General features: G+C 39.2%; 1 protein-coding gene across 12 annotated transcripts; it reads right to left on the reverse strand.

The window, feature by feature from the left end:
- Positions 1–18,087: 18,087 nt before the first annotated feature.
- Positions 18,088–151,339, reverse strand: Tle4 (TLE family member 4, transcriptional corepressor). 12 transcript variants are annotated; one of them, XM_038328814.1, is made up of 21 exons: positions 151,184–151,339; positions 150,541–150,638; positions 149,391–149,454; positions 148,180–148,224; positions 118,646–118,708; positions 103,169–103,243; positions 78,950–79,151; positions 76,947–76,963; positions 43,685–43,774; positions 33,598–33,717; positions 32,667–32,720; positions 32,158–32,310; positions 30,922–31,054; positions 30,406–30,599; positions 29,841–29,920; positions 25,252–25,501; positions 24,197–24,444; positions 22,961–23,108; positions 22,111–22,261; positions 21,690–21,766; positions 18,088–19,765 (listed from the first exon to the last, which is right to left on the reverse strand). In XM_038328814.1, exons 1-21 carry the CDS (start codon positions 151,226–151,228, stop codon positions 19,658–19,660), a joined length of 2,415 nt encoding a protein of 804 aa, XP_038184742.1. In that variant the 5' UTR covers positions 151,229–151,339; the 3' UTR covers positions 18,088–19,657. The 12 variants fall into 12 exon arrangements, with proteins under 12 accessions (XP_038184742.1, XP_038184757.1, XP_038184735.1 ...); XM_038328829.1 differs by having other exon boundaries at positions 30,937–31,054; positions 78,950–79,154; XM_038328807.1 differs by having other exon boundaries at positions 78,950–79,154.
- Positions 151,340–288,358: the final 137,019 nt, after the last annotated feature.

Raw genomic sequence — 288,358 nt, forward strand, 5'->3', positions numbered from 1 at the left:
CAGCAAACCCTGCAGAAGGCTCTTTTACTCCTGGAGACTAAAGAGCTCATAGAAGGCTGACAAATGGCTAATAATTTCATTGTAAAACAGGACTGTTACCTTGGATAGCCTCCAGAGAACTGCCAGAGATGGCCAGTCACTGCTGTTCCCTCTCCCATGAGTAGCATTCAAGCCATCTGCAAAGGCTCATTGGTCTTTCTCCACAGTAAGAATTCTGATGCAACTCAAAGTCACTTTTCCTCAGAGGAGGTGAAAGCAAAGCCACTAACCCTGAGCAGGGCTAGCTGGGAGAGATAAGAACGCAGAGATTTGTTTGTACCAATCTCTTTGCTTTCCTAACTTTGGTTTTCCCTGCTAACACTAAGTACATACAGTCAAAATGTAAGAGTTCTGAGAGCCATATAGTTAGGGGACAGGACCACTTAGTGAAGATCACAGAGTGGACCTACACAAGGCAAGGTGGTATGTTGTGTACGACAGTAATCGTATCACTGTAGGGATTCGGCGACAGAGTGATAGATACAGTGACCTACTCAGCAAATGCTTTCACTCATTTTACTCTCCTTTCAATTCCATCTTGGCTTTTCAAGACAGGGTTTCTCTGTGTAGCCTTGGCTGTCCTGGCTCTCACTTTGTAGGCCAAGCTGGCCTTGAACTCACAGAGATCCACTGCCTCTACCTCCCAAGCGCTGGGATTAAAGGTGTGCACCACCACCATTTGGCGAGTTAACTGGTTTTCTATTGTTCATAGCATCACATTTTCTTTATCCATTCATCTACTGGTGGATATTTAGGTCAACTGCCTGGCTTTGTGAACAGTGCAAATATTTCTTTGACACAGACCTTATTTTGTCTGCACCCAGATGCAGTAGTGGGATACTGGCTCATAAGGCCATTCTCCTTTTCATATTGGGAAGACTCTATATACTGTTTTCCATAATGACTGTATTATTTTCTCTTCTCCAAAGTTATTTTCCTACCTGAATATGATCATTCCCTCACACTGTGTATCTACAGGACAATCCTCAAACTTCCTACCAGCCTGTAGTCTTGTAAAATGGCTACCACCTCTGCCAGGTAGCTATGGGCAGCTCTAGGGCTCTGGGACATTACAGAGCCCTCCTCTATTCCCCTGCAGAACCCAAAGACACTTGTGTGAGGCAGCCACCAGGACTTATGCCTCTGGAAAGCCTTACTCCTCAGAGAGCATTAGAGAGTGGCTATTCACCGGGCCCGCTCTTCCTTCTGTTACTACTTGCTGGCTCATGGCGGCCAATCTGTCCCATCACATACATACACACTAGCTGCCCTCACACACATGCAAAACAACCAAACAGACGCTCCCCCTCTACGGCATGAACCGAGTTCCTCCTGTTTATAAGCAGCAGCCCAACAGAGCCTCTCCGTTCTGTAACTTGCAGCTCTCCGCAAGCTGCACCAGAATAGAGATGTGTTGGTACTTTCCAGTCGCCCAGATTGCCACTTCAGAAAGAGAGTGATAGACAAATAAGCCGCAATCCGTTTAGAACATTTCCCCATGTTTAACTTCCAAATTTGAGAGTCTTAAGCGTGGTTGCCAGAAGCAAGTTTTTCTAAATGCACTATTTTTTTTTTTTTTCTTGGTCTCTTAGTAAATGGTAACTGAATATTTTCTCCCCTACTGTTTCTTTTCAGAGGCCAAGAGTTTTTTCACTCCTAGTCTGCAATACCCTGCCTGGGCTGTCGCCCAAGTGGCTTTCACACCTAAAGTGAGAAAGAATTAAGTGCTTCTGCAATTCAGAAATGGTTCTGTCTGCCTGGGAGCTGCAAAGCTCTCTTGACTGAACTATTCCTTTTAGACTCTGAAGCTAAGTGTACGAAGGAGCCTACAATGGTGCCAAGAAAGAAGCTAGAGAAAGAAGCCGAACCCATTATCTTCCTATCGGTAGCTCTTCCGGGGAAGTACTAACAGATGCCCACTGGCTATGTAGCCTCTGTGCTTGTCAACTTCCTACTTTCCACAAAATGAATGTCTAAGTTGTTTGCTGACCCCACTTTCATATTAATTATGTCGCTCCAGCCCTAATTCAGTGTTGTGCCTGTCTTAATGGGAGGAAAAATGGGTTCGTGCTTGCCTTCAGTTATTCTCATCGGGAGGTGTCAATTTACATCTCAGGAGTGTATATTATCCTATAATCTGTGAAAACAGATCTCAGACACAGCAAGCAAGACAAAGGTCAGAAGTGGCTGAATAAGTATCCTTAAGTATTTAAAGATCTTTCTCTTTTTACAAATAAGCACTGCTATGTGGAAAAGCGGTCTTAAACACATTATAGACACTGTTTAAGGCCAGCCCTTCAGCTGTGAGTGACAGGTTGTCGGTGCTGCTCCCAGACGGCGCAGGCTTGTAAGATTCCATAAATCACAGTGTCTGTTATTATGTTTTCCTTTTTTAAATGAACTGTAAATTTTCAGCCATTGTTTCCTTCTAGTGTTTGTCCTTAGGTAATCAAAGCAAGGCTAAAAATGTCTTTCACAGGCAATTTGAGAGATGAGACTGGGAACAGTGAATATACTAAAAACTGGTTAAAAAAAAAAAAAACTAGAGCAATCTATATTTGAAGCTGAGAAAGGGACTGCCCTGAAAATCACAGGGCAGTCGGTCTATTTCCATACCTGAAAAACACAAGAACAAATTCTCAAAAAAAAAAAAAAATCAATTTGCAAACATCCAAAGGATCACAGAATACCAGGTAATAATCAACATTGCTTTGTGAAGAACAGTCTTGTCAGAACATCTAATTTCCTTCTAAAACAGAGTGACAGGCCCGGTAGATCAGAGGGATGAAGCAGATGTAACAGAGCTCGAATTTTACAAAGCTCTTGATTCTGTCTTCCATGCTCCGCTCATCAGCAGATGACTTCCGAGAAGATGAACTCTGCAGAGATGGATTTCAAGAAGGCACTGTGCTGACTTGACAGGTAGGCCCTGAGGAGGAGGGGACTACATGTAGGCTTGGTATAGGAGTGAGTGGTTTTTTAGGCCTCTTAGAGCCCTATTGGCATCAAACAGAGTCCTGATACATACTACACACTCAGTAAAGCAATGAGTAGAGCAATAGTAGCTGGGGAAATTGTCACAACTTTATAAGGAATGGCTAAGCAAAGACCCCACATTGAAGGAGAGACTTGCCCCTCCTTTATGAAGAGCCAGCTCCCCAGGGAGCCAAAACCGTATTAGGTAAAGGCTCCACATTGTCTGATGTAGATTTAGTTACGGATTATTTTGAGTGGCTTTATACATATGCAAATAGAATGGTATACCATTTATGTGGGATTAGAAAGAAGCTACACAAGTTCAAGCTTTATAAATGCAATAAGAATGTTATACAAAATATTGGCTAAGTTAAAGACAGGCCATACTCTCAATACATCCTGGAATGAAACTTTTAAGAAGGGCTCAGTGATGCAAAGGAACCAGCGTTTGAAGGCAGGGCTTGCTTGCCTGCTGGCTTGACTGTGAGATGTTAAACTCTCCTTAGCCTTTCATTCCCCCAATGTGCACATGGGTTCTCCTAAATCTTAGAGGTGAAATCAGAAATACGTGAGAACACACACACACACACACACACACACACACACACACACAGCCCACAAGCTTGTGTGTTTATTTTGGTGTCTATATACAAACAGGCACATTTCCCAGTATCAGGTATATTGCAGGAAGGTAAAAATAATAGTGCCTCCCTTCCATTCTCATGCGGGTAACTCTACCCAGGAAAGCACCTTGTCATAGCTTCAGTGACACGTCTACCAAGTCCTTTTCTTATGGCATTATTTCACCCATGGATAGCTGTTGTCCAGCCCATGTTTCTGATCTCCTATTAGTTCCACCATTTGGATACAAACTTTGTTTAGCAATTGGTTAATCGTGTGTGTGTGTTGGGGCGGGGGTAAAATGTTTTACTATAATTTATAATTATACAAATGTTTGTCGGCATGACTCCTACATTCTCCTGACACAGGCCACTCTCAGTTCATCTGAGGTGTGCACCTGAGCGTGGCGCACTTACTGTCCATCGACGGCTGTCTTAGTCCATTTTAGTTTGCCATAACAAAAATCAGGCAATCTATAAAGAACCCGGATTTACCTGTCTTGTCGGTCAAAGTCTGGGAAATCTGAAGGCATGATGCCGGCATTTGGGGAGGGCCTTCTTTGGTAGCATAATATGGGAGAGGGCATCACAAGGCAAGACAAAGCCAGCTGCTAACCTGAATCTCCTTTCCTCTTATAAAGCCATGTGGGGATCGTATCCTTTTGACTTCAGCTAATCCTAATTACCTTTCTAAGGACCTACTTCCAGAGGTCTTTATATTATTTATTTATTATTGGTGCTGAATATTGAACCAAGAGTCCCACAAATAGGTAAATGATCTGTCACTGAAAGATAGTCCCAGCTTCTTTTGACATTTTATCTTTAGATGGGATCTCACTGAATTGTTAAGGCTGATCTTGAACTCTTTTAAAAAAATATTTATTTATTTATTTATTTATTTATTTATTTATTTATTTATTTATTATGTATGCAATAGTTTGTCTTTGTGTATGCCTTCAGGCCAGAAGAGGGCACCAGACCCCATTACAGATGGTTGTGAGCCACCATGTGGTTGCTGGGAATTGAACTCAGGACCTTTGGAAGAGCAGGCAATGCTCTTAACCTCTGAGCCATCTCTCCAGCCCCTGATCTTGAACTCTTTAGCCCAGGTCAGCCTTGAATTATTACTGGATCTTCCCCCTTCCTTTCTTCAGAGTAACTTGGATTTTAAGGTCTATAGCAGGAAGCCTGGTTTTCCAAATATCATTAACATACGAATCCAGGTTGAGGCATTTTATTTAAGAACATTTTTGGAGAATGTATACAACCCAAACTGTCACCATCTGATGCAACTTTCCACCTTCAGTCTTTTTATGGAGCTATGGAGTTGTTTTGAACTAGAGCTGAATTTGTAAGTCAACTTTTCTTTTGCTGATACTATCCACTAAACCAATATTTCCCACTAGGAGGATTAGCCAATATATTTTAATGAAAGAATTCTGAGAGAGCAGTAGATAAGAAAAAAGGGATAAATACGATTAGTCATCTTCAAATCCCTGTTTCAATTGTTCCTGAGCTGGAAGTTACATCCCTGCCCTCTTGCAGGTCTTCAGACCTCTCTAACTCCAGTTTACTGCTACTATTTATAACTCTGTTTCCATTCTTAAAATTAACATCTTTTTTCTAGAAATCTCTGATGGGTGTGGTAGCACAAACCTTTAATCCCAGCATTTCAGAAGAAGAGGTGGGAAGACTCTGTGAGCTCAAGACCATCCTGATCAACTCAGGGAGTTCCAGGCCAGCCAGGGGTGCATAGACCTGTCTCAAAGAGACCCTGTCTCTAAAAGCACAGAAACCCTAACCAACCAACCAACTCAACAACAAGCAGAACAGCCACCTTTGACTGCACATACCCTCAAATCCATTCAAGACAAAGAGATGCCACACTGTTATTTCAAAGCTTTCATATATTCTTGGGCTTGAAACACCCTTCCTGAAGTTTTTCAGAGTTCTACTGATTTTAACTCTCACCCATGGCACTTAGAAATGTCTAATACTCATTCCTTTTAACAGTAAAGCATATCCCTCCCCCCCCTTGGTTTAGAGGTGAAAAAATACTTTCTTGAATTTATGGTAAGTTACAAATTCTGGAAGAATTCTCATCTTTCTTCCTTTTGCATCCTTTGCTCAGTACTCCATTGGTGCATTTTCCAGTTGATTTGCAAAAGCTATTTACATATTCTAACATCTCCTATCATACATATTGCAAAGAGCTCACTAAATTTTGTTATTTGCTTGGTTGCTATGCCCTTCCTATAGAACAAATTAGAGATTGAATTAGTAATTGTGTCTACCCCTGTTGTTTAGAAATGTACTAAAGTTGCTTTTAGACAATTCTTCAAAGCTATAAAACCTACTAGTTCTTAAATATGTCATTACATAATTTGATCAGAACACAATTGACATTTTATTTGTTTTGTTTTTTGTTTTTCATGACAGGGTTTCTCTGTGTAGCTATGGCTTTCCTGGAACTTGCTTTGTAGACCAGGCAGAACACAATCAACTTTTTTAAGACTTTTTTTTTTTTTTTTTTAAAAAAATCATTGAGCATCTTCAGATTTCACTTCCTTTTCCATCCTTTTGAAGAAAAGCAATGTAGTTACCCATTGAGTTGATTCCTTGGTCATGGAAAAAGAGAGCTCAGGGCAAGCAACCTTGTTGTCCAGTCTTGAGGTCTTTCCTTTAGACAACTTTTCTTTCTTCTTTCTAGAAGGTCAGCTTTTTTTCTTTTCTTCACCATAACTAGAGTGTATAGCACCCTTTGTAGTTGATACAAGCAACAGACTCTCAAGAACTTAAATTTATATACCACTATGGTAATAGATAAGAACAAACCTATGGCTAAAACTGTCAAGTGACCTTGGAAGCCATGACAGACTTAACAATTTGATGGGAAACCAAAAGGAAATAGATTACAGATTGCTCCATTAATGTTGGAGCAAGATGCTGAGGCGGCCTGAGTATCAGGGAAGTTAAATGATATCACTTCTGGATTTAATGGTTTAAGACAGCAATAGTCTCTCAGTTTCTATGTAGTCAGATATCCACTGCCCATATTGCTCTGAGCACTAACGTCAACTTTGCTCCCATCAGAAAAAATGGCTAAGCACTGCTTACACTATTCAATGGCTTTTCCAGCTCCAAATTTAAAAGTCTTACATATTTCTCAAAAATAAACAAACAAAACCAAAACCCAAAATGGCTGGGCTCATCCAACAATTGGTTCTGCCCCTCCGGGTGTGCTGTCCCACTTTGCAACAATTCCACTTGTTTTAGTATCAGCTTCTGTATTTGTTACTTTTCTAGTATTGTTGTTAAATACCATGACCAAAAGAAACTTAAAGGAGAAAGACTTTAGCTTAATGTTCCAGAGGAAGAGTCCATGAGGGCAGGGAAAGCTTGTCAAGTCAGCACCATATTGGTGGCCATATACTTCTGTTATATGCATTTGGTTAGACTTGAAGATGTGGCCTTTTTAAAAAATCATTAGATTGAAAATCAATTTTTCCTTTTAAACTTAAAAAAATGCATTTTTAGCATAGCTGCCAACCTATATCATCCCTGCGATATTTTACACAGCAACTTTGGTTCACATAAAGTCAAATAGTTCCCAGATAAACACCTGCTGAATATGCTATGCTATCTTACATAACAGTTGGAGAGGAGTGGCAGAATCATAGAAAGAGGATACGTTTATTACTGGCTAACGTTTCAGCCATTGGCACATGGTTATCGCCAAAGGGAAAGTAAGGCTAGTCATGGGTCAGCATTCAGTTCTGGAAGTGGTACCTTCCTAGATTCGGCAGGGGTATTCCAGAAAAGATTTTCCAGGGACCACTGAGGAATGGAACTGTAGATCTGCAATGTTCCTGAAAGATGATGCCCAATTCTCTTGGAGCCAGTTTTGCTATTGTCTAAATAGTCTCCATCTTGAACCAGTCTCGCTGTCCTCCCAGAAAAGCAATTCAGATGGGAACTGAGTTGGTTCAGTTCTGTGATGACGTCTTAACTAAAATTGTGAACTAATCTCTGTATTGACAAAGACATCCTTTCTTAGTGGCAGAGAAAGAGCTGGCTTTCTTTAACACAGGTGATGGAGGATTCTCATTGGCTAATAAACAAACTGCCTTGGCCAGCCCTTAGGTGGGTGGAGTAGACAGAACAGGAAGAAGGAAGTGAGGTAGATGGCTCAGTCAGATGCCACGCCTCTCCTAAGTTAGTCAGACCGCCATGCCTCTCCTCAGAGAGCCAGAAATGCAACGAAGTTCCAGCCCAAGATGGACGTATGCTAGACTCTTTCCCGGTAAGACACCACTTTGTGGTGTTACACAGATTATTCGATAAGGGTTAGTCAAGATGTGAGTAAAAGGCTGAAACTAATGGGTCAAGCAGTGTTTAAAAGAATACAATTTGTGTGTTGTTATTTCGGGTAAAGCTAGCCGGGCGGCCAGGAGCCGGGCGGCGGGAAGTGGCCCGCAGCTCATCACTACACACAGGTGTGTCGCTAAGCTCTGACTGTGCCCAAACTTGAATCGTAGGTGAAAACACCTTTGGGGAACACAAGAGTGGCTCTCAGGTTAGCAAATACCTGTGTCCTTTGACTTCAAGTCCACCAGTCCTTTGAGAATGGGCCTCTGTTATCTTAGTGACATCTTAACATGGCTCCAAACCATTCTCTTAACTGCCATGGAGGTGTCTCTATGCATTCATGAATCAAAACCAAATCAAAAATGAAAGAAAAGCTTCCTGGGTGTTCCATCTCTTAATGTACACGTGATAAAGTACAAAACAACAACAACAACAAAACCAAACCACAACAGAACAAAACCACCATTTATCAAAAGACTAGTACAACCAGGTTGTAGTACACGCCTTTCATCCCAGCACTAAGCAGGCAGAGGCAGGTAGATCTCTGTGAGGCAATCTTTTAAAAGACCTAAAACAATCTGGAACTCTAAATACTTGTGGGCCCAGAGATTTAAAAGCAGTTTGAGACCATTTCTTCATTTCACAGGATTAGAGCCAATGAAACGAGGGGAATAAAGCCTCCTCAGTTAATGGGCATCATGGTAAATTGTTGTCTCTTAATAGTGTTGATAAAAGTAACAACAACACAAGTACACGGGACAAAATAAGATAACTGCTATTTTTGACTTTCTGCCAAGGGAACAATTCTGAAGTCTTTTAAAGGGAATTAAAGGCAGAGGACAGTTCAGTACAATTGGACCTCTTTTTTTTTTTTTTTTTTTTGCCAAAAGTTTAAGCTTTGGTTCTTGAAGGAGTAAATATCAATTATACAGAAAATTTAAAGCCATGGAACTTTCCAGTCCTGGCAAAGGCTGGATGCCTGAGGTAAAAGATACAATAAAACACTCACACTTAAAATTTAAAAAATTAATAACCCTCCAGAAACTTAAGCAATACATTTGCCTTGTCTTATTTTCCTCTGCAGGTCTCTCATGGGTTATGAATTTATATTAGTTTTATACATCTAATAGGACATAACAAGGTACAATAACAATGTCCTCTGTGAAGGGCTCTAGTAGGCCTGAGCATGGCAAACATGGCGCTGGTAGGTCTTGCCCTCTCCCAATCCCTCTTCCTTGCGAAAGTGTTAGAGTTCCTAAAGCTAGCCACCAAGGTCTAGTCCCTTATTTGGCCACTGACTCATTCCTGAGACTAAACACAAAGGTCCAGCCATCAAAATTCATTATATGGGTAATAGATCCAATCAGGATTTACCAACTCAGCCTAGCAAAGACTCCCCTTTTTTCTCCATAAAACACAATTCTGCAAAAAATGCTTGCTTGCTTGCTGCCTCTGTTTCTGCTTCTGATGTCTGCCTTTGAAGCGTCCCCTGACCCTTTTGCCCCTCTGCCGTAATAGTGTTGTCTTTAAACAAGTGTTCCACAGCATAAACAAGTGTAACACATCTTCAGCTAATATTCCACAGCACTTGCCTCCTGTGGTGGTTTGAAAGAAAATGGCTCCCAAAGGGAGTGGCACTATTAGGAGGTGTGGCCTTGTTGCAGGAAGCATATCACTGGGGGTAGGGTGGGCTTTGAGTTCTATGTTCAAAATGCTTCCAATGTCACAGTCCACTTTCTGTTGCTTGCTTACCAAGATGAGGCCAACACCATGTTTGTCTGCACGCCGCCATGAACCCCACCATGATGATAATGGACCAAACCTCTGAAAACTTGTAAGTCACCCCAATTAAATATTTTCTTTATAAGAGTTGCCATGATAATGGTGTCTCTTCACAGCAATAGAAATCCTAACTAAGACACCACCTCTCTCCCTAGTCACCAATCCCGTCTTGGTTTCTTTGGGCAAATAAATCTCCTTTGAGTTGAGAACCTGGTCTTGGTGTCCTGTGCTGACTCTGGTCCTTTCATTGGTCTGATGACTGGGATCTGTCTACAGGACACCCCCCCCCCCAACACACACATGCACACACACACACACGCACACACGCACACACACACACACACACAGAGAGAGAGAGAGAGAGAGAGAGAGAGAGAGAGAGAGAGAGAGGAGAGAGAGAAAGAGACACCAGTACCCATCCAGTGACTGCCCTTTTCATCCAACAGCCACTAATTGATGAGTTTTCCCTGCACCCCCTATATTCCTAGCTCTTGATAAGCACATTCCATTCACCCTGGTGTGGTTGGAAGAGTCCGCTTTCACTTTTGGTGGTTGCATTGCTGAAATCTGGAACCTCTGCTCTAAAAATCCTGTTGACAGGCCATGGATTTCTCCTCGGCCCATTGTGTCCCTCTCTTGGAAAGCCCTCCCAGAGACCTCTTATTGGCCTCTCAAGATTCATGAGGACACCCTGTCTTTTGTCCTTGGATCACCACCAACTAGTGATAGTAACTGCTCCTTCCACGTGGACAATTAACTCCCAACATTACTGGTTACTTTTAGTACCCAGAATTCGCCCTGGCACCCGAACAAAGGAAAGGGAGAACCCTTTATGTCTCAGATTTTTTCTTCTCTCCAACACCTTTGTGTGTCTCTTACACTCTCAGACTTTTCTACACTCCACTGTGCGCCTTTCTTCCATTCCTTCTCCTATTTAAACCTCTGAGTGCTACAGGAACACTGACTGCCGAGCACTCTGAGCCCACCTTCCTTGGCCAGCTGACCCAGCTGTCTGAGAGCAAAGCTGCCATGCTTGCACCTGACGCTGCTGGGAGCCCTGCTGGCCACCCCTCACTGCAGCTGCCAGTCCAGCCCTAGCCTGAGCACTCTGCATGTTCTGGCCCAGCTTGGCCTGGCCTGAACTCAGGAAAAAAAAAGAAAAATCTTTCCTTTCTATCTTCCCAACAACTAGTAACCCAAGACACCCACCCACCGGGACACCCAGCCTCTCTTTTCCCTGCTCTCAGCTATCTGTCTCCCTGCTCTACACTTAGAAAAATCTCAGCTCTAGGGTTTACTTCCCAGTCTTAAAAATCTTTGACCTTGGATTTCTCTACACTCCGCTCTCAAAAAATTCTCTTATGTGTACACTCTGTCTCAAGATTTGTAAGTTCACTGGGTATGGTTTAGTATCTATAAAATCTGTAACAAAAATTGGCTTTAAATTTATAACTGAAGACCCATAATTAAAAATCTACACAATATATGTGATTCAATTCTTGTCTAAAATACACTGTACACATAACTTAGATTCAACTCTTGTTTAAGAAAATAGATGTTTTCAGATAGTAATCATGTGGCCCTCCTTCATCTTAGCTGATGACCTCATTAAGATAGAAGCAATCACATGACTAGCAGCCATCTTTACCAAGGTTAAGGAGTATATGCTGTGTGACTTCACCATCTCAAGATGACCACATGGCATAAAAAAATTATAAAATTTCTCAGGCCTACTGAACTCTGTTATTATTTATTGTATTGTGTTAGATTAAGGAAGTAACAAGTCTCTAGAATATTTTGGATTGGTATGAATTTTTGTATGGTTATAAAGATTTAACACTATATTTACTACAATATACTATATATGTGATTCAATTCTGGTTTAGAATTATTATATGATTATGAAATTTTAAGGCAATAGAGGCCTACTCAGATTAGTAAAAGCTGACTAAGTCATTTACACCTAACTACTTATGTCTTTTCTAAGTGTTCAACACCAGGCTCCTAAAAAAATTTGATAACTAAGAACATATGTTTGATAAATAAAGTAATTTGACAAATTAAGGTTTATAAATTCCTAAGGTCTACTCAGATTCACAGTGGTATCTGTCTATGATTTAGATAATTATCAGATAGACTAAGTCATATAAAAACTGTGATATTATATAGTGATATGCTATAAAATAATCAAAAGTTCCCTGAATTGATATGGACTGTATTTATGACTAAAATTTTATTTTGATACGAAAAAAGCATTAATTCAAAAACTGTTATTTTTTTAAGGTTAAACTTAACCTGTATAAAAATATAAAGTCCTAATCTTATAAAAACTATTAACTTATTGTAAACTGTTAAAAATAATTAAAACATGCAAGTTAATCATCAGTTACCTTATAAATGATCAAATTCCTTAATGTGTTCAAAATTATACTATAGTCATGCTAAGTACTAATGCAATTAATTAGTTATAAGATTTAGCCTCCTGTATATGTTTTCAAAATTAAGCTGAAAACAAGGCAAGTTTGTTCAATTTAGACATACTTAACAGATAATGGTCCTCAAAACTTTTCAGATATCTGTTGAATATGGCAATAAACATGTGTAAATGCAATTTATAAAGGTATAAAAAGTGATTTAAGGTACATAAGAGAAAAGTTTTAGATCTCTTTCTTTCTCTCTACACTATTGTTTGGATTCCCAAACTTTTACTATAACTTAAAATCATAAATCTCCTTCCCTTTCTACAATATAAATCTTATTTTAGATTACAAACAATGGTAAGGCTAACTAACATATGCTGTGGGATAATGCTCTTGTACCCTGTAAAGATTTGTCACTTGTACTGATTTAATAAAATGCTGACTGACCATTAGCCAGGCAGGAAGTATAGGCAGGGTGACCAGACTAGAATTCTGGGAAGAGAGAAGGCTCAGTCTGCAGTCACTAGCCAGATGCGAGGAAGCAAGATGAGAATGCTTCACTGAGTAAGTTACCAAGCCACATGGCTAAACATAGATAAGAACTATGGGTTAGTTTAAGCTATAAGAGCTAGTTAAAAATAAGCCTGAGCTAATAGGTCAACCAGTTTATAATTAATATAAGCCTCTGTGTGTTTTGTTAGGGCTGAATGGCTGCGGGATCAGGCAGGACAGAAACTTTCATCTACAAACATATATAAAACTTTTGTTATTTTTATAAATCCAAAAATTCTTATAGTTTCAGGAAATCAAAATCAACTTGAATCCACCTGTTACAGGTCAAATGGACTCCACGAAAGTTCCCCTGTCAACCAACAGCCGGTTTCCCTACTTGCCCATTCATCTCTTCTGAGGAGGGAATCTCTTTCCCTTTTTCTGGTTTTGACTCCCCTTCCCCAATTACCAGGGCCGTGGACCTAAAAGTTTCAAATGTACACCCAACATAAAAAACTTCCCCTAAATTCCTTAACTTTACTTTAGTCTTTATGTGTCCCAAAAGATTTCAAACCAAGTGCAGGTTGCTCCAGCAACTCATCAGTCCTGGCTGTTTCCTTGGAATCTACATACTAGTCCAGCCTTACATATTGCACTTTCCTAGCCTCAGATGGTCCTACAGAGCCTGAGCAACAAGTAAATAGCTTGCTCTTCCTAGCCTTGGCCAGCAACCCAGCTTCTTGGGTCCCCAACAATGATGCCCCAATGTAACCAGAAGAATGACTCCTGTGTACCCAAACACCCAATGACCCAATAATAAAACAAAAATGTGGGAATAAAAGGCTCTGGTAGGCCTGAGCACAGCAAACATGGCTCTGGCAGGTCTCTCCCAATCCTTCTTCCTTGCTAACGTGGTAGTTTACAATCCTAAAGCCAGTCAACACATTCTATTCCCTTATTTGATCACCTTTTCCTCCTAAGGTTGACCAAGGTTCAGTCATAAAAACACTATACTGACCAAACCCATCCAATCAAAATTAATCAGCTCATCCTGATATGGGATTTCCCCTTCCTTTTATGAACTGTCATTTTCCTATGCACCATGACTGTCTCCTCTCTATCCAGAGGTAGTACTTTGTCCTTCTGAGGCAAATATCTCTTCCTGCTCTCCCTTCCTTCTCCACTCTCCTTTTTCTATCTCCTTTGTCCCTCTGAGGCAAATAAATCTCCTTAGTGCTGAGGTCTTGGTGTGACCTGTGCCAACTCCAGTTCTTTCATTCTGACCTTGTTTTTATAGACTTTTGTAGTGGTGGAGGTGGGTGGTGGGGTGAGCTGTGGTGGTGGTAATAAAATTCAAATGAACACAAGAACACAAAGTGTTATGAGGTGGAGATGCTGAATCCAAAGAAGCCTAGGTGGAGTGGGGTTAATAGTTCCACTGAAAGCTGAGCCTGCACAAAAATCAGATGCCTGCTAAGCTCAGGTCACCTCAGAGAGCCTCCCCATGTGCAAGGAATGGTGGCCCAACATGGTAACCCCTTCTTAGGGGGCTGCAGCAAAGTCCTTTCACTCCTGATCATCCAAGCTCCCACACTGACACTCATCGGGGAACTATGCACATGGTATCGGGAGAGTACTGCACAGAATAGAGCCAGTGGACCAAGGTCCTGTTCCAGCAAGCATCCCAGCCTTTCTGTAGTCTGAGAAGTGTTCTTCTTCACACAAAGCATGGTGCCAAAAATTGAGATTGACTATCACTGTGGAGACAATAACTAATTTTCCTGACTCAGACATAAAAATGGAAATCAGATTTCATTAACATGACTGTTAGAGGAAGACATGAGGGACACTTGTCAATAAGCTTGAAGAGCTGATTTCTTCAGTGAATCCCCCAAAACTTTGCTTTTACCGGGGGAAGGGCCCAGGTTTTCTTAGGAACGTGCTTTAGCTACAGCTGTATCTGGCTTCTCAGTACTAAGATAAACTATCCTACCAAAGTTCTCAGATAATGGGAAGTCATAACCTAAGGGACAATCCTGTGTTTGCAGGACATTAGTTCTGGCATCTCCCTCCATTCCTTGTTTCCTGGAACAGGTCACATGCATCACAGGTATCTCATGATGAATTCCCACCACTAACTCAGTCCTAAATCTCTGAGGTCTTCCAGGAGGAAAAAAATAGTCCTAGCTCGACTCATGGCCAACTGTTCCCTAGGAGATACTAGAACATTTAAACTGTGGAAGGGTCACAGCAGAGGAACTGTAAAGGCCTTCTGCTATTGATTTAAGTTTTCAAGTTGAATAACTTGGGAGAAATACGGCAATGTACAATTAGGTGGAAGCATCATGAATGTCCCTTCCTATTTCTTCTCCAGTTCTGCTGTGCATAGGATGATTCTGGACTGGATTGCAAACCAGGGAATCGGGGGTTCCAAGTCAGCTGGTTCCCCAAACTCCCACTAAAGTTTTGGTAAATTTTTCCTCTCTTCGGATCCTTTACTTTTTTCTGTGTAAACAGGATTGTGGCACCCCTCCTCTCCTTTCTGGGCTTGCTGTGCTCATAGTCCTTTAAACTAAGGTCAGTCCCGCGGGAATTATTATTCTCTGCAGGCAAACTATGAAGGCCCCAGCTGAGAATTCAGTACCGTAGAAGAGCAAGCCCAGCTGTCCTGCAAACTAACTGGGATATACATTACATCCATTGCACCTACTGTTGAACAGACAATGAAAACTGAAGAGAAATGACAGCTCATCAGAGAGGAGTTCAGCCTTTGGTTCCGTACTGTTTAAACAGCCTCACTAAATGCTCTCTGCTGTTCTCAGGTCATTGAAAAGCCATCCCCACTGCCAATTTACAGCTAGAACCCTTTAGTGAATAAATGCAATTAGTTCAAAAGAACAGACAGCTGCTGACTGCTGCTCTGTGGTGAATGCCTTCAGAAGAACCTGAAAGGCGGCAGGATCCAGGTCCCAATGGAAACTCTTAAATTGCTCCGGAATGAAGTAGCTTCAGATATACTAGCATCAAGTTGAATAATTAATGCCTTTTCAGCACTGATTTTTGTAATTTTATAATTGCTTACTCAATGTTGGACAGTAAACCTCAGGATCAATTTCTTACGACTGCCAGAAATCAATCAACAGATAGCATAGCCAAAGTTTTCAGGACAGAGCCACTGAGCCACTGCATGGAAGTCCACTGAGGCACCCCAAAAACAGCTGACGCCCTGGATGATGGTCAGGCTGCAATCAGTTTGGCACGCATATCACATCTGTCCAAAATGCCATCTTCTGGCTGAGGAATATTTCTTTTTCTTTGATTATGTGACAGAGCTTAAAGTTAAGAGTTTAATTTCCAACACTTTTAAGTGTTGCAGGCGCACACAACATTCCAGGGTTATCACCCCCATGAAGCCACTTTGCTCAGTACCAACCCAAACTGAGGCGTGAAGCGTTAATGTCTTGAAGCCTGTCACTCTCACTGGATCCTCTACTTTCAGGAAGGTCTTTTTGGCTCCTTTGGTTTGGCTTCTTTTACTGCTCTCAGGGCGTCAGTCTTCAACACTTTCCCATCCTCCCACTGGAACGAAGTTTGCTGTGGGGAGATGCATCTTTATTGTTCTTCAGAGTCTGCAAGAACCATAGAGCAAATTCGATGGTAAAATCAACTCTTGGTGATAAAAATCCAAAGGCCAGTGTGATGTAGCCCTACTACAGAGCCACATCGCCAGTCCCTAAAAGCTACCATTATAGTTTGACAATTAAGGCAGAGCTTCTGTGCACATTAAGCCAGGCAGGCCTCCAAGTTACGTAGATATTACTCTCTGTACACAACTCAGCAAATAACTTAGGACTTTACTCTGGAATGTCACCCACAGGCTCTTGCTTTAAGAAATTATTCCCCGGCTGGTAGAATTATCTGGGGAGGCTATGGAACTTTGAGGAGTAAGGCCAAGTAGTCAGAAGTCACTAGGGGAGGGTCTTCAAAAGTTATACTGACCCTGGTTCTAGTCTGTGATCTGTGCTCCATGTAAGTCTCTGACTCCCGTGCCTGATGTCAAAATGGAGCCACCATCTTTCCCGCTGGGCCGAAACATTTCTTAATCTGTGACTCCCCTCTGCCTCTCCACAAAACCCCCAAACTAACAAAAATCAAAACACTATCCTCCCTTCAACTGATTCCACCAGGCATTTTGTCACAGGGACAAGAAAAGTAACTATATTCCTGTAATCCTAGTACCAGATAGGGGTAGGGTAGTGTGTCACATGTGAGGAAAAAAAAAAAGGGAAATTTCACTCTTACAATTCCCTGGAGATGCCATTGCCACAGTCCGTTTATCAAGCTAGTTCCCCTCTGTAGGGCTCTGGGTCCGCCACCTGACTTTAAGCTGTTTTCTGATGCGCAGACTGGTTTTCCCCTTTTGACTCTCTACATTCTCAGAACCATCCTGACAAGTAATTAACACAGTGGAAGAGCAGCTCAAGACCTGGCACATAGCCAACATTCTTCCTTCCATACCAAACAACAACAGTGCCACCCTGCCTAGAGTCGTATCTTTGTAGACAGTCACTTGGTGTTTTTCAGGTTGTCCTTTCTCAGCAGCCTCAAAGGATCTGCATACCATCTTGCAATGCAGCCAGCTCATGGTACTTCACTGGACTTGGTGCTTTGGTCTACATGGGTGAGCAAGGCTGGAATCCACTCACTCAGTACCTAGTTGGGTAACCCATGGCTGATCACTGTAGACTACCTTGGTGTAGCCAAATCCTATCCTTTAAACTGGGACTCTTTAAAAGTCCTTCTTCCCTCGAGTCATCACAAAACATCTGACCCAAGATACTTCCATAAGCTTCTGTGTCTTGGAGACTTCTCAAACCACAACAGTTGGCAATGGTCTAATCTGTCAAATTCAGAATGCTGTGTTAACTTCACAGAGCATTCACAAAAGCGCAGGACACATTACAGAAATCAGCAAGGTCCAGTACAATAGCTGTTAGCCTCCATGGGGCTACAAAGCGCTTGAAATGTAGTTAATGTTACTGGCAAAGAGGATTTCTAATATCGATTAGTTCTAAGAGTTAACTTTAAATAGCTGCAAGTAGCTAGTGTACTAGAATGACAGTACAAATCTAAATGGTCCAGATTTTGAAAATGATGGACAGCTTCTAGATAAAAGCATTTAACAAAAAGAGGAGGAGCTCAGTAAATATTTGGTGCCTTCCATAACTTCTTTCATGCCTTCTGGGTTATTTCAAAGGAAAAGGGAAAAAAAAAACAGCAACAATTAAAAACCCATACTACTTAACAATCTGACTTCAATGTAACTAATGATTTTTAATATGGGGAGTGGCACAAAGAAAATTTAAAAAAAAATAGAAAAATAAGCATTCTAGAAGTTATGTATGTTTAATGCTTAAAAGTTTGAATGCACAAACAATCTACCATCATAGAAGTACTGGTGGCCAATACAATGCGTTAGAACTATGTACAATGCACAGTTGAGTATCAAAATCTTTCTACACTGTAGAGTTTTATGAAACTGTTAATGACATCAAACACTAAGCACTTAAGACACCATGTTTTGCTACCACACGAAGAACGTCAATGACAGTCCATTTCAACTTGCAGCATCCATCCATTGCTAGTATGAAATTAAATGATTTTCTACTTATACAATAAAGTTTATCTACACAGTTCTTTTGATTTTGATCCATAGCAGCAAAGGCACTGTACATCAGCAGATCCACAGACTTAAAAGATCTTTTTAAAGCATTCAAACAAAAAATAATAATAAAAAAGGAGTCACATGTTATAGTTTAACAGCAACAACAACAACATAAAAGATAACACAATGTTTCTGGCACAATGGCACAGCCTGTGTCCATTTTAGGGACATCCAACTAAGACATGGAAAGAATCAGAGGTAAAGAAAGCAAGTCGTCATCCCAGGAGAGTCTCTTCTTTGTGGCCTTCAGAGGAGGGATCTGTAAAGCCTCCTCTGTGGGCCTCTTTTTGTGAAAGACTTGCCTTGCACAGCGGTAGGCAGACAGCACTCCTGCACCTGCAGCTCCTAAAGAGCATGCCACAAAACAGCCCGCCATGGGTCACAGCGACACAACTGCCCAGAGACACACAGCTCCCTTTGCCAGTAAATTTGGCAAAAATATTTAGAAGAAATTAAGTTCTCTCTTTGAGGCCCAATTTAATTTGTTTATCCATCTATAATACAATAAAAAAGGGAATTAAAAACATATTACAAAGATACTTGTCAACAAGTAAAAAAAAGAAACCATCCAATTATTTTTTAATATAATCTAAAGTTATAGACATATTGGTTAAAGATGCCCAAAAAGACTCAAAAGAATAGTACTTGGCCTGTCATATCCTACTTATTCAGCCAAATTTCCAAGTGTTTTTAATATAAGTAGAAAACAAAACAACCTCATAACAATACAGCAACATATTGCTTCCATGTGTAATTATACATTTCATGTCTCTATACAGTCAATAGTCTACATTTAGTGACATTTTTAATCAGTTATTTTAAACCTTCCTTTCCCCTCCCTTACCAAAAGCAAGGGGGTGGAGCATCAAATACAATGCACCTTCATTATCAATGCAGGAGCGGACAGCTTTATTTAGTCAGTCATTGTTAGAAAGCCTTCTTTAAACAAAATAAATATATTACAGATATAATACATAATTAAAGATTCCATTCACTGTTAGGTATTCCATGTTCTTCCAAGTCGATAGCTGAAGATTTGGTATCACAGGTTCTTAAATGAGTATTCACAATTCAATAGCAATGAGCAAGTGGGGCTATGGAAGGGGATTAAACTCCACAACTGCAACGAGTATTGGAAATCCTTGGTTTAGATGTAGGAGAGGGGGTGGAAAAAAAAAAAGTACAACAGCGCAAAGTGCTACAAGGAGGAGTCCAGTTTGCACGAAGATTTGTCCTTAATAAATAACTTCATAAACCGTAGCCTTCTTGTCCCCAGAGCCAGTGACAATATACTTGTCATCCACAGAGATATCACAGCTAAGCACCGATGAGGATTCTTTGGACTAGGGAAGAAACATATTAAGAATATCATATACAAGTACTAAGAAGCAGGATTGGTTATGGAGCAAATACACAGGCAATATGTTCCATGGAGCACCCAGAAGCAGGTATATGGCAGTCCCAACATTTCTAAATATGGCAGTACTACATCCAATTCTCTTGAATGCTTATCTATAACTTAGACTAATGGTTCTTGCCCATGAGGCATCAAAGAGACAGTTAACTCAATGGACAGAGTGCTCTGTCAATGAAGCGAGGCCCTATTTTAATTCTACAGTGGTTAAGAGCACTGGATGCTCTTCCAGAGGACCTAGGTTAAATTCCCAGTCCCCACATGGCAGCTTACAACTTTCAGTACTCCAGTTCCAGGGAATCTGACACCCTCCTCTGCTTTCTTTGGGTCCCAGGCATGCAATATGGTGCACAGACATGCAGGCAGACAAAACACAATGTGAAAGAAAATTAAAACCAAACAAAAAGCAAAAAAAAGTCTCTATAAAGCATAGAGTTTAAGATATGAGAAACTCTCAACTGCCACTGCCAGGTGGCCTGGATCTCGGCTGTGCCACAGAGCAGCAGGCATGGCCCAGGTCCTAACAAGTGATGGAAGATGCTAGTAAAAATGCCCAACACTACTAGGATAAAACATAAAAACATGTACGAGTTCAATAGTTGGAACAGAAACACATTCCATTGAAGAATATGTGCATGGAGGAAATGAAGGAATGAGGGCAGACCCCACACAGGTTTTAAACCAGGACACTGAAGAATACTCTGAGATGGCTACCTAATACACTGAACGTCTCACAAGCTTTTCTAACTGTAACTGTTAATTAAAATTCCCAAGTCAGCATATACATAAGATATAATACTTGTATTTTATAAAAAAGACAGAGTCTAATATTTTTTTCTTTTATTTGTTCACCCAAAAGATCACAAAACCTCCAGTATTAAAGTATAAGCTTCAGCGAGGGATGGTGGTGCATGCTTTTAACCCCAGCACTTGGGACACAGAGGCAGGAAGATATCTGGGAGTCTCAGGACAGCCAGGGATGCACAGTGAAACCTTGTCTCATATGGAGAAAGAGCAAAGGTATAAGCGCCATCCGGCACAGCAGCTGTTTTGTCGTGAGGAGAACCTCCATGGCATTCTATTCTGGATTCCGGTAACTAATCTGCTTTATGATGACTTAATGTCACCTTGTTAACGGACCTGGAAGTCTGTTAACTTATTAGTCCCAAACATGGAACAAAAGATAACACTCTAACTACAAATTAAGAATTGGAAATCATTAACTTGCCTATGAAATCCACACATCTGTAAAAAGAAAGGAGAGATTTTGTGTGCATGTCTGTGTTTGTGCCATGTCTAAATTTGAAGTTTTTACAAATAATTTCCCCACAAGGTTCAACTCTTCTACTAAGAACAGCAAATTTATAAAATCAATCCAGTTTGACAGAACTTTTCTGGAATATTCCTGGGAAAAAGAGTTAGGTATATATAATTATATAATATTAATTAATTATAAAAGTAAGTGAGCAAGAACTAGAAAAACCAACAGTACTTAAGATATTTAAATTTTAAAAAAAATACTAAAAATTTAAAATAAAATGTTTAGTATACATAAACACAAAAATGCCCCTAAATGACCTAAAACTCCCATAAGAAATATAAAAGGATTGAGGGATTGAGTCATGGGTAATCCAGAATTTGCTGTGACATCAAGGTTCAGAAATTGCAGCAAAAGACTAGTGCTATAGCTTGTGGCTGAGAAACTAATCCTCCTCCCCACTTCTAGCAGGTTCTTGCTTTGCCTGTTAGAAATGGTATCAGGTGAGCAACATATTATCAGGATGCATGAAGATGGCACAGCTAAACCAGGACAGGTAGCACACAACACCAGTACTCAGCAAGCTAGGTATTACCTGGAATATGCTGGCCCCGTAAGGTGTCCTCCAAGCATTCAGAAGGTTGTCCTTTCCAGTGCTCACAAACCATTTGCCTACAGGAAGAGAGTTTAGTGTTACTTTGTAATTTGCTTCATAGAATGCTGAATTAATAGACACATTCCATTTATAACAAATAAGAATGTCTTTGCCTTCCAAAAATAAAGCCCACCCTCCTTCTGGATTTCATGAGCCACTGATTGTTAGGATAAGGAATAAAGTGGATTAAGGCTAGCAATTTACATAGCTTACTAGGGAAGCATGCATGGTTAAGGAAGCTATATAGCTGTAAAGAAAGACACTTTAACAACAAAATAAAAGACTCAACTTGGAAGGAAACAACAGAAGAACCAGGCAATCATTCTGGTTGATAGAAAATGAACAAAAGAGACTTGCTTACCACAGTGGGCAAACTTCAGTGACAGCACACAGCTCTCATGAAGATGCAACTGGTATTTGTCAGGCTTGGTGACATGCAACACTTCCACATTGCTATTCTCCATCCCTACTGCAAGCCACTCTCCAGTTGGGCAATAGCCCAAAGAAAAGATCTGAAATTGAAACAAACGATGGTGGCTATACAGGACAAAGCCTTCTTAACCAGGAGGTATGTTCTTAAATATAGAGGACATCAACAAAATCTGCAATAGACAGGAAGAACCAAGTCTAGCAGATCCATGTTCAAGTATTGTAATGATATTTTTTTGTAATCTAACAAATAAAGCTTGCCTGAAGATCAGAGCTAAGCCACTAGTTAGCCAGACAGTGGTGACACACACCTTTAATCCTAGCACTTGGGAGTCAGAGGTAGATGGGTCTCTGAGAGTTCAAGGCCACCCTGGGCTAGGGAGATTAAATTTGTCTAAAGAGAAACAGAGCTCACATAAAGGTGATCCCACCACTTGGGATCACATGCCTTTAATCCCAGCACTAGGGAGGCAGAGAGAGGAATGATATGGCTGGGAGGAAAGAGGAATATATATAAAGAGGGGAGGAGACAGGTACTCATCTGCAGTCTGAGGTTTGGTAGAGAGGGATTCAGTCTGAGGATTCATAGAGACAGGACCACCCCTTCTGTCTGAGCATTGGTAGAGGTAAGAACTCTCTAGTGGTTGGTGCTCTGCTTCTCTGATCTTTCAGCATTAACCCCTATATCTGATTCCAAGTTTTTATTATTAAGACCAATTAACAATTGTGTTACAAAGAACACATTTTCTTTTAATAGGCTACATTACCCACACGGTCCACACCTGAGAGGTGAAGTCATGCTGTTGCAACTGCCGCCCTTCACGCAGGTCCCAGGATCTCACAGTGTTGTCTAAACCGCCTGTCCAGAGCTTGGTGCCATCATTAGAAATGTCAATACAACTGGCTCCATCTGTGTGGCCCTGGAATTGCCTGAAAATATAAAATGGAGGGAAAGCCCTTGAAACGTTAATTTTTATTTTAATTCAATTAATTAATTGAACTCAATTAATCTGTGAACTTTCTGCTGATCAAATTCAGTGCAGGCTTTATCTACAGATCTCATTTGGTTTATGCTTTCTAATTATTCAAAATAGTAGTAAAACATATGTATCTGTGTCTGGCTGTGCAGGAGAAAAGGACATGCTCACAAGAAATACCCAATGTAAGTACATTCAGTGTGATCCTCTGCCCAGGGTCACTTCTGCTAAAATGTACATGGGGTATGGAGGAAAGAGTTCAAAGTGGGTCCCCACCACACAGTCGAAGATGGCATTGAATATCTGAACCTTACCCAAAAGGTACAAGAACAACAATTATTTTGTTTTTGGATTGAACTTAGCAGTCCTTCAAGATAAGACCAGAAAGGGCTCTTTTCTTCCCACACATGCCCTGTCCATCATAGTGAAAAGTTCCCAATCTTCTCGTATCCTGTCCCTGATTATAATGCTCATTCTCATTTCTCAATCTACAGTGCTGCTGTCTACCTGTTCTTAACTATGGGAACAGACAATTTAGGCCATGTGAGCATTCACAGCAATCCCTGAGCACTGGGCCACTGGCAAGAGCCATACAACTGCTGGTGAAGTTGTGACACATGCAGCACCTAAACTAAAACCATATACTACATCTTCTCACTGAGGAGTAGGGGCAATGATGGGTGTCAGCAGGCACAAATAACAAATTAAAGACACCTAGTGAACCGATGAGGTACTGACAACATTCTATATGTAAAAATGACCTTCACTTCTAAAAATTAAATCAGTAATGCTTAGTGTGTATGTGTGTGTGTGCGCGCACGCACACGTGTATGTAAAACAAAACATTCATTTAATAAAATACAGTGGTGAAGCAAGATACTACATTTATTATCTACATTTATTAGGGATTATTTCATTATCCCTAAAGTTTAAGAAAGCTGTGTTCCACCCAGACAAACATATATATTGTCAGACAGTTTTGAGCACCATGTGGTAAATTAGCTCTCCCTTATAAACAAAAAGTGGATTCAGCAGACCTACCTCACCAGAGTCTGGTTGTGCAGATCCCACACTGCGATGTTGCCATCACTACAGCATGAGAAGCAGACCTTGGAGTCAGGGCTGATGGCCAGAGCATAGCAGGCAGGGGCTGAGGATGTCAGCTCTGCCTTGATGCGTGGGGTTGGAGCTGCAAGGTCCCAGATGGACAGTGTACTAGCTTCCCCTCCAACAATTAAGGTGCGACCATCAGGGAGCAATCTGCAGGAACGGATGTAGTTATCCCTGTTCTATGGAGACAAAAGCCATCACAAAATTACCCATGAGGAAAGAAAACAGCATTAACACGAGAGCAGGAATCCATAAAAGTATTGTGTTCCCTTCTGGTTTAATGAGCCATTTATACTTATGACAATGATAAAGTAGATTAATGCTACAAAATTACATGAAATTAAGGAAGTACTTAAACTTGATCTACAAAATTTAGTACCAAGATATTTAATCTTAATTAGCACCCAAATGCAAAGATCTAGTCCCACTCCCGCTACCAAATTAAGCAGCCATGGACGTAATCTGCATACACAGATAACATGGGTCTGCAAACAAACCATTGTAATTCTCCAAGCTCTGAAGCCCTGGCATATTTTGCTGAGGACGAAGGGTCCTGGTATTGAAACCACATCACAGTTAAAGTCACTTGGCAGTAGTTTATGGAAATCTTACATACATTCAATTATGTTAGACTGAATGCTACATTAAAGGACTGTTCTGGTATAAGGGAAGAAAACTAAGCTGCAATTTCCTGTAGAGCCCAAGGACAAATGATAACAGACCAGCTAAGAGGCTGGGAAGCCACATGAACAATTGATTTAAAATTCTCAGGTATGTTCTGGTAGAAGCAATGTGTGAACTCTTAGCATTCTTGAACCAAGTGATTTACCTTTGACCCTGGGAACAGGGTGAATGCAGATTGTACAGATGCACATACTATACATGAAGAACTGGACCACTCTGAGAGAAACCCCCCACCTATCTTCTTGGGACTGCTATGGTTCACTCATCATCAGGGTTTTTCTTTGTCATCCCTGCTCACTTACCAGGCAGTCCAGTTGGGAGACTGGGCTCTTGTTGCCAGGATGGCTGATGTCCCAGACCTTTACACAGCCCTTGCCACCTGTGTACACGTGCCTTGTGGGATTGCTGATGGTCACTGCACACACCACCTCCCCATGGTTGAGGGTATTGATCTGTCGAGCATGTCGAGGGATCCCGGGTCCAATGAGGGCATCAGGGGGAAAGGGAACAGGCTGCATCTGGCCATCGGCACTAACGTGAAAGGAGTACGCTCTAGGGCACAGGAAGGAAAAAACAGGAGGAGGATAATGTAGGAAGCATTAGCTTTTGTTTTCTTTTGAGACAAGGTCTTATGTATCCCTGGTTGGCCTCAAACTTACTATATATAGAGTGGGGAGTAACCCATCTGCCTCTACTCCCCATGTGCTATGATTAGAGGTATGCACTGACATGTCCGATTTAAGCAGTAATTGATATCAAAAACCCAGGTTTCATACATAATAGAAACACATTCTACCAACTAAGCTACATTCCTTGAAAATGTCATTAAACCATTCGATATAACAAAAGAGAAAGAAAATCCTTTCAGTGCTACTTGAGATTTTTGTTAAAACAAAAATCAAATTCATCTGGTACAACACAATAAGCTTCAAAGTCAGGGGCTTGGCCATAACCGAATACCAACTAGCTGTTTAACAGTTGCTGTGTGACCATCAGTAGTTACCTAGCCCCTATGAATTCAATACTAACTTCAAAAGGGAGAGGATGAGTCTATAGCTTAAAGAGAATTAAGTGGGATAGCTAACATCAAATATACATAGTACCTATTTTTTTCCACTCTAAACCTTCATTGCTTTGAATTTTTCAGTGGTTCCATGGCCTGCACCAGATTTTACCTGTAGATGGATTCATTCCAACCAAATCAATTATTAAAGGTGATGACTAAGCTAAAATTCTAAAGCACTGAATAGTCCCATTCTGTAGGTGAAAACGGTGAGATGGCAGATATGCCAAAAAATAGTTATACTGATCAGACAAATTCTAAAAAAATCCAAAAGGAATGAAAACTTGAAAAAGTGTCCTGCCTGACAGCCCCAAGGCCCACCTTACTTGTATACAAGTATTTCCATTTCCAGTTCACACCCTTAAAAGCCTGTGGTGTGAAAACATTTGGCTTTAAATCTTCATCAACAGATTCTACCTTTAGGACACAACTGTTAGCAAGGGAATAGTGAGGCTGCAGGGATGCAGATCAACTTCAGGAGAAGCAGGTGCCAATAGCAAGTGGAAAGGAGCTGAGCCTATTATGGTAGCTCCTAGGTACCACACCCCTTTTTGAGAAATATGTACCATAGCAGAGAAGGCATTTGTGAGTGTATGAAAGATAGGGGCTTGGACTAAACCATGTGCAGGATAAGAATCTAACCTAAGATAGTGTGGTGGTTTGAATGAGAAATGCCCCAAGTTCTCAGGCATTTGAATATTTTTGTTACCTAGTTGGTGGCATTATTTAGGGAGCTTTAGGTGATGCACCCTTGCTGGAGGGAGTAAGGAGGGCTTTGAGATTAAAAGCCTCCTGTCACTGCAGTTTGTTCTGTTTCCTGCTTGTATTTGAAGATGTGTGTTCTTAGCTACCGGTTCCAACCACCATACCAGGCTCTTGCTGCTTCCTTGCTATAATTATAATAGACTCTAAACCCTTTGGAATCATGAGCCAAAAGGAACACTTTCTTCCACAAGTTGCTTTCAGTCATGGTGCTTTATTATAGCAACAAAAAGTAACTAAAATCAATAGTTTATAGCTCTTTACTGCAAAAGTCTAGGCTGGTCATGTTTAAAAAAAATTAGCCCATCATTGAGGGTATGCCACAGATGCTTAAGGGAAGGGTTGAAAAGCTGAGAAGTCAACAGAAAGAGAGTATTTTCTAAGTCAAATAAAGAGGATAAAGAGGACTTGGAGTCACACCAATTGTGAACCTCAAAAGAGTGAGCTTATGAGGAATGTGAACAAAGATGATGGGAATGCTAGGTGCAAGAGCTACAATTCATAGGACCTGACTTATGTATAAGCAAGATAAAGCTTATTCTTTATACTGGAAAAGATGCTTGGATTCTGAAAGCAACACCCCAGTACCAGGAATGTGTTACAACTTTTTGACTACGGGCATTGCATAGCCAGCCCTACCCTACCCCTTGGCTAACATTATAGGCTATTGTCAATGTTATTAGTTCACTCCACAACCTGATGGTTAGAACTTATTGCTGATGACATCACATACTTATGTCTCTGAATATGCAAAAATTGAGCTGTTGCTCCACTACAAGCTTCATGCCCTATTGATCAATGTTCACAGTGCTGGAAGGTACTAGACTATGCATGTTACAATCACATTCAGCTATGAACTCTTTGAGATATAATAGAGACCTGCCTGGAAAATGTACCCTGGCAAAATATACTGATACAAGTGAGATACAAATCTTATGGGAGTAACTACTTTTTTTTTTTTTTTTATTAAAGTTAAGGATCACTCTCCATGAGATGGAACTCATACTGACTGTTGATGAGGCCAAGAACCCGAGACAAGATAGGTCATGGGCCTTAGGGGAAACCCCGCTAGTTATTTTGCTAAATGAACATAGCAATAAAACAACTCTTAATGACATACTGTTATACCCACAGATACTCATTAGTGCATTGCTCAGTCCTTATCAGAGAAGTTGCTTCTTGCAGATGGTAATTAACATAGAGACCAACAACTGAACATTGTACAGAGTGAAAGACATAGGGTGCTCAGTTCCAAACGTGATGTTTGTATCACACCTCTCCCCTCATAGGCTCAGGGATCTATGTGGAAGAGGAGGTGGGAAGATTCTAAGAGCCACAGCTAGTAGATGATTCCAAGGAAATAACATTTTTTGACACAACAGACCTGATGCACATATGAACTCATAACAACTGTGACACCATACGTAAGACAGCAAAAGTTCAAGCTAGAAAAATTCCAGCATGGAAAAGTGGAAGTAGGTACAGAATTACCAAAATTAAGCAAGAAGGTATTTACAATTGATAGCTGAGAGGGAAAATCTTCAATGGAGCAATACTGCATGTATCAACCATTCTGTAGGGCAGGCCTCATGCTCAGGAGTAATTAGCCAATAAAATATTGAATCCATATTTATTTATTTGTGTGTGTGTGTGTGTGTGTGTGTGTGTGTGTGTGTGTGTGTATGATTTTTTGGTTTGTTTTGTTGAGAAAGAAAGACCATGAAGTTGGGTGGTAGGGAAGCTCTGGGAGGAGTTGAGGTGGGGCAAGAATATGATCATAATATCTTGCATCAAACAAAACAAAACAAAACCCCAAACCAAAAAGGCCAGCACCAGATATGTTCAAGTTTTACCAGTTGGGACTTTTCAACCTCACAATTATGAATTAATGCATTTCTGAACATTATATTAAAAGAAAACAAAATTAAAAAATCCTATTCTGATCTGCTTTTACAGAACTTATATTTAAGTGGGAAGAGGCACACAATGGCTACACGTAAGCATTCAAAAGGTGGGGCCAGTAGTGTCTCTCTACTATCAGCCCAACACTTACAAGGCAGAGGCAGAAGGATCAACAAATTCAAGACCAGCCAGTTTGGGGTACACAGTGAAACTTTACCTCAAAAAAATTAAAGGAAGACGACAGTAGGGAGGAAGGCAGAGAGGGATGTTATTTGAACAGAGCGAGTATGGCAGAATGCTCTGTTAAGAGGGCATCTAACAGAGACCTGAAGTGAGACAGTGAGTCACAGAAAATGTTGATAGAGGGTCACTAGTGAGAATAAATGCCAGAGAGACAGACTCTGTCACATGTGGATAGTCAAGACTAGGGATGCAGCATATGTATGGCAGGTACAATCTCAGCAAAGATGTAATCAAGACTGATGTAATTGTGTGTTTTCTAAAAGGGAAGAAAAAACACTTTTTCCTCTTTTCTTTTTATTCTCAAAGCGAAATACTCACTTTAAAAGTTTTCTTTGAAGATCAATCTAATTAGAACTGTGTTTAGTAGTGAGGCAAAAAAGAGTGCGAGTGCACAAAGACCAAGACTGTGGGATGGGGTGCGGTGAGATTACAAATCAAAAAGAGGCTAGAAGAGGTGTGTTGTGCTAGGCCTGTTATCACTCCAGGGCAGTGTGAACAGACATTCCAAATGCTCAGTTAACTGTAAAAAAGCCAATGAGCAAGCTACCTTTTCTGAAAATAGAACTGAGCAGAAGACTGTCCTGTTTTCTTTCTTTTCTTTTTTGAAAGCTCAGCATGTCTGTTCTCTATATGTTCAAATTCTAATCATCTAAGTTTGCATATAAACATCACACTTTCTGAACACTACTGCCTTGAAATCAGTAACAGACATGGAGAAGCCCTGACTGCCAGAGCACTTTCACAACTTATATTTTTATATGAAGGCTTGATTTTAAACTAAAAACACCAACTCCACCTTATGCCTTGTCTTTTGCTAAGAGAAAATGAAGCCCTCTTCCTACTCAGCAATGCCCAAATTCCAAAAGTAAAGCAAGGACTAGAGCTTGGCAACATGAATCCAAAGGGACAAAGGGTACTCACGGTTTTCCTCCTGGAATGCCTGTCAAGTTTGGAGGTATTGCTGGCACACCACGCATATGATGGTGTGGATCAAATCCCACCTAAAATTGTCCCATGCAAAACAAAACAAAAAACAAGACATTCATTTGCTATACCTTGCACAATATGGCACTTAAAGCCTAATATATATCATTTGAAAATAAAATTTTAGAGACCTTTACAGAAGTATTTATTGATAAAATGAAAGAATGTTTAATATTTAAAGGGTCATTTATTCAGGACAGGAGAATACAAAAAAATTAAACTACTGATTATTAAAGTTTATTATAGAAACAAAATGTATTTTTATTTTCTTTGGGGCCCAATTTTGTAGTTTAAAATGTCAAAATAACTACTATATTTTAAGAAGTCACAAACTTTCTCATCTTCCCAAAGAAAATAATCAAGACATAGTCCACATATCTTAATTTATACAGAAACACTCTGATTCTTCCATAAATACCTTGTATTATATAAACTACATTAAAAAGAATGCAAGACAATGCTGTGTGTCCCCACACTCTATTATAAAAGCAGGTAAACATACCACAGGTGATCTTCCATAGGCTGCTGCAGCTGCGGCTGCTGCAGCAGCTGCACTCATCTGGGGGGAGATGTTGTGTAGCCCAGCATAAGCAGCTCCAGGGCTGGTCAGCTCCCCATTCATCCCAGCATGGGGCACAATCCCAAAGGGGGTTGGATATGGACAAGGTACAGCCATGGGCGTCCTTAGGCTCGATGCTGAAGAGAAAACCAAAAACACAGAAAACTGTAGTAGCATATTGTTTGCTTGGTTAATAACATAGCCCATAATTCAAATGAACTCATTTTACTATTCTAAAAATCATCCAATCCTTTTGGGTATTTCAATCATCCATCCCATTTTTCTGAATACTTAACACGTGCTAGTCATGGGTGGGGTCACATGCTTAATTTGGAATACTTACTTTGTCTAATGGTCAGTGCTGGTTATTGCTACTTCTAACAGATTTAGCATTACCTAAGTCACTTAAAATCTTTTTGAAAACAGAAGTAAGTATACAGTATTTCCCCCCTTACTAACCTAAGGGGTCCACACCTGGTGGCTTTCCAGGTACAGGCCTCAATCCGGGAGTAGAGTTACTGCCAGGGGTAGGTGCATCAGTTCGCGGAGTAGGAGTATTGGACTTTGAAACGGGAGTAGTAGATTTTTCATTCTAACAAAGAGATGGAATATATCAGCCAGGAGAATATGAATTTACGAGTTAATTTAATACTAAAACAGTAAGCAACACAAAACAAAGAAATTTAAGAATTTCTTCAGTTTCTCTTATATCTTATATTAATTAAAAAGACTCAGAGAGGCATATTACAGAAAAACCTTCACTGAAGCTGACCTTAGGTTATTTCTAGGAACCTGAATTCAGTCAGAGGCCAAAGAAATTCACCAACCATCCTGAAGGAGGGCCACATGCTGGTGGCCATGGATTTGCCAGGCTCCTAACCACTGTTGATGTCCTAAGATGTACCCTGGATGACTAGCTCCTCTCAGAGAACTCCCACATGAAGCATCATGTAACCCACAGTAGAAAGGAGACAAGCAGAGCTTCAGAAGACAAGACAAGGGTGCTGAACCCAGACTGTGATCAGGCTTTCTGTCCATCATATCCATCCAGACATATACTCTCTATCTGCACACAAACTGAAGAGTTGCCCTAACCTTTAGTTGTAAATTCAAAAGGTCACTGAAAACTTCATATGCCTTTTTAAAAAATGAAAAACGTGTTGAGGTGAAAAAAAAACAAAAACAAAAACAGGATTTGCTACACACAAATGCAATCAACTCCACAGTCACAGGCAGAGGTATAGGGACAGTATCTTGACTAGAAGGCAGTTCAGTTTGGCATTTGTGTTAAGTCAAAGCAGACTTTTTATAAGTGACAGAATATTTCTGAGGCAGTAGCTAAAATTATCACAGCTGTGCATAGCTTGGCAATTCAAATGCAGCACGTAATAAAATGACTAACACCCCAAACCAAGGTCACCACAAACCACAGGCAATAAGACCACCTCCCTAACTCCGGTGTGCTGTTTTTTACCCATTATTTCTCTTGTAAATATACAGAAAGACTCAGGAAGCAAATACCATCAATTTAGTAAACCTTTCTGCTCTAAAACATCTTTTCTAATTAAATATATCTGAAACACACATGCATCAATCAGAAATTCAAGCCCTACAGAAAAATGTGAAATATATAAAAAATGAAAATTCAAAAACTATCTTGGAAGTGGCAATTCTGGTAAGGATTGGGTAACTTACAAGGCTAAGCTCTTTGGATTTGGAGGAAGGAGTACTGCTGGAAGATGCAACAGAGGCGGGGCTGATGGGGGCATCTTTCTTCAGGAGGCGTGTCTTGTCCAGGCCATTCTCTCGAGGGGAGTGTGCTGGGCTTCCTCGAGGGGATGATGGATCCTACAAAGAAAAAATTTAAGACTCACAACACGGAGGTCCTTGACTGGGGAACTTTTCTAACTGAAAGCACTTAATAGCTTGCTTAAAAATACAAAATGTTCTGAAAAAGATAACAAAATTAACTGAAATTGCTAAAGGAAACATCTGGTATTGAGGTCAGATTCTAAACAACAACAACAACAAGTCCACTAATCTGCAAGGAACATCAATACAGTCAGTAGGGCGACCACTAACACCTGTGAACTTGTGGTGGAAAAGGATAGTGTCAACTGAGAGGGAGGAGCAGCGCTTGAGAGGCCCCGCAGTGGACAGTCGGTAATGGTTTCTCAAAAGCAGGCCGCTAACCGCCCACCTACCTCATTGGACACGTCGACCACTAAGTTGTCGTCACTCTTCTCGCCGTCACTGTCCTGCACAGAGAAATGAGAAGCATTACCTCAGCCCTGTAAGAGCAACATCACAGCTTCAGCTACATTTATATGCCCACGCCAGGTCCTGATGTGATGAAAACGGTATCAAACAGAGTTATCACAGTTTACCATGTACTCTACAATGTACTCTTCCTTATTCTTCATGTTGATGTTATGAGCTAGAAATGATTCCATTTCCCATTCTTGAAAATTGGAGCACAATAGCTTCCTTACTACTCTAAAACTCAGAACACAAACTTTCACACCCATCTAAAAACAGACTACAAGTGTAGTGGGGCATGGTTTGGTCTGGCAACATTTAAAAAAATCTGAACAACTTATTGCATAGTTAAACTGTGAGGTAAAAATCCAAAGTCTGAGCATCTTGTGAAGTTCACAGTCCTACAGTGAACCAGCTGATGGGAAGCAGAGCAACAAATACCTGCCTCCACACTTCCTACCCAGCATGCTCCCTTCTCTTATAGGACCTGCCACTAGAGGAAAATGAGTATCAGTTCATGTGAAGAACATTATGGACGTCTAAGCTAAACACATAAAGTTCTGGAAATAAACTACCCTAACAAATAATGTCCTAGTATACCCAGGTCTTAGATTAGATGTTATAGGAAAGCACTGTGGTCATGTATACACATGTACACATATACATGTATGTTTGTGCACATAAACATACACACATAGCTTCAGCTAGTTGATGGAGATAGCTTGAGACACAGCTATAAATACTATACTTAAAAAAATCTCTTAAAGGATATTGTTATCCTATGTTCTACAATTGGCTGGTAATGGTTAAAATTAGCAGCTGATATAAAGAACAAGACAAACTGGCCTCCACCAAAGCAAAGGTGGATGAACTTACATAGCGAGCTGCAATTTCCTTTTCTTCTGTTTTCTGTTTTTTGCTCTCTGAAGAATAGTCTGTAGAGTTCCTGTGTTTCTCAGAACCTCGGAAACTAGCTGATGGGGATACCGAAGAGCTCTGGAATTAGAAACAGACACTGGGTTGAAAAAAATCATTCACTTAGAAGTGCAATTAAACATTTATCCATCCATTTATTTATTTATTTATTTATTTATTTATTTATTTATTTAGTGCTGTAGTGCATGCCTGGGGAGCTGTTAAAGGGAGACAGGAGACAGAGGAGGAGATGAAAGGAGAAAGACAGAGGTACAGAGGAAAAGAAACAGACAAAGACAAAATAGAAAGATGATTAAAAAAGAGAATAAAAAAAATAGCAGGCTGAGTATGAACCCCAAAGAGCAGATCTGGTCTCGAGTATCTCATGCATCTTGCTCAAGATTTACACAAAGTTGGGAAAGGGAAGAAACACAAGAAACGGGACCCAGGGAAAGATAGGCTTGGCTTTGTTTGTTTTGTTTTATAAAGTTTACTGGCTGACACAAAGTAGGTATTTGAAACTTCCACAGAGAAACTGAATACAGTTGAGCTTAAAGAATAACCAGTAGTTTTTCAATTAAAAAAGTTAAAAAGAAGGAAAATAATCATTAAAGGCTTGAATAACCAAATGTGGTGGCCATGTGATATATAGACCATAATCACAGAATATTTTACTTAGCCTACATCTACGGCCTGGAACATGCAGAAGCAAGAAAAAAAATGCCTGCAAACATCAACTGTATTATTTATGTTCTTCATAAGCCTACTCATTTTGTTTCTGGAAACCCTAAACTCACTGTGGCCAGAGCAGAGGAAGTGGGTTCATGCCTCAAGAAACCACAGTAAGGGGCTACGGGCCATAGGCTCAGGCCACAGGCTTGATGTCTGTTCTTTCAACAGGCACTTAACCTGAGGTGTCCTTACATCGGTGACAAGATTTGAAGCCTGAGAAATGTGATTCTCTGCCATGAAAGTCAGCTGATTATTGAGCATATGTATGATAGCTTAAAACTATGGATGGAAAAGTGAAAACAAAAACTACCCTCAAGAATCTGTCAGGCCATGAGCTAGGGAGATGGCCCATTGGCCTTAGTGCTCCTCTCTAAAAACTCCATGTGAATCTGGAAGAAACAGCATGTGCCTATAACTCAAGCCCTTCTACAGGGAGAGAAAAGGTAGAGAATCCCAGAAAGTTAGAAGCTAGATGGTTTCCTGTACACAGCAGCACACTAGAGACTTTTTTTTTTCAAAAAAACTAAAAGGCAAGGACCAATAATACCTCAAGTTATTCCTAACCTCCACACACACACTCTACCCTTAACACCCCTCCCCCTACCTTGGGCTAAATTACAGAAAAGGCTTTGGTCATTATTCACTAAGGACAAAGACTAAAACAATCAGATGATTTTTGTTTTTATGGTGATGGGGTTCTAACCCAGAGCCTCCACCATAGCAAATGTTCTCTAAAATTTAGCTACATCACCAGCTCCCAAAGAAATTTAAGAGACTAATTAACTTAAAAGTCTCTAAAGACTTCTAGTTTCAGTTTATATCTAAGTCATAAGACTTGACATTTTTGCTTCATACGCTCACCAATCCCAATTTGGTATGGTTTTATAGTCACTGAAGTAACAAAGACACTGGTTTCCAGTCAGAACTTCCTATCTAGTTATCACCCTTAATACGTTCTCCATACTTTTAGAATCTTTTATTTTCCCAAAATAGATTCAGTCATCTATCCTTATTCTTCTTTTAAAAAGGCAACTGGTTTCCTACAGCTTTAGGAAAGACATTTGAACTCCTGATTTTGACTGTATTCCAAAGCGCCCACTATGAGTCCCGGCCTTGCCCCACTGCCATCAGTGCATTGAGCATGTTCCTTAGGGCTCTATGTATTTTCACAGCATCTTTGTCTTTCTCCATGGGATTACAGGTGTCCTTTTGCTCAGTATCTTTTAAAATCCCTTCCAACATAAAATCCAACTCTTAAGGTCAGTTTTCAAAGCTTCCTCAGATGCTTCCTGACAGAATTAGTTACTCCCTACCTGTTGTTCCCTTAATATGCTGTTTACTCAGTGAATAGAGCATGTGCAGTAACGAGACTGCTGCTTATTTACAAAACTCATTCCTACTTCATTCAGGCTGTAGCTTCCCTAAAGTGGGGCACCCAGCAAGGTGGGCTGCATAGAACTGGCCAGGAATGTTTTTAAACACAAAGGATTCCAAATGGCCCTCAAAATGTGTTTCAATCTAGTTAAAAACTCCTCAGATAATTAAATTGGTGGGAGATGGGAGGGTAGGGTAGAGGAGGGAATTTGGGAAGAGATACCTAACACCTAAAAGTCTTTTGAAAATATCATATAGAAGCATCCTAAAATATATATACACATAAAAAAGGGTTTAAATGGAGTTACCTTAAAATGAAAGGGGGAAGTAACCCAACCAGAAACCACTATCAAAACAACAACAACAACAACAACAACAAAAAAACAATACCAGGAATGAATTACTGCTTCGAGTTGTTGGCCAAAGGAATCCCACGGACTCATATGTATTTAAGGTTATTGCTATTGCTCTTGGTTACCATCCAGAAAACAAGACCCTAATGCTAAAGCCACCACACACTTGAGTCACAGAATATGATGAAATCAAGTTGATACTAAACTGGAAGCTTCATCTCTATTGGCTATCTTTCCTAGTGCTGGAGGGTACAATGTATGCTACTGGAGGATAAATGTTATTATCAGTTGTACTCACCTGTAAACTTCATAAGTTAGCCTGGGCAGATATGGTCACTATTGTTATAGTGGCATGACTGTTAAGGGAGTAATCAACTCTCTAATTGGAGTTAGGGTCTGTTCTACAAGATGGAACTCCCATCTAGCACTAACAATGAGGCTAAAAACTTGTGGCTAGATAGATCATAGGCCCTGGAGAAGAATATATTAATATTCTTCTAAAATGCACATAGCGTTATGATGATTCTTAATCATCTTATTGCTATACTCATAGGTCAGCAAAATCTCTCAATCCTCAACACAGAAGCTACTTCTTACAGGAGGTGGCAATTAACAGACTTACAACTAACTGGTCAATATGCAAAAAGTATGAGATTTTGTAGTGATCAAACGAAATGGAACATATATATCACACTCCACCTCTTCAAGGTAAGGGATCTATTGGACAAGGAGGCTGAAAGACATAAAGGAAACTTTTCTGGGAATAACAAGGCAGCTACCCACAGAAACTCACAGCAGTTACAACAGTATACACAAAGTACATGTGGATGACTGAAGAGGTAGAGGTGGATCTGAGGAGTTGGGGTACAGAATGAACATGATCAAAACACAGTGAATGAAATTCCCAAAGAATAAAAACATTTTTAAAAAAACCATTAGCTATATTGAAGAAGGTCACTGAGTGAATTTTGCAGGTTATCCTTTGAGTAAAATGTACTAGGGTGCCTTAGAACTGCAAAAAAAGGTTCCACCCTCCTTTCTCCATCTTATTATTATTATTTTTTAACCAATGAGATGCCTTCTCCTACCAATCTGTTATTTTACAAATGAAGAATTTGTGTGTGTGTGTGGGCGCGTGCGCGCTGACCCTATCTAAGCCTTCTGACACTCTATTTCCAGTCATTTCAACTTTCTTCAAAGGAGGAAAAAAAATTGCTAATCAATAATGAATACATTCTCAAACATTAATGATAAAAAGTAATGCTGTTTTTTGTCTTTTTGTTTTCTTTTGTGAGACGGGGTTTCTCTGTGTAGCCTTGGCTGTTCTGGAACTTGCTCTGTAGACCAGGCTGGCCTCAAACTCATAGAGAGATCTGCCTGCCTCTGCTTCCCAAGTATTGGGATTAAAGGTGTGCGCCACAAGTGGCCTTGTACCAACACTGCCCAGTACCTATTTCATTTTAGTGCTCATTTACTATCATCCATGTAAAATCAAACAGCTTCCTTTTTCTTAAGGTTGCTGTTTGTTGTATGGTCAGCTTTCTTTCTGTTGTATGAATGTATGTGTAGTATGTGTGCACATCTGTATTTAAGTTTGCATGCATGTGGTATTTGATGCTGGGTGTCTTCCATGGTCTCTTTCCACTTCTTTAGGCAGGGTCTCTTGATGAACTAAGAGTCAACCATTTGTGCTAGTCTAGCCAGGCAACTTGCTCTACAAGAGGTGTTTTCCTCTTGAATGCTGGGATTACAGAGGGGTCACCATGTCCACCTTGCTTATATGTGGGTTTTGGAGATCGAAATTCCACTGAGTCATCCATCTCTCCAGACCCCTTCCATAATTTTACTGTAGAACAGTTGCACATTACATTTTGCTAGTAAAATAATAAAGTAATTATCGCTAGCACTTAAAGGTTAAGCTGCTCAATGAATATTGAGGTGATCAGCAACACCCTAATAACATAACTGCTCTAGAGTCAAACTGGCTTGGCATGGATTCTCACCACACAGCTTAGAAGTCTACCACTCTGCTACTGGATGGGCACTTGGGTCTTTCCTGAGTATAGGAATGGGGAGACTTAAAATGATGATAAAGACAATCATGATTCTGCTGGAAAAGTTTATTTTCACATCTCTTTGATTATCATAAAAGCTTACTTTGGTTGCTTATTTCCATAGCTTATTACCTAAGACACTTACTGGAACCCCATCAGGACACTATTCACATCTAAACATTTAGGCTCATTCAGAAAAAATATTTTCATTACAATTTATCATAATACAAGCAATATGTTATACATGGATAATCACAGAAACAGGTCAATTTAAAAGTCAAAAATACTCTAGATATTAATGTTTTGTAAAGCTCTGCATTTAAAAAAATCCATTTTTATCAGGAAAAGGAATAAAATGATGTATTTAAAATAAAAAAGTTGGGGGTTAGTGTGGGGGCACAAAGAAACTCTAAGGGAAAAATAATACAAGCTTTTATGTTTCCTATGAAAACCCCAATTATACTGGTAGCACAAATGTACCTTACAGTTATTCCTACTATTATAAAATAGGCTTTTTGAAAAGGAAAAAATTCCTAGACCTCATTCTGAAAGCCACCTTAGATTTTACTTAGGCTGTTGGCCAAATCTACTATAGAACTAACACCTACAACACTCCAACACCTGCCCACCTCCAAATCAAAGATGGCATGTATGGGAAAGTGTTCTATAAAGGTCATATTAATATAATTAGCTAATTTTAATAACAGGGAACACTCACTGTAATAGCAGTCAAGAGCACCTCTGGAGTCAGACAGTATGGAGTCTTCTATTTAACAACCCTGTAGCCCCAGGAATAATGTTTACCTTCACTCAATCTTTTTGTAGTTTGGGATAGTAAGATACTATCTTCACCCACTGGGCTTCTTTGAGGATGAAGAAAAACAGTTTATAGAAAGTTCAAGAAATAGTCTTAAGCACAGAGCCTAGACTCTCAATGACAGTAATGCTGACACCTCACTATACTGTGGTTTCTATTTACTAGAGATTGTGAAAAAGAAGGTCCATGTGAAGACTATTCCAGGCACTTTGTAGTACTTCCCCTCAACACATACAATCCAAAGGCCCATGAGGATAGGATTTCAATAAACCAAAGCAGACCTTTCAACAATCATAGTAAAGTTCTGATTCTATATGACAGAGAAAGAACTATAAATACCATATTCACATGGGATTTTAAAATTTGATTTAAAATGTCCCCCAATTTAATTCTGCTTTCCATTCACAAAGGTATTATGCTTAGACATCCCTGCCCACTTATAGGTCATAAGCAGAAATAATATGCTAAAATTTGAATGAACATCTAAGATAAAGAACCCTAAAAGTTTGGGCTGGCAAGACAGCTAGCTCAGTGGGTAAGGGTACTTGCCACTAAGCCTGACAACCTGAGTTTATTATCTGGAACCCACATAGTGGAAGGTAAGACAGAACTCTTCGTCCTCTGACTTCCATGCATACTCTGTGGCAGGTGTGTGCCCTGCCCAAACAAACAGACAAACGTGAAAAAAAAATCCTAAAACTCACTGGCCATGGGTGTTGCCTTCATTATCTACTAGGCACTTAAGAGAAAGTCAGGTTTTAGACAGGAAAACAGGGACAATGAAGAGCTAAGGGGCACCATGGAAATCTGACTGGAGTTTGCTTTATTTTCCAGGCTTCTTTTATTGTCAACAATAATCATTTAGATGTCAAATTACACTGTTACTCTAACTGAAATGTAGTTTCAAACCTTAGTATGAGTGGGTCATGGTAAACTTAGAGAAGTCAGAGGAGGACCAAGATACCCACAGGTCCTTTATTGATGCTACAACCAAAGTCCAGAATCAATATATCCTCTGCAACCTCTTAGACAAGCTGAAAACACATACCTATACCAAAAAAGCAAACAACAAAGACTAGTAACTTACTTTCTTTCAAAAAGATTTATTTTCCTTTTAAAAGCATTAGTCTTTTGCCTGAGAGTATGTATGAACACTGAGAGAGGGCATGCTTGGTGTCATGAATGCCCTGGAACTGGAGGTAAGAATGACTGTAAGCTGTCACATGGGTGCTGAGAACTACACTCAGGTCCTTTAGAGAGCAGTAAGTGCTCTTAGCTACTGAGTCTCCTCCAGCCCCTGACTTCATAAAGTCATAGTTCTGCTGTGTCTCAGTGATGAAGCACTGCACATTTTACAAATGCTCCAGGTTTCTAAAAACACTGACAGCCCAATAAATCTATGTACAACAAACTAATATAGTACCATATCCCAGGAGAATGTGATTGATATTTTTATTGACTATTAATAACCAAAATATTCATATTTCCAGAGAGCAAATGAATGAATCTCAGCTGTGAAAAATATAATACCTTAAAAATGAAAATCATTTGGTCAAAATGCATAAGTCTCACATGACAATTCATATCACATGCAGATTTATGTAAATTCAGCACATTACTGTTGACTGTGGCAAAACTCTGATTCAGTCACCGGTGTTGGTTTACTGCTCATTACACCAAGACTTTTATTTAAATGACCTGCTTGATTCCGGCTGTCATAAAAAGCATACTCTGCAGACAATCTCACAGAAATTTTTTTCAAATTAAAATAAATCAAAACTCACCTTCAAAAATAACTGGAACTTTGTGAAGATCTGCCCTTGTTAAAAGAATATTTAATATAATTCCTATATAATGAAGTCTACCTTTACAATGTTTCATCTTTGGAGCAATTCACGAAGGACATACTCTTAAATTTTTGTTGTTATTATTGTTGTTTTACCGTTTCTCTTCTAGTAAGAAACTTGGGTCAAGACAAAGTGCTGCATATAATCAAAATAACATCAAACCAGCGTGACTAACAGTCTGATAGGTGATTCTGAAACAGCACTTCCAGTTTTCACACTGTCAGATAGCCCTTGGTTCAAGACTGGCCCGCATCAGTTTTTATTTGCTAGAACTTATTAAAATTCTTGAAGTTTTTATTTCCCAGCAGGTGGGGCTAGAGGGGGGGCACTGCTCTAAGGTCTCAGTAAGGCCTGAAGAGCTCATATTGTGGCAGACTACTTAGCATCTATTATTATAAGCCTATACGAAGAGCCAATCCTCTGTGGCAATGGTGGAAACTACTACACGATCTTCACTCAACAAAAATTTACTGAATATACATGAAGTGAAGAAATAAAGAGATAAATGAATTCCACAGCTTGCCTTTCCATCATAAGTCAAAGTACTTATAATACAAAAGACATATGCATTGTTTTACTTCATGAAATAGTTAAGACAGCACTTTAATATTTAGTCACTCATGCTTTGTTTTTGTGGTCTCGGCATTACACATTACATGGTCAGGATAAAATGCCCTAATAATTTATAAGGTATCAATACAATTGATTTTAAATTAGAACATTATCTTAATGTCCTCTTGAGGTTTCTTGACTGTTATTTCCTCTTCCTGGAATAAGACTGTTGGCTCTGCACCAGAAATTTCATTAAATACATTTACTTTTTTCTGGTAGTTTGGGGGCAAGAACAAGACATTTTGATGCCAAAGAAGTGAGTGAGCTTGACTCTTATACAGGTGACTTAGGTTTCCTCACTTGACCCTGCATGTGGTCCAAGCTATGGGCCACATTAAGAGGCAATGGTGCAGGGTTTGGTGTGTGTGTGTGTGTGTGTGTGTGCATGTGTGTGTGTGTGTGTGTGTGTGTGTGTACAAGTACTTCGCCTTGATTATCACAATTTTAACAGAAACTGTCATAAACATTTGCCAAGCAATACAACTTTTATTGCACACAAATGTTTAATTGTCCAGTCCATTCTGTGCCTTTCAATTCAGTGGCCTTCAATTTTGCAAAGTTTAACACAGTCATTGCTTTTGTTCTCCCCACGAATTCTCTGCCCTCATTACAAAGAAACTTAAAACATTTGTATGTGGACTCTACACTAATTAGAGTTATAAGCATTGGTCATTTTCTTTTGGAAGAATAAAAATATGTAAGATATAGCCTAAACTACTTTTTTACCTACTGCCATATTATCAATGCTACTAACTTTCCTTCGATGGCGTATATAAATTTGACTGTCCTAAAAACCAAAGTGGTGAGCTTTAAGAATTTTCTGGTAGGGTAAATTGCTTAAGAACTATCTTGTGCTATATTTTGTTTGTGTGTATATATAAATACCAATATAATCCCAACAGCTGTTTAGAAGAATTAAAGCAGGGTAATGACTTAGCACTAAGCCTTGGCAAGCCATTCCTTAATCTGTCAGGATCCTTACCTTGGTCTTTTCATGTTGTTATTTTTCTAGTAAAATATTTCAATCTATATAAGGCTAAACATATATTATTTTGAGAGTGTTAACTACAAAGAACCTCATATGTAGTCCTCTGTGTTATTCTTGCAAATGTTTTATACAATGTATGATATCATTTCTTCAGGAACACAGAGGAAATTAAAAAAATTAACCAATTTAAATACAAACTGCCTAGTAGTTTAAGGTTATCAATCTGAACCTCTGGTCTTCATGTTATGACAGAATAGCTAGTTTCTAATGATTACAGGTGACTAGATTTTCAACAAAAAGTGAGCTGGATCTCAGAATAGAATTTATTAATATAAATGTAATATAGCCACACATGTATTTATTTTTCTAGTAGCCACAGTATTAAATGTAAAAGAAACACGAGACATAAAATATACTATATAAATACATAAGCAATATAATCATTTGAGATATTTTATAATCTCTCCTCTTTAGTACTGCACTTTCAAAGGCTGGTTTGCAGTTTATACTTAATAGTTTATCTTGGAAAGGCCACATTGCTGTTGCTTGACAGGTGCGTGTGGCTTGTGGTTACCATATTAGGCCACACAAATCCAAAAGTTTTCAGTCATAAGAGAAACACCCATTAACATTGCAAGTCCTCAGCCCTATGATAGGACAGGTAGAACAGTTCCTATCTACTTTTCCCAATTCACCTGGAAGTTTCTTTGTTATAGTAGACAGCCAAGTCTTTTCACTTGAGAGTTTTATGTAAGTTCTGGCAAGAATTTGCCTTTTTGGCCTGTGAGGCTAAGAATTTTTCAGTTTTTCTGTATCAGTTATCTGTCACATTGTGAAAGTTCTTGACCTGTGATGCCAGGCCTGAACCTCATGTGAGTTCCATTTCAGCTTCTCATCTCCTTTCTTGGCTTCTGCATCACTGCCTCAATTATAGCTGCTGAACAAAGGAACATGGAATACGCTCTCAGTCACAGGTGATTTTCATTACCTAGATACTGGAAAGTATACATATGTAGCAAGCGTATACTGTTTGATAGGTGTCTTTTGAATCCTTGACATTTAATATAATCACTTCTGTGGTCTTAATTGTTGTGTGTCTGTGAAGTAGGTGGGTGGGAGTTTGTGTAGGTAGGCACACCAAAGGAAGAGGCTTTCAAAGTGGTGATTTTGAAAGTGAACTAGGCTGAAAACGTATTAAGAGGAAACAATGGGAAACATAAAACTGAAACAGAGGTAAGCAGTGTTGGGTAGAGGTGAATCCAAAGTGATACCTTTCTTTGCTGCAACTCCACCAATCTAGGGTGCACGTCTTCTTTCAGGGTCTGTGCCAGCCTTGCCTCTGACTGCATATATGGTGAGTGCTGTTGAAGAAACATATCAAGGCCACCAATTTCCTTCATTATTCTAAAAGGGATACATTTCTTGCAGAAGAGGGGCCATTTTCAGTTAACTTCATTCCTGTTGCTTATCATGTGGTCAGTAGCTGTCTGTAGCTAGGGAGAAGCACTTTTTCTCTGAAGATTGACCAGTGAAAAGGTGAGATTCCCAAAGACTCATGTCCTAGTAATTTTTCTGTGATGGTCCTTTAAAAATAATAATCACTAGGGATTTCATCCTAAGGCTTTTACCTAAAAAGGAAAAAAAATCCTCTCCTTTTTCCCCACTTGGGCAGCTAAATCATCACAAACAAATGGGGGGAAAATGGCTAACTATAAAACAGAAAGATGCAACCCTTGAGAAAAAGCTTTCTATTAATTTTTTTACAATACCAACTACCTGCTGTTTTATGCAGTTTTAATTATGTATTAATAATGCATTAATATTAACTATGATTTATGGTGACTCAAATATAGAGGGATGAAAACATAAGAGATAAAAATGCTTAGATATATGAGCAAAGATTTCAAGAGAAATGACTAAGCAACAGCTTTTCAATGACAGATCTGCAGATGCAGGTTTGACTGGGTATAAAACTCTGGAAGAAAGGCTGAGTCACTAAGTCTGCATCAAGTTTACTCTGGTTACCATACGCCCACAAACAACAGACTAAACCGGTTGTATTTATATTTTGATGTATATACATACATACATGTACATATATGCAACAATAATCAAAGAGGGAAGAAGAGGCTATAAATTTTAGAGTTGGGCTGTGGGTACATGGAAAGAGTTGGAAGAACTTGGGAGAGGAGGGAGGAAAGGGAAGAGAGAAAGTGATTGGATTATATATCTTAATTTTTTTAAAAAAAGATTACTCTGGTTAAACCAAGAAAGATCTTGGCACTATCAGTGCTGAAATGTTGACAGGCAAGTCAAAATTGCAGTCTATTGTCTCACCCGCTTTTCCAAACAATAAGTACAGTGCTGCTACAATCTGATGAGAAAAATCTTAGCATTCCATATTCCATTCTACTTACCATAGCAGACAAGTGTGAATACTCTTCCTTTCCTCTATTTGACTCTCTCTCTCTGTCTCTGTCTCTCTCTCTCTCTCTCTCTCTCTCTCTCTCTCTCTCTCTCTCTCTCTCTCTCTCTCTCTCTCACACACACACACACACACACACACACACACACACACACACATTTTCTCCAGACCTAGCAGCAACACCTCTGTCAACACTTAGTCTGCTGTTGGCACTATGGGCTAAAGAGGCTATTGACCTTTATTCTAACATGTCCTTTCTGGGTTAATTACTTTTGTATATTTGGTGTACTCTATGACATTTAATCACTACAGTTCTACTCAGTAAACAGAACTGAATGGAACTAACTGCAATTCGGCATCAAACTAATTGGTGCAAAATTGCAGCATGCTGAAAATGGACTAGAAGAAAATACTCTTGTGGTATGGAGAAATAAAATGAATACTATTTAATTAATCACCATTTTACTAAAAACAAAGAATACTAGTCTAGGAGTACACTTTTGCTATTAAAAACTAAAATGACTCAACGGACTTCATTTTGTAGTGAAAGGACAACGCTGTATTTGCTAACCAAATGAATGAATGTGAGTAATTTGCAACTCGGGCATGACTTCTGTGCTCTAGTCTCTCTTTTCATATATGCACATATGTGTATAAACATCCCATCATTGGCAGTCCTCCATTAATAAGGCCAATGTCCTCTGATCTGATATTCAGCTTGTAGTATCTTAGGAGCAGTGATCTGTTTCAGAAGATTCCAGTTTAGGACTTTCAAGAATGTCTCTAAGAACAAAAGATTATTCAAATGACACAGCACAGACATTTGGGCCACTGATGAAAGTTTTCCAAAATAAGTACTCTCTGACTTTGTGCACTGGGAATAGACAGTGGGATCGAGAGGACATTAGTCACTAGAGTACAGGGACAAAGGGATTCAGTGCAGAACTTTAGTCCTAGCTAGTAATGAGAAACGACTTGATTAAACAGACTTGTGCTAAGATGTCAGCTATGTCTTGAGCTGAATGTTGGCAATATGCTAGATATTTGGGAAGTGAAAGGTAACAAGACACCAGCTTTCCATGGCATAGAATCTCAAAAAGTACATCATGCAATAAGCATGTGCTCTAGTGTGTGAACTGTGGTTTCAGGTTTAGGACTAACATTTATAAGCTATGTGATTCTGGGTCAGGCAACCCTTCCAAGCTTCTACTTTCAAAGCTGCTCAACAGAGATAAGGGTTTATGCTCTATAAAGATTTCTGGCTACAGTTTAAATGCCTATGTTCCAATACAACTCTAAGTGAACACCTATGAGTTTGTATTTGAAAGTGGGACCTGTGAAAGGGGATTAGGTCAAGTGTAGAGCCTTATGAGTTGAATGAGTAAGCTTGTTAGACAACTAGAGGAAGTATCTGCTCTTCCCACTAATATGACAAACATGGCCAGGTGCTGCCTATGACTCAGAAATGAGCCCTTAGTCAAGACTCTTGATGGGAGATATCTTGACCAAGACTCGTGAGCCTTCCAAACTTTTAAGAGGTATAGTTCTATTGTGTAAACTATCCAGTTTATGGCATGAACTAAGGAGACCAATGACAATTGCTTGTAATAACTAGATGAAGGGGAAGTGTGCTGCCCTTCTCTGCTTACTTCTAGAACTTGCTCTAAAAAAAGACACAGGTTAAGCCCTGACAAGAACCCACTCTGGGCAGCTGGAAGCTGAGAGACTGACCTACTGTGAAGTATGGAAAGAAGCATGCTCTCAACTCTGACTCTAGCTACACACTTATCTTAGTGTTTCCTTCTCCGCAATCTGTAGAATTCAAGTTAAATGTGCCTCTATAACAATCCTGATTCATATTGACAGAAATGTGCCATACACCTGCATCTCCAAGTTCACACAACTTGACAAGTGACTCCAACAAGAATTCAAGTACAATAATAGGTGAGAGGCACCTTGGTAGATAGCCAGGTATTTTGCTAGGCCCAAGACATTAAGGATACAGAAAAAAGAACAGGCAAAGGACCTTAAATAGGGAACATAACCTAAGTTATCAATAAAATAAATTAAAAATAAGTACAAACACTCTGTGCTACAAAAGGAGATAAATCAGAGGATAGAACTAGAAAACACAGAGGGCAGAGTGTTGTGTCTCAGAGGACAGTATGGAAAGTAGGGTGGTGATAATTGTGCAGACCCACTAGGCCACAAGAAGGCCTGGGATTTATTCTACATGTTACCAAAAGGCAGTAAATGTACTCAGTTTAAAAATGAATCCAAGGCCTTGGAAAAGGTCTAAATTCTCAAACCTTCCCATCAGACTCCTTCTTAGTTAAACTAGAGTAAGAATTTTGAAAGCCTTATGGACAGAAAATATCTTTTATGATCCATCCTTTGTAATTAAAAATAAGAACAATTATAAATGTAATATATAAATTCTGTATGCATGTCAATTCATGTTAAATTAAAATAGCAAAATTCTGAATGAGATTATGAAAGAATGTCTTAGTGCTTTGAAGCAGGAACCAATTATCAACTACCACAGTTATCCAGAGCTGGATCAGAGAACAATTTTATGATGAGAAGAGGATAGATCAGAGTAAGATGTCAGAATTTTAGCTAAATGACTTCCTTCAAAGAAGTATGCATGTGAACATAAAACTGAAATCAGGATGGTCAGTAAAGCCAACTTCATGCATCTTAAATCAGATATAGTTTCTTAATTCAGAAAGGAAAGGAGTTTTAGGTCCCCCATGAGAATACTCCTAACCTCACAGGGCTTATATGACCATGTAAGTCATGTGACAAACAGCATCCTTATGTTTATCAGAGAAATAAAAAAAAAAACAGCCAAATGACTTACAATTACACTGATAAAATCTAGTCGCTCTCAGCTATTGCTGCACATAAGGAGAGAAAGAAAAAGGGAGAGGAAGGGAGGACACAAGGGAGAAAAAGGAAGAGGGAGAGGAACACCCTGGCCCTCTCCCAGAGCAATTATATTTAAAAAGCTCCTGGGTGATTCCACAGTCGACAACCTATGACCTAAGAAGAGTCAGCTAATGGCAAGCCACTGCAGATTGCTATCAATCAGAATGCCTAATCAAACTAGAACTGCATACCCATTGGCACCACATTACCTTAGGGACCTCTGCAAGAACACAATTAGCTCAGGGACATCCCAGACTTGCTAGCTCTGCAGCCAGTCATGCAATAATGAACAACAGATAAGAAACTGCAAATTCCAAAATCATAGTTCAGAGCTGTAAGGGAGAAAAACTTCAACCTCAACCCTGTCCTGAGATAAAGTGCAGCACTCTTAACCCACTTCTGAATGCCTGTATGTAACATTCCCATGTGTGACTCTACAATGATGACAAAGAGATATATTTTGAATGTGATAATTAAAGCAATAATCTCAATGAAGTGGGTATTATGAGATAATTGGCCATCCTCAGGATATAAGCAAACTACAGTAAAAGCCAAGGACACTTAGCATCAAGGTCAATTACAATAATTGCTTATCTGAATTACATTATTGCTATTGTAAAACCTTATGAAAAAAAAGAAAGAAACAAAGAACAAATACTGGAGTGGAAAGACCTAAGAGGAAGAGTTCCTGTTGTTGGTCATTTAGGAATTCACATTAAATACATGTAAATACAAGACTACTTAACTGAAAGACTGAACTACACATGGTAACACAGAAACATGAACATGAAGTGGCTCTAACTTGACAACACTGGAGAGTTCAGGAGAACATTAGCCCATGGTGATCCAGACAGAGGTGAGTTGAATAATGTCCTTGTTCTTTGGTGCCCAGTTGACGTTGAAAGGTGGTGGGACCATCAAGAGAAGATGCTCAGAGAGGGCTACCCTCAAGAGGGATTATTATGGTTTGTGCAGGCCCTGAATTCCTCTACCTTCCCATCCCACAAGTATGTTCATGCCATTATCATGTCTTACAAGACTCTCACCAGAGGCCAACAAATAGACCCACCCCAATTAAGATGTTCAGCCTCTAAACTGTGAGCCAATAAAATCTTTTTCTTTTTACTATACATAGCCTCAGATATGTTGAGACAACAGAAAACAAAGTAACATGAACCATTATTATGTCTCACTCTCAAAAACTGTGAGCCAAGGAATCTTTTCTTTTTTAAAATAACCAGCTTCAGATATTTTGTGACAACAGAAAACAAGGTAGTAAGACCTATTATTATATCAGTCATACTTACTTCCCATTAATACTCAAAAGGAGAATTTATGACTGCCTTCTGTTGAAACTGAGGCTCTCAATGAAACTAGATTATACCTTCTAGGAAGATTATTTGTGTCCTCCACGGCCACTTTAGCTTGCCTATATTAACATTTAGGATCAAGTACCAAAAGTCAACCAGAAAAGAATCTGGAAAAGCTTTGAAGGCCAGAGAAGGGAAACAGAATCTTCAACCTTCTTTCAACTAATTGAAATGTGTTTGGCAATCGAAAAGTCTAAGACTTTAAAGTTGTGATTAAACATCAAGACTTTGATGTTTTATATGGTATTCTTCCCCACTACACTAATGAAGTTAATTAGTGAGGAAGAATGCCATATAAAACATCAAAGCCTTGGTGTTCACTGTCGACATCAATCCAACTAAACAGTAATAAAGAAATAATTCTGCAAAAGGCATTACCTTAGAGGAGCTAACTACTTCTCCTTACAAGCTCAAACTGTACTACAGGGATATTTTTCAAAAAAATCCGAGATGCTATCCACACTGTAGTTCAACTGTTCAGCAACAAAACATATCATTTAATGTAATTTAATTAAGTGGCCCAAAATGTCACATTGAACAAAAGGACCGAGGCATCCCACTGTAGTAACATGGATGGTAACCACTGCTATGGAATAAAAGAACGTGAGAAACACAAAGCAAAAAGCCACTGAAGGGTGCACTGAAAGGTAAGAGTCTAATTATATATTACTTGGCTACAGAGATGGCTTGGCGGTTAAGAGCACTGGCTGCTCTTCCAGAGGACCCAAGTTCAATTCCCAGCATCCACATGCCAGCTCACAACTGTCTATAACTCTAGTTCCAAGGGATCTGACACCCTCACACAGGCCGGGAGACACCAATGCACATAAAATAAAAACGTATCTTAAAAAATAATGTTCTGAGAATTTCCTCTTGAAGATTCTTTTCTTAAGTGAGAGGAGGGAAAGAAAGGAGAAACATTTCACTCACAGGGTCAACCACAGATGGTTGCACAGGATGTAGACTGCCCAACTCATGGACGCACAAGGAGCACAGGCAAGTTCACTGCAGCAGTCTACACAAAGTAAACTAAGGTGATGTTGAAGTGTTCACTAGATGATACATGCCTCTCGTGAAATGGGAACTGCATGAGGGCTTCTTTACCTTTCTACTACTCCTATCACATATGCGCGTGCGCACACACACACACAGCCTGCACAACTGAGAAAACTTTAAAAGCTTTCAACACATATCATTTGTGGTTTACTAGTGTAAGTTCTCATTGTAAGTTAGCATCATATAGCAATTACTACATTAATGAAACAAAACAGATTAATTTCACTCGTCCAGTGTGACCTTTCTGGTAACTTAATCACATCCACCAAAATCTTATGTCCAAGTAATGTCACAAAGTCACATTCATAGACATAGGGATCAGAATTGAATGCCATCTTTTAGACAAATGTAATTTAACCCACAGCAGAAGCCAACATTACATATGCAATAAGCTCAAGGCTTTAGTAACCAGCCATTAAGCACATGTTGTCATGTGTTCTTGACAACAAAGAGAACAACTAAGAAAATGTCATATATGTTCCTGTCATAAGGGAGATATATGTTACATCTCAGCAACTATCTTCTACACTATTTCCAACACACGCACGCACACATGCATGCATGCACACATGAGCTTCAGTGTTATGGGAGAGGCTAGGTCAAGATTTATGTAGAAGTCCTGTCCTTTTGTCTCATTCCTTTCTGCAATCCTGCTGCATGTCTTTCTGCTTTGGAGGAAGTGACATAATTCAACTTATATTAATTCTTCAAAAAAAAAAATTTATACTGCAAAGTTATAGGTGCAACTATCCAAAATAATTCTTGGGTAAAGAAAGACAGCAGCAGGCAGGATATAAAGACCCACCATAACAAAATTAATCAATTTAAACAAACAAACAAACAAGCAAACAACTTAACAAGGGCACAGTTCCTTGAGAGACAAGCTATTAGGTTGAAGATGAAGCATGCCTATGTGAACATTTTCTTAGAAGAAAAAAAGGTTTTAAGATGGATTAATGTTATACCTAAATGGTATGATTGGTATTTAAGTTCTTAATTACAGTCAATTTCTGAACTCAATAAGGTCTCAATCATAAGATTACTTTTGATTGGACAGAATTTTTAGGTAGTATGCAAACAAAAATTTTTAAACTCAAATAAGGTATCTTAAAAAATGCTCTCTTACATCCCAATAATCTGGCAAGAATGAATAACATTCAGACATATGACCTTCTGTTCAATTTAAATGAGTTATCTTTAGATATTCTGTGATGACTATTCTTATGATTTAAGTACTGCATAATAAAATCCATCTCTCATTTTACTTTGGTTTAGGAAAGGCTTAAAAATTCCTCCCCAACAGTATTCTGGCAAACACTCTTAAATTATGTAATTCACCAGGTTCAACTATGCTGCTACAATCACTTTCAAAGAAGATAGTTATAATACATTATCATTACAGCTATACAATCCATGCTGAATGCTCCTTGGCTGAATTCCTAACATTTTAATGCTGAAATTGATCTGTTTTAAAAACATCATGTGAAGGGTTTTTAAATACCATACAGGCCCAACCTCTTTATTTTAAATGCCTTAGAAATGAGCTTATGTGAACAGGGGGACCCCCCCCAAATCCTGTTCTCTAATTTAGCATTAAGCATATTTTAAAGAACAACAGGCATGTTTTCCAAACAAACTACTGTGGTATACAAATTACTCAGCATGAATAAGCAGAACAATGCTTCTCATATGAGTTTAAAAACCCGGAAAAAGCTGACATTTCATCAAAGTTGTCTTGGAAACAATATTCTTTGTGTTATCTCAAACATGAGAGGTGCGTATTTGTGCTCAAGCTACTTCTGTGAAGCAATCAAATGGTGGTGACATTGTTAATGTTCCATACAATAATAAGAAATGGGAGTACATGGGCACTGCAATAATATAAGGCATTCACACAGATATGCCACCATGACTCACACACATTGGGCTCCAAGCTGGTTCCTACACAGGCAGATTATTTCTCTGCCTCCAAGACCACTGTGGAAGATGGGCTGCCATGGCATCCATGACTTCTTAGATTTCCCTATAGTCCACAGCTGGTAGTGACTTGACACTGATGCCAGCTTTAGCCTTACTACTTGCTTTGGCCAATTTTCCAAGAGTACTGCCAAGTTCTCAGGACATATTCAGCAGGACCTAGACAGGTAAGACTAGCTATGGTCGGTATGGTATCTCCCAACTCTACCTTGACATAATGAATACTTAGAGATTTAAATGCTAGAGGAAGGTTATAAACTGCTGTTCAATAACTTCATTTATCCGAGAGCCAATTGTTAATGGCTTAATTAAATGGAGGATGCTGGACAGGAAACTCTTGGCTAACTGGTTTGGAGTAGCTGTCTACACTTTCCTCCTTCTTCCTACTCAGTAAAAGTGAAACAACCATTGTAGCAGATCACTGTCATGGAAATACAGGGCTGTGGAAAGCGGATGGACAAGATCTTTCTTTTTTTTTTTTTTCCTTCAGTGGCGAGATAAGAGAACAAATGGGCAAATGCCGGCACTAGACTTGGAGAATGCACACCAAGAATGCCTTCAGAGTCAGATGCATCTGATGAGAATTAGTATGAGGCACTTGAGGGGACCAGTATAATACACTTATTGTAGCAGGGTCTGGAATAACAATCTATAATTCAAAGTTACTATTTTAAGTTAATTCAGGCCAGGCTCAATTTGCTGACAAGTGAGTTTTTTTTTTTTTTTTTAAAAATCACTAAATCAAACCTGTGTCTATATAGCTTTGAAAATTAATATTCACTTTCAATGGCCACTTTAATGTGGATATCAGATCTCTAAATCTTCAGGAGAACACATAAAGCTACGTAAAGGTGGTTTGTATAGTCTTAATATCTCAGTACACGGGTGCTATCATTCTAGGGGGAAGGCTCTGCGTCTGGTTGACTTTCACTTCTGTTGTAGTATGCAGAGCTCTTTGCTCTAAAAAAAACAGCACATTGTCCACTGACTTGACTGATGACAATTTCCTTTCACTACAGTGGATAAGTATAAGAAATTTTTCTAGTTCCTGAATACATAATTCCCTCCAGGTTAAATTTTAGTCTTCAGTTGTTTTCTATAAGCTTAGGAAGCACCCAGACTACTAATTTGGTGCTAAACACTAGGTAAAAATGGGAGCTGGGTTTTATCCAAGGCCCCACAGCCAGCAAGAGGTAAAGTAAGGCTCTAAGTATCTTACTTACTACTGCAATGGCATTTCTCTGATAAGCATAGACGTTTGGCTCATATCAGAGATTCCTGTGCAATACTTCTGATTCTAATGCATTAGGTTCATCACAAAGTGAGAGTCAGGAGATAAACACACTAAATATCAAGGAGATAGTTTATACACATAACTTGAAGAACAACATCTGTGGACCTTGGCACCCCTGGTGTTTTTATGTCTCTATACACATCTTTTCTACCTTGCTTCATACATTTCATAATGTAGTTCATATACTTAATTTTTGTAACCAACACTGAGACTGTATAAAGACAATATAAACAGTTCCATGCATCTGTTTATCAATTCCATCATTCACTGCTCATTCTACTGGTCATGTACTTATGTGATACTCATAAGATATTCAAAAGAAAAAGAAAAAATGTAGCCAGGGCACTTGGTGAGGTGTCAAGAGTTTGATGACTGTGATACTTGTACAAGCCACTTCTATTATTATAATTATTATTATTATTATTATTATTACTTAAAAATACCGATCCAAATTCCCACTCCCTCCCCGCCCACTCCCTCTACAGATCCTCCTACCCTACCCCCCTCCAATCCTAACAGAGGGTCATGCACCCTGCCCTGTGGAAAGTCCAAGGCCCTCCCTACTACATCTGGGTTGAACAAGGTTTACATCCAAAGAGAATAGGATCCCAAGAAGCCAGTACATGCCATAGAGACAAATCCCAGTGTCACTATCTGTGGCCTGTCAGTCTGCCCCAACTGTCAACCCCTTTCAGAGAGACTCCCAGTCCAGTTGGAGTTGGTGAGCTACCATTAGCTCAAGCAAACTGTCTCAGTGGATGAACCTTTCATGGTCTTGGATTCTTTGCTCATACTTTCACTCCTTCCACTCTGCAACTGGATTTTGGGAGCTCAGTCCAGTGCTCTGATGTGGATCATTGCCTGCACAACTCACTTCTGATTCAGAAACAAAGCATGTCGTTTGATGACATGTGTATCATAGAGGTAATGATGGGCAACCTACAAAATTCTCAAGGACAGCTGTAAGGATGTCACATCTTGAAAGTCTTAGATAGTACAGTCTCAAGTTTGTTTTCAGAATAGTTACCTCTGATTGTATTAAAATACAGAAATGATACCTAAAAAGTTAAAAGAAATAATTATATAATTACTAGTATAAAATTACCAAACTGAGGACAAAGGGAAAGAGGCACTAGAATGAAAGAGATACAAAGCACAAGGCCTGGGGATTCACACTATTAATATTTCTACTACTACTGATACATGTACAAAAGAATAGAAAATCATGAAGATGTCATAAACTGAGTTCATGTTGAACTCAGAATTAGCGAGAATACTAATTAGAATATGTGATGGTGTTAACTGAAAAGTCACTATGTTGGTTCTCTGCAAGGCAGTTTACATATACACCATCTCAATCTTGACAGAATCCAAAGGAATAGATATACTATTTATTATTATTATTATTATTTATTAAAATAATAGAATTAGGAGACTTTTAGTAATTTAATATGTATCCACATCTAGTTTATAAAAGACCTTGTATAGCCCCTTTCTACTCTGTGTAGTGCTGTCTACTGTATGTGGATAATTCATGGCTATAACTTATCATTCTCACATGGATTTGGAGGAAGGCAAGATACTTCTTCAAACACAGGAGGTAAGTTGAAGTAGGATTTATATGTCTAAACCAGTTCTTATTCATTCCAAATGGTCACATGGACAAGTGTAATATTTACCTTAAGCTAAAACAACAGGGCTTTGCATAATGTTTCACTATTGAACACTGAATGTTGTGGGATAATGCTTTTGTACACTGCAAAGATTTATCACTCATATTGGTTTTAAAATGTTGATTGACCAGTAGCCAGGCAAGAAGTATAGGTGAGGCAACCAGACTAAAAGAATTCTGAAAGGAGGAAAGGCAGAGAGGCAGTTACCAGTCAGAAGCAGAAGAAGCAAGATGAGAATGCCTCACTGATAAAAGGTACCAAGGCACATGACTAAACATACAAAAGAATTATGGATTAATATAAGCTGTAAGAGCTAGTTAATAAGAAGCCTGAACTAATAGGTCAACCAGTTTATAATTAAGATAAGTCTCTGTGTGCTTCTTTGGGACTGACTGGATGCAGGACCAGGTGGGACAGAAACTTCTGCGTACATACTAAACAAACAAATGCACAATAGGCTGCATCACCTAGTACACTCCCAAGTCTAGTTTTATAAGAACCAACTCCTTGTCTAAAGATAATAACACTGCCCCCAGAGAATGGTGAACATACGCAAGCTTAAACAATGGTGGCAGGCACTCTACATCTCAGTCTAGTGTTCTTCCCAGTCTACCTCTGGTTGGTTTCTCTCATCATATATTTTATTAAAAAATAATAAACACACTCAATTAGAATATGGAACCAAAACAGTTTCAGTGGTAACAAAGGTGGCAATTTTATTTGCTTTATTTTGGTCTGTATCAGAAAGCCATTAGGTAGCAAAAAGAATGAAGAATCCCAAGTTAAAGCTGTATCTAAAATGAGCAATGGGAATTAACAGACCATCAAATATAAAAGTTACAAAAGAACATATATAGCAATCCCTCTATGTCTGCTCAATTAGGACATTCTAGTTTCAGGAGACTTGGACTATGACTGCTTTCTAGAGAGATCAAAGTGGTTAGTGTAGGATCCTCTCATCTCTCACCTCACTTACAATTCTATTTAATACAGCTGAAACTTTTCGTTAAGAGATGCAAAAAAATATCAATAATAAGAATGACACTAACAGTGCTTAATGAATGGAAAAAGGGATCTTAAAAGTGATTAAGGCCCCAGTTACAAAGGATTGTTAATGTAAATGACTATATTCAGTGGCCAGGAGAGATGGCTTAGTATACACTGTTCTTGTAGAGAACCAGAAACAGAATTTTGGTTCCCAGCATCTACACTGGGCAACTCACTACGCTTTTAACTCCAGATCCAAGGGATTTGCTGTCTCTGACTTCCAGTATCATCTGCTCTCACATGCACAAGCACATGCGTGTGTGCACACACATGTTGTATGTACACAATATATTATTAAGAACCACTTTAAAGGGGTTGGAGAAATGGCTTAGTGGTTAAGAACACTGGCTGCTCTTCTAGAAGACCCCAGTTCAATTCCCAGGACTCAAATGGTGGGTCACAACCATCTCTAACTTCAGTTGCAGATAATCTGATGCCCTCCTCTGGCCTCCAAGGGTACCAGTAATATATGTGGTATTCGAACATGCATACAGGCAAAACCCCCATATACAAAATAAAATTAGAAAGACAAAAAGAAAAACTTTAAGAATCTTTTTTTAAAAAGTATGTTTTCCTGTCTTTTTGTTGCTTGAATAAAGTTGGTTAATTAATGAAAATAAACGAAGGCCTCACCCATGCTAGGCAGGCATTCTACTACTGAGCTGTGCCCCTGCAGTTCTTCATTTGATTTTGACACAGGCATTGCTAAGTTGCCCCAGTGCTCTTGAACTCACTCTGGAATCCACGTAGAGCTTGAACTTGCAAGTCTCTTTCTTTAGTCTTTCAAGTAGCTAGGATTATAGGCCTCTATCACAAGGCCTGCATTTGGCATAAGACTTACTTTCTGTCTTAATTCTTTGGGAATGGATGCAGAAACCCACCCAAAAGTGCTTTTGTCAAGCTACATATCTCAATTTGGTATTTTTAAACTGTAACTCACCATAACATGCAGCCCTTTAACTTAATTCCTCAAGGTATCTTCCATAAATTGATAGAGCACTGGATCAAGCATTTCTCCGTGACTGCCACTCATCTATCCCATCTGTTCAATTCTCCACATATTAAGATGCTTTTTTTTTTTTTTTTGAGACAGGATGCGGTAGCAGCAGGACAGAAAGGAAGGGCTCTAAAGGAAAACTAGCAACAGTATTTATCACAAGTGGTTGCTACTTCATCTGTGACCTAAATCTCCACAAGTAAGCTAGCAGGAAATGGGAGCCAAAATCCTGGAAGCATAGGTATGTGCTCTAATCAAGGAACAGTCAAAAAGATGAACAGATTTTAAAATTATGAATCAGTATAGACACTTAAGTTATAAAGTATCACTACTAAACTACCCTGTGACTATACAAAAACAAAATAGCCATCCTTGCTTGTCCATAAAATAAAAATGATACTAAATTATAAAACCCAAATCACAAAATTCTGTTATACAAACATCGCTTTTAACCTTCAACAAACTGATAAAGCTACAAGTTAAATGCTCTCAGCTTTTTGTCATTAGCAAAATTTTAATTGATCAGATAATAGATTCTAAGCTGCAAGAGGAAGATGCATCTGCTGGAAATAAGAAATATAATACAAAACACCAAAGGCTGTGTGATGACATTCTAAAAGCTGTGAGGTAAAAATGGTCTTCATTTACCAGTTTGGTCTTCATTTACCATTTACCACAGGATGGGTTTACAGATCAGTTACACAGAAGGAACATATCACAAGAGCACAATCAAACACAAAAAAGCAGCATCCATTTAGCTTGGGTTTTTGTTGACTTGACATGCATGAAATGGAAGCAGCTTACACAATAGTAAGCACCTTTCTAAAAGGCACACTTCATAATATCTCCAACATACATTCAGCCGAGGCTATGTAAGGTTCATCAGACAGGAGAGTTTAAACTGAGCAGAAGCAATGAGGACAGACTCTGGAGTTAAACAGTAACACTCTCCTGGGCAATAGTGAGCCAGTGACTTCATCATTGTACCCAACTCTCCTCATCTGCCGTATGTGCATCACAAAAGGAAATCTCCAACACTAACTCATGCTATTTTGCCTAATGAAGTAGAGTTGTAATCAATATCATTTTAAATGGACTATGAGGTGAGGTCTAGAAATTGTTCATAAAAATATTTTGTAATTATAGCATTTGTTATCCTATTTTATTTGCCTATCTCACAAAATAAACACAACGACTATTAAAAAATTTCAAGGCCAAGTTATACTAGTTTTTTTTTTTAATTTCATTCATTATGGGATCAATATACCAGACAATTCTCTTTGGTATTTATTTTGACTTGCTCAGGGATATATCCTCCAGGTTCTTGAAGGCCAAAGTTTTCTATCAGCTGTGCCCTTTTCACTGGCTGCTGACATTTAAAGCATGCTTTCACATATTGCAATGTTCTAAGACTATCTAAATTGATTGGAATTACATTTTTAAAATATTAAAGTATTTTATTACATTATTTATTTATTTTGTTTGTGGATATGCATGCATGTGGGGTTACAGGGAACTTGCAGGAGCCAGTTCTTTCCTTCCATCATGTAGGTCCTGGGGATTGAACACAGGCTGTAAAGTTTGGCAGCATTTGACTTAATCCGCTGAGTCCTTCTACCAGCATTTTTTTAACTCAGTCCCTGGGCTGAGTGTTTTCTTCACTCTACCTACTCTCCCTTGTACTCTTATTTCTTTTTAAAAAACTCTAAGACTTTCACTCAATCTAGTCCTTCTTCTTAGTGTTTCAGGAGCTAGCAAAGGTATCTTTTTACATAAAACTAGTATCAAAGAAATATAATGGATGCTTACTTTTGATGAGTGGGGAAATATAAATCCCCTGTAACAGAACTTCAAACTTTAGCTAAGCATGGAAACTAGCATGCCAGTCAGGTAGGTAGAAAGCAGAGCAATTACCAAGCAGAAAGATGTCTTTTGGGTGGGGGTATTTCCTGGACCCGCTTTCTAAAAACAAGGTCAAATGGTTGGTAAGAAAGGCTGCCCCAAATATGATCTGATGATTCTCAGAGCCTGTCTTACAGAGATCATCCAGGAAAATGGTTTTCCACTTCCAGATAAGGCAATTCTCTAGAAAACAGATCTTTGCCAGACCTTTTGTCTGGCCCATGTGGGAAGCTAAAACCATAACAATTCAGAAGCCTCTGAAAGTCTGATCCCAGTGAATATGTAGTCATGTCAACCTGCTGCCCTAGCTTTCCCATGTGCCACAAAGGCAATCACTCCCTACACCCAATGCATATTTTCTTTGCAAGAGTTCTGGCACATTTGGCACTTCTATAGATAAACACGAAATCAGCTAGACTCTCTTGGTTTGAGCAATACAATTTACATTCTGGTTATCCTGCATAATAGAAAGTCTTCCTCGTTCTGTAGCAGTAGACAACAATTATATAGCACAACACTGATAACTAAAGGGAACACATGCCAAAATGAATCAACAAAATACCAAACCCCCCATCCCTCCCCAAACCCACATGCTTCTTTTTTCACATAGACTTGCAACAAAGAAAAGTAAAGCTAGTTGCTACTGAGGTTACTTGGGATAATAATCTGTGAAGGAAGGATTCCCAATTTAGATAAGAGTGGGGCACAGACTTTAGCTCTTACTGGACCCTGGTTTGCTGCTCCCAGCACCCTAAATGCTGCAAAAGCCCCTCTCTCTGCAACGCACCCTGCCACAGCTGATTCTTAATGCCTCAGGAGTTTTCTGCATCAACTCAGCCCAAGGAAAAGGAGCTGCAAATCAATCGGTATTATAGTGCAGGGATGTGTATTCTTTCCCCTAACAGCCAACCTTGTTGACAGGGATTAGGTGTATGAGTAGTAAAATAATGAGAAGAGGCAAGAGTCTCCTCTGCTCAACAAGCTCTGCTGGGTATGCTCCCTCCCCACACAATTAGGGCAAGGCAGCACTGTGAAGCTTTACAACACTAGAGGGACAAGTCCATTTTACAGATAATCTGACATGAAAATAAAAGAGGCACTCTGCAAAACACAAGGCAGACCACAGTCCTCAGTTGCTCACTCTGCATTTAAACATGTAGTTGCTAGTCTCTCCAAGCATAAACACACAGTCAAAGCCACTTAAACCAACATTTAAAATATTTAAAATAACAAGAAGCTACAATATTCTCTCAGTTTGGACTCTGGTTTCATGTATTCTGAGTGGTAAGTAGTCTTGCTCTAAACCACAACAAGGTCATGATGTCACGAGAGGTTGAATGATCCTGAATCACAAAAACCCCTTAGGAATTACATATGTACTCAGCTGGCTACACTTATTTTATATCATCTGCACTTACAAGATCCATTTCATAGATTTGTTATAGCAAAAACTTAATCCCAAAATAATTTCCCCCACAGCCTGTCACATTTCTAGTTTGCTTTTTTCTGTTATTAGTCTGCCTGTGGAATAATAATTTAAATATTCTAAAAAACCAAATCAGTTCATTTTCAACTATTCATATAGTATACTAACTTTTTTTACAGGAGTAACAACAGTAAGCATGTGGTAATTGCAGATACTCTGACACTTGGTTGTTACAGCAAACATCCCTACATTGCCTTCCTCACAAAGGCTGGCTTCAGATCACACCGCGTCACATGCACAGAAGTGGACAGGCCCCAACATGTGAGCCAGCTTCCGAACCTTCAGAAACCAGGTTCACAAAGAGCTTCCTTGAGTCGCCCTTCACAAGGATGTTATTTTAGTTTTAAGAGCATAGCAAGTATGAATACTCACTTAAGTAGTGTGAAAGGAGGAGAAGTATCAAGAGGAGAATGTGCATGACTACAGAGGCTCTGAAGTCTCTGAAAATAGCTTATCTTTGCAGTCCTCGTCACTGCCTTAGGGCACAGTGTCCCAATCTATTTGTCTTGGCCTAAGCAATTTTCCCTTAAACTGATTCTTTCACTTACCTGTCTTTTATTATGTTTTTAGCTTAGTCTCTCACTATTTTGGAGTGTGGCTGAGACAAGTATGTGATGTTTCATGTCCTCCTACCTTTTTATTTTTTAAAGTTTGTTAAAGATGATAAAACTTTTTGTCTTGCTTTTTGTTATTGTTGTTAAAGTTCTCTTCATTTCCCACCTCCTTCCTTGAAAACTAAATTTTGGTAGGAATGTCAACTCCCTAATCTCACAGACAGTATCCTATTCAGTACAGAACTTCAAGATCTAGGATCTTTTGTTTATCATTACTGGAAGAAGTAATATATCATCTGAGAACCAAAACCCTGGGAGTTACATTTTGCAGCATTTTCTTTCTTTTTTTAAGTAATATGGCATGTAATATACATGAAAATTTGCAATCAAGTTCCCGACGCTCAGCTGACTACTCGCCTCCAGGACTGCAGAAAATGCAAATATGAAAATAACTTGCAATACCCACCTTGAAAGGTACAGTGAGCTAATATTAACAATACATTAACTATGTAATTTCTTAAGATTTGATTCCATAAAGTAGGCTAGTCAAAGCCTAACCACAAACAAAAAAAGAAACAAGGCACGCTTTTCTTTACTGGTTGAGGGTGGAGAATCCAAAACCCGAGTCTAGAAAAAAAGAACAGGATAAAGAGTCCCAGTCTCCTCCCTGCTCTAGAACCGGGTAAAGCAGTACCAACAAAAGGTCTCCTTGATAGGACTAGGGCACCCTGGACATAGCAAACAGAAATTATGGCTTTTTTCCACTAAAATATCCGACGGGCATCACGTCACCAAAATGTACTGCTCCAAACGACATTTTAATTCCCCAAATATAGTTGCCAATTATTTGTGTTAGTATTTTATAAACATGCTTTCGGTTTCATTAGTTATTCCAAATGAGGAAAGAAGATTCTGTGACAGTTTCCAGTCACTACACTGTGGTTATGTTATGCTGGCCAATGCTTTTAGACAACCTTCACAAAATTTCTGAGAGGAACCTGTCAGCAGGTCCGTTCTCTGGAAATGATCCACCTCCACTGGCCATTTGTGTCCTGAAAGCAAACTCACTGGCTTGTGAGTCAATACTGGGAGGGCCACTTAAAGAAATGTGTATACAACCTAGGGCCAAAAGGACTATATTTATGCTTCTGATAGGGAAAAAAACATACAAAAGAAGCTGGGGTAAGATTTATTCAAAGTGAAATCATAGAACAGAAGGACGGTGACTTCTCCAACACTCAATCATTTTCAGTCACACATGCTGTCCTGTAATGTGCATTGATAATTCTTCATGAATAAAATGCCAGCATTATCATCTGCAGTTATGTTGTTGACATTCTTCTGCTATTTCACTAAAAATACTATTAATTTTCTGGCTTTGCAACAGCTGAGCTACTCCACATTTGAATATACAAAAGAGTATTTTGTTACAACCAAATTAAAAGTATTCCAGAAAATGACTTCCTTTTTCCTGGCTATATTATCTTAGCATATATGATCCTTCCTAATTCCCCATTGTCATTAGCCAATTAAAAATACCATAATTATTAAATTATCTATCATTCCTGGTCAGCATCACACCTGATAGTCATGGTGAACTATATGACATTTTTTTTAGGGTTATGGCACTGTTGGCCTCTTTGGTTTTCTGGTCTTTAAAAAGAGCCAATGTACTTAAATACCGAAGTTCCCCCCTCCCTCCCTCTCTCCTTCTCCTTCCCTTTCCCTCCCTCCACCCACCTCTTGTTTCCCATCTAGATAGGATCTACCATTCTCATTTAAGTCAGGATGAAAACCACAGCTCCTGCCAAGCCCTCCTGGCATCTCAACACTTTATTTGTTCCCATTTGTATCTAATGCTTTTGTCAACAGTTCAACAAAAGTCAAAGCAAACAACCCACTGCAAACACCAGGGTAACAGCAACAAGCAGGAATCCTTCACAATTATCCAGCCCAGCTGCTCAGAGATCAACAGGGGCTGCTTTCATTTACAACAATGTCAACAAAAGACTGAAACCCAATAACTAGATGGGTCAATACCGCCACTGTATACCCTCCGGAGGAGGAAATGCTGTTCACCTTCTTTGCTGCTTCAGCAAACATGTAGAATAATTCAGTCAGATGGACAAGTGCTTGTCTAATCATTTGCTATGTGAATAATTCAACAACTTCCCATGTAAACTACTAAACAAGGCTCTTCAAATATTCCTGTGGCACTTCTAGCTAGCCAACCAAAGCAGAGCATAAAGGAAAGTAAAGAAGATGAAACAAAAATCCTGACTCCAGTAAATTCTAAGTGATAATCTCTATTCTTAGAAGCCCAAGGCTTCATGACTCTAATCCTTTTAGGTCTAACCTTGCCTTGCATTCTCACCACTGCCTGACTTTATATTTATACTAAGAAGTAGGGTTTGTGTGTGTGTGTGTGTGTGTGTGTGTGTGTGTGTGTGTGTATGCGTGCGTGCATGCGTGTATGTGTGTGTCACTGCAGAGCCCCGGGGAGTTTCACTCAATTGTCTCCCCATTGCAAGCACTTCTACTAGTTTTGAAAAGAGTATTTTTAAAGTATACTTAGATTCTGAAATAAGCTATAAATGTAGTTTAAAAGTACTGTTTTCTAAAGAAATCAGAGAATCCCCTGGCCTAGTTTTCGTAAAAATGTTTATTCAACAAACAATATTTCAAGATGCAAAAGTTCCAAGCTCCCTCTCTTTTTTTCCCTGAAGCATATGGTTTGTGAAATATAATAGGAACCAAAGAATCTGGCAAAGGGGCTGCTGACTTGAGTCAGGGGGCCCTCTACCAACTGAGCCCCAAAACAACTCCCACAGACTTGTATACAAAGACTGAGCCCTCCATACTATGAGTCTGGGTATCACTTTCAGGACTGATAGTGGGGAGCTGTGGGCAGGCTTCCCGCCGCCGGGCTTAGGGCTTACAGCGACGGGCTAGCTTAGCCCCAGAAATAACAACACACAAACTGTATTCTTTTAAACACTGCCTGGCCCATATTAGTTTCAGCCTCTTACTCACATCTTGATTAACCCATATCTAATAATCTGTGTAGCACCACGAAGTGGTGCTTACCGGAAAGATTCTAGCGTACATCCATCTTGGGCTGGAGCTTCGTCGCATCTGTCTCCCTGAGGAGAGGCACAGCAGTCTGCCACAGAGAGGAGAGGCGGGGCAACTGTCTGAGCCATCTGCCTCACTTCCTTTTTCCTGTTCTGTCTACTCCACCCACCTAAGGGCTGGCCAAGGCAGTTTATTTATTAAAACAGAAGACCCTCCCACATCATTTCCCCTTTTTCTGTTTAAACAGAAAAGGCTTTAACTTTAACAGAATTACATATAACAAAACAGTTATCAAGTAGGAATTAGTTACTATATATATATATATATATATTTCATAACAAAGGAAAACAACTATAACTATCTATCTATTCTTTAACTCCATCAAAGACTCCAGAAGGATATAATATTACCTAGGTGAACAAGAAGGTACTTCCAAAACTCTAGAAATCACAGAGACATCTTGTTACCTGGACAGTCACCCAAAGTTCTTTTGTACCGTTGGGACATCCATCTTCAGCCTATAGGCCCATAAGTATCCAGCAGACATTTTTATGCAGCAGGAAATTTTGAAGGCAGTTTAGTCACTATCTGATGTGTCCTTTAGAATGTCTCGCAAACTCTTTTTTGAATCAGGAACCCCGAAAGATCATCTCATATTTAGGCAAGTTTAGCAGTCCTCTTTTTGTGGGTTTTTTGTGTCCAGTTTATGCCAACAGTCCAGGCAAGAGCACTTTCTTGCCCAAATGGCTGTCAAACTCAATAAGGAGCCTCTTCGATGTTCATCTTTCTTTTGAAGTAGATTGGTGTTGCCAGGAGCAGATGTGTCTCATTGTCATGAAAAAGCTCTAAGTTATTAAAACATTTAAAATGCCATATTCTGTAGTCTTTGAAAGATATTAGGAATGCCTATCTAACTGAAATATATCTCTATATATCTAGAAAATCTAACTAACATAACGACAAGCTTGACTATTATCAATGATTATTCATTAACAACCTATATTTTTTAATTATATATTACATTTTTAAATGAACTACACAATCACAATACCTTAATCAATATCAGAAATACATATACATATAACTCCATTTGACGGTATTTCAGCCATATCATTCTTTCATTTCTCCCCAGAAATAGGAAAGGCTATGGCAAGAAAGGAGAAGGGCAGAGGTAACAAAGAAGAAGAGTGAAAGGAACTGACAGTGACAAGAATAATTTACAGTGAACATCTGGGACTAACAGGAAGAACTATAGTGTCTGAGGATCCAGAACAATGGCAGCAAGGTGGGTGGCAGTTTGTAAAAAGAGAGATTGAAGGAGTCAATCCTGATGGTTGATGGAGAATCTAATCAAAAGAATCATTTCTCAGCCGGGCGGTGGTGGCGCACGCCTTTAATCCCAGCACTCGGGAGGCAGAGGCAGGCGGATCTCTGAGTTCGAGGCCAGCCTGGTCTACAAGAGCTAGTTCCAGGACAGGCTCTAGAAACTACAGGGAAACCCTGTCTCGAAAAACAAAAAAAAAAAAAAAAAAAAAAAAAGAATCATTTCTCTTGCTTATTATGTATGTAGTCATAGCTTGTTCCCCCAAGAGCAAAAATGTTACTAGCCTATTTTGAAATTCTCAAAAATAAGGCCATACTAGGTGACTACCAAATTTTATTATCAAATCAAATTCCAACCTACTCATCCAATTCAGAAAGATCATTCAGACCAATGGTAGTGCAATATGGGGCAAGGGCTAATCTGAAGACATGGGTACCTCCAAGCTTGCAAGTCATTGTAACTATGGTATAAAAACAAGTGATTATTTCAATTTTCTCTGCAGATTATTTTTTCAGAGCAGCCCAATAAACTCAACGATGTCCAGATATACTAGAAAAATTTTTATTCATTTCTCCATGCCACAAGAAAGTAAGTTAATAGCATCCTACTGAGAATGCTGTCAGGCTAAATCCCTCTATTCCTGCATGCACTACTGGGATAAAGCTCCCTTCACTTTTCATTCCGCCACCCACTCAGGGCAAGGCCCTGGGGACAGCTCCAGATTACCCTCACACTTAGTGTCACAGGCCCAAGCCCAAGTGGCCCAATCAGTGCCAAGAAAAGAACAAACCAAGAAAGATTAATTCGCAGATGTTCATGCATTTCACATACACTGTGCCCCATGGTCCGTTGCTAGGGCAACAGGAGACCACCAGTGCGAGCTTTATTGGCTTTATGAAGTGCATCTCCGGGACTATAGTCCAAGAAATGCTGCATAATAATAGTGAGGCTTCTCTGAAACCTTGTTTTGTGTTTATCCACGGTTAACCTTACAAGTATTATAACTTCCCTATAACCTCCAACGCTGGCCCTCCCACCACCAAAAAGTTTTACACAGAAACATGAAAATGCATCTCCTACAGTTCCATTTTAGGAAGACCTCCTTCAAACTGAACAGTAAATCTCATGACCAAAAAGTAAATGAATAAAATCCTACACCAATTTGGAGACCACCATATTAGTGCAACATACCACACCAACACTGACCACCAAAGCCTGCACACACATATCCCTTACCCATGTTCTTGGTCTGCCTTTTCACCTGCTTGCCTAGCTCCCTCCACCTCCCTCCCCCAACAAGGCCTCAAGCCCAGTAGGAAAGTATTCTCTACCACAAAGCTCCAGTCCAGTTCTTTTACTTTTTATTCTGTGATAGTCTCACTAAGTTACTCAGGCTGGTCTTAAATGGGTGAACTTCCCAAGTTTCTGCAGTAACTAGAATTAGAGGCCTGTACTACCAGGCCCAGCATAGCCCTTGTATTTCTACACATCCAGAAAGACCCTGCCTTTAAGTATCAGCAATCTGCCTCAGCCAGACAGAACAGCAGAACCAATAAGCCTAATCATGCTAGTCTCTTCAGTGCCATTAACGGAGCTTACTACATTGATTCGTATTTGGTGTCTCCCTATTATGGCCACTGTGTACTTCAGATGCGACTAAAGCCAACTAAGAAACTGGGTTTTATATCTTTATTTTATTTTAACTAATTTAAGTTAAGGAAGTGTCATATGGCTACAATATTGAACAGTGTAACTTTAGAGGCTTACCTAAAACCTGTCTTTTTAACTCAAATTTCTCCTTAATTCATGAAAATATTACTTCAAGTATATGTACATAAGGACAGCTTTAATGTTCTTGGCTACTGCTCACAGTGCTGGTTCCAAATAGCCCCAAGCACTGCATCCATCCAGTTAGCCTGGCTCTTTGTAAAACAGGCCCAGGGAGCAAGCTGTACTTCTTCCTTCAGGTCTCCACTTTTCCTCCTACCCCCACCAGGGTGGGAGGTTAAAATCACAAATGTCACAACTCTCAGGGCAGTAGCACAGATCAAGAGTTAATCTAAAGGGAAGTGGCGGGTGAGGGGGAGAATATGGGCTGGCAGGACCAGGGAAGATCTGTAATCAAGAGGAGAAAAATAAAGCCAGTGAAAGGATCAATAGAAGGAGCAGCTTACATTCAGATTCACAGGAGAAAAAAACACAAGGAGACAATCATTTCCTGGGAAAAGCTCAAGCCTAATGAGAATTTACTCTGCTCCTTTATGTGACAACCAGCCCTTTTGTGGCACAGGCTTCCTGACTGACAGGAACCCAGGGCCCCTTAATAGGATTTCCATATTATTTCCAACACCTGCCCAGAAGTTATTTGTTTACATTGAAGGAGGCAAGATTCTCAAATCAGACATCTGCTTCTAGTTCAGGCATATCTTAGGAAGTCATCTAGAAAGCAGCTTTGTTGCCATGGTGACATTTTTATTTTCCTTCTTTAGCTGGCTCAAAACATTAGCATTTCCAATTTTATTTTGTTTTTCAAAGGGCCAAATGTCATTCAAGAAAACCAAAGTATTTTCTAAAAAGCTAAACAGAATTTTCACAAATATCCAGAATAATTAAAATTACTGTAAGGAGGGCCAAATACAAGGTGAGGTGTTATTTGATTGCCAAGGGCACTTTTCTAAGGGAGCATCACTAGTTTACCCCCCCAGCCAGGTCTTCTTCCTCTCAAGTCTGAACCATCAGAAGCTCAAAGTACCAATTTCAAGAAAATTCAAGAATTCTCCAGGTTATGATGCAATTATATAATGAGTTTACTTCCATGTGTAAGAATTCTTCACGCATATCTTATCCACATTGACAAGAATACTTAAGAATTTCTATGTCCATCTCACTGCCTGCAGTCCAGTAAAGAGAGGTAAGGAACATGTAAGCTTTTCAGCCATTTGTTGGCTGCACAGAGGATGTAATATTAAATACAATGAATAAGGAAAGGAGTGCAACAGGTTGCTCTGGGCTCTAGTAACATAAGCCTAGGCACATCACCAACCTCAGAGTGGTACTGACCACTGAAAACTAACATTCAAACAGATATAACTTAAGTCACAAACACTGGTAACTAAGTGGATTTTTAGTATGATACCTTATTAAATGCAGAAATAGGAAACACATGGGTTCTGATGCATGAATCACCTGGCAAACTTAAATGAATGTGCTGGACAGTCTTTAATATGTGGAATATTAAATACTTGTAACAGTTAATTTGACTTGCAGTATCTGACTAAACAATACAAATCCTGAAATGACTTTATTTCTATGAACAGCAAGTTGAATTAAAGGAACCAAAAACTTGTTGAGAAGTACCACTCAGCCCTCAGCAAATTTCCTATCACTTCTTCATGAGGCTACTAATTCTTCTGCTTTATCAAAAGCCATCGCAAAATGATGCTTGTTAGTGGTGGCTCCATATGCAAAAAGTTGTTTAAGCCAGAAGATAGCTGAATTATTTCATACCACACCACAAACCAAAATATGCAAGATGAACAGAGGTAAATATTGCAGAAACTCGAGAGACAAGCACTAAGATCCTTCTAGATAATTTTGTGTTCCCTCCATCCCAAAATGGATGAGTATTTTAAGAACATAAAAGGTGGTGAACAATTCTTGGGAATAATTCTTCTGAAAAAATTACATATACTTTGAGAAACAGATGCCTCTGAAATTCAAGTGCCAAATGCAACACTTCAATCGTGGGCTCCTCTGAAATGTTTTTAAATGTTAAATATAAATTAACTGTATAATATTTTTTCAAGAGACAAAATGCATTCTAATTAAGAAAATTAGATATAATAAGCATCAAGATGAAAATGTCTAGTAACTGTTGGTTTAAGAAGGAAGAGAATTTAAACTACCTTTGCAAAATCAGCTAGGGAAGGCAGATCTGACAAACAGCCTACCCTGTTAATTAATATTTGTTCTGCTTCAGCAATCGGTGGAGGCAAGTGCAGCAAAACAAGCGTGACTCCCCCGTCACATCATTAATCCACTCATGCTCACCACCTGAGGACCAGCTGTGCCCCAAAGACATTCATTCATCTGTTCCACAAACAAACAATTACAACACATTTTCTGGAATTAGGGCACCTGTTACATTTCACACAGCTTACATGCCTGGAGGCAGAGATCAATTAATACTGCACAAATTAGGGCATCATAAACCAATAGAACAAAAGTTCCTGATGGTTCTTTGATAAGGTAATTGTTGAAAGTGAAATTCATGATAAAATGCTTTTAAAAGAGTTAAAAAGCAATGGTAACACTAAAATACTTCAAATTACCATTATATTTTAGAAGATAGAAAGCACCACATTAAATCATCCTTATACTAAGCCACCCCCAAAAGAAGAACATTCCAAATGGCTAAGATACCTAGAGTTACAGATTTGAAATCCAGGAGGCTAACTGATTGCCTACTGATTGAGACTACACAGCTTACCTAGAACTAAAGAAGGGTCTGTCTACTCAGACAGACTTCTACTGGCTTCACATTCATGTCAACTAGTTCACATTCTAGACTTTTCTAAGTGCTTGTTTGTGGTTTTAAATACGACAGGAAGACCTTTATTACTTATGATATGAGAAGGGCACAAGAATAGCTTGTATTATTTGCCTGTACATGTTGATGTTGAACAAAGAAGTGAATTTTACATAAAACAAAATGAGTCAAAATTTGTGTTTGCTTCAGCAGCACATATACTAAAATTAGGGGGAAATGCAATACTAATTATCAACAGAGTTCTATTTGTGTCTTTTACATATAGACAATGATGTACTGAAAATGTAAATCTACTGTCCAAATGAAGTACTGGTTAGCATGGGTTCTTAAAGTATATTTTTAATATATAGGTTTTCCCCACTAAATTCTTACAGTATTGAGAGTAAGAATCTAATCTGTGAGGCAAAGGGAGAAAAAGAAAAATCAAAGCTTGGTTTAACAAGGTCATAAGTAAGTTAGGTCCAGCAGGATTGATCAGCAGGTAAAGGCACGTTGTCATTGAGCCTGATGATCACTAGAGTTTAATTCCTGGGAACCACATAGGAGAAAACAGACATCTGAAAATGAACCTCTGGTCTCTGTACAAATATCATAGAACACATAATGTACATGCACACACTACATAAACAATCATTGCTAGTTGTGGTAGTGAACACTGGTAGGACAAGCTAAAGAGTAGGGGCAGAAGGATAAGTTCACAGTCACCCTGGCTATACCTGTGGGGATGCAGAAACTGCTCAGCAGCTACGAAAGAGTGCTTGCTACTCTCGTAGAGGGCCTGGGTTTGGTTTCCAACACCCACATCAGGTGGTTCACAACTGCCTGCAAATCCACTGCCAGAGGATCTGATGCCCTCTTCTGGCCGTTTTGGGCACCAGGTGGTGCACAGACAAATGCAATCACTAATGCATGTGGAAACAATCTAAAAAGAATTACAGTGTCATCAGAAAAAAAATATAAAAGGGAAACCATTTTAGATGTAGAAAGGCCTAAAATTTTTCACAACAAAAGAGTAATAAGGAATCTTATTTGGATCATATTTCAAGAAAATAAATTCTGTGAATACTCACAGGAATTGGATTCTTGGCTATGTATTAAAAATATTAAATAGCTATTTTTTTAAGCAATGAAAGCTTTTTGGTTATGTTCAGTGAAGTAGAGAGGTTCAGTTAACAGCACTGACCAGAGTTCCATTCCCAGAGCCACATCAAGTGGTTCACAACCATGTACAACTATAGATCCAGGGAATCTGATGCCCTCTTCTGGCAAACAGGGTCATTTGTATATCCAACCCACAACAAACATACCCATAAAAACAAAACAAACTTTTAAAAAAGTGGTTATTTAGGTGAAATGTACCTTTCCCCAGTGACTTAAGAGGCGAGTGCATGGTATCTATAATTTACTTCAAGATACCTCAGTGAAGGAAAGGATTGCATAAAACACGGCAAAAGTACAGCTCTTGTACCTAGACAGGTTTCTTGGATAGAGTTTTTTTGTGCAATTTTTTGTACTTTGTAGTATGTTTCTAATTTTTAGCACAAAAAAGGATAAGATTAAATCACCCAAAGAGCTGTCCTTTGGGTATGGCACTGGCAATGTGACCTTGGACAGGGCCTTCGTAACACTGAGCCTTTCCTCAGGTAAGCAACAGGTTGAGCATGGCACCTGCTTTTGTAAGTGACATCTAAACTAGGAGTTAAATATGCAAGACGGAGGAGTCTTCAAAGAAATCAAAGAGATTAACTGGGGACTACTGGGCACCCACCAAGCAATTCTTTTCTAGGTCTGGAAAAAACAGCTTTGTGGACAAAGTGACTGAAGGGAAACCAGAGTCAAATCACATTTCCTATTCAGATAGCTTTCCTGGATTACCAACTGAATACTGAGGGAAAACAGATCTTAGTGCAAGCCTACTATTGGTTTGCTTATCTGGTTCTGATGTGGGAGTCCCCTATGTGTGCTGTGATTACCATTAATGAATAAAGAAACTGCAGTGGCCTGTTGATAGGGCAGAACTAGGTAGCTCGTCCCCCTACATGGTTCTTAAGCTAGTCTTTACAGTATTTTATTGGTACCTTAAATTCCTTTTCAAAATTTTATTTTCTATTCTTTCATGCCTTTAAGAAAAACATTTTATCTTTCTAAAGTCTATAGTAATACAAATGGTCCTACCATGTTTTTCCACAAAAGCCTAATATCCCTATAGTAATATAAGGAACAAAACTGTCTTGAGAAATATGGTTACCCCCTTCCTGGCCATTTCTTCCAGTGTTTTCACCTGTACTTTCTTTCTCACATAGGACATTTCAAAGGGCTGAACATGTTCAAAACACCTGCTTTTTAAAGAGATAGTCCTTTGAGACAGAAAAAAAATATAGGTATACTTATGTGGGGGCAATGCAGGAGTACTCAGGCTACAGATCCTAGAACAGAATTTGGGTCATTAAATCTAAATGTGCAAAGTGAAGTGGCAAATAGAAGTAATCACTCTGCTCAAAACCCACTCTCACCTGCAACACCCAGCTAATGAGGCAACAGTACTCTCCTGGCCTGAATCATACACTTGAGTATGAACATAAAAACAACCTTATTCTAATTTTCCAGTGATAAACCTTTACTGCCAACAGTGACTAACTGGGAAAGTAAACAGAAACATATGATGTTTTAGTCATCTGTGCAGAATAAGCACTAACATACAGATGAAACAGAATAAATAGGCATTGCCTTACACACAACAAAAAGATCACCATAAAAATCTTTAAGCAAAAGCAAAGAATTCTCATAGGATAAAAAGTATAATATTCACACACACAGAAAAGCATTTAGTGTGAAAAATAAGTAAATCTTAAATTAAGTGTAACAGCTATACTTATTGCAATGGCAAAAAATAATCTCAATGTTGATGGGCTTTGTAAGAATACAGGCCAATACTACATTCAGCATTTTAAAAGAGTACAGAGGTTCTGGAGATAATCAGAATGTATAAATGACTGAGAATGATCATATTCTATGAAGATACACAGTATCTGGTGGAAGTTATTTTGACAAAATAACAACAATAAAATATTCACCACTTAGAGCAGGAAAATGCTTGCACTTCTGCTGTATTTTACAGATAACAAAAGGCAAATCCTTCAGTTCTAATAGAGAAGGGTGCCCCATATTCAAGGGATTATGTACATAAATAAAATGGTGTTATGACGTGGGATTTCCTCTGTATGCTGTGTTACCATTGATAAATAAAGGAACTGCTTTGGGCCTATAGCAGAGCTATAGGGGAACAGAGCTAGGTGGGGAAAACTAAGCTGAATGCTGGAAGAAAGGAGCCTCTACCAGAGACAGACAAGGATCTTTACCAGGTAAGCCACAGGCATGTGGTGATACACAGATTAATAGAAATGGGTTAAGTTAAGATGTAAGAGTTAGCCAATAAGAAGCTAGAGCTAATGGGCCAAGCAGTGTTTTAAATAGTATAGTCTCTGTGTGATTATTATTGGGCTGGGCAGCCGGGAACCAACAAACGGCTTCCTCCAACAGTGTTAATGAAAAAATGCTCAATAATAGCATATGGAAGAAATCATGGAGCTGACCAACATTACATAATTGTGAGTTTATCTATCTGTTTCAGGTGACCTTAAGTTTGGCACCTGTTTCCTTGCTTGAGTATTAGAATTATGTAGATGCTGGATGTAGGGGGTACTAAGAGTAATTTCTCAGCTTTAAGTTCCTACTAAGTTTAGGAAGTTTGATGGTTGTTGTTCTAAGCTGTTGACCACATTTAAGATAAAAACTGGAGAGTGATGTAAGACCTGAATGGCTTGGAGCAACTTGGATACCTCAGCAACTGGGAGGTTCTTGGCAATAAGTCAATCAATGTCTCCTATGGTGAACATTCTAGAACCAATTACTTTTACCCTAAATCCCTCAGGGTTCAATACATAAAAATATTTCATAGGTTTTATCCATTCTTTTTCTACAGGTGAGAAATATGGAAGAGAATAGGGAGAAATGGAATAGGAGGTGGTGAGCTACTCAGATACCACGTAGGAATTCAGTTTGGGAGTTTTTTGGACTGTCTACACTAATAAGGGTAAGAGCACATTAGTAGTCTAAGTTTCTTACCGTTTTCAGACCTCACATGTGGGGCTTACTACTGGTCACATACAGTCAGTAGATAGCCAAGACAAATAAGGAAGGTGGCAGGTGTTAAGGCCTCTTATTTCAACAGTACTACTGTACACAATGTTTTAGTTTCTCATCACCAAGTAAATTGATTCTAGGACTCCCCACAGTGCTGTCTCCTTTAGATCCATATTTACATTCTCTCTCAGTGTCAAAAAACTTCAGAGGGAAGTCTGCAAATAACAGGCTTAAGAATGAACTTGGCTACTGGAGCTATAGAAAACTAGATCAATAAAGCCAACAGCATGTGATTTAGTGGGACAGAACTTCAGAGAAGAGAAAGGAAGAGGGAAAGACCTAACAATTTAGTAAGAGATTTCGCTGCTTTACTTGGCTTCTCAATGAAAAGCATGTTAATTACTTGGGTCTTTGCAGTGAGCCTAAATGTCTGTTTTATAAGCTGTTCTAAAATCCACCCTGTTTAATAATCAATAGCATCAAAAAACATTTTTTTAAAGAATGTCTCTCACAATTAAACACATCTACAACTTTGTATAAATCAAAATTTTGGTACCATATCAAAATGTTACGATGAGGCTGTGTCATACTGCCCACATCTTCATCACATGCAACACTAATTACTACCAGCAGATTCCGATTTCTCTGCACATTACAGGCTTTTAGAGGAGCTATAAAACTTTTCAGGCACCATTAATTTAAATTTGTATTGAAATTTCTTTTTGACAGATGGCCAAAAATTACTTATTATTTAGAATACAAGAGCTGCCTGTTTCCACATTAGAAGAGGAAAGGGAAATTTCTAAATCCAGAAGGAAATTTATGTAACATTTATTACCTGTTAAATGTTAAGGAGAATTATTGTGCATGAATGAATTATTTCATACTACCCCAACTAGCAGACAACTGGATCACTGGCTGCTACAAACCACCTCCAGTCACATGATCAGTCAACAATCACAAAAATCCCCTCTTAGCCAGGAATTCCTTACAAGAGGACAAGGAAGCTCAATAGAACAGGCAACTGCTTAGGTGTCATCACAGGAAACATTAGCCAACTATTTCACCTTGTAAACCTATAGGACAATTTCAGACTAGACACAGCACACTTCAGGTATGGATTTGTAACTGTCATTCATAATAAACCAGAGCAAAACCATCAATTTATTTTCTTGGTACTTGCCCTGCCTTCTGACTATTCTGACACTTCCAAGCTCACTCTGAAAGATTATAGATGGTTTAAAAATATACCCTACGGTTTCTTATATGAGGGAATATAAAATGTAACTGGCATAAAGTGTACAGTGATGTATAAATATTTTCACAATGTTCTGTGAGTGGGGCTGGAGAGGAGTCTTATGTCTATTTGACTGCCCGAGGGTATGTATTCATCATGAGTAGTTAGGGAATGTTTACAGTATAGTCTTAGACAGGCTTCCTGAGAACTCCTGTCAGCCAATCCTGACCACCTTATTCACTTATTACTTCTAAAGTACATGTAGATACACTCTAAGTTTTCTAATGTGGGAACCGATGTGAATAGTATACATAGACTTAACAACTGCAAATACATAATTAAAATTTTATATGTACATTTCTAGTTGTTGACAGCTGTTTGTGGCTGCAGGTTCCCTGTCAAATTCAAAGATTCTTGAAGGGTAAAATGGATATATTCAATACTGAATTTCCATTATTTAAGGGTTCTAAATACAATTTTAATTTAAGAAAGAGTAAAGTACTATTCATAGTGAAAGCAAAGAATTGTGTCTGGGAAAAACTTCAGTTTTGGATATAGTTGACAAAAACTGCAGAGGGTCTAATTAACCTATGGCCACAACACTTAATTATTTAAAACTCTAAAAGACAAAATGACAGCATTCATACTCTGGACTAGTGTTTCATTACGGGGTTACCTTGCAATGGGTAAGTAATAAAATGTCATGCGCTATGCAATTGGGCATACACATGGCATATTGCTACTGTACATGAACCAAAGGTAATGGAAGCACTTTCATAGTTTTTTTCAATTCCTACAAGACAGCTTGTGTTTATGTTTGCATACTATGAAATTTAAATGCTCTTAGCCTATCTCTTTCTGGTGTCACGTAAGACAAGCATACACAAACCATCAGGCCCTAAATGCTTTTTGTCCTTCTCCACAACTTGCATGTAAAGAGAAGGCAGATAATCTTCAGAGAATTACTTGTCACACTACAAACCTAAGTATTACAAAGAGAAAATACAATGTCTCTGGTGAACAGAAATATTCTTATGGACAGTTTGTTTCTTCCTTCAGGTTGCACATGAATCTAGGGCCTCACACATACCAAATACAACTCTCCCACTGAGTTACACATCCAGGCCAAACAGATGTTTGATGCTTTAATGAAGAAATTTGTAGGTAGAATTTTTTTCTAAGGTAAGTATGTATTTCTTATTAATTAATAGATTTATCTTATTGCATTATCTTAAAGTAGTTTTTAAAAAACATAGTAAGAAATATTAATACAAACAATGTTTTCTAGTTCATGACTCAACCTTGTTCTACAAATCTAATCCTCAGAAAAATGCGACCATTGTTTAAAAAGATCAACCACACACGTAAGATGAACACAATTTGGCAAATGCCATCCATATTACTCTCTAAATCCCAAAGAATTCATTATTAGATAGATTCCCATCACTTAGAATCTTTTTAAACTATTCTTGTGTCTGAATTTTGAGTCCTACCTTGATGGAGTCTCTGTCTGTAGGCAAAACAGCAGCAAGACAAGCATGCAAGAGTGGGAAGAAAAGAAGAAAAGTGCTTGTTAGTTTACATAAAATCATAAAGTTATCAAACCTGACCCTGCTAAATAGTAAATTGAACAGATGTCAACTTTGCTGTAAAGTTAATTATTAATAATATCCTAACAAGATTCACAAAGCACTGGTTCACCTTTGACATGATTTCAAATGAACCAAAGTTAGCCATTCTTATTTGTGTACCTTATTGACTTTTCCACTTATGAAAGAGTTTATAATCATGAGTCAACTCTACCATGGTATTAAGATAACTCTAGAGCAAATATTACATTACTTCTAGCATCAGAAAAGGTAAATTTATGCTGATGGAATACAGACAATTTGCCCCTAACTGTAACTCTGGTAATAATACTGAACTAGCAGTAGATGACCTTCTTTTTTATTATAAGCCATACCCTTTCAAACAAATAAACCATCCCTGTGCTAAATAAATTACCCTAAAGAAATGGTGGAAGACATTTTTTTTACCTTAGTGGCTATTAAAAATTATCAGTTTAAGTGTAATTGGACTATTTCATTGCAACCATTGGCTCCCCAATAATGACACAGAGACTTATTAATCATGAAAGTTCAGCCGATAGCTTAGACTTGTTTTCTAACTAGCCCTTATAAATTAAATTAACCCATTTATATTAATTTACTTCCTCATCTCCATAATTCCCATTCTGTTTGCTCTGTGTCTCCTGGTATCTGTGCCTTCTTCTTCACAGGATACTCTCTGCCCCCAAAATCCTACCTATTGGCCATTCAGGTTTTTATTAAACCAAATAGAGTGACACAGCTTCACAGTGTACAAAAGAATATTCCACAACTTTTAACATAGATGGACTTTTCTTTTGGCTGCCAGCTCACTCTCTTTCTGTCTGTCTCTGTCTCTCTCTCACGCACACAAACCATGACACTGAGATTTATATTAATTATAAAAGCTTGGTCTTAGCTTAGGCTTGTTCCTAACAAGTTCTTATAACTTAAATTGACCCATATTTTTAAGACTATGTTCTTTTATGTGGCTCAGTTACCTTTGCTCTATGTTCTCCATCCTGCTTCCTCTCTGCCTGGCTATTGACTCTGCCTTTCTTCTTCCCAGAGTCCTCTCTGCTGCTGGAAGTTCCACCTAACCTCTTCCTGCCTAGCTATTGATCATTCAGCTCTTTATTAAAGCAATCAGAAGGTGCCTTGGCAAAGATACATCTTTACAGTATACACAAATATTCTGCAACAAGTAAGCAGTGTATAAACATACAGGAATATTACTAAAATGCCCCTTTACCATCACTTTCCTTAAAGGAGAAAGAAGGCACAACTTGAGAGAATATAACTGAACTACTGATTTGTTAATCTCATGCTTTTGAATAGCAAAAGAGGTATTTAAAACAACAGAATCTGTCAATTTGAATAGTATCATCTCAGTAAGATAACTGGAATCTTTCTTAGTATGCTCTGAAGGTTGATGTAATTTACAAATAACAATTAAATTGGTCAAATATCAAATAACCCTTTCAGTTTTCCTCTCAAACAATCTGGTCTAAGCTGATTATCAATGCTTAAGTCATTTAAAACAGGAATTTACTACTAATTTAGATTTAGGAAGCAAGGGATCAAAGGCAATGATCTGGAGAGCTGGAAATTTAGCTCAGTGGTAGACCTAGCCTAGCATATATAAGGTTCCTCGGTTCCATCCCCAGAAGAGCTAGAGTAGGAATAGGGGAATGCGGCAGCAAAATCTGGAAACAGTTCTTTGCCTTCTGAGCAATATACTAAGGTATCACGTGGCAAATGACTACTTCTAATAATTAATCTGCCTTCTGATGGAAATCCTTTTATTTAGACACTGGCAAAATGAAAATCAGAGACAGAATCAAAAATGGCATCTGGAATCTCTCCTAGAAGGTAGACAATACCACACTAATATCCAAATGATCACTTACCTCTTTGGTGATCATTGTCATGGTGCTTTTTCTCATCCTTAATTGGGAGGTGAGATTGACCTCCTAGTGCACTGGAGAGGGCTAGAAGTCCTGCACTGCTACCAATGGGTGGAATGGCTGGGGGCTGAAGCCCTGAAGGGTGTGGTGTCAGAGGCACAGGCAGACCATGTCCATGTGATAAATGCTGAGCCTGGAGTTGTTGCTGCTGTGAAAAATTAGCCACAGATATTGAATTTGTCCCCACAAGGAAAACGGAAGGTACGAATAGATAATGAAAACAATGCTGCACTCAAGGAAGAGTTACCCTCATGTATCTTTTTTAACATCAGGGGAGGTAGAAGAGGAGATATATAATTGATGTGTTACTTCCAAAATCTGGTTTTTTTCCTTAACACATGTAAACAACCTAAGTTTTTAAAATGACAAAACGGGCCAATAAACTTTCAAAAGATAAGTGTTATTTAACAAAAACTCTATTATCTTGTTCTAGTACGAAAGGCCAGCTATCATGTATTTCTAATCAAAATGTATATGTGAATAACTGTTAAAGCAGTCATGTTGAGTAAGAAAAACTGAAAATCGAGAAAATTAGTGCTAAACAGTTGTCCCAGAACCACTGCACAGCATGCAGGGAGAGTTAATTTGAAAGAGAAAACCTGAATTAACAACCCAGAAAAGGAAGCTGGTTGCAGCCGCAGTTTTTTAAGCCCTTTAAGTGTCCTCAGTGGCACTTGAGCAAATTACTAAAGAAATCCAATGTAGCAAGGCTTGGGTTCTCCTGTAGGCTTGCTCAATAATGCTGAAATAATTGGGCACTCTGTGCACGTTTAGTGATGCTCGAATGAAAAGCTAGAGGCCTGCCCTTGTACTCTTCTCTAGCAGCTGACTTTGTGTTGTGACAGGTTTATTTGAGTGGGACCGTGATGCATGCACCAGTAACTACGCTGACAAGAGTTTAAAGTCATTTTTACCAGCACACTGGCAACACATAGAGAAAGCCCTTAAGAGGTTGAGATGGGAGTGCTTGACCTCAGCAGAGACTGAGTCAAGCCTGTCTACAGGAACTACTGTGGGCAGGTTTGCTGCCTCTGCTGAATGGGGAAGAGGAGGATGCTGAGTTAAATACACCCTGCAATAGGACACTCTTCAACTCAAACCCAGCTAACAAAATTCTATCAGAACAATTGCTGGGCAATTCTGAGACTAACATATGTAGTTACTAAATATCAATTATTGCCTTAAATAAGTCACCTTTTAGGTCAAATCTATAATAGCCAAAGAATCCTATAATTTTCTTTCTTAGGAAGATTTGACAAAATTGTTTTCAAATATGAGATTACTTTCTAAAAAGAAACTTGAAATGGCTTTTTAAAGTATTTTGAAAAAAAAGGTGATTTTTCCCCCTCTTTAAGTTACTTTCTCTTTCTTCTTCCTCTCCTGTGTGCCTTCCTGTATGTGATTATCAGCTCTTTTCTCCTGCTGACCTGAATCTACCTTCTGGCTTCACGTATTCACCATAAAGCAAGCAAAGTTGAAACAACTAAGGAGAGTATGCACACACATAAAAAGGAAACGTTGGAACACTCTCAGATGCTCCAAAAACTTAACCTCATACTCATACTGTATGTAAGAGCTTTTCCTAAATACAGTTTTTAAATGAGATGTTTCCTCCCTGCAAGTATGAACTTCATTGGTTGTTCAATGCAGTTATCAGCCTTGAAAGCATACATACATGAACAAAAAAAATGGACCCAGTAAATTTGTGCACATGTGCAATATGTGCATGTATGTATATACATGTACATGAAATAAGAACTTGCTGAGTTTTATATACATGTGCACCCATATGCAAACATTTATGCACATACATACATACACATGTAGGTGTAACAACAATAATAAGAGGCCACCAACTTGAAAAAGAAGAGGCATGGGAGGGGTTCAAGGGAAGGTAGTTGGGAGGGGCTGGAAGGATGGGGAAAAGGGATGATATAATTCTATTTCAATTAAAAGTATATAAAAAATTAAGTGGTTCCTCATTTGAGTGACCAAAATCATATTCACAATTCTTTATATACTGCTACTTAGTTGTGAACGAAAGTATACATGCAAAATTATATTTTCTAAATATGTAGAAAATTAGATACATGATGAATACAGGAATTTAAGTAAATACAAAGTCAAATTTACTTTAAAATCTAGTTCAATTTATTGACAAACTGTTCCAATTCTCCTTTTCCTCTAAATTTCAATAATATTTTATAAGTACAGGTTGGGTCTATGGCTGTTTATACTTCTGAGCTCAACTGACAAGCAGCTACAAGCTCCTCAGTATGCGACTCTTTTTTACTGCAGTCATACGACACCAAAGCTGCAGACACAGAAGCATTCACACATATCTGATACACTGAAGAATATTCAAGTCATTATACATGGTAAAAAGAAAATCTCAGACTAATTGAACACCTTCAGTGATTTCAGTGTTTTGTTCTTCCCTCTTGGAAGATAACAGGTTTAAAAAGAAAAAAAAAGGCATTAACTGACTTATTTTTCCATTCAACCAGGTAGAAAATATGTACCAGTCTATCTGCTATACATGAGAGCTTCAGTAAGCTTCTTGGGTACCCATTTTGGTCTACTCTCCTTCAGATAGGCTCAAACAGGAGCCTTATCTCCCATTTTTCTTTCATGTGTACCTTCAAGGAAGAAGATTTACTCTAATAAAGGGAGGGCGTGTGCGCGCGCACACACACACACACACACACACACCTGATACTACTCTAATAAAATGCCTCTTTGAAAGCTATTCCATGGTTTTTAAAATAATACCCTCCCTAGATAAAAACAGCTCAAATTTCTTAGCATTCAAGATCTTCCATAAAACTAGTATCACTTTGACAATACACTACTGTACAACATCCAGGAAACTTTACCTGAAATACTCGTCAATTGAATGAGTATGTAATTATTACTAGCCATCATCAATACACATATACACTCAATAATTTGTCTCTGTATATTTAAATTCTCTTCATCCTATTCTAATGTCCTTGTGAAGGGATGCCTCCCCTGATTACATTCAATCACTCTGATTCAAAGTACTATAGCACTGCTTCTGAATTCTGATGGCACTTGAGGACAAATTATTATAATAATACTTAATAACCCAAGAAAATAAAAATAATTTGTATACAGATAACTAGATATAGTTGCATATGCTAACATTTGCCATAACTTTATAAATAGAGCTATTTCATTTAAAATCTCATAGTACTATATATTTCTTCTTAGTATGTTCAAACAGATATGAACTAAAGCCAGTACCATCTTACGAGTAGATTAATCTTGGCTTTATTTTTTCCTAATGACCCAAATTTCAAAATATAAAATACAGTCAAAAGAAATTTAAGTTAGCTTTTTCTATTATATTCTTCATTTGCAATAATTTAAAAATAAGCAAATTTCATACAATAGTAAGGAAGCTTAAAAGCTTAGTGCCTCTTCACAGGCAAACTATGAACTTACTTTTATTGTTGGGCTTTTAGACATTTTAAATGTCTAAAAGAGAGGTACCACAAAGATTTCCTTAAAATAATGAAGTTAAGATACCCAGTCATATGACTGTACATCTAAATTTTTTTTGTTTCTACTGAATATATGGAATACCCATTTACTCTCTGCCTAGTTTCCACAAATGCTAACATCATATGCAATATTTAACAAAATCTATGAAACTAAGAAAATTAAAATCAGGACATCACTGTTATCCAAACTACCAACCATATTCAGATATCACTGTTTACCCCACACCAATGCACCTTCTCTGTTCCAGAATTGAAACTATGGTATCCTATTCACATTTAAAGAGGTTTTCAGTTTTCACTTATTTAAAAAGCCTTTAAAGAATTTAGGAATAGTAACAACAAATGATGGTCATATGTTGAATAGCATATAGTTTGAATAGGTTTAAAGGAGAAAAGAAAATGAAAAAGGCTCCCATAAACTCATGTCACAAGCCACATATTCTTATAAAGTGCCTACATAATAAAAAAGATATTCATCATGGTGTTCTCTACAATTTTATTTATTTTTATTTATTTATTTATTTATTTATTTTTTTTGGTTTTTCGAGACAGGGTTTCTCTGTGGCTTTGGAGCCTGTCCTGGAACTAGCTCTTGTAGACCAGGCTGGTCTCGAACTCACAGAGATCCGCCTGCCTCTGCCTCCCGAGTGCTGGGATTAAAGGCGTGCGCCACCACCGCCCGGCTTTATTAAGTATTTTTAAAACATAAAATTACACATATAATGCTATTTAGCATGTCACCAAAAAGTAACTTTCAGATATTGTAATATTACAGTTGATTTTCACAGTTGATGTTTATAGCAATAAAACAGGCTCCTTTTTTGTCTTTAGTGGCTATTTTCTACATTTGTTTCTAAGTTCTTACCTTGGGAACTATCTTAGAACTAGAGCTAGCATTAGACACCATCTTCTTTAAATAAAATTCATTAAGCCAACAATGGTTAAACTTAACTCCCAACACTTTCATTTAAAAATGATTTTAATGGATTAAGTATCAAATGACATTAAGTTACATTAAAAAATAATTTGTATTATGCTTCCTTCCCAACAAAGCAGAATCCATGGCAAGGAGTAGACTTCCCTGAGTACAAACTTGCAACACTGTGAGTCCTCGACTTCTCATGTCTGCTTTCTGAAAACTACTAACCTGTAAAGGTTTCCTACTTTATCCTCTCATAGAATAGATGAAATCCTCTAAAAACACCAGAGGATGGTCTTTATATGCATATACAGAATACTGACATAGATTTGTTAGTTTAGTAAAATAAATCAAGATAAACTACCACCCTGGATAATACAAACCAGCAAGCTAAAGGGAGAACACACACACACACACACACACACACACACACACGTCAACTTTAGAAGAATTAACCCCCCGAATCAATATAAAAACTAAAGAGAAGGGCATGAACTGTAGGAACAATTTAACGATCAACCTATTCTTCACCATAAAGCCAAGAGACAAAAGATATCTTAGAAAAGTTATTTCCACTGATAATTTTTGTCAGGCAATACCTTTATTTGTATGTCTTATTTCACTAAAATATAATTAAAACATAAATAAGGACATGAAAAGGGGGGATTGTTTGGGAGGTGGAAGGGGATAAAAGGGGCTAATGGGGCAGACTATGATTAAGGAAGGGTGTGTGTGTGTGTGTGTGTGTGTGTGTGTGTGTGTGTGTGTGTAGCTATAAAAGAGTAAATCATCTCAACAATAAAACATAAATTACTTCTGCTTCCCTCCTAATGTGCTATTCAAGGAAATAAACATTAAAACGCAGCAAAGTTTAAATTCAAGGCAAGCAAATACTCCATCCAGATAATTTAATTCTGAAACAAAACCAAAAACCAACCAGTAATCATGACTGAAGAGACATAGCAGCAAGGTGGCCGACACACCTTAATTCTGTTCACTGCATTTTACTAGCCATTCCTTAACAAATAATTATTTATTTACAAACTCAAGGTTGGAACAAAGGGCAGAAATCGATTTTACAAGGAATATCTTTTGAAATGTCTACTAGTAAAAAGGAAAATTTCCTTTTAATGAAAGGTTCCCAAAACTTGATGCCCAGGGCCTGACTAATAACAAATCGGAGCTGACAAGGGTAGAACAGCTGCCACTGGAATTCTGCCCACCCCCAACCCAGCCAGGTTTCCTTGCTTATGACTCTACCCTTCATGTCTACTAAATTCTCAAAAGTGAAGTTCTCAAACACCATGCACCTTCATTAGAAACAACAGATTCCTGACAACAATGAGCACACTTAGTGGCCATAATTTTGTCTCCACCCTTCACCCCACTAGCTATCATGGGTCTTAAAAAAAAAGCAAGAAATCTATCTAGACAAATAGTATTAGAACAATAAGACAGCTATAAAGGCTTATAAGGAATTGCTATTCTTTTGTTTGTTTGTTTGTTTTTAATACTCACAAGTCCTTCCTTCGTAACCTGAAAAACAAGTGGAAATATAGACATTCAAGTGTCAACGACTAGAGAATGGCTCCCAGCCTCTCAAAGCCAGAGTCCACTGGCTATGAAGCACACAAGCATCCTTCTACCTACCAGCCAGTCACAGGGTGTGTTCTCATTCAGCTGGAAGAAACTATACCAAGAAAGAAAAAAAAAAAAAAAGGCCAAGTAGACCTTAAGGAGACAGAAAAAGGTACCATGCTATGAAATGGAACACTTAGGACAAAGGGAATATAAGTGCTATCAGGCTTGTAAAAATACTGTTTAAATACAGAAATCACTGTTAATCCCATGTCCCAACTATGGGGTTGGGCAGAGCCTAAGAAACAAAGTCCTGGACAACATTCAAGAAGCATAAAAAAGAAGTGGAACCAGAGCCAGTCAGCTACAATCCTCACCATCTATGAGCAAGAAATAGCCACTTAATGTTTCCAAGCATGTTTCTTACAACATCTACTTCCCAAAGTGGCTGTGTGTATTATAATACACCTTCTTTTGTTATTGGAAAAGGGTACCTACCCCCTTCTCATAACACACACACAAAAGAAGGGATAGTACATTAGTCACTTTTATATTGCTATGATTAGGACCACCACAGGAGGGAAGCTCTTTTTTTAAAGGATATTAATTTAAAATGAAATTACTTCTTTATTTTGAATTAATTCAGAACACATAATGAAATTATGGGGTACAAAGTTGTGAGAAAACAGGTTATTTGGTGTCCAGAATTACTCCATAGATTATGTAGCCTCCCTATAATGTGATAACTAGAAATATATAACATCACTTGTAGTATTTCTACTTAAAAATAAAACAAAAACCCAACTCTAATCTTGAAAAAAAATTAGAAACAACCAAACAAATTCAGAATATCGACGTTTCCACAAGGCTAGTCTAAAATCTTTAAAATGCAAACAAAATACACAGCAAAGTAATGTGAGGACTATTTCAGAGTCAAGAAAAATGAAGAGATACGGGGAAAAAAGATTATATATGAACACTGAATTGGAAACACTAGAAAGAAAAAAGTGCTAACAAAAGTACTAAAATACATCTACATCTGGACAAATATGATGACTCTCATACTGGACAAAGGAATATTTTAACAGCATTATTCCAACACCACAAAACATCCTTGTCCACAGAATACTGTGGGACAATGGTTTTGTTCCCTGTAAAGATTTGTCACTTGTATTGGATTAATAAAATGTTGATTGACCAGTAGCCAGACAGGTAGTATATATAGGTGGGGTGACCAGAGTAGGAGAATTCCAGGAAGAGGAAAGGCTCAGTCTGCAGTTGTCACCCAGACATAGAGAAAGTAAAATGAGAATACCTCACTGAAAAAAGGTACCAAGCCATGTGGCTGACACAGACAAGAAATATGGTTTAATATGTAAGAGTTAGTAATAAGAAGCCTGAGCTAATAGGTCAATTAGTTTATAATTCACATAGGCCTCTGTGTGTTGGTACATAACGGCTGCAGAACTGGGCAGAACAGAAACCTTTGCCAATAACATTAGACACATATTTAAGTATTAATGGTGAAATACCATGACTGTCTCACTTTCAAGATGGTCAATACTTAAGTACATGTGTGCATGTACACAAGTGACAAAGCATTACCTGGTACATTTCCTCATGAGCATCTGGTGGTTGTTCTATTATTCAAATTCCCTCAGCTGTGGGGCACAAGGGACAAAGGTATGTTCTGCCTACCATATAAAGGTTTTATAACCAATAAACACCTTGGCAGAAGCTAAAGATTAAACCAATCGAAGAAGGAAGAATAAAAAGAACAAGGAAGAAACTTTTTCAAGCTAGGCATTGCTGATGGGAACCCCTACAGAAGAAAGGCATGTATGTAGAACAAAGCTCTACAACAACATTTCATACTAGCCCTGGAGGTGAAAGAATGGAAGAGGGTTATTTTTGTGTGTTGTGCACACATGCATATATATTTTATACATATAGATATGATAAATCTTTAAAGTATTCAGGTATAGATCTCATGTCAGGAATAAGCATTATATATACATATATATGAAAAAGCACATATATGCTTAACCTATGCTAAAAAATTATGTTAAATTATGTTAAACAAATACTATGGATAATACACTATGTTTTCTCTTATATATCTTTAATAAAATCCTAACAGAAAGACTGATAACAGGCACTATATTAAATTCACATATCTTATATATGTATTTGTGCATACATCTGTCAACTGCTTATGTTTGAGTCGAAGGACATTTATAGGAGTTAGTTCTCTCCTACCATGTAGGCCACCAGGATTGAACTCAGATCACTGGGCTAGCTAGAAAGCGTCTTTACTTGATGAGCCATCACTCCAGCTCTGGTTCTGGTGTTTTGTTTGTCTGGTTTTGATGTTTTTTGAGACGGGGTTTTTCTAGTATACAGCTCTGGATGCTTTAGAACTTACTATGTAGACCAGGCTGCCCCTGAACTCACAAAGCTTAGCCAGCCTATCTCCCAAGATTTAAGGTATACGCTACCACAGCTGGTTGTTAGTAGTTTTGCAACTGGTATGATCAGAATCATACTCCTATGCTGGTTATATAGTATAAATGATTTCCCCAGATGCTGGTTTGCCATCTTGTTTTCTCTTACTGTGTCTTCAGAAGAAATTGCCGTGTTTGCTTTAACTGAGAAATAAACACTAGTAATCTTCACTATCCTGAGTGAGATAACCCAGACCCAAAAATATGAATACGGTATGTACTCAATCATTAATAGATTCTAGCCATAAACAAAGAGCATTGATCCTATAGTTCATGATCCTAGAAGTTACCCCCAAAAAAACATATATAGATCCACCTGGAGATGGAAGCAGGCAAGATCGCCTGGCAAAAGTTGGGAGCATGGGGGCAAGGGTAAAAGGAAGGGAAAAGGAAGAGGGTGAGGGGAGAAGAGGAGAGTTGGGGAGAGCTTAGGTGAGTGGAATGGTTGAGATGGAGGAAGGATGATATGGGAGCAGGGAAGGAGATATTTTAATTGAGGGAGCCATTTTGGGGTTGGCAAGAGGCTTGGCTCTGGAGGGATTCCCAGGAGTCTATGGGAATGACTCCAGCTGGACCCTGGGCAGTAGAGGAGAGGGTACCTGAACTGGCCTTGTCCTATAGTCAGACTGATGACTATCTTGAATAGCACCATAGAACCTTCATCCGGCGATGGATGGAGACAAAGACCCACACAGGAGCACTGACTGAACTGAGCCCTCAAGGTCCAGTTGAAGAGTGGATGGAGGGAGAATATGAGCAAGGAAGTTAGGACCACAAGGGGCTCACCCTTTGAGACAGTGTGCCTGAGCTAATGGGAATTCACGAACTCCAGCTGGACTGGCAATGAATGAGCATGGGATCAAACTGGTCCCTCTGAATATGGTTGACAGTTGGGGCAGATTGAGGGGTCAATGACAATGGCCCTGGGATTTGTCTCTACTGCATGTACTGGCTTTTGGGGATCCTATTCTCTTTGGATGCATACCTTGCTCAGCCTGGATGTAGTGGGGAGGGCCTTGGACTTCCCACAGGGCAGGGTGACTTGCCCTCTCTTAGGACTGGAGGGGGTTGGAAGGAAAGTTGTGGGGGGGAGTGGGAGGGAAGTGGAAGGAGGGGAAGAAGTGGGAATTTTGATTGGTGTTATTTTTAAAGTAATAAAAAATAAAATAAATAAATAAATACTAAAAAAACCCGCTAGTAATCTTTTTCTCATAGTTTGAGCTGTCATTGACCTATTTAAGTAATTAGACAAAATAATGTGAGAATTTTTTGAAGTTTTGAAAGATTGTTTGCCTCTAGAATTGACTTCTACAGATCGAGAAATACAGGAATCAAACATCCATTTTCTCCAAAAGAACAATTTGCAACCCCTAGTACAAGCCGCTGGCATCCACTGTTCTCTCTGATCTGCTTACTCTTTCTGACATAAAAGCAGATCTCTGACTGAGCAGTTCAAATTTTTTTTATTTGTGTGAGTATTAGGCTGCACGTATAAATGTATACCATGAACAAAAGGAGACCAGAAAAGGGTGGAGGATCCCCTGGAACTGGAGTTACAGAAAGTGAGCTATGATGTAGGTACTGATAATCAAACTTAGGCTCTGCTCAAGAAAAACAAGTGCGTGCTCTTAACCATTACCCACTTCTCCAATCCCTATGTCTGACTAAGTACTTTAAATCTCAGAGTAAGGCTTCTTAAATGGGTCACAGGAAGCTCAAAGAAAAGGGAAAGGAGTAATAGCATTTGTTACTCAGTCAAAATGAAAAGCATATTATTCCTTAAATGACACCTTACAAAAAATGTGAAGTCAGAAACTAGGAACAGGAGTTTGTAACACACAACCAAGAGATGCTCATGGTTCATGGTATTGATACCAGTTAAAAACCAACCAGAATTTTGGATGAAAAATAAGCCTTACCTAAATATAGCCTTACAAGACTATTTTAAGATAAAACACAAAAGTATTTAATTTTTTTAAAGTTCACAATACTATGCACACAGAGAATAAATGAAAGCAACAAGAATGAACAGCACGAAACAGCTAGAAAGAATTCAGCAGCTCAAACCAAAACAGAGTGATGCTTGGATAAGGGCTATGGCAGCAAGTCAAAAAAGAAAAGAAAATTAAAAAGAGAGAGAGAGAGAAACTGAGATTTTTTTTAAGACAAAGACATGGTTATATGAGAAGGGTTTTTTTTGTTTTTTTGTTTTTTTTTTTTTTGGTTTTTCGAGACAGGGTTTCTCTGCAGCTTTAGAGCCTGTCCTGGAGCTAGCTCTTGTAGACCAGGCTGGTCTCGAACTCACAGAGATCCACCTGCCTCTGCCTCCCGAGTGCTGGGATTAAAGGTGTGCGCCACCACCGCCCTGCTATGAGAAGGGTTTTAAGGATAATTTAGGGAACTCACAATACCTTGTAAAATTGGGCCTCACTTAACCAGGCAGATCAAACCATTTCGATGGGCCAGAGAAAGAGAAAAGGAAATAGAATTTTGCCTTTTTTTTTTTAATTTGAAATACTATATATGAAATGAAGAGATAAAGAATAGCAAGAAATTAAAGACTAGACTAATCCTACAAGCCAAAGAAAACACTAATATCAGTGGATCTATGCACGGTATTTTCAATGCATATGTAAGCAGTTTTAAATGAGAACAACATCAAGCTATCTTTTAGTTTAGTCTGCTGTCTGTCCTATCTTTTCCTATGTAGTATATATCAAGAACATTGCATTGTATCTCTAAGTGATGCTACTTTGTTGGTAATCACTGGGTGGTTTGCCATTATCTAAATATGGTAGTGTTCTCTTAAGTGATCTCAAGCTACTGGATGTTCAGGTTGTTTCCACTATTTTATACTCAGTCACAAGGCATTAAACGCACACCCATAACAGTTAAGATAGTTACTCTTCAAGTTACAGAATAAAAACATAAATTAATAAGAAAAAAAGAAGACATTTTCTTCATTGAGGAGAAAAAGAGTATCTTTTGTTAAAAAGAAAATATACTTCTTTATATCTCATTAACTTGGATAGGTCATGTGCCCACTTATCTGTAAAGAAGTCTGACAAAGCATCTATAATGTTAGCCTTCATTGTAGAAATTGGAACCCATCTACAAGGGAGAACCATCATTTGTCTTTGCTCTTGATCATTTCAGCAACCTGTTAAGAAACCCTCCCCCCAAAAAACTTCCCAGTTTTCAATCTAAGTGACAACAAGCAACTTAAACTGAGGGTGTTTGTTCTATTTACCATCAATGATTTCTTCTCCTGGGTATGAAATTTGTACAGAGCTGTATCTACAAATTGCTTTGAGTAAACTCAGAAAAACTCTGGAAAAATTAAAAGAAAAAAAAGATCCTATGACTACCACCTTGCTTTCGCACCTAAGTGGCATAGCCTTGCTGCTCAGAACACAAATCTGGGCCAAAAAAGTTTCTCCCATTTTATGACTCCACCAAGAAAAAAAGTTAAGAAAAACAACAAACTTTTAAAAGGTCTCAAGTATAATTCATCTTTAATTTTTAAGAGGGTGAAGAGATAGCTCTAACTCCTTTTAGATCAACAATGTTTTTTAAATTTGAGTATACTCTACCTCAGAGTATTTGTTACTCATAAGCAATATATAGACACGAGACAAAAAATGGAGCACAGAAAAAGAATGAAGCTTACAATCAAACAAGGATATAACTTCAAGGAAGGACTATTAAAAACACAAGTCATTAAAATGTGAGTTCTAACTCGATCTCTCCCTGACTGGCCTCTTGTCCTCCCTCAGTCACCTCCTTCCTCAGTCCTTGTCAAGTGACTACAATTAGCTATCAGCAGTCCTTAATATATTGTCCCTTGTGTCTTTTAACTCTCCCTGGACAGTATTTAGCAACAAATTCATTGCAAACTTCTGATTATCAAGTTTTGAATAACAATTCTACAATGCCCCCTTAAAATTCTAGAGACATACATTCTGTACACATAAATCCCATAACATTTTACTGTTAATATTTGATTTTTATTGTTCTTGTTACAGAGTCCTATTCTTATAAGCACAGGTTCAAACATCATTTGCATTATGAGACTTTGTTTCTAAAGACAAGAAACCTTTGTCTTCTCATATTTATTAAAACTTTTGATTCTTATATGTAAGGGTAATGCCAGCAGACAAGAAGCAGCAAGGTATGAATCAAGATAATGCGACCAATCTATGAAAGAGATAGAAATCAGAGAATTCAGGCTAACCAATAGGTACATGCATCAGACACTCATTCCACTTTCCTCTCAGCACTGAGTCCTGAACAACTCTAATAGTGTATCTGAGGCTAAAGACAATATGCTCTCATTGTAAAAGAAGGGAGTATAGTCAGGAGAATGAAAAAGAATGAGAGCATTCTGACAAACTCAGTAGAAATAGAGATCTCATCTCTGACACTTCCTCGTTATAGAACCCCTTTTGGGAGTTAGTTCTTGATTCTAAATTGTGATTCATTATTGTAAAATAAATGAGATTATTTTTACATTGTGTTGATATAAAAATTAAACAAAACACATGCAAATGCTTAGAACAGTACTTGAAACAAAACGCATATCCAGTAAATATAGGTTCTTTTTATAGTCACGGTGAGGATAAAAGCCTAGAAACACGATAAATCTATAGAAATCACCAACACGAAAGGGAACCTAAATTTTAAAATGAAAATCTCATAATCATTAATATAGGGTTAGAAGGTTAAACTAGACAAATTAGTGGATATTAACTTCAGCCTTGAATGTTGTAGAAAAGAAAACCTAAATGACATTACTATGATCATATGATACTGGAATTTGTATATTTTCTATCAGTCTACATTTCCTCTCTACCTGGGCTCAATGCTAAAAAAAAAATCCAAACAACAGTTCAAACTATAGTACTTGCTTATACATTTACTAAACAATATTATGAGCTATTATATGTTTTTAATTTATTTTATAAACGTTTATTGAAACAATGAGCTACCCAATTTGGCACCATGGCTAGAAAGTGAACAAGAAGAGTGCCATACAGATCAATGCTAAGTGCTATGAAGAAATAAAGAGGCTAATGGCTCAGAGAATAGAGGGGATGACACACCCATAAAAAGAGTTGCCAGCCAGGCAGGCCCTTCCTGAGGCAGGCAATCTAAATGAACAGTTTGAAGAAAAACACTAAGCACTAAAGGAAAGCACTAAGCATCATCAAGACAAAAAGGGGGGGGGGGGTACTGTGGAGAGCAATGAGCTGCTACACAAACCTAGTCAAGAACATGCTTGACCAGTGCTGCTCAACAGCAGGTAAATGAAGCCTGGGGGTATGAGAAATCTATAGGGCATGTGAGAAATTCATATTATTTTCTTAAGTAAAAAGGCCAACCAGAAAATTTTAAACAAGAAAGCAATGAGATTTGAATTATGTTTTAGACAATGACTACTGAAGCTTCAGTCAGCAAATTAAAAAACCCAAAAATCACATCAGGAAGCAGCTGTAAAGGATCAGCTGAGAAAGTGTCTTGGACCAGGGACAAATGGAAAATGCACTGACTAAGGGCAGGAAAGTTAGGAATCACAATAGACAAGATCTTAAACAAAACGTTTTTACACTCATCAAGCAAAATAAAACTCACAAACATAACATAACAAAAATAAATAGGATCAAGAACCTAAACTGAAAAATTCTCAAAGAGTAAGTAGGAAAAACTATCTGTGATAGAATTGGGTGCATACTACTTAGAGACAAGAATAACGTAAAATCCACAGAAGAAAAAACAATTCTCAAACTAGAATTACCTCAATGTTTAAAGAAAAAAAGTGAGCACTTAAGCATAATAGCTCATGACTGTCATCTCAGCACTCAGAAAGCTGAGGCAGGAGGATGCATATTTGAGGCTAGTCTGGAATATCTAGTAAGATCTGTCTCAAAAAATGAACGAAAGTGTATCATCTTCAAAAGGCACAGTAAAATGAGAAGAGCTAAAAAAAATCAGCGAATATATGTGACAAATACATAAAATGTTTATCTAAAATATTAAAAGATGATCAAAACATAAATGACAAGGGGAAACAGTGAAGATTTTGTTCTTCCTTTTGAAGATATAGAGATAGTAAGTTACATACAAAGACAATGCCATTCATTTTTTATTCAAAACAAGACAGAAAAGCACAGCAAATACCACTAATTGAAAAGCTGTAATCCCAAGGGTTGGTGAAGATGAAGAGTGAGGCTCTCCAGGCCTTTAAAGCTGCAGAGCAGCAGGGCCACTGTGAAAACAGTGTAGAACTTACAATCTGAGACACACTCAGCAGATCATTTACTCAGAATTCTCACTGTTAGGTAATAATCCAGAAGAAATTCTGAAATTCGCTTTAAAAAATGTGGATGTGAATATTTCTTGTACTACTATTCTCAATCACTCAAAATTGAAAATAAGCCCTTCATCCTTTGAGATATGAATGAATAAACAAACTGGCCTTCACTAACCATGATTATCATCAGCAGTACATTGAACCTAGCTATTGACAAAGAAAACTACATGACCAAGTCTCGAAGGTCTTATGTTTAAAGAAGAGGCATTCAAAAGGCCATATAAAAACAAATCCATTTACAGTACATTCTCCAACAAGCTTCCAGAAAAAAACAACTTTAATCCAGAGGTACTGCAAGGAGGGAAACTGTCTATAGAAAAAGAGGGGGAGGGATGGAGAGTCTGCTCCTTCTCTGAGGTAGTAGCTCTACAACTATATTCATCTGTCAAAAGTCATACACCTGCACTACGTAGGACTACCTCCACAAATCTGAATTAAAATAGTATCAAACATCAGTGACAGGCATATTTCTGAATTCTTAATTTCAGGCATCTAAAACTGTATCTACAAACATACAAACAAAAAGAACACGAGTATCCTGAATTCTGATTAATGCTTACAGCCTCACTTTTGTCTTCTATTTTTCTTTAATAGTCTTCTAAACAACTTTTATTGAAATTGAAATATTAAAATTTTGGGGGCTGGAAAAATGGTCCACTGTTTAAGAGCACTGGTCACTCTTACAGGGGACTCAAGTTCAATTCCCAGCACCTGCATGGTGGCTCACTATCATCCATAACACTCAAGGAGATCTGAAGCTCTCTTTTAATTTCAGACCAGACACAGATGTGGTCCAACAGACAGGCATGCAGGCAAAATGCTCACATACATTAAATAACAAAGCCTTAAAATTTAAAAATAAAAAACAAATTAAAATGTTAAAATGAGTTAAGGTATATTTGTGCAGTGATATAAATATATATAATATAAATATATATAAATATATATAAATACGATATAATACATAGTATAAAACTAGAAAACTTACAACTTCAAAACCTAAATAAGGAAAAGTGTAATCTGAAGATTCACTTCAAAACATCAAGATTTTAAAATACTCAAAATGAGAATACTGAACAACCTGAAGTGAAGGCATCAGAATAATTGCTGAATTAACAACAGGAGTGCGTGCAACTGACTTATCCTCACTAGTCATTGAAGAGTTCTACTCTTTTTACAAAGGTCTTTAAGGCAGCTTTGATGACCACAACTGCACTTTCAGGTTGAAGGAACCTAAAATTAGTTTCTTGAAGGGCAGATTAAAAGTCCTTCCAAGTTTCCCTAAGTCCCAAGAGTCATGCACAATTAGTAACACTTTCATTGCCTGTTTCAAGTGAGTATATCTCCCTCAGAGCCCATTTGCTCTGCCCTCTCAACTTTTTGAAAGATACAAAAAACCAGGCTGAGCCCACACGGAATAAGGCCTCTAAATGGCAATTGTTCATGCTGCATAAAGAAATACCACTGAATAGAAGTCATCAGAGAAAAGAGAGTGTCAAAAAAAGAAAAGACCTAACAAACAGATAGATAAAAGTTCTGAACTGTTGACTTACAAGCTAATTTGAGCAAACCTGCTTTCGCTGTAATAGTGAACCAGTCCATGCACAGATTGTCAAACTCAACCTAGCAAATTTGGGAGCCTTTCTCCCAGTGGACTCCCAGGACCTACCTAGTCTCAAGCTTCATCAGTTGATGTGGGAGGGTCTTCTGTTTTAATAAAGAAACTGCCTTGGCCAGCCCTTAGGTGGGTGGAGTAGACAGAACAGGAAGAAGGAAGTGAGGTAGATGGCTCAGTCAGATGCCACGCCTCTCCTAAGTTAGTCAGACCGCCGTGCCTCTCCTCAGAGAGATACCAGATGCGATGAAGCCAGCCACCAGGCCAGACATGCTGAATCTTTCCGGGTAAGACACCATTCATGGTGTTACACAGATTATTCGATATGGGTTAGTCAAGATGTGAGTAAGAGGCTGAAAATAATGGGCCAGGCAGTATTTAAAAGAATACAGTTTCCATGTAATTATTTCGGGTGTAAAGCTAGCCGTGCAGGAGCCTGGCGGCCAGGAGCCAGGCGGTGGGAAGCGGCCCGCAGCTCATCACTACAATCAGTTACCCCACCTAGACACATTATGCAACACTGGTGGCACTGTACTCACTTCAAAGTAAGCTGTACATGTGCAGCTATTGATACAAGGAGGGAAAGAAAGCTCCTCTGTAAACAGGAAGAATAAAGAAGTACATACTTCAGGTTACCAAGTTTGGGAGAGGAGATAAAATGGCTGGCTTCTAAAAATTTCTTCCAGAAGAGCTTTCTATTACGAATTAATTGAATACACACAAGCAACAAATCAGAAATCATACCCCTAACCTAGAAATTTTGTGACCTCTGAAGTGAAAATTGAGCTGAAAATTATTTAAATGTATGAGAGTCTTTGTTATGAGAAGGGAAATCAGAGCCTCTTAAGAGTCTCAGCAAACTGCAGCACAAAGATTGAATTATGACTACATCACTCAATACTGCAGCTCCTTTCTCCAAGGGAAATAGAGAGCAGCGAATCAACATAAAGAGGGACTTGATGTGAAACTGCTTTAGTTTTAAGCATCATCACAGCTCTGTGAGTTCATATAAACAGAGCTCTATAAGTGCAAAAGGCCCAGGGTCACCTGCGCAGTGGCTTTCCATAACCAAGCTTCTTAAACCATGGGTGGAGACCAAGAAAAAACTGGCAATAGTTTCTGAATGCAATAACCAAAAATTAAAATGCATTATGAACCCGAGGTGTTTCTTGTAGTGCTCACCCATATTGTGGCATGGAACTGCACTGAGTGTTGATTTTAAATACATCAAGTCGTATGACACCAGCAAAGACTACCTGAAACACTTCAGTTTATAATAGAGATGACTGTGTGCTACAAATTACAGTGTTTTACTGTACAAAGCTTTCTACTCTTAGAAACATAATGGTTTAATTACAGAAAATAATTTTTTTAAATATTTTTCTAATATTCTTTATAGAGAATCTCTATGAATTGTACTATGTTAGAATGCTTAATTTTAAATTTTACTGTTAGAGTTGCTGACCTGAGTTACAAATAAACAGAGAGAACTCTGACATGGAATTAGGTCAGACTTCCCAACAGTTTCTGAAAGTCCTCATATACTGATAATTTTATTCTAGTATTTATGTGAAGTGGGGTTGTGAGCACTGAGGATTATAAAATCAAAATACTGATCAACTCGGAAAAACTCTAAACTGCCCAACATCTTATATTATGAAATACTCAGCTAATATTTCTTTATATAAAAATAAGCACATTTTATCTCACTAGTATGTGAAATATATATATATATATATGTATATGTATGTATGTATATGTTTTCCCCCCATATTTATTTACTTTTCATTGATGGGTACAGCATCACACGGATTCTGTGTCCAATGGAATTTGCAGGAAGGTTGCTTCGGCATTTGGCACGCACCATGCCACTGTCTCCATGGGCCCGAGTTACTTTCCCCCAGATCATCTGGTTTTGTTTGGTTTGCCTCCAGGTGTCACTGTGTTGGTCTTTGCTTTATACACATAAGCGCATCTCTTGCCCAAGTAGAATTCAGTTTCATCTCGGGAATAAACACCTTCAATTTTAAGAAAAGCTGTGTGCTCTCTGGTTCGGGAGGCCTCTCTTATAGCCAGCAAAAGTGGCCTTGCACCACAGCCTTCCAGACATACTGTCTTTTAGAAGTCCTGTTCCCAGCAGGCCGCCACAGGTGCCAAGATGGCTGAAAGTGGACGGCCTCAAAAACTGTTTTATAATAAATTTCTTTGTGATTATCAGCAAATGTTTTATTTATATATCCAAAGCTTCACTGAAATGACTTGGATGAGAGGGGCTGCAAATACAAAGATTTAAGAAGCCTTGGTCTCCAAAGCCTTTAGCTCCAGGCAGACAGCAATCAAACTCAAATAGCAATAGCTGAGAAAAACCCAAATCTACTTTATAGCTCATGTTAAAGTTAACTTAATAACATATACAATAAGCACTTTACCATACACAATAAAGACTAAAGGAAAAATAATATTACTTGTCATAAGGTTTGCTTAGATTTCAAAGTAACATGAGCTGTAAATGCTGAGCTTGTAAAGACTGCTTACACACAGACCAGACATTGGAAAGAAGCTACAATTGTAACATATGACCTCAGTAATCTCCCTACATGATAAAGACCCTTCACAAACTGATTCCTATGAAGCCAATCCTTGAGAATGGTAAAAATTCTAGTAAAAGAAGGGCTAGCACAGAGCTGCTGTACCTTTCAAACAATCCTAACCAAGTGTTAGTGTATAGGGAAAGAGAAGTGAGAAGAGTGGCATTCTTAATTCTATGGTTATGATGAGCAACTGAGTGCTAGCTTACTGGCACCCCTTGAAGGATAAATTTTTACAAAGCATCAGAGGAAAGCAAGTCCTCCTAATCTTGCACCCTCAAGCCATAGCACGTATTAGGGATGAGATGGGTCCAAGAAAGACAGTTTCAATAATGTGGGAAAGCCATATTCAATATAGGCTAGCAGCAGAACAAATCACAAAACCATTGGTGGCCTGATAGTGAACACAAAGGAATGGAAAACTGCTCTTGGATACGTACAACGTTTTGACTTTTGTTAAAAAGGTAAACTGTGTTTTTCATTTTATTTCAAGGTTTATCTTACATGGCCATAGGATTATATATTATATAATTAGCATAGAAGTACTCACCTTTTTTGTAAGATTTACTTCCATTTTAAATATGTATATGTGAAGGGGTACATGTAAGTGTTGATGCCTTTGAAGGCCAGAGGCATAAGATCACCCTGAGCTGTTAGCTGCCCAATGTGGGTGGTGCTAGGAAGCCAAATTCAGGTCCCTGAAAGAATAGTTCCTACTTTCAGCTGCACACACTTGTTTTACATATCCTACACTTTTATGCCCTTAAGGTTTTTGTCTAATGACCTATTTTAAAAAACCTATCAGAAATTATCACAATGTTTCATCTAAATGCAGTTGAGGCTTAAAATGGTAGTTTTGAAATCTGTAATAGAAAAGGGGGACATATTTTCCAAACTGTCCATATGTTAATAGTCTCCCCTAAAATGTCAATCTTGAATAAATACATGCATATTCATTCCCGCATGGGTGAATGTGCACACCCACACACTCACATTGTAAGGGTCAGTAGAAAAATAAGCACACAAATTTATATCCCAATAAGAGTCAATCAAATGACAGGGACAATAAAACAAAATGTTAAGACAGAAAATAGCAACAGTAAATATTGTCTTTTTGAAAAAATAATTCAAACACATAGGATAGTAAAAGGCAAAGGCATTTTAAATCATTTCCTTAGTAATACAAGTAATATTTAAATAGATTTAATAGTGCTGCTCCAAACCAATGAATTATGGGTTTAAAACCTATTAAAATGTAATGTTTTTTTCCTGAGCTGAGAGGAGAGAGATTTAAATCCACTGAATTTTAATATTTCAGCTTGAGCTGCAGGAGGTAGAGAAAGTCCAAATGAACTATTCCATCAGCACCATTCAAGCATGAACATTTTAATCAGTTTTCCTTCCTTGGAGTTCTCTAACACAGTTTACGCTGTCATTCTGAAAGCACTTAACACAGAAAGTGTGAAAAACCACCAGGGCTTGTTATTGCCTTCACAATTGATGGCAAATAATTTTGCAGACTTCCTATCATTAAAATGTCACTACTAAAAATTGAGGTTCAGCATTTCTAGTGCTAAACTGCATTTTCCTGCAACACCATGGCATACCTGTTCATAAAGGTTATTGGGATGGGGTATTTTAATGCTTGCATTTATATCATTTCCCCTTTAAAAAGTTAGGACAAAAAAAAGAGGATGAGGAATCTTTCTTTAAAAATTTATTTTCATTTTCATAAGCTGAATCTCTTTTTCTCTAATACTTACCCTAACAAACTTTTTCTTAACAGTAGTTTGTTGAAATTCTTATGGGTCTAAGTTAGCCTCCTTTATTAAGTATAACCACATTCACACAGCATGTACTGATTATATAGTGTAATGGATTTAAGAATCATTTTAAGATAGTCAGATGACTCAATTTAATAATACAGGAAATGAAAACATCATTTCTAATTAGATCATATTACTGATTTAAAACTGCAATTTGTGTGTTATTCCAACAGCGCAATCTCACAGAGATTCTAATTTAAAAGCACAGTGGCTAAAGGGACGCATGACAGTATCAAACTACATGCATACCATTCCTCCCAGCCCATGTGGAGTAACTCAAGGAAAGCTTCAAAGGACCAGGAAATCAAAATACAAGGCAGTAACTATAAACAAAAGCAAAAGAGAAATTTCCTGGTTTTCTTTCTTATAAATAAAAGAAAAAAATTAATTTATTTGAGTCTATCAACGCTTTTAAACTGAACATGACTTGTGAAAGAAATCATTATAACTGTGTTTCATTCCATTAAACACAACTAGCTTATTGTCAGGAGAACAGTCACCTCTCCAGGTTTCAGGCTCACTTCAGCATTTTGCATTTAAACTGAATGGATCACTGGTTTGGCTCATTTACCAATGAAGGTAGAATAATATTGCAGAGTTAAAAGGTGCGCTTCATCAGATTTCATTAAATCTAGGAACATTCCCTCTCGTCTGGATGATGTGCCTACATATAAAACAGGTGCATATGGAAAGATAAATAAACGAAGGTCTGTAGTAGTGTAGTGGGTCTTGTGCCTCCTGGATGAAATGTTGTCATTTCCCCAGTGCAGAAAAATCACTGCCAATTCCATTCTAAAATTTAAGTAAGACAAATCTAAACCTCACCTATCATCATTCTGGTAGCAAATCAAAGTGCTGCCATTTCCTGGAAAGGTAAGGCAGTGGATAAAGGCTTTTGTTACCAAGGCTTAAAACTGAGGCCAATCCCTAGGCTCCACATGGTAGGAGAACCAGTTCCTACAAGTTGCCTTCTAACCTCCACAATGCATGTCGTGGCACAAATGTGTCACCACGCCAACATACAAATAAATAAATGCCTACCATTTCTTAAAACGAGTACAGAGAACAATAAGTGCATTTAAACCCCACAAATATGCATAAATTCTCCAAAAACTGATACAAGACTATCATCATGCTTTAAAACCAAAAGAACCTGAGAATTCAGAAAGTTTGTAGCCAGGTTCCTTCTTTCTCAGGTGTTTGTGGTTACCTAGAATAACAGCATTTATTTTTATTTTTGTAATATCTGTTTTCAGAACAGGCAGATTATATAATTTTAACTCCATTCTGTCCAAATACAAATAGTTTGAAACTCTACAAAATTCACCAACATCAACGCATAATGCTTTGATAGCATGAAGCTCTACTGAATTATTTTTCAGTAAACTTTTAGATTACATAATTAAACTGGCTTTATTTTAATAATGAAATCTACATGGACAACATGACTAGTAGGAACAACTACAACTTACAAATGGTTTCTCTGAGAAAGCAATATGTTATCCTATTCAACACCAAGTATGTGAAAACAAAATAATGTAAAACAGCATTAAAAATATATGTGAATTGGTAAAAGTAGGAAAACTTATTTGATATTCTACCTGTCATAATTTTTTAATTAAAAAACAACCACAGGTCTGATTTAACTAATTTTCCACTGTTCAGCCGATCATTAGAAACTAGAAAAGCAAAACAACCAAAATGCATTTTTTTCCTAAAAATAGGTGCTAATCAGATGTAGGTAGGAAGCTGTAAAAGTCATCACAAACACTAAACTACATAGAATAACAACTGTAGGTAGGCTATATCATCATTCACCTGTGAGAGAGAATCTGTAAAAACAAAGAAACACACATACCATTCTGACATGACCATAACTCATTCACACGAAAAGTTTCATGCAAGCAGAACTGTGAAGTATATAGTTTAACTTTTAAAACTGAGCTCTCTCTCTCTCTCTCCCTCCCTCCCTCCCTCCCTCTCTCTCTCTCTGTGTGCGCGCGCGTGTGCACGTTGCTATCTTCTTGAGTTTTAAGAAAGAAAAAGTAGTCATCAAATGTTTTCTCTTCACTGCCCCATCTCTCTTTCTCCTGAGTCTACAGGGCCTTTCTGATTCTGCCTCTGCTTCCCAAGGCACATTCTTCTTATTCCTTTCCATTATGATGTCTGTTAATTTACTACCATTTTTTTTCTGGTGGTCATAGAGACACAAAATAGACCTTCAAATAGGCCATTAAAGAACAAGCTACAATCAGACTACTGCTATCAACGCCAATGCAATGATCCCTGAGTCCTGATTCCTTAGTTAAAAGATGGTGGCATAATTGTAGCAATATCTTCACTGCAGATTGATTATCAGGCGACCCTTATTCATATCTTCACTCAGCAATTTGAATTTTAATGAAAGCAAATGGAATAATTAGCATTTCAAAGTGTGTTTGATACACTGAGAGGGAAAAAGAGAAAAGACTTTTGTGTATAATTAATACACAAAGAAAGCATTTGGGAGGGAGTAGAAAGGAGTGGAGTCTTCTTTAGAATGTGGCAAAGCGCTTCCAGCACTTCTGCATAAACTGTCAAGTCAGTACAGACTGTTTACAACCAAGAGTTCTTCTCTTTATTATTATTTCTAAGTTTTATCAGTTGTTTCATTTGGAGCTGGAGTGAATGCCTAAACCTATGGATCCAGCAAGTTATATAAAAGACCACTGCCACTACTGCCAGCTAGCATTTTCTAACTGGGCCAGTGATTGTTTTAGTTCATCTACTTTCTTCTAAAATTGGACACTATCTTGTAAGATCAACTCATAACAAAGAAGAAAGGAGTAGAAGTGGATAATCAAAAATACATACTTTACTAAAAGTGTTATTAAGACAATCTAAATCATTTAGAACGATAAAAAGAAATCGGGTCATTTTAACATCAGAGCAATCTGTATCATTTCTTCCTATCTAGTTTAGCAACAGAAACTAATGGCACAATAAAGAAACATGAGAAAGAGCTGTCCAGTCTCCTCAGGGGAGTTTTCAGGAGCCAACTTACTTAATTAGTAAACTGTGGCACAAAGCTTCTGAGCAGCTAACAAATGCCTCAGGAGACTGAAGGGCAAGAGCTCAGTTCACTGTGATCATCTATTACTTTCTGCCCGTTTGGTGGAACAAAATTTAAAGAGAGAAAAACAAGAAAGCTAAGGACAAACACTAAGATCAGAGCTAAAATGGAAAGGCCACGTACCCCAATGATGGCGTTCAGTTCTGCCATGGTCACCTGCTTGGCCCGTTCCACAGCCTGCACCACTTGTTGCTGGTGCTATAAATGAAGATCAGAAACAGAATACAATTATTTGTTTTCTACTTAGTCAGAACAGCTTTTCCTAATATGTCCTCTAACTTTTCATGCAAAATAGCATTTTGGAGTCTCCAGATTAAATAAAATCCCCAGGTGGTAGATGACTACATAGATGTCCAGGGTCACTGGGCTCACAATGCTTAGGAATAACCAGGCGTCAGCTGTATACATTATCTCTGTGCTCATGGAGGATGCTCCCTACATCTGCACTATCTGCTCATATTTCATTCTCAGGCCAAGAGAGCACTCTAACCAAACATCTTCTCCTAGCACTGAAAACAAAGCTCAACTTATCCCATCTGTTTCTTTATTATTCCCTTTTCTCTATGCTACCAACAGGAAAAACATTTTTTTTAAGTATTCCCTACAAGTACTTATTTTTAGATTCTTCTATGGTGTTTATTTGCATAAACAGTGAAAGGTTATTCTAATTCCATGTTCTGTCTCTCCTGGAAGTGTAAAAGGGTCTATGTTTGTATTTCTGTCATGAAGGGTTGCATGCTTAAACAAAATATATGCAAATGAACTTGAAGTACTTCATGTACTTTTAAATGCAATTGAAAAACCAAATTTACAAATCTAAATTATTTTTCCTTAGCAAAACTAGAATCATTAATACTGGAAAATCTCTCCACCCTTGATTCATTTCCAAGGAGAATAAGCAATAACTGATATTAATAAGTTTTATGATATTGGTAAGAATCAAAACACAACGAATACAGAAGTGTGCAAGGGAGTACTCACACCTCTGGATATACACAAGCAGTTGTATAAGACTCTCAAAATGTAAACATAACCCCATTAAGTACATGTGAAGAGTCTAGTATCTATAGACTCAAATTTGTTCTGTGGAATTCTTTCAAATAGCTTTAGCAAATGAAGGACAAAAAGGTATGTCACAGATATTTCTCTGTGTGGTTGGAAGAGGCTTCTGTTAACTGATCTCTGGTGAAAATTTTAGCATCTATTCTTCACTAATTTGAAGTGAATACATGATTCAAATATAAAACTGCTTACAACACACAAAGAACTCGCCACAAAACATGGAATTTTCCTTTACTATCAAGTTTCCATTTCTAAACTCTCAAACATATATATGATATTGTGACTTCTACCTCTGACATGAACCGAGATATGAAAGGGAGGTTTTGTGGTAAAGGAAACTACCTTAAATTAGTTACATACAACATGGTGTTTTTATCCTTTGCTTATTAATAGAAAAATGTTAAATAGCAAGTTAATACCTTTTAAGTTTTCACTAGAAATAAGCTAAAATATATACTTGTGAATTGCTTTTACTTGTAGGAGTTTCAGTTTCAAAACATGATCTAAAAGGAAGCTCAGTCTATAAACAGCTATCTACTTACTTTTCCATATTTACTAAAATGAAATAATTCAATTTTCTCTTATGTAACAATTGAAGGAAGGTATTGTGAGATAGCTCAGACTACCAGTAAGGTGCTTGTCATAAAAGCATGTGACAGCATGCACTTAATTCCAGCACTGGGATTGCAGAGAAAAGATCTCTGGAATTTACTGGCCAGCAAGTCTAATCAATAGGCAAGTTCCAGGTTCAGTGAGAGAGCCTGTCTCAAAATGAGGTGGAGAGAGAAACTGAAAAACACACCAGGTTTCAATCTCTGGCTTCTATGAGCACATATGTACACGTGCACACAAACAAGTATGCAGATACAAACACACACATACACAAACCTAGAAGGAATAGAGAGTAAGAGTCTACAATAATACCTTCAGCTTATCTTAAAGACATTTTAAAACCACATGCCATGTTTACTGAGCACTTACTGTGTGCCAAGTTCAAAGCTCATTTTAAATTTATGATTCTCAGCATTGTAAAAAGCAGCAGTACTTGCAAAGTGGCCTCTGAGATTTTTAATACTCCATGCATTTTAAAAATATGTATACATACTTGGGTGTGTGTGTGTGTGGTGTTTGTGCCAGTAGACCAGATATGTTGGATCCACCTGCAGCTGGAGTTACATAGTTGTGAGCTTTCCCAAATGAGTGCTGGAAACCACTTTTTAACCACTGAACCATCTCTCCAGCTCCCTCCATCATGATTATGTGGGGAAATTGTTGCAAACTTTCTACCTTTTACTTGTGACATTTGACAATAGCTGTTTAAAATTTCCAAGAAAGTGAGATAAAGAATAGCATGTGCGCTCACCCACAACACATAGCACTCACTCTACTTGTGCACAAATTCACTTAGAGTACAAATGCTCTTACCATGAGAAGTCTCAATCCCTGAAATAGCTCCTTTACATTAAGTATTAAATATTCAGAAAGCAATTACATGGCAGAGTTAAGAAACATGACTATGTGAGGCCTCTCCAGCATGGGGACTGTGCAACTGTGGCTTCATAAATTATATCTCGACTGCTAGGAGACAAAGACGCCTCAGGCAGCAACTCCACAGCATTAAATCAAGTGCATTTTTTTTTTTTTTTGAGAAAACTCAACTCAATTCACTGATCTGCCATCAGATCTAACAGTAACTTGTTAGGAAGCTAACATAAAAACGGAAGTCATGACTCAGCTTGTGTGCTTTGACAGCAATGGCTAAGGGCATACAGTTTCTGGACTTTCCTGCAGTTTGGAATTCAACTTCCCTGTCTCTGCTCACACACATGAATTCTCTGCTGTTTAAGGACCTTTTGAATATAAGTTTCCTGAGGCAAATAATGCCACCTCTCCAGTGAGCTCTCAAAGCACAAGTACCACGCTATCATGCCTCTCTGCATAACAAGGAAACACATCACCCCATACACTGGACACACCCATCAGGTAGTGTGAACATCAAAACTCACATAGAAAGAAGAGGTAAAAAGATGAGAAAAACAAACTTTATTATTATTCCCCAAAGTTGGCCCAATGCATTTTGTTTTTTATTCTCAGATCTTAACAAATAAGCTCCCTGACTCAGAAAATTCACTGTGCTTATAATGCGGATAGCTTTTCCACTATGCCTGACAACTCTTCATTTTCTTCCCCTTCCCTACCTGTCACTTACTCCCATTCCACTCTCATTTTATTTCCAGCCCCACGTTCAGCTTGTTCTTTCTGATACCACACCTCAAGTGGTGAAAAAGGCACTTTAGCCCCTGCTGCTAGGCAGAAGGGACCAGTTCCTTCTTATGCTTCAACAGCACTACCAAACAAAATACTGAGAAAATACTAAAACGCCAAGGGGATGAGTGGGATTTAAAGGAGACAAAATATATCTAATTACTTTTTCCTTACAATGTTGAACCTTCCATTCCTTAGTTTTAAAAAATAAGCTATGCCGTAGAAATTTTATGACTGCAGAGTTACTGAAAAATCACTGAATTACACACAAGATAAAATGAATTTATGGGACATATATTATACTTTAATATGATTATTTTACAAAAATACTGTAATTTGCAGAATACAGGTATTGCTGGGGTTAAAAAACTGTATATTGAATTATTTTTCTACTATTTTCACTGCTATAAAATTATTTTAATATTTGGTCACAAAAGCATTAAATTTTTCTTCCATGAAACAAAATTATAAGTCCATAGAGGTCCAATAAGGCCTACCGATGAATAGACCTTTATGAACCAATATGTGTGCAGTAGGTTTTTAAAGTATGTTTTTCAGAAGTGATAGCAATGTCAGTGTCTGTCATAGCAATTATTTTGAGGCAGGCAAGAGATGTGATACTAAAGAGAAAAGTCATAATAAAAATTGTTGCACTTAAAATTTTTCTAAATTTACTGCACATATTCGGAGGAAAAATTCAGGCAAAAATGCAAAGATGCTCAGAATTCTAATAATGAAAAACACCCCCCAGATGTGAAGACACAAAGTAAGACTCACCACACCCATTTAATATACAATGCACAATTAGAGTACGAGAAAAGAAGGGCATAAAATATCAGAAGAGGTTTTAAGAGGGAATCACGAAAGTCTTAGCTTTTCATTCATTTGTTCATTCAAATGTGTTAAGTGCCTAATAAAGCACAGGCACCAAGGTTAGGATTATGACATGATAGACCACACCCCCTGATCTCACAGTTGTGTGATTTCTATGAAAAGGGGCTGGAGAAATAGCTCAGAGTTAACAGCCCTTTTTGTTCTCACAGAGGAGCTGGGAGAGATGATTCCCAGCACCCACAAGGTAGCTCACAATCATCTCTAACTTCAATTCCAGAGGATCCAACACCCTTTTCTGGCCTTCATGAGCAATATATGCACGTGGTATACATATACACACGAAGGCAAAACTCTCATAGACAGAAAATAAAAGATAAATCTAAAATTTAAAAACTCTGTGAAGAAAGATGGGGAATTAATACTCAAAAGCTCTGTAATTACTACTGGGGAATAATTTCTGAGAGAAAATTAGCGGATGTTATGGAATCATTTATCAAGGAAATATCTTACTCTAATCTAATCTAATCTAAATACTAGGGGGAAAGTCCCTAAGGAAGCTGCCTTGAAGATTGCAACTGGATGGATTTCTGTGAATGAAGAATGAGGAGAAAAAACCCTGGGCAAAAGGAAGAGCTTAGTAAAAGTCTCGAGTCTCTCTAGAGTTAGCTGTGTATGCTGGAGGACAGGAGCTGAGGAACAGGCAGGGTAGGATTGTTGGCCATTGGGATAGGCAAAGGTGGAATAAGCATTCGTAACAACAGCAACAACATAGGCATGGAGACACAAATGTATGGCAGAGGCATTTTCTAGAAAAGCACCTATTGGTAGAAATAAAATATGGAAGAAAACAGAAGATGCCCAGCAGTGCAGGGCTTTTCATTACAGGAAACAGCTGTACTTTATTCTTATAGAAAGTGAGATATTATTAAAATGTTTTAAGCAGCTGGACACTATCAGCGCTGAACTTTAAGATAGATTTTACTGAAGGCAAGGTCAAGGAGTGAACCAGACTGCAACAAGAACAGTTACAGAGCCATGCAATATTCCAGGTGAAAGATACTTAGGACAGAACTTGGACTAAATGCCTTTCTTAGGAATCATTAGCCACATGTAATAAATGCCACTCATTTACCATAACGCAAAACTACAAAGAATTTTTAGAGATACTAAGACACAGAAACCAGGTTTTGTTAACCACCAAACGAGACTCTGTACCCTGACTTCCAAATGCTGTCTGGTTTGGTATGGTAAGAACTGCAGTACCAACTACAGGACAAAAAAAAAAAAAAAAAAAAAAAAAATTAGTATATCCAATAGGTGACTCTCTACAGCATTCTAGCCAGTTGTCAGTCATTCTTTGAAAAAAGTCATGGCCTCTTGTTAATAAGCCTTTTCTAGTCGAGGAGAATGAACATTAACACTGATGACTTAAAATCTACTTTCCCAAAAGTTCACTTGACCCCAGTTTTGTCTCTAAATTTGCCCCTGCTTCAAGCATCTGAAAACAGTAAAACAGATTTTCAACTTCCTTTCTTCCAGGTTAAACATTCTTAGGTCACTCAATGGCTCTAAGGCCATTCATCCTTCATGGCATACTCAGTGTGAATAGAACACAACGCTCCTGGTACATCTAGCAGATCAAGTCCACTTTAAGAATTTAATAACCCTACTTTTAGAATCCTACTAGAGAATTCTTACCTAGTTTACAGGCACATATGCAATTTAAATATAACCATAATCTCCAAATAAGGCTGTACTAGTGTCCCAAAACAGTTTCACAAAAACCTAAATATTACAAAACATATAAGCAACACCAATACTCAGTAAAATGAAGAACTCTCAAAGTTACACTTCAGATGGTGAACATGTACACACAGCCTATCAATTTTGGCTTGAAATATAGGATTAAAGACTACAAATCTAAAGAGACTTCTCAAAAGAAGAAACATAAATAGCCAATATTTTTAAGTATTCAACATACTTGATCATTGAAGAAATGCAAATTAAAACTACCTTGAGGCTCCACTTCACCCTGGCAAAGTGACTAACATCAAGAAAACAATCCCTGGGGAGTGGTGGCACATGTCTATAATTCCAGTAGGAGGAAGCAGAAGCAGGCACATCTCTGTGAGTTCAAGGCCAGCTTGGTCTACAAAGAAGAGTTCCAAGACAACCTGGGCTGTTACACAGAGAAACCCTGTCTTCAGAAATAAAGAAAAACTTTAAAAAAAAAAAAAAAAGAAGAAGAAAAAAAGAACAAAGAGAAAAAAACAACAGAAATTTCTGGCAAGAATGTAGTGAAAGAATGTTATTCTCTAAGTAGAAGGTAAACTAGCAGCCACTGTGGAAGTCACTGTCAGGTTTCTCAAACTACAAATACAACTACCATATGATGAAGCTATTGAGTGATCTCAAGAGTGCATGCACACACATGACTATCCTATGACAAAGATACCATCATACCCATGGTCAGGGCTACTCTAGTCACAATATCAATGGAATCAGACTAGCTATTCATCACTGGATGAATAGATAATGAAATTATACTAAAGGAATTTTATTCAACTGTTATAAAATGAAATCGGTGGAACATGGATTGAACTTGAAAAATAAAAAAAGTAACCGAGGCTCCGAAAAACATCTCATTTTTTTCCCTCTCCTATGTAGATCCCTGTCTCTTGGTGTACTTATGCAGTGTGTGTGTAGATAACAAGAAACAAAAGGGAGACCCATTAGAAGGTGAAGGAGGTTTTAATGAGTGGAGAATAGGTAGCAAGCAACAAAGGCAGTAGTAAAGTGGAAGGGAAAATAGGAAGGGAAGGCTTAAGAATGGAGGGAGTCAGAAAGATGGAGAAAAGAGATGAGAGAGGGAATTCAACCAAAACTGACTATGTATGAAAATACCAAGGAAACTTACTTTGTAGAATAATCAAAAGACAACAATAATACAAAAAATAAGCATTAAGGAATACTTTGGAAAAGTTGCCCAAGTCTTTTCCACACTCATCGTTTTGCCTTGCCTTCTCCCCTTCTCATATGACACATTATCATCATCATCATCATCATCATCATCATCATCATCATCATCATCATTTTCCAAGACAGAATTTCTCTGTGTAACTTTGGGGCCTATTCTGGAACTAGCTCTTGTAGACAGGCTGGCCTCGAACTCACAGAGATCCGCCTGCCTCTGCCTCCTGAGTGCTGGGATTAAAGGCAAGCGCCATCACTGCCCAACTCCAGAATTCTTTATTGGTATGTCCAAGCTCTACAGTTCACAGATGTCCAACAGAACTTTACAACATTTACAATGTTTGATTTGTACTAATAATACACCAACCACATCCACCAACCACAGATGAATAAGCACTGAGTACTTGAAATGTGGCTAGTAGAACTGAGAAAGTAATTCTAAATTTTTCTTAAACTTTACTTATAATTTAAATTGACATAAATACTTCTGCATTAGACGACGCAACTCTGTTTATACTCAGAGTACTTTGAAATTTATCTTCATTCAAAGACAGTAGGTTTTTCAAGCATACATTAATTTTGGAAACCTGAATACAAGGTTGCCAATGCTGCCTTTGGAGGGAAGCCCACATTTAATTAAACCTTCAGGATAAAAAGAAAAATACCTCCTGAGAGTCAGCTTTTATTTCCTGAGGTCAAACAAATCATAATCCCACCATTTTGCTACCAATTGTCATTAAAACACATGGTCAGGTAAAGCAAAAATATTACCAGTCAACCAAAAAACACAAAAGAGAATTATGTTCTCGGGTAGCTCGAAGTTGTAATGGAAAAAAAACTATCTTAAATGATGTTTACTCTGCACATGCCTCAATGTAAAATTCATAAAAATGGACCAAACCTTCAAAGAATGCCCAGTGCGCATCCCTGCACGGAAGGCCCTGTAGTACATTACCAAGCCTGACAAACTGACTCCAACTGACTTGTGTGGTACAGGCTACCAACACAAATGTTTTCCCTAGACGGTCTTAGAGTTGTCTGGGTACCTGCCTTCCAGAGATTCTTGGGTGATTTCAGCAAAGCTCACCTACATCAAACCATGTTACCACAGCCACTGATTTCTTACAAAATTAACAGGCAATATGAGTTAACGTGGAGTGATCTCAAACTGGTAACACTGCTACCAGTGTGTGTAACCACTGCCTTTTGTTCATTCCCTCCCTAAGGCACAATAAGAAAGTGACTGATCACATTTTTCAACTTCCATTTCATAATTATTCTATACATTCAAAATGTGATTCAGAGAAACCCATACCCACATCTTAAATAAATGACATGAGTAATAAATTTCTATCACATGCCTAGAAAGGTTGTTTTCCTATTACATTAGAAGAAACAAATGTAGAGCTAAGACAAAAAGATATGTATCATTTGAAATTTTAATTCTATGGGATTCATACGACCCCTAATGCATAACAATGCATCACTGTCTACTTCTTAAATGCAATGTAGAAAATCCCAAATAAATCTAGAAAATTCTGAGGAAACAAACAATGAAACAAAGAAAATTCACAACATGGTACAACTCATTAGAAAACCTAATAAGTAAATGGGGGAAGGAGAGCTCCCAGCTGGAATTACTCTGTACCAGAAAGCATTCAAGGTGAAAGTTACCTTTTCCCTAAGTAAATGTGAGCTGAAAAGTAAAGGACTAAAACTTTTCAATATAATTTAGCTTTAATGGTCTAAAATGTTTAATGAACATGTCTGTTAAATATTTTTTAAAAACAATTATTTCATTTATCAAACCAGTATTTACTCAAAATAACAGACACATATGAAAAACTGCTCTACTTCTTTGCAAGCCCAGACCCTAAGTAAGTCTTCATATCACTGTGAAGTCCAGCCTACCTGACCAGCTCCCAGGCAGCTCTGCTTATGACCAGAACATCTAGCTATGAAGTTCGAGAAGGAGGAAAGGAAACAAATGTCCATACCCCCTGGCACTGAATGATTAGAAACAAGCTGTTCAGTTTATTGATGGCAAGGTTTAAAACAAGGACCACGAGTTTAAAAAAAATGGGACTTCAGTAGCCACTGCTCAGAAGAACCATGGTCTGGAGGTTATTTCAGGCTGTGGTCTAGAAATGGTTTGCACAAGTGCAGAGAGAACAGATAAGTAAGTACTCAGACAGAAATGGGACATCTTTTCAAAACAGTCCAGGACTATGCTGACAAGAGGGAGCAGAAAGCTCATAAGAGAGGTCAGCAAACACTGGAGCATAACAGTGTCTTCTGGACATGACAGGGCCATGACACTCATGAACTCACAGCAGCAGAGCCTGTGAGCCCTTGACCCTAGCTGAGGAACTATGGACAGATGACAGCTTCAGGGGAGAGAGACAGTTTCTTTAAGGGTTTGGCTCCTAGTAAACCAACCACACTCCAGTGGACAGCCCCCTTACTCAGGAATATATTTGGGCAGTACAAAGTAGATTTTGTTATTAAGTAACAAAGAAAATGAGGTTGGGGAATAGGGAAATGAGAGTGAATCTGAATTTCAGGGATGGGGTGAGGAGGTATGATCAAAATGTATTGAAGAAAATTCCCTAAGCACAAAACTATTGAAAATGGCTTGTGATACAAGCAATCAAAACGGATCAACTTAATAAAAGTAAGCAGATTTAAAAACAAAAAGATATCTTAAAACTCCCTAAAAACCAATGACCAGAGCAAACACTATAATTCTTTCATGATTTGGGGAAGGGAACTTGGATTTTTTATCTCATTGTCTCAAGATACCTATGAAATACCAAAGAAAGAAAATCATTTCCCACCCAGCAAATCTGCTTAAAATATTGCAGGGCAAGTACAACTTTCCATAATCTAGCCTTTAACTGAGAAGTATATTAAAGAATCCTAGGACTGTAATTTTTTAACAAGCACACATAAATAGTTAAAGACCCTATGAGTTGTTAAGATAGACTAAACAGCCCAGGACTGTTCATATCTACTGTATTCCTTTCTGTACTGTATGAACTTACCAAGTGTAAACTACTCCGTGAGCTACAGTTCAGGATGATTTAAAATACAGGGATATATGGTTTTTATAGCAAGAGCTAAGCATTATTTATGTATTAGGTTATCAATTAAAATGGGTAGTACTAAGTACTTGGTCAGAGAGAATATTTGTCATGTAAACACATATCATGGTTAGTAGTAATAATAGCCATTACTTTAATTTTATGTATAGCACTATATCTGGAAGTGACTGCTAGCTTTAGGTGGCTAGTAGTTTTAGCTTTCAGTGGCTGTGGAAAACTACACTTCTAAGTCTTATAGCTATGTGGGGACAAGTAACTAGGTCTGGGACATTGCAAAGGGGGCTGTAAAAGTGAACATCTTTCACATTCTGCCCATTAAAAAAAATATACCCCCCCATTCCTATTTCTGTAGATAGGGTAGGACCCAGTGGAGCTACAGATAATGAACATAAAGATAAAAAGTTTACAGTAAGTTGAAGTTACCAAATAATCAGTACATTTCCTTTAAAAACAACTGTTTCCTGAGAAGAATAAGCTTTTTTCATGAATAAATCAGGTAAGTTGAGGTCTATTAAAATATCCAAATATCCTGTTAGGTCTTTTACATCATCACCAATTCTTAATATAATCTATTTTTAATTTATGTTCATTGTTTTGCCTGCATGTATGTATGTATATCTGTATGAGAGTATCAGATGTCCTGGAACTGCACTTATAAACAGGTGTGACCTGCCATGTGAGTGCTGGGAATCAAAGCCGGATCCTTCAGAAGAGTAGCCAGTTCTCTTAACCACTGAGCCATCTCTCCAGCCCCATCAATTCTTATTAACAAGCCCTATTACAAAGGTAGCTATGGAGCCTATCATAAAACGGAGAACTGTACCATCAACAGCATAAAGGCTGTAAGTGGCTGAGCCAAAATTGGGCCCAGAGTCTGGCTGAGCTCAGGTTTTTCTCACACTGCCTCCTTTCGCACAATCTGTCTCTTGTGGTGAAGCCTGTTCCTTGTTATCAACACAACTTTCTGCAAAATGGAACTGTTTACTGAGAAGAGCGTTGAACTCCAATGTTAGAGACCTAAACCTACTAGGAATCTGAAGTTCTTAAAGGCCTTAGAACACTTAGAAACATGAAGTACCTACTGTTTGATTCTAAATAATCCTTACAGGGAGGGATACGTACACACACACACACACACACACATATATATATATATATATTATACACACACACACACACACACACAAACCAAAAACGGAACTGCTCTCCAATTTGGTTCAATATTTCAATATTTAGGTGTTTGATATTTAACACTTGAAATCTAACAAGTCAAAATAATGGCAAAAATACTCTTTTCCTTCTGAAAAGTTAATCTTTGTAGAACTGACTGCTTGCTGCTAGAGTGTAAGTCCTAGAGAACCACATTGAACTATTTCTTTGAACCTAAACAGATTCCATTTCCCTGAAAGTACACTAGGAGAGGAGGAACTAGGTACTTCCTATACCAGATGCTATTTCAGTTTCAATACAGTACAATACACATTTTAAGACAGAATTAATCTCATTAATCTCATTCAATAGGAGCACAGGCTTACAAAGATTACATTACCAACATAAATCAATGTAGAAGAGCTTTGATTTGATCTCACATTAGCAGAAATGTTGCCCCTATTATCAAGATGTAACAGTGAAACATAGATTTCTATTTACATCAGAGTAGCCTTAAAAGGTGCAAGCTACTGGATGGGGGAGGTGGGTGTGGGATGGGAGAGCATACACCAAGACAACATTTGCTGGAATTCCTCAGTGTGACTGAGGACCCAGAAAGACTAAGGGTCTATAGGCTCTATCCTGATATTGCTCAAGAAAAATAACTATATGCCCAGCTAGTTCAGACTCTTTGGGCATAGTTTTGATTTACAAAGAGGAGTAAAAAGAGAAGCAATTCACATGCTTGCAAAACACAATGATTCAAAAGTATTTAGAAGCAGTTCCAGGCCTTCCCAAAAGAGAACTCACAGGCCTGTCTTTGCTGACATCACCACAGCCAGAGCTGCTATACCCACAGGGAAGTGCATGTGCTAAATGCCCAAGTGTGGAGCCCGTAGGGGAGGAAACTGAGGCTGAGAGAGGTAAAGTACTTGCTAAAGGCCACACAGCTTAGGTTGGATTAGACAAAGCCATGTGATTTGTAGTTGGGAAGTCAGGACTCAACCTAGGTATGGCAGCCAACAGCTGGCACTTCTTTATAGAACTGACAGCTTGGAGGTGGTTACTTGTAATTTCTTTCCTGAAAAGAAGACAACATGAAAAAGAACTCCACAGGTATTACCATGATATATATCTTATGAGGACAAAAATCTGAGAGCAGATAAATATATTAGATAAATCTATCTAATAGCCAAAAGAGGGATGAAGAAAATGTTCAGTCAGATGATGGTTCGTGGTTACTGAACTCTGGTATTATGGGTCCTATGAAATTCTAAAATCTAAGTAATAAACAACTATTCATTTTTAACAGCAAGAGATAGTACTATCTTTGTCTAATACTTAGGACTTTAGTAGTAACTATGTATACTGGCTCCAGTTTTTAACGCTGCAATGAAATATTAGAAAAGGATCTTTCTGTAATTTTAAGACTATACATCAACTTTTAAGTATATATGAGCTAAAACTTTGTTTTTAAATAAAAAGGTTTTATAGTTAAAAACCAAACAAATTTAATAGTTGTAATTAATTAGTACATTTTTGTAAGTTTGAAAAAAACTATACACTATGAAAACCAATTAACATACAGAATTAAATTAAAGGCAGACGTTCTAGATGTATATAATTTACCTCCTGTTTCTGTCAGACTCCAAACTTGACTTTCAGATGCTCAAAAGACCTCCATCTACTGTCTTGTAACTTATGCATAGTCTCCAGGGAACACCTTCCCTTTTTACCCCCCAGATAGAATCATTTAATTTTTCAATAAAAACATTTAAAAATAAATTCAAATGGCACAGCTGCCTTCCTGGCAGCAACACTGTCACACAGAAAGCTGGTGTTAAAAGATCAGATTAAGAGCCTTCAGTCCTGGCACTAAGTGATACCCGTAGCCATGCAAGAGTGATTTTCCTGCCGCTGAGGAGACAGGAAATAGAATCCTTCTTTCTCTAATAACCTGCCTCCTCCCCACCCTCCAGATTAACGTCCATCTGGCCTCAGAGAGGAAATGAGGTATCTGCTTACAGAATAACCTAAAATACAAAGTAGACTATGTTTAACCTCAAACACAAATGAGACCCTGAACAATGAGAACAAACACACTGGTGGCTTACACTTTAAGAAGCATACTTCCATCATACAAAATCAGAAAGAGTAAAAAAGATATACACAAAATTAGGATTTAGGAAACCATGATGTAGGATTATTATATATATTAAGGACTGAAATCAAGAACTGCCAAACCTTAGAAAAACAAATAGTTTAATGTTGAAAGAATGATATCTACCCTTCCAGACAAATGCAGAAGAAAAGGGTTGTTAATACCTCCCCCATGGCTTTTCTCTACAGGGTGCAACATCCTCAACCAATTAATTTCCGACTTGCTTAGCACTGCTACCATTGCACATTCTGCTCCTACTGGGCCTGCTCATACAAACAACATAACTCATGTGGGAAAATAAATTAGTACCTCCAAGACCACCTTTCATTTCTGACCATAAACCACAGTCTGCAAAAATGCTACGTGAACAAACTTGTCCTAGTAATTGCATAGAGTGGTTTGTATCTGCTGAGATCCAAAAACTAACACCACCCCAAGGGATAGTTTTAACTTTTCCCCTCTACCTTTGAGCATCACAGCCTGATTTTATGGTCACATATTCTTCTCACTCTTTATCTCCACAAGCAGAACTTCTTAAAGTAAGAGACAATCAAATCTAGATGAGGCCTGGAACAGTCAAACTCCCCAAAGAAATGAAAATATGAGTTAGAGATGGCTAAACTTTGAGAATACTTGCTTCTCTGGCAGAGGAACTAAGTTCTGTTTCCAGCACTCCCTTGTTGGCTTCCATTTTTTAGGGATCTACTGCCCCCTTTTGGCCTCTGCAGGCACCAGGTACATATGCAGCACACATGCACAGAGGCACACAAACATAAAGATAAATATTCAAAACAAGAGAGAAATGCAAATATGCTCTTTGACACTTGGTTAAAACACATCTAATCCAGTCACAGGTAAGTAGTAGGTAAAAATAGGTAAATGAGGATAATGATGTTTAGTGGTCATAGATAGAAAGGGAAAACAGCATGTGAATTAGGAAGTTGTGAACAGAGTGTGCCCTTCTTCAACAGAACAGTTATGCAAATCAAATCCTGGTTTGGACAAAATAAGCCAGACAGAAATCCACATGTCTATAATGCATATACAAACTCAAATACTGGTTTGTGTCTAACCCCAGCACATGCATTGTTAGACAAATGTGTAAATAGCTGTTTTGAATGGCAGTGACAGAACACAGTAACTAAAAAGAGTGAGAGGAAAGTGCCTTCTCTATGCAAGAACAAAGTACCAAGCACTGTGGTCCCAAGACTTTAGAAATAGTTTGTCCTTCTTACAGCTGATCATACCAGAGAATAAAGAATTCAATAATCCAAAAGCAAAACTATCCCTTTGTAGTATTATCATTTAAACTTTCTACCTACCCAAAGTAAACAAATAAGCAAAGTAAAAAAAAAAAAAGGCGGGGGAGGGAGACAAAGAAATCACCAAGAACAAGAAAGGTAGACCCTCCTTCACACCTGCATCAATTTTTGACAGTATGCACTTTCCTTGGAAGTAAGCAAAGCAAGTGAGTCACATGCTAGGCATTGGTCCACAAAGAGGCTCCTATCAGCAAAGCCTAAAGTGACACAGAAATTAATACACTGAATTTATCTTGGATGTTTGCTCTAAATACATAGACAACATAAAAGGATTAATCATTAACTTAAAATAACTTTTAAAAGGCAGAAGCCAAAATTCCCATTAGTTTATTCACTAGGTGAAGCTCTTGATGAATCTCAATGCTCAATGACAGATGTAGAGATCAAGTTCTTGTCTTGGTGGCAATATTACCACCTCTGCAATTAGATGGCATTACAGCAAACAGGCATAATTCTGAGCAACACTGCCAAAATATTTTAACAATTAAATTTTACTTAACAGATATATTTCATCATTAAATACATTTAAATTATGTTACACTGGATATTAATAGGGTTCAGAAGTTGGAATGAGAACACTGCATCTTAAAAATGTGAAATACGAACATCAAGAAAATGACAAGGAAAAAAAAAAGAAGAAAATGGCAAGGCCAGAACCATGTCTAAATCCCTTATCTGTAAAAATCAATAAAATGGCAACAACTTCTAACCATCAGATCAACTATCTTACCTCTTGGGACAGGAAAGGAATGACCTGTGCACAGATAGCATTTAGTCGTTTCACAATCTCTGCCTGCAAAAAAGAGAGAAACACAATAGGAGGAACAGTCAGCTGGTTATAGATTCCCCAAAATATTAACTGGATGATTATTAAGACTCTTGTACTCTGGTTGACAATGTCAATGGAGGAGGAAAACTACCTTCTTAGCAAGCCCATTAAAAGGATGCAATGACAACAGAGCCACATTAGCAGCAGGATTTATTAAATAGCATTCATCTTAAAATTTAATCTTCAAGCACCAGAGTAATAAAAAGTGAATTTAATCTCCATGACTAGAAACCAGTTTTCTAAAGCCTTCATCAGAAGGACCCTTGCCCAATCTAATGGTTTTCTTAAAACCCCTAGTCTTTATTTAATGAGGATAACACAGTTTTCCTCTACATATCACAATTGTTTCCATAACCAAATGGTTAGAGTTCCACAGTTGTTCTCTCTTTTCCCTACCCTCTCTTAAGTACAAGCAAACCTTGAACTTAACAACTGAGAGCCTCAGACTCCAGAGTGCTTGAATCTTAAGCATGTGTTGCCACACCTGGCAGTCTTTGCTTTTTATACTTAGTTCCCAATCTCCTGGGGGATAGGGGGAAAGGAGAGAATAGCCGTAATCAAGTAAACTAATGTAATTATTAATGACTGAGGATATTTTCAAACAGTAAAGGATCCCGTATCTGTCAGCCAGGGATTTCAGTGTGTAGTTTAGAACAAGCTAAGGTCTTAGTACATTCGACAGAACAATGAGTCTGAAGAGTATCTTCATTATCATTTTTCTATAGATCTGCAAAACAAAGTTAGACTATAGAAACTATTCTTTAAAAATACAGGAACAAAATATATTTGCCTTGTATACACAATTCTGCCTTGGAATTGTGGGGGTTTTAAAGCAATAAAAAAAACATGCTGTTACATGTTTTCTTTAAAAACCTTCTCAAACTTTACTGATGTTCACCTTAGTATGAATCTTCAGATGGCATTTAGACACTTTATGATAAGCAGACAGCTTTTAATATATGCACATATGTGCATACAAAAATTGCTCATATTTTAATGACGGGGTGGTGAAGGGGGAAGTTAAGAAATGTTAAAAGACAGAAAATGTAAAGCAATTACTATTCCTGAGACATTCTTAAAATAAATTTCATCCAGAATCAGTCATTTTTATGAAAGCACACAAATGTTCTTTTTCTTGCTAAGTCATTACAGAACAGCAACACTACTTATGCAATTGAGGCTTCCTTGTTTCTGCAGCAACCCTTTTAACTTTGTAGCTATGCAATTTCTTAAATGCCAGCACCTTAAAAACTTCATCAGCCAACCCAAAACAAAAATTCACCATGAAGTCCCCAATGTAGGCTTTCCATTCCAGCCTGCACTTAACAAGAAAGACAAAGCCCAGAACCACTAAACAGCAGTGACTAAGACTCCACTGTGCTGCCCTGATTTAATTTACTGCCCTGGCCCCACGGATCATTTAGCCATCCTTTAAGAATGCTTAAACCACCATGAAAAGCTGCAATGGGAACCACCAAACCCCTCTCCACCTGGATGCACATTCCACAGTGGTGATGGAGTTAAGTTCTAAGGTAAGTTAAGAAAACAGAACAGCATTCAGGAGGCTGAATGCTCAGTGTCTCAAAGGCATTTTGTGGTTAGGCTTTTTGTAGGGAGAGGTGGGGGTAGGAATAAAAGATAATGAGACTTTAGGGCAGACCAAACTGATGGTTCTTATGCTTAGAACCATATGCCAAGCATATTTTTCTCATTATGTTGTTTACATAAATAAAATAGTCCCTTGCTAGTAGGGTTAAGAAAAAGTATGTGGGCATGTAGGCAAACTGAGTTCTTTAATTTGCCTACATAATGTAGGCAATAAAAACTACTCAGGAAACTCATTCATCTGGTCAAATAAAAAAAAAAAGAGGCATTTGGCACCTCAATAAGCTATTTTAAGTCCAAGCACCTATTTAAGGCAAAAACAAAAAACAAAACAATGCCAAAATAAAAAGAAAAGTCTTAATACTAAAAATTATGTATGTTAACACACACCAACAGAAAAACGAGGGTAAAATCTTCAAAGTTTTCTTTAAAGGTCTCCTTTTGTTTAAAAGACTTCTTAATTTCTTTACGCTGTCATGCCAATAGATTTTCATGGACAGGCTAATTGGCAGCGAGGGGGTGGGGTATGTCTGTGTGATTTCATACAATTAAGCAGGCCATTCCTCACTTTGAAAGCTAAAGTTGCCTCGGAAACACTGCCGCTTCCATGGTCATCTAATTTCACCTCTTTTGTCCCACTGGACCAAGCTTTGGGGAGGCATCATTTATTTTCAGGAGTTTCCACTGGGCTTCAGCGATCAACCAGTAATACTGTGGACACACACTTCCAATGGCCTATGTTTTGAAACTGAGTCTAATCTAATGGCGTGGGGCCCAAACTCCTTTTCTAGCACAGCCATTAAAGGATGTAGGTTATTGCTGTTGTCACCATTGATATTTGTCATTGTAATGTAATTAGGGCCCTAAAATGATGCATTACAGCCCTTGGCACAGCTTCTATTAAAATCTTTTCTTCTGCTCACTGAACTGCGACCTGCTTTCTGATGAATAACAGACAGACAGCTTTAGGGTAAGAAGCAGATTCATCAAAGAAGTATTTTTCAGCTTTGGGGAAAGAGGAAAAAAGACAACTTAGCAGGAAAAGCCACAATACACATTTGAATTGCATCTGACCACTTGAAATTCTGATTGCATCTGATGAATCTGGCTTAGACAATATATTTCCAGTCTTTGAATCACATGGTTAATCAGGGCTCTAATCTGCTATCCATCAGACTATGCCAGTTCTTTGGCTTCCAATCAAATTTATAGGTGATGTGGGTCATGCATCCCTGAGCAATGCATTCACAGATAGCCCACTGAAAAAGGCAAAGATGCTGAAATACTGTTCGTGGTTAGAATTACTCGGTTGTTATAGCATCTGATGCTTTACAGGGCATTGCATAACTACTTCCTTTAATATCCATGATATGCCTAATCAGCATTAATAGTCCTGATAAAAGGACAATTGTTCGTGTCAAAAAATGACCAAAAAGAACCCTCATACATTGACAAATAAATATTTGACACTTCTATTACATCTTCCCTATTCATAAAACAGACATTTAAGAAAAGTGGTTGATGGTGCTGGTGAAATGGCTCACCCCTTAAAACTGCTGAATACCAGAGTTTTCCATTCCCAGCACCCACATCTGGAAGGTGACAAGGGCCTTTTAACTCCAGTTCAAAAGGATCAGATACCCCTCTTTTATACACATTGGCACCTGCACACATATATGCATACATATATAGGGCCCATATAAATAAAATTTCCTTCAAATTTTCAATAAAAAAGTTGAACATATTTTCCTAGACTCAATTCACCACGATTCTATTTCTTTTTATTTTCTACCTTTGTGTCCTATTCCAATAAGTAGATTCAATAAAACTGACAATCTTCCCTACTCAAAAACAAAAAACCAAACAAACAAAGCCATTTGGTTTTGACAAAATACCTTAGACAAAAAGTGACAACAAAAAAAGACATTCTATAAAAAAACCCTGACCTTGCATGCACTCATCACCTGGTACTGTGTGCCATTATGCTAACTCTAGAGAAGAGATAAAGAATGCGACAGAAGTGTCACCAGTCATGATGATGGGGGAAACAGGAAATTTCAAGTCACTCACTTTAACTCTTATGCACTATAGCATGGAAAAGATTTTTTTTTTTTTTTGCAAATAAGGCCTTAATAAATTTTACTTATCTATCTACATATCTATTTATTTATTCATTTATTTAGGATTTTTGGGACAGGGTCTCACTACTTGTCCCTGGCTATCATGGAATTCACTACATAGACCAGGCTGAATAAGACTTTTTTAAAGGATACCCCATGTCCTCCAACAAGAGGAACTGTCTGTGGATGCTCAATGCATATTATATTGAACAATATGCAAGTGTCAATTACACTTTTTTTTAACTTCTCCATGCTTCTCTCTCATTGAGTTACACGGAAACAAAGTCTTTATTGACAGAATCACTAAAGCAATGTCATCCTGGTTGTGTTTTAAACTCACTATCAAGCCATTTTAATGCATGGTGAAGTGTGCTATCAAGAGCCAATGCACAACTTGGCTAATTGAACACTTTCAAGTAACCCATTTGTCCTAACAAGATTCATGGTACCATTGGTGGTGCCCATGTAGCAATGTGCAGGACAATGCATTTAAGAGATAACTGTGTCTTTACATCTCATGAAGCTATTTCAACCTGTCCCTAATAGTCTTATGAAAACCTTTAACAAGTATTAAATTGTGCTCCTCCTTCTTCCTTCCTTTCTTTCTTACCTTGAGCTTTCTAAAAGTACTTCTTTAAAGGAAACCTTAAATAGTCACCTATTACCACATTACCTGTATTTTGATAATATGATATTATATTTAATACTGCCTCAGCATTAAGAGGGATCAAAAGAATGCTATATTATACAGGGAAAGATTAATGATCCTTGTGCCTGGCATTCAGTAAGTCATACCAAGTCAAATCACTGCGGTTCTCAAGCCTGAAAAAACAATGTTTTCAGTTATGCTCAGGCCCTCAGAGAGGAAGGGCAGGAAATAAAGAAAGAAGGATGAGAGGGAAAAGTGGGGTTCAGCAGGAGCAGGCAAAGAAAATTAGCTTCTGTGGTGACTTTAACCTCTGTTTTCAGAGAATAGGGTGGAGCTGGTTGAGAACCTCATTACCTGTGTTCACCAAGCTCTGAAATGCTTCTCCAATACTTTTCTGTATCACAGCAAGTAATGTCAGCTACTTTTGTTTCTTTTCCCTCCATAAATATACTGGGCATTTGAACTCTAATTTACAATTGTACATTTTCACTCCTAGGCACAGGGATGAATACTCTTTGTGACAACAAATGCAAATCATATGCTTTGCTTTTCTCCCACAGGACTGATTCTGTTCAAAATGACTTTGAGAAATACCCAAAAGTAAAAAAATTTGGATCCTGGCATAAATAAAACCAACTCATGGTCCTTCCCTTATCAAGGTCTCACAGGGATGCCTGTACTATATATCCATCAAAGCAACAAGCCATCTCTTAGGGAAAATCATGCCAGATAATTAGGTCATTTCTGCCTGGGCTAATCCAGGAAGAACAAACCTGGAGGCCACAGGCCACACAAACCCTAGGACAGCTATGAATGAAGCCCAACACATTTGCAGCTAAGATCGATCATGTTCTGCTGTTGCAAGGCTGGCCAACACCCTGGTTAGGGTAGACCTTCTTTCTCTGTCTGCTTCTTGCTGTCATCATGCAGCAGTTCTCCATTTATGTCTATATTCCTGAGTATTATTTTCTTCTCTTTCTCCCAAAATTAGCAAAATCTTTTATGTCTTCATGTTCCCCCTAGTTACCTGATATTTCAAATATTTTCAGCCATCGCCAAAACATCTTTTCAATCTTTGAATGCTTACCCACAATGATGAGTACCCAGTCTGACCAAAATCAAAGTTGTGACTTGTCCCTATTTGGCCAGATACATGGCTCTCGCCCACTCTTATTATAGTGCTGGGTTACACAGCCTCAGCAGGTGAATCACAGCCCTGGCCAATTTGTATAGAAAATATTTCAAGGGTAGAGGCAGAGACTCAATCTTTCTTAAGTCTGTTTTTGTTGACCCTGCTACCTAAAACTGTCTTGACCAGGCATCCCAGGACTCATTCCTCACCACCATCATATTAAGTCTCAGTCCACAAAACATTCTTTCCCTGCAATGACTTCACAGAAGAATCCCTCTTCTACTCACTGACCCACTCCAGCCTTGTGTGCCACCAGAATCTGCCATTAGCCGGAATTATCTGTTTACCAATTGCCTAGGAATCTTGGTATGAAGCAGAAGGAGTTGACAAACTCCAAGGTGATGCTGAAAGACTCTGCTGACCCATAAAAAAGGCAGACCTTATGCAGAATAGCAGAGTTTTAATGAGTATGAGCTTCATGAGGGCAACCATGCTGTCAACAAGGACATTCCATGTATCATTTTGTAAATGAAGTATATATAATTCAGGCCAAGCAATTGGAATTTCTTAATTTTTTGTAGGCATGCAAGAACTGTTACGGAAGAGCTGGAATACATCAATATACCAACCATAAAGGACTATTCATCTAGAAGACCTACTCACATTCTAATTTGGTTTGCGTAGCTTTCTGGAACATATCTTTTCTGATATTTAGAAAATCAAGCTATTTAAAAAGAATAAGACATATATTCTCACTGGACAACAAGAAAAAATGCAAATTCATTCTGAGTGACTTCTGAATGGTGAGTCAATGATTAAAGCTTCCATTCTGAATTCTTGGCAGGATATGTGATTTAAAAGATTATTAAGAGACAAAATGCAGCTGTATCTTAGCCTCCTTCTAATACTGCTTGTAGCAGATTACTGATCATCTGAGCCTTTGGCATTTAGCACATCTGCTAGAGGGTACACTAGGAGAGCATTTTGTATTCAGAGTTCAGAATAAATTCTAGAATAGTACCTGGAATAAATCAATTTGGTTAGAACAGTCACAGAAAGGCCTTAGTCATGCTGCAGCATCACAGGGCTCATAGGACATAAAAGAACAGCTCCTAATATATCAACGTATAGTAGGTCATGAGAACTACGCATGCTGCAGTGTATTCATACCCACCTCATGCCTATTAAGACACTGTTCAAAATAGACTATGAGAGCCAGGCCAGAGGAGCCATGGACACTGCTGTAGCACAATACCTCCAGAGAACAGGTACCTCCTTTTTTTTTTTTTTTTTTTTCGAGACAGGAACTTTATAAGGCCAGGAATCTCTTCAGTGTTCCTTGTTGCATGAGCCCTGAGCATCAGGTAAACTTACCTGGAATTCTACTTTCTGGTTACCCAAACAAGCTCCTGATGCACATGACAAACATGTTTCAATACACTCTTCTTGTTCAAGGCTTTAAAAATTGGATTTTTTTTTTTTTTGCTTGCCAAGAGAAAACAAGTATATTGCCTAATTTTTGTTGTTGGAGTGGTATATTTCACCCAAAAGGGACTCTCACAAACTGACTCCACATCCAAGCTTCTTTCAACAGCTTAGGCTGATCGATACCTTTCCCCTGAGGGAAGCAAGCCATCTGGGACAGATTGGCCCAAAAATTAAGCAGCAAAAAGAAAAGACCCATACAACAGATTGAGATGCACCTTGACCCAGTAACCATAAAACCCACAAACGTTCCCCGTAGTCTGGCTTCTAGCTACTATTACATGGTGGGTGGGTGGGTGGGTATGTGTGTGTTACATACTCCACAAGGAAACTTAAGAAAAGTAAAAGTAAAAACTATTGTCTATTTGTGCTTTTATAATCTAAGTTACTTTTAGAATGCACAGTCACCCCTCTGTCCATGAAAGATTTGTGATGAAAGCCCCCAGACATCTAATCTGAAGATGCTTATTATTCATAAATGGCAAGGGATTTGAATAAAACCCCTACATAATATAACACCTAACAAAATGTAGATTATATATTTAATACACTTTACTGTTTAGGAAATAACAATGGACAAGCATGCTTAGTACAGGCACATTTCTCCTAAATATACGAATCTACAGTTAGTTGAACACACATAAATGGAACTGTGAACAAAGAGAGCTAACTGTATTTCAAGTTACTTTTAAATTATATCATGCATGGGATTTATAATATTTAAATACATGCACCTTAATAAAAAGGCTTAAACCATGAATACATTACTGCCTTTTTACTCACTCAATGAGTATATATTAACTGTCTACTTATTATTGTGAGAACTCTTAGGTGCTGAGTGGAGATATGGGTGAAGTGAACAAGACAATGCCTGCTGTCCTGAAGTTCAAAGCATAAGGGTAGAGACAAGCATAAGTACACAGACATACAAAAGAGAATTTCAGGTATTGAAAAGGGTGAGCCTGGTTTGGATAGGATAATCAGAAAAGGACAAAAAAAAAGTGATTTTGAAATAGAAACATGGCCCATAATATCATCTTCCAAAACAGGTTCTATACCACACCTTGCAGAAGTTATTAACAAGTACAAATGCAAAGTCTTTTCTGGCCAGATGGCCTCTCTCTGCCTTAACAAAACTAAATACAGCTTTCTTTCCTACCAGACATCTCAAAGCATCTCATTTGGTAGTTTAGCTTAATATTTTTGGAATGAAATACACAAAAAACAATACTACTGAAATCTCCTTGACTATGGAACCCTAAAAGCTCTCATAGCAGACAATAGTCTCAGGAAACAGCTGGTTAGTTATTTCACAAACAAGACCTCATCCCAGATATAATAGCTCAAAATCTCTAAGAGTAGGACCTGGGAATGAGTGCTCCATTTAAAAATTCCCTGTGTAATTCTAATGTATAGGTACAACTAAAACCATTATGCTAGAATACAGGATACATGCAGCAAAAGCCAGAGCAAAAGGGTGCAGAAGCAGTCTATTGAGGTCTGAGTAGGAGGCCTCCAATGACATACACCAGAGCTTGAATTTGACTTAACATGGTAGGTAGCAAGTAGATCTGGGGACAATTTCTAAGAAAGTGGTAGCAAATTATAAGCATGTGAAGATATCACAATATCTTTAGGGTTCTGGCCCTCTTCTTACCACAGATTACATTTGAATGGCTATGGAAAGAAGAGATAATAAACATAAAACATACTATAAGAGGAAAGATGGAAGTTGAAAGATAATTTTAGATCAAGGACAAAATGAATTCTTGAAGCACCTCCAACTTAGGAAATGAAACAATCTGATTTTAGGTATTTACTTTCACTCTGAGCTAGCAGCTGTGGCATACAGTATAGTAAATGCAGAAGGCTCTGACCCAATGAGGTGTTTACAGACCAGCAAGGAAGAAGATCAAATCAAAATAAATAAAAGAAACCAGGCCTATTGGTGCAGGTCTATAATCCCAGGAGCCTCACAAGTTCAAAGCCTGTCTAAAGAAGAGTAAGCTCAAGGCCAGACTTCACAATGTAATAAGACTATTCCAGGATATAAAGTAAAAAGAGGGCTTGGGTTATATAATTTATTTAGCTCACTGGTAATATGCTCGCCTATCATAAGAAGAGCACAGGGTTCAATCCCCCACCCATTCTGTGGGGAAAGGGTTAAGGGTACTGGGAAATATCCCTTATATGAAACATAGTAAACCCTCAATCTTTAATAATTTTCTACTACTATGCCAGATTCCATGCCATATCTTAAACAGTGGAAGAACAAATAAAATTTACGAAGCCCTTAATAAAATAAATGAGGTGGACAGTATTTCTCAATGATTAAGGCATGAATGTTATCCCTGAGGAACCAGGATAAAGTGAGCCTGAAAGATGAAGATAGAGGGTCAGGGCAAGAAAAGACCATTCTAAAAAGGGGTAGCCTGCCACACCAGCCTAGTGCATTCACAGCACAGGAAAAGCAGTGGCAGCAAATGTAGCTAGAGAAGTAGTTCAGACAGCCTAGGGGTCAGGACTGCTCCCACCAGCTAAGACCACTTAGACATGACCTTACTCATAGTGAGCGATTCTAAATATGGTGGAAAGGAGTGCTGCATCAGGTCACACCAACCATCCTACCAATTAAAGAGAGCCTGTTTTATACAGGGTATGTCATTAAAGAAACCACCATAATCAGAAAGCTAGCCATAGAGAAAGAAATGCAAGCAGGAACAACAGCAGGCAGATTCTAGAAAACCTTTGGCCTGAATGCATGGTATGGCTAATGAGTAAGAAGGAAGCACAGAGATCTTGTCTGCCCCCGAGGACTTCCTGCCTGCAGAAACGGGGTAGACAGGTTCGTTGGCTTCCTTACACAAGCTCACTGGACCTCAAGCAGGCTTGTGGAGGAGGATAACATTTGGAAGCATGTTGGGTTTAACTACCTATAAGACACTCCGAGGAGAAAGACAACAAAAGAAAAGCAAAGTTCATCTACTATATAGTGAATGAGATAATGTATCCAGAGAGGAGAATAAAGCATACAGATAGTAGGGGAAGATTTTCACTGCTCCTAAACCTAACCCAATACCAGAAATAGAGAAACAGCAAAGGCTATCAGTAAAGACAGCCAAGAAGCAAGGCAACAGATTCTCTGGCACAAAGGTCTACCGAACAATAATGGCGACCAGAGTGATAAGTAAGGAAACACATTGCATGAAGAGAACTATGAGTGGTTGGGCTGGATTTGGACAATGGAAGGAACCTATAAAAAAAAGAAAGCCTGAATGTACAGCTACACATCAAGGTAGGCAATTCAAAGGGTTGTGTCAAGATTTGTGTTGGAGAACAGTTACGGAAGGGGATGGAAGCAACTCAGCGTAAAGTGACTATAAAGTTCTAAAAGCACAGCAGCTATAATCATTAGCTATGAATTCCCAGATCTGCAGGTGATTTTCTAATTAATAATCTAACCTGAGCCATGACTAAGCAAACTCCCAAGTGATTCCGAACTCCATGTCTACGACCTTGAAATGAGAAGAGGTGTCCTATATATGACTGGCAGAAGTACCTATGCAGACTGATGTATGAATAAAGTTCTTTAAGGGAAATAGGTGGTTTAGAACAGAACTGAGATTACATAGTACAATAAATTAAGTGATTATATTGTTAGGTATTGATCGAAGCTCAAAGTTCTTCCTGTTCTCAATTAAGAAAGTATTCCTCGCTAATTTACACTACACAGGGGAAGGGCTGTAGAGCTCAAGAGGAAGCTAAAGAAAGATCTAAGGTAGAAGATGTCAGACTTACTGGTACAGTAACAAAGAAGAAACAAGTGCTTCCTCAACTGATGAGGAGTGAGGTCACAGGTCAGCTCCAGAAAATTAGCTGTCTCTCCACTTTGGTGAACTATGACCCAGAAAAGATAGTCTCAGTATTTACATTCTGCTACTGACAAAGGATCTCTCTTCTGTTTTCTCAGTAAACAGATACCTGCCCTGGGTGCAGTAAAACTTATACATAGTATAGTAAGGAGTAGCAGCAGCTTCCAGAGACAGGAGGAAGGGTTGGGATCGATTTTAAAGCTTCTTTGATGATGACATGGTCCTAAAATTTAAGACTACAGAATAAAAGTTATGAGATTTATATAAGAAATGTTCTTGTCACTGAGTAGATGGTGAAAAGCGGGCAAAGAAACCCCTGAAAGAATTTACAAGCATTTAGAAGAATTGAGTCAAGTTTTACATTCACAGAAGCACAGCCACAATGCCCCCCAACACTGCTAACTTGTCAAATATCTGGGCCATGATGTGCATGCTCATACCACCTAGAATTTAATCAGAACTTTAATTCAGCTTACTTTTTATAAGTATTTAAGATCACACTTTTATGAACTTCAATCTGAGTCTATAATCACCTTACAAATAACCCTGATGAATCTTTTGATTGACTACATATTCTAAAAGTTAGCCATCCCCACATTATCACCAATAGCAGGACGATAAAGGGGCTCATGGCCAGGATGTAAATCAGTTACTGTTTAGTTCAGGTGGGTGGGTTTTTCTTGTTTTCTGTTTTAAACATAAAGACACTAACCACAAAAGAAGTTGCATGTTGATTTATATTCCAGTACAAGCTCCTTATCTCATTGCCCAGGTTTATTAAATGGTCACAGTGCTGCCGCAGTCCACTGACCATGCTCTGGGTAACTCTACTCCACGGTTAACAGTTTTAAATTCCAAACTGTGACCTCTTTAGCCTTACATTTTAGTCTCTGTGTCTTCATCGCAGCAAACTTCTCCAATACAGTCCTAAGAAAACATTTCTTACCTTCCTTCCTGGCTTAGGGAAGCTAACTGGCCACAGCTATAACACTTAGGAATCAAGTGAGTGAAGTCATTCAGGGGTCTTCCTACTAGATCTTGCTGTCCACTGGGTCTAAGGTTCAGCAGTTCAAGTATGCTTGAACTTCTGCAATAAAATGTACTTTTAAAAATTGATGTTTTAAATTATATTTAATAAATTCTCCAAAATGATTCTTTTTGATTACTTACCCCAAAATGTTTCTAAGAATTTAGAGGTCAATCTAGGAAGTACACTAAGATGAAAAGAGTGTTTAAAAGTCACCATTTAGTATAGGGTCTTAGTGAACAAAGAAGAGAAGAAAAATAAAAAATTACCAACTTCTCTGTAGCAATCCAACAGTTAGTCCCTGGGTCAGGGCTATGATCATCAAGCCATATATAAAGCATGAATCAACGGGTAACTATCTCTAGGACCTCTAGGGTACCAACAATCATAGGTGTCCAAGTCCTTTATATGAAAGGGTATATTTACATGTGAGCTATGCACACCTTCCTATGTACTCTAATTCATCTCTACATTACTTAAAATATCTAATGCAATCCAAGCGTTGTGTGATTAGCAGTTATACTTTCCTGTTTAGGGCACAGAGAAAAAATAAAAGATATCTGTGTATAATTTGTACAGACAAGACTTTTTTAAAATAATTTTTATCAAGTTATTTAATGATATACTTTTTTGGAACTTTAAAATGAAATAAAAACACACTCATTTCAGGTATTCATGTCTGAAACCTGACTGATGAATTCACTGAGGGACATAGCCTCATCAGTCAGTCTATAGAGGAAGACTTCAGTCCCTGTCTTTGGCCTCTATGTGGTCCACAGTATTTTCTTTAGCTTGCTGAAATTCTGCTAATATTTAATTTCCTTTAATATTGCTTTCTATAGTGAAAGTAAAGAATCTAAGCCCTATCTTTAAAGAGCTCAATCTAACTTAGACTTAAGAGAATAAAAACATTACCATGTTTGCAGAAAATATCTATTCAAAAGCATAGGCCCCATAATGAGCACACCCAGGTTATGTTATTACATTCATAGGCCACAAATTAATACTAGCTCTATGTTATGCAATAGAAATTTAAAGCCATGGTCAGCTTTGAAGACACTCCACACCCCATAAAGCAACGTATGTTTCCAATGTTTACATCAGACTACATTGATGTAAGAGAGTCCCCTCTGTGTATTGCTTGTATTGGTTAATGAATAAAGAAAACTGCTTTGGCATGATAGGGCAGAACTTAGGTAGGCGGAGAAGACAGAACTGAATTCTGGGAGGAAGAAAGCAGAGTCAAGAGATGCCATGGATCCTCCACCTGAGACGGATGCTGGTTAGAATCTTTCCAGGTAATCCACTGCCACATGGCGATATACAGATTAACAGAAATGGGTTAAATCAAGATGTGAGAGTTAGCCAATAAGAGGCTAGAGCTAATGGACCAAGCAGTAATTTAATTAATACAATTTCTGTGAGATTATTTCGGGTCTAAGCTAGTCGGGCAGCCGGGACAAACAAGAGGGCTTCTCCTTACAACACTACATGACAGAGCAGTCAAGACTACATCCTGTCCCCACAGTGGACTAGATCTGCAGCTTCTTGCCACAAAGCAATATTTTGATTTACCAAAATGTTCTAGATGGGCTTCCTAATTTCAAATGTATTCAACTTTTCTTACTATCACTGCTATTCTCACTCAACTACAAAAGCTTAAGTTTAGTAAGTACAACACTTTGAAATATAATGCACACACCATATTGAGGGGAGAAGCTAAACATACACAAATAATTTATGTTTATTTGTGTTTATCTCATTAGGGACATAATAAAAAACAAACAATTATTTTTTAGAAACGGTAGTTCTACAATCAAATTTAGACTCAGCTTCATATTTACTAAAGACTTCACAACAGAAAAAAGAATCATTCACCTATCTAGGATTGTTAGTCAAAGGATATAAGAATCAGCTGGGCGGTGGTGGCGCACGCCTTTAATCCCAGCACTCGGGAGGCAGAGGCAGGCGGATCTCTGTGAGTTTGAGACCAGCTTGGTCTACAAGAGCTAGTTCCAGGACAGGCTCCAAAGCCACAGAGAAACCCTGTCTCGAAAAACCAAAAAAAAAAAAAAGGATATAAGAATCAAGGAAGAAAAAAAAAATAACACCAAGCACGAGAGATGCAAGAATAGTTGAAGTTTCAATAGGTGACAAATAATTTAGAGGGTTTTGCACCTATATTAGCATTATGAATCTCTCTAAAGAGGAAGAAGTTAAAACTACAATTAATTAAATTTTCTTTCTATCAATATAATAATTATGGCAACAGTCACAAAAAAAAAAAAAGATTCACAGAAACATAAAGTCACCCAGTGGCCAAATGCTTTCCTTAAAAGGAAATGTTCTCCAAATCACTGTCCACAAAGGATTGCCTGACTAGTACTCTTGTGGTCTTGGTATAGAACACAAGCACTAACTAAGTGGTATCCTGGAAGTCTAGACAAGAGCACAGATACAGCAACCAGAGGAATGAAAAAAACAAAATCTTCCTTTCCTTTCACACCTTCTTCCCCAGGTTCTCATACTGAATACACCCAACACCAGTTTTTCCCCATTAAATGTCTCTCTGCTAATGTCCCCATGTTTCCCCTATCCTGTAGAGAACAGTTTCTTGAGGTCTTCTGCATAGCACTACCACAGTCATGACTACTATACCACATGGTTTCCTTCTCCTTTCTAGTCCTACTACTGTTCCTGTAACTCAGACCCAACCTCATCAACGCTGTCTCTCTATTCATATGACTACAATCAACATTCACTGATATTTGCTCTTGGATCCTAAGCCAGGTACAGAGAAGAGTATACCAACAAAACAGATGTGGTCCTGAATTTCCATGGAACGGTCTCTTTATGATTCCTTTAACAATCCAAGCACTCTTTCTAGCATGTGAGGCCTTCAATAATAAACTCATCCTAAATAAGCCAACTCCTACTATTCTCTTGTCTACCACTGGAAATGCTAACCATTCTTAAAACACACAGAACATTCTTGATTCGGTGGCTCCCATTTAGAATGTTCCCCATTCTTCTCCTCCTGCCTAAGGGGGTCTTAGCTCTTTAAAATTTTTCTACCACCTTCCATGACAGCACCCTAATAGTCCCAGAACCAGAAAGAAGACCTCTTCTCCATTTTCTATCACAAGTGTCTCCACTGTACTGTTTACACTGATCAAGAGAAAAGATAGGATTTCCTGAGGGGACAAGCCTTCTTACCTCTTCTAACTCCACAGGTCTCAAAGTACCATCTAAGTGGCAGTATGAGGCTAAGTAACTGTTAGTCAATAAAATATAAAAGCCATCATAGCTTTCATGAGTTCAGGACTACAATCTCTTGTCAAATCACCCTTCCAAAGAATAATGCAACCCCATAAAGCTAGGGTTTTTTTTTCATGTTTGCAAGTTACAATCTTAACTTTTACAAATCCAATACTAGATACTTGAATTTAAGAAGTTAACTATGTCAATTTATAAAGATGGCTTCTGAGTATTCACTAAGCAATACAATATGGCAACTGCTTATAATTATGTATTTTAAGTAATCGAGAGATGGTTTGAGGTATACAGGAGGATATGCATAGTCACATGTAAGCAATCGTGAACCTCAAATAAAAAGACGGCAGTGAAGTATGGGATGTCAAATACCCAAGAAAACAAGGGAATGAAAAGTGAAATTTGGAGGCAGGATGTGCTTTATCTTACCAAATTACATCCCCAACTGAAAAAATAAACAAGAAAAAAAACCTTCAAGCTTTTGCTTAAAGTAATAAGAAATTCTATCCATTTCACTTTATCTGACTAAAGCAGATTCTTACCACACCAGCTAGATCAAGCATTTGGAAATGAGGATTTTGTACAGAAATGTGCTGTCTGACCCAGCTCCGTCCTTTACCACTCTCTGTGAGAGCTACTGTGTTCATTCTATACATCACAATTTAGAATCTCCATCAAGAACCCTATATAAGCACACACACCCAGCCCCACCAAAAAGAAGTTAAAACAACAGAGTAGCTGTGAAATTGTTACTTTTTACTGGCTATTTTAGGTTAAGTATAATTTAAGTCTCCCACATTCACAGCACAACAGTGGAATTTACAGGAGAAAAAAAAAGTAAAAACTCAGGGGCTTGGTGAGCAGTGCATACCTTTAATCCCAGCACTCTTGAGGCAGATGGATATCTGAGTTGCAGACCAGCCTAGTCTACAGAGCTAGTTTCAGGACAACAAAGGATACACAGAGATACCCTGTGGAGGGTGGCGTGACACCTCACAAGCTCACTGATTATGTGTCTTAGTTACGGATACTAAAGTGATGAAACACCATGACCAAAAGCAATTTGGAGAGGAAAGGGTTCATTTTACTCATAGTTCCATGCAGCAGTTTGTCATCAAAACAGTGAGGGTAAAAAGTCAAGCAGGACAGGAACATGTAGGAAAAAGCTGATGCAGAGGCTAGAGAAGGATGCTGCTTACTAGCTTGCTCATCATGGCTTGCCCAGCCTGCTTTCTTATAGACCCAGATCAAAAGCCCAAGGGTGGCACCACTTAAAATGGGCTGGGCCCTTCTTTATCAATCACTAGTAAAGAAATGCCCTATATCCAGATATTATGAAGGCATTTTCTCAGTTGGGGTTTCCTCCTTTCAGATAACTCTAGTTTGTGTCGAGTTGACACTCACCATGTTTTAGACTTAACTATTTAGAGAAAACTCAGGATTCAATGTCATTTCATTAGGATGAGACAAAGTTAACTATGATGTACTCTACCCTAAGCAGAACATATGTGAAAGAACAGAAGGGCTATTTTGCAGCAATATGTGTACTGATCCCTCTGCTAGGGCAAACCAAGCAAAGAGGTCTATTGGATTCTCAGCTGACACAATCTACAATACCTATCTTAGTACTACTCAGACTGGCATACCAGAAGAATTGCTGGGATGAATGAAAAATCAATCTTTCTGCAAACTTTCCTAGAAAGGGGTAATAGTAATTCTAGTGCCATCTAAGGCCCTCACATAATACTGACTATCCAGTACTGTCCATGAAAAAGCATTCCATCTTGCATAATAACAATATAAAAACCATCTGGATGTTTTTAGTAGAAATCAAGAATTCAACAAGAAGCAGAAGAATAAAATTTTTATTCTTCAAAGAATTTTATTACCTTCCTTTCTTTAGGGAAACAAAGATTACAAAAAAAGGTCATGTAATATAATGTTTCCATTCAAACCTGATAAAATTCCCATCAACTCCACGGTGTTTACCACTCTGGGAAAGGGAGAAGAAAAGTCTCAAGGCAAGCAGAGTTTGATGGACTCTTCAGTAGTCATTCAAGGCTGATTCTTGGCCTATCTCTTACTCAAAAAAATCATAATATGCCCAAACATAAAAATGCAACATAATTAATTCTTTACTCCCTGGAGCTGTTTATTAGCCCTAACACTACTGAAATTTTAGGGTGGATACTCTTTGTTGTAGGGACTGTCACATTCACTTCATGATGCTCAGCAGTATCCAACCTCCACCCACTAGAAGCCAGCGGTACCAAAGTTGTGACAACCTCAAGTATCACCGGGTACTACCAAATGTCTTCTGGAGAAAGGCCTTGGTTGGAGATGCATGCTCTAAAGCAGGAGCTCCTGAATTTTTGTTTGTGTCCCAGTTTTCTCTCCAGATCAGTAACTACTCCCTGGGAGTGGAGGACACACGATTAACATTTAAGTGCCAAGAACCCCAATCCCATCCTCACTCCAGTTAGAGACTCAAAAGTTCTGCAGTCATCTAGCCATTCTCACATGTTTAAAGGGGAAAAAAAGGCACTGTGCTTTCTTTTGTTAGAAACTTCAACTTCAAACTATTCAGAGCCTATGATCTCCAGGCAAGCAACCAGCTATAAAATCTTTAAAAGGAAGGGAGGTAGGGAGGGAAACCCACTAAGTTAGCACACTTCCTTGCAAAATTAAAAAAATAAATAAATAACACCCTCATTAGGTTCTTGTAATATTCAAGCTAACTGTATGCAGAGCACAACAGTAATCTATCAGGTACATTAAAACAACAAACAAACAAACAAAAACAAAAAACTTACATGAAAGGTTCACTGAAGCTGCAGGCATTGTCAATGGTTCAGAACTTGAGCTCTGAAGCCAGCTCCCTGAACCTAGATACTAATCCTGCAATCTATCGGCTGCATATTCCTTATCATCTTGGTTTCAAGCACAACAAGGCTATCTCAACCCTTTCCTCATATTAAGACATCAGAATAAACTGTTGCATCCTGGTACCCATGAGACACTCAGTCAACCTGGATTTATGATCAATGAAAATCTCTCTAACTGTACTCAAGGACTGTTACAATGTGGCCATAACTGCTCCACAAAGATAAACAAAATAGTAGATGGTTCTAGATCGTGAATCACTGGCAACAAATAATTATTAGAACTGTCTACAACATCCTAACATTGTTCAGACAGAGTTTCTACCAAAAGTACAAGCAAATAGAAACAATTTCATTTCCTCTTACATAGCATCATCTTAAAACCTTAACTTTCTGAAATGGCATCATACAATACAAAATTAAAAGATAACTTAGGGGCTACAGAGATGGCTCAGTAATTATGAACCCTGGATGCTCTTCCAGAGGACATATATCCAATTCCTAGAACCCACATGGTGGCTCAAAACCATCTGGAACTCATGTTCTAAGAGATCCAATACCATTATCGCCTCTGTGGGTACTTCATGTACATGGTACACAGACATACATGCACGCAAAACACTCACACACATAAAATAATGTTTAAAACTAAAAAAATTAAAGATAGAAGGTAACCAATTTTACCTTTTCTCTCATTTTGTTTGTGGTAGTAAGAACTGAACCCAATGCTTGCACATTAGATAAGCAAGTACTCTGAACTTCTAGCTCCCCTTTTTTTTTTTTTAAATCACAGGTCACCAGGATCAGAGGCTTTGACAGAAGTAAGATAACAAACTCTAACCTCTGATTACCTATCTAAGGTTTTTTTGTTTATCATAAAGGTAAGATTTCCCTAGGAGCTCAGAAAAAAAGAAAACATGGGTAGTTGACACTCAGAATAAAGGGTGTTGCGAAATATACACGAAAACGTAAAAAGTTAAGCCATTCTCTTAGTTATTCCATCATATAATCATTTGCTTCCTTTGCTGGGCCCCAGGCATTAAGTGCCAGGGACATAGCAATAAGTAAAACATAGTCTTCCTTTTTCAGCCTTTATACTGTTAATTAAAGAAGTTGATATCTACTGAGTTTTTGAATCCTAAAGCCAAGATTAAACATTTCTCTATTATTTTATTTACGATTAAGTCATTTGATTAAAATGATATGCTCATTGTTAACTAAGTTAAATAGTCCAAACCTTTCCTAAGTAAAGATTCCTGATGGATGAAGGCACAAAAGCTCCAAGGACTCCAGCTTACTGCCAGCCACATCCTTCCTTCAAGTACCATAAGATAAACCTCAGCTAGAGCCAAACATTTACACTGACTTCAGAAGTAATCCCAGGTGCTAGTTACACAACAGGTAATAAACTCCTACATTTCCCCTTTGCACAACTTATCCTAGGAAGAAGTAATTTCAAATCACATTATTATTCATACAATTTTGGAATCTAAATAATATATGCCAAAGGAAAATACAAAACCTGGCCACTCTAAATCAGCTCTTGTACATTTTAATCTATATATTTGACAATAGCTGCTCAAGTCTGCATGAATATTATTACTTTAACCTGAATACTGAGCCTAAGAGAATTAAAACATTCCGAACTATCTACTAATTAACTACGGAACTTTGTTACCTAACATCTGTGTTTTAGTTTACCCATGGACAGGATGGGGATAATTTTGACACTGCCAAGACTTAAATGAGAGAAGGAAAAAGCATCTTGCAAAATATGAAGTACTATATAAACATACATTTCTTGAACTAACAGGCAATTATGAATTTAAAACACTAAAAGAAAATTTATCAAGAAACTTTCTGGGCTAAGTGTAGCCCAGTCAGTCACAAAGCACTTGTCTAAAATATACAAGGCCTCAGTTACATCTTCAGAACCAAATAGTATAGCAGATCCTACTGTAGTTATTTAAACTCTCTATACATCTCTGCCTTGTCACTTGTTGTAAAGTTGAAATAAATAATACTAATGCTATAATTTCATAAGGTTACAAGAAAAGATCACCTGCACAATAAACTATGGAAATTTGCTTACTTTTAGAATTATCACTCTTTCAACACTATGCCATTTCATTACAAAAACCATCATCTCTAAAGTTCCCCAGCTCTCTAAATGAAGAACTAGTAAGACTTGACAGAATAGTCAAACACACCTCAGTACACAGTTAAGATCAATGCACATTCAAGCCACATGTACAGTTATTAATAGTAGAACTCTTCAAATATATACTGACAAGTAATGGTGTTCAAAGTGAATTTTAAATTCAGTCAAAAACGATTCCTGTTTTCAACTTTAAAAGACTGAACACACCAAAATACATATATTCTACTTTAGCTGTTCTTATTCCTGAACCCCATATTCAGCTGCTCTCATTTCCTCTTTCTACATGTCATTTTCCTACAAACTTCACTAGTAAGTTTAGCACTGGTTGTCTATACTGCAACCCAAATATCCCCTGAAAAAAACCCTAACTGCACAGAGGCTTAGCTACTATCCAAATAGTAGCTCTCTCCTTCACCAGCTATTCCATGAGCACCAGCACTCAGTATCAGGGGTGCTGCAGAAGGCAATGCTAAAAGTGGAGCTTACAAGGAAGCTGGGAAGGGGAAACAGGCAATAAACAAGTGTGTGCCTAGAACAGCCTGTTTGTGTGGCATGGTTCAGGAATGAGGGAGCAGCCAGTTTGATTAAACACTTTGCTAAAAGTGGATCTTAGCTTTAGATTTCAATTTGCTGATCCCAGACTCCTACTGGGCAAGGCACTGACACTGAAGGGTGGAGGGAAGGGGGAACAGTTGAACTTCAGGCATAAGCACCCAGATCAGATCTCTCACTAAAGATGATAGTGTAGGGCTGCATCTGCAGTACCTTACTTCTCTTGTTGCAGAAAGCCAAGAACATCACAGAAACAAGCATATTATTTGTTATTTGAAAACGGTTTGGTCAATAATGAGAACTATAGAAGGGAAGTTAAGAAACTGTCTATTTCCCCTTTAGTCACTGGCTCTCCTATGTGACCTCAGGCATATTCACTGACCTTTATGAACTCTGGTATCCCCACCCATGCGCTGATCCTTCCTGACTGTCACACTAGGCTAGTCTCTTAAGCCCTTAAGCTTCAGTGTCATCTGTTAAAGGAGGCCAGAGGAATGACACTGCTTGGCAAACTGTAGGGCACATTACTGACAGAAGCTACTTAAACAAACACAGAGATCCAAGCTTGCTAGCTGCTTTATGGAAACATCAGGAAGACCGACGTGAACATGTAAAATGCCTTAAGCTCTCTGCAAAGAAAGGTGTCACGCAGTACTAGTGTTTTTAATTTCAACAGCACTCTTCTTTCCAGTTGTATTTACGGGCCTTTCTAAGATACAACTAAAAGATCCTACAAACCTTCAAAAGCAGAATATGGAGTTGAAAAACAAGAATAAAACCAGGTGTGGAGGCTCACAGCTATAATCTCAGCATTCAGAAGCCTGAGACTGGGGGATTAAGAATTCAAGTCTGGTCTAGGCTATACAGTGAGACCCTGTTTGAAAGAAGCAAGCAGCAGAGTCAAAGAATTACTGCCAGTTTCCCTCCCATCATCTAACTTGCCTATGTGACCACAGTTAAGGAGGGTCCTGCAGAGTTCTGAACTCCCTGGAGCCAACCAACACTTGTTGTGGAGTGTTTGTACACTGAAAAAATATTGTTGTGATTGGTGTAATCAAAAACTGAACAGCCACTAGCTAGGGAGGAGATAAAGATGGAACTTCAAAGCAGAGAGAACTCTGGGAAGAAGAGAGGAGATGCAGAGCAAGCAGGATGTGCAGTAGGAGAGGTAACAGTCACGAGTCACATGGCAGAACATAGATCAATATAAATGGGTTAATTTAAGTTATAAGAGCTAGTTAGAAACAAGCCTAAGCTATCTATAGGCTGAGCTTTCATAAGAAAAAAAAAAAAGCCTCCATGTCATTAATTGGGAGCTGACCAGCAGAGAAAGACTATACAAATGCTCAATGGAGAAAAGTTATGCTTTTGTTCTGAGATGCAGATCCCCCTACACAACACAAATCCTTGTGTATTGAAGAGCAAAAATAATTCTCTGAAAATGACAAGATAACCCATCTCCCAGAGGACAGAGTAAACCTAAAGGATATCCTGGAGTTTTAGCATTCTGCTTATTTGACAAACCAGCTAAGAAAATCTATACTGTGCCCATTGTCTCCCTGGATGGAGTACAGGTTACACACTGCAGCTCTCTGAAGAAAACTATTGGCTCTATGATATAGAAATAGCAAGAGCCTGGCATCAATGCTGTGGGTCACTTCCAATGAAAACAGAGGGGTATATAGATTTGCAGTGATGAAGGCCAGCTAAATCCCTCTTTACAGACAGAAAGCAACTCCACTGACAGCTGTTACTAAGTCAAAGTAAAAACAGCTCTATCTTTCACTTTGGCTAAGACTTCTAAGGCCTTCCCCCCAATCTAATAATTTCATAAACTGTCTTCAGGCTACTAACTCTGAACAAGTCCTAAACCTAACAGTCATCACCAGTGTAAATCAGTGTCTATGCCTAAATGTGCTGTCTCCTGCTTCTTTCCAACAGCCTTGTTTGCAAAAATGGTAACTTGGCCTGTGTAGGACCACTATACTAGCCCATCTCCATTACCAGAATGGGGTAGCGTTTCTTTTTTCCCCTTTTTAAAAAATTTTCAAATTGTGTGTGTGTGTGCATGCACAGTGTGGATAATCGGAAGCCAGAAGATGGGGTCATAACCCCTGGAGTTGGAGTTACAGGTAGCTGTGAGCTGTTTGATGTGGGCACTGGGAACAGGACAGTAAGTATACTTAGCCACTGTGCCATCTCTCCAGTCCCCTTTTAATTAGTATTTCTCTGAGTCAATTCCCACTGTGTATCCCAGCCTGGAATTCACTATGTAGAACAGACTGACCTCAAACTGATGAAAATTTGAGTGCCTCTGCCTCTAGAAATTTTTAAAAGATGGTATGAAAAATGATAAAGGAAAATACCTTTTGGAAACATATCTCTTTTTCCCTTTCTAGCCAGCAAAAGCATTATTACCAAGTTCAAAACCCAGGCTATCAAATATGAAAGGCAATAAAAATTTCCCATTAAAAGAAAATACAAAGAACTTCTAAATGTTTAACATATAATTACCAACTCCCTTTAGCTGCTCTGTAGGACAAAGAAAAAAGTAAAATTTTAGGAAAAGTAAATAAAAACGTAGCAATGAGCCTTCACTAAGGCTGAAGAAGCATCCAAAATGCAGTTCATTTTTGTCTAGCTCATTACTCCAACACAGCTCAGAGCTACACTGCCTAAATGCAAACAAATTTGCCAATCAAAATGATAAGTAAAACAAACAATAGGAAGCAGATATTGAGGGGCAGTGAGTAAGAAATATGCCTTTGAATGTTACAAAGAAATTCTCTCAGCAGGAAAAGCAAAACATCTGCCTTCATTTAAAAGTTTGAGTTGTGTGTGATTTCCTGCATCTATGAACCTCTTTCTGAACAACAAAGAGGCCACAAAACATCATATTTTCCCCTCCCAACCTCCCCCTTCAAAAACCCCAAGGTGATGATTAACAAACAGACCCCTTGTCTTCAGACAGTCTAAGAAGCCACAGGAAAAGATAAATTAAACAGAAGAAACCTTCGTAAGTAAACAAGAAACAGGCTGCCTGGGGAGAAGACAAAACTTTCATACAAGAAACAGCAAGTACTTCTCCCTTGCTGTCAAGTGGTAGACCAGGGGAAAGAAACCCAGAGCTCTCACCAATTGAGGCAGCGTGCTGGACTGAGAACCCAACCTGAATAGTTTCAGCCTTGGACTCCAGGCAGCTGTAGAGACTCTTCAAGGGATTCTGGGTGCAAGTCCAAAGTTCAGGGGCTCAAGGGCAAAAATCAAAGACTATTTTAGCAGCCAGGAGCATCTCCATTCCAGCAATGAGCTCGGGCCTGAATCTCTAACTCATGGCCAATTCATTCCCTAACAGGGCAGCCTCGCGGGCAATCAATCCAACCTACCACCTATTACTATATTACCATGTAGATCTGACCCTGCTTAATCACCCTTTGATTGGACATAATCCTTTTCTTAGGATCTTTATAAGAATTAAAGAATTTTGGCAGTATGCCCAGATCTTTGGTAAGCACATGCCAGATATATAATAAACGTTCACTTCCATTGCAAGGAAACTCTTAATTCCACCCAACAACCACTATTTAAGGTGAGGGAAAAAAAATACAGACATTTTCTTGTGGTGCCTCAAAACCAAAAAAAAAAAAATCTAACATAAAAAAAGAAAAAAATGGAGGAACCCAGAAAACAGCCCTCTCAACACACATACATACCCTCAGGGGTTAATTTTCACCTTCTGGATCCTCTTGCTGAGAAAAACAGTTTACTGGGGTCTTGCCCAAGAAACTGCCACCTGCTAGCGACAATGCTAGAACCTCTGGCAATTTTGGAAAGAAAATAATTTTAAATTTACATACATTTAGATTTACCACACAGGAGTAAAGTTGGTCCCCTACCCCAGAACATCCAAATCAAAGAGGTTAAGTAAAACAGAAACACAACCAAAAACCTCTATTCCATTACTATTCAAGACAAAATAGCATCAGGGATCAGTAATCTTAAAACAAGAACACAAGAACAAACATGAGCTCCCATTGTTCTCTTCCTCTTGGAGCTTATGCATGAGCATCAAAACCTTTTTAACACCTGCCAGCCCAGTGGTATCCACCCGTGTTCAGACATTCTAGAGTATTTCCTAATGGGTGTAAAACAGAAGAAAGTTCTGAAAGCAAATTTTCCTCAGTTTATAAGCTATTTTCAAATAAAATACCTCACTTTTGATAATGCTTTCCCTTTCTACATATGCAAGTTTAACCATACTCATTTCAGAAAAGTCACTACTTAAAAATTTTACTTCTATCTACATGTTCAGACACCTGCTTCTCCAAGCATGCTTTCACACAGAAACATATGAAAGATATATAAGAAATTAGTAATATCCACCAAGAAAGTTATCTTGAGAAATCTGCTCGGAACAAAACTTTAAATAAATTGACTTCTACACTGTCCCCAAATAAATTGACTGCATCCTACAATCAAGTGCACTCAAGGCTGGAATGTCAAGTCAGTCATATATTACTTCAACCTCACTAAATCTCTCCTTTTTCTCCAAATCCTAGGCTGCTTTCTAAAATAGTTCACTAAAAAGCACCAACCTAATTAACAACTGCTTCCTCTGCAACAGTGGCCTTGATTTCACTTATTTCCACATTAGCTGCAGCCTCCTTTTGGCCAAGCCAGTCTATTCTCTGTACCATGCCGAGCCTTTTATCTGCCCTGGACAGCATTTTCTCCAGCAGATGAAGTAGATGCCGATTGATTTGCTGTCGAGCATGGTAAATTAATAGCAACAAATTGCTGAGGGCCCGTCTTGCTGCTCCACCATGCTTCGGCAGTTTTGCTTTATTTGCTCCATGATGGGCAGCAGTCGGCCTCTTCAAGTCAATTTCTTCTTAACAACCTGCAATACTTTTCAATGGTGAAAATAGAGCTGTTCCTTGTAAGTCAGAAATCAATATCCTATTGCCCTTAGAAAATGCTAAACAAGCAGTATTGGCAATCCACTTGGTACTAGAGGGTATCAGATATAATGCAAATCCATACTGCTTCCCTCCTTGTAGTTATTACAGTTTGCTAAAAGGTTCCTAATGTCATTTATCATCATTTACCATTGACCAAAGAGGCTATGATTATGATATCCTATCAGTTGGCAAGCCCTTTCGTTTCTATTCAATTAATATTTTAGCAGCACTCAAATGGTTGTGGCCCAGTCTTGTAATGAAATTTGCATGGCTTGGGAAGAAGTAAAAATTTTGTTGCTTTAGGGGGAAAAAATTACACACAAAATATGCAAACATGACAAACACTTTATAAAATTGTGCAAGTTTCACTTTTAGATTTTAGGTGTCGGATTCCAAAGATTTTCTGATGATTCTTAAAATTCAAGTACTAAGCAAATAAATTTTAGAAGAGATCTTCAAATTATACAGCACTGAGGAAATTGTGATCCTCATCCCTTCCTCCCTTTCACATCACAGCACGTTCACGTATTTCATTTCTACAGGTTGAATTCACACACCAATGGCTCCTAATCTACATCCAATATCCACATTTCAGAGTGGCAACAGCCAGAGTCTGATTCCATTAGAGAGGAATTCTTCAATTATAGTGTTGCAGGCGAAGGATTCGAACAAGCAGCATCTAATGGTGGTATCAAATGTACACACCACCCTATCTGCCCAGGGTCATTGACCCAACCAAAGCCATACTATATATAAAGAGGGATCAGAAGAAACTAACAAAAGAACACTGGTCCAACTATCCCGTCTAAAGCAAAAAACAAAACCCTACAGACATGGAAATTCTCAAAAAAATCAACCATCTTTCATTTTTTAAAAAAAACTCCATTTTGAAGACATCACAATGAATTCCATGCCATTTCTAACCAGGTCCTAATTATCAACCCCATTTTCACATGAAAACTGAAGACAATGGAAAAGTATTAATTCCCACTGTGGCCTAGAATACTCCACTTCTTTGGCTTTTTTTTCCAGCTTCATCTGTTCAGCTCTATCAATTCTCCTAAAAACTACCAAAAATTACATTCATATTTTATGCTTCAATTCCATGTCATGTCACTAAGTCCCCCCCCACAAAAAAAGAACGAAAAAAAATCCCACTAATTTTGCCAGACTAATGCTATTTACTCAGTTACCAAAATTTAAATTAATTATGTTCTCAAACATAATTGTTAAAAATTGGCAACATTACGCAGGCTTAATTAAGATTAAATCCAATTTACTAAATGTACTTTAATTGGTACTAATTACATTAGCTTTCATTTCAGAATGACAAATTCCCCATAGGTTTCATTTTATGGTTCTCCATCAGACTCAACCCAGGGCAACTGATGATGAGCATCAGCAAACAGGAGGGGGAGGACTGGGACCCTCCCTGTTTACCACTGCTTCATACTAGCATTCACTGATCCATTTGCTAAGTCACAGACTCGTAGACCATTCAAAACCTTTATTTTCAGTCTCAGTTAAAAATTTCCCTAAAAATACTCTGTGGCTAGCTGCAGCCAAGGCAAATAGGAACACAGGAATATTAACAACAACAACAACAACAAAAGATATGCACAAGGGTTTCAAATATCGGGGCCACCAATTACTAGGGTACTTCTGAGGCCTCCTGGGACTCCTACTCTTGAACCCTTGAGACACAAATCTAATAAGTGAATAAGCCTAAACCGATCTTGAGAAATAGGCCCAATTATGCCTCAGGGCAACTTCCTTGCATTATTGCTGCTTTCCATTACAAGGGTATCCAGCGGGTGCATCTGGAAAAGAGGCTAAGAGAAACTACGGCTGTCTGCCCAGGAAAACAAATAAAGACAGATATGCCTCTGTGCTTAAGGGGGAAAAAGAAAGAAAATATAATAAGTAGGTGGTTTGCAGGGCTGTCTGTATTTCATAATGTGATAAACTGCCCTCGGGATTCTTGATATGATTGAATTCAAAAGCAAGAAAAGGAAAAAAAAAGCAAAGTGTACTCTTCTCAGTTTTAAATGGACAGCATTTGAGGCCAGCTGGACAAGATGACAAAATTTAGTCATATAAAATGTGTAAAATTAAGGGATCTCATATATACCCCCAACATCAAAATTAAAAACACATATAGCTATGTGACCTAAGTACAGATAGCACAAGGAGATCCAAATACTAAATGGTCAGGGTAAGGCAAAGTATAGAAAAGGGAGAAGTAAAGGGGCATTCATGCAGTCCATTCTTAAAGAGAAACTAATTCTGGGAGAGCACATAAAAACCATAAACAAACAAACAAAACAATAAATAAGTATGCATAAGATCCAAACTATGTAAGCAGGTAATTGTATTGCTCTGAGGTAGAGCTAAAGAGAATTCACCCAGAAGCTGGATACATTTCGCTGAAGCAGTATTTGTATCACTAACATAAACGGCAAAGATCCTAAAATAAAAATGTAAATACGCACCATTCAAACTACACCATGTATAAATTAGTATACAGCATATGTAATACACTAACATTAGCATAATCAAATAGCATACAGAGTAAGGCAGAACTTTAAAAAGTCTTCAATGCAAATAATGTAATTTTTCGCAACTTTTATTTCCAAACACTATCTGATTGCCTTACTGTCTAAGAGCCGTCTTTTAAAGGAACTACTGACTAGAGCGCATTCTGGCCATGTGGTAAACAACTGTCAAGAAGAGTTCTTACAGCTGACGACAGGCAGCCAGCTCACACTTTTTAATCTTAGAGGGCATGTACAACACCCTGACCACAAAGAAATAAGACATGGAAAGCAGAAAGTTGCCTATCTCCTCTTTCTCAGCAGGCAAATATACATTATCTATTCTGAAATGGTTGATGAGAGTCCTGAAGGCCTTCATGAGGAGATGACTTCAAAGAAATGCTTCCTGGAGGAATTATCATTGCCAAACAGTATCATACATATACTATCTTTGCCATTTAGAGAACTTAAGTCAAAAGTCAAATCATTTCATTTGGGCTCTTGTTTAAAAAAAAAAAAAAAAAAAACAACTCAAAACCAAGCCGTGAGTGCCTGCTCCCCTGCAATCCCAAACTAATTACTAGATTTGAAGACCCAGGGTTAAAGAGTAATCACACCCTCCTATCGGGTTCCTTTACTCTGGACAAATTTTGGAAGGTAAAGCTAGAGCTCCTGGGAAGACCCAACTAAGTAGCCTCTGGGGACAGTACAAGGATTTTACATCAGTTTCTTTTACAGCTCTACAGATTTCATTCTGATCCTCCCAACTCACTCGCTCTCTATTCTCTCACAGTGATCCAATGAAGACGTCACAATTTACAATTTTATTTGTTAATATTTTCCGAGCACAGTTCTTTCGTAAGATAGAATTCTGATGCCTGAAATATATACGGCAACTGTTTAAAAAAAAGAAAATATGTATTTCAAATTTGCATCTGGCTTTTGAAAGTGAAGGAAAGTTAATATACATTCTGATTTAAAAATAATACTTTAAATTAAGTCAGGATAATATGGAACATGAGGAACCACTTGCAAAAAACTAACCTTCTCACTCATTCCCAGTTTTTTCAAATAAAGATAGAAATGACAAATGTACAAAAGAAAAACCACAAATAGACAAATCTCTTTTCTAAATGCGTAAGTCTTACTGTCATTTAAAATGATTGTAAAGAATTAACTTACCTGCTTGTGCATTTCTATGTTCAACCCATAGGACATTTCATAATACTGTCAAAGAAAGGAAAGCAATTAAATTTGTACCTTTCCAATAATCTCTCCAGTTTGTTCAAAATGACCAAGTACACGGAAAACAAAGCAACCAACACAAAGGCCTTACCTTAACCAAAATATCCACAATATCTGGGTCAAAAATAAAAAATGATGCCCAATTACTATCTTTAAGAAACTAGACGTCAACTTAAGACACATACCAAGAGAAAAAAAAACTCAGAAAACTAAGAAAATGTTAAAACTCAGCACTCTTAACCTCTCCAATTGTTTCAACATCACAAGCAAATGAAGTGAAAAAGTCTGATAAAAATTTGATTTCACATGACTCTTAATTCCTAAGCATAGCGGAAATATCTTACACAAATGCTGATTGGTGTTTTGAAGAACTGTAGGAAAAGGTGATGCTACCTCAGAGTTCAGTTTTTGGTTTTAGTGTGCTACTCACACATGCAAAGCAGCAGAGCTTAATAGAAAATTAATTAATGAGTTACTCTGTAAGTTCTTTCAACACAAAATATACTTCTGAATCATAAAAATGCTTCATAATACTTCTGTAAACATAGATTTGATTTGTCTGAATGGAAGTATAACTACAGTACAGAAAATCTGGCAGCTCAAATCAACACTCCTAAGAACCAAAATAACGCTATTGAAATTGAAAGCGTACACACAAAAATATAAAGTAGCATGATGAATGGGAAAATTTCTGAAAAGGGATCTGGTGTCTTTTCCTATCCAAATCAATAATTAAAAGGCATAAAACACATTTAACTTTAAGAGTATATAGAAAAATTGTCTGGTTACAATTGGAGCAAGAGCAATAAAACAACAAAGAAAACCACTAACAAAAACATTTTGCTTGTGACTAAACAAAAAATAAATGAGGGTTTTTTTCTCCCATTTTTTTTTCAATCTGTAAAAACAAAGCAAAGAAAATTATACCCCATGCAACTGAACTTTTTGAAAATTTAAATCAAAGCTGGTTGTCAAAGCCAAGTTATAACAACCTAGAATTACAGGTTGCTAATGCGCACATACCCACAACCTCAACACTGGTAGGGCCACTGTGATGTATCCTGCAGCCTCCCGCAATTTAAAATATATTCTTGCTTTCAGTATCCCCGACTAATGAGCACTTTGAATCTGTGACACAGTTTTCTTACCATGACATAATGCCGCTGCATCTCTGTCTTCTCACTGGCGAGTTTCTCACATTCCAGCTTCAGACTATGCAAGACATAAAATCATCTAAGTACAGTGTAGAACTTAACTTAATCCTTCAACTCCAAACCCACATCCCTTCCTCTAATTCATCACCTCCTATTGTCAGACCAACGATATTAAACAGCACTTTAGTAATGAAAGGGAAGAGAGAGAAATGAGCAAAAAGAACCAGCCTGGTCTTGCCTTTTCAATAAGGATAAGCTGTGGGGGTTGGGAAAGAGGGCTTTATGTCTGAAAGAAATAAACACTCTAGCCAATTTAATTCTGCAACTTCATCCAGAATTGAAAAATATTCACTAAATTCACTTACTAAAACAAGAATTTAAACATCGATAATTACATACAAAAGCAAAAACTAATTCCACGAAAATGCCACAGGAGAGGTTTTACCTTTACTATTCTAAGAGATTAATGAAAATTGGAATCAAAACAGTCTCATGAATGATGTCTTTTTTTCCCTCCAAAAAAAAATAATAATAATACAGATTAGTCAAATACCATGGGGGGAGGGGGATGTTGATCTGGTCCAGCAGCTTGTTTGGGTTCGTGCATTTATGCAGTAAGAATTCTGCACCATTACGGATCCAATGAAACAAACAGTTCCTAAAGCACTCCAAGACTGAGAGCCTCGCAGACTGAAGTAGTGTTGTTGTTGTTGTTTTTAATAAAAGTAATGAAATGCTCACTGTTTACTTCCCCTGGCTCTCAAGCTATGCCAAGGAATGGCAGAAGGAAGGGATCAAGCACAGAGTAAAAAGGAACCAAGAAGTCAAAAGGCCCCAGAATCTTCCCAACCTTCCATTCTCCTGACCCAATAAATCAATATCGAAAGTTTGGCCTCAGCGTTTTCCAAGTCTCCTCTGTTTCGATTGTTCTGCTTCCTTTTCTGTTTACAGGAGAAGAAAATGCTTCATTTCTTTACACCTGCTTGAAGGGAAAAGAGGCCCTGACTTGCCTTTTCTGCCCACAGGGTGAAAAACAAATGGTAATACCTTTGTGGGGGGGGAGTCGAAGGGGGTGGTGTTTGTGTGTTGGGGGGTAGACAAGAGCTAAGCAAACAGGAGGATCAGCTAAAGTCAATATCGTTACCTGTGATATTGAGCCTGTAAAAACTGAAACTCTTCCTTAATCCGATCACAGGATTCGGAAATTGTAAATTTGAAGGGTTGAGCAGGCTGATGCGGTGCCTAAAGAACAACAATAAAATATTTAATTAGCCCACATCGCAGGTGGTGGGGGAGATCAGCCCGCGGCGGCGGGGGGGGGGGGGGGGGGGGGGGGGGGGGGGGGGGGGGAGGGGGGTCGTTGCGCGGCTCCCGCCTCTCGCTCCCCGGCAGGGGTCCGGGTGCCCCCAGGCGGCCTCCCTCAGCTCCCTAGACCCGCACCTCAGCCTGCTCCCCCTGACCCCCCTCCCCAGCCCCGAAACCCGGCCCCGCGCGCCCATCCCTCCCTACCCGGAATCGAAAGTGGCCCGTCGGGGGCAGCCGCGCCATGGCGTCGGGCCGCCGTCAGCTAGCTGAGCGAGTCCGGCCTGCGGCGGCCCGCACCCTCCGCCCCTCAGACTCGCGCCGCCCGGCTCGCCCCCTCGGGAGAGAGGCGCGGGCGGAGAGCGGCGGCGCGCGGCTTCCCGGGGCTTCAGAGACAACAATAAGAAAATGGCTACAAGTCGGTCGCCTCCCGCACCCTCGGAGCGGCCGGCCGCGGACAGGGCGGCGGGCGCGGCGCCACTCACCGGGTGGCGCGTCTGCGGGTACATCTTGCTCAGGTCGCGAATCATCCACGCCGCTTTAGTTGGCTGCGCCGGACAGAGGCGCGCGGCTCATCCGCTTCGAGGGCCCCGCGGCGGCGTCCCGGGCCTGCGGGTCTCGCGTGACGCGGGCGGCAGGCAGGCGCGGCGGCTGGGCGCGGGCGGCCGGCTCCGCATTCCCCGCGGGCGTCACTGAAGGCGGCGGGCACCGTCCGTCCTGCGCCCGCCGAGCCCCGCGCCCGCCGAGCGTCGCCCGCCCGCTCGCTCGCTCGCGCCCCACTCCAAACTTTTTTTATTTGTCTTTTAATTGGCTGCTATTCCTCGGAATGAATGGTCGCTTCTTCCCTGAGAGCGAGCGCAAACTCCTTTGGTTCGGAAGAGGTCTCGCGGCGCTTGGGGGTTCTCTGGAGATTTTTCACTTCACAGCAACGATCTTTTAAAAGGCACCTTTTAGCTTCTTTTACCACATTTCATTTCCTTTTCTTCCTTCCTGTTTTTTTAGCCCCAAATTGAAGGGGATTATAAAAATAAAAGAGCGAAACGCTTGCGGCTTTTTAAAATTCTCTTTCAAACTCTGCGAACACCACCTCAAAATAATACACGAGTGTGTAAGAGGGGGGGAAGAAGGCAGCCAACAGCCGAACGCCCGCTCGGAACGGCTCTAACAACGCGCTCTGTGTAGGTGACTTCTTTGACCAAATTTAGCAGCAGCTAATCATTAACATTCTGATACATATTCACGACCATCCGCGGAGGGCCCGTGGAGCATCCCGGGAGATGTAGTCCTCGCGAGGCTACTGTGGCTGTGGATGCCGCCAGATTGACTACAGTCTCCGACTCGCCTCGCGCGCGCTCCGCGGCGCTCTCCAGGCGCTCCGCCCTCCCGCGGCGCGAGGGCGCCGCACCAACCAATCGGAGGTGGCTGAACATTAATCGCCGTTCTGTGTTACTGCCCATCATTTCACCGCTGACAAATGGCAAGCCAGGAGGGCGGGGCCGGACAGCCTGGACCCACGTGGGGGCAGGGCGTGACGAGTAGTTCCGACCAATGAGTGCAAAGGATTGATGCCGTCGGAGGCGGGGCGCAGCAGCCCGCCCGGGGCGGAGCCTCGCCCTGGCCGACGTTCCCTAGCGCGAGCGTTCGAACCGCGGAAACATTTGTTCAGCTGTCAATCAAAGTAACGTGGGGTGTCGAGCGGCGGCTGCTGCTGTCGCTGATGCCCTGGCTGCATCTTTAGAAGCAGGTTTCGGCGGCGATGGCGGCGGCGGTGAGCCTGCAGGCCGGTCCGAAGACGCCCTCCGAGGCTCGTCTCCCGCTCGACGCAGAGCCCGGGCTAGGCGGCCGCGCCGGGGTGCGCACTAATTAGGGCCCGATGTCTCGGTAAAGAGACAAGCTCGGCCTTGTGCAACGCGCCGAAACCCCTGTTGAGACAAGAGAGGGAGGATCGCGCTGATCCCACTACGTGCGGTTCACATCCATTTTACGCGCTGCTGGAGTCGGCATAATTTTCCGCGTGAGCGCGGACGCGGTCGGCCCGGTTTAGAGCCACAGCCGGGAGGCGTGCACTGGGCTGTTCCCGGGGCCTCCCGGCCGGCCAACCGACTCTAACGTTCCCTTTCTTGGGAGGCACAAGTCAAGTTCGTCCCGGGTTAAAAGAGGGCCCAAGATGGCCTGGGAAGGAGGGTCAGGGTCCGGGGGAGGCAGCCCGCAGCCGTTTGGGGGCTTAAAGGGTGTGCGGGAGCTAGCCAGCTGCACTAAGAAACCTGTGACCCGTGGGCAATCAGAGTAATTCGGAAAAAGTCAAGCAGGATTATAGCCAAGGTCGCTGCGTTTGGGACTTTTATTCCTGAGACCCATTCTGAGTACCGGCTAGTACGGTGCTGTTGGTTCAACGAAAGTGGGAAAACCGTTTTTCCTAATGATGACGCTTTCCTCAGAAAAGGAAATCGGTAGCTTAATGCCCAACTCGAGGCGTTCCTGTGGGGCTCCTGTGCACTGGCCACTGAGGACACTGGGACAATGGCCTTCCTAAAAATCCAGAACTGTAGCTCATAGAATGCTTCCGTTCTGCATCTAATTTTCTTCATTTCCAAAATAAGACGACGAAGGACTTCCCTCTATCCTATAGTCAACTATGAAAATGTGGCCAATTCCAATAAAGAGGAAATTTTGACGTGAGGAGATAAAAAAGGAAAAAAAAATCTCGATAATGATCCCATGTTGATTGGGATTACATTCTAAAATATCGCTTAAGCAAAATATGTTTCTATTTTGCCTGTTTTTTTTAACCTGGCTTCCAAAAAATTGTAAAAATTTTTATGCATTTATTTAGTGGGGGAGGAATGAGAGAGTGAGCGTGTGTGTGTGTGTGTGTGTGTGTGTGTGTGTGTGTGTGTGTGTGTGTGTGTTTACTACCCCTGGGCATCAAGCTTGCGCTTGACAGGTGCATTTACCTGTTGAGCTATCTCGCTGACCCTAAATTATTTTCTGAAGTTCCCAGACATCCATTGTACAGCCGTGTTCCGAGACATTCTCAGAAGGCTTGAGTGATACCGCGTCTGCATTAGGACACAGAGTCTCAGAACACGAACAGCCACTGTTTTTCTGAGGTTGTTTATTTGCCTTCCCTGGAACTTTTTAGTAGCTTATCACCACGGTGTCTCTACGGGAAGTTCCATGTTCTTTCTCCATTTCAGTCAAATGGTAGTAAGTTCCATGGGACTTGGTTACGTAGGGCTATGCTCCAAATGCCCTGGATGATGCCTGGCTTGTAGCTAGTGCTCAGTAAATGCTTGCTGATGGCCTCGGCAAAGCCAAGCCCTGTGTTGTCAATATAGAAGGCTGCCGCCGTATCATTTGGATTCAACTTCCTGAAATTCCATGCAGTCAGTTCCCAGGACAGGAAACCAGAAGTTTAAGGCCAGAGCCTGAAGGGCTATTGAAAGGATCAGGGTGGAAAGAAACTCTGTTCATAGGAAATATCAACTTATAGTAGAGACCTTTCTCTTAACCTCTCTCAACAGTTTATGTCAACAGAAAAGTGGCAGGAGAAAACGGGTGTTTCTTGTATTTTAAGGATACTTTTAAACTGCAGTCTGTGTCTGTGTGTTATGTTTTGGCCTTGAGTCGGATCTGCATAGTTTATAACAGGCCTCTGAAAGATGCCGGGTGAAACAGCACATCTCCCAGCCCGGGCCCCCAGCACACTGCTTGGCGCTCATGTGGTCGTGTCTCCTACTCTGCCCTCCCTTTGCTCCTTTCAGTCTTTTCACAGTGGAGCCAGTCTGGGAACTGATTTTAGGGCTTATTTTGTTCCCCCCCAGAGGGGGAGATTCCAGAGATCTCATATGAGATGGCTTTGGTGGCATCATTGTTGTATAAAAGCCATGCCTAGCAGAGCCCATTCTCAAAAGTGACAGATGCCAGGCCAAGAACACTTTTTACTAAGGTTAAAGGCTACAAATCATTTATTATTTCAGGACATACCTGTTGAGCATATCGTAAATGCCAAAATAAGAGAACTTAACAGCAAACATGGCTATTACTGATTTATTGCCCTTCTTCTAACTTTAACTCTCTTTGTCTGCTCAGTAAAAGTGAGTCTGGACCCTTTAACTGTTTTCCAGCTGAGAGAACAGGTTCATCAATAGAGGGCCCTGGAGAGATTCCAAGACAAAGAAGTTTGCCTCTTAGTCCAGTGTGTGAGCAGGGTCATTCCCCAAAGAACAAGGAGCAGGAGGCAGCAGCAGCCAGCAACTTCCCCAATCTACAGTCAGGTGGCTTTGGAGGAAATGTCTGAGCATATACCTCCCTCAATAGATCCTCCTAACACTGCACAAGATGCATTTACAGCAGATGCTGACGTGTGGACTTCTGACGAGTCACACAAAGCAGGTTTCAAACTGGAATCATCTGCTTCTCAGCTGGTTACAAGAGTTTTCTCCAGCAAGTTCCAGTTCCAAATCCGTGAGTCTCCCAGGTTCTTGCAGGAACAATTTTTTTTCTTTTCGGCAGGCCTGGGACCATGAGGCTGGGGGTAAGGAGTGTTCTGTCTCAGTACTAGGGGCAATTGCTTTTCTTTATACCTGTTTTGTATGTCTCGGGCCCTACATTGCACATACCCACACACAGACTAGCTACAATTTAAAAAATCCTGAAAATATAACCAAAAATTAATCCAAAATCAAATGTATAATGAATCAAAGGTTTCTGGCCCAGTGTTCCATTGCAGGACTGTAGCATTAATTCTGAACACACAGGTCCATGCTACCATGCTATGCGGCATCACTGAAAGATGACTGGAACACCTTTGCTCGGAGTCTAGACTACTGCAAGTTATGAATTTCAGTATTTTTAGTGTACATACAAAGTTTTCCGCTCTTATGGAAAAATAATTTAATTATAGAAAACAGACTTTTAATACTTTCCTACCACTCTTCTTCTGCATGTAAGTATCAAATTAGTATGTCTTTGGATAGGATTGTGTTAGAATGTTTGATTTTTAAAATTGCTGTTTGATTTGCTGACTTGAGCTTCATGAAAAAAAATCATTCAGTGAATTTTGGCTTGAGATTAGGACAGAATATCCAACAATTTCCAAGGTTGCCCTAAACATTCTTCTGCCATTTGATTCTGTGTGCTTATGCGAAGTGGTGCTTTCTGAATTGATGATTCTCTTCATGGTATCTCTCAGCTCTGAAAATGTTGCTGTGTCCTGTAGCAGCGTCAAGTATTCATTCAGCTGGGATTTCATTCTTGGTGTGAAAATAAAGAGGCACGTTCATCTTTAATGATTTAATGCCCTTTCATCTTTAATGATTAACTTATAAATACATCAATGAGTTATTTCAAAATAAATTTCTTTTTGATTTTATCATCAGAAAATGATGGATATGTATACCTACTCAAGGTATTGTTTGACTCAAGGTTGCCCAGAATTTATCTAGCAAAAAGGATTAGCAGGTAGAAAAAGTTTGAGAGACACTGATGAGAAGCTTTTCACATTGACCAATCATTTTTCTCTGATTCCTTATTGTGGCTAATAATTTTTTATACTGAACTTGTTGAAATACTTTTTCTTTCTCTTCTGAGTGAAGCCAGGCTGACAGTAAACATCGAGTGTCTTTTCTGTTGGAGCTTCCATTTCTCTGTTGGAGCTTCCATTTCTCTGTTGGAGCATGATGTGCAGGAGGGGCAGGAGCTGTGAAAAGAAATGAAGAGGGTGGGAATCCCAGTACCTGGGGAGATGGAACAGCACCAGATGGGAAGGCCTCCTGGAAGAAACAATGCTTAAGCAGAAACCTGAATGTCAAGAACAAGTTGGCTGTTGCACACACCATAAAGTGATTCAGGTAAACGGAAAAGCTTCAATTTCAGAAAATGTTGGCAAAGGTGAGATTAAAAAAAAAAAAAGTATGGGACAGGTGGAGAAACTTAAGATTAAGTCATGACTACATTCATGAGTCCGAGTCAATAAAGACCAATCTATTGTTTTTATCTGTGGGCAGTTGATTTGGGAGACATGTGTTTCGTATATGCACGCACATGCACGTGCACACGCACATATGCACTCACTCACCCACCTGTTGCTGTGCCATGGTCTCACCCACTAATGACTGGCAGCAAATTTTGAGTAGAGGCTGCATGCAATTCAAATATGCAAGGTCTGCTTTGAATGTACAAGTGAAACAGTGACGATCACGGAGACCATTTCTAGATCAGCAAGATTTGTTCAGTGACCGGTCACCACCACCCTTTCACCCATGGTAAGATGGAGATAACAAAACCGTAGTCTAATTATTTGAAAGAACTTAGTGTCTCGAAGAGTGCCAGACTTGTAGGTTGTCTGGATAGTTAGTGCTTTGTCTTTGCTGGTTGCCATGGTGTGGGGTGATGGAGACCAAGAGCTACCTTTGGATTGGGAAGCTCTTTCTTGGTGGGTAAAAGGCAAGTGGACTTTGTTTGCCTTTTTGCAGGAAGGGGGATGGTCTGCGAATGAGATAGGTAAATTTACATAGATAATGAAGAAACTTCAGGGAGAAAAGAACATCCTTCATCCTTCATTGAAGTGTTGTATGAATTGAACTTCTAATGACCACTCTTCTTGTGAGTAATTAAGGCCCTTCTCCCTGCTAGGGACACAGGTACCAACAAAGTTTGTTTGTGTGATGGGAAAGGGCCATCTGGTTTTTACTTTGCTTAAGGAGTTGACCAGTGAGCCAGGCCCACATGCAGATCAAGAAATATCTTTCTCGTTCTGAAAAAGGTCAACATTAATGGGGCATGTGTGAGAATGATAAGACTGTCAGCAGTCGACATGCCTTAAGTCAGCAGTAGTTCTGGAATCGGATGGAGACCCTAGGTTCTCTCCCACCTAGGCAGTTAAAGAGAACTGCAGCTTTACTTCCTTCACCCTATGCTAATCAAGTAAAATATGAGAAATACACTGTTCGAAAGTATCTCTTCCTGGAGAAAACCTCATATTATCAATATTTTCCTTGAATCTAGAAGGAACCTTGAAGAAACTGTTCTATTTTGTCCAGTGACTTTAAGCAAACAGGGTATCATTATTTTTACCTTAAAGGTTAAACACTGAGACCCCAAACAATTACTTGCCCAAGGTCATACAACCTGAAAGCACTGTACATCAGAACTCCTGTCCCCTGCCTCCTTATAGGATGCCTTGCACAAACCCCGATTCCACAAGTGGATTTTCAATTCAAGGAGGCAATTTAAATACTGTTCAGCTCACCTGCCTGGTTTAAGCCTTTTTAAACATATGTTTTATTGCTGGAATGTGGGTGGATGGTGGATCCAGGAACGACTGTTGCTGCTGCCTCAGGGCACAGGCAGAAAAGGAGTATTCCCACAGCCACAGGAAGCAGCTGCCTGCCTCTCGGTAGCCCTGTGTGGCACGTCTGAAGGCTTGATAAGTGAGATTCAAGGGAGACGAATGGTGCTGAAGCTGTAGTCTGACTCCGGGAGAACAGCAGGGTTCACACCTGTGCAGCTGATCATGGAGACTCCACACAGGCTCTAGCTCTTGCTAACGATCGCAACAACCTGCAGGGCAGAGTTTACAGGAGAAAAATTGCATATTTACTCTCGGAGATCGGCAGTTTGAGAACAGGATAGGTATAGGAGAAAACAGCTAAACACCGCATCATTCTATACAAGAAAGTAATTAATGAAAGTCCTCTATAGCTTTGCCTCTATCGATAGCCCACTTCTTGATCGCCTATAATCTGTTCAACTTTAAACCTTTCTGATCTCATCTATGTGAAGTCCTTCCATAAAGGACATCTATGTGATCTCTACACTTTTTTTCTACCTAGATGCAAGCACTGGCCTTCTAAAAAACATCATTTTAAAGTTAAATTCTTAACATAGAGATATTTTTATTTAAAAAAACATTTGCTAAACTTGATTATATTTTCTGCCCATCTTTTTTAATTGCCCAAGGAATAAACTGCTGGAATGCGGATTGAGGGGGTATGAATTCAGACACTTGTTAAAAAGTGACGGCTACACAAGAAAGTAATCTGAACTGTAAGGGTCTGTAATATTAATGTCAGTGGTGTGCAAGTTCCTCCTGCCATCATTCAGTTTGGGACTTGTTCTCAATATTCTACTGCATAGGACAACTCTGATCAATCACATCACTTCCTTTAACAGCAATCCATTAAAAAAAATGTGAATGAGCCACCATTCATAGTGTGTCTCACCTCATTGTACTGCTACTTTGAGAAAAGACTTTGACACCCTGGGAAATTTTCATTCGTAAAGCTGTCTTCTTCCTTCACTGCTTGGTTTAATATAGAACAGAATGTAAATGCTTTTAGTCTAGTTTTTAAGGGTTTATTTTTATTTTATTTAAGTGTGTATATACATATATACACACATACCCATATAAACACACACACACACGTGTGTGTGTGTGTGTGTGTGTGTGTGTGTGTGTGTGTGTGTGTGCAGTTACATATGTAGGCCTACACAGGCCAGAGGAAGGTGCCAGATACTTTAGCACTGGAGTTGCCAGCAGTTGTGAGTTACTCAACACATGACCTAGAAACAGAACTTGGGTTCTCTGAAAGAAACTATATGTAAGCCATCTTCCCAGTGCCTAGTATGGGTTTCTGTTTAAAACAAAAAAATGTCCTAAAGAGAGATGGCTATTGTAGAGATCACAAGTGTTTACAGAGTTCCATAACCTTTTACTATATATCAATATACAAAAGCACCAAGAAATAGATGAGTTTTAAAATGCCCATTTTACACCCTAGCCAACTGAGCTTCTGTAAAACCAACAGTCCCTTTAATCTTATGCAACTGTAGTAAGCAAACAAGTTGGAAATAAAGATTGAGCTTTAGAGTTCACTTTTTTCCAGTTTACTAAAGCTGCCCTTTAATTCTGTACAACCGTTTTATTACTTTGCGCTCTATGAAGTGTTTCCTTATAAAACTGTTAAGTAGAGAAAATGGCATTTGGAATTGTCTTACCAAAATGGAAACCATAACTCAGAGGAGAGTAGCCAACTTGGTTCATATGCATGTCTACAAACAAGGACATGTGAACTCCATAGTTTGGGCTAGGGATTTATCTGGATAGTAGAATGATTATCTGGTATATGTGAGGCCCTGTCTTCAAGCCTCAGTACTCAGAGCAACAAAACAGACTCCACAATTTAAATTCATCTCTACAGCCACAAAGAAGAACCAGGCTTTAATGACTTAGATATTTACATTTAAAAGTATATGGGAAGGTATCATTTGCATAACTTAAATGCCAGCTAATTGGGTATCCTCATCTTCCAGCCTGCCAGATTTCTTGCTTTTGTAGCTGTGAGCAAGATACTTCCCCATCAATCCATGTATCATCAGAAGCCCAATGTCCTTCTCAGCATCTCCAGGGAACCCTGGAGATTTCTGCTCCTTGGAATCATTGCCCACTGTAATTTCTTCTTTTTGATGAAAGCTTGGTCTTCATCATGTGCTTATAGCTCATCTTTCCATTTTCACATCAGACTGACATTTTGGACATTCTTTACTCTTCTGATTAACTCTGACACAGGCTGTACATGGTGAACATTCTCTACTGAAGATGCAGATGATGGAAGGTATCACAAGTCAAAAAGACAAACAGGGAGAGTATGATAGTCTCTGTGCTCTGATTATTGTCCCTACTCCTTCTACCTGCTCAATGGCAGATGCTACTATGCAATGGACCAGCGATCCCATCCACCCTCCTCTGAGGAAATTCGCGGACAGTGTGATTGGCATGTTTCCTGAGACAGTCGCTCCCATGCAGAGTATTTTAGAGCTTAGGATAGATTTCTGAATGTGAGTTTTTGCAGCATCTACACAAAAGAGATGAAGAAAACTCAGTCATTTCCCAGCCTCAATTTGAAACTCAAAGCAAGATACCTTCTGTAATTTATCCAGTGAGAATTTAAGGGGGAATTAAGGCTTTGAAGAGGAAAGGCATGATGAAAATAATCATATAATCTACAAGAATGACGTTCGTGAAGGACCTAAATAGTATGTAGACTGCGCTATGCAGACAATTTTCCCTTTACAAGCTTAAGAAAATTGGTACTTATGATTTCTAGAAAGGAAGCAGTTTATTTTTAACTCCTTGGAGAATCTGGGCTCTTCAAATTTTCTAGACAACTAACTAATCACTTGGAAAATTATTATGATGACAGTTGTCATGTATAAATATATTTTAATAAGACTGTGGAAAGATAAAAGAATTGTCAGATATTTACTTCAGGTTCAATTTGGAGACTTTGTTTGTAACATGTAGATTGCTATACAGCAATTGAGTCTACAGCAATTTTTCCTCAAAACACGAATCAGATTGTAAAGGCTAGTCACACTCAGAGATTCATGCTAAGCTATAGCTACATACCAACTACTAACTATATTTACAAAATGAATGCTAATGATGTTTCTCATCAGTCTGAGGGTGACGTGTTCACAATAATTTGATATAAACAACTGTATTTAACACCACTTTTGAAAGTTAAAAAAAACTAGACTTTTGTTAGATGATGTATGTCAGTCACATACATTTTTCTAATTATGGAATGCTCAGGAACATTTATCAATGCTGTGTCAAGTAACTCTAATTAAAACATTATTATCTGTAAAGCTAATGCATGCACAACTAGAATTTTACTAATTATTAAAGCCCAAATCATCTCAAGTCATCGCTTAAGGAAGAAGGGTTGCCAAATGAAATATCAACTAATCAATTCAATGGGAATTTAAATAGTAGTGAAAAGAGAGGTGTAGTTTTGTTTTGAACAATTCTGATGCCTTAGGATTTTGACCTCACTGTGTTCTGCTGTCCCCTGCAAAGACCTTGAAAAGTTCTGATTTCTTAAAATTTTGGCCACACTGAATTCTTCTATCCCTTGCAAAGAACCTGTATTTTTCCCTTGTTAACCCCTGACATTCTTGTGTCTACAAGGCGCTGTTATGGCACTGACTGATTGTGGCGCGGGTTGGTTACAGTCTGATTGTACGGAGTGGACGAAGACTCGAATAAATTAGGTACTGTTGACATGGGCATGGCCTTCTCAGAGATCCCAGAACCTCAGACCCACAGCAGAATGGCAAAGCCTCCTCTTCTCCGCTCTCCTGGCATGAGAGGGAAATGGCAAAACTTTCCTCTGGTTCTTATTTAGATGTTGATGATGTGTGCTGAAAATGTCCACCATAGCATCTCCCCCGATGGATATTTATAGCCCCAACAGTGTTCCACTAACAGAGACTGACTCTACCTAGATTAGGTAAACCTGTCCCCTTCATCCAGCTGTATACCATAAACCGTGGCTCATCCTTTATCTGTACGTAATGAGCCTGCATCCTTGCCAGCTGTACTCAACAGAATACACTTTCTTTCCCCCTCCCTGTTAACTCTATAATAAAACACTCTTTTAAGAAGACCCCAGTCCACCAGACCCCAGATTTCTGCAATTGTGTCCATGTGTCTGCCTTGCCCACATTCTCTCACTGGCCCAGGCAGATCCAAGGCTCTAAGAATGTGTCAAGGACTTGGCAACCAATAATCTCACCTACTTGAGAGGCTGAGACAGGAGGACTTGCAAGTTCAAGGCTTATCTGAGCTACAGGTAAAGTGAAACTCAAACCTGGGCAACTCAATGAGACCCTGCCTCAAAATTAAAAAAGAAAGAAAAGCAAGAAGAGAACAAGGAGCACAAACAACTCAGTGGCAGAATGTGTGCCTACAGCATGTGAGATCCTAGGTTCATTTGCTAGTGAAAGGTTTCTGTACCCCGATATTAAGCCTCTCCATTGACACAACCAAACAAACCAAGCTGAGTTAAGAATTGAAAGTCCAGGTTTAATGAGTAAAACAACTCCTTCGTGGTCTGGGGCCGGGGACGGAGAAAACCACCTGGCAAACCAGCTGTGGGCATGATCCCAGGCATCCCGGGGGAGAAGCCTCCCTTTTGAAGGCTTTCTGGGACTGGGCAGGGTTTGCAGTGGGGTGGGGTGAGGCAGAGCTCCACCCATACATACATCCAGCACTAAAATAAATAAGTAAATAAATAAAGTAAATAAAGGATTCAATGCAATACCTTGATTTCCCTCTCATTTTCCTTTTATAAGTAAATCTATGGGATCTAGAGCAGATTTTCTGTCTTGCACAACATTTCCCAATTAGCAAATCACAGAATCAGATTCAAAGCCAAGACTATTATCTAGAAGGTTATTTTGTTGTTTCCCAAAACATTTTCTTCTGTGCCAAAAAGAAATAAGACGTTTATATATATAATTCTTGTTTGTGAGACAGAGTCTCAGAATGCAGTTCTTACTGGTGTAAATCTGTGTACACCAGGCTGCCCTTGAACTCAGAGAGATCCACCTGCCTCTACCTCTAGAGTGCCAGGATTGAAGGCATATGCTTCTACGCCCAGTTTTTGTATATGCTTTTTAATATATAAATTTTGTAATATAAAAATTATGTAATAATTTTGAAAATTATTTTGGGAGCTGGGTGATGGCTCAGTAGCTGAAGTACTTACTGCGCAGCATGAGGACCCACAGAAGGAAGTTGGGCATGGCAAACTTGCCGGGTATCTGGAGACAGGTAGATCCCAGAGCTCACTGGCCAGTTATATTGCAAACAGTCTCCAGCTTCAGTGAAAGACTCTATCAAATATAGTAAGATAGAGAGTCATAAAGGTGGACAGTCAACATTGATCTCAGTCTTCATATATATGCATGTGTATTTGCACCCAAATCTTATATACATGTGTACAGAAGCACACATATACTGTGCACACACATATATACATTGTCTAATTTATTTTGATTTAGAAGATTAAGTTGTGATTAATAATATATTTTTGTCTTGCTTTTGGAGACACAGTCTTCCTAGGTATCCTAAGTTACCCTGAACATTTCCAGGTAGTCCTGGGAGACCTTGAATTTACTAACCTCTGGCCTTAGTCTCCTAAATACTAGGATTCCAGGCACGCATCACCACACCCAGCTTAATGCATTTTGGGTATTCATGCAGTAAGATCTTCTAGAATTGCCATATGAAAAGAGAATCAACAAATGGTGGCTAAATTTTTATTTCTCTGATTGAACAAAATTAAATTCTAATTCATTCAAATTGTTTTCGTGTACTGATGAATAATCAAATGGCCCATTCTCTAAATCATCATTTTGTGTTTTAATTCTCAGCAGAAGAATAATCACTAAAATTAGTGTTCAAAATACAGAAAGAACTAGGGTGTTTATACCAAAACCATAGAGGTTCCCTGATGACCCTGCACATTTAGAGATACTGGAAGTTTCTGACTTGGTTATATGCAAACAGTACAGTCATGAAGCTGTGATGAAATAATTTAACAGACAAACTCCTGAATGTGCCCAGCAGTTATTTCATGGGCAATTCCCTGCCCACTTATGGTCATTCTCAAATCTTTCTTTAGTTAAAGAGGGGCAAAACATACTTAATACACAAACCTATCATTTAATTAGCTACATTTCTTATATTGTACTAATAAACAGTGTTCTGACAGGCTTGTTTGGGTAAGATAAAAAAAGACAAGAAAAGCTGAAACAAGGCACTGTATTGTTTGAAAAGAACCTCCAGATATTTTAGGTTGACTGCTCCATTAAGCCACCCCCCTTTTTCTCAGCAACATCACTTGAGAAAGCAATCTAGAACTTTTTTTTTTTAAAGAATGTAATATCTGTAGGTATTTTTGCTAACCAACACAGATTTACGAGACACAAGCAGGAGCAGAATTGAAATTTCATTTTTGAGTTAAGGACAGACACAAGCTGAATTCGAGTGTTTGTTTTCTGGAGCGCTGCTGAATTCGTCCTCTGGATTGTTCCACAGAAAGCTGCAAGCAAAACACGGGCGGGTCTAGCAAACAATCCTAGGCTGTTTATAACAACTGAAGCTGCGCCTTTCATATCAGAGTCCCATCAGCAAGGGGAGGGGGGGGAGACGGTAGAGATAAGCCCATCAGTGAAACAGTACCCTTTAACAGCAGTCAGGCACTTCCTGCAATCAAAACCAGGCTAGCAAGTGGCTTGTTCGAATCAAAATTACTGGACTGGAGCCAAACAAGAAAAAAGTAATTGATAATGTGGTTTTTTCAGAAACCATCCATCCATCAAATGTGTCAGTCCTTCATAATACTTTATTTCCTTCTGAACAAAGATCTTTAAAATTCATTGTGTGCACTTAAAAACAAAGTGGCCTTGTGCTGGTTTATAAAGATTCTCTTTTAGTTTGGGTTTGTTTTGTTATTTGATTACATTCCCTCCCATCCTGCATATTTTTTTTTTCTCAGAGAGTTGCTAGAAATTTCGGCTGTTCTTAAACAAAGCATCTTTGTGCCACATCAGCTTGCATTTCCCTTGGATTATGTTTGGGTGGTGACTTTTCCCTGACTTCAGCATGTAGTATCAGAGCCACAGCCTCAGTAAGTAGACTGTAACCAACGGATTCCCTGGCCCTGTTTTTGTGCTCTGCATCCTATTAACCTGCTGGTTGGAAATGCAGGAAGTATTGCAAACAGAGGGGAAAATGGATGAGGAAATGCTACATTGCATTTGTAACCAGAAGAAGCCATTCAGAGTGACCAGAAAGGAGAGGAGCCTCTTCGAGCATATATGACAACCATTTAACTAAAAATGGTCATTGATTTTAGGATCTTCACCATCAATTTGCAAAACTGGCAACGAGTTAGCTTACTATCCATATCCAAAAGTAATGTCTGTGATGTGAATTCTAGCAGTTTGCTCCCCTCCACCCTTGACAGCTTCTGTGTTGAAGTCAGGCTTATGAGAGTCAGTGAAACACCCCTACACACACACACACACACACACACACACACACACACACACACACACACTCCCAAGCACCTTTTTTGTTTCTTTTCACTTCATTTTATTTTTGCTTGTTTTAAGATTTTGCTATGTAGCCCAATCTGGCTTCTGCTTCCACCCAAGTACACATACTACATACGTACAAGCACCACTACACCCAGTTCCAAACATTCCGTTTTAAACGTGAGTGGCATAATTAAAGCTTTGCAACTGAAAATATGATACAGAGCCTTGCAGATATGATGTGAAGGAGAATTTCATGTCATCTTGAAAGATTTTTGTCCTTAACAAATCTAGGTGATCCTATTCTGTTCTCTCCTGAAACCTTCCACAGTCATATTCGGAGTAGATATTTAAGAATAATGTTTACATTTCGTCGTCAGTGTCATGAGGCTTATGGGCAGAAGTTGGGTGTTATGAGACACTCTTACGACTGGAAGCGGCTACTTCCTGGAAAGACAAGCCCAGTCAGTTACTGCATCAGGAATCTCAGGAGATTCTTTTTTCTCTTGTTCTGCTGCTTGTTTGGTTTGCTGTTTTTCTGCTTCTGTTGTATGGGATATGTAGCACTGGCTCTTACACACACACACACACACACACACACACACACACACACAGCAAGCTAGCACTGGACTGAACTCTGTTTTCAGACTGTTTTAGAAAAATAGCCCATTGAGTCCAATAGTGCTACCAATATGTGCATGTGTGTAGAACCACTCCCTAGACCACGGGCAAACAACATGGGTCACACTCCTGGAGAAAAATGACTCTGTCCCTGAATAGAAACCACCTATTGCCAATAGCTCTTCAGGTAGGTGTGGGGCCTCATGATCTTCTTCTTCAACCATGCTGAAACATTGACTGCTTCATCTCATACAGGTCTTATGCAGGTAGCCACAAACGACTGTGTTCCTGAGTGGACCCATGTCCAGAAGACCTAGTTTTACTGCAGTTCTGCCCAACTGCAGGCTCTTACAATCTTTCTTTCCCTTCTGCTGTGATGTTCCCTGGGCCTTAGGGATAGATTGGGGTACCATTGTCCTAATTAGAACTGAGCAGTGGGCCATCACTTATTCCTTACACTCGGACCAGTTGTATTAACTGCCATGCTCTAAACAACAACAAAAAAGTTTCTTTAATGAGGACTGAGTACTACGCTTATTGACAGATATAAGTATTTAGAAGGTCACTCTATAATTTGGTAATATTCTCACTTAGCAACAATAATTACAGTAAGTTCTCCCTGAAGGCTTATGACTGCCCTAGCTGTGGCTTCTTATCCAGTTTCCTCCTATACAATGTTCCTTAAATTCAATCGGAGAGCAATTGGTTATCCCTGTAATTATCACCAGATCAAACTTCCCAGCTTTTAATTTTTTTTATCTTGAAACACGGTCTCACTAAGTTCACAAATTGTCCCTAAGCTCCCTCTGCAGACTCGGTAAGATTTGAGCTTAGATTCAATCTGACTGCCTCATCCTCCAGAGCAGCTGGGATCATAGACCTATTTCTTCATCCAGGCCCAGAGTTTCTTCTTAAAGAAAACCACAAAAAAACAGAGAACTTCAGTAGCACACAAAACTTCTGTACTACAAGATCTGCCCCTTGGCTTTCTCTTTTGGCCTGCTTCAAAATACTGCTAAAAAAAGTCACATTTGCTCCCAAGGTCCTGATGAGGAGCAGAAGGAGAGAGAACATGAGAAAGAAAGTCAGGACCGTGAGGGGTGCGTTCACCCATGGAGACGGTGGGACAGAACTAACGGGAGATCACCAACTCCAGTTGGATTGGGACTGATGGAACATGAGACCAAACCAGACTCTCTGAATGTGGCCAACGGTGGAGGCTGACGGAGAAGCCAAGGACAAAGGCGCTCATCTTTGACTATTCTGCATGGACAGGCTCTGTGGGAGCCTTCTCAGCTTGGTTGATCACCTTCCTGGACCAGGGGGGAGTTGGGAGGACCTTGGTCTTAACATAAAGTAGGGAACCCCGATGGCTCCTTGGCCTGAAAAGGGAGGGAGGGAGGGTATGGGAAGAGGGGAGAGGAGGGAAGGGGGAGGAAGAGGGGAGGAGATGGAAATTTTTTAAATAAAAAAAAGTCACATTTGTATAAAACATCAACTTCCTTGTGTAACTTCTGTTGTACCTATGAGATAGTAATCCTGGAATAGCAAAACAGAATCAAATGTTCATTCCTTGTCAAAGATTGCTACCTAACGAATACAAAAGTATATGGGGCTCCAGGGTTACATTCTGTGGGAAAGATGTTATTAATTTGTAAATAGTGAAGAGGGCTACTACTAAAGCACCATCCATGGAGGATACATTGGAAACAAGAATTGGTTTAGCTTTGTAGGAGATTACCAATAAAGGGAATGATATAGTCTGCTTTCTAAGTTCCTGAAGAAAATGAGGAGAAGTATGCTTATCATTTGTTTCTCAGCTAGAGCTTCCATTCTACACATTGCTTCATGCTAAGCCTTGTGGTGTGATTAAAACCAAACTACTGGGTTGGACTGAAGAGATGACCCTGTAGTTAAGACTACCTCCTGCTGTGCTGGCCTGGGTTCATCTCCCAGCACTTACGTGGTGGCTCATAACTACAGCTCTACTATCAGAGGATCTGACATTGTCTTCTGACCTCCATGGGCACCAGGAATGCATGTGGTGTGTGTGTGTGTGTGTAGACATACAAGCAGGCAAATCACATAGACACATCTTTCCTCTTGGGGCCAATACTCCTCTGGGCACATGACTCACCCTCCTGACTTTATAGGTACATATTTACATACTTTCCCACGTCTCATTGAGAATGAATCAGGGTGTGTCAGAGCTTCCTAACATACAGCACAGTATCACTAATTAGTATGAGCATTAATTCAGTGAAATGTGTTAAGTTGGGGAGAAAAAGAAAGAGTGGACTTCCACACTCCTGTCCACATGGGGATCTTGTAGGCTGTCTGGGCAACCAGGAATGGCCTTGTTAACACATCCAGGGTGGGGTCGGGACAACAGGCAGGCTTACTGAACTGCTAACCACTTTTCTGTTGCATGAATGACTAGAAGGTATAAAGAGTTTTGAGTTTCCAAATACTGCTTAAAAGGACAGTCACTGTATAAGTGGCAGGTCAAGGTCCATTCAGAGTCCTTAGTATAAGCAGGGAGAAATGGAAACTCAACCATCAGAGGGATGGATAATAATGATCGAGCTAGAAGAGCAAACTGACCAGCCTCCTGATCAATCCACAGAAGACCCTCCTAGAAAGAGAGACATTTCGCCTCTTTCTCTGTTCATTAGCTCCCCAGTCCAGGGATCTTCTGCAGTAGACCACACAAGCCTCCATAGCAAACGCAACTTCTCTGAGGACTCTGTCTTTTTACTGTTGCCGCATAGCTCCATAAACCCCTCCCTTCCCACTGTACCCAGAGGCAATGCTGAGCAAGAATTGGGAACAAAGGCAGAACTCTAAGGCTGAACACTTCACCTAAGCAGGCTGAGTGTCGATATAGAGAAACTGTAGAGAGGATTAACGTCTCCCAGATTGTTAAATCCAGTGATGTTCTTTTATCCCTGTTTCTCAGGTAGGTATTTATCAGTTCGTAGAAAAATGGAAGAAACTGCTTCTATTAATATCTGTTGGCAATATAAGTGAATATGTTACTCCTGGTCTCAGAGTAATGAAGGTACTACCCTCGAGAAGGACAGAATCTGAAGAGTGATAATGGGAGAACCCACATCAATATAACATAAGGTATCCATTAACATGAAAATCTGCGCAAGGCAGATCAACTTTCAATTATGCATAAGTCAACAAATTGTGATTCTGTGAGCATCACTATGATATTAATGGTGTTTTCATTGCACCAAAGGGTAGTGCCATTATTAAGATTACTATGTGACGTCTTACTGCTATTTCTTGACCCTGGTTTAGAAGCAAGCAGGTACTTTGGTGGGTTATAAACCTTTAATCATAACTGTCAGGTACAAGTGATAACAGAAGTTTCAGCACTGTAACAGATTAATGTCTGCTTCCCAATGGACCTTTACAAGAAATAATACAAAATGAGACAAAGATAACCAGATGTCAGAGATAGACAGAGAAGTGTGTTTAAGGTCATCAGAGAAGGACCAGAGAGGATTAACAGATTCAAGGAGAAATAGAAACAGAGCTGTGGATTCTTTGGGGCATCTCAGGACTATGGGCTACCTATAGCATCGTAGAGATCCATCTTCCTCACTGGTGACACCATGGCCTTCCAGCCTTGATCTGCATCATCTGCTTGGTTCTTTCTTCAGCTCAGGATCAGGATTCCTCTAGTTCTCCTACCTCAAAAATCTGTGTGTACACATGTGTATGTGTAGATATGTAGGTCCTGGGTGAGCGGAACAGGTGATATCAAATGGATGGACCGTTGTGTTGTGATGACAGAGCACTTTGGATCTTCCCTTTGAATTTGAATGACTCCCCTCTTTATGAAGCTGGACTTATTGACTGAAGACCATTATCATGGTGAGATGAATGAGAGGAAGTGGTTACACATGCTCTTTCCTCCTTTTGTGTTTATAGCTACCCAGAAGTGAACATCAATATTTAAATGTCTGGATTATCTGAGGCTTGTAAAAAACCAATTAGCTACTCCTCAAGCCCAGTGTTTGGAGCCTTTGTGGACCAGAGCATGGAACTGTTTAGTTCTTGTGGTCAGAGGATGTGGACTCAGAGAAAGGTTAGAAGGGTAAAGGTCATTGCTGGGTTAGTGGGGCCTTATGGAAGAATGTATCCTGAAAGAACAGGCTGGAGCCAGATCAGAAGCCTGGGGCAGCCCTTAAGAGGCAGTTAGTGGAGGGCTCAGCAAGAATCCTGGCCACACTGGGAACATGTGGGGAAATACATCATAAACTTGAGCCTTTAATTCTGAACAGTTAGGACCATCTCTGGCTTCAAGGGAAGCCCGCCAGATTGCAAAGTCTTAGTAAACTTCAGTAATTCTGGTTTCTTGAAATGAACATGCCTGCTCCCTTCAGAGGTTAGTTACACACTTGTATCTGCATATTGGGCCAGATTCTCAAGCTGCAGAGACATCTATGCTTGGTCTGGAGCTGATGGCCCTGACCCTCTGGATAAGGGCTCATGTTTATTGGGCAGGGTTACTGTTTCGTTAGTCTAGATTCCCAGGATGTCTGTCAGAGACCAGTGTTCTTGCTTTGTTGGTATTCCTTTTCCTAGTTGGAGACATCATTAGCTATCTAGGCAATATCCATTCATCTACTTCTTTATTAATAGAACTTCCTTTGTGTTTCTGGACGATAGTTTCCAGGAAAGATTTTACCTCCTTCATCAAGAAGAACAGGATTAACCAGCCTACCACTTCCTGACTTGAGCTCAGACACACTGTCTGGAGCAATGGGATGAGCATGTGGCTAATTAAAGTACAGAAGCCAAGGTCATTTTGTTCAGCAATTATTTGTTGAGCACCTGCTATGTTTCTTGTCCCATGGACTGGACACCGCCACCATCATATTCTTTATTAGGGCCTAGGCCGAATCTGCTGCTGCAGCTAACTTCTGCCAATATTCAAGACCCCATCATCTAGGGACAAATATTAGATTCTGTTAGATCTTCTTACATGCCCACACTAGCAGTGGCAGAGTGAGCGGAAGAAGGATGGAGGCCTCTGTCGGGCCCTCTTGTCTTTATGAATGGGGTGCTTGAACCATTACTTTGTTAACGTGTGGTCTGAAGACAACTGGCACAGGAAATTAGAAGAGTCTAGAAAGAAGGTGGTCAAGGTGAAGTCACCAAAACTATGAAAGTGTCTAGTGGTGAATAGAACATATCTAACTACAACTACAGTTTCCAAAGTGCAGAAGAGTAAATGTAACTTTTATCATGATTTTAACGGTTTCAAAGTGTATCTGATTTTTGTGTATCTGATCTTTATCAAACAGATTCAGGCAGAGTAGGTACTCCTGAGCCTCAAAACATTGAGATTGCTTTTATAGAATATGACTATTATCTGAATTTTTATTTAAAAAGAAAAATATGTGTGTCTGTGTGACAATTTCAGCTGGGAATGGCTATGGCATATTTGAATATAAACGAACAGGATTGGCTTTTATATACAAGTGAATTCGTTTTCTGAAAAGTGAAGGTATTCTGTTGGGAGGTTAGGGTGACTATTTTTCATTAGACTCTTTCTAGATTTTATTCCAAATGCTCATCAACCTTTAAATTCTCATTCTGTAAAGACAAAGCCACATGACAGACCTGATCTTCAGCTAAATAAATTTATGTAGAACAAAAGTGCCAAAAGATGACCCATATCATGTTACTCTGTTACCCTTTCACCTTAGAGGATGGAACTAGCTAATCAAGAGCTTCTCTCACGTACTACCTGGACATGGCCTGAGTTGCTCTCAATGCCCCTCTGTATGCAGCCCACTGGCTGTTCTAGAGCAGTCTTCCAGGGAGCTGTGCTCCTGGATCTGCTGTGTTTACGCGGAATATGCATGTTCTAGAAAGAGCACCTGCTTCTGGAAACAGTCTTCAAAACCTATAGTTCGAATCTGGACTGGTTCCACAGATTAGATGCTATTTGCTTAAACTCTAGCCTGCGGTGTCTTGGAATTCAAACCACGTATTATCCATTAAGCTAAAGTTCTGAAGGATGTAGTAGAAAATGTCATGGTAGTAGCTTGTGAGACCTTCCTCTTGGGACATTCTGTACGATGCTACAATAAGAGGTGAGCTTCACCCATTTGGAAGGCACACCGGCATCAGAAGAGAGAGACTGTCAAACAGCCATTTCTGTCTGTCAGCAGTGGTTCTGTACTGCTGAAGATCCGACATTTCTGTCAAACTGAAAGACCTATTTCTTAGTGCAAAGTGATACAGAATTTCAGGGAAAACTCGGAAGAATCAGGAAGTCTAATCTGCCTTGCTTCCCTCAGTCTTGCCTAGGGTTAGGAGAGAGGTTAGTTGTGCCTCCTTCCTTCTTTACCCAACCTTCCAACCACACAACAGAGGAAAAGATCTAATTCATTAAAGTAAAACCCAAGGAAACAGAGACTAGGAGCAAAAGAGAGTGGGTGATATTTAGCTGGACTACATTTCTGGCAATGAGGACTAGCTGGTTGTGATGTTGCAAGAGAAATCCACAACCTGAATACAGAAGCCAGGAATTGCTTAAGCCCCAAGGAAATCCAGAGCCCTCTAAGTTTTCTTGAATCAATTGTAGTAAGCAAGAGGACTGTGAAAATTCCCCAAGTCTGTTTCCTCTGCCTTCCTGTTGCAGTTGAAGAAAATGGAGGAGGAAAACTGCCCAGCTGGCAGAAGCTGAGTTTCCAGATTGGCCAATTAAAGAGCTCAATGTATTGCCAGGAAAATGATTCAACACACTGATGCCAATGACACCTACTAAAGCCATCATTTATCTTATTATTCCCATCAAGCTGAATAGTTTTTGTGTGGATGGGAATAATGGAATTACTTTCTTGCCAAGGCTACACACACACACACACACACACACACACACACACACACACGCACACACAGAGAGAGAGAGAGAGAGAGAGAGAGAGAAAGAGAGACAGAGACAGAGACAGAGAGAGACAGAGACAGACAGACACACACACACACACACACACACACAGAGAGAGAGAGAGAGAGAGAGAGAGAGAGAGAGAGAGAGAGAGAGAGCACTCCCAGCTCCCATCGGAGCACTTGGGAGTAGGAATTAATAACTTGGGTCCTTCTCTTTCCCCCATTTCTAAATGAGAAGTTTTGACTGTGAATGTAGTAATTCTATACCAGCATTAACTGTTAAGTGACAGAGGAATCTCATTTGCATGCTGCGGTGGGCTCAGACCACCCTCAGATTCTGGATATTACACTAGGAGCATTGAGGTAGAATGATTATATCTGTGGTTAAATGTGGGATTATTCTGTTTTGTAAATCCGTGGCTATATTGGTTATCTATTTCCACAAAAATTCTGTTAACATGCAACCACAAGATCCAGTAGCTTAAAACAACAATCTTTTTCTTTAGCTCTTGAGTTTGTGGCTTGGTTGGGCAGTTTCAGTTTTGGCCAGGCTTGGCTGATCTTGGCTCAGCTTACTCATAGGTCTGTGACTCAACTGGTGGTTTGGCTGGTGGCTGACTGGTCTAGAATAGACTCATCTAGAACCATCTGGCTCTGCCTACATTATCTTTCCTCCCCCACAGACCAGCTTGGGCTTGTTCTGATGCTGGTGGCAGAGTTTTGAAAGAAGCAAAAGCATGTAGGACCTCTTGAAATCACAGCTCAGATTTACTCCACAATTAATCTCTTGTATCCTATTCTGCTGACCATAGCAAGTCACAAAGACTGCGAGGAAATAGGCTCTACCTTCTTTGTTAAAAACTAAGCATGTTGGAGATGAGTGTTTCAATATTTAGCTCATGCTGTTGTTTAGCTTAGAATCTTCTTGCCTAAACTTCTTGAGTAGCTGATGTTATTTATAGGCACATATAATGGGTGCCCAGCTTAGGCTCCACCTCTTGATGGAAGTTGGTATAAGGTCATACAGTAAATACAATGACTAGTAGGCAAAGTGGACAACTACAGACATTTTGCAATCAACAGAATTGCTTGGGAAATTATATAAATAATAAGAGAGAGTATTTTAAAGAGGTGGTGGCCAAGAAGAGATGGCAGAATCTCTTTATCGCTCAGATTTCCTCAACACTCTTGCTTTTTGTTATTGATTGATTTTATTGGGCTCTACATTTTTCTCTGCTCCCCTCCCTGCCTCTCTTCTTTAACTCTCCCCCAAGGTCCCCTTGCTCCCAATTTACTCAGGAGATGTGGTCTTTTTCTACGTCCCATGTAGATGTCAGTCTCTTTTAGTGTCCTTGTTGCTGTCTAAGTTCTCTGGGATTGTGGTTTGTAGGCTGATTCTCTTTGCTTTATGTCACTCTTGCTTTTTTATAAGCAGCACACACTCCTCTCCTTTAAGAAGTTCCCATTTTAACCACAGATCTTACAAGAATAGAAGTAGAAAACCCCCTGTAGACTCTCTTCCCCTACCATAGTGATTATTCAGACATGGGCATCTGTCCAAACCTAGGTTAATCAATCATCTTATGCCTTATCCCACATCTCGTCTTAGTGTTTCCCCCCCCGCAGGAGTTGATCAGACCTACTGAAGTGCACTCAAGATGCTTTTGACAGTGGAAGGGACAAGAATTTATGAATCTAGAGACTGACATAAGTCATAGCCTGATGGACAAAGCAAGTTTATGACGCTGAAGCTGACACCTGGAGAACACCTAGACAATGGGATAATAACATCTCAGGTCATTTCAGTCCCTCTTACAATAGTTCAGAAATTTTGTCACACTCATTATTCCTGTGCATTGGTTTTGGAAGGCAACTCTTACTCTCTTCTTCTCCAATGCAAGCTAGAAGCTGGTCCACCAAACCCAAGTAGTATTTGAAAAATAGCTCCCTGATTTTCAGCATCTTTTAACTGTGTTTTTATTTCATTTTATTTTATTTTGAAAAGTGTATAATGGGAACACATTAACATTTTCAATATTAAGTTCAATGTTGTCCCCATTTTGAAGTCCCTTTCCTGTCTTTTCTGCCACATCCTTTTCCTCTCTATACTTCTAATGAACCTGAGGCATATGTTATATAGTATCACCCATATATCATAGACTATGTTTACAATTCTATGTGCATCCATCTAGTTAAATTGTAATTTATTCCTTTAGGCTAGACAGTTTTTTTTTAAAAAAAAAACTTATTTACTTCTGTGTTCTTGGAGCATAGTATTGCATTGATTTTAATAAAAATGCAAGTATTCTAAAGATTAGTCTATTAAAACTTTAAGCCATTAATATCCTAGCTTGAATTCATTGATAAACATCATTTAAGAGTGTACTCATTCACCCATCAGTAACTCTAAATCTTGACTGCACAGTTGAATCACCTGGGGAGCTTTATAAATATATTGGTGCTTGAGCCTCACCCCAGACCAGTTAAATCTGAATTTCTGGGATTGGGGCCCAGGCATCAATATTTTTAATAGATTTCCAAGTGGTTCTAATATGCAGCCAGGATTAAGAAGCACTGCCCTGAATGTGGTTTCTGTCTGATACAAAAAGCCAGAGTCAAAGGAAAGATTGCATCTAGCTGCGAGTAAGACATCACGAAGCAGGGAGTATTGAATTAAATGTTAATGACTGAGTAGTGTTTCAGTAGTGAAATATAAAGGAACAAAAAAGACCATATAGATATTGAAAGCCCTGAGAATATACAGGAAAGGTGTATCCAGCTAATACCAGTGTAGGGACGTAGGGTAGTGTGAAAGGCGTTTATGGAATGCTTTGTGCCAAGTACTGGGCATTCTTTTGTCAATTAATCCTCACAATTATATTCTTTTTTTAGCCAATTTATTTTATTTTATTTTATTTTTTTATATTTTGTATTTTTTTATTAAATTATATAATTTTACAAATTTTCACCTCCTCCCTTCCTCCCATTTCCCTTCTCCTCCCCCTATCCTCCCTCCCCCTCCCTCTCCAGTCCAAGGAGCAGTCAGGGTTCCCTGTCCTGTGGGAAGTCCAAGGTCCTCCCTCATCCATCCAGGTCTAGGAAGGTGAGGATCCAAACAGACTAGGTTCCCACAAAGCCAGTACATGCAGTAGAATCAAAACCCAGTGCCATTGTCCTTGGCTTCTCAGTCAACCCTCCTTGTCAGCCACGTTCAGAGAGTCCAGTTTGATCACATGCTCCATCAGTCCCAGTCCAGTTGGCCTTGGTGAGCTCCCATTAGATCAGTCCCATTGTCTCGCTGAATGGATGCACCCCTCACGGTCCTGACTTCCTTGCTCATGTTCTCCCTCCTTCTGCTCCTCATTTGGACCTTGGGAGCTCAGTCCAGTGCTCCAATGTGGGTCTCCATCTCTATCTCCATCCATCGCCAGATGAAGGTTCTATGGTGATATGCAAAATAATCATCAGAATGGCTAGTAAAGGGCCAGTTCAGACCCCCTCTCCTCAGCTACTCAAGGAGCAAGCTGGAGATATCTCCTTGGACACCTGGGAATCCCTCTAGAATCCAATCTCTTGCCTAGCTTCAAATGGCTCCCTTAATTTGGAGAGGACTAGTTTGTAAATGAAAAGAACAGAGTATGTAAGCTTTTGCTTAAGATTATACAAGTAGTGGTAAACTTAACACCAGGTCTAAGTTGGTCTAGGCCAAAGCATTCAATCTTACCCTGGGACTAGAAGGTGTGTGGCACCTGCTTGCTGTTACCTTGTTTCCCAGTTTCTGCCTCCACCAATTATAACTAATGAATCACTTGTGGGCTCAGCCTGGGACTGTTTTCTTGGGTAAGTATCAGCATGGTTAATATGTTTGGCTACGGTCTACATTCATCCACCAGGTCAGGTTTAGCCTGCTTGTTCTCAAACATGAGGTCTGGTGGCCTAACCACATGGCTAGCTCTCTGCGTATCACCCAACCAGGTTCAAGAGCCAAAGGATGGAGGAAAACTCACTTTTGAGCTGCAATGATTCCAAGAACAATGCCTCTAAAATATTTGTTTTGTCTCTAATATTTCCTATTTATTTTACTTCTGATTTTAAAAAATAAGGGCAATATCTTATGCTTAGCCACCAAATCTGCCTTTTTCCCAGGCAGACCATAACATCTTGACCACTTCCCATCTTAAGCTTCTTTCTTCCTCTCAACTGGCTTCACGCTGCTACACCACAAATCAGATGCAGCTGAGTTAAGGCAGAGAACAGACTGTGCTCTTCAAGCTAAACACCAGAGATTTATTGTTCAATTTTCTTTAATACAACGGTGCTAGACCAAAAGGGAAATCAATAGAGAGATTTTTCTAGAACCAGAAAGTGACAGTAGATGGAGTTAGGAAATGCATTATCTAGAACTTTCTTATTGCAGATGGGAAAATAAAACTATTTCAAACTAATTTAAGCAAATAGAAGAAAAAAATTGATGAATGCCCTAAGGGAAGGTTTGATTAGGACCTCAAATCAGATTCTCTGCTTTATGTCCATTATATTCATGGTCTTCATTCTTAAACTCTGGGTGAGTTCCCAGATTGATTATATCATAGCTAATACCAGTGATGTTAGGAGCAAATATTCTTATATTTTTACACTTACTCAGGACTTATAATCAACCCTGTGATTAGATTAGCTTGGATTTATACCAACCTCCAGTTCAATCAATGCACACAAGCTGATGCAATTTTGTTGATGGGATATTTAGCTCAAATGCTTATCTCTGACCAATCAGCATGGCCAAAGAATTTCAGTGCTTTAGTAGTATTAGCATAGCTCACATGAGCCATCTCAAACTACATGATCTGAGATTGGGATAAGGTAACTACACAAAGGACATTGAAAATATTGAAACCTGAGGGGACAAGACAAGAGATGCCAGAGAGGCAAAAGCAATAGTGACCACTTCAGAGAGAATGACTTCTAAAGTCTAGATCCGCAGCAAATGAATGAAGGCTCTTCTACCATGTAGCAAAGATGAGAGCCATAGCAAGGTTGACACTATTAGGCTACAGCTCACGTTTCTATGCCAGTAGAGATTGCCATACTGCCACAGCCAAATCAGATGAACTATGAGGCAGCAAATTCTTCCTCATCTTTTCTGCTAGATGATTAAACTATGAAGCAGCCAGTGTTTTAGGAAGTATATAGCAACTTTGCTATCTTCATGTTCATGGATATGATGGATAACCGAGTCTTAACTGTTAACTTCAACTTTCCATTTGCATAAGTATTTTAATTTCATCACCAACCTTTTCTGTCCAAGCTCTAATGAATCATTCATTAACTGGTTGAATATTCTACTTTTACTTATTATTTGAATTATCATCAAATAAGTAGAAAAATAAGCCACTCAGTCCAGAGATAGAGAAGTAAGCACTTTGTTCTGTTGGAAAGGCTGATTTAGGTATAATTGATATTCCAAAGAAGAGTGACAAGTATTATTTATGTGTTTATGTACTAAGCATTGACTTTTAGTAATATTAAAGGTAGCTTTGTGTTTGGTCACCATGTTTTATACAAACCACCTTAATGTATTAGAGTAACAGAGTGTACTGACTGATACAATGGGTATATTCACATTACACAACTTTATCATATTTCTTAACATATTACTGAACAACCTGGCATGGAATGAATGCAAGACCTATAACAATGCTGTTATGCTAGATCTTTGAATATTAACACAAATACATCAAAATTGCTTGTATTTTAAGAATTTGCAACAACCACTAAGGATGAGAAATGGCAAATATCCAAATATCAAATGGAAGGATACAGGGTATTTATAATGAGATTTTTATCTGTCCCACCGTCCAGTTCCCAAATAATGACATGGAGACTTATTAATTATGAAAACTTGTTTTAGCTTAGGTTTGTTTTTAACTAGCTCTTATAACTTAAATTAACCCATTTTTATTAATGTACATTCTGTCATGTACTGCCTATCCTGTTTCCTCTGTGTTTCCTAAATTCTTCCTTCTTTCTCTCTCTGCATGGAAGTCCTGCCTATACCTCCTGTCTAGCTATTGGTCAATCAACTTTTTATTACAACAATCACAGCAATACATTTCCACATGGTATACAAATATCCCACAAGTACTCATGAGGGACAGGAACTGAAAGTGTGCAGAACTCAGCTTAAAACCTTCCTTGCTACCATCTCTGCTCAGGTCATATTGTTTGTAGTGACTTTGTCTTGTTTTTCTCCATCAGTGACAGTTTTATATTTTATTGATTCCTTTCAAGAAAAAGTTTGAAGGCTACCAGCTGTCTTGCTCAATAGTAAAATAGAATATATTTCCAGAAAGAAAGGCAATAGAGTATTTAAAATTCTTGTCTTTGTAGACCGACTAACTCCAAACTATCAATCATTTTTGGCAATACAATTTGCAGAAGTTAATGGACTTACTTTTGCCTTAGCTTTTTATCCATATAATGTTAAAATAGAGAAAATAATAGTGCATGCATCTTAGGAACTTCTACACAGAGTACACATTTAACATGTGACAGTTATGATCATTAAAATCATCATACAAAAAGAGAATTATGTGTGTGGGGGAAAGTTACTATGGAGACTAGGGATGATTGATTAATCATACATATAATCCACATAAAATATGCCATAAGAAAATACGATTGGGACAGATTTTTAAAATCATAGTCTGTTAAGATTCTTTTCATTTTAAAGACTGTTGGCCCTTGATTTTAATGCAGATGTGAAAGGAGGGTGCTTTAGACCATTTTATTTTGGCCAACACAGCATCAGTCCTCTCACACATAAGGACAATGAAGCATGTAATGAGCTGCTTTCTCTTCACTTGCATTAGGCTGAGGTCCTTGGCATGAGCCTCTTGTGAACCTGTGTGCAGAGACGCTGCTGCCTTCCTGCACTGCTGTACACTCTGCTCTGTCTCTCATACAAATGCTCTGCTGCTTACTCAATCCATCCCTCTCAAGGTCTTCTCTGGGTGGGGAAGCTGACCTTCACTAAACAATAGTGGGCTTTTGTTGGGATCTACAATTAGAATTTACTAGAGATGTGCAGGTGGGGCACCCATTCCTTAGGCTCTCCTTGTCCAGATACTATTCCTGAGCTACACCTAAACCTTTGCAGTTCTTCCCATTGACCATCCCAACAAGGCTGCCACTGAATGCACCTCTTACGTCAACAGCTTTCCACATCCAAGTCCCTCTCCCATGGAACTCCATTATCCCTTGCGAGTTTCTCTAAACTGTGCTCACTTTGTACAGTCTATTAAACTCTCAACTGTTCACTCTGAGCATGCCATCTGTTGTCTACTGTACTTATTATCTACTTCCTATGTGTAGTTAAGTCTTATACATTACGACAGATTTTGACCAATCAACCTTTCTTCCATTCTAATACATTAAACAAACAAAAGCAACAAAGGCTTCTAAGAAACATGGCATTGTTCCAAGTTCCTCTGGCAAAGCTAATACTATTTCTGAAAGCACATTAGCAAGAACTATGATGTTAAACTTGAATACATTTCTACCACTACTGGAAATAATACTAATAGAAATTTGAGTGAAAGGGTGAAATTCACTCTTGAATTTGTGACACCCATGCTAGCCACTGCATTTAGATTATAGAAAGATACATTTCCTTTCTTTTTTCTTTCACATGCTATATTGCAAATTTTTCTTGATGTTTATCATTTGAAATGTGCTATTTTCCCCCATTAAGACCATGCAGGGTACCTTTGACACTTTCCTCTCATATGTCATAAAGGTTGCAAATTATTTTTGTTTAAGGATTGGTATGAAATTTTATTCTGGGACCAAATATGTTACTCTGGAAACAAGTTCAAAGAATTCATTATTGGACTCAGATCTCATAATTGGAAACAAATTCACACATCTCAAGCTCCGTAATTAGCACATGCCAGACTTCCCTTCATTGTTGGAAGTCACTTCGCTGATATTAAGTTTTTATTCTTTGGGAAGGCTCATCTCCTCGTAACCTTTTTACAGGATCTCACATGCCTTCTCTTACACTGAAAACATTCTGCCACAGAGCAGTTAGAGCAAAGCAGAAAAGGTGATCCTTGAAACAAGGGTCACGGGAGTTCAAATCTAAGTTAGGAGAAAACAAAAGAGAAAGAAAAGTTTTTCTTCCAGCAAGAACATATTTTAGTCCTTTCTAGCTCTGAGCATATGAGGAACCATGTAAGTAGCCCCTCACTGGTAGGCAGGCTCACTCACATTAGTGTATAATTTTTTTTTAATGTATAAATGCTCTGTCTGCGTGTATGCCTACATGCCAGAAGAGGGCATCAGATCCCATTTATAGATGGTTGTGAACCACGATATGGGTGCTTGGAATTGAACTGAGGACCTCCAGAAGAGCAGCCAGTGCTATTCATCACTGAGCTATCTCTCCAGACTCTATATTAGTGTCTTGATCTTTTCTATTTCTCTTGTCACAGACAAGTTCATTGCATGGGGTGTCGAAGCCTACACTAAATCTAAGCAGTTTTCTACTAAGTCAAAATGCACCAGGATTTATTAAACAGTACTGACAAATTCCAAAATTACCCCCACATTGTCTGGTAAGAATGATTCTTTAAGTATATAACTGAAATGTGTTTGCAAGCATGTGGTGACTCACACCTCTAGCTCCACCACTCAGGAGGCAGAGGCAGGAAGATTATTGTGAATTTCTGGGCTATGAAATGAGGACCAGAGCAGCCTGACTACAAACCCAACCCCTTCAAACCCTTCAAAACAAAAGAACAACAAAATTGTATTTGCAGCAACCTATCTTTATCTAGGAATGTATTAAATAATTTTAAGCCGTTATCGAGAGTGTCGAGAGTGTAACTATTACTTTTTTAGTTCTTACATTGCTGAGACCCTTGCTACACAAAGAATGTACTGTGGAGCAGGGTGTTGACATCACCTGGGAGTTAGTTAGAAATACAGAATAGAGAGCCAGGTGGTGGTGGTGCACGCCTTTCATCCTAGCACTCGGGAGGCAGAGGCAGGTGGATCTCCATGAGTTCAAAGCCAGCCTGGTCTACAAGAGTTAGTTCCAGGACAGGTTCCAAAACTACAAAGAAACCCTGTCTTGAAAAACTAAAAACCAAAAAAAAAGTTAATACTTCTTACATATTTTAGACATTTGAATCATAGAGGGATTTCAGACATCATCCAACCCTGCATTTCCCTCCTTTGTATTGCACTCTGTCTCATTTCACAGAACGTCGGTTGGGTTACACTGAGAAAGTTTAGAAGTGCTGCTAGGGGCATAAAACAAATACTTGACGGCAGGCCTTTACAGATTCATGAATGAGCTACTGTGCACTTTGGTTCTAGGGAGATAGAATGAGATTATAAACCAGTATTACAATTCAACTGAAACTGGGGCATCATTTCATCCACATTTTATAAACAGTGGGCCTGTCTTAGTCTATTATGAGTAATACCTTGGACTTAATGATTGTTAGAGGTAGAAATTTATTCCTCGAAGTCCTATAAATTGAGAAGTCTTAGATCAAGGCACTCGAAGACTCAGAGTTTGGTGAGGGCTCTGAGGAGCCACAGTGTTGACACCATCTGGGAATGATTTTGGTGAGCGAGCTCTGCTTCCAAGACTGTACTTTGCTGCAATAAACAAATCTCTTCTTTCTCTTTCAGGGTTGTTCACTATACAAATGTCCTTGGAGAGATGGTCTGGGACCAAGGAAGGCATTTCATGTTTGTGCTCATAAAATGTGCAGTAAAATGAGGGACCCATGGAGTGTTATCTACTACTTTTGTGAAATACCAGAGAGTAGATGTTCTTCTACACTTGACTTCTAAATTAACTCTGAAGCCTAGTAGTGGTGGCGAATGCCTTTAATCCCAGCACTTGGGATGCAGAGGCAAGCGGATCTCTGAATTTGAGGCCAGCCTGGTCTAGAGAGTGAGTTCCAAGACAGCCAAGGCTACACAGAGAAACCCCGTTTTAAAAAAAGAAAAAAATTTTTTTTCTGAGTATATGGTCATCCATTGAGACAGCTGGAAGGGCCAGAGGAAAACACATGGAAAATTTTATGGGCCACAGTCATGCCCTTGCATCCATTCCCAAGAACATGAACACAAGTATACATTTTTCTATAAAGCAAAACATAACTCAGTTCTGTGCCTCGGAAGAAGAAAGTAGAGATTTTGGAGGAAACCCAATAGTCATTGCCACACTGCCAATTTTGATAGTTATTTAGCTACAAGCTTCTGTTTCCATCTCAATTAAATGTGAGTGAAAATATACTCAATGCTTTAATGTGGGGCTTTACATTTCTGTCACCATACAATTTTTGAATTAGTAGGTTCTTTATAATCATCCACTCCCATGTGTTATTTTAGTTGTGAGAAAACAGAAATCCAGAGATGCCCAATGTCAAGGCCATGTGACTTGCCTCTCAGAGCTGGTTCATTAGCTGAGTTGTGACTTCCAGATCTCTATGCCATTCCTCTTTAACTTGAACCAAACTTGGAAGCTCACAAGACTATTATTCCCCTAAGGTTATGTTTTTTTTTTCTGTATTTAGGATTGTTGTGAGTTTTGTAAAAGCACTGAATATCTAGACATGTTGTTCATTCATTTGAAAATAGCTTACGGCCAGCAAGATGGCTCAGTGTGTAGAATCACTTTTTGTATAATCCAAATGACTGGAGTTCAATACCTAGAATCCATGGTGGAAGAAGAGGACCAACTCTTGAACGTTGAGTTCTGACTCCATATGCACTGTAGCATGTGCACACACACATAGTAATCCATAAAATTAGATTTAAAAGATTCATAGTTCCTGTGATCTAATATGCCATTCTACTTATTTTAGTCTATTGCTGCGGAGAGTCACCATGACCAAGACAACTGACAGAGGAAACCATTGAAGTGTGGGCTTTTTTGCAGCTTCAGAGGGCTAGTCCATTATCATCATGGTGGCAGGCAAGCAGGAATGATGCTGGAGATATTGCTGTGTGCTACAGCCTGATCTGCAGGCAACAGTCAGAGTGAGACTGGACTGGGCATGGGCTTTTGAAATCATAAAGCCCACTCACTACCAGTGGCACACCTCTTCCAACAAGACCATGCTTCCTTGGCCTTCCCAAGCAGTTCCATTAATTGTGGGCCAAGCAGTCAAACATGAGCCTATGGGGGCATTCTCATTCAAGTCACCACACATGGGAAACACTGTTCGAGTGGGAAATGCAGCTATGAATCATCCAAACAAGGTCCCTGCTACTATCAATGTAACACATGATATTTAGAGGGTGGGCTTTTAATCATAAGAGATGCCACTGATAATTTACAACTTAGCAGTTATATATGGATTCCAAGCAATTTATAAATGTTGCCAATTTGAATTTTATAGCACAGATTTTAGCAGCTTTTTGTTTCTTTACAATTAGTTAGTTTGTGGCAAGTGTCTCCTTGTAGTTTACCTAACTAACCTTTTAAAGTATGCCTTATGCATTACTTCTCAAATAAATTCTGTTGCTGTTTTAGGTTAATAGGTTTTATTATGTTAAAAACCAAGCTTTATTTTAAGTCTCAAAACAGATTGGGACATTTTTAAGAAATTTCACTCACATGTTTTGATTTATCAAAGCATTTTACATTTACTTAAAATATTCCATTCCCTAGAGAAGTCCATAATGTACTCAGTGCAAATTGAACATCAGAAATCTAATGTAGTCAAATGACAGACTGAAACTCAAAGAAACTGTGGAGGCTTTGCTCTTTAAAAGAAAAATCTGTTTTTGTGTTACATTGGGTGTAGCTATTAGGGAACTATCTGGAAGTTATATGTCACCTGTGTGCAAAAATACTGTTTGTGTGCAAAAATATATAATAAAGTTTATTGAAAAAGGGTTTAAAGTCATAGTGCATGAAGAAAAACACTTAGCATGTTGCTAAGAGGTCTAGATTGAGAACCTCAAGACCCAGGATCTAACTGTGATGGTACTTAAATTATATAGTCTAAATATTTTAATTTCATTTTATGTGCAACAAAACATGTTTTAACAATAGCACTTAGTGAGCATTCATTGTATACCTAACACTATAACGTCATTTCTTCTTTCAGTCCCTCGAGGAAGTAATAGCAAATAAATGTCCTCTTCATCTCCCCACTCCCCAAACACACCCTCCCGGAAGATATTAAGGACAGGTTTATCTGGACCCTGTCATCTTGGAGACACTAAGGTGTGGTCTATCTCCTTCCCATGAACAACTCTCTCTTTTTAGATTCAGTTTCAGTGCCGATCAGGTAGGCATTGGAGCTGGGAGGGTGCTCTGGTCACCCTCCTACACTACTTTTGAGTTTTTCTGTCTTTGTAGCAACAAGAGACTAACAAGCAGGTCTATGGTTTCCTTATAGTTCACAGCCGCTAAGGTTGACTTGTTTTCTAAACCTCTTATTTTATTGCCTCTTCTGATTTCACTAAGATTCTGGCTTAAGATGATCTGTCCCTGAACCCACCTGAGAGGTCCCCAGTGCTGTCTGGTTACATGCTCAACTTAAAACGGCACATCCGACACCTCCTATTACCGTGTCATTGTAAAACAGAAAACAGCTTCCAGATCTTGTTTATGCTTCTTTACACCAGTGCAACCTTGCGGGGAAGCAGTCTCAATATTATTGTGTTATGATTTTAATTCTCAAGCATGTGAAAATTGTTTATGCATTTATGATCAAAACTGTATAAAGGTTGAAATATTTATTTCTCCATTGTCTACCACTTCCCCCCCTTTTCCCCTCCTAAAACCCATAATGTCTTGATGCATGCCTGATCTCTCTCTCTCTCTCTCTCTCTCTCTCTCTCTCTCTCTCTCTCTCTCTTTCTGTGTATGTGTGTCTAACCCTTTGTAAATGTCGTTATAGAACAATGACTCTAAGATACACTCTTTCTTTCTTTCTTTCTTTCTTTCTTTCTTTCTTTCTTTCTTTCTTTCTTTCTTTCTTTTTTATTTGAGAAAGGGTTTCTCTGTGTAGCAACTTTAGCTGGCCTGAAACTTGCTTTGTAGACCAGGCTGGCCTTGAACTCACAGAGCTCCTTCTGCCTCTGCCTCTTGAGTGCTGGGATTAAAGGTGTGCACCACCACCACTTGACTGCTTTTCACTTTTTAATATCTTTGAAATTAGTATGTATTTCTGATTGTAATTCTTAGAAACTATTAAAAAAATAAAGTGTGCAAATATAAATATACCGCATTTTCTTTCTTTCTTTTTTTTTTTTTTTTTTTTTTTTTGGTTTTCCTAGACAGGGTTTCCTGTAGTTTCGAGAGCCTGTCCTGGAACTAGCTCTTGTAGACCAGGCTGGCCTCGAACTCAGAGATCCGCCTGCTTCTGCCTCCCGAGTGCTGGGATTAAAGGCATGCGCCACCACTGCCCAGCTATACCGCATTTCCTTTATCCAATCTTTGGTTGAGGGGCATCTAGGTTGTTTCCAGGTTCTGGTTATTACAAATAATGCTGCTGTGAACATAGCTGAGCAAATATCCTTGTTGTATGAATGAGCATCCTTTGAATATATGCCCAAGAATGGTATTGCTAGGTCTTGAGGTAAGTTGATTCTAATTTTCTGAGAAACTGCCATACTGATTTCTAAAGTGGTTGTACAAGCTTGCACTCCTACCAGCAATGGAGGAGTGTTCCCCTTACTCTATATCTTCTCCAGCATAAGCTTTTATTAGTGTTTTTGATTTTAGCCATTTTGACTGGTGTAAGATGGTATTTCAGAGTTATTTTGATTTGCATTTCCCTAATGGCTAAGGATGTTGAACATTTCCTTAAGTGCCTTTCAGCCACTTGAGATTCCTCTGTTGAGAATTTTCTGTTTAGATCTGTACCCCATTTTTAAAATTGGATCATTTGGTATTTTAATATTTAGTTTCTTGATTTTTTTTGTATATTTTGGAGATCAGTGTTCTGTCTGATATGGGGTTGGTGAAGATTTTTTTCCCATTTTGTAGGCTGCTGTTTTGTCTTGTTGACAGTGTCTTTTGCCTTACAGAAGCTTCTCAGTTTCTGGAGGTCCCATTTATTAATTTTTGCTTTTAGTGTCTGTTCTACTGGTATTATATTTAGGAAGTGATCTCCTGTGCCAATGCATGCAAGGCTACTTCAGACTTTCTCTTCTGTGAGGTTCAGTATTGCTGAATCCATGTTGTGGTCTTTGATCCATTTGGGCTTGAGTTTTGGCATGGGGATAGAAATGGATCTATTTGCATTCTTCTACATGTCGACATCCAATTATGTCAGCACCATTTGTTGAAGATGCTTGGAGTACTACTCAGTGGTAAAAATAATGACATTTTGAAATTTGCAGGCAAATGGATGGGACTAGAAAAAACTATCCTGAGTGAGGTAACCCAGATACAAAAAGACAAACACAGCATGTACTCCCTCATAAGTAGATATTAGACATACAGCAAAGGATAACCAGTCTACAGTTCACAATCCCAGAAAAGTCAGGAAACAAGGAGAATCCTAAAAGAGACATACATGGGTCCCCCGCCCCCAGGAATGGAAAGTAGAAAAAAATCTCCTGATAAATTGGCAGCATGGGTAGGCTGGGGGAGAGTGGTAGAGGAGTGAGGAAGGGAGAAGGGGAGTGGAGGTAGGGGAGAACATGGGGGATCCAGAAGGTCAAGTTGGGTGAAGGACAATGAGGGAGAGCAACAAAAGGGATATCTTGAAAGAGGGAGCCATTATGGGCTTAGTGAGCAAGGAGGTACTAGGTATATTCCCTGGAATACACAAGGATGACCCCAGCTAAGAATCTAAGCAATAGTGGAGAGAGTACCTTTATTGTCCTTCCCCTCTAATCAGATTGATGACTACCTTAATTGTCATTATAGAACTGTCATCCAGTAACTGATGGAAGCAGTTGCAGAGATCCACAGCTAAGCACTGGGCCAAACTCCTGGAGTCTAATCATAGAGAGGGAGGAGCGATATTATGAGCAAAGGGACCAAGACCATTGTTGACTGTGGTTTTCTGTCCTGCCCATAATCGTTAAGTCCCTCAAAAATCACACAGAGGTCTACATTAATCATAAACTGATTGGGCCATTAGTTCAGGCTTCTTATTAACTCTTATAACTTATATTAACCCATTATTCTTATCTATGTTAGCCACATGGGTCAGTATCTTTTTCAGTGAGGCAGTCACATCTTCCTTCTTCTGTGTCTGGGCAGGACTGCAGAGGCATGGGCTTTCTCCTTCCCAGAATTCTCCTGTTCTCATTGCCCCACCTCTACTTCCTGTCTGGTTGCCCCGCCTATACTTTCTGACTGGCTACTGGCCAATCAGCATTTATTTAAAATATAATTGACAGAATACAGACCATTTTCCCACACCAGACCATGATGGGGAAACCCATATAAATAGCTGACCCAAGGAAGTGGGAGCTCACTGACTCTGTATTGACAACTGGGAAACCTGCATAAGACCGAACCAGGCCCTCTGAGTGTTGGTGACAGTTGTTTGGCTTGGGCAGTTTGTGGGGCTACTAGCAGTGGAACCAGTATTTATTTCTAGAGTATAACCTGGCTCTTTGGAGCCCAATCCCTATGGAGGGATACCGTGCTCAGCCTTAATACAGGGGGAGAGCCTTGGTCCTGCCTCAACTGATGTGACAGACTTTGTTGATTCCCCATGGGAGCGTCTTACCCTCTCTGATAATTGGATGGGAGTGGGTTGGGGTGAAAGTGGGGGGAGCAGAAGGACAAGAGGGAGAGAGAACTGGGACTGGTATGTAAAATAAGATTGTTTTTTAAAATAATTTTAAAAAGATAAAAGGTGCATTTTCAGCAACCCTTGGCTTCTTGGACTTACTGGCAAAAACAATCATAACAAATGAAGAAACTGAGAACGAAGAGCGCTGTTGTCTTCACCAAGATCCTGATTGGCACTAGAAGAGCAGAACCCAGAACTCTTAACATGCATACCTCCTGGTAAAGAAGATGAAGGTCAGTGAGACACATTTTTAGTTCAAAGCCACTGTGCTATCTGAGAGCATCAGATTGCAATCCAGACCCCTTCCTCTCTGTATGATAAAACACTAAGTATTTATTTTATTATCATTGTCATTATTATTATTGTTGCTGGTTTTTTTGAGACAGAGTTTCTCTATGTAGCCCTGGTAGTCCTGAAACTCACTCTGTAGACCAGTTTGGCCTTGAACTCAGAGAACTGCCTGCTTCTGCCTTCCGAGTGCTGGGATGAAAGGTGTGCGACACTGTGCCTGGCTCTATAATACACTAATTTATCCTGTTTCGCTATACCATTTTAAATATAGGAATTTGGCCTTGGAATTCTCTGAGACACCTGATATCACTAGTATTTTGATTCAAAACAGAACCAATCGTATTCTCAAATGTTTCAATATTTTAAGTATATATTTTCTTAACCATGAAGTGCAGGTAACATGAGCATGTGGCAAAACTGTAAAAGTAGCAAAGGAGATATACAGAAAAGTAATGATTACATCATGTGTTCCAGCTGTTCTGTAGCTTTCCCCAGAGGTAAGCACTGTTTGGCTTTCTATGTGTTCTAGAGAATTCTATAAAGTAGCTACAGTCTAGACCTTGACTATCTCCTATACCGAACATATATCAAGACATCACATTGTAACCATATGTATAATTACTGTCAATTAAAAGTAAAAAAAAAAATCCAAAACCAAAATGGGAAGATTCTGGAGCATTCTGTTCCTCTCTGTACAACTGAAAGTGGACAACAGCAATAACCAAGTAATGACACTCAAATGATCCACAGTGAGAAGTGGGGTTGGGCAGGACATCCTCAGCCTGTGGAAATGCTTACAAAAAATTGGAAAGACCCAAGAACAGTGGAGTAACCCCCTGTGCACTGCCTGTATCACCTGGGGAAGAGTGCAAACCTGGGAGGCTGGGGCTCACTGCGGACAACATCCTGGGAAGATGGTGAACTCAAGTCCCACTCTCTCACACCCTGTATTTCCTTCCAAATTCAAGTCAGAGGAAGTGGCAGAGCAAATGCTCAGGCAGTAAGTATCGGGACAGCCTTCAGGCCTAGAATGAGAAACTTCAGCTCAGGCACTGAAATGGTGGAAAGACATTGTTACTGGAGGAAAGGAAACACTGAAGGCCAAGAAGGTCATTAAGTGCATGGTGCCTTAGATGCTGCAGCAGTTTGGGTGATGGGAAGAGCTTCAGAGCTTTAGCCCTGATGTCTCCATGAAGTCTCAGCTGTGGAAGAAGAGGAACTATGGAAGAAGAGGCTTTCTTGCCCGAAAGTAAGTGGAAGTCAGGCTAGTTCTGATTTGCTAGCTACCATAGGGAAAGGGCAATTTGCTTAATTCTCTAATTTTTAGACAGTTTGTTGTTTTGCTGCAGCCACACCATCGTGGCAGGTTATTGGGAAGATAAGGTAGAATAAATGAGGGCAGTGCTTTTCAAAGGCTGTCCCAAGGACCAGTAACATAGACACCCAAGGGATCTCGTTAAAAATGCAAATTATTGGCCACATCCCTGGCTGATAGCACAATTAGAGTTACCCAGTCTATGGCTTAATAAGCCTCCCAATGGATAACTGCAGGATAAAATTGAGGAACTCAGAAACTGGAAAACAGAGTTCACATGTGAAAGTGGTAAGTGCCTTTATCAGTGTGTTCTTTCTTCATTTGAGTCTCCATTTCTCTCTGCTCTCTAATATGATAAATTGGAATATGCTAGTGTCTTCCTTTGACTTCTCTGTTAGAGAAGGAATGGGGCCGAGGCCAAACTCCGGGGAGAAGCCAGGCTGTCACAGCCAGGCTCGTACCCCAAAGGCTTTGACACTCATTCCCTAAGGCTTTCTTAGTTTCCAGTATTTCTGTTGAAAACATCCTCTCTGGGTTCATCAGCTTCTGGAGAACCCAAAGAGACAAAGGAGAAGAAAGCTCGTAAGAAAATTCTTGCTCCACCAAGCAAGCTCTATTTGGATCTGTGACTTTGCTACTCTTTCTAACTATAGCAAATTTTCTTCCTAAATAAAAATATCAGCTAGGCAGTTGTGGCACATGCCTTTATATCCCAGCATACAGGAGGTAGGGGCAGGCAGATCTCTGTGAGTTCAAGGCCAGCCTGGTCTACAGAACGAGTTCCAGGACAGGCTCCAAAGCTACATAGAGAAACTCTGTCTTGGAAAACCAAAATATATAGAGGACCCCCTCTCTTCTACTAAAGTACTCTTTAGCCTTTTAGATTTAGCCCAGTTTTGAGTATACCTCGGTGGTATAGTATTTACCTGGCATGTTCAAAGCCCTAAGTTCAAGAGAGAGAGAGAGAGAGAGAGAGAGAGAGAGAGAGAGAGAGAGAGAGAGAGAGAGAGAGAGAGAGAGAGAGAATAAATTAGACTTAGCTCTTTAGCATAGCAGCCTTGTCAAACTGGCCCCAAAGGGCTTTCTCAGCTTCAGCCTTATCTCCCATTCTCTGCTTCACTCCTGCTCCCCTCCAACCCTGCCTTCCTCTTCTCACTCCCAATACACACAGGTCTACAAGCCCACAAGCACATGCCAGTGGCGAGGAAGAGCAAGCTTGGTGGATGTTGTCCGAGAGCTGATCGTGAGGGAAACAGAGCTCCAGCCCAAAGGAACACTGGTGTGGAACGACATGACAGAAATGGGAGTCCTATGTACTAGGTGTGGTGGAAGATGCTGACTCAGCTGGTACTCTAAGGAAAGCGTTAACTAACGTGATCCCACATGTAAAAACGGGAAGGACTGCAGACTGACCAGGTGTCATCACCTTTGATTCTGACTGTTCAGGTCTAGGTCGCAATTCTATCTAGGATGGAATCTTATGTTGACTTTTTTTGCCAAGATCTGAATCAAAACAATCACACCTAGCACAGCCAGTGACTTACGGGTTCAGCCGTAAGCCACTAAGGCTGGAATCTAAACCATCACCCGGCTCCCTCTATACTATTCCAGACACTTTCCTGCCTCTTTAAAAAGCATAGACGGCCTGCAAACTTGGCTGACAGCTCCGACTTCAACCCACGGGGCCTTGATTTAGAAGAATTATTTTCCTGACCTTAGGAGATTTTATTTCCTTCTAATTGTGTCCTAATTGTTTGTTATTATTTATCCGTTAACTACTCTGGGTAGGGATACGCTGAGATTTGCGGTTGTTTATTTTGTAGCTCTTTTTTTTTTGACAAATTCTTGGTGGAGAGCTTCCTCTGCACAGCTGGTATCAATATCCATAAAAGGCCATTTGAGCAATTTGTCAGCCCTCTAAGTATCAATTTCCTGGAGTGAGTGTCTTCAGTGGCCTCCACTTATGTCTGAAATATTTTTATGAATGCTTTTGCTTCTGAATTATTTTTGGAAGATATGTGTGGAAAAGAAACTTGAAAAAGAATACATTTTTTAAAAAGATGGAATAGTATCCTCTTTCCGAATTCAGTTGACAAAGCTTCAATCCAGGAATCCCTGTGTTAGACTATAGCCTCGACCCGTTAGAAATGAGCCCCGTAACAGCAGTCAGTGGTAGTAGCCACACAGGGGACTTTGTATTTACCATCTACTTTTAAAAAAAAAACAATGTGGAAAAGGACTAATACTTTTTTTACCTCCATTAAAAAAATTACCCGTGTAAAGACATACTTTAAATTGAAAACCATTACATTAATCCACTCCAGCTTGCTTAATTTCTTAAGCTTTTGTGCCCCTGCAGGGTTACAGTTACTGTCAGGTCCCAAAGAAACCCAGGATAAGAGTCACTCAATACCTGTGACTCCTCCCTGCACCTCCCCCATCCTCTACCATAAACTTCTCCAGTCCAGCATCTGGGCTTTGCTTCTCCTCCCCAGCTTCTGAGTCCTATATAAACTAGCCATTTTGGTCATGCGCTCTCTTGGCTTTTGACTCACTCTTGGTCCTTGGCTCCTATCTTAGTCCATTTGCCCTCTTGCCTCTTCCTTTCTTGCTTTCCCCTCTTCCTCTCTCTCTTCATCTCTCCTTTCATGGTCTAGTTCAGTCTGAATCTTCCTAGATGCCTCTGGCTGAAGTCTCCCTTATATCTACAATAAAACCCTTCTCGACCATACCTTGGAGTGGTCCTTTCCTCGTTTTCATTCAGTTACATTCCCAAATAAATGTAGAACTTGCTATAGAGTGGTGAACAAAACAGATTTGATGGATCAATGAGTGGAGATTGGTCATCCCAAAAAAATTCTGCCAGTGAATTTTACCCTATTGAATTGTGTGCAGTTTACCTTGGAACAATGGTTTCTGTCTTAATATTTTTTCACTGCTATAGCAGAATACTAGAGGCCAGTAATTTATAATTGTCAGAAATGTATTGACTAATGGTTCTTGGGACTGGAAACTCCAAAAAAACTGCATCGTGACAACTTGGCCATGGCCTACATTGCAGTCATTTCATGGTAAGACAAAGAAAGGAAGAGAGGGTGAGTCGTCCCTTTATAAAGAAGCCACTCCCCAGACCACAAACACTCCTATAATAGGGTGCTAACTACCTACAGAGGGCGGTGTCTTGTGACCCAGACATCTCAAATTAGGCACGCCTCCAAACAGCTGCATTTAGAATCAAGTTTCAACACATGAACTTTAATGAACACATTCAAATCATAGCAGCATTTCATTAACCATCAGTTAAAGTGATTCTTGTCTGTGCATATTTACCTTATAAAGCAGTACATGTGCAAACTAGCACAAGGTCCTAGACACCCATGGCTGCATGGGTTCTAACAGCACAAGACTGAGAGCAGCCAAATGCCATCCCTAGACAGCTCGTTACCATCACGCAGCAGAATACTATACAGACATTACGAAGAATTGGCATTGTTGCAGCTCACGTGGAAAAGAATATATTTTGGTTTGCTTATATTGGAATGGGTCTCAAGCTCATGGAAAATTTGTTAAAAGTAATGAAAACCATATTTTCCCCCTTGAGTTACTTGAAAGTAAGCTCTTGTTATATCAATTCTCAACACGCTGACATCTATTTTCTTTTAAGAAGGTGTTCTCGGGGGCTGGAGAGATGGCTCAGTGGTTAAGAGCATTGCCTGTTCTTCCAAAGGTTCTGATGTCAATTCCCAGCAACCACATGGTGGCTCACAACCATCTGTAATGAGATCTGATGTCCTCTTCTGGCCGGCAGGCATACATGCAGACAGAATATTGTATACATAATAAATAAATAAATATAAAAAAGAAGGTGTTCTACAAGACATCGAAACAAACACATATCACCATCAGGAAATGTTACCAGTACATTATTCCCATATAATCTTACAACTTGTTAAGTTTTATTATCTTGTTACAGCTCTTTCTTATATCAGGCATGGCATTTAGCTGTCACTGAGTAGCAGTCTCTTTACTCAGGTTGTTGCCAATCCTGTCTTCCTAACCGGTATGACTTTCACACGTAAGATGACTGAGAGAAGGCAATTTGTAGCCTGTCCCTCATTTAGGTTTGTATTATTATGTTTCTTCATGATTAGGTGCATGTTATTCACATTTGGCAAGATAGTCTTTTCTTGGTAGTCTGTCCAGCAACACAAGGCTTCAATTTGTTCATTGGTGGTGATGTTAACCTTGACCCCTTGAATAAGGTGTCTTGCTAGGTGTCTCTACTTTGAGGTTGTTCTTTTCTTCTTTGTAATTGGTAAATATTAATAAGAAGGGAACTAAATAACATTGCAGAGTTGCTTGAGGAAGGTTTCCTTCAATAGCAATCCCATATATGTGTATATATATATATGTTATATATATATATACACACACATACATACATACATACACATATGCCCACTTACATTTACACATGCATAATAACATATATAGTATGTAAGTAGAGTATCCACCTTTGGGATAATTGTAGTAAACACTTGTTTATAGTCTTCTAAATTTATATTTTGAAATAATCTTAATATGAATATGAACAGTTAGGGAGCCTGGCTTTTCTTGTTCATCTCACACGTGGTATCAGACATTATTTACCCCCATTTCTTCATTTTATTTCATGCAATTTTTCTTAATGTTTAAATATCTATGTCCTTAAAAGTATATGTTAAAACTTTGTAATTGGTGTGGTTTGGGATAAGTGTCCTCTAAAGTCCCGCGTGTTAGTTCCCAAGTCATGTGCTTTTGGGAAGCCATGGAAACCTAACAAAATGAGGACAAAAATTAGTCCCTGGGCCAAATGAGAGTGTGCTCTAGAAGGTCCTTGGGGTCCTATCTCTTCTCCTGCACTTTGATTTTAGGATGCCATTGGGATCAGTTTAGGCCATCACTGCAATCTTACTGCAACATGCTTCACCTCAGAACCAAAGCAGCAGAGCCCCCAGCAAGAAGCAGAACTCTCTGACTCTGTGGCCAGAATGACCTTTCCTCCTTCTAAACTGACTGGCTCCATGTGTTTGTTAAGAGTGCTATTGAGCTGGCTAGGACACTAATGGGACAGTGGTATGGGTTGTAAGAGGACATACATAACACAGCTAATGTAACTTAGGGTTCTCACAATGTACATACTGTTTACCGTGGACACAGTGAACACAAGTCCCCAGGAGTTTTAGCAGTTGGTGGCTGACACCATGCAGTTATTACTTCAGATTTCTTTCCTCCTAAAACACTCCCATTGTGCTGGGAGGGTGGGACTTGCCCTCAAGGACCTGAGACTGATTGATTAGTATGCAGTGATTGGTTTAGGATCTGTCATGTGATTTGGTGTAACTTGAGACTGGCAGGTAAGGCTTTTCCCTCCGGAATATTGAGGTAGATGTGCTGGAGGAATGGATCTTTTCCTCCACCCCACACTCTGCTGATGTAGATAGTGCCTAAAAGTGCAGTAGCCTTTTACATGAGTAGGGAGGCAACCGGCAGAAAGCTTGCTGACTTTGAACAATGGCAGCAAGAGAAATCCAGACCCAGGTCTCTGACTCACCACAGATATATTTCTGATGGATAGGTATTCTCTAAACCTTTCAAAGATTTACAGAATATGGCATCTAAATGTTTTAAAAATTTGAACTTTTCATGACAATGAGATACATCTGCTCCTTGCAGAAGCAATCTACTTCAAGAGGATAATAGGCACCAAAGAGGCTCCTTATGGAGTTGGTTAGCCATTTGTGCAAGAAACTACTTTTGCCTAAACTGCTTGATGGTATGCTATATGAACTGGACATGCAGGACCCACAGAAAAATGACTTAAGAACTTGCCTAAAGAAGGTGAGGCAGTCCTTCAGGTCCCTGCTTCATGAGTCTGCCAGATATTCTGCAGGACACAGAAGAAAGTGACTGACAAACTGCCAATACAGGCAGAACTGTCTTTGAAATTTCCTGCTTCATGGAAAAGTCTTCCATATACTATGGGCCTGTAGGCTAAAAATGGATCCCCCAATGTTACAGAAGAACTTTGGATGACTTTCCAGGCAGCGAGATGTCTCTATCAGTTCTAGAGTTTTGGAAGTTGCTTACAATGCACTTCCTGTTAACTGAGGTAAAAGTATATCCTTCTGGGTTCTTTGATCAACTTGAAGAATAGTTATAATTATAGTTTTCCTTAGTTATGATAAAAGATAAAGTATACATAAATATTGTAACTGTAGTTCTTATTTGATACCTGCTTTATTATATGTAATTTTACTGTGTTAAAGTTAAAACCTTCCTTTTTATTTAGACAGAAAAGGGGAGATGATGTGGGACTCCCCTCTGTATGCTGTGAATATGTTTTACTACCTTTGGTTAGCAAAAGAAGATGCTTTGTTCTATAGCAGGACAGAATATAGTCAGGCTGGAAGATATATATATATATATATATATATATATATATATATATATATATAATATATATATATATATGAGAGAGAGAGAGGGGGGGAGTAAATAAGCAGAGTCAAGGAGACACTATGTAGCTGTTGAAGGAGACAGGCAATGGAGAACCTTACCCATAAACCACAAGCCTCATGGTGATACATAAATTAATAGAAATGGGTTAATTTAAGATATAAGAGCTAGCCAATAAGAAGCCAGAGCTAATAGGCCAAGCAGTGATGCAATTAATGTGGTTTCTGTGTTATTATTTGGGTCTTGGTGGCTGGGAAATGAATGAGCAGCCTCCACCTACAGCCTACCTGGGCTGAAGTTTTTGATCAGACTGTCCTTCTTAGAGCTGGATGCTGTGATGCCAGCTTCTCCCATCTCTCAGGCCACATAGGAGCTGATCCATCTTTTATGTTAGACATGATAAGGTGTCTGCCTTCCTCTCTGGGGCCTCATTGGCATCTTTTTTCTACAGTGGCCTCTTTATCAAATGCAGTGTTGAAGGAGAGAGGCACTTGGTAGAGTTGCTAGAACCTTCAGCTGTTTGTTTGTTCATTGAACAATTAAATGTTTATCTTCCCAGGACTGAGACACAGGAGTCTTCTTGATTCTAGATTAGGCGGGATTCCAGAATAGCATCCATGTGTGTCCTGCTATGGACTCATCATCCTCTCTCAGATAAGTACTGTTGCTAATTCACCTTCAATTGAATATCACTGACTCTGTGTATGTGTCCTCCCCACTGTCACACACACACACTACATTGGACACCAATTTGTAGTAGAACCAAAGAGTTCCACAATAGCCTGCAATAGAGTATAAAAAGGTTTATTTATCTGGGGATAAACTCATAGTAAGGGTAGCTATCTGCAGTCCTCTGTGTGTGCTAGGAACTGGAACTGAATCCAGCAGAAAAGAGGCTGTGATACTTTCCACCTGTACGTATAGTACATGAGACCAGGCCCAAAGTGGGCCAGTATCTTAAAGGTTATTGGCTGAAGGAGTTCTCATAACAAGAAATTCTACTTTTCCTGTCTGTAATCTTTTCTCCACAGTCCTGGTGTATGTCAGACAGATCTGCAGATATGAACTGCACAGCAAACAGAATTAGAATTCTTTTCCATTCAACTTCTGGGTCCTACCAAAATTGGGGTACTCTGAATGACTTATGAAAGCAGGAAAAATGATTAGTAGTTCTTAAACCCTGATGATGTAAGAGGGATTTACTGACTTGGATTTGGAACTTAGCTCACCTTTTATTTACGCTTAGAACTTTGACAACCGACTGTTCTTGCTGCAACCTACTTCCTCCACTTTGTAAAATGAACATAATTTTTGTACCTACTTCGTAGAGTTACTTAAGGTTGAATATGCTGTGGGCCCATGTTCCTACTACAGGCCAGCATCACATTGGCTCACCCCATTCTCTGTCGTCTAGGTTTCAACCTAGATTTAATTTTTTTCAACACACTATTTAGTTTATCTCAGAAGAAATGATTTAAATTCTTAAACGACTGTTTTGAGGAATATTAAAAGTTAGAAGATGATGACAAAAGTTGTTTATTAGGTAAATATTGAGATCAAAGTTTGTTTCCTTAATAAGAGGCTTAAGGAATAGTCTCAGACTTAAACCACAAAGCATGATTTTCAGAATTAGAGAAGATCATAGAGAAAAGTGGGATCGTTGGCAGGTTAAATTCCCTGTCTTCCTATGAACCACTGCTAACAAGACCATTCTTTTCTACCACAGAGAAGTCCAAATGCTAGTGGGAGAAAAAAAAAATTCATCCACAATACCTCCAGCTAATACTAGATGTTGTCTAAGAATTTTCTAGAAATTTAAAAATCTCTCTATTTTCTCACATAGGGGAGATATATGTGCCACATTGGGAACATTTATAAAACCTTAGGCAGAGCATTTGGAAGGTGGCCTCGCTTAGAAATATTAGAAAAGGACGCATCTGCCAAAATAATTCCCTGAGGAACTCGGAATCAATACACTGAAATAGAGAAAAGTGCATATAAATTTGAGACTCAAATTTTGAGATCCATCTCTTGGGAGATAAAGCAGTGTGAAATAGACAAGTGTTTTTTTTTTTATCTTGTTTTAGTTTGCTATAACATTGAATTATTTTTTGGTCACCTCTCTGAGCCATTTTTTTTTTTTTTTGTTTGTTTGTTTGTTTTTGTTTTTTTTTTGGTTTTTTGAGACAGGGTTTCCTGTAGTTTCTAGAGCCTGTTCTGGAACTAGCTCTTGTAGACCAGGCTGGCCGCGAATGAGCCATTGTTTCATTGTGTGTGTTTACATTTTTTAAATCATGTTTTCTTGCTCTTTTATTCAGTACTGGAGAAAACTGAGGTTTTGCATTCATTCTTACTTTGAAAGGATTTTAAATTTAAAACATATTAAAAACATACAAAATGAATACACAGACCTCTGGCATAACATATGTCTGTTTTCTGTTATTATAACAAAATATAGAATTCAAAGTAATTTATAAAGCATAGACATTTATGGATCTAGACACTGTAAGTGCAATGTCACATAGCTACATCTGCTGTGGACACATAGCTACATCTGCTGTGGACTCTGTGCCACACCATAAAGGAAGAAACCCAAAAGGACAAGCAAGTGTGTAGGGACAAGCATGAGAGACACTTAGCTTTACGGCACCTTGCTCTAGTAATAACTAATCCAGCCCAGGGAGACAGGTCTTAACCCTCTTACAGATATGTATAATCACCTCCTAAGTCCCCTACTTCTCAATACTGCCACAAGGGCAATCATGTAAATATGTATGTGACAGGGCCTCATGAATCTCAGGTTGACCTCAAATCTACTGTCTAGCCTAGGATGACGTTGAACTTCTGATCTTCCTGCCTCCCCCTCCCAAGGTCTGGGATCACAGTTGTGCACTACCTTGCCCACATAGGCAAGCTCTGTACCAACTGAATTACATCCCTAGCCCACAGCATGTTTTATAGCTTTGTTGTTGTTTGTTTCTTTCTCATATGAACATACAATATACAGATGTGTATACACATTGCTATTTTTCGGAAGCTAAAGAAACTAAATTTTAGCTGTGCTTTTTTATTACCTCCAAATACTTATTATTTGCTAATCTGAAGGTCACTCCTACACAATCCCAGATAATCCTTTAAAATCAAGAAATATTACCATTTAACATATTTGAATCTCATTCAATTTTATCAATTGCCCAATAAAAATGTTTTCTAGACCTCAGGATCCTGCAGAATCCCACTGGCTGCACTTAGCCAAGATGGTTCTTCAGTCTTCTTTAATAAGAGAAAATGCCACAGGTTTTCTTGGCCTTATGACTTTGATACTCTTGAAAATTACAGGTCAATTGTTCTAAAATTTTTATCCCTAAAATCCCTACAAAGAACACCTAAAATGAGTATCCATAAATTTAGATTAAATCTCATGTTTTACTTGATACACATTTCAGCAAAAGTATGATAGAATGTATTCCTCAGGAGATATCTTCTGCAAGTATGAGATGTCAGTGTGCTTCAGGTTAGATGCTGTTTAAGTCGCATCAGTCAGTTTAAAAAGTTTCTTTCCAGGTTTCTACAGTGTAAAATTATTCACAGCATGTTTTGTAGCTATTAATTAGTAAGCAATTAGGTAATTTCTAAGAATTAGGTAATTAGCTTAATACTGTGTAAATATTTTGTTTTACATCAAAATCTTGCCTATCAGTTTTATTTTCTTTTGATGGACTTTTATATGTATTATATATATACATATATTATATATGTATTTTATATGTATATATACATATATATGTTATATATATATATATATATATATATATATACACACACACACACACACACACACACACACAAAGTTTCACTGTATATCCCCGGCTTGTCTGGAACTTCTATATAGAGCAGGCTGGCCTCAAACTCATGGAGATCTGCCCACCTCTGAACACCGAGTGCTGGGATTAAAGGTCTGTACTGCCATGAGTGACTTAAAAAATTTGTTAAGGTAATATTTGAAAAATGGTGATTTTGTACAAATCATTTTTGTACATATCTATTTATCCTCTCTATATTACCTATCAATCATCTTTCACCTATACATCTATCTATACTGGCTGGTTTTGTGTGTCAACTTGACATTGCTAGAGTCATCAGAGGAAGGAGCCTCAGTTGAGGGAATGCCTTGAGGAGATCCAGCTGTAAAGCATTTTCTTATTTAGTGACCAATGGGGGTGGACCCAGTCCACAGTGAGTGGTGCCGCCCCTCAGCTGCTGGTCCTGGGTTCTAGAAGAAAGTAGGCTGAGCAAGCCATGGGAAGCAAGCCGGCATGCAGTACCCTCCACAGCCTCTGCATCATCTGCCTCCAGGATCCTATCCTATTTGAGTTCCTGTCCTGACTTCCTTCAGCGATGAACAGCAATGCTGAAGTATAAGCCGAGCAAAGCCATTCCTCCCCAACCAGCTTTTTGGTCATGGCGTGTCATTGCAGCAATAGAAACCCCTGCTAAGACAATAACCATCATATCTTTATATAAATATCAAGTTAGGGTCTTCAATGAGTTACAATCTATAGTGGCTTGAATGAGATTGCCCCCAGAGACAGGTTGGTGGTGCTGTTTGGGTAGGTTTAGGAGGTGTGGTCTTTTTTTTTGTTTGTTTGTTTTGTTTTGTTTTTTGTTTTGTTTTTTCGAGACAGGGTTTCTCTGCAGCTTTTTTAGAGCCTGTCCTGGACCTAGCTCTTGTAGACCAGGCTGGCCTCGAACTCACAGAGATCCGCCTGCCTCTGCCTCCCGAGTGCTGAGATTAAAGGCGTGCGCCACCACCGCCCGGCAGGAGGTGTGGTCTTGCTGGAGGAAGTATGTTAGTAGGTGCAGGGGAAGGGCAGGTTGTGAGGTTTAAATACTATGTGCCATTTACTGTTTGTTCCCTCTGCTTCCCGCTTGTGGTTCAGGATAGGAGCCCTCAGCATCATGGTTAAGCCTGATGCTTGCTGCCTTGCTTCCCTGCCACATCATACTCTTACCTCCTGGACCCACAAGCCCAAAGAAACCCTTCGTTATATGAGTTGCCTTGGTCATGGTGTTTTTATCATTGCAATAGAAAATAAAATAACACAATATATTGTTATTATTATTGTTATTATATATTTCAAAGTTTGAGTTATCTCATATTTGCCAGTGAAGCTGTCTTTAAGCTAAATCTCATGCCCTTTTGACTCCTATTAACTCTTTGGATACTTTCTTGCTTTCTGGCATAAGTTGTTTCAAGCTCATCTTCTTTCTGTGTACTCACTCTGGATTCAGCCACTTTCCTAAAACACTTGAATTCCTTTATTTAGAAATCAAGGTCCGAATCCCTTAACTACCTTCATGCTGTTGTATTGAGGTCATCTTTGCAGATAGTACTAGAGGAGATCTGCGTGGGCACAGATATCCACAAGCACACTTACAGCTTTTGTCATGTTTGTGTATGTTTCAAAATCATGACTCCACGTTTATATTTCTCATTTTAGTTCAGCAGTCCTGGAAACTTCAGTGGAAATACTTCTACTCTTTCTATATGTGTAACTCCTGCAATAGTGAGACGCCCACTTCCGGTTATTTAAAACTTATTTATTTTTTCAATACTCTAAGTAATCAGTGTTCTTACCACAGGGCCCCCTTTTTAATCATAATTCTACCAACCATTTCTGGCCAGTGAATATGCAATTGATTTCCTTGACTTCAAACAAACAGTGGGTGAAGGTCAGCTATTGTGTGCTCTGGCATTGCTCTAGCAACTTTATGAAGAGATAGGAGGGAAAGTGTGTGGTAGTGCTGCACACCTTTAATCCCAGCACTTGGGAGGTAGAGGCAGGTGGATCTCAGTGAGTTCAAGGCCATCTTCCTCTACAGAGTGAGTTCAAGGATAGCTAGAACTGTTTCACAGAGAAACCTTGTCTCAAAAAACCAATAAAAATTAAAAATGAAGGGCTGGAGAGATGACTTAGCATTTGGGAGTGCTGATTACTCTCTGTGGTTCCAGGTCCAAGGGATCTGACATTCTTGCGCAGATGTACATGCAGGTAAGACACAATGCTCATGGAATAAAAATAAATAAGTAAATACATGCAACTAACTATGTCTTAAAAAATTTACAATCAAGTTTATCATGTTACATTGACAGATGAGTTTATGTGAAAGAGAACTATGATTTCATTTTGTAGGAAATCATGAAAGATGGATAGTTCTGTGCAGGCCACATGTCACTACTTCTGTTGCTAAAAATCCTTCCCAAGGGGAACCCAAAGTAATATCTAAGTTCCCAATGACAAACAGAGAGACGATTCTGCCCAAGTTCAATCTGGAACCAATGAGCATATAGTGATGCCTTCAGCACATAGGTGAAGGGCTATATACAGGGGTGTGAATTGTTCCCCCATCCCCGGTGCCCCAAACAGGTCACACCTGGAAAACTTTTATCCAGCAAGGATGCAGGTACCCCATAACTTCCCTGTAGTGGCACAGGTCAAGCTCCCCCTTTCCTATCTAAGGCAGAGTGGGATACAACAGGTGGTAGGGGGAACAGGATTCTCAGATGAGGGAGGTGTACAGTCAATAAGCCCAACTGGGGTGATGCTTTTGCCCGAAGCTCCTAAGATGACAGTTGCTTGACTCTGAGGACAATCATAACAGTTTCCCAGGAATCTGCCAGGACTGCTGCAAACAGCCTGGTTCTTTCTTTTATGGGACAAAGGTACTTCAGAGAAGAAAGTGACACTTGAAATTCCACCCTTATGTAGCCCTTCTCCACAGAAGAGTCTTTCTTTCAAAGCATGAGGTACTTGGGATAGAAAATGTCGCCCCAGGACATCTGTGTCCCTAATGTATACTAGTTAGTTTTCCCCTCTTCTTCCTCTTATTTATTCTTCTTCCCAGTGGTGAGCTTTTAAGCAAGTGTGTGAAGATGATGTCAGAATATATAGATGTATTCTTTTTTTTTTTTTTGGTTTTTCGAGACAGGGTTTCTCTGCAGCTTTAGAGCCTGTCCTGGAGCTAGCTCTTGTAGACCAGGCTGGTCTCGAACTCACAGAGATCCGCCTGTCTCTGCCTCCCGAGTGCTGGGATTAAAGGCGTGCACCACCACCGCCCGGCTATATAGAAGTATTCTTCATCTTGTCCTTTTCATGTCTTCATTTTGTAATAATCCTGTCAGGAATTGAGACAGCTAGAATTACATAACACAGCTAGTTGTGACGATGTATGCCTTGAGAGATAGAAGCAGGTCAATCTTTGTGAGTTTGAGGCCAGCCTGGTCTACATAGTGAGTCCCAGCCTAGCCAAGATTACATAGTGAGACCTGTCTCAGAATATGTGTATCATATAAGCACATTGATGTAGATATTTACTTGTATCTTAATCATAGTTATGTTGAAAAGCTTAAGAAAATTAACATAAACCGGGCGGTGGTGGCGCACGCCTTTAATCCCAGCACTCGGGAGACAGAGGCAGGTGGATCTCTGAGTTCGAGGCCAGCCTGGTCTACAAGAGCTAGTTCCATGAAAGGCTGTAGAAACTATAGGGAAACCCTGTCTCAAAAAAACCAAAAAAAAAAAAATTAACATAATATGATCAAGGACCTCTAAGTACATGGCCACATTATGGAAGATTTTACAAAATTCTGTTGACAAATTGTGATTTTATATGTTTTATCCTTTTATCACACAGTGTCATGATGTTGTTCTAGTTGTTAACAACCTGCTTGAAGGTAATATGGTAATGAAATAGGGATCTAATAGCCTTATATTCTTTGAAGATTATTTTTTCCAGTCACATCTGTTCAGCATCACCAGAACAAAAAGTATAAAACGCAACGAGTTTGTTGCTCCAGTGTTTGACTTCTCTTTTTTCCTCATTTCCCCAAACCCTTGAAAAGTTGTTGGCTCTCAGGTGTTTAGGTCTGCAGTGTGTATCATTGCATCACAGGCACTGATGTGAAGAATATATAATAGGAAGATTGGCCTGCTACAGCACCTATAGATGACTGTTTTCAGTATTCGTGTAGGTAAGGGAATGCATGTTAGAGAAAGCTCCTAGTAGAAATCTTCCCAAAACGGATTAATTAGAACCACTTGAAAGTTTTTAACCAAAGAAAGATACAGATTGATTGCTTGTGGCATGTGTACTTGAAAGTGTCAATCTAGAAATGTCTCATTAGTCAAGGAAAAAGAGGCTTTGGATTCAGTAAGGAACCATTACAGATGGATGAGAGAGGATTAGGGAAGAATATTTCAGCAGTTTTTAAAATCTAAAGTGACTTTTTTCGTTTTTAAAAAATAGTATGTATGTATGTATGTATGTATGTATGTTTGTTTGTATGTGTGTGTTTGGGCACAGAAGAGGGTATTCAGTCCCCTGGGATTGGAGTTAAAGGTGGTTGGTTTTGGGCCACCTGGCATGGTGCCGGGAACAGAACTCTGATCCTCTGAAGGAACAGCTATTATGCAGACTTCAGCTCCCCCTTATGCTTTAAAAAACTTATACTAATAATCTTAATATATAAAGTTATAGGGCAAAGCAATTTAATAGACATTCTCTTGTCTAAATCTGCACTAGCATATCTCTAACAAGAGAAGTGGACTCAAGCTTTGCTAAAGGGCCAATTCAAACAGAAAGTTTCTCAAAGTAATATGATAATTCCTGCTTACAAAATATAGTAGAAACACAGATATTTCCTTGGTATACCACATTAAGGCTAGAAAAATATTTGTAAAACTTTTCCAATTTGGGATATTTGGAATTTTATTTAAAATGGGAGTCTTGTTGATATTTTGACCTAATTGGAAGAGCAAGTTTAGTTTTTGACTATTATATATGATCTTACAGAAGGAGTTTTTCTTTGGAATGACAAAATAACAGAGTTAGGTTTTATTGTGGTTATCATTTTTTCTCATGACAACTAGAGAATTTTTCCTCCATAATGCATCATTTATGGTTGGCTGTATGGTTGACTTTTACTTTACTCAATGGGGTCAAAATTATTTTAAAATGTGATGGCAATACTGTACCCCTGGTTCTTAGATTCCAGGCCAAGGAACGGCATTATTGAATATTCTGTGGAGTCTTGGTGCAAGCTTGATCTCTAAGGAGAGTGGCTAGATAGTCCTGGTGCAGAGTAATTGGGTGGAGAGGCCTGTGGGCAACATTTCAAGGGAAACATTGCAGAAGTTAATTTTGAGGAGTTGCTTCTATTTTTATTTCACATGAGCATGCCTGGTTTCCTAGCCCTTGTGCTATAAGCAAGAAGCTGCAAACTTTTCCAATTAAAATGGAAAATGCCTAGGCAGAGTCTATGGGCACCAGGTAATTGGATGAGAATTTCACCATGGATCTTGCCCCTGCTCATCCAAATATCCAGAGTGTTTTCTTTACGACCTGCCGAACACTGGGGATGGGGAACATTAGAAATGCTTCATTGACTGCGTCAGTTTCCAGGCAGGTGCTTTCAATTTTTGCCCAAAGTTAAAGGATCCCTAAGCGAGATCATTTGTAAATAATTATCTTGAGATTTGATTCACCCAAGATCATATTCTTTTCACATGCTCGTAATTCTGCTAGCTAAACCAATGATTCTCAAACATTTGCTCTCAGGATGCTTTTTATTGCCAAAACCTTTTGAGAACTCAAGAATTTTTGTTCCTGTAGGTTTTTTCTTCAATATTTATCAGTGTAGAAAACAAAGGTTGGAAACCGTTTAAAGTATGTATTAAATTATTATAAAACACAGCAATAAACCCCTTACCTGCTAATGTGGACATTACATTTTATTCACGTGACTATATGATTTACATCAAAACAGTGAGTGTCAAGAATGGCATTGTTAAGTCTTTGGAAGTCTCTAGTGTCAGATTCATATGCTGTGTAGTTCTGGAACTCTCTATCATGCTGTCAAACAATAAGACTAAAAGAGGCAAGATAATTTTTGTGTCGTTATCCTGGTATTACAGCTTTGACCTCACAGCCCCTCTGAAATGAGGAACCCCTACTGGTCCTCAGACAACACTTATTACAGAGTCGCTGAGATAAACAAACATGAAGAGAATTACAATCCAGTTAAGTGGCCCTGTTTAGAACTATGAAGGGTCAGTGCCTTCATTGGCTGCTCTAGAAGTCAGTAGGTAGCCAGCATCATCGAGCAGCCGCCATGATGATTCTGACCTAGACACCTCTGCCCCAATGCTCTGTCTTTTGCTGACTAGTACAGGTTCTCATGTCTAGAACTTATTAACACAGAGGTAATATTTCTAAATGGAATCTGTGAATTAAATGCTGAAAGGTGTAAAAGGAATAATAAAGTTAGGCTTGATGGCGTAGGCCTATAATAACCTGCTACTGGGGAGGCAAGAGTCAGGCTTGATGGCGTAGGCCTGTAATAACTGGCCACTGGGGAGGCTGAGACAACGTGGCTCATAAATTCAAAAGCTGACTTAGCTACAGAGCGAGTTCAAGGTCATTCTAGACAGTTTAAATTTACTAACACCCTGCCTCAAAGAAAAAAAAAATTGAAAAAGAATGGCAGCTGTAGCTTGCTGGTAGGTAGCGTACTTACATAGCATTTGAGGGGTTCTAGGTTAAATTCCTAGTGTTGGGGGAAAAAAAGGAAAAAAGAGAATATGAGGAGGAAGAAAAATGGAGGAGGGGAGAGGAGAGGAGGAGAGACGGGGCGGGGGGCCGAGATTGGAATCTGGAAGAGGGGAGGGAAAGCAAGTTAGAATTTTCCTGGTATGGAATGTTGGTTTTTTTTTTTTTATTTAAAAAATTTCCATCTCCTCCCCTCTTCCTCCCCCTTCCCTCCCCTCCCCTCCCCCCATACCCTCCTTCCCTCCCTTTTCAGGCCAAGGAGCCATCGGGGTTCCCTACTCTATGTTAAGACCAAGGTCCTCCCAACTCCCCCCTGGTCCAGGAAGGTGATCAACCAAGCTGAAAAGGCTCCCACAGAGCCTGTCCATGCAGAATAGTCAAAGATCAGCGCCTTTGTCCTTGGCTTCTCCGTCAGCCTCCACCGTTGGCCACATTCAGAGAGTCTGGTTTGGTCTCATGTTCCATCAGTCCCAATCCAACTGGAGTTGGTGATCTCCCGTTAGTTCTGTCCCACCGTGGGGTTCCCAGGTTTCCAGGGAGACGCCCCCAGTTAGTTCCTTGGGCAGCTGAGGAGAGGGAGCCTGAAAAAGCCAGTTCCTATAGCCATATTGATGAATTTCTTGCATATCACCATAGAACCTCCACCTGGCGATAGATGAAGAAAATGACAGAGCCCCACATTGGAGCACCGGACTGAGCTCCCAAGGTCCTGATGAGGAGCAGAAGGAGAGAGAACATGAGAAAGAAAGTCAGGACCATGAGGGGTGCGTTCACCCATGGAATGTTGGTTTAATAATTGACAAAACAGCCTGCAGGTAGGCCATTGTGACACAGGCCTTTAATCCCAGGACTCAGGAGGCAGAGGCAGGCAGATAATCTGATTTCAAAGCCAGCCTGGTTTACAGAATGAGTTCCAGGACTACACTGAGAAACCCTGTCTCAAAGACAAATAAACAAAACAATAGACAAGATAATAAATGAAATTCCCTTCATTGATAGAATAAAGGAGAAAAATCACATGATCACTTCCACAGATGTGTTGACAGCATATGAAAGCAACACTTATTTATAATTAAAGCTCATTAAATTGTGATAGAAGGAAATTTATACAATCTGATAATTTGTATCTTGAGAAACATACAAAAATACCCAACAGCTTTTTTTCTTCTTTAACATATCAAATACTCACAACTATATTTAACAAACATTGTATAAAATATCTACAAAGAAAACACAGAAGAAAAAATTACTGAGATAAAATTTAAAGTGTCTAAGCAAAAGGTAAGCATAAGTATTTGAAGACCCTTTACCATTAAGAATTCTAACTTCACCAGAATTCTGTAATATCTCAATCTAACTCCAAGATGCATTTTATTATATTTTTGTAGAAATTGACAATCGGAATCTAAAATTTATATCAAAATGAAGAGAGAAAGGATTGGCAGAGATACTGTTGAAGACAAGGGAGAGCATTTGTGATCTCCAGAAAGTTATTCCGGGTTGGTGTCTCATATCTGTAGTTTCAGAACTCAGGAGGTTGAGACAGGAGGATCACTGGGCTAGTGTGTGTGTGTGTGTGTGTGTGTGTGTGTGTGTGTGTGTGTGTATTTGGGTCACAGTTTAAGGAGTGTGAAGCAAACTTGTTATTATTTATCTGGAAAAAGGCATGGGTTTAGGGCTGTCTCTTATATTACTCACTGCCTCAAAACAAAGAAAACAACAATAAAAATACTATATTAATTAAGGATATATTCATTCACACTGGACAAACATAATTAGAAAGAAATCAAGTTCAGAAAAAATTACAAATATAAACACTATCGACAGCAAATGTGCTATTCTATTATAATGCCAAACAAAGTATGTTATGAAAATGGTGCTGGATTCATTTATTATCCACTGATAGCAACATTCTGTAATTTCTACAGTATTGAAAAAGAAAGAAGCTCTGGAACGATCATAACTAAATGACTTCTTAGAAAGTTGAGAAATTCTTTTCCACTTGGGCTGCTAGGAAGCCTCTCTTAAATGGCAAGCATAAGAAGACTATCTGTAAAGGAAAACACCGACAAGCTTGAATTACACAAAAATTGAGAACTTTGCCACATCAGGTAACAGAAAGACTGGGGAGAAAATGTATTTGTATCATGTTCCTACCAAAGATCTCCTAATGTTATATAAATGTGTGTGCGTGTGTGTGTGTGTTTGTATGCATGCATGTGTGTGTGTGCGTGTGTGTTCATGAGCAAGTACACAGATATGTCCATCTAATAAGAAAAGAGTAGTCAATGATAAAGTAGCCAGTGATTCAAGAAAATTTAATGAGTTCAGTGTCAGTAGATATTTGGGAAATACACTCACAGAATGACTAAAGCAAACCCAAAGCACATCAAAAAACAAATCAATTAAGCAGACCAAAGCCTTACCAGACCATAGGAGGGCTTAATGGAAGTAGAGCAGTTGGAATTCTCATACACTTTGGCAAATTCTTTGGTGTTACCCTTCTAAATATTAAAAAAAAAAATATGCCTTTCCAGGATGGGAGGTAAGTCAATGCATATGCTTGCCTTGCAAGCATGAAGACAAGTTTGATTCCTTGACACCTCTCCCCTTCTAAAGTCAGGTGTAGTAGTAACACTTAAAATTCCAGCACAGGGTGGGGGTGGGGGTGAGAGGGAGTGTGCAGAGAAAGGTGGATCTCTAGGACTCAGAGCTTACTGGCCAGTTAGCCCGGCCTACTAGACAAGGGCCAAGGCAGTATGAAAGCCTGTCACAAAAAGAAAAAAAAAAAACAAGACAAACACCCATCCCCAAATAACCAACTTTGCCTGAGAAGTGACACCGGAGCTTGTTCTCTCATTCCACATGTGTATTTGAACACACATGTGCACACATATACAGCATATGCTTTTCTTATAAACAATAGTTTTTCTCCTAGGTATACATCAACATAAGTGCTACATACCAGCCCTAAAACATGTACAACAATATTGAAGACAGCATTGTTCATAATAGCCCCAAGTCAGGGAAAAAAACCTACTATTATTTATTCATTTAAAAAATTTTAATTATTTTATTTTATTACTTTAAAAAGTACCAATCTAAATTCCCACTTCCTTCCCTCCTCCCATTTCCCTCCAACTCCCTCTACACACCCTCCCCCCCAATCTTAAGAGAGGGCAAGACAACTTGCCCTGTGGAAAGTCCAAGGACCTCCCCACTACATCCAGGTTGAGCAAGGTCTACATCCAAAGAGAATAGGATCCCAAAAAGCCAGTACATGCAGTAGAAACAAATCCCAGTGCCATTGTCATTGGCCCCTCAGTCTGCCCCAACTCTCAAAGACATTCAGAGGGACTAGTTTGATCCCATGACTAGTTGTTCACTCCCAGTCCAGTGGGAGTTGGTGAGCTCCCATTAGCTCAGGCACATTGTCTCAGTGGCTGAACCCCTCATGGTCTTGACTTCCTTGCTCATATTCTCCCTCCTTCTGCTCTTCAACTGGACCTTGGGAGCTCAGTCCAGGGCTCTGATGTGGGTCTCTGCCTCTGTTTCCATCTGTTGTTGGACAAAGGTTCTATGGTGTATTTAAGATAATCATCAGTCTGACTACTGGGCAAGGCCAGTTCAGACACCCTCTCTTGCTTAGGGTCTTAGCTGGGGGGTAATCTTTGTGGATCTATATATGTTTTCCTAAACCTGGAAAAGGGATGCAGACAAGATCGCCTGACAAAATTTGGGAGCATAAGGGCAGGGGATAGAAGGAAGGGGAGAAGGGGAGGGTTTGGAGAGCTTAAGGGAATGGGATAGTTGAGATGGAGGAAGGACAGATATGAGAGCAAGGAAAGAGATATTTTGATTGAGGGAGCCATTTTTGGGTTAGCAAGAAACCTGGACCTAGAAAAAAATTTATTTTTAAAAAATTGTTTTTAAAGGTTTATTTGTTTTATGTGTATGTATATTGTTTTAATGTATGACTGTGTATCACATGTGCGTTTGGTATCTACGAAGGTCAGAAAAAGGCATAAGATCCCCTAGAACTGGAATTCTGGTGGTTGTGAGTTATCATGTGGATACAGGGAATCAAACCTGGATACTCTGCAGGAACAAGTGCTTTTAAATGCTGAGCTGTTCTCAAGCTCCATGGTTTTCTGTTTTTGTTTCTTTAAAGACAGGGTCTTGTGATGTAGCCCTGATAGGCCTCAAGATAACAACAATCCTTCTGCCCCAGCCTCTTGTTTGCAAGGATTACAGACACGAGCAGCCACGCCCAACCCTAGACACATGGTGATGTAGTTTTGCAATGGGCCACATCCCAGTAATGAATATGAATGAGTCACAGCTACCTGTAACAATCCACAGAAATCACTCTGATAAACTGTGAGTTTATATTGCTTTAAGACTCTACTGGATTAAGCCTTTATAGTAAGATAGACAGGGATAAGTAATATCTGCAGACTATGAGTGAGACCTATGGCTTTTTGATAATCATCTGTATATGCATTATATGGTGATTCCATCACTTCAGCCAAATTCAGCAAAATAAATTCTTTAGATTTGTACACTTTCTGATAAGCATGTTACATTTTTAAAAACTGAAAAGCAAATGTCTTACTCTTTTACTAGAATACAGGTGCATAGTCTCCCCACTGACTCAAAGAACTTTAAATTAAAGCCCAAGATACCGAGCAGAGGAAGAAATGAACCATTCCCTTGTGGCATTGTCCAGAATTCTGGGCTGTCTTCAACTAGGAATGGGTGTTAGTTTGTTGTCTTTCTTGAATCTCTAGTTCTGCTGTTTCTTTGTGTTCACTAGATCAAGGTTGATGCCTGCCAACTGGTTAAAGGTGCATTAGGATACATGGCAGAGATGGGGCCACAGTGTCTGAAGCCTATCAATTGGCGTTTCAACTTGCGCAGGTAATCTGAGGCACCCTAGGGGGAAATACACTTGTAGGGAAGAATAGTGCAAAGATCAGGTAGATAGTTCTGCCCACAGGAGGACAGGTTCCACAGGTGTGGCCACTATACAGAGCAGATAATGTCCAAAGGCATGCGTGGGCGTCAGGAGAGTTGAAGTGAATAGATAATCTATTCATTCAAGTATTTATTGTCTGTTTTTGAACAGAGATTGTTAAGTATTGTTAATGACTGAGCAAACATCTCAGGGACACGGCTTCATAGGGGCTCTGCTACAGCAAGCAGGGTTTTTTTTCACTTAGCACTCCCTTTAATGGGAATGCGTTTCCTGTGTTAATGAGTGCATGCCTATATTTACCTTTAAAAAAAAATCACAGTCTTTATTTGTAAATATTGTATTCTGCTGACACAAGGCCTGGTAAGAGACTAAGGGAGTCTTGACAGATTCAGCCACATTTCCATTTCCTCCCTCTGTAAGCAACATTATACATTTGTAAGAAATTTGGGCAATAAATAGCAACCAGGAGTGCATAAGCTTATACGTGACTTGTACCAATGCCAGCCGCACGCAGGCTTTGCCCATAGAGTGCAGCATGAATTATTCAACACTTCTGTGTTAAATGGCCATTTTTGGAATCTAGTCTGTATATTTGAAGTTTTTGCATTTTAAGTGGTAGGCTTAATTTGTGCTTATCCTGAAATTATAATTGCTATTCTGACATGCTGCCTTTAGCAAAGTATGTATTCTTATGCACAGAAAGTACATTTTAGAATGATGGCATGATTTTTAAACACACACACACCCTAATGCCATATAGTCATATTGTGGCAATTCTGTGCATATGCCATACTCAGAAATTTTCTTCAAATCTGAAGATCTAAAGATCTTACAAGTAAAATAAGGCTGTATTTAAATAAATTATAATATAAATTAAGTGTGTAAAAGATAGGTAGAAATTATTTCTAACCAAAAGAGTAAAAAATTTAGCAATCTAAAGTGGTGACCACAGGCTGGACTTGTGGTCAGATAAGATGAATGTACAACTGAGTTCAGCTACTCATTAGCTGTGTGGTCTTGGGTGATATACGTCTCTCTGTTGGGCTCTGTGTCCTTCTGTAGAGCTTGTATTACTTGTCTTCTAGCGATATTGTGGGATTCAATGAGGTAAAACATACAAAGTTCCAGTCTCATCAGGAGATTAAAAGGAGGACTATTAATTTTTAGTAAAAACTTATATAACAACCAGATTTTTCACAACTGCCTGCTGACTTTTGGCTTCTCTTCTTTGCTAAGGTGTGGTTATGACACAATGCTTTTGAAACACTGAAGGACACGTTCATCTTGCCCAGTGCGGGTGGGAGATACTGCTGACGCATTCCCACTTCCAGCCTGCCGTCTTCGGTGTCAGCAGGGAGAGAGAAGACCATCTGTGCCAGGACAGCACCTGTTGAATCACTGGATGAAGTAATGACATAAATTGAAGGGGTTAGAGGTACTGAGAACTGTGACTACTCAAACAGATCTCATGTGGATGTCTTTGAGGGTCAAGCTTTGAGCTTCTTAGGAGCAAGTTTTCTAACGTTAGTCTTGAGTCAGGGTCTGCAGTTGCACAAATGTGTAAGATTTAGTTAAAATTTTCTCAGGGCATAATCACATAGTCTGATACCCAACTCCACCCCATGTTTCTTAGTTAGGGTTTCTGTTGCTGTGAGGACTAGAGAAACTCCTATAAAAGGAACACATTTCTTTGAGGTGGCTCACACTTTCAGACGTCCATTTTCACCATGGTGGGAGGCAGACATGGTGCTGGAGAAGAAGCTGAGAGTGGAGAAGGAGCTACGCAGGCAACAGGAAGTGGTCTGAGACACGGGGTCTGGCTTAAGCATATATGAGATGTCAAACCTTACCCCCACCAGTGACACACTCCTCCAACAAGGCCACACCTACTCCAACAAAGCCACACCTCCTAATAAATAATGCCACTTCCTTTGAGCTTACGTGGGCCAATTATATTCAAACTGCCACACCATGCCCTCCCACCCCCAATCTATTTGGCAAGCATCGTTTGAATTTTGCACTGAAGTCGATATGTTAGTGCTGAATGAATGGACTATGGAGGTCTGCCTTTAAAGTGAGTTCCTACATGTTTATGGGAAGACTTCTTTCCATCTGAAGGTTTCCTTTCATCCTTTCCTGTCTCTTTCTCCTCTCCCTGCTGAAGGAATTCAGATGGACTTTCCTCTTCCAAAATGAAGCATTTTCTTCATTGAGGAGTCTAAAGTGCCCTTAGTAGTTGGGTGAGGTCTGAAAACATTACATCCATTTCTTACTCAGTGAAAAGACTGGGAGACAGACCTCTCTGTAACCTGCTGGCTGGTGTCCAAGGGTCCAGCTAGATCACTGATCATTGCTCTCTGATTATTAATAAGAGGATTATTCTTCCTCTCTTTGTAAAATAATTGAGATTTCTAAGTGGCCCAAATACTTCCACCACCCACTACAGCAAAAAACAAACACAATTATTAGTACCACTTGCTTACTCCCTGTTGTTCAACTTGTTGGGAATTGGGGCAAGCAGAAAGGGACACGGAAAAGAGAACTGTGTTTGGAAACATCTGACTGCTGCCCAGCTAAGCCTTGCCACACCGACCTTATTCTTTCTCATGCTCTTACCCACCTCTAGTTTTTCTCTCCTTTCTTAAGATTTCCATTTGAAATGCTCTTTGAATGACAGACAGTGAACCCCAGGATCCAAAGGAGCTTTGATGTTTGCCAGGAGTTCTAGACGACGGTGGTTTCCACAGAGCTAACTACTCTGGCAGAGAGTCTATCAGAAAACTCGGATTGAATATAAAGAATTGGCTTTGCTAAAACAAAAAGAATTAGTATCTTTCTGGAAGGCTCACCTGGAAGATTCTTCAAGCTTTTTTCCTTAAGATGTCTGTAGGCACGAAGCTCAGTTCTTATTTCAATAGAACAGTTATATGTCAATTGCAAGAAATATGTCGAGGGGTGCAGTTGACTTTAATATCTTATTGAGCGATGTGACAAGAATTTGAAAATGTACAAACTAACCACAGGATGACCTTTCAAAACTGAAATGCAAAAGTGGGAATGACATTTTCTCATTCAATTATGTATTTTGAAGTCTAAATTAAAGCACACACAACACCAAATTAAACATCTCCTCCCCAGAGTGAATACCCCAATCATTTATAACTAAGCAACTTAAGTGTCTAGTAATCAACAAACATTAACATGTAAATACTTTGTTTTAATAAGCCATGAACATTAATATGCACGTGGCTGAAATTATCCCTACTGAAATTCTTCATCTGCAACCCAAAATATCAGATACGGGCTGTGGAGAAAGAAAACTGTTAAATTTAATTCTGAAAACATTCATGGGAGTTTGCATAAATCCTCTTTATTTTCTAGTGGATTTTTTTTTCTTCAGGATTTTTTTTCCCTTGCCCCTGCTAGGAGCCTTATGAAACTGAAATGTCAAGTGAGGGTTGCTTTATATCATGTTCTGTCAATCAAAGGAAGGGAGGCTTTCTGCATCTGTTGCTAGTATATTGGCACTTTTTGAAGAGTGTTTCGGCGGGAGCGAGAATAAATAAAGATCCTTCAGGCACTTTCTCATTTATGGATGAGGAATCAAAGCAGTCTGAAACTTCATTTTCAGCCTGATACCCTGAAGATTGTTGGCTGATAATTCTGGATGGAACAGCTTATCTTGGAGGATTAGGGAGAACATGGCCTTCCTATTACTTCTGGCTTCAGCCTATTCAGCCGGGTAGACTTTGTCACACAGTATCTGGGCCTTTACATATGTCACTAATCTTATCTATATCTTTTCAGCTCCTTCTGTTGGAGCTGTGGTTTCCCGTGCCTAAACCTCCATTTCTTCATTACACCAGCTGTATAGGCATTAGCCTCCCCTAACAGCCTTTCTACACTGTGTGGTTCGGTAATGGCAAGTTTTGCAGACATTCGGCTTTTCTGAGCAGGCTCGGGCAGGATTTTTTTTTTTTTTATCCCAAATCTTAAGACTTTCACATCAATTATATTTAAAAGCTTCCTATGGTTCCCAAACAAACTTATTTCCCCTCTTTACCAAATCCGCTTAACAAAATGAAATAATCTCTGCAATACATTATCTTTGCAACCATAAATGATAAAGCGAATGTCTCCTTTCTGTGCCTAAGCACATATGGTGCACTGTCACCCTTGTGTCCGTTAGCAGGAGGCAGTGGCTCACTCGTAAATTAAATATTAAGTGTGTAGTAAATGTAAGAAAGGGAGAACACACGCCTGATTTCAAAATTACCTCTGTCCTCAAGATGCCTACAGTTTAGTGGAGAAAATGTGAACAGGCAAACATTTAGCATGATGCAGGATACAGTTGATGGCTCAACACAGGTAGGTCTGTGGGCCAGAAAATCTGAGAAAGGTGATAAAATGAAAGATATTTGCAAACAAATGACAAGGACTTCAGCAGAGTGACGCCAGTCTGGAATTTCTCTAGTGCTATTGCCAGTTAGTTTTAGGTGGCACACTCGTCACAAGCAGCCCCGGACTTAGAGAGTGGCTTTGGAGAAGCTCTGAGTCAAGCACCCAATCTCCTTGTCTCCTGGGAGTTAACCTCATAGTGAGCTGCTCTGCTTCTCTCCTAAATACAGGCTGTGTGTGTCAGCCACCCATGCAACTGCATAGATCTAGCCAGCTGTCCCACAAAAGGAAGCTCTTTAAGGCAAAGGGGTGCTTGGTTTTTTGTTTGTTCTCCTTTTTATGGAAACTGGACAAGAGGTCCAGGTCTGGATCCAGAGACCATTTGGAGCAGGGGATGGAGTCTACTGTGGGGAAGGGAGAAGGAACACTAGGAAAAGCATGGCTCTCTGACATGGAGATGCAACACTAGGCTGCTCTGCATGTGTTTTGTGTTAGAGGTAAGGCCTTTCACCTTTGGCATCTGCATCTCCAGTCTATTTTCACCAGTGTTTCTCACAGTCATGTATTAGGAACACCCATGGTACCAAACAGAGCTTCTAGTTTCCCAGCATAGCACAAAGTGATATGAAACCCTGTTCACCAGATATTTACTGGGTTCTTAAAATGCTTAGGCTACTTTTCCTCACAGGTATGGGCCCCCCACACACCCTCACTTAGATTTCACTTGCTTGGTTAAAACATACTCATGGATAGGTAACTGAGTGCAGAATATGGAATATAGATCATAATGTCACAGAAATTGAGAAGAGACAATTCACATTTAACGTTAGGGAAAAATTTTCAAACAAAATATAGGGTACCCAATTAAAATTGAATTTTAGTTTCAAGAATAATTTTGGGTTAAACTATTTTTCAACTATCACAAAGGAGATATTTATATTTAAAATTAATATCCCAGCCTGGCATGGTGGCACACACCTTTAATCCCAATACTTGGGAAACCAAGGCAGGTGATGTTTGTGAGTTCAAGGCCTTCTTGGTCTATATAGCAAGTTTCAGAATAGCCAGAGTTACATAGAGAGATTGTGTCTTAACACTTGTCCCAATAAAAAAATAATATTTCTAACTTAAGTTCAAATTCTAAATCTTACTTGTCTTGAATTTTACTTGGTGTACTCGTTTAGGAATTATTTACCTATTTTCTGAAATGCAGATTTGATAAAACATCTAAATTTTATTTGATAATTCTTCCCAGCCTTCCATTGTGAGTTCCTAGGCTGTCTCCAAAGGGGATTGTATTCAAGTTGTAGAGAGAATGGATCAATGGGAAGAAAGGGATGGGCCTTCCTTTCCAAAGCATGGGAAAGAACTGCGGCTACATCTGGAAAGCCAGAGCACCCAATAAACATGGAATTTTAAAAAACAGTGTCAGCTTTAGTCAGTGAAAAAAGAAAGGCATGTAAAGCAATATTACACCCAACATTGTGTGGCATAAAATGTTTGTGTGGGTGCTAATATAGAGTAGCGGTTCTCACATTCGGAGCTGACCATGTTCTTTGTTGCTGGGGTCATATTGTGCATGACAGGATGACAAGTGCCACTCCAGCCTCCATGTCCTCTGCGCTTGCTTTCAATTGGCACAAACAAAAAATGTTACCCGCACTACCATATGTTCCCTGGAAGTAAGGGAGACATAATCTTCTGTGCTTTTAGACATGAGACATTAAAAATAATGTTTCTGGAGTACAATAGGCCATAGATATTCATCTTCCTCATCCTGGAGATTCCTTTTGTGGATAATTTGCCTAAAGAGGGCAACATTTGTTTTAAGTTTTTAAAAGAAAAGTATGGGTCTGTGTGTGTCTGTATGTGGGTATGTGTGTGTCTGCATGTGGGTATGTGTGTGTCTGTGTGTGGGTATGTGCACTATGAAAGCAGGTACCCTAGAAGCCCAGCAGGTGGTACTGGATTCCCTGAGCTGCGATTACAGGTGGTTGTGAGCTGCCTGATTGGGTGCTGGGTCATCTCTCCAACCCCTAAGAGAGTGCCTTTGGATGGTGATAATAATTATTATTTTAATACTACTTTTAGCAAGGATGCAGTTTTTCTTTCTGATTTATTAATTTGTTACATTAATTTTTTTTTGGACTGCAAACTCCTTGAGTGAAGCACTATTCATCTTACAGATAGCTAGATCAAGTACTTGACACATAGTCCATGAGATGTGAAGTGAATTCTGGGATAAAACCTTCAGGTTCTATTATGAGAATTCCAGGACCAGTGAACAAGGCATATGTGCGAGCATGGGAAGGTAGGGGAGGGAGGCAGCCCTTAACATGGACTCAGGTAAATTGCTACAACAGGTAGGATGAATTCCTAGAGGAAGACTTTAACCTCTATGAAGTCCTGCCAGTAGATTTCCTCCAGGGATTTTATTGTATGCTGTTTAGCCTCATTGAGCATTGCCTGCACTTGCTGTTTCCATTAATGAATTATAACTCTCATCCCCACAACCAGGAGTAGCATTGTCTGGCTCTCAATCACAGATGCCTAAGCTTCAGTTTGTATCCTGCTGCTCCCTACTCTCTTGGCAACAATCCCATAAAAAGTCTGTAGGACTGAACAACATACTGATCAGGAAGCTGCCAGATTTTTCACTGGGGGCTGTATAGCTAATACCTCAGGATGATGGGAATCCTGGGGGAAGGATGAAACTTTTAAGAAGTGTAAAGATCCAAGCTACAGGAACTTAAAAGGTGTGTGTGTGTGTGTAATTGTATCTATATACATATATGATGCATTTGGATATTTTTTTTCTTGTACATGGTTTAAGTTCTGATGCCATTCACATTTTAAGTATAGAACATTAAATATTTGACTGGATATCAGATGTCAGGATTGGCAAGAGTTCCTTCAGCTCAATGGTTCTCCACTCATTCTTTGATTATTTCTTTCCCAAGTCCCATTTTTTTTCATTGTCTGTACTCTCTTTCCATATTTGATTTCAGTGCATTATTTGTTCCTTTCTCTTTCCTATCCCCCAGATGGAAAGGATTTCTTGTTGGCATGAACTACTGATATTCCAGGCCCTTCTTGCTGTATGAAGTCCTCCAGTGGCTGTGACACTAAGGGATGTTTGGTGGTTTGAATAAGAATATCTTCCATAGGTTCCTGTATTTGGATGCTTAGCCATCAGGGAGTGGCACTACTTAAGAAAGATTAGGAAGTATGGCTTTGTTGGAGGAAGTGAATCACTGGAGGTGGGCTTTGAGGTTCTGAAAGCCCAACTAGGCCCAGTGGTTCTTTCTTCCCGCTGCCTATAAATCTGGATGTAGCTCTATGTCTGCCTGCATGTCACCATGCTTCCCGCCATGATACTGATGGACTTACCCTCTGAAACTGTAAACAAGCCCCAATTCAATACTTTTTTAAAATAAGAGTTGCTGTGGTCATGGTGCGTTTTCACAGCAATAGAACACCAAGACAGGTTGATTTTCTCTAGGCCTTAAGAAAGTCAAATAACACCTTCTGAGAGCCACCAACTCCCTTTACCTCCAAGGCCCACAGTAGACATTGCTCATACTTGGTCTCAACACATCTACCCAAGCAACTAGTACAACTGCACAGAACTGGTTGTCTGAGAAAACTCCTTCATTGCTCTCTGAAGTAATGGGACTCAAGAAGGAGTAGGGAGAGTCGAAGAAATAAACAAGAAGGGAAGAGGTTATTGGGACAATGAGGTTAAGAGGGTGAGACAAAGGAAGCTGCCAATGAAGGAGGCAGACCTCAGAAACTGGTCTGTAATGAGCCTGCATTTCTTTTATGAACTGTGCTGTTCATGTGCCCGAGTCCATATGAATGAAGGACTAAAACTATTCAAGATATTAGGGAAGGTAATAAATATTGACATGTCTACAGAAAGTATTAAACTAATAAAGACAAATTATCAAGTGTGTGCTTTCCTACATGATTAATAATAATTATAGCCATGTATATGAGCTACTTCTCTTTCTGTCTCTTTACCATGCAGCATGACAAATAATGAGCTTATTATTAATGATGTAACTGTTAAATATTTTATTTGATGACAACATTGAACTCATAATACATGATCGGAAAAATTAGACACAAAAGACGTTCCTCGTTCTCTTTATTGCCCCTGACACAGCTTCCCATGTCTTACTCATTGGGTGTTGGCACCAGTGCAGAGTTCAAGGCCATGGTTTACTAGGTAGAAAAGACTGTAATACCCTCTTACCCATAGAGCTCATAAAATGAGGGGACAGAATACGAAACCTCTAAACTTTGGTAGATAGAGACCTAGCTTCAGACTGCTTTTGTGTGTGTCCTTATTTGAGTACGTGTGTGTGAATCTGCCCCTGGAGCTCAGAGAACAACCTCGGGTGTCATTTCTTAGGTGCTATCCACCTTTTCTTTTCTTTCTTTGCTTCTTGTGGTTTGTTTTCTTTTGAGACAGGTTCTCTTTCTGGTGTGGAACTCATCAAGTAGGCTGGGTTGGCTGACCAGGGAGCCCCAGTCTCAGTCTCCTTGGCGTTGGGTTATAAACATGTGTCATTATACCTGTGTTTTCTCTTAATGTGAGTTATGAAGATCAAGTTCATGTCCTCAGACAAGACAATCAAGACAATTAACTGAGCTATCATCTGACCCCCAAACAGCTGACTGTTGAAGTATCTCAAATATAAGCCTCTCTTTTCATTTTTTTAAACTTTTCTTTTTCTTTCTGTGTTTTTGAGACTAGGTTTCTCTGTATAACAGTCCTCAGCTGTCCTGGAACGAGTTCTATAAACTAGGCTAGACTTGAACTCATGGAGAGCCACCTGCCTCTACTTCAAATGCTGGGGTTAAAGGTGTGTGCCACCACCCCCAGTTTTTTACTGACATTTCTTTTAAATGCATTCAGATATCCCATCATAATTATAGCTACACAGTGGCATTTTGTTGTTGCTAACTTACTATGATGCACAAAACTGCACACAATTTTTTTTTCCATTCCACAGAGAATCAATTGATACTGAGAGATCTGGGAGTGGAGCAGACATTGCTCCCAGGAGGGCTCTGGCCTCACCCCTGGGGAAAACTGAAGGTTTCCCGTGCCACAGTCCATGAGCCATGCCCATCCTTATTTCCTTTCAGTTTCCCTCTCCTTGGCTTATTTTCTGCTCTTTCATTTTCTAACTGGAAGATTTGTTTAATACTATCTATAAGTAAGTCTCAGGATTTCATTTTCTCAAGTATTCACTATGCCTTAAGAACTACAGATATGTGGCAGGCAGGGAGCACCATAATGAGTAAGACATAGACCTGGATCTTGCAACTTTTGTTGTTGTTGTTAATTTACAAGATAGAAGCATTAGCTTTTTTGTTTCTCTCCATGTTGTTGGTAAGTGGTAACATTTAGGAACATATAATATATAAGCCCTGATCTTACCTGAACTTGGCCTCTGGCTCAAGTTCCCATAGTTCACTACTTCCTGAAGGCAGATCCTGTCAGTGACTATGCTGGGGCCATTGTTTCCATCTTGTTTCTGGAATATTCCAGTTTTGCTTGTGTCAGCAGATGACTGATTTGAGTCAGTCAAAGATAACTTTGTATTATTTCTTTGCGATACAAAAATGTGATCTCACATCACTTTTTTTTTTTTTTTTTACCAAAGAAGTTATCTGAAGCGGGGTTTCTGAGAAAGAATTTGCTTTTTGACAGAAGAAACTGATATGGTCAAGAGTGAGCTGGAAAGGCGTCTTCTCTGTCTTCCAGGTGAGAATGCCCAGGGGAGGATACAGTGCTTGGAGATGTGGCTGCAGTCTTCAGGAAAAGCATAAATAGGAAGCTCCACATGCTGAGAGTGGATGATGCAATTGATGGGAAGAATTTGTGTGCCTAGTGGTGTAGAAATAACCATGCTAGCTAAGGGTAAAACAATTATATTTTATTTATTGCAAGGGGAAAACTCACAAAACAGGAAACAAGAAATCCAAGCACAACAATGTCCCGTGGGAAAAGGCACAGAGATGCCACACCTGGAGGTGCACACCTTGTACCCTGGGTCCCAGGGAAGCCATGCCTTAACTAAGACCCATCTCTTAAAGATGGTTGGCTAACTAGGTCCCCATCACAGTGACATTCAAACTTCTAAATCTAGCCAGATGTCTCTACATTCAACTACCTTGTTAAGAATACTGCAAATGGCAGGGCGGTGGTGGCACACGCCTTTAATCCCAGCACTTGGGAGGCAGAAGCAGACGGATCTCTGTGAGTTCGAGGCCAGCCTGGTCTACAAGAGCTAGTTCCAGGACAGGCTCCAAAAGCCACAGAGAAACTCTGTCTCGAAAAACCAAAAAAAAAAAAAAGTACTGCAGCCGGGCGGTGGTGGCGCATGCCTTTAATCCCAGCACTCGGGAGACAGAGGCAGGCGGATCTCTGTGAGTTCGAGGCCAGCCTGGTCTACAAGAGCTAGTTCCAGGCCAGGCTCTAAAAAAGCTGCAGAGAAACCCTGTCTCGAAAAACCAAAAAAAAAAAAAAAAAAAAATACTGCAAATGTCTTTATTGTCCATTGAGATTCCTTGTGACCAAAAGCACCCCAAAACTAATATAGTTTTTTACAATGAACTTTAGTGGCATTGTATTTCCTATCAAATATTCTTCATACAAGTCAGCATTTATATCATTTCCTTTGATCTATATCAGAGATCTGTAAACTATGCCCTGTGGGTCAAATTTGGTCTGCTTGAGGATGCCCTGCAACTTAAAACTGTCTTTCAAAGCATCTTTAAGTGATTAAAATAAAAACCCAAAGAAAGATAATATTTTATAAACATGAAAATAATATGAAATTCAAATGTCCATGTTCACAAATAAGGTTTTATTGGAATTCAGCCATGCTCGTTTATTTACAGATTGCCAAAGGCTGCTTCTATTGCAGAATTGAACATTTGAGATAAAACAGATGGGTCACAAAATCTGTAATCTTTCCTTTCTGGTCCTTTAGAGAAAATAGTTCCTCCTTTTGGTCTAACACATGAAGTTCCGTTATAACCAGTGTAATCCTGACTGTATCTTAGGTGTGACACCCTCTTTCTGTTTTTCTACAACTTCCTATGATGGTTTGAATGTGAGATGCCCTCAAAATGTTGGTCGTCAAAGCCTAGGTTCCCAGCTGGTGGTGCTATTTAGGGAAGATCTGGAAACTTTCGTAGGTGAGTCCAGACTGGAGCCAGTCTTTGGGCTATCTTGTCACTGGCCCTTTTCTGTGTCCCTTCTCTCTGCTTCCGTCTGCCAGGAGTTGAGCAGTTGTCTTCTGGACCATGTTCCTGCAACCATGATATACTCCCAAGCACATGGGACCAAGTGACCGTAGACTGAGCCCTTAGAAATAATGACCTATAGTATGTCTTTCTGCTTTAAAGTTTCTTCTCTCAAGTATCTGCTATAACAGAAAGAGCAGTAACTCACACACTGGTCTTCTTTTTAACTTTGGAAACACATCTTTTTATAGTTGCGCTGAATTTATAAAGCATTCACAAATATTAATGTATTTGACCATTCAAAAAAAATAAGTCAGAAAAAAGGGCAGAGATGACAACAATGATGGCCTTTATAAGGAGGAAACTGATGTCAGGTTGTAGTCTTGGCTTCAGTGTTTGTTCAGATATTCAAAATTTCACTTAATATTTGAGTGACTTTGATCTCTCAGTTTCTTGAGTCTCAAATTGCTACCTATATCTGTCAATTGTGGTGCTCCTCCTCCTCTATGTTGACCCTTGCCCACCTCAGCCCACTGCTGAGTGATATCTCCTGCAATTCATATAATTCTCGATGCATTCTATGTTAAACTATTATGTGGACGGCTAGATGCGGGATGAAACTGATAATCTCTGTCTATCTTCAAATTCACAGTTGGTGCTAAGAAAAAGCAAATGGACGAGCTTCATCGTCCTGCTTAATAAGGAATCTGAAAATGTCTTGAAATGTTCCATTTTTAGGCCATAAGTGGTCAATAAATAAGTAAAGATGAGTCTCTGTTTAGTGACTTTCAAAACAACAGGGGTGTAAGCCCCTCCAAGGTTCTAACATTCTTCCTTATGTAATTATTTAAGTGAAAATACAGTAATATTTTTGAAAGTGGAGCTGACTCCTTCATTGACCTCTTTGGTCTACCCCTTCCCCCTCAAGACACTCCCCCCCTCACAGCCTCTGGCTCCCCACTAACTCCCATAGCATATTTTGAGATTGCATATTTCAGTCACCTGCACTGAGTAATGAGTGTCTGGAAGGTTTGCACAAGGTTATTAAAAGTTTCTTAATCTGCCACCAACTTCTCTTTTAATATTGTTTGTGGATTTCCTGAAGCACAGGAATAAATTCCCTTGACCCTCTTCCTCATTAACTTGGAGAGTATGGCAGAAAATCAAAGTACAAGGCTGTTAGGGTGTTCAGTGTCTTTTAATAACCTATTGACTATATCATGGAGGAGATAAGGCTATCACTACTGTTGATCAAAACGACCAAAGGAGGCAACTCTAGCAGCAGATACCTCATTATGCAAATAGTGCCTTGAAAGCCATGGCCTCTCGATTCATTGTCCTGATAGTATCTGTTAATTAGGGGACAATTTAATAAAAAATGAGATAGAGAAAATGACAGCTTTGGAATGTTTTTATAAGGATGACTCTATGCTGATCCTTTTTAAGGGCGCGTTTAGGCACTCAAAGTGATGAAATTCTCACTTCCATGTTTCTTTCCTATGAAGAAAAGAGGAAGAAGCGAGTTTAGACCAGGGCAGGACTAGTCACTGCATCTTATCATTTGTTAGTCTGTGAGTAGCTAAACAAGTGCGGGATTTTCTTCGATTCCAATTTCCTCATTCAAAAATTGAAACTAACACCACGAGTAAAAAAAAAATCATATGTATTTTTTCTTTAACACCTATTCAACAAGACTGTACTTTTACCATCATTTTATGTGTAAGTGAAAATCAGAGTTAAGCTTTTGTGCCCAGTGACACATAACCACACAGTGCTAGACTTCACACAGTGATACATAACCATACAGTGCTAGACTTCACACAGGTTATAACTCAGACCCAGGCAAGGGCGTCATACTGAAGTTATGCAAGGTGTCCTTTGCATGTGGAAAATGCCAACATCTTGACCCATTTTCAGAGGTACCCGCTCCAGGATTTTGCTTCACAAGTAAAAAAGGAGGGGTTGCTTTAAAAGAACGTTCTAAACATTCGTCTTTGAGGGTGGGCGGGAAGGAGAGCCTTTGTGTTCCTTTAAATGTGTGAGTAATAGAGAATAAATAGAACATGCCCTTGTGGTTTGTTTAGTTTTGAAATCATTCTGGTACAATTTGCAATAAAAACGGCTTTCATTTTTGAGAGATCAAAGCGGTGCATGATCCAACCAGGTCAGCAACTGCAACAAGCTGGAGCCGTGCAAACATGCAAGAGCCACCCTGCATACTCAAGATGTTCCAAAGATCCCACGACAGCTCAAGAAAAATAAACACATGCCGGGGCTGTGGGTTGGGATGACTACCAGGCAAGCAAGTATCTAAAATCCTCTGCTGTCATTTACTGCCCTTGTTTTGATTATAATCGGGAGGAACAGTTTGAATTTTATTGCTTTTTTTCCTCCCTCCCTCCCTCCCTCCCTCCCTCCCTCCCTCCCTCCCTCCCTCCCTCCCTCCCTCCCTCCTTCTCTGCCTCCCTTTCCCTCCCTCTCTAAAGGGCAGTTTGCTGCTGAGGAACCTAATTTTCTTTGAGTCATGGAGGCCTTTTGTGGCCCTCTGAGGAAACTCCTGCATATTCACAAAGCTCTCTGGCTTCTCTTGAGTCCATTTAGGTGTCAGCGGGGCAACTGGACTCAGCCAAAAGGTTAAGCAGGCCACCAAGAGCTCAGCTCTAAGCATGTTCTTTCTTAGTCACACCAACCCCATTGGTTGCTGCCCCCGAGCAGGGATAATGGCCACAGTGTGTTTGCCTGCCAAGTGCAAACACACAGTCCTACGGAGAAGAAAAAAGGAGAATGACCTTCTGTATTACTCAGATTTTTAAATCAGCCTTTCAGCTAGTTGCATCGTGGTGTTATGTGCCCCTTTGCAAAACATTTAAATTCATAGTCGGTTGGTAACCACGGGAGGTGCGGATCTAAGGAGGCAGTGGCAATTGTTTGAGGTAGGCAGATGTGAAGAAGGGCCAGCTGAATGCACGTAGCGAGGGACCCCAGTAATCATTGCTAGCGCTGCGCTCCACACCACCCCTCTCCTAGTTCAGCAGCAGAAAGAGAACTGGAGATCGCAGAGTGGCCGTTGGCACTCATTGCACTTGCCTCTTTTGGTGGGCATTATCTCAGATTCCTTCTCTGTAAACTAAACTAGAGAAATAAAGTCTATATTCTAGGTGAAGGCTTGAGTGAAATAATTAGATAACCAGAAAGACTAGACAAACTAGCATAGCAGCACGGTCTCCCTCTGTATCTGCAGGGTCTCGTTTTGTGGACTCTCCCAACCTTGGGTTAACAGTGTTAAGGATGTGCTGTATTGACCTATCACAAGCCTTTCTTCTTATCACCGTTCTTTAGACAATGCATCAGAGCAAAAGCTGGCATAATATTTACACCTTATTTGGTACTAGTCCTAAGCATGGGAGATATGCATAGCTTTATGAAGAAGGTATACTATCTTATGAAGGGGACTTGGGCATCTTTAGAGTTTGGTATCCACAGGAGGCCTGGAGCCAAACCCAATGTACTGAGGGTTGGGTATATGTGAAAATCAGCAAAGTACTGATCAAAGGAAGGGTCTGTTGACAAAATTCTGTTGTTATTTTTAGTCATTACCATAGAACAACATTCTGTTAGGATGAGCCTAACAGAATTTGGTCAGGTATGTGTGGAAATCATGTTTTCATATGATGATGGCTCACGTATAATCTTGTTTGTAACATCACGTTGCCAAGACTTTTTAATCCATGACAAATAGGAAATGCTTTCAAATGAAAGTAGAGAAGTTGAATAAATGTGATCAAAGGTGTATTACCTGGGAAGGAAAATGAGGACTGCATTAAGAATCCGTAATTAGGAGGGATTGTTTTATTTGGGGATAGATTGAGGTGATGATGTCTTCTTTACTTTGGGCATTTTCTGTTGTAAAAGGATAGCAGTGATGATATTTATTGGCTTATGTAACTAAGAAATCTAATATTTATGCATTATCAAATGGTTCCATTAGGTTCTGTCTATTACACCTCTCAGTGTTCAGAATTAAAATGTTGATTTTGTGTGTTTGCATGCATGTGCAGAGGCCAGAGGTGGACATCAGGCATCCTACTTTATCTTACTCCAACTTTTCCCTTGAGACAGAGTCTCCCACTGAACTTGGGGCTCACTGTCTGCTAAACTGACTGAGTGGACAATGAGCTTCTGGGTTATGCCCTTTCATACTCCCTTCTCCCGATCTAGTCTTAGAGTTCCAGACACATGTAGCCACAACCAGCTTTTACGTGAGTGGTGGGGATCCAACCTCAAGTTCGCATGCTTGTATAGCAAGTACTGTTATCCACAAAGACATCACTCCATCTCAGTATATTGGTTTCTCTTTTGTGTACCTTGTTTTTGTCAGCTCAGGCTAATCATCTCATAGCCTCAAATCTGGTAGGAATAAAAACAGCCACTTTCTAGTTTGTTCCCTTGAAAACCCAATATTGAGATCCCTTTATGCTTATGTTCTTTCCAGACCCATGCAGAGGCCTAGAGTAGTTGAGAGCATTCTGGGCAGGGCCTCTGCTTCATGCCTGGCTCTACAGCTCGGGATGGAATTGGGCCACATGGTTTCACAGGGGAAATACGGGTTCTGTTGTGAAAAGATGACATGTCTACACTTGTTTTCAAGTTGGAAATAGATGTACCCGGTACACCCAAAACAGGCACCATGAATGTCTTTTGTTCCCATTCAGGGTATTCTTCCATTTTTTAAATGAACCAGTTCTGTTTCTCTGCTTCTACAGGCCTTAGTGTTTCCCGCTGTCACACCCCCAGTGTTCATTGTTATGTTCCCATCCATTTCAACCATGCAACTGCAGAGCTGGTGTGAAAAGACAAATACTAAGGTAGTCAGTAAGCCAGCTGGCCATGCAGCATACCTATCTCATATTGTCTTCATTACACATAATCCTGCAGCTTGAAGGAACAGGAAAATAGTAACCTCTTCTGATTATGCTTAAACTGAGAGAAGGATAGAGAAAAAGAGAAAGAGGGGGAAGGAAAGATGAAAGAGGGGGAAGAAGGAGATTAAAATGTCTTTATTTTCCTTTTATCCATGTAATCAGTAAGGCTTAGGGAGTGTAAGTATATGGGTTTACTGCCATTCTTCTGAAATGAAGCTGCTCCCTGAGACTGCAGGCCTCCTTTATGGAAGACAGGCCTTGCCCCACTAAACTTACTCTGTAAAATAGTACTAACAAATGGGACTGCAGTTTGTGGATAGGAAAGTGTGAGGGGGATGAAAAAGGACAAGAGGGCTGGCTTCAGACTCTTCAACTATCCCTGAGTTTAGTATTAGAATTCTCACAGAGTTAGGTTTTCCCATACTCTGTCCTTTTGAGATCTTTACCTCACAACCTCTCCAGCATAAGTTGTCATCAGTGTTTTTGATCTTGGCCATTCTTACAGGTGTATACTTCTAGAAACTTCTAAAGAATCTGGAAAACCAGGATGGGGGAAGAACTTTGTTCTTCAGAAAATGTTGGTGTTACCTCCAGGTTTGATTCCCAAGCAAACATGAATGCCTGCAGCCTTCATCACCTTTGGGTTTTCATTTAACTGTCCCCACTCTGTCCTCTAGCCTTGTTTATTAGCCGAGGTAGTGACTGTGACTTTGGTGAGAACTTTGCTTCTTCACTATGGCACTGATTTTTCAAAGTGTTTTTCTCTCTACTTGAGCTCCTAGGTGTCCCTGAAAGAGTATTTGTTTATTTCATACTTTAACACTCGGAGAAGCTTAAGAGGTCACATTGCTAACAAAAGACTTTAGTTCTCAAGGCCTGCCTCTTCTACCATTCCCTCTACCATCATCCTCAAATGCCTAAAGGTTCCATAAACCATATTAAAAGTCCCTGGCATACCTTGGTCACTGATGGTTCAACGTTGGGTAAGCACTCTATAGTTATCACTATGATAAAGGAAGATGGGGAAAGAAGACTGTTTCTAAATAGGTGCTTAAGAAGAAACATCTGGTATACATGGATTCATGTATTTTATCATTGCTCAATTCTGTAACTATTTACTGGCATATACCATGTGTCTTTTCCTATCTAGGTATTTTCAAAGGAACCAGTATAATCTTCATCTTCTTTGTGACCAGTGGAAAATAACCTTAGTCTTTAATCTCAATAAATGATAGCTAAAAGTAGTTTAGTCTATAATTTGAATAAATGATAGTCAAAAATATCTTACTGTCTTAGTTCATTTTGGTTTGCTATACTCAAATACTCAAGGCCGGGCAATTTATAAAGCAAAGAGTACTGGCAGGTTTTGCTGGTTGTTTCAAAATCTGGCAGAGAAATTAACATGAAAACAGACTCTAGAATGTGAGAGCAAGAACACAGTATACGCTTTCTCTGTATAGATCCACTTACCTGAGAACTAACCCACTATGCAAGATGAGCATTAACTCAGAAAAGGGCATAACCTCTAAATTGCCTCAACACTGGGTACCAAGTTTCCAGTACATGACACTTTGGGAACAAAGTTAAATAAAGCCCAAGACATGGCATTTACTGAGACTTACAAAGTACTTAAATCTCACAAGGATACACCTTAGGAAAAGAATAGTGTGAGCCTAGCATAGTATGAAAATAGTATTGCTGACCAGAAGTTGATGTGTTTTCTCATCGACATTACCAAGAGCGGCAGGAATTATTTGTAATATCACATTGACTCTGGAATGATGTTGTATCTGCCATATGGGTATCTACATGCCAGCGAATCAGTTGGAAAGCAAAGTTGGCAATACTGGTAATGTGTATTAAAGATCTTAAAATCATGCAAAAGCTCCCACTTGTGATATTTTGTTTTAACTTCTGAGAACTTATCCTCAAGAAATGTGGCTCGATATGGAAAAGATTTGTTTCACGTGGCCTTAAAGATATCTTTATCATTTTGCTAAAAAATGTTTTTTATAAATTAGCTATCCAAAAGAAGGCTTTGCTTTCCAGACCGTGCTCTGGAGAACACTGAAAGAGCACCCCATGCATTTCTTCTGTACGTTACAGGCCATAATAGCTAAGGGGAGTCGTAGTTTAAAGTAACACCATTTTTTTTCAAGTAGCTATACTCTAATATGCTTACTTTTGAACTCTGTTCTTTTATTTTGAAATAACATATTAATGGTCTATAGAATTTGTGTCAGGATAAGTAAATTACAACCTGCTTGGAAATATAATACAAACATTAGGCCATTAGGCTTTATTTTTGTGTATGCCTATGCATGTGTGTGTTGCATACATGGTATATGAATGTCTGGGCATGTGTATGGACATGTGCCTGTGGGTATGCTCATCTTTCTTGTTTACTTTTCACTTTGACTTTGGTTTTATTTTGTTTTGTTTTGAGACATCCCTTACAGCCACTGGAGTTTGCCATTTTGACTTGACGAGCTGGCCCAGGGTCTACCTGTCTCCACTCTTCCATTCTAGGGTTACAGACAGGTGCAGTACTCGGCTTTTGCACAGGGCCAGGGATTCAAACTCAAGCCCTCTGGTTGTGAGCAAGCACTTTACCCACTGACCAGATGTGGAGATCAGAGGAAGATCTGAATGAATTTATACTGTTTGACACAGGCAAGGCTATGCCAATGACCCCAATGTGCCTGAGACCATGGAGGAGGGAAAGCCCTCCAAGGGCGAGATTCAGAATGATGGCAAAGACTTTCCTCTGGCATAAGTGGAAATGTTGACAGTGTGTATAGAAACTATCAACCACAGTTTGTTCCTCAAGGATGACTACAATATGAGTGCTCCCTTAAAAAGACATTCTATTGAGATCAGCCAACCATACCTTTTTCTTCAGTTGTTTACCATAAATATGCCTCCGTATTCCACTGTGTCTAAGAAATCTACCTCCATGATTCAGATGTATAAAATAAACAGGTTGAGGTTCTGTGTTGTTGTGGTTGGTGTCCCGATGGAGGATTCTCATTGCTTAATAAAGAAACTGCCTTGGGTTTTCGATAGGGCAGGATTTAGATAGGTGGAGTAGACAGAAAAGAATGCTGGGAAGAAGGGAAGTTAGTTAGACACCATGCCTCTCCTCTCTGAGACAGACGCGATGGAGCCAGCCGCCAGGTCATACATGCTGAATCTTTCCTGGTAAGCCACCACCTTATTTATATTTAACCTAAATATGGGTTAAAGCAAGATGTGAAAATTAGCTAATAAGAGGCTGAAACTAATGGGCCAGGCAGTGTTTAAATGAATACAGTTTGTGTGTTGTTATTTCGGGTGTAAAGCTAGCTGTGCGGGGAACCGGGCAGGATGAAAAGCAGGCCTGCCCGCTCGTCTCATCACTATAGTGTCCTCCATCAGAATGAATGCAACCCACCCAATTCCAGCTTTTCTGTATGTTCCTCCTTTCTTTAGTACCCTCACACCAGTTAGGCCAATCCCTGGAGCCATGTAGAACACAGTACCCAGACCTACAGACTTGTTTTTGAATTTATTTTTATTTTATGTTCGTTAGTATTTTGCCTACATATATGTATGAGGGTGTCAGAAGTCCTGGAAGTGGAGTTACAGACAGGAGTGAGCTGCCATGTGGGTACTGGGATTTGAACTCAGATACTCTGCAAGAGCAGCTAGTGCTCTTAATCACTGAGCCGTCTCTTTAGCCCCTAAACTTATTTTTATTTAAAACAGTAAACAAAAATGATACAAATATAATGTTATACAACATAAGTAAGACAGAAAATTTAAATGCTTGATGGCTATTTTTAAATGTTAACTTGTTACAACCTAGAATCACCTGGGAAGAGTTTCAGTTTGGGATTAGCCCGTGGGCATGACTATGGAGGATTGTACTGATTGTTAGTTGATGGGTTCATACCTATGGGGCATTGTCTTGGTTATTAATTGATAACCTAGTCAACTGGGGATAACACCATTTCCCTAGAGGCAGTAGGAATGAGACCGGGTGGCTGGGGCACAAGCCAAGGGCTCACATCTTCATCTACAAGCAGGAGGCAGAGGAATAAACTGGGTATGGGATGAGTGTCTGAATTCTCAAAGCCTACCTCAGTGAGATGCTTCCTGTAGCAAGGCCACACCTCCTAAACCTTCTGGTCTTAATCACAGTTCTATTGTTGTAAAGAGACATTGCCACCAAGGAAACTCAAATAAAGAAGTATTTAACTGGAGCTTGTTCACAGTTTCAGAGGTTTAGTTCATTATCATCATGGTGGGGAGCATGGAGGTACTCAAGGCGCTGGAAATCCAGCTGAAAACTACATCATGATCTGCAGGCCAAGAGAAAAAGTGACCTTGGGTCTGTCCTGGACTTTTGAAAGATCAAAGCCCACCCCCAGTGACACACTTCTTCCAACAAGGCCACACCCCCTCCAACAAGGGCATACCTCCTACTAATCAAATAGTGTTATTTACTCCCTGGTGACACATTTAAGTATATGAGCCTGTTGGGGGAGCATTCTTATTCAGACCACCACGCTATAACCACCACACCATCCGAACAGCCCCACTCACTAGAGACAAATTATTCAAACATCTAAGCCTTTAAGCAACATTTTCATTCAAACCACCCAGACTGTAACCCAGGATTGGAAGACCTCAAGTTGCCTTCGGTCAGGGTAGTTTATCACAGCATCAGAAACGAAACTAGAGTGATGTAAACAGCTGTAATTATATAGAGATGCAGAGTAAAATAAGTAGGACAAAACAGGCAAGAGGCAAGCGAGGAATAATGTCCCAGGTTTGTAATTGCAGGACTTGGTAGGTAGACTGAGGCAGGAGGATAATGAGTTTGAGGCCAGCCTGGACTACATATTGAGACCAGATTACAAACAAAAAGGGAAAAAGCACATTGCAACATTTTTTATGGTAATCATGGATAATATTATGAATAAATATGTTCTTATAGTCTAAGACATTCTTCTATTATTTTAATGACAAAATGTTCTTTTTTAAAATAAAAGGAAAAGCGACATAATTTTGTGATTTTATATTGTAATATTTATGGGTAAGCAAATCAAAACACTAAAAAGTTAAATGCCTCTATCTATCTATCTATCTATCTATCTATCTATCTATCTATCTATCTATTGCATCATATTCTTATTTGTGGTTGAAGGTCAACCGCTTTCAATGTAGCATTTATCCCCCATGTGGGCACAATAGGATGGCACACTTCGACACACTGCAAGTTGATCTGAGTGATGCTTTCTTCACCCACCTAAGCCTGTTGCAGATTTGAGTATAATGCAGCCTCTATCTCCTTCCCACATTTCTTCCTGCTCTTCCTTCTCTGTTTCTTCTTCCACCTCTTTCAGAATCAGCAAGCACTCATAACCAAATGCCCACACCTCAGCGTTCCCACGCGCGCTCCACCTGGCTGTCTGTACTCACCCGGCTCCTTGGAAATGCACAGGCTTTGTTTCAATGTGGCGCACACTTAGCACTTACAATAGAAAGAGACGGGAACCAAGATGTTTGCTTTTCCTGGTGAGAGAAAATAAAACAAGACGACAATCCAAAAGGAAGCCATATGAGATCATCAGTAGATAAACATTTCACAAGAGAAGCGATCACCACTGTTATGAGAAGCAAATGCAGCTTTTACTCTTGGCCGTAGAACTTTAAAACAGTCTCCGACAACATCCCGTTATCCCTCAGCTAGCAGACACACGTCTTCCAATATTTGACAAATACCATCTTGAATCTTTCTTAGTGCAGGTGGCGCTAACCATCTCGAGCTGTTCCTCTCTTCTCAGTTAAAGCCGCCTTTCGGCTTCGAGTTCCTTCTGCACTGCAGAAGGAAACCTTAGCAGATGGATTGGTGTAGAGGAAATGGCACACAATAAATCACATTTGAAACCCCAGCATGCAGAACAGTACATAAATCTATATAGCCCTCCCCTTCATCTGTGATCAGTAAAAGTGAGGGCTGCCCAGTGAGAGAAAGCTCACTGCAGCTTTGCCTTACTTAGGCTTCTTTCTCTGGCGGCTACTATGCCAGTAGTAAGACCTTCTGGCATGGGTATCTCTGAGCCCCATGTAGAAATCAAGCCAGACTCCCCACTTTCTGGAACTACAGGGAAAATTGCCAATGAAGTGTTATTTCCTACTGTCCATAGTTGTGAAAGAGGGTAAAAGCAACTTGACCAAAGCCACTAAACTTATCTGCAGATTAAAGCCAGACTCCAGAATGGAAATTGCTCATTCAACTAAATTGAGCCACAACACTAAAGCATATTATATTATTATTATGTTTTTTGACAGGGTTTCTCTGTGTAACCCTGGCTGTCTTGAAGCTCACTCTGTTGACCAGGCTGGCTTTGAACTCACAGAGATCCCACCTTCCTCTGATTCCTGAGTCCAGGGATTAAAGGCATGTGCCACCACTGCCTGGTTATTATTATTACTTTTAATCATAAAAGTTTATAGCATATAATCACAATTGATTTTTTCCAGTTCAACTCCAGGGAAGTGAACTGGAATATTTTTTTCCTAAAACAGTGGGTGAAGCCAAATTTTCAGATATCAGCCCCTGTGAGCTTCCACTCACCCAACCAGAATCTTGACATATTAGTATGAAATTATGGGTGCGATTACTATTGTCAAACCTATGAGGTCTAACTTTGCAATTCCATGCTAATAGGGCAATCAGTTTGGTTGCAGCAGTAGCTAAGTAGGTCAATTTGTAGAGTTGCACAGTTTTTAGTGCCAGTAGGTAAGTTAGTGTTTCCACACACCTACTCTGTGCACAGCACTTCATTCTGTATTTATGTGAGGAAGAAAATGCATGCATGCAGGGGGAAATAACCCACCTACTGCATTTCCACTAAAGAGAGACTAAAACGAGAATCCTTTTTTTTTCTTTTTTTCTTTTTTTTTTTTTTTTTGGTTTTTCGAGACAGGGTTTCTCTGCAGCTTTTTTAGAGCCTGTCCTGTAACTAGCTCTTGTAGACCAGGCTGGCCTCGAACTCACAGAGATCCGCCTGCCTCTGCCTCCCGAGTGCTGGGATTAAAGGCGTGCGCCACCACCGCGCCTAATAATTAACAAAACTTTCAGTCAGCTGTCTTCAGTTCTTTTGGGGAGTGTATAGTTAAGTGAATTGATCTTTCCTCAATACCACTTTTGCACAGAAATACCTGCTCACAGAGCTTCGCTGGTTTTGTTTGTTGTTTTCTTATTTCATGTTTTGTAACAAGGCTTCTTGAAAAGAGTATGATTTGTATCTAACTTCAATATACCAAATGATCTCTAATGCAGGAACGAGCAGAAGCTTGGTAGTGTTTTTCCACTGGAAGCTGCCCAGCAGGCTAGAGCGTTGATGAAGGAACACACGAGGGAAGGAGTTGCTGTGACTAACGATGAAGAAGAAATTATCTTCGTACCGTCACAGATAAACTTGTGAGAAAGCAATGACCACCAGGGCCAGGGGTAAAGATGGAGGTATTTCTCGGTGCAGACGGTAGCAATAATGATCAAAAAGGTTGAAATGTTTTACAAAGTCAGGCTTTTGGCTTGTCATATAAGAGCTTTGGGATGTGTGGGGATAAAATAATGCATCTAAGATGTATCAGCATCAATGTGTATATGCTTTACAGTTTTCTCTCAAACAAAATTTGAATACCACACAAAACCGGTAGTATGTGTAGTCACACACAGACACATAGACACAGACAGACACACACACACAGAGAGAGAGAGAGAGAGAGAGGGAGGGAGGGAGGGAGGGAGGGAGGGAGGGAGGGAGGGAGGGAGGGAGGGAGAGAGAGAGAGAGAGAGAGAGAGAGAGAGAGAGAGAGAGAGAGAGAGAGAGAGAGAGAGAGAGAGTAATACGCACAACGCACATCCCCAGTGACTTTGCTCTTTAGTTTTTTAAGTATCCTTATGAAGAATGGTCCAGGGGCCTGAAACATCCAGATACAATTTTATCAGGCGGGTAGTTTCTGTTTCCCAAGCATTGAATCACATATTTCCTGAATCCCACATCGGCAATACAGTATTTGGTTGAAAAATTGCTGTCAGTTTCCTATGGACCTCGAAGGTCAGTCTGCACAGTGAATTCAGGATCCGGTGCTCAGCAAGCCCTTGGTGACTGGCACCAGGACTGGTGCATCTTGCATGTCTATGAAATGGCCAATGTTTCACATCCTTTCTGGAGAGCCTTCATCATACATGTTCAGAAGATAATGTGATAGCTCTGGGGGGAAGCATCAGGAAGCAGAAGCTGGTGACTCGAAGAATAGCTGAAAAATATTGAGAGATTTGACAATTTGTAAATTGTAGTTACAGGGATGTTTTAATGAAAATATCCCCCAGGAAGAACTTTTGGAAGTGTCTTCAGGCGATGGCATGGGATGAGAGTAGACAGCTGGGGTAAGGAAACCACGGTAGCTGTGCTGCAATGGAGTTGATCATTGCTGGGGATAGATTTGTCTCAACCGAAACTTCAGCTCTACCATGTGCAGTTTTGGTAAGTATTCAACTGACTCCTCGGGAAAGTTTTTAGTTACATGTACTTAAGTCGTGGCTTATTTAACAGTGGGCTCACGAACCAAACACTAGTTAATGCCATTAAGAATTGTTTGTAATCAAAAGGCATTGTACACATGTATGCAAACTTAAAAGAATAAATAAAACATATCATTAAAAAAAGAATTGTTGGTGAGTGCATGTTACACCATGGCAAGGAAGGCCACCAAAAAAAGTATAAAACACAAGACTTGAAAGAATAGATTTTGAAGTTGGAAAACTAAATGGACCAAGTCATTCCCCATACTTCTGAGGCTGAGAGTTCTGGCTGGCAAGTAAAATAGTACAGTTGTCCTTTAGTGTCCCTAGGAGACTGGCTCTGGAACAGTCCACAGATATCCAGGCTCACAAATACTCTGGTCTCTTGTGTGAAATGGCAGAAGATTCACATAAAATCAATGCACATCCTCCTGTAGACTTTAAATTATCTCTAGGTTACTCCTCATACCTAACACAATTCAAACGCTATGTAGAAGCTGCATTGTTAGGGGTGATGACAGGAAAAGGCTCAGTATGCAATGAATACAGGTATGAATACACTGTTGGCTTGGCGATGCAGTGCATGGTGGTGGATGGTTGGATCTGCAGATGTGGAATGCTCATTATGAAGGGCCAACTGTACTAGCCACATAAATAGGAAAGGCAAAACAACCACTTCTGGGTGGGAAAACTTGTGATCTCTAGCAGGCAAATCCAACATGGCTGATCTCAGGCTACCAACAGGACATCAGTGAGTACACAGCTCAGAAGACAAGCACACAGCATGCCATTCTGCAGTATTCCATGGAGCCACCGGGACGTCAATAGCACAAGTATTACAGCATTTAGCAAGTGGCTAGCTTGAGTACTAACTGCCCTTTAAAAAGTATAACTTAATGAAAAGTTTACATATTTTGGTCTTTAAATGATAAAAAATTTTAGCAATCGGCTGGTAAGAATCCTGAATACCAACCACTCGGTCCACAAATCCGGAACAGGCTCCTGTGTGCACCAGTTCCAGTTGAATGTGAATATACATTTCTTTCCCTTTTCTTCTCTCTCTTACCCCTCCACCCCCTCTGGAAGAATCTGAGTTAGCAGGGGCATCATTGTTGGCTGCTCAGGAGCAAGGCCTGTTGGGCCTGACTCACATATGTTAATACTTACACAATTAGCTTCTTCAGTTTAAAATAACAATCCCTGAAATTCCCCCAGGCTGTCTTCAAACCCAAGGTCTGCTGAACCCTAGCCTACCCAGATGCCAACAGCCAATAATTTATGATGGGATTAGGAATGAGAGCGGAGAAAGGTTTCTTGTCAATTACTAGTGTGAAGACCACACACACTGAAAAGAAGTACTCTATACAAATCAAAGGACATCATCAGCCTAGCTTAGCAATAAGTGGTCAGTCAATGATCCCTCTACTGTACAGCCCCAACACAGGGCTTCCTATTTGGCTCTTTGTAATCAAAGTCTCATCAATGAAATATTTGATCCAATGCTAGGAACTGTGGAGTTCTTGAAAGCAGCAGTTGACAAAGACTTTATGGTACCACGTCACTCAGGCTGTTGAAGAAATCCAGCCCTGGTGATAATGTGTATATTCATTCTCTGTAAATGATTAAGCTCAAAAACCATGCAATGAATCATGGTAGCAAGACCAGACTTGCTTTGATTAACTATACTGGTATAATGAAACCCAACAGAGCAATCACGGAAACATTTAACTCCAAATGTAAATCTTCTTGAACTCTGTTATAAAAAGGAAAAAAAAAAAGAAAGAAAGAAAGCATGTTAGGCAAGGAGAGGTGGCGTCTAATACAGCCTTATTCACATAATAAAAGTGGAGGCAGTTGTAAAGAAAAGGGAATGTTAAAAAGTTGTTCTGCTATGTTTGGCAAGAATGAGTCATTTAAAAAGTGTCAATCATGATAATCCAACATATTTTTAATCTAAAGGTCAACAGAAGCAGCTTCCAAGGCGGTGCAATATGCGAAAGCAAGTGGTTATAAGATGACTTCCAGTGTTAATACTGTACCACAGTATGTCTTGGAAAATTAATCTCAGCTCTAAATTGAAGAGCATGGATTGATCAGGGTAGGAGAAATTTTTATTAAAAATGTACCGAAATAGCTGGTGACACTGTCTTTCTAACCGAGGAACTCTATGACAGTTTTAGAACTCGGGCAGGGCTCTCTTTATAGGCAGGGTCCTCTACAATGCGGCAGTTTTTCAGGTGAGGCCCTGCGGATTCACCTCATACCAGTGTCCACAGAACAAAAACTCTTGCCTCACGATGGCCTGTGGGTCACTTGTGAGAGCAAGAGAAACGTACACCAGTAGACCATAAAGCTGGTATTCTGCCGAGGAACAGCCAATCCCTCAGGCACTGCTAGCTCAGTCTGCATCCTTGCACACCTTTATTGTTTTCCTTGGACAATTTTCAAATGTCCCACAAACATGGGTGGGTCACACTGTGCACTTAAGTACGAGAAACCGCCGACAAAGAGTAGATAATAGTGAAACTATGTTCTGTCTTTAAAGTTTATAGGAACATGTAATCTTCCTCACAAGGAAAGCAACTGTCGCTCAGGCAGTGCTGGACTTTCATCTCGGGAGCTTGCTATGTACACTGTAAACATACGATTCGGTTTATAAGGCTATAGAAACTTTGTGAGAGAAAACAATCTGTAAGAGGTCCTTAACATATAAAAATCACTGGACACAGTGGCTCATGTTACTACGTAAGGTCCTGTGTATGTCCAAGGTCTGTGCTGTCATCTGTGCCACGTCGATGTCTGTGGGCAATGCGGTGGCCGGGGGCCATGACGACGTGTGTGGCCCGTCCTGCTACCTCAGGCCATGGTGGTGTATATGGTCTATGTTGCTACACAGGGCTATGTTGGGGTCCATGATCCTGCTGTGGCTGGGGGTTGTGTTGATGTCTATGGCCCCATATTACCACTGAAGGCCACCGGGATGCCCATGGTTAGTGCAGCCATGTTGATGCCCATGGGCTGGGCTGCTATCAAAGAACATGTTGGTGTCAGTGTCCTCTTTGGTCCTGGAGGCCATGTTGGTATCCTTAGCCTGTGCTGCCACTGAGGGCTATGAGGACATTCATGACCTGGGCTATGCTGCTATGCTGTACCAGAAACTATGTGGAAGTCCATGATCCATGCTCCCACTGCCTACCTGTAAAGGGAAAGGAAGCTAGTTTTGCAGTGGTATCTATGACAATAGATTCACAGTTGAGAAAGAGGGACATAGAAGGCTTCTGTGACAACCCCTACCCCCGCCCCCCAAAGAAAAGTAACAGGCTAAGCCGAAAGCCATTGAAGAACACTTTTAACAATTGTGATAAGGTTGCTGAAGTGTAACTCGCTACAACTGATGGCTTCTGGTGGGAGGGGAATGCAGGTGGGGAAAAGCTCAGTTTTCTTTAAGGGGCTGGGCACTGGGAGTTTGACTATGCTCCACTGAGTATATGAGCAACACAAATTGAACTTGTTTTTATTTTATTTTATTTTTTGTTTTCTTTTTTTCTTTCTCCTTTCTTCTTTTTTTGAGGGGTGTGGGAGAGGAGACTCACAAAGGAGTGGATAGACCTGGGAGGATTGGGAAACGAGTTCCATGATGTGAAATTCCCAATAATCAATAAAAATATTATGTTGAAAAAAAACATTGGACCCTTTCAATTTCATGCTCAAGCTCCTCCCAAAACCACTAGAATGCACAATTCAGTCTATGTTACTATGGGGGAACTTAGTTCCCACCACTGCTGTAGATACCAGCATTAATCTCCCTAATAGTTCTTCCAGAATTGGCTATAGACAGCACTGACATATTCTTTTCTGGTACTTTCATAATTTTATTCAACAGTTTGTTTCTTATCCTTCATGAATTGAAGTCATTTTTATATTCGAAAACAGTATGTGCCTGCATGCGCACGTGTGTGTGTGTGTGGTGTGTGTGCACGTGTGCACACACATGCATTCATAACTCTTTTTGGTGACCTCTAACACAGTTCATATAACTTGTCAGTCAAACATTTTTAATGAAGGTTTAGTTGTGTTTCTAGAAAGCTCTGAGAAGTTTAGCTATCCAGAAAAACTAACTAAAAAGTAATTAAATGTAATGAAAATAAAACAACAGGATGACAAAGAAGACACCATATCCTCTGCTTTTCAAGGATCCATGTCTATACAGAAAGTGACCATACAGAGGATGGACATGTTACAGGAGACAGGTATTGGTACACTCTGGCATTTGTACTCTTCTTTCCTTTCCTCTCTAAATTCTTAAAATATGCTGTTAACATTCATAACATGGACTGCACAGCCTTTATTCTAAGTAGTTAAATGTATTTATGACTTAATTTTCCTACTAATATTTTTATAATAGTAGTATACATATAGATCCTGTTGGCTTTGAAGTTTTGTCTCAACATAGAATACACGAGGATTTCTGTAAAACCAGAGGAAAAAAACAGAAAAAAAAGACAGTATAAAATCTCACCAAGAGAAAACCCCTGAAATTTTTGCTATATTCTTTCCATGTTTTGAATAGGTACACATGATCATACATTAAAAATAAGTTTAAGATATCATTGTGTGGGGTGTCCATAGAAATAACTGGAAAGTATTTTCTCTTTCAGCATTACTACCATTACTAGATGTGCTGACAGTTCAAAGATGTGTTAATAGTATCTTGCATTTGATTTTTCTTCCAGTTTGGAGATGTCATGCATGGCATTATACACAGACCTTCTAGACCTTTCCAGATGCCCTGTTTTTGAAAATCATATATTTCTTGACAGCTTTTGCTTCATCATAGCAAGTTCTAAGCTTGGCTTGATCATGACATCCTTAAATAGGCAGTGGTCACAAATGCATAAATTTTCATACTTGCTTTGCCAGAAAAGACACATTTCACAAATGTCCTAGATTGTTTTTTTTCCAAAAGGCTGATTCACAAGCTCTCTGAAGATTTCTCAGTTTTAGGCTCAGTGACCATGATATAGAAACATACTTGGCGAATATCCAAGACCTAAAAAAATCTAAAAGAAGCATATTTTCTTAACTTGCTCATCTCCTGTAGACACAATCTGCAGTGGAATTGGACTGGGACAGAGAGTGGGGAAGGAGCATGCAATTAAAAACTTTATCTTTAACTATTTATCACACAGTCAAATCGGGGCAAGGAAAAGATCAGGGAAAGCAGTTATGAATGCAGTCCTTTGGCAGGCTGTCCAGTTCAGTTGAACTATTGCATATCTACACTGTTACAGCAATGAAGTTATTGACATTAAGAGACAATGAAGGATAAGAACACTTTGCATTATTTTCTTTTTTTATATTTATTTATTTATTATGTATACAATATTCTGCCTGCAGGCCAGAGGGGACACCAGACCTCATTACAGATGGTTGTGAGCCACCATGTGGTTGCTGGGAATTGAACTCAGGACCTTTGGAAGAGCAGGCAATGCTCTTAACCACTGAGCCATCTCTCCAGCCCCTCTGCATTATTTTCTTGAGAAAGCCTTCACTTGCATGAGGTTTATTGATCTCCATGATCACCTCATTGAGCTGGGCAATTACTGATCTTAAACAGGAGTCTTGCAAGCCACACTTCTCCCAAAGTTTCTGTGCTTTTTTTTTTTTTCAAGACAGGGTTTCTCTGTAGTTTCTAGGACCTGTCCTGGAACTAGTTCTTGTAGACCAGGCTGGCCTCGAACTCAGAGATAAGTTTCTGCTTTTTAGATACTTGTCTTCCAGAAAAATGTTGCTTATCTCTGAGTGGCTTCAGTTGGATGCCTGTCAATATATGTAGTATTCCTATTAGATGTTGGGGAAATTTTATTCTGAAATGTACTCAGCAGAATATATTATTCTCATTGTTTCAGGAATACATTTTACATGTCAGCCTCATCATTGATGAAGAAAAACGTGTGCTTTGATTTACATGGACTTGTTCCTGCCTTTTATTCCAGAGTCAAAGATATAATACAGTGATAGAAGTATCTTATGTATAGGCTAATGGTATGAAAACGAACAAGATGAAGACTTGATCTAAGTCCTTCTGTAGTCGTAAAAAGGGGAATTTCAGAAGAACTCAGAAGTCCCACATGTAAAATTTCTGCTTTGTTTTCATAGTTTAGAAATGGATGTAATATTTCTGGATGATCTATTAATTTATAGGCCTTGATAGGCAAATAATTCTCTTCCATTATATCTTTTAAACAAATATCTCAGGAAAATGGGAAGGATGGATTCATCTCATAAAGTGTGTTGGGACTAATGAGTCCTGGCCTTCAACTGCTCTTCCCTCCTAGCACCTTCTAATTGAAGTTACTAGAAGCTGTACCTAGCTTAGAGGATTAGAGGATGGGATTTTCACCTGTTGGCCATTGACTGCAGTGTATTTAAGCCTCCATGGTGCTATTAAAGAGGGCTTTTGGTACCAGTGATTGTAGGTCTGCGTGTCGGTCTGTCTCTGTGTGTGTATTCTCAGCCTTCAGCCCCTTGCCTGAAGCTTGCAAGCTGGGGTCTAGCGCATAGAGCGCAGACCGGGGCTGCAGTGCGCGGCAAAGTGGAAGAATATGACGGATATGATAATGTACGCTGAATTCCCAAGTCTTGGGATGTGGAAGAAGGACCAGGAATTTAAGGTTACCCTTGGTTACATAGTGAGTTTGAGGTTAGCCTGGACTATATAAAACTCAACCTGGGTTATACGACACTTCAGACTAACAAACTCAGCTCAGGTAAGATTTTTGTCTCCCATCCTGGTGAACTGAGAAGGCATTGGGCAAGTCAAAAATGGCTTCTAATCTTTCTACCTTTAGGTTTTGGGTATGGGTTGAGAAGAACTGTTTTTACTTTAACAGAAGGGAAATAGTGAACCAAAAGTCAAAAGTCCTCTGTTGTGGACTAAGGGTATTTCACATGAGAGGAAAGAAAAAAAAAACTAGAGAGAGGTAGAACATTCTGGCAGACTAACCAATGATCACAAAAGGCCTGAGTCAAATTTAAGGAGGCTGCTTACATACTGGATTGGACTGGTTTTAAATAGGAGTATACTGTAGCTAATATTTCCTCTCTTGAATATGAATGAAAATCATAGCAGTATGTCAGAATAAAGGATTTGCCTCCCTTACGCATACCTGTATTTTAACCCACAACTCCTGTGCACGTTTTTCTGCAGTGAAGTAGGGAAGAATCTTTCACCTTCTTCTATAAAGTGTCTCCCTTTTCTTGCCTTCACAGTACCTACAATGTCATCTCTTCTTCCTCCTCCTTCCTTTTTACGCTTTATCAGTGAAGTCTACCTGTTACACTAGTTTCTTTTTCTGACATCCCACACTGTTGTTATTTTCAACAGAGAGACTCCTCCTACTTGGACTCTGTTATAGATTTTAAATCCCACCTCATGTTCAATTTATCAGTTAGATATATCCATGTAGAAATGTTCCTTGCAGGCTAGAGAGTGGCAATGGAGAAAATGGCATGAGAATCTTTTTCCTGTCAACAGAAGGAATCCATGGAGCAGGCTGTCAGTGGCCATGACAATGAACCAATGATGAATATGCAGGCGCTTTGCTTCTCATAGTTTATATTTGTTGGTAGAAAGTTTTTCTACCACAATTTGATAGCAGAGGGGATACAGAATAATAGGGTTCATTCAAAGAAATTTGAAATTTGAACAATTCAATGGCACAGACATACAGTGTCCCCGTCAACCCAGACACATGTCCTTTGTATGAAGATAGGAAGGAGGTGTTATAGAGTCCTGTAAATAAAAGAATTATAACTTATAACAGAAAGCACGACTTAATTTTCATCTATTCAATTACTTTTAAAACAAAAAGCATGTCCTAGGCCTTCCTGATCATTACCTCAAGAAGTAAAGAGGTAGGACAAAGGAATCAAAGTATGGTGTGATTCAAGAGGGATTTACATGTGTGTTATCTTCTTTAATACTTGGGATTATCCTGTGGAGCAAATCCTGTTATCCTCAAGTCACAGAGAACTAAACAGGATAGAAGAAGTTACTTAAGCAAGGATCACACAGAGAGTAAAAGAAAGAAGTGGTAGTCACTGAAATCCTGATGTCAAGAACACTTTTTTTTTTTTTGTCCCTTGGATGGTGGTTCCTGAGACTAGAAGTGAATTTACGCTCTTTAGCCTTTAAATATAAAGTTCCCCACTGACTCACTGGTACATGCCTGAAGAAACTGTTTCCCTGGGTTGCAAAGCCACTTAAACACATCAAACAGGATGAATTGGTAGCGAGTGTGCTTTGCTTTGAAGAACACATCTACAACTCTCCTTGCTGTGATGACAGCTTTCATGTTCCAGCGTTCTTCAGTTTTGATGACTCACTTGAATGTATTGCATAACAGAAATAAACAAATAATAAGTAAATAAAGTTCTCTCTTAATCCTGAGGACCATAAATATGGGCTGGTGAAAGCTTAGATAGCAAAGCAGATGTCCCCTGAGATGACAAGGAGGTTGCGTGTTCTCTCTAGTTTCCCTGGAGAAGGAAAACTGCACACTGGTATTTAATGCAGGGGGATGACAAAGGAGTAGCACCTCTCCATCAGTAAAACGTGTGGGCTATGGATCTTGTTGGTTTATCTAAGCAGAAATGATGTTCCAAAAGTAGACTTCTAAACCAGAACTTAACAACCACTGGTGCCAGAACTCCTTTATGTATATTTAAAAAACTTTAGATAGAAATATGCATTCAGGAAGCAGGTTTCACTGAACCAGAAAGGACTCCCAGGAGGCCATGAACATTGTACTGTAGAGAGTCTAACAGAGACCTCTGCTGGCTGAGTTTTGGGCTTCCTGACTGGTAGTTACCAGCATAGGACTGACCAGCCTTCTCACCATTAACAAGCTTGTAAATATAGTTATGGATCACTTAAGTTGTATACAATTTGAAAAATGTATACAAGCTAAAAAAATGAATCTTTTGGTGGTTTTATCATTATGTGAACTTCACAAGGTGCACATATATGAAGTAAGATGGCAATAGTGTCATGAGACTGTATAAACTGCTGTGAAGACATGGTGTTGTTGATCAAGATGTCCTTATGTGGTATGCAAGTTTAAATGTAAATAATAATAATTCTTATAGTTGTCACACAGAATTACTTATTGCTCTCTGCTGTATCGAAGGTGAAAATTCAGAGCCACTTGTATATTCACATTAAAATTTTCTTTACTACATCTGATTAAGGGATAGTAAACAGGTTTCAATTCTGTCAAAGCATTGAGACAGAAGCTCATGTTATAGTTCTGAACTTGTGGGTCAAGACCCCTTTGTGGGGGTTGCATATCAGATATCCTGCCTCTCAGACATTTACATTATGATTCATAACAGTAGCAAAATTGCAGTTATAAAGTAGCACAAAATAATTTTATGGTTGGGGTCACCAACATGAGGAACTATATTAAAAGATGACAGTATTAGGAAGGTTGAGAACCACTGGGGTAGAGCATGATTGACAATTGTATTCTTTATTAGCAGATTAGATTACTGGAGTATATATGAAAATATGAATTCTGGCAACTTAATCCTGCAATAAAACCTGAAGTACTTGGTGGTAGCATATTTTTATGTTTGGCATTAATTTATAGAGTAATCTTCAGATCCCAAAGGATCGATATTGGGGGAATAAGTGGCTCTCATGTGTAGAACTCACCACTTGGTTGTGTTCTGGTGTGTTTGTTTCTTGTAGCCTCTAGCGAAATCAGGCCAGTATCTGCAAATCTATTAGGACTCACACTTATTTATCAACATGAAGAACTTCCCAATCTTTACTGGGAGTCAAGAGGAATCATGAATTGCAGGCTAAATATAGTCAAACAAAGCCGATGACTAAAGCCCCGAAGCCAGTGCAAATCTCAGTTGTACCGTTATGCTGTCCACCAACCTGTGAACACAGTCATTTCCAGCTAAATAAATTACCACTATAATTATATGTCCTTGAGGTCACTTCCTGGAGGAGATGGTCAGCACTTACATTAACTATTTCACACTGGCCCCAGCCAATCAATGCCAGGTAATACAGTTAAATACACATTTAATTAACTCAACTCATCATTTACTTACTGTTTTAGCCCCGGGATGAAGAAGAAAGTCGAGCATGTGTGCCTTCTCAGACAGGATTCCAGAAGGGAGAGCCTTTCACCTCTAGTTACAGTCTTCTCTTCCTTATTAGTTTGGCTGAGAGAGAACATTCCTTACACGTTAATGGGATAATACAGTCACCTGAAGAAAGCAGCTTTGCCTGTGAGCTACATAATCCCACACTCAAGGGAGCAGTACTCCATTCTCTAGAGAGGTGTCTTTGGCATTGGTAGTTCAATTCTTCTCAGACTATGAGAGGATTTTTTTTTTACGGTTTGTTTATACTCATATAGACACAATGGCAATTAATTTATTAACTTTTGGGTTGACGAAATTCTATATTTGTTCAAGATATAGTGTTATTGGGACTGGTTTGTGAAAGATTCCACTCTTTCCTCGCATTATGCAAACAATCCTAGCAGTAATCACCAATAGGTACACAATGTGCGTTTTACCAGTATCTTTGTTTAACTTTAGTATTGCTGCTGTCGACAACTAATTAAAAATAGAGTACATGTCCATTTCCTCACGTCCACTGTGTTAGTGTTGTTTTTTTTCTAAATTTATATCTTGTGATTTCTACCAAAATAGTTTCAGGAGTCAGAGCCTGGGATGAAAATCTGCTAGCTCAGAAAGAGAGATTGACCTAGCATCTCAGAGACTGAGATCTTTTTCTACCTGTTCAATCTAAAAGAAACTGCTAAACTCTAAGTCCTTCCCTTCTACTTCTTGTGCATTTCCCTGTCCGTTGTCTTGACTCCCTGTTTACCCTTTATGGCTACTTCCTGTCAACTAGCTACTGGCTCCGCCTCGTGACTTCAGGCTTTTATTTAATTAACATAACCTCAAAGTTCACGGTGTAATCAAGTATCCTGCAACATGTTAGTCAGATTATATGGCCCTGGGTTGTGAGCAGAAACTTTTGAAAGCTAATACACAACCTTGCCATTCCTGGGAATGGTACTTTCATGAGCTGAGTTGGTTGGAGGCTTACAGTGGAAGAAGCAGTGATTTTTGAGTCACGGGTGGGGTCAGAGCAGCTCTGAGAATGACTCTGCACCTTTAAAGAAATCACTGAGATCTTAATGGTTGTTCATCACAACACAATCTAGCCACTGACTTCTATGGTAATAAACAAATCTATTATCTGCAGTACTAAGTAGTCACCTAAACTGTGGTAATTTGGATCTAATTTGCATGAATATTAATTCTTTTAAACAAGAAAGGAAAATTAGGATAGTTCACAAACATCTTTCAATATAAGCCACTTGTTCATTAAGATTTAATGAGAAGCATTCATTATTATGAATTCTCTGACAAGACTTTGATTTTTTTTTGGTAAATGATGACCATAATTAAGCTCCTCATAATGAATACAGCAATTTTTAAACAATACAATTTATATGATATTTCTCCTGTAGGAGGCTTTATTTTGTTAATATAAAGCAATGGAAAAATCTATGAATACATTTTCATAATATACGTGGGTTTGTAGTTATGATTGTCTTAACTTTTGTTACCAACTCATTCACCCATCCCTTTGATATACACCCTTTCTGCACTCAGTGCAGAATGGAGATTTACTCAACACATGGTTAACTTTTCTCTAAAAAGAAAACTTAATATAGATCATAGAATGCTGGGTTACTGGCAATGTATTTTTTTCACCTATAAAGGACTTTCCCTTTGGCTTCATTTAGTTTTGTAATTCAACATCTTTTTAATTCCATCATTCATTTGTATAACATACAAATTTATTCATACATGTAGATCAGTGATTAATTGAGATATTAAAATCTATTTTTCAGGAACATTTGATATCGGGGAAAAGGGTCAAAATCAGAACCCTGACTTAGCTGTTTGCTTCACTAGCGAGGCCTTGATGGGTTGCTTGTGATCCCAGATCAGAATACACAGAGATCACAACACTGCTCTTTGTGGCAGTTCCTGTAGAATGTGACAAGATACACAACAACCTGGAAGGTTTGTGTTAGCTCACTGTTCCAAAGGCTTCAGCCTCAGATCTTGACTCCTTCGACTCTGACCTGTGGCACCACACATGCTGTCAAGAATACATGGCAGACTCCAGTCATCCCAAGGCTACCTTCACATCTGCTTTCCATCCATCCACCCTCCTCATGGAGACACACCTTTTTGCACCCAGGAACTAGGCAGAACACCAAGACCTAGCCACAGACTTACTTCCTCCAACTTGGCCCCACCTCCCGACATTTTTAGAGCTGCACAGGTTGGCAACATGAGGTGGGAGCCAGACATTCAACACGTGGGCCTGTGGCAGGCATATTGCATTCAAACCACAGCATTGGCCTACACAAGATGACTTCTCTGCAGCCTTTCATGTTGTTCTGGAAACTCTTAGCAATGCAGCGTTACTCATCTGTAGCAGAGATAGATGGAAGGAGACAAACCTGAAAGCAAGGAGGCCCATACTAGATTCTCCTGAAGTTAACATACTGTCCTCTTTTGTTCTACCAAGACTGCAGGCCAAATGTCAGACCTAAACAGAGAACTCTCAACAGAGGAATCTAAAATGACTGAAAGACACTTAAGGAAATGTTCAACATCCTGAGTCATCAGAGAAATGCAAATCAAAACAACTCTGAGATTCCATCTTACATCTGTAAGAATGGCCAAGATCAAAAACACTGATGACAACTTCTGCTGGAGAGGTTGTGGGGAAAGGGAATATTCTGCATTGTTGGTGGGAATGCAAGCTAGTACAATCCCTTTGGATGTCAATGTGGCGTTTTCTCAGAAAATTAGCAAACAACCTTCCTCAAGACCCAGTAATACCACTTTTGGGTTTACATCCAAAGGATGCTCAGTTGTGCCACAAGGACATGTGCTCAACTATGTTCATAGCAGCATTGTTTGTCATAGCCAGAACCTGGAAACAACCTAAATGCCCCTCAACTGAAGAATGGATAAGGAAAATGTGGTACATTTACACAATGGAGTACTACACAGCAGAAAAAAAATAATGACAGCTTGAATTTGCAGGAAAATGGATGGAGATAGAAAACATTATTTTGAGTGAGGTAACCCAGATCCCAAAAGACAATTATCACATATACTCACTCATAAGTGGCTTTTAAACATAAAGCAAAGAAAGACAGCCTACAAATCACAATCCCAGAGAACTTAGACAACAATGAGGACACTAAGAGAGACATATATAGATTTAATCTACATGGGAAGTAGAAAAAGACAAGATCTGAGTAACTTGGGAGCATGGGAACCTTTGGGGAGGGTTAAAGGGGAGGGGAGAGACAGGGAGGGGCACAGAGAAAAATGTAGAGCTCAATAAAAATCAATAAAATAAAAAAGTCAAATAACATTCTGAATCCAAATTTTAAAAAAAGCATTCTACAGCTTACTGTTTCCTGTACAAAATTTTTGTTTCTCTGCATGAACTTTCTTCAAAGGACCCTTTCACTATTCTGCAATTTAAGATTATCATAGTTTTTATCCCACCCTAACTCAAATTCTTTTAAAAAATATCCTTATTCTGTATATATGAATGTTTTGTCTGCGTGTGTGTCTGTGCATGACATAAGTGGTTGGTGCCTGCAGAGGTCAGCAGAGGCCATCTGATCCCCTCGAACTGGAGTTACTGATTGCTGTAAGCCTCCATGTGCTAGGAATCAAACCGAGGTCATTGAGAAGAGCAGCCAGGGCTCTTAACCACTCCGTCTCTCCAGGGTCTCTGACTTGCAATCTTAAGGCTCTAAGATGACTGTATTTCCAAGCATTTTATAGCTCTTTATTCTTTCTATGCTTGTCCTACATCTCATTCGTTCTTCTGTATGATTTATCGCTTACCACAGGCCACGCTGCCAAGCCCTCAACTCTGCTTCTCAGACTGATCAGTGACTTTCTTTTTGGCATGCTGCCTCTTTGTGTAGATGATGGAGGTATTTTCCTTTCTGTGTTCTTTTTTTAAAAAAAATATTTTATTATGTATACAATATTCTATCTGTGTGAATGCCTGAAGGCCAGAAGAGGGCGCCAGACCCCATTACAGTTGGTTGTGAACCACCATGTGGTTGCTGGGAATTGAACTCAGGACCTTTGGAAGAGCAGGCAATGCTCTTAACCACTGACCCATCTCTCCAGCCCCCTTTCTGTGTTCTTATGTGCTGCCTTCAGTAGAATTGGTGAGATTCTAAATTCTTTTGGTGAATATATAAAAAAATCAAATTATTAGAATCTAATTTCAAATTTATTTTGTAAGATTGTAGAATTTTTTTCTTTTTTTAAAAAATATTTATTTGAACAGGTTCTCACTGTGTAGCTACAGTTGTCCTGGTACTCACTATGTAGAACAGCCTGGTCTCAAGCTACAGAACTCTGCCTGTCTCTTCCTCCTGAGTGCTGGAATTAAAGGTGTGTGTCGCCATGCCCTAGGTAAGTAAGATTGTTATTTTTATAATCTATGTGTAGTGTGATTTATAAAAGAAGAAAATAATACCCAGAACTCTACTATGAGATAAGTCTACCATGAATATTTCTTTGAGTAGCATTATGCTTTTCTTTGAAGTGACTGTGTAGTTAGAAACCAAATTAATTCTCAAAGCAGAATATAAAAATATTTCCAAGCTTACCAATGGCTGTAAGAAAAAGGATAAATAGGATACAGGGAATTAGGAATGAGAGAGTGTTTCAGCTATGAGTGGCGTTATTGTAAAGAGCAGAGTGACCTCGAGTCACCATTAAACAAGCTGAACATGTTTAACACGGAGCCCATGTGTATAAAAGGACCTTTGTGTGACCATGGCTTCAGAGAAAGCTGTGGTCCCAAAGAGAGAAAATTTAAGTCACATGAATCTCATTGTTTGTTAATGCTAAAATGAACAGCTATCCTTGTTTGCTTGGAATGAGGGGCTTGGAATATTGACTTGCCAGCACCAAATGAGATAATACGGCGTGGTTTGGATCGGCATTGTTCTCCAGAGATTCGTGAGTTGAAGGTTTCTTTCCCAGGTGGCTGCACTACTGGAAGGTGCTAGAGATGTGGGAAGATGGGATCTGCTTAGGGGAAGTAGGTCATTGAGAAAGTGTGTCATTGGGGATATGTACTGGAAAAATACTGGACCCCAGCTCCTCCTACTTCCTCTGCTTTCTGGATGCTATGGAAGAATAGCAGGAAGCACAGACTGGTAAATACCTTACTCCAAATATAGAACGGGTACTACCCTACACATTTATCAGAGTAAATTAACGCCGTATGAGAACCGTTGGTATATTAAAATCATGTTTGAAAATATCAATCCCAAGAATTTTTTAACACACCAGGTTGAAAGGGTGTAACCAGGACACCATAGTCTTTGACACTGAGACAGCCATGCTTGCCCTGACTCATATGATAGTTCAGTGTGTGTGTCAAGGAGCAAGAGACAGAGAACTCTGGAGTGTCTCAGGGACATTAGTTTGGTTCCTGTGATTGATGGGACCTGCTAAAATTGTCATCTCTCTGTCCATAAGTCCAATTGGATCTTTCCATTCTTTAATGCACTTGTCTATCTGAGTCTGTCCCTGCCCCTCCCCTCTGCAGCCTCCATAGTCCCTCACCTCACTTCAGCTGGGTTCCACCCTGAGGTTCCTCTCAAACCTCAGACCTCAGGTTAGAATCTGCAGTGCTTCTAATAGGTGAGGTCATTAGCTGATTCCCAAAGACTCAGATCCCTAAAGATAATTGTGATTCCGCCTCTCTGTTATTCCTCTTTGAGCCATGTGTGGTCTCTTTAACTCTTCATAGCCATTCTATACATATTCACACAAATCTATGCACTTACTGTGTGATGTGTAATGTTTGATGTGCAAGTTTTTCTCTGCTGAGTATCAAGAGTATCACGATGACCTGGCAAATTGCTACCAGTAAAATTGCCATTATCTTGTGAATTTATCATTATTCAATCAATTCTGATACCAAGGAAAGGTAAAAACAAGTGCATGGATGTTTCTGCCATAGTGTGTTTACCGATTATATAATAAAAATGGTAAAACCATAGATCTCCCAAACCACAACTCAAAATTATCTCACAGGTTTTTTTGTTACATAATTGTTGATGCTAATTAGAATATCACTTTCAAATTTACTGCCATCCTCTGTGATTTAGGTCATAATACGATTCCCATTTTATATGCCGAAACTGAGAACAAATATATTTGTGACTTACTCAAGCCTTTCTGCTGAATACAAGGATTAAAGCATTATTTAAGTCTTTCGGATTTATATGCTACTTATCAAACACAAGCAAGCGTTCAGGTTAATCTCATGATCGTTGACTATTAAGAAGCCAGCAGCCTTTCCAAGATTATATCTGCATATTTTAGCAGTCAGAGAAGTTTCTGGCCACTTACTTCAATGGCTGCAGTGGCCAGAGACTTATTACTCCCTTCATGTTGAGACACTCTTCAAACCCCATGGGCTGCAGTTGAAAATTCAGTGCCAGATGGCTGTAGAGGAGAGACTCCCGAAGATGCGTCTACTGTCAAGTCACCCAACAGAAATGTCCTCAATGCCAGCAGAGATGAAGATAACACATGCAGACCATCTGTTCCTGCCACATGGCTTTTAACAAGGAAAGTCTCTTAGGGTATAATGAAGACTCAATACAGGCACAGGAGCATCTAGAATACACTCTGATTTATCTGTTGGTCATTAGTTAATTATGGATGAAAATAATTAAGAGAAGTCCTCAAAAGTTGCCCCATAGTTCAGCTACTGTTGCTGACCATGTAGGAGTAAAATAATCAGTTTTGTTAAATGAAACCATTTCATAGAAGATCAAACATGTTCCATAGAAATTTTCTAACAAAATATATTACTCTACTCTTTTCAATGTATTTGAGGTGTTTCTAGAATAAAAAGACATAAATAGAGTTGGAGTATAAAAGTGTAGCCTGTATGGTGAGACACGACTACTATCTCCAGCCTGCACACTGCAACCAATCTGGAAACAACGGCAACCACTGCAGTGGTGCGAGCACCTTCGGTGCCCTTCAAACCCTGCAGTCTGAGTTACAATCAAGAGCATGCTTAATAAGATTATACATAAAGACCAAAACCACTTACCTTTACTGGTCGTGGTCATTCATGAATCCCACACACAACTCTTCTCCATGAGTTTAACCTTGACAGTGTCATCTTGGTTGGGACCTGGCAAACCAAATGTACGATGTAAGGGAAACCACTTTCTAATTAGTCCTTGCTTTTGAATCAGCATGTAATAATTGTAGCTACTTATGGAGATCATGTATTGACTCAGTGCACATGCACAATGAATGCTGACCAAATCAGGGAAACTAGTTGTCATTTCCATCTCCCTAAAGAACGATAAATTCTTCTTTTTCTTAGTTTTGTTCTTGCCTTTCCCCCTTTTATTATGTACTTTCCAGAGCTTTTGAACTCCTCTCTTCCAGTTCTTCATAAAACATAGAGCACATTGCTGTACTGTGGTGTAGAATTCCAGAATGTATTCTCCATAGCTATCTCTTTCCCCATACTTGTTATTCAACTTCCCCGTTTCCCTTCTCTTAGACCGAAGTAATCACTATTTGACTCTCCTTTTTCTTTGATATCAGCTGGTAGTAAAGTTCCTACCTGCAGCTACCTATCTGTAAACAATGTCCCCCTGGGAGTGTCAACTACTTCAAATGTGTGGGTGATACACCTTGATAGGTCAGACCTGCCAAAGCCAAGGGGAGACAAGCTTAAGGCTCTCCATATACTTTTTGTTAGAAACTATGATTAGAATTTCTCAGTATATGGTTCTGAAACACAGAAGAAAAAGAGAGTTGACTTTTCAATGTGCTTTATATCATTTAAACAAGGAATTGAGTCCGTTTTCAATTTGATGCCATATTCAATTGCCTAACAGTGGTTTTCGGAATATATTTCCATTTCCTGCTGTTCAGCTTTTTGTTGTTGTTTTTTGGTAATAGGATTCTTCCTTGGCATCGCTGTTAGAGGGTGTGTTGGAGCATCAGTAATCTGGCACAAAACAAGCGGGCATTCCAGAAGGGTTCGTTGCAGGAACTCAATTCACCTTAAATAGGACAACTCTCAGACCTCCTAGGGCAGAAGTTCCAAAACTTCATCACTTCTGGGTAAAATCTTTTTGTATTATTCATAGGATATGGGGGAGCCTTGAAAGTTATCTTATCATACCTAATATTTTTTTAATTCAAACAAGCCAACATACACTTATGCCCTTACAACTGTAGGAATTATCCGAAACAAGCACACTGAAGGGGAAAAAGGCTACAGATGCTTTATTCATAAATAACTACAGTTATTAATGTCATGCATATCTCTGTTGCACTCTGTACTAATTTACACACTTTTTATGTTTTATTTTGATTTTTATAATTTACATTGATTTTCTTACTATATATATGTGTTCAGAAGACACCTTTCAGGAGTCAGTTCTCTTCCACCTCATGGGTCCCAGGAATCAGCTCAGGTCATCATGCTTTTGCACAAAGAGCACTTTCTTAGGGCAGGAAGGGGGAACAACACTTTCTGAACAGGCCCTTATATACATCTTCAAATTATTGAATTAATTTTCAAATGGTATGCTCTTAAGCAAAACATGTTTTTCTTTTTTTCCTGTGTATTTCATATCATCTTCCAAAGCCACACATCTCTTCCAGACATCACGCGATCCCTTCTCTCATGAACTAACTCCCTAATCGAGGCAAAACGTCTTCAGAAAAAAAAAAATCACTAATTTAAGTTTCAGGAACATCCCAGGTGAAGCTCCTGTGGTATCACATACATAGCGCCAAGTCACACCAAAAGTGCCTGTGTCTCTTCTGCCATCAGTGAGCAGACTCCTGGTACCATTCTCCAGATCAGTCCTCCAGAGCATGTGTGGCCATGGCCAAGGTCAGGTCAGTGTCAGGTCGGTTTTCTCTGCTCTACTACCCATTACAGTGCTTGTCCAAAGCCCGATTGTGCCATTTTGTATGGGAGTATATATGGCTCCTGGTTGCATGGAAGTGCAGAAGCAAGAAATTGGACACTGTTACCCATATTTCTTGGGCATTGGTAATTTTTGCATGGTAGTTGAACTAAACGACAAAACATTAAAAATAAGATACACACAATTCTGACACCATTCAAGAAATGTAGCATGATTTGATATTGAAGTTAGAGATCTCTGGAACTTGCAGTTTGTATGGGAACAAACCTTCCCATGAGTAAGTAGTATGTTCATTCTCTCAGTGATTTAGATGTGCCATGGTGAACTGAACTCGTAGGTCACCAAACAGTCAGTTATTGTTCAGTGGACAGACTGATAATTAAATATCTAAGAAGTGGTATCAAACATACCTGTGAGCAAACATGGCACTATTAAGATACTGAGAGACTAGTCAAAAGAAAAGTCATGTTGAGCATCTTCTGAGCAGTCACATTTCTTCTGGAATAGAAGGAGAAATGCAAAAATGCATGTAGGCAACAATGATTTTGAATAGTGGGAGGACAAAAAAATTAGAATTGGTTTGCAGGACACTGAACGAGCCTGGCTTTGCTGATGCAGTAGTGATTTGACAGTGTCTGGAAGCATCATATAAAGAGTCTAAATGATGGGTTTGGTGGCTAAGAGGACTGAATGCTCTTGCAGAGGACATGGGTTTAGTTTCCAGCACTCATATGGTGACTAACAACTATCTGTCACGTCAGTTCCAGAAGATCTGATGCCCTCTTCTGGCCTCTATGAATAGTAGGTACACATATGTTACACAGGCTTACATGTAGACAAAACCCACATACATGTATAAAGTAAGAATAAATAAATCTTTAAAAAATAGGTTATCTTCCATCTGTTTACAGCAAAGGTTCTAACTATGATGTGGAAGCACTACTGGAATATGCCATTATCTGGAGACAGATTTTTCTTTGGTCAGCCAACTCATAATAAATGACACAGAAACTAACTATTAATTATGAAAGCTTGGCCTATAGCTTAGGCTTGCTTATCCCACTATCCCAATTTCTTGTACTCTTGCTTATCCCACTTATAACTTAAATGCAACTTTTTGAATGTGTTTAGCCACAGAATCTCCTGTATTGGGATTTTCTGCATTAATAGGTGACAGAAATTCATATTAGTGTGGAAGTATAACAGAAACAGGAAGCAAAGTCTTTCAGACTGTTTGGACAAACAAGAGTCAATTGTAATCAGTTGGTACAAATGACTTGGCAATGATCTACACCCACTCTCTTGTTTCTTTTTAACAGAATATTTTATAATGTGTCCTCTAGGATGATCCTCTAGGTCAGAGAGAAGAGATGTATAAGAACAGTGTACAGTGTGTGAAGGAATTAAATTAATTTTTACCCTTATTTTCTTGCTTATCGGTTGGTAGGCTGGTAGGAGGTGGACAATCTCTGTTGAATGCTTCTGCCATTAATGGAAAGAATAGAAAAGACAAAAAAATGAAGTTTCATTTTCTGAAATATTGCCTCCAACGGTACAACTTCACAGCAAACTGGCATCTCCATCACATTCATCTTTAATTAGCTACAGATCCAAATCTTTGGGAAAAAATGTCTCTCAGGGATTTAAAATTGCCACCACCACATATTATTGTACCTTCCCTCCAAGTACTACACAAAAGGATATGAATTCCCTTGAATAATTTATATGTCAAAGTCATCAGACCATTTTAAAAACAATAAACTCCAAACTTTTCAAGAGATTATTTTTTTTTTCAAATGAAAGACTTTTTAGGCCACATTAGGACTTCTTCCTGCAGATCCTCAATCATTAATTAAATACATAGCTGGGTGCATGTGACTTGAATCAGCAAAGCATTCCCAGGTAACGAAGCCCTGCCGTACCTCTCGAATTTGCATTTTGTTTGTTTATCTTTTGTATTTTCTGCTACCTCAAGCACTTTTCTTTCAGAGCCGGATATAGAAAGCTCATATTGAACATAGCTAGAAAATCTTTTAATGAAGAAAGGCTTTCAACATCAGTGGCAATACTTTTATCTTATTCACATGTAAATTTTCAGGGGGATGTCACTAAGAGAGTCCTTTCTAAATTAGGCATTTGGCTTAGAATCGGAAAAAACTACTTAAATATGAAAATAAATCATCTAGAATCTCCCATTTCTGACTTCTTATCCCTGTGATTGATGTGTACTTGGGTAGGGATTCCACACATGTGCTAGCCCAGGTAGAACTCAATGTTAATACATCACCAATAACCACAGGGAGATGTATTAGTTGCCTTTCTCATTGCTTGGGTAAAAATACCAGACAAGAGCAGCCTAAAGAAGGAGAAGCTTGTTTTGGCTTCAGTTCAAGGGTAAAGTCCACCATGGAAGGAAAGGCGTGGAGGGAGGGGCTTGAGGCAGCTGCTCACACTGAATTTGCTGGTGGCAGAAGATGAATGCGCTCTGCCTGTTTTCTCTCTGTTATCCAGGCTAAGACCTCAGCCCATGGAATAGTGCTTTCCACAGTTAGGGTGATTAACCCAGTCTAGGAACTCCTTCACAGACATACTGAGGGGACTATCCCTATGTGATTTTAGATCTTTTCAAGTTGATATTCTACATTAACCATCACAGACTATACGGACACCATGTTCATCATGCTAGGGAGGTCATGGTTACAGATATGCAGTTCCCTTATGTCTAGAGGTAGAGTGCAGAAAGAGGTAAGTGCTGGTACACATATTGCTTTATCCTTTGCTCCTTTTCATTCAGTCCAGGACCCATATACTAGTGATAGCCTCATTCAGGGTAGGTCTTGCCTCTTCAGTGAAGTCGTTCTGGAAATGCCTCTTAGATATGTCCAGAGTTGTATCTCCTAGGTGATTCTAAATTAAGTCAAGTTTATAATAAAGATTAACCTGTTTGTATACTATACTTAATAAAGCATCTCTAATTGAAAAAATCATGTTCAAACACTTTTTCTTAATTGGTTTTATTGAGTTCTATGTTTTCAGTTGCATGTGGCTGATGCTGCCATGTTGTATAGCATATGCAGCTCAGCTATTTGAGTTGTTCTGTCAGTCTTCACAGTAGAGAAATGTTTTGATGTATATGTACAAAGTATGTTCTTAACATTTATACATTTATTTCAGCTAAACTTTGGCAAAGTTTGTTGTCCAGACATGGATGAATCTATTACTCTTGTTAAATTTTTTTTTTGATTCACACGGGCTAGAGTGGTAGACTAGTTGGTAAAGACATTGCTGTCTAAGCATGAGGACCTGAGTCTGAATCTGCAGCACCTGCTGAAGTTGAACATGACAGTGGCATTTATCTGTAACCCCAGTGCTGGGTGGAGGTAGTCAGGTAGAGAAAGGGGGATCCCTGGCTGAAGTGATAAGTTTATATCATAGGTTTCCTTTACACAGTGAGAGCTTTTTATTATTTCAAATGTTTTACCTTATAAATATATTTTTTTCAAGTAACTTAAGCAGTATCTAAGCCAGGGAACACCTATATATTCTGCCAGTAAAGGATGTTAGTTGGAACTCTAACCTCAAGTCCTTCTGGGTAGTAATGAGCAGGTGAATGGTTAATTGGGGTAACTTTGGGTCTAGAATATCAATTTCCTTCTATATGGTAAGGACAATGAATTTACCTTCACTCAGATGTTGAATTGGAACTTATTTTACTTAGTAAAGTGATTTTCCTGTGTCAGATCACATATTCCATTTAATTTCAGGATTAAACACATACATGCATACTTGCACTTTTCTCTAGATTAAATCTAGAAAACATAAAAATATACTTTATATTTGATAGGTTGAGTTCTTGAAGAGTATGATGTGATATTGAAATTTGGATCTCATATACTTTAAATTTTATCATCCATAGTTGTAAAATGGAGGAAGGGCCAAGAACTACTGAAATACTTATAGATCACCACAGACATAGTGTCTTTGACTCATGAACCCCTGTAGGAGGAGGGCCTGCTTGTTCGTCCCTGCCACCCAGAACCAACATGACCACACAGAAACTGTATTAATTAAAACACTGCTTGGCCCATTAGCTCTAGCTTCTTATTGGCTAACTCTTACATCTTAATTTAACCCATTTCTATTAATCTGTGTATTGCTACGTGGCAGTGGCCTACCAGCAAAGTTTCAGCACGTGTATCTCCAGCGGTGGCTCCATAGTGTCTCTCTCTGACTCCGCCCTTCTTTATCTCGGCATTCAGTCCAGCTTTCCCTGACTACCTAAGTTCTATCCTATCAGGCCAAGGCAGGTTTCTTTATTCATTAACCAATAAAAGCAACACATAGATAGAGGGGACTCCCACATCAGACCCCAATCATTTGATTTTAGTAGACATAGTGTTTACTATTATCTGTCTTATTTTTCTATTGTCCCTCTTTACTTTAATCCTAGTTCTGGCAGTGTCTGATTTTCATAGTAAATATCAGGCCCTCTGGCTAGAGTTCACATAAACTTTGTTGGTTTTAGGCTTGATAATTTCCCTTAAAGTTAAATTTTATAGAATTTATTATATCTGTCAAGATATCCCAAATACATTCCAACAGTACTATTTCTTTGTATTGGATACATTATAAGGGCATTGCAATCAACAAATCTAAACAGTAGAACTTGGTTAAAAGGAAAGAGTAGAGGGACTGAATTACCATAGATAAACAAGGAGATATTACTGCCTGCTATAGCAAAGAGGAGAATGCATGTGTTTCTAATAGATGAAGAAAACCAATAACGAGGACACTGCAGTTAGAGAACGAGGAAGAGCCCATCTGTGATCGGTCCTTAATGAATTTGTTCTGTAAAGAGTGAGGACTTGAGCACTGGTCTGTGTGCATATGTGCTCATCTGTATATGAACAAGTACATTCAACTGACATGCTTGGGCTGTGGTGTTAGTACATAATTTTGTGTTAACAAAATCAGTATACCTGGGGATGTAGAGCTGGCTCAGTGGCTTAAGAGCACTGGCTGTTCTTATAGAGTACATGGGTTTGATTCCTGGTACCAACATGGTGGCTAACAACCATCTCTAACTCCAGTTCCAGGAGATCCTATGTTCTGTTCTGATCTCGACTGGCACCAGGCATGTACATGGCACATATACATCTGTGCTGGCAAAATACTCATGCACATAGAACAAAACAAAGTAATAATAAAACTTTTAAAAAATAGATAAGTATAGCAAAGGAGATTCAAGATGGGAAGGACACATGAGAAAATGGTTTCAGCAGACTATTTCTCTAGGTCTGATAGGAAAGATAATTTGGGTATTAACTGTCATTGCTTGGACTCATGGCTGGAATTTTTAGAAGTTCTAAGGTCAAGCTCCCACTTACAGGGATTCTTGACTCATCATTCAGCGTGTGTACCCAGGCAATCAGAGGTCTAAGCTCACAGGTGATTCTAACATCAGCCAGGGTTCAGAGCTCCAAGAATGACACAAATTTAATGCCTGCCTCAGAGCAAATAGGAGCCACATACGGCTATAAATACCAGGCCTGAAATTGTTGTGAAATTGCTTTTGAGCCAGATCATACAGATAAAAGATACATGTGATACAGATGATTTGAGAACTATGACTCAAAAGACTGACTTACTAGATTCATGTCTAATCCTGCACTTTGTCATCAAAAAACTCAAACATATAATTTAGAAATGACCATGAAACGTATAAAAGTCATCATTCTCTAGACTTTTAAAACAACGTAAGTATAAATCACTTAGTGACAAATCTAAGAACCATGAGGAATCAGCTAAGCAGACAATTGTGAAACTTTATAATAGGCATTAAAGATGAGTCTGGTAAAGAAATATAACATGTTCCTGAATGTAAATATTCAATGTCTTATAAATTAGCAGTTGTTTCAAGCTTAAGCATACTATCCAAATTAAACTGGAAAATTGTCCAATTTATTTTGAAATTAATAAACAGACAAGGATCACATAGATCATTAAAAATGGACCACAGTTATTAACAGTATTCCATAGCTCATTACAACAATAAATACTGCAAGAACAACACACAGTTATGAAGCCTTCTATATAACACAAAACTATCCTCTAGAGTCTACTGTGTCATGGAAGAAAGGAAATATTATTTATCTTTTTTTTATTATAGAAATTGGAAGACAATCACATCACATCCTTACATTATATGTTAAATCAAAATAAATTCCAGATATAGAGTTAAGTGTCGAAAATGGAGCATACATAGGTATACAATTATATGATTAGAAAAGAGATAGTGGAAACCCTGTATCTGTAAATATATAGGCATTACCAAACCTAAATGGAAGATAGAAAATCATTTGGGTACATGAAGTACCAATATATTTTCTATATATTAAAAATATACCATAAATGAAATGGAGACAGCAAAAGCAACTTAAAAAAGACTTGTGCAATTGATATCATCACAAATACAAAGAGTTTTTATGAATCAATGAATAAAAGCTAAACATATATATAGGAAAACTGGCAAAGCAACAGACAATAATTCAGCAATTCTAAAATGAAAGATGAAAATGTGTGGGTGAGACATTCATAAATACAAAGAATATATATCTCACAAATAATCATTCTAATAATCAAACATATAAAATAAGTACATAAACATTATATTTGCCAACCATATCACTATTTAAAATCAATATAGCATTTCTTATTAGGAAGAGGATAGTCAGGTTGGGAAGGACGTCTTATAATCCCTTGTTACTGAGGGGTTAACTGATACAATACTATAGAAGAGTACTTAGCCAACATGAATGACAAATGTGAGAATTTTCTTTGATCTATATTTTCTAATTCTAAGAATATATATCGAAGGGGAATGAAAATTGTACTATTTACAATTAGGGCTACTCTAATTATAATGCTTTTTCAAATAGCAAACATGAGAAAAATCTAACATCCAATAAATTATGGTCTAGTTGTGCAAATTTTCATAAATTAATACATAATTATAAGCAATTCTAAAAAATAATTTTCAAATGTAAAATCAAGAGTGGAAAAAAATTAAAAGTAAAGATACAAAAAATGCATTCTATTTTATTTTACTTTTTAATGTCTGTATCAGTAAAATGTTACATTTCACTCAAAGAGTATTTGTGAAGTTGGTGTTTATTAGTAGTTAAAAAATGACTCAGTGTGATAATGTTGGTTCACGTATAGAATGGGTCAATGTCCTAAAAAGCAAGAAACCCTAAATTGTGCAGCAATATTCTTCTTAGGAAGTATCAGCAACTCAATCTGGAAAGCCACCTACAGTTCAGCATGTAGTACTATAAATCTTAACAAATAGTAAAAAAAGAAATGAATAAATTTCATTCTTATAAATAATCCAATAGAGACACTAAGCTTACCTAACCTTAAAGGATGTACTGTTCAACTTCTTGTAGGATGTCCAAGTTTTATACATTCTTTATAAACACCATTGTATTTATAAAGTCTCTGGGTTTTAAGACAGATCAAGAGAGAAAAATTAAAAGAAGCCTCAAGGACCGTGAAATCATTTTCATTAGTGTAAGAAACATATACAAGAAAAAAGGTAAGATTGAAAGAAAAAATAAATCTTAAGCAATTATTGCTCTAAATTAAAGAGATGGACACTCAACCATGGATCCAGGAAGTTCTAGGAGTATGCAATGGTTATGTACTAAAGACCTCTTGCTAGGCTTCCTGAGCCCCCCTTATTCCTCAGGGAAAGGTGAGTGCACTATCTGCCGGTTCCATAGCCCCATGACACAGGACAATCAGGCACGACAGGACAGAGAGTTGGGTCAAAGCAGGAACTTTATTACTGTGAGCATCCGCTTATAAAGGTTAAGTGACATCCTGTGATGTAAGGGTACCTCCAGCCAATGAGAGGCTGCCAAACTCTCCCCCTGGCTAGTGGTTCATCTTCTTAGTATTTGCTGTCTTATCCTCACTCAGTCTCGAGCCAGGCTTTTCTCTGTCCTACAGGCCTCAAGGTACAGGCCCTGAGATAATTTTGGATCAACAACATGTCACTTACAATTACTTAAAATGTACAAAACCAGAGACAAAGATGAAATTTTTGAAAAAAGAAAACATAGAGGGTGAAAAACATTTAATCTTTAGCAAAACTAGAATAAAATTTTAATGGATGTTTTGTCAGAAGCAGGCAAACAAGAAGTGAGTGAAATAAGATACTTAGTTTGGAAAGAAATCAAAACAAGTGAACAAATACCCCCCCCCATCTTTATATTCAGAGAAATCACCCTTCAAAAGTGAAACAGACAATAAATTAGAGCAATTGCTAAGTAGAATTAATAAACGGCATCCAGACTGGAGTACTGTAAGTCAAACTATTTTTCTCTGCAGAGAACAGGACAGTCTATATAGACGATATGCTACTCAAAATGATGTTAACTGAGAAAATATGGAAAATCAAACAGCATATATCTAAAATAACCAAGATATTACTGACTTAAGGTAAACATAGAGATCAATGAAACAGAATTAGTAATTCAGAAATCTAACCATATGACCATGACTAACTAGTTTAAACAAAGACTCCAAGATTATTTACTGGGGAAAATATTCTCTTCGAGTTGTAATTGCAAAGGGAACCTGGTTCTTATAGTGTACCAAATACAGAAGTCAAAATCTGGCACATACTATGTTCTTTAGAGATTTCACTGAGCGTTCCAAGAAATAATAATACCAACTTTGCACATTTTTCAAAAAAAATAGAAGAGGGAATTTTGACAAATTCATTTTATTAGACAATGTCACATGTGTACACGGTCCATGAATGAAACTATGTGAGGAGAACTTTCGAGAACTTGGGAGACAACTCCAAGTAAACATGGCTAAATTGTCTTGTAATCTCTGTTTCTCCTTAATTGGGCTGTTCTTGGAATGTGCTTTCTTGCCCCCTCAGATGTAGTAAATAGGAGTGGGTTTACTTTAGATTCCCCATCACCTTACCCATTACTATTCAGAATGATGTTTCCAAGCACCAAGAGTTGTCCTAAGCTCATGTGCCCTTGCCCTTGTGACTATAGACAGCTTGACCTCAAGTGAACTCTACTCATATGACTTTGCCTATCCCTCAGAATACCTCCAGCGTATAAATTGTCTGAGGTCCTGAGTACGGATGGATATTACAGGAGACATTAGTCTAACTCATGTTTAGGCTCCACTTTCCTAGATTACCAATTAGAGTGGTAATCATATATGAAGTCAAACTCAGATGAAGATACCAGAAGTAAGGAAACAAACAAACAAAAAGCATCCAGGAGACTAATAACCATTGAGTTAATGTGCAAAAAATCCCTAACAGGCATTAAGAAATTTAATATAAGAATATATTTATCTATATCAGGGCCATGTGAGAGTAATTATGGGTGTGCAAGGTGGATTTAACAAGAATAAATTCAATCAATATGATTTAACTCAAGAAAAATATAATATCAATAGACACAGAAAACCATTTGATAAAATTCAGCATTAATTCTTCATAAAATCTCTCAGCAAATTAGGAATAGAGAGGAATTTACCTCACTTGGTACAGATATCCACAGAAATCTTCTTGTTAACATGTTTCTTAATGAAAATATAATGATTTGTCTCTAAGATCAGTAACAAGGAAAATAAATTCCTTCTCATCATCATCATTACTGGTATTAGACAGTGTAAGAAGATAAGAAATGGCAAGACATAAAGATTAAGAGGGAAGATATAAAGTAGCTTTTGTGTTCAGATAGCATGACTATTTTATGTATGTATGTGTGTATGTATGTATGTATGTATCTATTTTTGTAGGTTTTTAAATTTTAATTTCTTTTTAAAACTATCTTTTCTCATTTTTCATGCCAAATCCATTTCCCACTCCCTCCCCTCTTCCTGCTCCATCCATATTCACCCCCTCACACCCCATCCTATCCCCCCATTCACTCCTCAGAGAGGATAAGACTTCCTATGGGGAGTCAACAAAGTTTAACACATTGTTTTGAGGCAGGACCAAGACCCTCCCCACTAAATCTAGGCTGAGAAAGGGACCCCTCCAGAGAGAATGGGTTCCAAAAGCCAGAAAAAGCAGTAGGAATAAATCCTGGTTTCACTGCCAGTGGCTCCATAGTCGGCCCTAGCCGTACAACTGTCACCCACAGTCAGAGTCTAGTTTGGTCCTATGATGGTTCCCTCACTGTCAGGCTGAAGCTGGAAGGCTCCCATTAGCTCAGGTGAGCTGTTTCAGAGGGTAACCCCATCATGGTCTTAACCTCTTTGCTCATGTTTTCATTCCTTCTGCTGTTTGACTGGACTTTGGGAGTTCAGCCCAATTCTCTACTGTGGACCTTTGCGAGTGCTTCCTTCAGCTGCTGGATGTAGGTTCTATGATGACATTTAATGTAGAAGGAACAGCGGGGCTGTGTCCTGCCACCTGGCTAGCTTTACCCAAAATAATTACATGGAAACTGTATTCATTTAAATACTGCCTGATCCATTTGTTTCAGCCTCTTATGATCTAATTCTCACATCTTGCTTTAACCCATATTTAGTAATCTGTGTAGCACCACGAGGTGGTCGCTTACCAGGAGAGGTCTTAACCTGCGTCCATCTCAGAGAGGAGAAGCATGGTGACTGCTTATGGCGACTGCCTGAAGCATCTCCCCAACTCTGCTTCCTTTCTCCCACAATTCTGTTCTGTCTACTCCGCCTACCTAATTTTCTGTCCTCTTAAAGGGCCAAGGCAGTTTTTTAATTAATCAATGAAGGTAACACATAGACACTCCTCCATCAATTTAAGATAGCACCAGTCTGACTACAGGGCAAGGCCAGTTCATGCATCCACTCCATTTTGCTTAGGGTCTTTTAGCTGGGGTCATCCTTGTGAATTTCTGGGAATTTCTCTAGTGCTAATTTTCTTGCTAGCCCCACAACAGATTCCTCAAGATAACTCTTTCCTTATTCTCTGTCTCTGTCTTTCCCACATCTTGACAATTCTGTTCCCTCTTGTTCTCTTCTCCCCTCCTCCTCCCCCTCCACCTTCCCTTCTTTCACCCTATACACTCTCATTTTTTTCAGAAGATCTTGTTTATTTTCCCTTCCCAGGGGTAATCTATGCATGTTTCTCTTAAGCTTCTCTTTGTTGCTTAGCCTCATTGGGGTCATAGACTATAGGCTTCTTATTCTTTGCTTTACAGCTAGTATTCACCTATGAGTGGGTACATACCATATTCATTGTTCTGGGTCTGGGTTACCTCATTCATTTTTTTTCTAGTTCTATCCATTTGCTTGATAAATGGAATTGAATTGAAGACCTGGATATTAATCTACACACCTATAAGTACCTGATTTTTGACAAAAAAGCTAAAATTATACAATGGAAAAAAGAATGTATCTTCAACAAATGGTGCTGGCACAACTGGATATAAGCATGTAGAAGAATGCAAATAGATCCATACCTATCCTCATGCACAAAGCTCAAGTCCAAATGGATTACAGACCTTAATATAAATCTGACCACACTGAACTTGTTAGAAGAGAAAGTGGGAAGTAACCTTCAATGCATGAACACAGGAGATCACTTCCTAAATATAGCCCTAGTAGTGCAGATACTGAGAGCAACAATAAATAAATGGGACTTCCTAAAACTGAGACACTTCTATAAAGTAAAAGACAAAGTCAATAAGACAAAGAGGAAGCCTATTTAATGGGAAAACATCTTCACCAACCCCACATCACACAGAGTACTGATCTCCAACAAAATATATAAAGAACTCAAAAATTAGACATCAAAATTCCTAATAATTGGGTACAGATCTAAACAGAGAATTCTCAACAGAAGAACTTCAAATGGCTGAAAGACACTTAAGGAAATGTTCAACATCCGTAGCCTCAGGGAAATGCAAATTAAAAAAACTTGGAGATACCATCTTATACATGTCAGAATGGCTAAGATCTGAAACACCAATAATAGCTTATGCTGGAGATGATACAGAATAAGGGGAACACTCCTCCATTGCTAATGGGAATACAAACTTGTACAACCATTCTGGCTATCAGTATAGTGGTTTCTCAGAAAATTGGGTATCAACCTACTGTAAGACCCAGCAATACCACTCTTGGGTATATACCCAAAGGATGCTCAATCATACTACAAGAACATTTGTTCAACTTGTTTATAGCAGCATTATTCATAATAGCTAGAACCTGGAAACAATCTAGATGCCCCTCAGCTGAAGAATGGATAAAGAAAATGTGGTACATTTACACAATGGTAAACGTGGTTTTACCACATTTACATAGTGGTAAAAACAATGACATCTTGAAATTGGCACAACTATTTACAAGGAGTATCATTAATACCTAACCACCTGAGAAATAAAACAATCAAGAAACAACAATATCAAGTTCCTAGGAAAAAGTTTTAATATAAATATCAATTGTTCCCTATGTACCAGCAATAACCAATAAAATGATATCCACGAAAACAGTGAGAAAAATGAAATACATAAGAGCTGGAGAGATGGTTCAGTGACTAATGTCACTGGCTGCTCTTCCAAAAGATCAAGGTCAATTCCAAGTACTTTCATGGTGGCTCATAAAGATCTGTAATTTCAGTTCCTCTTCTAGACTCTATGTTTATCAGGCTTACATTTGACACACAGACATACATGTGTGCCAAATCTCCATATCCATAAAGCCAAAATAAATACATAAAAATAAAAAAAATGATAATGCAGGTACACATCTAAACATATATGTACCAAATCCACAAGCAGAAAACTAAACTCTTCATAAAAGAATTTTTAAAAGAATCTGATGAAATAGAGACATCTTCTATGTTCATGGATTGGTAGATTAAGGATTGAGGTGTTCATTTGGGAAGGAGGAAGTTGATTCCTCCCACTCCTGCCCATATCACCAAAGAAGCAGGATGTGATCTGCCCCACTGAAAAAGGTACTGAGCCACATGGCTAAAATAGATCAGAAAAATGGGTTAATCAAGATGTGAGAGTTAGCCAGTAAGAGCCTAGAGCTAATGGGCCAATCAGCTTTATAACTTATAGAGATCTCTGTGTTATTTCTTTGGGGCTTGCCAGCTGTGGGGTGCCAGGCGGGATAGAAACCCCAACAAACAATCGGCCCTTCATGTTACAGGTCTGGGAGATAGTCTAGTTTTTTTTTTTTTTTTTGGGGGGGGGGTTTCGAGACAGGGTTTCTCTGCAGCTTTTTTTTTAGAGCCTGTCCTGGAACTAGCTCTTGTAGACCAGGCTGGCCTCGAACTCACAGAGATCCGCCTGCCTCTGCCTCCCGAGTGCTGGGATTAAAGGCGTGCGCCACCACCGCCCGGCTGATAGTCTAGTTTTTAAAGTGATTTCCATGCAAGCATGGGGAACTGAGTTCCAATCCCCAATACCCACATAGAAACCAGGAATAGCAAAGTGTGCTGTAAGCTCAGTGTTGAAGATTTGGAGATGGGTCACTTTGGGGCTTGCTGGCCAGCTATCCTCTCCAAATTATTGATCTCTAGGTTCAGAGAAACTCTGTCTCAAAAAATAAGGTGGAGAGTAATAGAGGAAGACACACAATTTGACTTCCATATACACATGCATGTGCACTTCCCCATAACACACATACAGAGAGAGAGAGAGGGGGGAGGGAGAGAGGGAGAGAGGGAGAGGGAGAGGGAGAAAAAGGGAGAGGGAGAGGAGAGGAGAGGAGAGAGAGAGAGAGAGAGAGAGAGAGAGAGAGAGAGAGAGAGAGAGAGAAAGAAAAACAGAATTACTTAAATCTGCATATTGGCAGTACAATGGTTGGTATTAATGGGAAGCAATGTGGCAGGCACTACTGAAAGGTCTAATTAGTAGGACCTGTTCTTCACTGAGCTGTTTATCACTAGAGAAGCCTAGAAACTAATATAGACATGTTGGAGACAAGATTGACAGCTTCTTGCAAAGGCAAACATAATCTTGCTACAGGATAAGGCGATCTGAGTATTTACTCAGCCATTTTAAAAAGGTTGAAAATCTGTTTGTGCCTGTATGTAGTAGCATTATTCACTTTGCCAAACATGGGATCAACGTGCTGATTGAGTGAATTCATTGGGGGAATGGACAGTTGAATTGTGGTTATATCCAGACAACAGAATAATTTGCAGTGACAATAAGAGATTAATCACTATCCTCAGAAAATAGAACAAATTTTATCTATGCACTGCTTAGTGAAGTAAGCTAGTAGAAAAAGACTGCTTATTGTATGTGTGCAACTGTAAGATTTTTTTTTTATAAATGGTAAAACTGTGAAGATAGTAAAATGTCAGTGTTGGTTACATGCTCACAAGGAGAGAGGGGGGATGCATGGGTAAAACATGAATGATTTATGTTAGGGTGGTACAACTATTGCTGTAGGAACTCCTTCTATGTTAAGACAGTTTCGAAAACTTTCCTGCCTCTGAAAATGGTCTGTCAGTTACTCTAGGCCTTAGCCAAAGTTGGTTGCTCTAATGTTGCAAATGAGACTTTGAGCGATAGCCTAGGTAGCTAGTTGTCTCTGTCATCTACTGCACATTTTGGAAGATGCTTGGTTGTATTTCCTGTTTACTCAAGTAATACTATCTCCATTCTCAGGTCGTCGATGGAGTTGACGACTACATAGTCATAGTTACTTTCCTCTCATGACTTGACCAAGTTACTTCTAATACAAGACTTAAACTCCTTAGGATAGGATAATTATTGAAACATTTATTATATGTTTCTTGCTTGATATATTTTATGCTTGTTGTAATTCTAATTTTTATACTTGATATTTGTTCTTACTCTATATAGTTTTGTAATAGGCTTAGAAGTCTCTTATTTAAACAAAAAAGAAAGGTGCCGTAGGAACTACTTCAGCCAGTAGCCACTGCCACATGGTAATTGTAGTGATGGGCTGTGGGCCAGCTTCCCGCCGCCCAGCTCCCAGCCACCGGCTAGCTTTATCCGAAATAATTACACGGAAACTGTATTCTTTTAAACACTGCCTGGCCCATTATTTTCAGCCTCTTACTCACATCTTGACTAACCCATATCTAACAATCTGTGTAACACCATGAGTGGTGTCTGACCGGAAAAGATTCAGCATGTCTGAACTGGTGGCTAGCTTCATCGCAACTGGCATCTCAGAGATGAGAGGCATGGCATCTGTCTCAGAGAGGAGAGGCAGAGCAATTGTCTGAGCCTTCTATCTCACTTTCTTCTTCCTGTTCTGTCTACTCCACCCACCTAAGGGCTGGCCAAGGCAGTTTCTTTATTAACAAATGAAATCAACAGATAGATAGAAGACACACCTACAGGTAATACACAGATTAATGAAGATGGGTTAAAATTATATGTAAGAGTTAACCAATAAGAATCTAGAGCTAATGGGCCAAGCAGTAATTTAATTAATATAGTTTCTGTGTGATTATTTTGGGTCTGAGATACCAGGCAGTCAGGAAACAAAATAACGGCCTCCCCCAACACCTTATTGTACTCAATTCTGAGCTAGTGTGAGATTTCTTTTTAGCATCTGTCTTCAAACTATCTTTGCAATTGTCATGGCATATGAGAAGTATGAATTTCTCAATTTTTATAGCACAAAGATCAAAATTATGTAATTAAAAAGAACAGTATTTCACCTAGATCAGGATGACATTCAACTCACCATGTAGCCAAGATTGACTGAATTCCTGATTCTCCTGACTTTGTCTTCTGAGTTCTGGGATTGCACGCATGCATCATCAAACCAAGTACTAGATCGTGCTGGGGATTAAACCTAGAGTTTCATGCATAATAGGCAAGTACTCTGCCAGTGGAGCCAGAGCCCTATTCCCAGATGAATGCAATTAAGGAAAATAATTCTAACAGTTTGGTGATCTGAGACAAAATGCTGAATATCACAAAACAAGCCAACTGTATGGTGGATATGTGGTATCTTCAGTAGAAGAAATGCTGGTTGAAATAACTGGGAATGAGTAAAGTCTGTGAAAATAGGTCCCAAAGTGGCTGTATATAGGCATCATGCTTTAGTGTCAAGAGTCCTTTCTAAGGGAGTTTGAGTTATTCTGGTAGTATTAAATGTGTTTACCACAACTGAGCTCAAGGAATGCAGTTGGCTTTCTTTCCACTGGAGTGGGAGATTGGGATAATTAAGCAAGGGAGGATAGAATCCCCTAAGTGGAAGAAGATTAGAACTGGAGACATCTTAATGAATGAGTGTTTAACTTAACATTGATATAGGCATGTATACCAATATTGAGAAATATTGTTCCTCATGTTCAGATGAGAACGTTTGGAGTCAAATGTTGAAGTAACAGTATACCTGAAGTTGATCTTGCCCCAGAACCATCCTCCTGCAAGGAGCCAGGGTGTCCTGAAAGAAGGACTGCTTGAGGACTGGGCTAGAAATATATAAGGAAAGCATGGAGTTCCGAAGAAAGAATATTACTCAGAAAACTAAATTACATTCTACAAGAATGATGGTAGCTGCAGTAGCACAAGATCAAACAGAAACAGTTCCCAGTGGCCAAAGCCACCTGAGTCACATGAGAAATCAGTGCAGGACTACCGGATTACATTAATAAATCCTTTAAGTCCATTCAGATATAATTTATAGGATAAATTAAAAAATTAGTAAAATAAAATTTGGATAAACCAATTTCTCATACAGAACAATTTCAAATAATTTAGTGGATAATTCATCTTCAACAAGAGGTAACAAGTACAACTTCCCATTCCTTGTGTGCAGGCTGTATGTTGTGTCTTTATTGCAAAGAGGACGTTATAGGAAGAGTTATTTAATAGTGGAGAAAATGGATAAACACAACCTTAACTGGGTGATAATTTTTCATTGAAAGTGATGTGTTTGCCAGCGTGCCATCACTGTGACCAATGCCTGAGAAATCCAAAAGACAACAAGGTTTATTTTGGCTCACTGTTGGTGCTTTCCAGGGTTCAAGTCCATGGCTGGCTATAGTAGATGGAAGAGAAAACAGAGAAAGGAGAATGCTGAGAAAGGAGGCCCCACATTTCATTCCAGACCAAACTACCTATGACCATATTTCATCCCACAGGGGTTTACCTCTTAAAGATTCTACCATATTGCAGCAGCACACAAGGTAATGACCAAACTCCTAGAACATGGACCTTTGAGGGCCACTCCACATTCAGACAATGGCAGACAGTTCATACTGATGCCATGCACCTCTGAGGCCATGCAATGAAAATTAAGTTTATCTCTGTGGTCTTCCTCTTCAAGACATGGAATCCTAGCCTAGTGATGAGAAAAACCTTAAAACATTTAAACTAAGGGCATTGCACCTGAAGGATTGGGAGAGAGACAGAAAACACCTCATCCTTGCGGTGCCTGTGGAGATCTTTAAATGTGAGATGCACTCTTGGATGAGATCTTGGAACAGAAAATGGTCATTAGGTAAAAAATGAAAGTTTGGATATGGCAGAGGCTTTAGTTAACAATAAAGTAACAATCTTATCTATGTAATCATACCTCATATACCATACTAATGTAAGATATCAATATGAATTGATCCTTGGGAGGGGATACATGAGAATGTTCAGGACTATTCTTAATTTTTAAAATGACTTTTTAAAAAAATTGTTATTTGTCATTTTCTGTAAGTGGTAGAGTATTTTCTACTCTGTGCATACGTAAGTGCTCCAAATTATCTGTAATGAACCTATACTACTTTCAAAGCCAGAAAGTTTTTCTTTAATAATTGTGTGTGTGTGTGTGTACCCTTGGGAATTCTAGGTATTTGTTATAACAGTAAGTCATACCCTTAGTTCTAAGGTTGGTTCCCTGAGGGTCAAGGAACATTCTTTTTTTCCCTTAACTTTTGCAGTGGTGTCTTCTCCATACTGAACCGATACATCTTACTGATTACCCAACTTAAAGTTATACAGACTTGGTCAGGCAGTAGTGGCACATGCCTTTAATCCTAGCACTTGGGAGGCAGAGGCAGGCAGATCTCTGTGAGTTTGAGGCCAGCCTGGTCTACAAGAGAAAGTTCCAAGACAGTCTCCAAAGTTACAGAGAAACGCTGTCTCAAAAAACAAACAACAAAAAAGTTATACAGATTCAAAATGTGAAAATTGACAGCCTGGTACTTTTCTTCAGACTTTCTGAGATCATCTATATGCTTAAAATATGCATGGGGGAAGACATAAAAGACTGAACAGGTCCAAAATGTTGAAACATTGGATGACCATAGACCTAGCTTTTGTTGAAGAGAAACACCCGGTTTAGGGTTCACATCTGCTGGTTGATTTGGCCACATTCAGCTGTCTGGTGTGTTATGTCAGAATCGTAAGGACCCTAAATAAACCTGCTATTTCAGCAAGAGCTAGTTTTAGTGAAGAATGAAAACTTTATTTAAGTGTTAGTCTAATTTTATTAAGAAAAATTGTCTCAGAAACTTGCCCTGGGAGCCCGGATCTTGTATGCCCAGTCCCCTGTTAAACTCTTTGCCTCTTTTCAATGATATAATCAGGCCAAACCAAGCTATCACAGCTGCCTTAATTTTATGAAGATTTAAGGCCAGCGTTGCCCTTATGGCCTTCATCGGAATCTGCAGCCAACAGCAGGCAGCTGGGAACACAGCAAGGCCACCCAAACTCTGCTGCAGGAATGGTGGGTATTGCACACTTCAGACCCTAAGGATTTCCTTCACACCCCGGAGCATAATTGGAAATACCTCTCTTCAGGGTCAGGCTTTGTGTGTGGACATGTAAAGTAACATTGGCTGCTCTGCCCCAGATGTGACCCTCTGAAGCACCCTTTTGTTTGATGAAACAAAATACAAACAGAGAGCCTGTCCTCACCTGTCAACAGGCTGTTGTTGATGAGACTCGGATGACTGTTCACACCTGTTCTTACACAGCCCTAGGTACTCTGGGAAGTCCCACTTTGGCTCCTCTTTGTATCCCTAATCTTGGTATTTGGGAATAATAGTTGCTAGTGGACCCACTATTTCCCGCCCTTTTCTGTGGATGCTTTGATAAAACTCAGTTTAGTTGAGACAATATTCTTCCATTTCCAAGTGAGGAGGAAAGGAAACCGACCAAACACCTATCTTGTTATGTCACCTACATACATAGACTGAGAATACAAGCTTGCTTTTCGTAAGATATAGCTTAAGTAAAAGTTTGTGGTGGATTCAAATGGCTCCACGCACCAAACCCTCCACAGCCTCTTGAGAGCCATAGCCCACTGCAGTAGATCTTTGATTGCAATGCAACTTATATGAGTCGGAGTTTTTTCTGTTAATTTAGCATTAGAATTAAGTTGTCGAATTAATTTTATCTTCATTTACTTTACAGTGTCTTCGTGGCTAATGCTAGCTTTATGAACATCTGTTTCCCTCACAGTTGTCGACCCATTACTTTTATGAGCTGTACATATTTTAAGGAGATTTACTGCTGACCTTTGTTAGTGAGTTGAATGTTTTTGTTGTCAGTAACATTTCTGTAATTGATGCCATAGTTTCTGTCACCCAGATAGTGCTTTCAAATGAGAAATGTTTGAGGGGGTGATCTTTTGGCTTACGCACATTAAATCAGACAGACATCACTTTAAAACTGTGCGGCTTTGAAAAAAGAAAAGGGTGTTAAATCTTACAGCATTAAGATGGGCGTGCACCACCGCTCAGATTCCCTCTACTTTGGAACAGGTTGGAAGTTCTGCTCGCCACCGTGGTGGCTTTTCTCTCGGTTCTTGTGAAGTCATAATGCCACTCACATGGTCGCACTAACTCCCATGCAAAGTGAGCTCGGCGGGGCGTTTATTTTCTCTGCGTTAGGAAGAAAAAACAATTTAAAAATGCAACATAAAATCCTGAGTTACAGAGTCAGACAATAAAGTAAAATACCGCCCCAGACTTCCACCTCCTGCCTCAGGGGAGACAGTTGTGGGTTCTTACTGTATGTCAGAGCTCTAACGCCAAGTGGCAGAAATGCTGCCTCTAATCACAAGTTGGTGGAAGCTGCGGGGTGATCAAAGCAGCTCTTAACTTAATGAACAAGTACGTTGAATTCTGCTTTTACTGCAGGGAGGGTGTCTCAGTTTAGGTTTTATTGCTGTGAAGAGACACAATGACCGTGGTAACTCATAAATAGGAAAACACTTAATTGTGGTGGCTCACTTACAGTCCAGAGGTTAATCAGTTGTTATCATGGTGGGACATGGTGGTGTGCAGGCAGACATGGCGCTGGAGAGGTAGCTGAGAGGTCTACATCTTGCACAGACAACAGGAAGTGGTCTATCTCACTGGACATGGTTTGAGCATATATGAGAACTCAAAGCCCACCTCCACAGTGACACACTTCTTCCAAGGCCACACCTATTCCAACAAAGCCCTACCTACTAATAGTGCCGGTCCTTTTGGGGGCCATTTTCTTTCAAACCACCACAGAGGGTAAAAGATTTAGTATGCTTGGAGGAGCAGGGTGAAAAGCCTTTTCCACAATGGTGACAATGGTGTTTTTAAACCAGTGTTAGAAGATACCTGTCCTTTATTTGGTATGATCTGTCCAGTTGAGAACACAATATATACAGAAAGAGAGAGAGAGAGAGAGAGAGAGAGAGAGAGAGAGAGAGAGAGAGAGAGAGAGGGGAGAGGATCCCAGTTCTCAGTGATAAGAATTTATTTTAAAAATTATTTATAATGGCATATTAGTTTTTCTATATTTAAATAAGTGAAAATGCAGACTCTGCCACTAAAGAGTGCATTCTCCTTGTTTCTATCTGAGTACTTCTTTAGCCCTCAGAATAGCGAAGATTCTGAGCAGAATGCAAAAGGCAGTGAACACCATCTGAGAACTTTGTTTTATAAATAACCTTATCAAAGTCCACAATGTAGTGTATGTTTTAAAGCTATTCCACTATATATGTATATTGAAAATTTCCTCTTAGCAATAAAGAAATATTATCCAATATTATCCAATACTCCTCAAAATCCAAACTATAGCATGATAAAAATCTCATCTTCTCTGCCTCAGGAAGCACTATGAATCACCACGAAGGTAGCGTCTGCTGGACATGGCTTTTAGCTTCTGTACTGTCTATTAAGAGTGGAAAATAAGAATGCCTTGCTCTTGCCCTTTTATTATTGCTTGACAAAGTGCTTTCCTGCTTTCTACATCCTGGTCGATGTTATCGTAAATATCTTAGAAGACAAAGAAAAGTAGTCAAAATAAATAAAAAAACCTTCCTGAAATATGATTACTTTATCAATTAAAATTTTTTCATTTTTTGTTTGTATGTGTGTATGCTTCTACATGTGTGTACAAATTTGCATGTGTATAAGCTAGAGATTGATCTCTGTTTGTTTTTCACATGCCATGCCCTTGTCTTCTGGGACATCTCTCTTTAGCCTTGAGCTCGCTAGTGGCTGACTGGCTAGTGAGCCCAGGAATCCATACCCTGAGTGCTGGTATTATAAGAGTGTACCACCATACCTGTCCTTTGAAAGCAGATACTGAGAGGTTAAACTTACATCCTAATACTTGCAGAGCACACACTATACCCATTGTACTGTCTCTCTAAGCCTAAAATACTTCCTTTGGAATACGGCTGTGTCGTGCGTGGTATTATTGTAAAGCCTACCTCAAGACTCCAATGTTTAATGCACTCTCCAAGGAGAAGATTTTTCCTGTAGTAGATCCAACTTCTATCTACAAATATATATCAAAGTGGATTATGATTTTAAAAATATAACTAACATTGTGACACATATTTCCATGTAAACTTTTTGCATATGTCAAGTTTTTATTCATTATAGATTCCTGAAAGAATTTATAAAGCAATAGTGTAATTCTGCCAAAGTAAATGTGTACATTTGGAAAATCTTTAAATTACCCTTGAGAAAAGGCCCATCGATTTACAGTTCTATGGCACAATATGAAATATTCATTTTATTTGTTCACTTACTGAATTTTAAGAAAAGACAAAATCTTGTGTGAAAAATATTGTAATTTGAATATTAAGCTTCCTGGGAGTCAGTGTTTTCATTCGTGACTGTTAGTATGCTTTTTTGGAGAATTTGCTACTTGTATCTTTTGTTTGTGTTTCTGTGAGTTATTAGGTTCTAATTAAGTTGTTATATTTTTATATTCAATCAAATGTTTTATATTTATATGTCAAATGTGTCTCATTTCTTACTTGTCTTTTACTATGTATAGAAGTACCTAAATATAAGTTATATTTGCTAAAGTTTTACAATTCATACATGTATACTATGTATTGTGAACACACCCACCCCATTACCCTCTCCTATTCCCCCTCCATTCTTACAGTCCCTACTAGTACCTTGGTGGGATGATTGTTTGTGGTAAGAGAGGAACCAACCATTTTGTTTTTAAAAATATGATAGTTATATTATATAGGAGGGTTTTATCATGGGACTGCTACTCCCCAGTAAACATTACAGATACACTATTAATTATAAATGCCTGGCCAATAGCTTAGGCTTATTATTAACTACTTCTTACAACTTAAATTAACCCATATTTCTTACCTATGTACTACCATGTGGCTTGGTACATTTTCTCAGCACAGCAAGTTTATCTCCTTGCTTCCTGGTGACTTTGCTGTTCTTTATCCCTGTGCTCTTTTTTTTCTGTCTGCAAGACCCACCTAACCACTTCCTGCCTAGCTATTGACCATTAGCTTTTATTAAACCAACCCATCTTTACAGTGTAATAAAGACTATTTAACAATAATATTAATTCTTTGAGACTTCCATATAATATATTTTGATCATATTCATTCGCTACTTCTCCCCTAACTCCTCTCAGGTCCTTCCCCACCTCCCCGCTCAAGACACATTTAATTTTTTTATTCATAAAACTTATTTCTTCTTTTGCTGGTGGTAAGTTTTCTGGTACCATTGGCAATATATTATTTCACGATTTTCTTCTTTTGATATAATCCTTTAATCTATTAGGAAGTTACCTTAGAATAGCTTAGGAAATTAAGATCATATTTTTCCCCAAACAGTGAACTAATTCCTCCATAGTTTGTCCTCTGTTCTTTCTTCACGATTATACTTAGTTCTTCAGCATACTGGGTTTTTTTGGGGCTTTCATGCTGTTTCATTGATAATTTTTCCTCATTGTCTTTAGGATTAAATATTCTTAATATCTTCTTGTTAGGGAAGTACTTAGGCATATAGCATCAAGGTAGTCAACAGACAGTATTATCTGGTATGAAAATTTTTACATTTTTCAAGAAAATTATTTTGTTATCAGAGACATTCACTATAACTTTTATCTGTGAAGTTGAAATGCAACTTATGATTAGTATTAGATGCAATCATGGAAGGTACAGTAAGCATATGCAGCAATAGTTACAGCCATTTCTATTTTGTTATGTCAATTCATTTTGTACATTCCTGGCACATGTTGCATTTGTATAAATTAATAGCCCTCAATATTATAGTATAATTTTCTCATTATAAAGCAAAAGTGTGTTTGGAAAATGGTGTGAAAATTGAGTAAAGGGCATATTCTTGGACAAGGGATTCAACTTAATATTTCCTTGCAAAAATAAAACCTATTTGTTTCATCTGACTCCAGCAATGAAGGTGTCTACAAGCTGTTACTAAGATAGAAATAAAGATTGCCTATTAAAGACAGGCGAAATTGCCCAGCCTCTTGAAACAGATCAAAGATATTTCAAAACACTAATATACAGATGAGCTATCTCATGTACTGTGCGGTACACCCCACATTAAATTATCAGAATGTCCTTCTGACTTTGAACAGAGTTGCTTTCCCTGTGTCATAAGACTAAGCTTGGTGAAAAGGTGCTGGCATTAAATTTGCAAAGTGAATATAAGTGATGGCAGAAAACATCAGCAATGGCAGCGGAAAGCATTTTCTGAATCACCAATTTCTGTGACATTACCAATTACAGGGACCCAATCTGACTCAAGTTCAATACAGCTCTACCTATTAGTCAGTCTTTTGATCATCTATCTACCTACCTATTACCTATTGCCTACCTATCTGTCATCTATCTATCTATCTATCTATCTATCTATCTATCTATCTATCATCTATCTATCTGTCGTCTGTTTGTTGTCTCTTTCTATCATCTATCTATCTATCTATCTATCTATCTATCTATCTATCTATCTATCATCTATCTATATGTCATCTACCTACCTATTGTCTATTGTGTATCTTTAAACACCAAGGTATAGTCACATTAAAACCTAGTTGCTGCCGGGCGGTGGTGGCGCACGCCTTTAATCCCAGCACTCGGAGGCAGAGGCAGATGGATCTCTGTGAGTTCGAGGCCAGCCTGGTCTACAAGAGCTAGTTCCAGGACAGGCTCCAAAGCCACAGAGAAACCCTGTTTCGAAAAAACAAACAAACAAAAAAAATAAAACCTAGTTGCTATTTTTTTTTGCCCTTTACCCCCATATGTTGATTCTTTGAAAAGCAACAGTTGACACAATTCTCATTGACCTCTTACAGTATCATAGTCCACCCATATTTATTCCTTAGATCACTATGAACAGGTTGGTGTCAACAATCAGTCTTACTAAAGTGAAGGGAACTACAATTTCCAAGGAGACAAACTCAGTTAAAAATGGTGAGTTGTATGAGTCATGGTGCTTAGAGGAATAAAATCAATAGGACCATATATTGTATAAAGGATTATGTTTACATGGAATTATATAATGGGTCTGGGTAGTTTAATAATGACCATTTGTACACTGGAGAGAATGAGAACCCCATAGCTGCCCAGTCCTCAAAACTACATGCTGCAGTGGTCTTGTTGTGGGTGGAAGGCCTGGAAGATTATGGGAGATTATGAGAGATTCACTGGCACTGAGTCCATGCTGAAAAACCTATGATGCTAGCATGATTCTGGTGTCAACGGATGGTGACAGCAACCACAAAAGGTGTCCTCTTTCAGAATGAAGCAAAGGCAGATAACCTAAATTGCTATTTTCTTGGACCTCTTCATCTCAAGCCTATTCATTGGAAGGTGCTATTCAGTTTTAGGGCTCTTTTTACCCATTCAGTTAATACTCCCTGGAAGCATTCTTGTGAAAGTAGTTGGAAGAATATGTCTTCTAGCAGATTTTAATTCTCATCAAACTGACAAACAAGACCAACCATCTGAAGTCCATCTCTTGAAAGTCAACCACATCTCTATAGCCAGATTGAAAAGCCAAATAAAGGCAACAAGGTCATAATTCCACCTGATATGATAAAACTATTCCATGTACAACTAAAAATGGACTAATTCTTCTAGAATAGATGCCAGTCTTTCAAGGAATGCTTGCTCTTTTGGTATCACGCACCTTGAATGGGATATTACAGACTTAATACTCACTGCTGATATTACCCTATCGATGTTGTGTTATGTGACAAAGGAACAGGAGATGAAGAAAAACATGAATTTCTGCCTAATAAATGTGCATACATGCATGTTGTGCCGATTTGAATGAAATGACCTCCACAGGCTCATAGGGAGTGGCGCTATCCTGAGGTATGGCCTTGCTGGAGTAAGTATGGCTTTGTTGGAGCAAGTGTGACCTTGTTGGTGGAAGTGTTTTACTGGGGATGGATTTTGGAGTTTAAGAAGCCCAAGTCAGGCCCAATGGCCCTCTCTTTTCCTACTGCCTCCAGATTCAGTTCTAGAACTCTGGGTTCCGTCTTCAGCACCACGTCTTCCTGCACACTACCATGCTTCCCACGATGGTGATACTAGGCTGAACTTCTGAATTTATAAGCCATCCCTAGGTGTTTTCCTTTTAAGAGTTTCTGTGGTCATGGTGTCTTTTCACAGCAATAGAACACTAAAACACATTCACAACCATGTTACTAAAATAGGATCCAAATATTTATCTTTATAGCTTTAATTTTAATATCTTTATCTGGTCAGTTCACTATAACTGGTATTTACAGCTACCTTCTACCACACACTCCATACTCTTTCCATCCTCTGCAAGCAACTCAGCAGGATATGTGACTTCCTCCAGGAATTTATCATCCTGCCTGGAATGGGATGTTGTAGTTTCTAATTGATTTTAATCACAAGACATGGTAGCGCCAAGAGATACCTCTGGACTCAAGGTTTCCCTCACTCTCTAGACATACTTGTTCTTACTTTCATGTGGAAAAACACACAAATTTAGCCCCTCCATATTGGGATCAATTACCTGATTATATGGCAACTCCTTAGCCCTGGCAAGTATCCTATAATTGCATCTTCAAAAAACCATTTGACCATTCTATCAAGTTAGCTGCTTCAAAATGATAGAGTGCAGAAAACCAGTGGATTTCATTAGAGTGAGCTCCCAATCACACGCCTTTCCTGTGAGGTAACATTCTTGGTCAGAAGCAATACTGTGTGGACTATGATGAGAGAGAAAAATACATTCTATGGGTAATAGTTCAGATAGAAGCATTACATAGAAGGGCAAATTCATACCCCAAATAAGAATCTATTTCAGTAAGACCAAAAGACTACCTTTTTCTTGATAAAGTGGTCCAATGTAGTAGATCTTCCACCAGGTCACTGTCTCATCACCCTGGGTATGATGCTATTTCAGGTACACAATGTTGGTCTTGGCTGTTAGCAGATTTGACACTCAGAAATAGCTGTTGTCAGATCAGCCTTAGTATGTGGAAATTCATGTTGCTGTGTCCTTTTATAACCTCATTATTCTACTATGGTCACTTTGTTAGTGAGAAATGGCAGGAATGGCAAGGAAAAGAGGTTGACTATCATCCACAGAGTAGGTTATCCTAGCCACTTGATTATTGACATCTTCCCATCCTGATGTCACCCTTTGGTAAGTGTTTATATGGAATACAAATATCTTCACATCTCTTTCCCATTTACAGGGGTCAATCTACGTATGTCTTCCCAAAATATCTTTTGTATGTCTTTTCCATCATACTTCTTGAATGTTGCTGAATATCCATCCAGTCAAAACACTGGCTATAGTCCATGAGTCAATAATAATCTCACTCTAGCCATTTTTCCTTCCATACAAAATGTACAAACATAAGCATGAGCCAAATTTTTGCCACTATGTAGGTGTCTTTTAGGGGTGCCCCAGACAGAGGCTATAACCTGGCAGTTGTCTGATGTGGCAGTCCCCTCCTTGTTCTGTGATTACCATTAATAATTAAAGAAACTGCCTTGGCCTGTTGATAGGGCAAATTTAGGTAGGTGGGGTGAAGGTGCGTGGTTGATCGGCAGTTATGATTCACCAGACAAGCTTTAATATATATATATATATAATTCAGTTTTAATAAAGGAAAGGAAAGGGAACTTACAAACCCAAGGTTCCAGCGAGGAGTGCAGGAAAACAAAGAGCAGGCGGGCCACAGGACTTTGACCAGGTTTACAGGATCAAGTATAGATTCTCTCCAACAGAGAAATTCTCTAATCTAATCTGAAAACAATTGATAACTCCCTAAACAGCCTTACTAATACTGTACTATGTGTACAAAAATAGTGACCTATTTTTGGCTGACAAATAGGTTTGTAGCATTCAGGATTCACTGTTCAGAGGCTGTTGATGACTTCCCCCTTAGCACACTACATGACACTTTCTGTTTCAATGGAAGCTAGCTAGAATGGAGAAAGATTCTAGCTTGATTTCTGCTTAATTTTTCTATGTCCTGAAACCCAAATGTTTGTGTCTCCCCATCTAATTCTAGTAAGCAACCAAGAGAAATGGGAATAACCTATATTATTTTGGGAGCCACTGGGGGTTCTCTGGCCAACAACTTAATTATCATTGAGACTTTTCTTTAAAAATGTATATTTTCTGATAGCATCATCAACCCATACAGGCTACTTCTATGCAAACATTTAAAAAAATTACATTTTTTAGTTTCTTTACATAGTAGTAGGTTTCTGTATAATTTTTCCCCATGGTCCTTTGTCTTGCTATCCAATACTGTAAAAGTGCTCACCCAACTTTCATGTTTTAGCACTATCCCTTGACCCGTGCGGCTCACAGATCCAATTAGATGTATTGCATCTTAAGTTACCCAGTTGAGCAGCTTTGCTTACCACTGTAAGTGTGCTATATAAAGAACAATACTATATCTTCTAGTATGCTGATGTTCCTCTTAAAAATTTGTATCAGAATGGAGGCCTGTCAGGTCAATGTGGATTTCACAATAAACTGATCCTGGAACGGTGAGATATAGTTTAGCTTATCATGACACTTGCCACCAAGCCTGATGATGACCTGAACCACAGGACCCAAATGGTAGGAGAGAACTGACTCCTGCAAGTTCTTCTCCGACCTCCACACTCAGGATAGGATGTACATGCTTATGCATGTACAAAATACAAAAATTAAATATAATTTCAAAGGAAAAAATCAGTATTAGTGAAAGACATTCTGGATCCTTTCTCTGTGAGGGGATAGGTTTTCCTTGGCACATCCACTCCAGTATTCCAATTTCCTGGAGTTTTGATGTTCCCTTCTTCAGCTTGCATCTGTCTCATTACCAGTAGGCCATCTTTTGACCTGTTCTTTAGCCAAACAACCAAATAAACTATCGGTACCTTTATCAGATATGTGAGTTGGAACACTAACCTTGAATCCCTGCTCAGTGGACCCATATTAGTGACCTTTGCCTTATTTAACTTCACAGTCCTCCTACCATTATTTGATACAAGACTTGGTTCAGCCACATCTTTCAGAAGCCAATCAAAGGAACTAAATTAAAATAGTAAAAAGTGGGAAAAGTAGATTTATTCAATATAGCCATATTGGGAAAATGGCCAAAGAGATCTAATGGCATCCCTCCAAGCCCATCTTTGAGGTCCTGATGCGAGGGGAAAGTTTGGATAAAAGCTAAGATATATGTACAACTAAGTAATCCAATCATGTGTGTTCCCCTACTCACTATTGTGCCAGGTCCAAGTCTCTCCTGAAAGCTCATGTAGCAGGTCACAAAACTTTCACAGGGAGACAAGTTCCTCTTCTGGATGCAAATTCCATTGGCTGCCCCCTGGGTTTCAGACTTTTCTTCAACGGTAAGATATTCTTGGGAAAATTCTAATTTCTTGGGGCCCATTGTTTTAATAGATGATAGGTGAAGAGAGGACTACAGGAGTCTCTAGAATATACTAATTTCTGCCAGGCAGGTTGGTTACAATCCCACAGCAGTGAAATCTTATTGCCATACATACTGGGTTGTTTGTTTGTTTTTGTTTGTTTGTTTGTTTTTGTTGTCAAGACAGGATTTCTCTGTCTTTAGAGCCTATCCCAGAATTAGCGTTTGTAAACCAGGCTGGGCTCAAAATCACAGAGATCTGTTTGCCTCTGCCTCCTGAGGGCTGGGATTAAAGGCATGTACCATCTCCATCCAGTGCCATACATACTTTCTTGAAGAATTAGAAGACTCAGTAGGTTCTTCAAAATGTGTAGTGTACCTTCTCATAGGTTACTCTGTGTACTTTACTTAGAGACTCGAGACTATCACAGGTCTAGAGAAAACTATGGGCGAAGATGCTGGGTCCTGAGGGGTACCAGTATTGTTTTACTTGGCTAGGGAAAGCTATCCCACAGTAAAGGCAATATTAATTCCCTCATACAAGGATCGCGAGGGTGAGAGTTGAGTGGGGATGTGTCCGTCACTAAGAATAGAATGGCCATTTCCTCAGGCAAAATAAAATTTTCAGAAATAGTGCTCTCATGTGTTTCTATCCCAGGTTACAGGAGCTCACCCTTCTCCAGTCAGTGCCTATGTTCTAAGTGCAGGAAGCCTCTGAGGTTCATACTCACTGTCACTGCGGTGTGTTTGCTTGTTTGTTTGTTTTGGATCTGCAACTGTAGTCCTTTGGCTGTAGTCTAGAGTCCCTCTTAGGACTTGCAAAGAAGGCTTTCAGGTATTTCTGCCACGGAATAGGGAACAATGCAACTCTGACCTCTTTCTTTTCTTTTGATCCTTTATTCGAAGAGAGCTGGCAGGAATGAGCCAGATCATCACCTTCCTTAGTTTTCCAGATGTGTTCAAAAGTGTTGCATACAGATCACTAAATTCCTTGTCTTTCCTCATTGGTGTATCAGGATTATCAAATGCACTTACTTAGCAATTTTAAAACAGTTCAACCCGTTAGTTAGTACTCTTTAGACACCAGTTGAGTCCTTAGCAAACTTTTGGGTGCTGTTGATGAGGGTTAGCTCCAGAAACAATGCATTCGTTAGAGCAATTTATCCTTAAAATTGTTTTGTTTCTACACTCAATAAATGTGAATATTTTCCAAACCCCATTTATATTCAGGACTTAGAGTTCCCTGTTACTTTTGTGGACAGTAATTTTTTAGACGGCTCCTACCAATTCCAGAAATATGCAATTGGTAAATTCTAATAAAATTCATTTGGAGCCAATTCTGAGCATTCATCCATGTACAATTCCAACCTATACTTTCCAACAAGGCTTTCATTATCTTAGTTCTCCAAATTTCAGACTTCCACAGAGCTTCCAAGAACAACTAGAGAATGAATGGATTCTATTCTCACATCCTGGACCATTTAAGATTTTAATGTCTTTATTCATGTATTAAGCTGAAATCCAAATGTTTATTTCTCTTTGTTTTTTCACCATTAGAGATCTCTCTTTTCATTGTTTTCAGGTTTGTACACCCACCTTGGGTGGTAAATGTTCTATTCTTAAGGATTTCCTCTGTGTGTCCATTTTCGTAGCACTTGCTTGGGGTTTCTTTCCTTTTTCTTTATCTTCCAGGTACATCTAGCCCTCTTAACAAACTGTAAAATGCCTCTTTTAGATTTTTGCCTTAGTCCATCCCATCTTCCTGTGTAGTGAATTTGTAATCTCTGGAACACAGGTCATCACACAGGATGCCAAATGTAGGTCAGTTGATGCTGCTGTGTGAAAAGCACAATAAGATAGGGAAGCGTGCATTCTCCTTCTGCCGATTATAGAGAAACACAAGCTACACAGAGCTTCTTTAAGAAAAATGGTGACTGTTCTCTAATTTTCACTGTGGAGGATAGCACTTAAATGAGCATTGCAAATCAAAATGAATGTATTACAAACTGCACACATAATGTTTCCAACACATGATGAAATATTTAAAATAATCATTTTCCTACCAATTTGTAGCATCAGCTTTGCTATGTACACAATTCTGAGAGTTACCATAGATTCTTATATTTGCTTTTATAATTCCTTCTTCATGAAATCTTGAAGCAGGTATAAAGAAAACATAGTCAAGGAGTATGTAGGGGGAGTGGCAAGACTCCTCATTCTCTATAAGCTTGCTGCCTGAAAGGTACATCTGAACAACTTTTTACTATTCTCCAAATCGATGTAGACCCTGATTTGGAGTAAAGCTACTTATGTAGCTTGTTCTAACACATTGACAAAAGAAAACCTGCAGAAAGGGAAGTATATATCTTAATTAAG

This window comes from Arvicola amphibius, chromosome 1, assembly GCF_903992535.2.
Source record: "Arvicola amphibius chromosome 1, mArvAmp1.2, whole genome shotgun sequence".
Taxonomy (NCBI): Eukaryota; Metazoa; Chordata; class Mammalia; order Rodentia; family Cricetidae; genus Arvicola; species Arvicola amphibius.

Coding starts and splice junctions, on each gene's coding strand:
- Tle4 (XM_038328807.1), bottom strand. CDS start 151,228: ATGATTCGCGACCTGAGCAAGATGTACCCGCAGACGCGCCACCCG. Junction 30,600..30,921: donor ACCAGGTGTGGACCCCTTAG/GTTAGTAAGGGG, acceptor TTTTCTCTTCAG/CATCGAGCCTAAGGACGCCC. Junction 24,445..25,251: donor TCTCCCAACTGGACTGCCTG/GTAAGTGAGCAG, acceptor TTGTCTCCATAG/AACAGGGATAACTACATCCG.